This window comes from Anoplopoma fimbria, chromosome 9 (assembly GCF_027596085.1).
Source record: "Anoplopoma fimbria isolate UVic2021 breed Golden Eagle Sablefish chromosome 9, Afim_UVic_2022, whole genome shotgun sequence".
NCBI lineage: Eukaryota > Metazoa > Chordata > Actinopteri > Perciformes > Anoplopomatidae > Anoplopoma > Anoplopoma fimbria.
In genome coordinates, this window is record NC_072457.1 from 11,302,005 (window position 1) to 11,545,633 (window position 243,629).

At 39.5% G+C, this 243,629-nt stretch overlaps 7 protein-coding genes across 9 annotated transcripts; 4 read left to right on the top strand and 3 right to left on the bottom strand.

Moving 5' to 3' along the window:
- Window positions 1-5,164: 5,164 nt before the first annotated feature.
- On the bottom strand, window positions 5,165-54,165 carry cxxc4 (CXXC finger 4). The gene is made up of 3 exons (XM_054603816.1): window positions 53,341-54,165; window positions 9,550-9,746; window positions 5,165-5,306 (listed from the first exon to the last, which is right to left on the bottom strand). Exons 1-3 carry the CDS (start codon window positions 54,163-54,165, stop codon window positions 5,165-5,167), a joined length of 1,164 nt encoding a protein of 387 aa, XP_054459791.1.
- A 22,027-nt stretch (window positions 54,166-76,192) lies between these two features.
- On the top strand, window positions 76,193-107,958 carry tet2 (tet methylcytosine dioxygenase 2). The gene is made up of 13 exons (XM_054604398.1): window positions 76,193-76,277; window positions 76,368-76,492; window positions 76,879-76,985; window positions 78,839-79,101; window positions 98,284-101,298; window positions 101,383-101,473; window positions 101,577-101,670; window positions 101,785-101,993; window positions 102,199-102,349; window positions 102,423-102,512; window positions 102,864-103,001; window positions 103,225-103,573; window positions 103,770-107,958. Exons 5-13 carry the CDS (start codon window positions 98,328-98,330, stop codon window positions 105,134-105,136), a joined length of 5,460 nt encoding a protein of 1,819 aa, XP_054460373.1. The 5' UTR covers window positions 76,193-76,277; window positions 76,368-76,492; window positions 76,879-76,985; window positions 78,839-79,101; window positions 98,284-98,327; the 3' UTR covers window positions 105,137-107,958.
- Window positions 107,959-108,082: 124 nt separating this feature from the next.
- ppa2 (inorganic pyrophosphatase 2) lies at window positions 108,083-113,325 on the bottom strand. Its single transcript, XM_054604176.1, has 12 exons — window positions 113,086-113,325; window positions 111,905-111,969; window positions 111,741-111,785; window positions 111,599-111,652; window positions 111,119-111,238; window positions 110,785-110,871; window positions 110,517-110,643; window positions 109,170-109,297; window positions 108,926-109,011; window positions 108,771-108,840; window positions 108,614-108,653; window positions 108,083-108,510 (listed from the first exon to the last, which is right to left on the bottom strand). Exons 1-12 carry the CDS (start codon window positions 113,273-113,275, stop codon window positions 108,488-108,490), a joined length of 1,035 nt encoding a protein of 344 aa, XP_054460151.1. The 5' UTR covers window positions 113,276-113,325; the 3' UTR covers window positions 108,083-108,487.
- A 3,710-nt stretch (window positions 113,326-117,035) lies between these two features.
- arhgef38 (Rho guanine nucleotide exchange factor (GEF) 38) lies at window positions 117,036-130,166 on the top strand. Of its 2 annotated transcripts, XM_054603825.1 has the most exons (14): window positions 117,050-117,488; window positions 121,795-121,979; window positions 123,114-123,231; window positions 123,306-123,453; window positions 123,578-123,595; window positions 123,758-123,957; window positions 124,111-124,244; window positions 124,504-124,608; window positions 124,716-124,820; window positions 125,736-126,107; window positions 126,190-126,327; window positions 126,838-127,039; window positions 128,321-128,604; window positions 129,478-130,166. In XM_054603825.1, the coding sequence occupies exons 1-14, from the start codon at window positions 117,272-117,274 to the stop codon at window positions 129,658-129,660; spliced, it is 2,409 nt and encodes an 802-aa protein (XP_054459800.1). In that variant the 5' UTR covers window positions 117,050-117,271; the 3' UTR covers window positions 129,661-130,166. The 2 variants fall into 2 exon arrangements, with proteins under 2 accessions (XP_054459801.1, XP_054459800.1); XM_054603826.1 differs by lacking the exons at window positions 123,578-123,595; window positions 123,758-123,957; window positions 124,111-124,244; ... (5 more) ...; window positions 128,321-128,604; window positions 129,478-130,166 and having other exon boundaries at window positions 117,036-117,488; window positions 123,306-123,457.
- Window positions 130,167-130,187: 21 nt separating this feature from the next.
- Window positions 130,188-134,569, bottom strand: ints12 (integrator complex subunit 12). The gene is made up of 7 exons (XM_054603829.1): window positions 134,482-134,569; window positions 133,040-133,204; window positions 132,763-132,924; window positions 132,166-132,347; window positions 131,836-131,995; window positions 131,544-131,687; window positions 130,188-130,993 (listed from the first exon to the last, which is right to left on the bottom strand). Exons 2-7 carry the CDS (start codon window positions 133,193-133,195, stop codon window positions 130,436-130,438), a joined length of 1,362 nt encoding a protein of 453 aa, XP_054459804.1. The 5' UTR covers window positions 133,196-133,204; window positions 134,482-134,569; the 3' UTR covers window positions 130,188-130,435.
- gstcd (glutathione S-transferase, C-terminal domain containing) lies at window positions 134,482-183,979 on the top strand. Of its 2 annotated transcripts, XM_054603827.1 has the most exons (13): window positions 134,482-134,660; window positions 134,793-134,899; window positions 135,036-135,463; window positions 136,561-137,019; window positions 138,406-138,675; window positions 142,143-142,236; window positions 170,158-170,273; window positions 170,613-170,657; window positions 171,162-171,290; window positions 176,545-176,678; window positions 179,443-179,473; window positions 182,304-182,373; window positions 183,657-183,979. In XM_054603827.1, exons 1-13 carry the CDS (start codon window positions 134,548-134,550, stop codon window positions 183,845-183,847), a joined length of 2,187 nt encoding a protein of 728 aa, XP_054459802.1. In that variant the 5' UTR covers window positions 134,482-134,547; the 3' UTR covers window positions 183,848-183,979. The 2 variants fall into 2 exon arrangements, with proteins under 2 accessions (XP_054459802.1, XP_054459803.1); XM_054603828.1 differs by lacking the exon at window positions 134,482-134,660 and having other exon boundaries at window positions 134,763-134,928.
- Window positions 183,980-188,892: 4,913 nt separating this feature from the next.
- npnta (nephronectin a) lies at window positions 188,893-232,992 on the top strand. The gene is made up of 12 exons (XM_054604532.1): window positions 188,893-189,119; window positions 197,308-197,408; window positions 205,489-205,581; window positions 216,983-217,102; window positions 218,420-218,539; window positions 220,906-221,040; window positions 221,826-221,948; window positions 223,286-223,702; window positions 227,953-228,042; window positions 229,275-229,373; window positions 231,090-231,349; window positions 231,604-232,992. Exons 1-12 carry the CDS (start codon window positions 189,046-189,048, stop codon window positions 231,712-231,714), a joined length of 1,743 nt encoding a protein of 580 aa, XP_054460507.1. The 5' UTR covers window positions 188,893-189,045; the 3' UTR covers window positions 231,715-232,992.
- The last annotated feature ends 10,637 nt before the right edge of the window (window positions 232,993-243,629 follow it).

Here is a 243,629-nt window from a genome sequence, read left to right on the forward strand (position 1 = left end):
TGGTTGCCAAAAAAACATCATGGTGACGGATGTAATCCAAGATGGCGACGGCGAATTCACCAAACGTCAGTCCACAAACCAATAGGTGACGTCGCGATGACTACGTGCACTTCTTATAAACCGTCTATGGTCCATAACTATCGGCGTCCTGTGCAGAGCTACTTGCAGCTACGGGCGTGGCTTAGGTGTGTGTGTGTGTGTGTGTGTGTGAGATATGGATGCTAACACCAATCATTAACCAGAAATTTCTGTGGCATGCAAGGGTGCTGTGGTTGGAATGCCTAACAAGCCGCCTGGCTGCAAAATTAACCCGATGCTCAAACAGGATCCATCATCACCTGCCAGCTGCAGTGTTTGCGTAGAACTGGAAACCCAGTTGCCAATTCACCTGTCGGGGAGAGTTTGCAGCCACGATGTTTTGCGTGAATTGCTTTTGGCTCATGCAGCCATTCTCGCAGTAAGTCCATACAGCATCAATTAGTCTAGCTGCGAGGTTGTCAGCTGTGTGTCTGCCTTGCATAATCTGTCAGGGTTCCTCCCAGGGTATTGAACGCCCAGCGGCACTGTGTGTGTGTGTGTGTGTGTGTGTGTGTGTGTGTGTGTGTGTGTGTGTGTGTGTGTGTGTGTGTGTGTGTGTGTGTGTGTGTGTGTGTGTGTGTGTGTGTGTGTTGTGTGTGTCTGTGTGGTCTGTGAGTATGAAGATAGCAGTGACGTTCTAGCTGTGAACGTAGCAGTGCGGCTTGTGTACAGTTGAGGCTTTTTGTCAGTGAATAAATGCTACAACTCCTCAAGACCCAAGCCCAGTCAATAAAGGTGGACTGACTTTTAAGGTGGACCAGCTATTATCATTTGAGTAACAAGCCACTACTCCAAGGTTTGCTCAGCTTTTCTTTTTTTTTTTTTAAATACTTAACTCGGTCAAAATTCTTATTTTTGGTTAACGTTTAATTATCAATATACCTGTGTGAGACGACAAGGGAAGGCAACTATTTAAAACAACAACGGCGTCTCATAAGAAGTTAGTGGAGATGCTGCAATAGCATCAGTTGTATCAGAACTGGAGAGTAGTTCTTCATTGAAAGAAGAGCAAAGGACTGCACTGAAGCCTTTTCTTGATGGAATAGATGTTTTCGCTCTTCTAGCCACTGGCTTTGTCAAGAGTTTGATTGACAGATGGCACATCCAATCACTTGCCAAGTATTTTCTAAACGGTTTCTAATCACAGCTTATCAGATGGTTCTGTGTAACAAAGCATCTGGTGCGTCAGGTTCAAAGATCAGAGCAGTGGCTCCAGCATTTGCTGATTTTAATTATTTAAATTTGGGATTGTGGGTCAATTTTTGAATGAATTCAGCAGCTATGATGTGGTGGTTTGGTCCCAACTGCAAGGGCATTTCTCACAAACTAAATTGGGATAATTAAAACACCTGGACTCCTGTGTTTCAATGTGAACTAACATTATGAATATCATTAAAATAAAAAACTTCTCTCAACTCAATCCAACAGTAACATTCATGGTCCCTGGGGAATGTTAAAAGGCATTCTGGGAAATGTAGGCTGCTATTCACTAAAATAGACATAGATGAGTTAGGTTCCTTGTACAAGGAAATAAACATAACATAACTGCTGGGATGCACTGAACACATCACTGATTTATTACACACAGCAGTGCAAGAGTGTGTGTGGGTGGAATTTAATGAAAGAGCTGCAAAGAGCACATTGGGACAGGTGTGTGTGTGTGTGTGTGTGTGTGTGTGTGTGTGTGTGTGTGTGTGTGTGTGTGTGTGTGTGTGTGTGTGTGTGTGTGTGTGTGTGTGTGTGTGTGTGTGTGTGTGTTGTGTGTAAGGAAGAGGCTTTTTTATTTTTTATTTTTTTTTACTCTTTAATTTTTCTTCTTTTTGTAAATGTTGCAGAAACAAAGCTGAACACAAACAGTTCTCTGTGGATCTCCAGCACAGTGTGGCAGCAGATATTACAGACATCCGCACTACGTCACACTGTGTTGTCTACCAGCCAATTGCAACTGCTGTGGTGATAGCCCACCGCGCACACACACACACACACACACACACACACACACACACACACACACACACACACACACACACACCTCTCTCTTTGCCTGTCCCGGGTGCTTTCCCCTTTTAAAGAGACTCACGGGTGGCTGCGCTCCACTTGACATGTGGGCCCATATTCTCACCTTAGAGACGGAGGATGGGCATGGTTGCACGCTTTGATGGCTTAATTACCGCTGTGGAAACAGGAGTGGCAAGAGAATAAGGGGAGAGGGAGGGAGGGTTATGTGCAACTGTTAGCAGCACTGATAAGCTTGTGAAGATCGTTAGCGTGAGACTAAAATGGCACCGAGGTCTCACGAGGCAACTTAAATGTCTGTGCGTTGGGTGAGGGGAATTCTGAGGCTTTTACTATTTAGGCTCATTGAATACGAGCGTATTTTGTACGGTTTGTGATCATATTATAACCGTACCCTGCTGTAATATTTTATTGATTTTATAAGTTGCTGCCTCCTGCAATTTTACAACCACGAAAAACTCCTGTCTTACCCAATGCTAAAACCCAGAAAACCATAAAAGCTGAAAGGATAGATTATATTTAACCAAAACTAGTATTGTCTCATAAGGCTTATTCCCCTTTGCCATAGACTACCATTGTTGCCCAAATACTACTAAAAACACATTATTGAGCCACACAGTGACAATAGATGTCATGTTCCTTTATTATGGGGAACATTATATTTAGTCACAAACTGTCCTGCTGCAGTAAATCCTTCCTTCAGCTGTTCCTGTAAGGGGTCTTTACATCATCTATAGGTAACCCTGGTCTCAGCAGATAGGGAATCTGATTTTTATGATTGGTAAAAAAATGGATTTGTCGGTTAAAGAGTAAAGATTAAACGGTTAATTATCAACATTTGATGATTCGCATATCTGATTTGGCATAGGTTTTACGCCCGATACCTTTCCTGATACAAGCCTCCTCCCCTTCACAGCACAGCATAATCAACAGCTGAAAATGGTCTGAAATAAATGCTCTGTTGACTACTGTTTGAGTAACATTTATTGATAACCACAGTTCCTAGCTGTTGAAGGAAAAATAATGAAATTGCATACATGTGACCAAGTCTTTATTTCTTCTTTTAAGGTTTACACCTTTATTATGAACGAGTGCCACTGACGGGGTTGGGCTGTTAGAAAGCATGAAGAGACAGAGTATAGCATTGTTGGGTTTTATTCTTTTCCTCTGATATGTTGCCAATAAGAAAAAATATATATATCTGTGCTATAGATGTGACTCACTGTTTAAAAGGCACAAACTGTATAAAGGTTCAAAGACATCCATCATCATGAGGAGATCATTTACATGTGAAATCAGTTTTAGAACAAGGATCCACACGCCAAAAAGAGACCAACACAGTAGAAATGTCACCCAGATGTTTAAATCTGCATGCACATCACATGACTTGCTCAGAATGAGGGTCAAACCCATAGACACTCCTTGACTTTAGAATAAGACCCCTCCTTATTATAAGGTAGGCTTCAGTTGTAAGCACAACCATGGTGATCAGATATCAAATATGGAGGAATCTGATTACTATCTGATTATTTTTTGCGGTTTTGTCATATATCATTTATATTTTGTCATTAATGTTTAAATGCATGACTTAATTTGAATATTTGAAGTAATGTACAAGTTATATTTTTAATGATTTATAATTGTAAAGAAGGCTAATTAATTAGATTAAATGTTTTTCTATACCCTGCAGTTCGCAAAAACAATATTCTATACACAATCAAGACATTTCAAAAATATGATCTACAAATACGCATTTCGAAATGGACACAATCTTGAAAGCATAAAAACAGCAAACGTGGCCAAATATGTGTCACAGAGGCAATATTGAAGTCCAGAGGTAAAAAATGATAATGGCCCACACGCCTGCCATAAAGCATGGCAGCACCCGGGTTGCGTGGCAGGGGAGTGGACCATTTATCTTGGGGAAGAGGAGCGGTGTGCTCCAAAGCCCATCTGTCTCCGGATGGGGGTAGGGGGGTTGCGGGGTTGAGCTCGGTTTAATTGAAGATTATCTGCTTAATTACTCAAGCAGAGCCGGCGTTAAACAGCCATGGATTAAGAAAGCGTTTGCGAGGCAGACCTCTGGGTCCAGGGCCGTGCTCAATTAGCAAGAGGGCCGCAGATATGGCTCTCCCCTCCTCACCCATCACTGCACTGGAACTGAAACTGCATGCTAAGAGACGGGCCGTGACGATAATAGACACACAACTGATCAACTGTAAAAAGCACACAGAGAGTCAAAGTGCACACATGACATCCGGACCACCCACTGGGCACTGGCTTCTGTATCTCAATGCTTCCTCATGCAGACTAGTATTCCTAGGAATTACGTTCATATTGTATGATTTACTTCCAAGAGTGATTTATGTCCAATGTGAAAGTTTGGTCCCAATGTAGGAAGTATCGCACCCTTTAGTGGGGGTTCGGAAAATCCAGTTTTGAGCTGTAGATTGTTATAAAGGCTTATAAAACGCAAAACATGACAGAGTATATATTACATTATAAGACAGGACTTTACATCTCTAGAATGAATATTGTATACATCAAGAAATATGGCATTACCAAAGTAATCTACCTGGAATGATATTTTAACAATATAACAGAAGACTAGATGTTATTCACACACATTAGCACAGAAACAACAACAAAGAATAAATCATATTTTCGCCTTCAATGTTCCTCCCTTTCCTCTCCTCTTCCTCCTCTGACCACACAGCGGTTCCGATATTGATGAAGGTAGATGTCAAGACCTGACTGCCCCCCTCTGTGCCGGCCAGATATCCCTCTTGGTAGATGGGTTATTTATACCAGGCACCTTGATGTTTGAAGGTTTAGCTTGACCTAAAAAAAAAAAAAAAAAAATCCATTCCCTCATCCGTACCCTCTGCCACTCAGCTTTATCTGGCTACAGTTTTGTGGTGCTGTGTGTGTGTGTATGTGTGTGTGTGTGTGTGTGTGTGTGTGTGTGTGTGTGTGTGTGCACGCTCTTCTACGTGCACGCTGACAGGTTCTTTTGTCTGCCTGACTCCCCCTGCAGTGAGTTGAAGTAGGGGTCACGTGACATCCCGGTCTACCCTCCTCCACCGCCGTCCTCCTCCTGCGTGGCCTCACTCTTCATCTCTTCTGCCGCTCCGTCATCCTTCTCCATCCTTCTTAAGCCTTTCATCCGTCCTCTTCTTCGCTTCCCGTTCGGGTGATGGGAGGGCCGCTCACTGCACAGATGGTTTGGGATCCACGTAACGCAAACAAAGCTTTATTTGGCCTCCCAAAAAAATGATGGCGATCGCTGCTATAAGACTGCAGCACACAACTTGTTTTATTAAAAGCTGTCAGGTCTTTTAAATGTCATTCTATTCACATGTTTTAATTACATGCTTTGCAACATTCATTAGGGCGAACACAAATGATAAATAAGCGTATAAACAAGTTTGTGTCTCACAGCATTCATCAGTCCAGACGGTGTCCACGGTAACCAGCGTCGAGTCAGAACTGAAGGAGTGACATTGGGAGGTGGATGGCACATGAGTCATCCCCTCTTCAACTTAATTAACAGCCTCACCTACACAACAACACATTCTCTGTGCCGCCAGTCCAAAATGTGCTCCATTTATCACATAAAACAACATAATGTCTGACAAATAGTGTTGGACAATAACACATTACCTAACTATGCCCTTCAGTGACGTGTGGAGAAGAAAGTTTACGGGATTACAATTCTGTTACTTTGATATTTGGGAGTTGACTTGTTTGCTGTTTTACAAGGAATTAGATGGTGGGTTAATGGTAATTTGGCCTGTGTGTTCAGGAAGGGGACTGGTCCAGGCTCAGCTTGGAGGTGTGAGGAAGTGGTTTGGAGAAATGTGACTCCCATCAGTCCCAAAGTTGTCTCATTCACATGTTTGCTTGCTAACGGGAGTCGCCTACTGTTGGGGCTTACTAGAGGTATGTGTGCAGTCACCGAGGCTAAGCGCTAGCGTCTGGATGGTCAGTTAATCCTTCCAATCTGTAGAGCTGGCTGCTTATTAAACCACAATTTCATTTTTTTTTTTTTTACTACACCTGTTGAATTCAAAAAGATGTACCTTTGACAGTGACTGAGAAACAAAAGTAAAGTTACTTAACAATTGTAGAAAGCAGCAGTGTAGTGATGATGTGTTGGTATTGTTTTATAAGCACCGACAGATGTTCTGCTCTAAGACAAATTCCAAAGATACCAAGAACATTTCCAGAATAATAAAATAATTACCTTTTTTTCATATTAGAAGAAAATCAGAGGATGTGTGCTTGATAATGTTCCAACTCATTTCTCTCCACTCCGTCTTCTGATTTGCAAAAAATAGTTGAGAGTTGCCCAAAAAATACTTTTTCATCCTTTTTAGATTTACATTAAAAGTATTAATACTTCGCTAAGGTATCATGTGTATTTTTAGGCAGACCGAAACAAAATTGTAGTTCATCTTCAAATGATAAAAGGGGATGTGATTGGTGATGTTTATTTCAGACAGCAGTCACAGGTTGACCTTTTAAGACCACATCCACAATCACGGATGCTTTTACCGGCCTCACTCATTTTGTTCTCTGCAAGGTGTGCAAATGGAGTATCTGCTGTCTTCTTTTGCTTCATTGTGTAAATGAATCATGTCATAACTGCAATTCCTCAAAATTGCTTAAATGAGGAAACCAGTTTCGGAGGACAGTGGCATGTTTGCTCTTGCACAGCAGCAGTAGTGGTTGCTTTCACAAACATTGATACTGCAGTCTGTAACAGTCTGTCAGTGGAAAACATGCAGAGGGTAAATTTATGGGAAGGAAAACTGGAAAAAGTTTTATGAGACTTTATAGGGGATCAGAAATAATAGCTCTCACTAAATCCATATTTTCTGAATAAAGAGCAGGAAGGGTGTGGCAGCTTAATCTGACCCCTGGGCTAAGGCGCCGCTGCAGCAAAAAAGGGTGGAGAAGACTTTAATGAATGGACCAACTTTCCTCCACTCACACCGCTGCTGTTTTCTAGCTTCAAATATAAACCTTCACTGTGTAACACTGAAAGAAACATTTTTACTGAGGATTTACTGTAGTAGAAAGACAAACGATTGGAAAGTAGGAATAAGTAAATACAGAATGTTCCAAAATACATTCCATCATTTAATAAAACAACTAAATGATACAAACAATAGACAGAAATGTCATATATTCCTATGGAAAGGTCAAGAAGTACAAGAAAGTTCTTCTCCCTCAAGAATTATATATAATGAACTCTATGTTTTGCCATTTCTGTGACCCCACATGCAGAAATTTGCAGCTGAAGTGTACCACAGACTGTAAGTCGCAGCATTCAAGCACCACTCAGTTTTTAATTAAACTTTCAAAACAACACTCAAACTAAAGAACAAAATTTGATGTTTGTCGGAGCTTTCAAATACAACGCATTTAAGCGATATTGTATCTTAACTGAAGAACAAGACTGTTTGTCATCATCTTCACATACGGTTTGGCTGTTAAGGCCTTCAACGTTGTGGTTCATGTGGCTCATTTCGTATGTTTGGATAAGGACAGTGGTTTTTGTTTATTCAAATATGATCTTATATAGTTGTTCATTTGATATTTACTTTTTTTAAGAGTATTTTTGTGGCTAGTCCATGAGTTAATAATAACAGCAGGACAGAGAGGAGCCAATGCTTGGAAGTTTTCAGACAGCAGAGATTACAGATAACAAATTGCACAAATGACTATAGAAGAGAGCTTTGGTGAATTTTATGGATATGGATTTGGAAGAAGTACAGTATCAGCATTAGTGTCTTTGATCACAAAGCAATAACTGATAAAATCACAAAGGTTAGCAAGTTTTGCAATTAATGCCAATTTTTCTGAGAATATGCAAATGAAACCTCAGGAACAGGCTTTATTTTTTAACCAGAAAGACGGATGAAAGAAACGCTTAATGAACGTTTGCATCATAGCCTGGTGAGGTTAGCCTTCGGGATGCTTTGCTTTCCAGTCTTCATCGTGTAGCATAACTGCCGCCCATAATAGCCGCAAAAAAACACATTTTACAGTTCCTTTTGACACACGGTTATTAAAAACAACTTTCAGTTGTTTGCATATAACACTGTATCCATGTGTGACTGTGTGAAATGTTCTTCACAGTTCTGCATGTTTATGTACAGAACGTATATTTCAGCTCTTGTTCTCTGGAGTTATTTCCATCGGTGTGCTGCAGAGGCCCCAAAAACTCCACAACACAGACGCACACAAACACATTCAGGCTCCCAGTACAGCATAGGAAGGATTATTCTGTTATCCGCCGGTGCCGCTGGGAGAGGGTGAGAGAAAGAAACAGGGGGGAGGAAGAGAGGGTCGGAGGGGAGGGAAAGGTAGTTTGGTGGAAGTGCAGCGGGAGGCGAGCAGGTGAAGATTTGGTTCAGCCTGAGTGCTTCTCCCTCACGCAGCGGAAATGCTGAGGTCAGTCAGTCACCACCCGCTCCACCCACCCCCCACTCTACACTCCCTCCATCTCTCGCTGTCATTCAACGTCCTCTCCTCGCCTCCTCCTAAGCACCTTTATCGGTGCCGGTATTTCCTCCCCTCTCGAGCCACGTGCCGTTCTGACAAACAGATTTATTGGTTACGTCATATTTCTTCCCCGTTTTAATCAAATGCCGGGGCGGCGGGGCTGACTCGTGCTCAGATTAATATCGCCATTGATCAGATTGGATGGAGGTGTCCTCGCACCCGCACCGTACACCACCACCACCACCCTCACACCCTCACAACCACACACACACACACACACACACATACATACACACTCTCCCTTACTCTTTCATTGCTGGGTAGCTTTGCACCCAGAGAATTCCAGTAATATTCTCTCCCCTGTGTGGCCGATTTCAGCTGCCTGAATGCACGCTTCATTTTTATGTGTGTGTGTGTGTGTGTGTGTGTTTGCTTGCACAGTATTTTGGCATGTGTAAAAGTGTGATTCACCTCTTTGGCTTTATTCATAAATGCTCTCTGTTGTTTTGATGATTCTTGGTGCTGCTTTTTCACTGCATAAGGTTCGGCAAATGTGCAGCTGTGTTGGTTTCTGTCTGAACTTGGAGAGTTTTTCCGGTCATTTGCAGAGGCTGTGTTTGTGGAAAGTAAAATGGAGCGCTGTGGTTGAAAGTGAGACACACACACACACGCACACACACACACAGACAAGGTATGAAGCTGTGGAGGCTGGGGTGGATGAGAGCCGTTGCAGCAGCGAGCCGGTGACAATGCCTCACGAGGAAGTCATTTTAACAAACACACCGCGGCGGCCAGGGCCGTTGGAAGCCATCAGCGCTGCTCTTTCCCCCGCCTGCTACACCCCACCACCACCACCACCCTCATCACACACACACACACACACACACACACACACACACACACACACACCCACACCGCCACTTTGACAGTGCTTCCACCCACCCCCGCCCCACCACCTCCGTCTCCACGGCCTGCCAGTCACGCAGCCGCAGCCCACCACTCTTCCCCCAACGTCGATCATGCGTGACATGGGGGTCAGCAGCGAGCGGCGGCGAGGCAAAGAGCCTCGGCGCACCCCGCTCCCCAGTGCCCCCCCTCCCCCCGCCTCCCCCACCCCAGGGTGTGACCGGGCCGGCGGTCTGCCGCACGCGCAGGGAAATTACCACGCATCTTTTGTTGCTAAGTGCATGGGTGAGTGATGAACAGAAGCGGCCTTTGGCAGACGCTAACTGCAGGGGTGTAAAAGGCGGTGTGAGGGTGGGGGGAGGGAGGCGGGAGGAGAGAGGAAAAATGGAAAGAGATAGAAAAGAGAGAGAGAGAGAGAGTGCTGGGAGGGAAGTGGCGGCTGGTGGTGAAAGGATAGAAGGAGGGGGGTGATGAGGAGGAGGTAGAGGAGCGTGGGGAGCCGCAGCCCTCTGATTAAGGGCGAAAGACTGCCGGCTGAGGTGGGGGGGGAGGAGGAGGAGGAGGAGGGATGCAGAGAACAGAGTGTGAGCAGGGGAGAGAGACGGGGAGAGGAGATGGAGGGAAAGAGAGTGAGGAGACAGAGAGGTGGGGGGAGGGGCCGGAGGGACAATTTAACGAAGCTCAAAGCCTTCGCCGTCGCTGAAAAGCAAGAAAGGAGACAGACATGGAGGAGATCGGGCCGGGCTCAGGCTGGTGTTAACAGCCTGTTAGTTCTGCCCGCTGCTTTTTTCCTCCTCTCCTGCCTCTTTGTTTGTGATTTGGTGTTTAGAAAAATGTGAGCACGGATTACTCCTGGCTTTTGAAAGAAACTTTGAAAATCTGCTTTCAGGAAATACGGTTGTCTGCTAGGTTTCCATGAAACCATCATCATAGCTGTGGAACTTGTTGATCAAGCACTTTTTCCCCTGTTAAATTGTATAAAACAATCCTCTTATCATTTCATTTTAGTTTATTGTTTATTTAAATTTCGGTGACCTCATTTTACAGTTTCCAATACAAATATATTAGTTTCGTGAATTTTTTTCAATATAGTGTCATTTTTTATTTACATGAATTACACTTTCTTCTTCAAAAACGGCATTGATTTGCTGTTTTTGTCCTCTTTCAGCGAATATTTTTAGGCACACATTTTTGAATTGGAATTGGAAATGAATTAATAGACTTCCCCTGCAATTTTTCATTGATAGGTTTCGCAACAGGCAAAAATGCCATATAGCCATTTTTATTTATCAAAAAACTATTATAAAGTAAAATAAAAAAACCAGCACACAGGAGCCCAAAGCTAAATGTAATAAAGAGACACCAGATCAGGTTGTTCTGACTAATCAAGGTGCAACCTTTTTACAAGTGTAACAAATTCATGCTGAACTTACAAGTGCCATTTAACATTATTGAGCAGAGGATGCAAAACCCATGAACACTGGATGAGGGAGGGAGGGAGGAAAGAGAGAGGGAGAGAGGGAGAGAAAAAGAGTGAGAGCACCTGTGTCATTGTTATGCCTGTTGCCTGGTAACAACATTTTTCACTGTGCAGCAAACGGAAGCCATGCATGAAGAAAGCTTTCCTCTTAGAAAACAAAAGAGTAAAAAAAGATTTTTTTTGAAGATGCCGTTTCTGTTCAGCATCCATCATATCCGTGTGGATTTTCAGCACAAACAGTTGTTGACGATGAAATTAACCCGCACTAAGCCACGACGCAACACGGCCACAATATTTCAATTTGGCATTTCAAATGTCCGTCAGACACGCAAACACAGCTTTTGATCTGCCGAACGTGCACATACATAGACTTATGTATGGTAGGGTGTGGACATACTCATCATCACATTAGGTACCATGTGACTGCACTCTTCTTCGTCATTTCAAACGCTCTAACATGGCTTGTGATGTCATAGTAGGTGTTTTGCATTATGGTATAGGATAAACTCCTCTTGTTACATCACTGAACGGTCATTTTTTTAAATCCCCCTCTGATCAATGTCCCTAAATCAAAACTGGAGACTTATGTTCAAATTCTAAAAGCGGGTCTTTTCAAAGATTAAGGACCTTTTTGCAGTTTCATAGAGAGATATTGTCTTTTTTTGTTTAGGGTGGCTGCACACAAAGATTATACTGGCATATTGCCCTTCAGGAACCATTTTGACAAGGCGGTAATGAAATGAACTTCATAAAATCTCAAATGATTTTGACTGCTCTACATTTTTGCCTAAAATAATTGCAAACTTATTCAAATATCCGAAAGATGTTTTCCTGTATGTTAGAAGATAAGTTTCAACAGCGTAAAAATTCTAACATTTGTTTGTCTGCATTTCTTGATTAAGAGATAGTTGTTTTTTTAGTTTTGACTAAATGACCAGTCAAATTGTGAGATAATCATGTTTCTCAACGGTGGCATGCATAATATTGATGACCACAATTGCATTTGAAAAGCCCACAACACAGACCTCACTACTCCCACCACCAGGCAGTGGGAGTAGTGAGGTCTCATATATTCCCACAACAGTCCTGGACAGCCTGTCCTCTGAAACAACACCTGTTGACAGGTTGAGGGAAGGAGCCTGTTGCTTTGAGTAGCAAGGAAGGGAAGTCGGCTGTGACATCTGGCTCTGCAAATCATCTTTAAAAGACTGAACAGCTCATAGATCGAGGCCCGTGTGCACTGTGCATCTGTTAACCTCAGCGCATTTGCTCATTTGCCCTGGTGACGCAGTCTCTTCTTATGGTCCAATAAAAAACTGGAGCACAATAAATGTCCAGCTGCGTGTTGATTGCCGGGTAGTGCGGAGTCGTCAAATAGCTGTAAATACCTTTCCAAGTTGGACCAATCAGAAGCATCGCACAACCAACATCATCGCCCTCAACTTTTGTGATTCTGATTCTTGATGTGTTTGCAGTTTGTCACTTAACAGAAATATTTTCAGATTTTTAACAGATTTTAAAGTTTCAACTTTGTGTGTAAATATAGATAGGAGTCAATGTGTAAAGCCTGGTGAGGAACATTGTTATTGCGTGTGAATATATAAAATACTGTTATTTACAGTAGGTTTATGATACAGAACTTTTCTTAAATTATATACAAACCACTCACTGTTTACTTTGCATTTTTACTTAATATTTCCCAATTTGTAAAGTACACCCAAGTAAGCAAGTCTTTAACCAAACTCAAAAAACTCAACAGCGGGAAAGTTTTGCGGCTACATGTCATGCCTTTATGCCTCTCACTGTAATATATATCTCATGTCTCCATTCACTGCAGTATAGAGTATATAAAAAGCAGCCTTTACCGTCAGTATGATTGTTTATGCTTTGTTACACTAGCAATAATGATGAAAAACATCTGCTACGACTGTACATTAGGATTTATTAGCTTCATTGTGTAATCTGTTGCCATGAACCTGTTTCAGCTCACATTGAACATTTTATTTCAGTTCATAAATTAAGTTGAAAAGTTTTTAAAGTTCTTGATAATCTTTTGGGATGCATTCATGCTTTCTCCATAAATCTCACAAATTAAGTTTGAATGCGACCGGAGGCAGTAAACAATGAGAGGGTTTAACCAGTGGGTTTTCAAGGATACATTTAAACACAAATGAGTAAAAAGGTTGTAAGATTAAAATATTGTCCAAGGATTTTAGCATACAACATAATTCTTTAAACCGTTACAATGGACTCTATCACAGTACTTCACTTATTTAGTAAGTAAATGGCAAAAGGTCAGAGATTAATTCTGATAATTAATATAACATAATGTATTTGAAATTTCATCTTTCCACTTTTCAATGCCAGAGTTGAAAATAAAAGTGCACTTTAACTCTTCGGTAAGATGTATTATTTGAATATGATTTTCCTTCTCCCCCGTCTTTTGGTGCCTGAAGCTTTGGTTTGGAGGGTAAAATGTCTCCCTCTTTACTGAGCTGGTTTCCGGGGATTCTTGCTATGTAAGCCTTGCTCGTGAACTATGAAAGCCGGCCCTCGCTGCAGCTTCTTTTGCTCGCATGAAACACCCCCATCTTTGATGGCTGTTTGTACCAGAAATCCCTTCCCCACCCCCACCCCCACCAGAAGCCCCTATCTGAAGTAATGTGCAGCAGCGTAGAAATCTCACCGCTCAGTCAGTCAATAGCGGAAAGACCATTTTGATTTCCAGGGATAAAGAGGGGAAGGCCATTTACAGCGTGCTTGCCTGAACCTTAAAGTTATGATTATCACATTTTTACTGGAGGATGTTTTAGTTCCTAATTTATTATTTACTCAAAAAAATTGTCTTTTTCTTGCCGCAAGCAATCGTATTTAACCTTATGCGTCTCCCACTTATCCACCTCAATAAAATCAAGATTAGTCTTCTATATATGCATTTTGACTATTTCATCCCTCCATTTCTCTAGCACATTTTTTTAATTCTTTTTTTTTAAATTTTATTTAAGATACATTTCAGAAATGTGCTTTTATTGGACAGTGTACAGTGTCGTTTGTGTCTTCAACCACAACGCTGCCAGACTCACTGTCAACCTGACAGAACGTGTAGAAATGATACTGTAGTGAACATCTCACCACCGCATACTACCATTTTTAAAATTACATAAATTGGCCGAAAGGTGACATTTACAATCACAGGTCTCCGGGTGACATATTCGTGTCCGATTGGCCTTGAAGCTGACTGCATCACTGCAGGATAACATGACGGTGCTTTGTTGTTAGGGTGCAGCACAGCAACACCTGCCAGCCACTGGAAGGCGAACATGGCCGTTTGACATTACCTAATTAATTTACTTGTTTTCAGCGATTGAGAATAAAAAATAAAGAAAGAATTGCTGATATGAAACAAATAATGCCATGAGACAATCCGTATGGAAGTTGTCGCAGTGGGAAAAAAAAAACACTTCCTGTCACCCGACCTGCTGAACGAAATTGAATGAAACGCTCCCTGGAGGAGGAGGTGGTGGTGGTGGTGGTGGTGGTGGGTGACGCACACAATCCTCGGTGTGACCGGCACAGAGTGAGAGTGCTGTCTGTGTGGACCTGGGTTCACATTACCCTCTCTGGGGTCACATTTCACATGCTCTCCACCAGCTGTTGGACACCACAGCGCCGCTCAGCCATCTAATGGCACACACTGAGACGAGGCCACAGGTGAGATGTGGAGGAAATTCGCCTTGACGAGACATACAAAAAAGAAAGATACTAAATCATTGCGTAATTATACATTCATTAGTATTCCACTCCACCATCAATGCTCGTCTGGTAGAAGTGTCTGTTGACTGTTTTTATTGGTGGAGAAATGGTGACTTAATCAAGCAGTAACGCTGGAAACAAAATGATTTTCAGCTAATCTCCTGGCCAATCATAAGCAAAGGTAACGGCTTGGCTGCTGGCAAATGAGCCAGTGCCTTGAACGCACATAGGCTAATGACATGATTATTTGCTCATCAGGGTGATGTGTGTGTGTGTGTGTGTGTGTGCGGTCTATGTGGGTGTCAGACTGCGCACATGCGTGGACGTGTGAAAGTTTATACGTGTGCTTCTTGGGGGTTGTTGGTCACATCTCAGCATGGTAATAAAAGCCGGGGCTGTTGTCACAAAACTCAGCCCCGACGCCCAGCTTTTAAGTGCTGCCTCTATTCTCAGAGAGCAGCAGACACATTACAGAGAGGGGAGAGAGGAAGAAAGGCTCGGGGAAAGAGAGGGGGAGAGAGAGAGAGAAGCGAGGGGGGGTTGCGAGGCCTGTGGCTGAAGGATTGATTTTAAATGTTCTGCAAAGGCAGTGTTTACTATCCTCTCTGGCGAGCCCCCTGACAGCGCCGGCATCAAAACAAGATTTGTCCCCCCTCCCCCACCCAACAGAAGGAAAGGAAGGAAGGAAGGATGGAAGGCAATGGTTCCTTAAAAATGACGGTTCTTCTCCCTGGCCGAATGCTTAGTTTACCCGAAAAAATAGTTCAGCTGACTTCCCATTGCTGCCTGCAATGGGAAGTCTTTGTTGTTCCTCATTCCCTTTGTTTTTAAAATAACTGAATAAAAGTCCAAATGCTAACCGTTAGCATCAGTGGTCATCCAGTAATCTTCAGCTAAACTAAATGTGTCACTTTGTCAAACTTGTGTGGCATACTTTGTCATTTTCTTGCATATTGTATCACTGCGTAAAGGACAGAAAATGATCTTGATGTGTTCTAATGGGCAACCATAACTCATTAGCAGTCATTATTTATGAGTGTGACATTAATGGGTTTCTAGCTTGGCTCTGGTTCTAAATACAGTCATGGGGACAGATAAGCTTCTAACTCAGCTTGAATAATGAGGAAATTGACAGTTTATCTGAGGAAGGTTACAGAGTAATGAGATAAGAGTTGAGTTTAAAGGTGAAGGCTGGTGTTGTTCTATATTTTGCTTATTAAAAGCAAATTTCATGTAAAAGACCAAAACCAACAATATTCCTGTCCGTCTTTCGGCGCGTTCCAACTTCCCACACTGCTTGTGGCTGTCAGCCCCCAAGCCCATTGGGCTCCTACCGTAGACATGAATCTTTAAACATAGGTCACAAATATATATTGTTACATTTAAAAAAAAAAGGATATGTAATTTTCGAAAACAGCTGGATACTGTTTTGCCAAACTGTAAAAGGAGTAAAAGACTTGGCAACTATTTACAACAGCGGATTAATAGACATGGTGTGTGCTATATGGTACTAAAGCAGCAGGACATGTATAGGATACACTTTCAATAAACTACAGTGCCCATGTACATGATAATGAAGGAACAAGTCAGCCAGTTGAACAGTTTGGTTAACTGATGGGTTTTTGGCAGTTTTTTTTAAGAGATCTATGGCACAGAGAAACAAGCTATATCAGGCTTTGGATACACAGACAACCTTTTGACAATAAATACATAGAAAATGAATCTCATACCTTAAACAAAATACATTCAAATCAAGCAGAAAATATATTTTAATAGTAGTTATAACATTTCGGTTCATCTATTGTAGGATATTTATGCAATAACAGACAGTTGATCGCTTCAGAGTTTGACAAGTTTGTTGTTCAAATACCTACATTTGGGAGGTCTCCATTTAAAAAAAAACAAAAAAAACAACAACCTGTGTGGTCTATTGTATCAAACGTACAGAGCTTTGGCAAGAAATAAGGCTAAATGCTTCACTCGATTTGAAGGAGAAAATTCCCTTTTCGTGCCACGCTGCCACGCTCATAATTATCCGATTGTAGCAGACCATTAGGAATTTGATTTATTGTTCTTTGGCAGTCAGGATGGAGGTTTCTCACCCCCGCCTTGGACGTGTGTGAAATGCACAAGTCTGGAGGGCTGAGGAGAATATGTGGAAGTGAGAGCCATATGTCTGCGCTGTCAGAGAGCCACTTGTTAGAGGAAGTTTAGCCTCCCTGTGCCTCCAGCCACAGCCTTAATTATTAACAACATGTCTCCCCTCTGAAGATCTGTGTGAGGGCGGCTCACTGAAAAAGGTGCTTTGGAGTGTTTGCTGGGTGCAGGCTATCCTCTGGATACTCAGATATTCAGTAAAGGCAGTGAAGGTTTTTTGGGGGAAAGTTGCAGATATTTATCCTCCACTTACCTCTCATGTGATAGTTTGTAATTGAAGCTCACTTGTAAACACAGAATTAAAACCAGTGACTCCGTTTTTCTCACATTTAGATCAAGGCAATCATCATCAAGTCGGTCTGTGCCAATGAAAGATTTGAAAACGATCACTTCTGTGGGTTTGCGCTGAAAGACTTATGGTGAACATGCATAATGTTTTTCAAGTATGACCAGTCACAGACCTTGTGGCACCAATGACAAGGCATTAAGACCTAAAAAATGATTATTATAATTGTATAGAAATAATAATTATCATTGCTGATGGTCTTGTTTGCTTATGAAGTTCATATAGCAGCACAAGTAATAAATTATGACTGTTTTAGAACCAGCTCCTCAGTTATTTTAACTAAGGCCAAAACTAATTTCTAACTGTGACTTTAAACTACAGATTGTATTTCAATATAACATTAAATAAGGTATGTTTTGATGCTGTTTTAGTTCAGTCCAAGTCAAAGACACAATTAAAGAGAATTTTCACAGTTCCCCCTTAAATCTAAACACTCATTTGCTCTGTAAAAAGGTTAGTTAATTACTATAATTTATTCCATGAACTAAACAAAAACTACAAGCAAATCTCTTCTCTGCTGACAATCCAGATCAATGGCTTAAAGAAAATGAAAGAACATCAGGGAATATACTTATAATTCATTTATTAATTGATAAAATATGTAAATATGTGTATATTTGGAAAAAAATATATATATATATTGTTTTTACAAATCACTGTAATGTTTCAAAATAGATGAGAAAGAGAAGTTCATGATACCTCATTTTATAGACCTAAAGACATGATAAGGTTGGTATAGCTGCTACGGCATCATGGAAGATGAAAGATCTCCAAACGGCGTCTAGATGGAATCTAATCAATAAGTGTCTGTTTTCATTCCAGCTGCATTGTAATTATCCAACAATCAGTCAGCTGTAATTATCACTTACAAGATGAGATGGGCTGATAATTAGCGAATCAGATCAGGTTTACCCTCGGCATTAAAACCAGAATTAGGTCAAGATTTGTTAGGTTCATGCTGCAGCAACAACAGTCCCACAAATCATTATGGTTGGATCACCCAGAGGACTTCCTCCAGGTTTGGGAATATATACTTGGTGATGAGAGAATAATGATGTCAACCAAAGCAGTGACAACACAAACTTCATCCTTATTTTCAATCAAAGAGGAATCATCATGGAAGTACCTGTTCATGATGGATGCACAACATGTGAAACAGATTTAAACTTAAGCCACAAGAGGCCGTGGTTTACAGTGATTTTGAAACAGCTAAAGGGCGTTGTTAGGACCCAGCGGAAAGCATGCAATCAGGTTAGTCACCGACACGTAAAGATTGGGTTGATCGTTAACATTTATCCGGATATCGCCAGTAATTGTGCAATAGTTGAAGGAGTGTTCAATCCTCTTTACTGGTACAGTAGTGACTCTGGACAGGTTCGTTTGAGTTGCCATTGTTCCGGCATCTTCTCCATCTGTAGTTTGGACGCCAATAAGATTGCAAGAACACTGATATGATTTATTTTGCCTCTAGACCAGCTTCAGAGTTTTTGTACAATGGTGATTCTCAATAAGTGGTTGATGTAGATTGTCTCGGTGCTGGATACGTTACAAATCCATAGCAATATGGAGCCAAGGAAGTTCACCTCCATGGGCTCTGTAGTATACCTAATGTTATGAGAAAGAAAAATAAAGTTGTCATCATGTTGCAGTTACATTAAAACCACATATGTATCACCATCTGCAGCTTTATGCTCCCTTTGCCTTAGCTGTTGCTGCGATATCATTTTTGTTGCAGTGTAGCTGCTGTCCATTGACAACACAGCTGTATGAAAGTGAGCCTAAACATTCAAGCTAGCTAAAGTTATATTGTTAACTTACCAGAGATCATTGGTGTTGTTTGTCCGCTCTGGATGGAGAAATAAGGCCGGTGGATTGGGCGGCAGTAACGACAGGTATTCTTCCTATGTAGCGACGGGGCACAGTGGGCTCCTTAGCTGCTCAAACATAAATCCCTGTAGACTTTTGGTTCTTTCATTCGGTTTTTTTTTGTGCATTCTTTGAATGACAGCATTGCGTACTTGATTCATTGAATAACACTTCTCGTCCTGGCAGTTGATAAATGATTCAGGATTGTGTTTGGCGGTTGCCCTCTGTAGCTCAGCGTCCCATATGCAGCTGCACATCGAACCAGACTTTGTTGGTTCGATGTGCAGCTCTGAAAGTCTATCTCTGTTAACGGTTGGTGGTAGTGTTGGGAAATATGGCCAAAATCAAAGTATATGTAAAATGATATTTATAAGAATTTTATGATAATTCGCAATAATTTTATAATAATGCTATCAGTTATATATAAGAATATAAGGAAAGAAAACTTAAAGAATAGCTTTTCAACAATAAATGTGTGGAAACATATACCTCCCTGTGCACTATAAAAAATCAAACAAATTTGTTTTTTCCGAATAAGATAAGATAATTATTAAAAGCGGGGAAATTTGCATGCTTACATCTTTTATTTCAAAAAGCTGACAAAACACAAAAAATCTAGATAAACTACTTTTATTTGCTGACAAAAATTCTGATAAATCAGTGTGCTTAAACCAGAGTTCTTCGTCATCATGGGTTGTTTGGGATGCCTCCTCGTCAACTTCACTCTCCTCCTCCACGTCTGCCCAAATCACGTTATCTAGAAATGTGTCCACTGATAAACATTTGTCAATACTTTTTCTTCTTTTCACTTGAGATCACACCAAAATAGGAAAAAGAATTGACAAATGTCTACCAGTGGACACATTTCTACCGTTGCATGGTAAATACTGTCATATCGACCAACCTTACTTGGTGGTGGAATGTTTTTTTCTTTTTTTCCACTATTCCAATGAAAACGTTTCTGCTAGCGATAAATCCAGGATCTTTCAACAGACACCAGGATGGGCTGATCAATGATGTACCTATTCAGCCCCAGACAAATGCCGACATAACTGCTGAAATCATAGGGTTCACAGGGTTAAGCTACATTTTGGTGATTGTGTTAAAATCAAAAGCCATATCTTCCTCGGCTCACCAGGTCTGAAAACAGACGACGGGCACACTGTCGTCTGTTTAATGGTCCCTGCTTCATTTCTTGACTTTTTCAGCTCCTCAATTTCTCTGTCATTAATTTCAGCCTCCTCCTCTATCTGTCCATCTCTTTCCGCCACTTATCCTTGCTTAGCCAACTCAATAAATCAAAATTCACAACAGAATCCAACATTTTTTTAAACAATAGGTGAATAATTGGCGCAGTTATACTGAAATGGTAATGTGGTCAAAGTGTATTGTGTTTACAGTATGTTAAAATGGCTTCGAACGCGGCTCAGCCAATCTTAATTAAGGACTGGAACAGTCCATTTTATAATATTGCTCTTTCACTGCTGCATATTTTTTATTTATAAAGAAAGTAAAAACATTATTATTATTATTATTATTATTTGTTAAAAGATGCATTGCTGCTGGATTGACTGTATCTGAAACAGAGTGGCCTCCTAATATTTCCCCTTTGTCTTCAGACAGAGTCAGGTGCACATTAAGACGATGTTATTCTTTGACCTTTTCATGACTGTCTTATTATCTGTCTGTTCGCCCAAATCTGCCTGAAGGATTTCTGTGGTTAAAAGAACACAAAGCTTTACCAATCAGCACTCCCCATCCCCCATCCTCAACCTATGTGTAGAACTATTCTTCTTATTGTACAGTACTTTTGCAGTATTGTTAAATTCAAGGACCACTTTTAAACATATCGTAACATTACCCTTTTTTTTTTATTTTTTATTCACTACATATTATTTGATGTGCAGGAAACATTAGTATCCTGGTGATGCCTTTAGCAGACACAGTTCGCAATTAGAAATATTAAGGCAATTAAGACCTCACTTGCTCCCACTAATGTTGACTCTCTCTCCTGACGAGGGGCAACGTCTACCCGCAAGGCTGCATGAAACTTGAAACATTTCCTAGAGGAGAGGTGTGAAAGTGTGGTCAATGTTTCTTCTCATGGGCTCCCCTCACATCTCCACACAGCTTTGTACCAAAAGTCCCAAAGAAAGAGCTCTGACTCCCAGGTTATCGTCCCGTCCTTCAGGTCCAACACTTTTCTGTTTGTCCACTGTCAATATATGAGACAAACATGGGGACATTGCCAGCACTTACTCTCCCAGTGCTGCAAACCACGTAAAATCCACGAAAAACTCCTTACTAATATGAACAAAAGACACTTTTATTGAATACAAAATTATACAAGCATTATTAATTCATGTTATATTCAAAATGGTGCTTTGAGATGCCCAATTAATCCCATTCACCCTATTAATTGAAACTGCCACGGCTGAAAATCCTGATTTGTGTGTGTGTGTAAATTCTAACCTCCCATGTGCCTTGTTCTTGTGTGCTGTGCCGTTTTCTCCCCATGTGTGTTAGTAACGGACAAAAACAGTCAGCGTGTTTGTGAGGCCGTGCTGACTGTGACAAGACAGAGGGACCATGTGATTTCTTCTCATCTCTTCCCTTTCCATCCACAAAAACCCTCACATCCTCTCACACACATACACACACACCCCCCCCTGCGTACATATGCAAAACTGTGCGCACACATTCTCCCTCCCTCCCTCTCACTCTCTCACACACACACACACACACACACACACACACACACACACACACACACACACACACACACACACACACACACACACACACACACACAACAAGCCCACTGCTGCGGAACAGCCATCAGTCAAAGTGTGTTGGCGCTGCAGGTCCGGGGGCATTTACATAGATAGATGATGGAGAGATTATGGGGCACCGGGGTTATTAATCATGCTGCTGAGAAGGAGAAGAGGGACTCCTTGGTGTCGCTCTTCTCTCTAGGGATGGCTCTTTACCCTGGATATGTCTTTTGTGCCATTTCCAAAGTTCTGTCTGCTACCTAGTTAAACCACAGTGTTATGAGTGCCTTGGCATTCAGTATTGCTTCAGGGTAAAAGTACGGTGCAGCTAAATCCACCCCCAGCCACCAGCTTCAGGGCTACCATCCAGAACTTTTTGACTAGACCTAGTGTACCATTCAGTTAATTTAAACAGGCCCTATTATGCTATTTTCCGGGTGCATATTTTTATCTGAAGTTGCAGTTACAACATGTTTACATGAGTTAATGCTCATAATCCGCCTTGTTTTTCTCATCCTGGCTGTCCTGTAGCACCTCTTCTCACCCTCTCTCTGAAACGCTCCGTTGTAGCACTTGCTCCTCCCTCCAGAAAGCAAAGTCTGCTCTGATTGGTCAGCTAGCTCGCTCTGTTGTGATTGGTCAACGTTTCACATTTCAAAAAACTCTTCCTCTGGAGCTTCAGCTCCGTCTCTCTCTTTTGTTGTTTGAGGGCCAAACTAGCTTTACGTTACGTCACTTCCGTAACATTGTGACCTCATAAAGTTACGGAAGTGAAGGAGATAATTCAATGGAGCCATTTCAGGCAGCTCAGGAGCTTCTGAGGGGGAGGGTAACTTTTACTTTTAACCTTTTACGTGTACAAAAATATAAATAACATACTAAAGAGGGAAAAAGTGGAAAAGCATAATAGGGCCACTTTAATATTAAATAGAGATGTTTTGATCCCGATTCCAAAACCTGAACTTGCATATCGGCGGATACCGAGTACCGGTCCAAAACCAGCACGTTTGAAAAAAAAAATTTTTAACAAGCAACTGTATACTACTAACCCTGTATGAATGTGATATGATTGCTCTCATTGTTGTTGGCCAGTCTCAGTTTATATCCTTAAAAAAACATGAACATGAACAATTACATACAGAGAATGAATACCGTTATTTTATTATCAAATTTGACCAATTTTCCAGTGTAAACCAGTGGTTTTGTAACCAAGTATTTTCCGGCATTGTATGAATTTTTTTAATAATGACAGAAAAATCTGAAGTCATTTTGATCAACTGGAGTCCGTGGAGCGTGTCTGAGTGGTGACGGTGCAGCTGCGCACCGGTGCAGAAGAAGCACATGCTGCGGAATTTGCGCCCGAGGAAACGCGTGCTTGCAGGATCAGGAGATCCCATGGTTGGAGAGGCTGGTAATTCCGGTCTCCAGTGTGGCAGCGGAGCACGGGCTCAGCCTTCAGAACTAAATTAAAGCGTCTGTTAGAAGTCATCTGTTCAAAGCAACGCGCAAAAACCAATGACAATTGTCTCTGCAGCAATCTCCCTTAATGCTTCTTGGTTACGCACAAGCGAGCACCCAGTTCATGTGAGCTAGGAGAACGGTTTCAGTCCAGGATGGGCTATCGCAGGTCAATTAAATTAAATTCTTGTATAAGATTTGTTCATATTTGAATTGTAGTTTTTTTAAGTTTGTAAAGCTGCGTTGTTCATACTGTATTTGCCTGTTTCAGTATGATGGTCATAGTGATTTTAGTGGCCTCCACTGTCACTACGGGAGAAAAAAATCATTCATCTGCTTTGTGTCAATTAACAAGAAATGTGTCAAGCGCACTGTCGATGTCTCTGTTCATCTTTTCTCTCTATGCCTTTTTAAATGCATAATCTATAAGCTCATTTTGTATCAATGATTAAAAAAAACACACACACACACACACAGTCAAACCAAGTGACACACAATCACTCAAAGTGTTACTGTGATAAAAAATAGAGATGTTTTGGCATATAACATCTTTTGCATTTAAAAATATATATATATATATAAAACTATAAAATATAAGTATATAGTACTTAACTATGGTCGCCCATTGACATATATTTGGCTGTTGTTGAGCGCCTTTTTCAATGAATTTACGTTGTGTCCTGTCTTAGTCTGCCCCTGCTGTTGGCTTTTTGGCCGATTGAGCATTTTGAATCGATGGCAGAGACTGCCAGTGAGAGAAATCACTCTGATTGGATGTTCAGCTTAAGCGATTCAGGGCAGTAACTTATGTGAGGATACATACGTATATTACACCAACCGGTCGCTTTGATGACGGTTTGTTTAGTATCTGGATCTTAGTATAAGTACATCTACATATTGCATGTGGACACGTACACACAAATACGCTTCTAACCAAATTGTATTACCAATAATCCTCATAAACACCAACAGTGGTAATAAATTTGTATTTTTTATGTTGTTCCTTTTTTGTTTTTCAAACCTTGTGTGGATGTAACCAGTGTCTTGTTTTGTCGTTTCTTTATGTGATTTTTCCGTCCACTTCTTCTTATCTTGTCATTGTTTTCTATGTTATAGTGTCATATATATATATATATATATATATTTAACTGTATTGTTAGTCAGAGTCTGATTGTGTATACAGCACAATGCTTCCTGATTTGGAACTGAATGTTTTCAGTAACATAGCATATGTTACATTGTGTGTGTGTGTGTGTGTGTGTGTGTGTGTGTGTGTGTGTGTGTGTGTGTGTGTGTGTGTGTGTGTGTGTGTGTGTGTGTGTGTGTGTGTGTGTGTGTGTGTGTGTGTGTGTGTGTGTGTGTGTGTGTGTATATGCATTTTTCTCGTATTAAATCTGTGCTTTCTGCACTACATTCAGAAATATTATTGAAAAATAATTTAATGTATCTTTGCACATCATAGTACCATAAAGTGTGACTACTTTCATTGTTCTAGATCACAATAAAAAAAAAAGCCATCTCCTTTGTTTAAGCGGTTTCACACGCAACAACCAAATAATGGAGTCGACTCCTCTCACATCAACTACCTCAATGCCTCTGTTAAATTTTTAGCGATGCCTCAGTTTAACATTTCATAGAACCCACCATTCTGCATGTTGTATGAATTTTGAATAGTGAGTGGTCTGAACGGGACGCTGTGAGACTGGTAGATGTGATAATGGAGTAATCCACAGCGACAGGTGAAGTACTCTGCTCCTCTGGGCTGTTTGCTTTGGTAAATGTAGCCGCCATCCTCTGACCCCAATGGGACTTGACACTCGGACCCTCCCCGGCCTTCCTCCTCACTCCCTCATATCCTCTTCCCAACACTCAAACATGCGCATTGTGTTACCACACTTTGATGTTGCGCTGTGAGTCTTTGGTCAGTGATAGCTACAAGGCCAAGAGGTGTATTTTTCTTTTCATGGGAGGAGGTAATGAGTTCCTTGGATCACTTGGCTAGACTCGGTGGGTGGATGTATGGGTGGGTTAGTGCACCAGCTGAGAGATGGATTGACAGATGATAAATAGAGAGGATGACGCATGAATGAAAGGACAGGTGGATAAGAGTGAAACCTTGAGAGATAAGTGAATGTAAGCCTCAGGATATACTGTTTGTTTGCGTCTAGAACCTTCTTTCCATCCAGTCCATTCAAATTATGAATTTGATATGTATATACACCGCTGCTTGTTCAGTATATATGCTTCAAACTATGGCGCTCCTAGTGTCAGCAACGGCAGTATTTGACGAGTTGAGAGAACAGGTTGCCTCATGGTGCACAGAAGTTGGAGTGAGAAGGTTAAGGGTGGATGGTCTGACATGTAATACAAGGAACACTGGAGACGAGGGTTAGCATCCTGCTTCACCTTTGCTGCTAAGTTTAAGCTACTCAAACAGATTACACATTGACTATGTTTACATGCACACTCATATTCCACTATTATTCTGAATATGACAGTATTCCGAATTTGATATGTCTCATGTAAACATTATATTCTGTCTGGATATTCTGAATTAGGCCTGATTCCGAATGGAGCATTTTCTGATTGAGACATGTGGTAATTACCCATGTTATTCAGGTTTTAGAAGCATTCTTTGGACATGTAGACGGCACATTCGGAATATATGCTTCTCAGTAGGGTTTTTTTTACGGCAATTTGCTCTCATGTTTAAAATCATCTTTGACTTTTTCTTATATTTAATTTTAATTTAAATAGAACGAAAATCTTTCCTTAACTTGCACTGTGAACTTTAGGTTGGCTAAATATAACTGTACGGCTCTTCTGCTTAATATGTTCAGTTTAAAAAAAATCTGGCTTTGGCAGTTAGTAGTTGGCAGATATATTCGTTATCGATAAAATGTCCTTATTATTTTGAAAAAAATACCCATTCGTGTTTTTTCCTGAAGTGATTAATTATAATTTATTACACATCGCATAATCTTTACAAGACAGAGTTGACAAAATAAAGAAAATTTCCAATTATTCTAAACCTGTTTAGGCTGTTGCATGATGGGCACCACCTTGGTATTCAGCCCGCTGACTTTGATAACCTAATTCCTCAGAGATCTCTGTGAGACTCTCGCTGCCAGGGGCGTTGACATGATGTGGAGAAATGCTACCAGCCGTCATGAAACCCACCGCCCCAATCAATCAATCAGCATGCTAACACCACTCTGTGTGTGTGTGTGTTTGAATGTGTTGGTGTGTGCATAAGTGAGTGTGTGTGTGTGTGTGTCTGAGCGTAGAGGTTTACCCGTTTGCTCTCTGGGGCTCGGCATCGGGAAAAGGAGCGGCAGGGAGACCCTAAATGCACCGTCTTCGTCATTCATCAATTACTACGCCCAGGAAGGTTGCGCCTGTCATCTCGAGCAGATGGTGTCTGTGCATGTGTGTGTCTCTGCGTGTGTACATTCATAACATGTACTATAGTGTGTGTGTGTGTGTGTGTGTGTGTGTGTGTGTGTGTGTGTGTGTGTGTGTGTGTGTGTGTGTGTGTGTGTGTGTGTGTGTGTGTGTGTGTGTGTGTGTGTGTGTGTGTGTGTGTGTGTGTGTGTGTGTGAGAGTGTGAGAGACGGGTTAAGGGTGTCTCTACAAATGTGAGAGACTGAGAAAGGTGATGACAGAGACACAGATAGAAACGTATGGGACAGAGATGTACAGGTGTGTGATGGAGATATGTGCAGGTGTGTAACATGGGGAGGTGGGGGAGGGAACGGCGTGCTCGGCCGTCTCACTGCGCTTGGTGATGGCTGCAGGATAACTAATCAATCTACACCTGCCTTAGAGAGGGAGGGGGGGGTGGGGGAGGGGGGAGATCATTCCAGCCGGAAAAACCCTGTTAGTGTGTGTCCTCCTCTCCGTACTGCACATACCCACAGACTGAAAAGTTTGGCTTTATTTGATTGAATTTCTTAAGAAACGTCTGCTTTTTATTATTGTTGCCTTCGGGGAATTTCTTCATCTCAAAAAATCTGGACATTGGTCACGATTGTAGAAACCCGCACTTATTCACTACACATATTCCAAATTACTTTAATTCCCCGAGGACGCAATAAAACGCAGTGAACCGCTTTGGAAGCACTAAACATTTTCCAAACAAATGGACAGCTAACGTAGCTTGTTGAATGGAACACACACACATAATACACTGTCTTGCTACAGATTGTTTTTTACACTTAAAGAGAAAATTTCATAGATGAGCTCAGACAAAACAGCCCTTGAAACCGATTTTTTTTTTTTTTTTTTTTTTAATCCCTCAAACTTTTAGAACTTTCTAAATCTACTTTCCACCCAAATGTCGCTTGTGCAAAAAATCTTGCCGCTTCCTTCAGTGGGGAGATGTTTTTCTTCTCCCTCCTGCTCTTAACTGTGTACCAGCGGTTCTAGGGGCTGTCATATTGCATCAGCGCTCTGCTGATTACTTCCACCTTGTCTCCCTCGTCAGGAAATGATTCTGACACGCACTCACACCCTGCTTTCTCTGCATCAATATGCGTGCGATGGAAAAACTGCAGACAGTAAATAAATAATGAAAGACAAGGTAGGGAAGAGGGGAGGGAGGCTCTTCGTGTCTCCCTCTCTCTGTCTCATTCTCTGTCCTCTGTTAGTGCACGTGACTCACTGTGGGAAAGTGTGATGTGCATTGTGTAAGGGGATGTAAAGATGTGCAAATATATAGTTTATGTTTATTCAATATTCAACCATTCAATTAATTGAAGCGTTTGCTAAAATGACGAACGTTGTAGAACAAAAGATGAATTGATTTAGTTTTAATTAAAGTGACGGCTTTCTTAGAGGACATTTCACTTCTGTTAGTCAACATTCCTTCAGTATCGCCTTCATTTTTGGATCGTATGTGTCCTGTTTTAGCGCCTCCCCACAGCAAAGGTGCGTGGATTTTCCGCTGCTCCGTACCAAGAAGTATGGCAGTAGAGTGAGGTAGCATTCTCAGACAAAATCCCAAAAGGGATTATCACAGAGACTCTGCATTTCTGTGGAGGACACAGAGAGGGTTAGCCCGTCTGATTGGCCCACTAACCCCTGGCACGCAGTGGCACAAGTGGCATCACAGACGCCTCCATTTATTTTGGAGTTTATTGAAGTGACAGCTGGTGTTCAGCCACTCTTAGTTTTGTAGACAGGATTTTGGGATAGTCAAGGGAAAACTGACATTTATGTTTCCTGCTAGTATTTAGAAACTATCCATCTCATACAAGAATAACTTTGTGGTGTCAACAGGACAAGTGCAGTTTTCAAATGACAGTCCTGTGGCACATTTGTGGCATCAATGACGTGATGGCACAAAGCCCTAATTAATGATTTGTTCGTCAGAATGTCATTTCAGCTTTCTGCTCCAGTTGATCGAGTGATTTTATCTCCAGAAACGCGACCATATTTGGCTTTCTACACTAGTTCATGTTGGTGACTTACTGTAATCAACAGCAAACATTGTGTGTGTGTGTGTGTGTGTGTGTGTGTGTGTGTGTGTGTGTGTGTGTGTGTGTGTGTGTGTGTGTGTGTGTGTGTGTGTGTGTGTGTGTGTGTGTGTGTGTGTGTGTGTGTGTGTGTGCACATTTGTGTGTGAATACAGTCGGGTTCAAATTTAGTTCACAGCTAAAAAGTCTTATTTCAGCATTTGTGGAAAAACTAGTAGAATGTTATTTGTCAAATGGTACTTCTCTAACAGGATTACATCATTCCTCACTAATATGGGTCAACAAGAGGTTTTGTTGATATTTACCGGAAGAATTTAAGAATCCACACCGCTCCAGCTTTCGTCTAAAGCATCCCCAGAGAGCAGCACTGAAACTCTCAGTGGATGAGAAAACGAATATTAATGAATCAAGTTAATGACGAGAATGTATAGTATCTCTTATTATGCTGCATAGTGGGAAAGGTGTATGTCCTCTCTGTTCTGGTAGTTACATAGATAAAGTCTTCCCAGCATGACACTGTAGAGAGCTTTCTTTACTTGTACTGTAACCAGTTCTGTAACAAGTGATTAAAGAAAAGCAAAGGAACCAGTGCTTTATGTCAGGAGTTGGTAAAGATCAAAACAGAGTTAAAAAGAGACTGAATATTGGATAATATCTTTTTGTATCTGATGGACTGTTTGCTTGGTCATAACGATGTCTTTATAGACCGATGGAATATAATGGCTGAGTTTTATAATGTAAATATTGTTTTCCTCTTGTGAATCTGAGTGTGAGTCATAACGGCAAAATGTGTTCCTGGAGCGACCCACTGTAGCGGGAACTAACTTAACGAACTTAAAATCTGTAGGATTCAAAGATGGCCGTGGTCCGAGCAAAGGTTGCTAAAGGGCGACCATCTAACTCGTCCGTTTGGCCACTGTGGAGATATAAATGTTTAAAGTCAAGGAAACTGTCTTGTCATCAAATTTGAGGGTGTTGGTTTGAAGGAATATAACATCTGTGGTCTATAAACTGTAGGTGGTTCATTTTAATATTCTGACCCACCAAAACATACTTTGAACATTTGACCAAGAGAAAAACATTACTGAGAACATAAAAAGTCTCCTTAGTTTGTCCTATTGAGAGGCTATTGAGTGGGGAAACCGTCTGATACTACATATAGTATAATACTAATAGTACCAGTGTAGCCTGATCTTTATCTGAAAATGCATGAAATTGACAGAATGCAAAAAAAGAAGCTGCGCAGCATTCAGATGTTGATTTAGAATTGGAATGTCAAGGTTCTGAATGAAGCTTTGAACGATCCAGAACAGCCCTTATACTGTTGTGAAATAAACTACCTTTGGGTGAAAGTCCAGCTGGATGTTCTCACATCCACACTTAATTCTTGACCGTATCCAACTTTCGGATGTTTGTCCAAAGTTGCTGCTAGTCTCTCATCTCAGGCTGACAGGTCAGGTGGTCCTTGTCCTTCTCCTTTACCTGTTTTCATATTTTTCTGTTGTCTGTTGTCTTTTCTTTACATGAACTTTAATATTAAAACTTTTTTTTGTATACTTGAGCCACACACAACATTCGCCACCTCGCAGCCCAGCCTCTTTTTCTAACATCTTCAGTTGTGTGAAAACACCTTCCACCTTGGACACTATTGACTCAAGTTTTTTTTAGTTTTTTTTATTTAGGGGCTATGCTTTTCTCAATCACAACAACTTCAGCACTTTTTCCTGTAAAGATGTTTATTGGATATATCCTATATTGGATAAACATCTTGGCAAACCTATCAGTTGATGGAGCAGCTACAACGTTAGCATAGCCTAGCACCGCTCGGTCCGGACCCCATTTAGAAAACAAGCATTTTAAAAGTGTTTGAATGCTGACTTTTGACAAATCTGCATCATTATGTCGTTATTTCAGCATCCTTTTTAAGCGATTATTAAATTTAGGGCAATTCTGTTTATTTTGGTTGCGTACCGCTGTAGTAAATCATACAATGTATAGCTTGATACAGTGAATACAGCTCAGTGAAATTCTCAGAGCCCCTCTTGATGATGAAATTAACCCAGACGGGACATTGTTTGGTTTTTTGACATATCTCAGACTTGTACAACTATGAAATGCACCAGTAGTGGTTATTCCAGCAATGGTTGATGAAACATTGGTGTCAACAATGAGGGTAAAATTGGTTTTTGTAAAGAATGGGTGAGGAACAGGGTCATCTTAATGTCATTTCTTTTCAATTTGCTTTATAATCATCGCCAAAAACACATTGTCTTGAACCCGTAGACCCTGAAGGACAGAGGACTCACAGTATATTCCCAGTATCCCGCTAATTCGCTAATGTATTCCTTCTCCGTACTCAGCCTCTATCTCTGCCTGTCTGAAGCTGGAAACTGAACATTACCACTGGGGCCTGAGGACGTTAAATCTCAGCTCCAGAGAACCGGGGGGGGCTGGTGCTGGCTGCCTGCCTCCCTCTGATGTTATTTAATCTTCGCGGCCTGGGAGTAGGCAAACCAGCGTCACCCCCCTGATGCACGTTATCAACCTCCTGATGACCGGCGTGGGAGACACCACATTGCCGCCAACACAGAACACTTGGAGTCATCTTCCTAGCCGGCCCCAAAAAAAAAAAACAGTCAGCAGCTCAATTTGGGTGATGGCAAGCAGGCTCAGTCAGGGGAGAAGTCGGCGCCGGATGATTTCCTCCCTCTCTGCTCGTTCTCCTCAGCAAGCATTGACGCCCCCCCCCACCTCGGCTGCTGCTCAAATGAGCCTCCGTCCTCTCCTCTTTCCCTCCTACTGCCTCCCTCCACCATCTTACCATAACTACACCCACTCCCCTCCCCTGAAAAAACCCAAAGACCCGGCAATCGCTCAGTTGCTCAAGCTATCTCAGGAGCCTGTCTCGCTTCAGCCCCCATCGGCTCCCCCCTTAGAGCATTCCAGCATGACAAACCACATGGGATTTCACTAGTCCTTTAAAGTCTGCTGCCTCTGGGAACCACTCTTCTCCGTGCAACATTTTAGTATTCAAGGGATACGTGACTGGGGAGGTAACCAATGCTGTTACATTCCGCCCGTCTCCTCCTGGTTGTTATTTCTATTGATGCTTCGCAGGAGGAGAAAAAAATAGGTGTTTTTTTTTTTTTTTTTTCCTATCAAGTGATCATAATTGATCCCTGATTTTTCTTTTTATTTACATTGGCGGTTTATTTTTTCCTGTAATTCCGCCACATCAAACATTTGCTGTCAAGATGTCTTTTACTGAAGTCATTTTTTTATTTTAACACATAAAAGCATCACAACAACAATATACAAATTCTTAGTAATCTTTAAAACCAAAACACATTTACACATGCAACAATAGGGTTTAAGACAATGAATAACTTATTGAATAATTTTGTTTTTGGAATGTGTTAACATTACTCTGCAGGAGAAACGTCCAGACTATCCCTTAGCTCCAGAACAACATCTGATATGTCAAATATGTATAGTGTACCGTAATAAATTCTAAATTTGAATGTTTTTCAACATAACATACAGTTCTTTTACTGGCATTACTCTCTACCTTTTAGACAGTTACAACCTTTAGTGAAAAAAAAAAAAAAAGGTTTGATGGCCAATGTAGTTTTGTTAAAAATGTACCTTGAGAATATGACCTCCAGACAGCAGTCTGACTCATAAATGTGGGGTGCTGTGACAATCAAATGACGCCCAATTGGATTTTAAAGAGGTGCAACTCATCACACAAGACAATGTGCCCTGTTCTGCAGTGAGTCCAGTCAAATGAGGAAACATATCAACGAGTCCGTCACAAAAGCTGCCGTCCTTTCCAACGTCGTTCTTAACGAGACACATCGCAGTGCCGACGGTCTTAAGTTTAGCGTGGCATTTAATATATGGTTTTCAGAAGAAGTAAAAGCCTAAACTATAAGATGACTCAGTTTGATAAAATAATTCAAGTCAAAAGAAATGAAAGGCTGAGGAATAATCAACAGAATAGATTATTGCTCCAGAGTAAAGTGTGTTGTGTTTGTTATATCATCAATCCATGTGGCCTCTCCGGTTTGACGGAATCAGAATGATTGTATGATTGTCTGTTTGAGTCCTTTACATAGGATTGGCTGTAAACCTACAGCCACAACACTGAAAACACATTCATAGACACCAAAAATATACATTATGATACTGTCAAAAGGTACAATAATTACACGGAAAAGGAAATTACAGAGTTAAAACAACACCATTATGTTTTCATTTATCTTTTTGTCTGTCCACTTTTCTTCTCTCGTCCTCCCAAATGTGTCGGGCGCGTTGGGCTCTGTGAACCCATCAAGTGCTCCTGGCAGAGAGTCAAGAGTCCCACCTGCCCTCCTGCGGCTGGATGGGGCAGCCACGGCTCGCCACTCTAAAAGAACCACCGAAAAGCTTCCCCGCTGCTGACCGGCGTCCTCTATGGGAGACAAAAATGTGAAGGACACAGTTTAATTTCCAGATTTCAAGGTCATGGCGTTGTCATGTCTGTGGAAATTACAAAAAAACAGCATAAACACAAGCCAATAATTAATAGTTTTAGAATCTGAATCAGGATAACACCAGTTTGAAATGTCACGGACATTAAGTAAAGTAAAAAAAAAACTTGACACTCAAAGCGGCTATAAAGCCCAACCAAGTATTTCATCAAAGAGCCAGCCAAGGTGATTACATCCACGTCCCACCCACACCCAAATAATCATTACACTGGATAAAATATTCAATACAAATTCCCAAGAAGCAACAATGAGGCATTTAATTACTGCGAGCTCCAGCCGCAGTGAGGGGGAACAGTGCATCATTTCAATTTGAGCCCGTGCCAGCAGCTGCCCCTCCTCCTCCCCCTCCTCCTCCCCCTCCTCCTCCTCCTCCTCCTCCTCCTCCTCCCCAAAACCTCTATGGCGGAGTGACAGCCTCTCCTTTTCCCAAACACATTTGGAAGTCAAAGACATAAAATACTGAAGCCCCCCCCCCCCTCACCAATCCCCATGACCAATTAGCACATTTTTTTTTTTTTTTCTCTCTGTTGACAGGGGGGGAAATAGTGTATAATCACAACTAAAATCACTTTAGTCTGAGTGGAGGGCAATTTGACATTTTAATACAAAGTGTCATCTGTGGCTCCTCAAAAGCTGATGGGAGCTTTAGCACCCGACTCCTACACTCAGGCCTATACAGTAGATTGACCACATGTTAACATTATTTACAGTGTACAGAAGGGATGGGCAATTATTCAATATAAAACCAGATCAACTTTCGGTTGAATCATATATGATCATATCATTTGTCATTTTGTAAGAAAAGTCTTACAAAATGATGTTAGAATGAATGATTCTAAGAAATTGCAATTCAAAAATAAACTCAGTTATACAGTGTGAGGTCTGTGAGGAGATCTGTCTAATATGATGCATAAGTAGAGCTATAACAACTAGTTGATTAATCAATTAGTTGATTGGCAGATAATTAATGAGCAACAATGTTGATGATTGATTAGCTGCTCAAGATATTTTTCACTAAGAACAAAAAAACCATTTCTGATTACAGCCTCTTCCTAACGCAAAGACTTTGTGTTTTTTGTGGTGTGTGTGGTCTACAATAGTCTTATATCAAAACCTTAGTAAATGTATGGCACATGCTGTACAATGTATAACAAGCATTGTAGCTGTGACACTTTTTTGCATTTGAGTTTGAATTCATAGAAAAATGTAGCTAACATATTCATAAATAGCACTTAAGCCGTTTCAGATCTCCCATGTAAACAAGAGAGGAAATACTTAATAAGTGGTCAGATCAGAACCTGTGTTTATCAAACTTCAAACAACAAATCATGAGCCCCCAGTCACATTAGCTGTGAGGTTAATAATCACACGTGTGCAGTCATTAGGTATAAAAGAACAGATGATGACGACATACTTCCTAATCTCTAAAGAGACGGAACCTAAACTCAGTCCATAAGGACTTCAACTGCATGCAGACAGGTGCTGGGCCCTATGTGTGCACTGTAGCAACCATTTACCATTTTTCACACCACATTAAGCAATTGCTATTATCCTTCCAAGTGAATAATGGAGGGACCCAGAACAGCAGGATACCATCATCCCCAATTTAAAGCCCTGAATGAAATGAAACACCGTCATGTTTTAAAGGGTCAAGACGCTCTCACAGATCTGATGTGTTCCTTTTTTTTTTTTTTTTTTTTTGCTTAATTGCAATGAGCTGACGCCTGGCCCCTTGTTATGTCACCGTAGAGCTATTAATTGTGATCACGTTTTTGGGAAGCATTTAGGCTTTTTTACATTTTCATGTCATTTCTGCTTTTTAAGATATTTGATAGCGAGAGAAAAAGAGTGGCATGAAACAAAGGTGCCAGATTTGACAATGGTTACGTTGTGAGTTTTCTAACCACCCGAACCCCTAGAAAACATTGAGGAAAAGATCGTTTTATTGATAAATGTAAGTTTGTGTATGTTGGGATCCTATGTGGTTACCATAGGTGTACTGGAGATTAAAGAGAATAAGTCTCTTAAAAAATGTTTCCCTCCAAGTCCTCTGTTTGTTTTTTTGCCTACCCATATTGATTTAAATGGAGTGGAACAGATTAATGCAATAAAATTCAACAGCATCAAAACTGAAGCCTCCAAAATGACCATGAATGACCATAAACACCTCTCCTAAACAGTTTCAGCAGGTCTGAACTCATTAAAAGCTCCATGAAGGTAGGGTGTATTGGATGACTGCTGCATTTGCTCTACCTAGGTGTACCTAATAAACTGACAACTGAATATATGTTTCTCTGATAAAAGGGGTTCCATGGTGACAATTTGTGGCAACAAAAGTTGACACAAAAAGACAATGAGACTGATCTGCAGTTCAGCACATTTCACGTTTACATATAAAGGCCTGGGAATCACAACAAACATAGTTCACAAAAAGGCGCGTGCTGCTAGTGCATGTTAGTGCATGTGAGCATGCCCCACTGGTTAGCTCACGGCCACCGATCTGCACTGCTTTCATACGGCGGTTACTGCTAATAATGCCGTCCCAACCGACAGCGTCGTCATGGAAACATGGCACCCACCCTCCGGTTCCCCCTCAGGGTAACACTGTGAGCTCTCAGCCCTTTGGCCCATAGTTTGCACTGTTATGGCGGTTAGCACTGTTAGCTTAGAGCCGTCGGCTCAGCGTCGACATGTTAAAAGCCAATGAGACCCAATGGAAATGCTCCCGGTCGTGGATCTTGCACCTTTTAAGGCGCAGCAAGAGAATGCAACAGGCGTGTACACTTGAAATGTTATGGATATGTTGTGCACATCCTCATTGGAGATGGGGCTCTGCTCTCCCGTGATGCTCTAAGAGCTGTGGCAAAGAGGAGAGAGAGGGGAGGTGTTTATCTTGATCCATATTCTCACATTGATCAGTCCCTGGTGGAAGTGCGGCTCGCCAGAGACAATAATGACCCTGATCTGGGCACTCGGCATGTCTCTGTTTTGTTAAGTTCCTGCGTTATCGATCCAGTGGGGCTCCTGAGTGCTGCTTGGATTCACTCCCGGGCCTCCTCGCCTCAGCACACTGCAGTGACCGGGCACAAAGAAGGCTCAATTAGGCACAGCTCTGCGTTGTCTGCTCCCCCACCAGCATCCACCTTCAAAATCACTCCCATCAACCGCCAGGGAGAGTAAAAAAAGGAGACAAGAATACAGAAACAACAGGGAGGAAGGGGGGGGGAGACGGAAAGGGATAAAAGGGATAAAGGGAGGAGGGGGAAAAAAAAGAGGAGAGAAAGGTGGGGAGAAGGTAAGGGTTGATGGTGTTACACCAGGGACACGGGAGCGACACCGAGGTTTCACCTCAAATCAAGACGCTGTGGCAGCAGCTCAGCCTCACGTCAACACCGCCGCCTCTGCAGCAGAGCATACATAACAACCTGGCTACAACGACACACCGAGGGAAAGACAATTTCCCGCTCTGGCAATGAATGCACACGACCGAGTATTGAACTGACTGCAGGAAGAGGAGGGAGAGATTTTCTCCAGACCTCAAATTAACCCCACCACACCACCACAGCAGGCAGTGTTTTTCTAAGCGTCTGCCGGTGGCTTTCGGTGATAATGGCACAGTAAAACTGACGTTGTGGAATAATTCTCTGCTGATTCCGGTGGAGCCAACGTGAGGTGTCTGGGCAGCCACGACACCCTGTGATCCTAACCGGACCTGGCAGGTGCAGTTAATGCGGAAGCCACGTCGTCTGCTGATTGAGACGAGGTAGTAGAAAGACAGGACGTTGAATGAGAATCAAACCGACCTGACTAAGGCAGCCTCTGTGAAGGCTGCTCTAACCTCTGCATGGGGCTCATCCATGCACACACAACATAAACCACCAACCACAATCTTAGACGCTCAGGTTAAGGCCAATCCTCGCTATCTTTTTCCACACAAATAATAAAAAACACACCAACAGTCGTCGTCGTCGTAGCCCCCCCCCCCCCCACCCCCGGCCCTGCCCTCGTTTCCCCTGCAGCCTTGGCGTCACACTGAGCTGTGGCCAGAGATAAACCACTCAAGACGATGAGGATGATAATGGCAGACGCCGCAGCGCCTCAAAATTCAATCAGCACCGGGACGTCAATGCGGATGAGCGTAAAAGTGAAATATGCTCGCCGGCGTGTGTTAAAAGACGCCACACAGGGCTCGCAGAAACAACAACAGGCGATGAAGAGGACGATGAAGGGGGGAGACAGAGAGAGACGGAGACAAGGGGGAAAAGAAAAAAAAAAAAGAAGGGGAGAGAAAATGAAAATAATGTGTCTCTACTGCTCGGCTTCGCAGCAGAATCCCACTGGCATTCTGAGCAGCCCTACTTTAACCACAGACTGTGAATAAATTACCCTTTTGAACTCAGGGTGATTGCAAATGTGCCCCGGTTTCTCTTGAGACATGTCTGGCACTAACCCTCAGCTCTGTGCTTCCAGCCAGCCTTGTCACAGAGGCCCCCCTTCCCACCAACACACACACTCAAAGCACGGACATTCACTAGCATGCATAACATCATAAAACTTTTAATTCACCATAATTGCGGGTGATTTTTTTTTTTTTTTTTACAGCCAACTACAAACTCGCATTCTACCCCCCTCTCTTTTTCTGTCTAGGTATTCTCACGAATCTCCTTATACTCTGAGATAAAAAAAAAAAAAAATGTCTTAGAGATGAGAAAGTATCCTGGAAAAATGTGTAGTAAAAATCTGAGTACAGATGGAAGCAGGGCAGAGACAGATATGGGGGAGACAGACGGGGAGAAGGGAGGGAGAGTGGCACTGGGCAGGTTGAATAGCAGCCTGTGTGAGAGAGAGTGTGCTGATGTGTTTCAGAATGCTCATTATAGCACATGGCCCATACATTACCCTGACAATACCCATTATTTATTAACCTACAGACCGGGAACCAGGCCACTTTTCATGACCGCAAATCTTTGGACTCAGCACTGACAGGCTGCAAACAAAATATATATTATAAAAAACACTGCCCACCCCCCGTCTCCCCTCTTAACACACAAACTGCAGCTGACACTGCCCTAGCTGCCACAACGCTTACTTTTTAAAAAACATAATTACGTTTTTCACACAGCATCACCCATTGCAAGTGAAATTTGTGTGCAAACCCAGGTCAGCCAGTTTTTTTTTTTCTTCTTTTTGTCACCAAAAACATGCACCTTGCAAGCGCTAAATAAATCTGACACCTTAGAACTACAATCAGAAAAGTTAGGTCTGTGATCATTTCAGTATAAAATGGCAACATGCAAGGAATGGCCTTTGATTATTCTTTAAGGCAGACCGGTGGCGAGGCAGACAAAACTAGGAAGAGAAAGAGGGTAAAGGAAAGAGCCCAGGAAGAAGGACAGTCAGGGCCGATCCCCGGGTCTAAGGAAGAGGGGAGGAAAAAAGTTGCAGCGGTGCAGTCAGCCTTAACTGATGCGTTATATATTGCCTGTCACTTTATTCTGCAGGAATATTGGGGCGTTGCCAGGCTCAAACCTGGAAGGTATAGCAATCCATCACCTGCACCGTTACAGGCTTTGCTGGGTGGGGGTTGAAATCTCATCTTGAAGCTTGTAGCCAATATTCTAGCCACCCAATGCCGTTTATAAAAGGTACCTCTCCAAGGCCGCCATCACGGACAGACCACTCATCTAGTCATCCACTCTGCCCCACAGTCCTGCATCACAACAGCGAAACGCAGACAGGAACACTGCACAAAAGGCTTAAACCTTGGGTATTAGATTCACATACAGAATCATAAATAACATTAATTCGGGTTATTATAAGTAAATATCTAAACTGACTGTAATGGAATAAGCATTAGCTGTGATGAAATATTATCTCATTGCTTTGTGGCTTATTTGTGTGCGACCCAATAACAATGTTTAGCTCCAGTGTTCTGAATACTCCAATTAATGCAAGTGATTAATAGTTATTAGCCAGGTAATTTACAAATGTTCAAAGGTACAGTGTTACAGTGGTATTGCAAAGCAGAGTGAAAAATGCTATACATCACAATGAGTAAAACTACCTCAAACCAAATCAAAATTCATTATAATATTATAGTTCATTTCACATTTACAGAGAGTGACTTTAACTAGAACTTGTTTTTTATACATTTGAATCCTACAAAATGCTGACAGATAACTGTGTTTTTATTTAAACACCATCCTATAGTAGTTCAGTTTTTCATAGGTCACTCAGATTATATCATTCAAAGTACAACTTAAAGAATATGATAATAGAATAATGAAATAATGCTGAACTATATTTTTTTCAGAAAATGCTGAAACAAATATGCCAATTTCTTGCAATTCTGACAGATATTTATTATTTGTATTATTTAGGACCATCACATCATCACCTCAGAAGTATGAGATCGTCGGGCATCAGCCAGCAGAATGAGAGGAAATTCAATGCTTCTGGTCTGTAAATACACAAAGGCAACAAACGCACACTCATTACATACCATACATTCATTTTACACAGGCGCCATATAAGCTAGACTTGTGAATAACCTTATTTACATGTGAGAATAATGATGATGATGATGATGATATGATGAAAGTGTATGATTCATAAGTAGTTATCATTAATCAGTGCATTTCACTCCCTTAAGAATCAACGTGAGATAAGAAGAACTGTTGCCTATAAAACACAAGGTTGATGCTACAACTCGGGGTGATTGCAAATGTGCCCCGGTTTCTCTTGAGACATGTCTGGCACTAACCCTCAGCTCTGTGCTTCCAGCCAGCCTTGTCACAGAGCCCCCCCTCCCTCCAAGGTTGATGCTACATTTTCTGTATATCGCCAACCATTGCAGTCACTCAACAGCAATTCTTTATGCTCATATTCTTGCCAGATCATTGACGTATTAAATTATCCATCGAGGACTTTAAGTCTGAGATATTACCAAATTGAGTTGAATACCCTAAGCTATTTCTTTCAACCTATTTTTCCTCTAAATAGCACATGTATTCAGATAACGGCCCCACTTCAATGTGCTCAGGACACTAATGCACACAGACAAAGAACTCAAGAACACCAGGGTCGCGATAGCATTCCAATACTGAAATACCAGCGACAATCTTTTAATATAAGGCCCAGCCTTGCTCCAGGCGTCCGTGCGAGCAAATCAAGCTAAGTGTATTGCGGATGTTTGTGAGTAATGAGGAATTTTGGAGTTTTTCGCTGACTAGGCATGGTTGAAGTGGGGATAGAGGGGGGGGGGGGTCTATGATGGTGTGCTTCAGAGCTGTGCCAGGGAGAGGCGGGGTGGTCACAGGGGGAGATTAGGCTGAGGGGCAGCGAAGGAAATCCAAATCCATCTCCATCTCAGAAACATCCTAAAGCAGATTACTTACTTCAGTGGGATGAGGGGGAGAGGGAGGAAAGAGAGAGAGGAGCAGAGGAGCGTGAGATGGATGAGGGAGCAAAGAGAGAGAGAGAGAGCAATTAGCATAGATGCAATTCTGGCACAGTCCTCTGACTTGATATTTGACCTTCTGCAAGAGTCTTGCCAAAATATCGCCTGAGCGGCGCAGACGGACCATATGGCAAAGTGCTGCTGGAGGCTGAGTGCAGCGTGACTCCGAGCCTCCGTATGCTAATGGGGGAATGTAATTACAATGCGGTATTCCTGTAGGACGTATATTTTACTAGCCCTCCATAGGACTGGGTTTGCAGCGAGACTGGCCAAGGCTCAGTGGCTTCAGAAAATACACTTTTCATCAAACGCCGAGGGAGCCGTTGAGTGGACAGTGAAATGGAAGGAGTCCAGTGTAACTGGGGCAGAGCTGCAATTCGTCACTTTATGAGGAAGTCAGTGTTGATGGAAACAGTTAAATGTTTGAGGAGGCTAAATCCACACTGAACCACGCTGCTTAACGGCAATCTCCTGCTCTCCTCTGGACACGCCCCCATCACTGATGTCACAGCAGATGTTTTCTTTCAGCTGCCTACTGCAAAACACCTGCTAAGCCGGTGATGTCACTGTTGGGGGCGTCGCCGAAGGTGCAAAGATGCTTGAACGTTTCAGACTATTGACCGTATTTTTACTCCAGATTTGTGACTTACGTGAGATCAATATGAATTTATCCCTTAAACCTTGGAATGTGAACCAGCCTTTCCTGTCCAGAACCTATGTGAACTATGTTGCTTGATGTTATTGGATATTTAACGTTGAGATACAGACCTGAAACATGGGGAGACGGATAAACACAGAGCAACAAGATCGGCTGCTGCAATCGAACAGAAGACACTGGGTTATAAAGTATGCACCTGAACCACGATGCCTTGATGCCTGCTCTGTTTTTCAATAAATGTTCAGCATTGAGTTTAATGACATCATCTTTGACTATGGCGTTATATCAGTATCCGTAGGTAGTATCAACATATAGTGAACTCAGATCAAACCGTCAAACTAGGCCGCGCCGATCGAATATAAATCAAGATGATGTTACTGTAATGCCTGTAATTGCATGTTTGGTAGATTACATACTGCTGCTAAGTTATGTTTTTTTCTTTTCATCAATATAACAAAGAATGCCAAAATCGTTCCCTAAAAGCATCCAAGTAGCCTAAATCTAAAAACACAGGAAATGCAGTCCCCAAAATCCTGTGATTTGTACACCCAACCATCCATTCTGACCTGTAGATGAAGGATATCACAGTTGTTTCCTTCAAAATGTATTTTGCGAAAGGCAAATTTGACGTATTTAAACGGGTTGAATATTTACAAGCATCTTCATTAGAACTTGCTTGTATGAATAACTAATGGTTATACTCCAGTGGTTTTTGTCCAGTAATTCATCAGCATTTATCATCAAAATAAGGAGAAATGGCAGAAACAAGAAAGATGCATAGTTTCTTTTAATGTTTTCACATTGTCTGCTGCTTTAATAATAACAACACTAACCCAGTACCGCGTGAGAACAACCTCACCCTGTAACACAGAACACAAGCTCACACGATGCATCCATATAGCGTGAGAGATATCTGGGCTAAAAAAAAAGGGAGTGACTTTCTGCTGCTGAAGCAGTGCTCAGACGCTGTGCCTCTTCCGTTTAGCATGCATGGAAAAATCTCTGCCCACACAGACGGAAGCAGAGCCAGCCCTCGTAGGAGGATACCGAGGCAGCGCCCTTGGGTCAGAGGCTGCCGTCTACAGCCGTCGGGATCACCTACCTGCTACTAAGTACAACAGTGCCGACCTGCATTTCAATTAGCTTCACCTAACTACCCTTGTCCAAGTAGAGCACTGTTTACACAGGGCTGCTACAAAGCTTAGTCTCTTCTGGGAGCTAGCCCCTATGTGGCAGACAACGGAGAAGCTTTTTAGGTGCTGCTAAGATTTTAGGGGGGGGAAAAAAACAAAGAAATGCAGCAGCGAGGTCAACTGAGCTCCGAGATCGGAAGTCAGAGCAGTGTGAGCGGATTCAAGGGCAGGTATTGCAAGATTGGAGAGAAGAACGAGGGAGTAAGATGAGCAGGACACGCGTTTGAGTGTGTAGATACCTGAGGGATCTGGTATGGAAATCCCCAATTTCTCAGCCAAGTTGCAGCCCTTTGAACAGCCACAGACGTCAGCAAGCGCGGCGGAGAAGCCATGTGGGTGTAACGAAGCGAGGGCTAAGCGAGGCAACATGCTGCCAGTTCTGTGAAATGTTAAATTGAAATGCAAAGTAGGAGCAGGCCTTCTTGTTTTGAGCAGATTTTTCAGCATCTGTGTGGGAGCCCTTAAACTCAGAAGGTCTATATACAGAGCTCTGCATATTTACTGTAAATCAACATAATATTTAGGTTAGGATTTGAAAATACAAAACAGCTGAAGTTGAATCTTTAAGTGCACTCACATAATGGAGACTTGAGTCAAATCAATCCGTGCATCAAATTTAGTGAATAACAAAAATTAAGATTTTGAATATGTAGAGCCAAATTTCACCTGTTGAGTACAGAGCCTTTACTCTGCTTTACCTTCATGCTACTTGTTATACAGAATGTATACGCAACAGAAATCGATATTGACACAACATTAGAGAAGTTACTCCTATTTTAAAATGCGCACTTGACCTGCAATAGGCTGTCAAAGGTTTAAGATTTAGGACACAGGGTCACCATAATGGAGTTTTACAGTGGGAGGAGATATTTTGGGATCTTCCTGTTTCAGTAGTAAAGAAATTTCCCCTATCGACGTGGTTAGTACACTCACTGTGGGAGCATTTCTTTTGACTAGGATGCAACTTTCCTGATTAAATTAGCATTACAAAGTGGGCAGTGGTGGCTTTAACGTTTAAAAACGGAGCTTATGAGCCTGAGGTCACGGGTAAATGTGGGAGGAGAACGTTGGAGAAACAGCGCATGCTTTGCCTCATTAGCACCAGCGGTGTGCCCTTGAGTAACGCCCTCAACCCATACCGCTCCAGTGGCGCTGCTCTGCGGCCAGCAGGTCACACTGTGGTTGTACTGGGCAGCTTCCAGGTGTGAATGTGTGTTGTTGAGGGGGGGTTTCCTGCACAAGCGAGCTTCACAGAATAAATAAATATTAAAGAAAAAGTTTATAAATCACAAGATAAATCTGAGGGTCGGGAGGTGAGGAACAGGAGAGGAAAGCAGTAATGACAAAGTTCTGCTACATAATTATATGGTATTATGTAAAAAAACTGGAAAATGTTACTGCTTCAGGACATTTCAAATAAACCAAAAAACATACCTCTGTGGTTGAAAAGTATCACAATTAGACAAAATGATTATACATTGGTGTGGCCGTTCATTTTACACTTGTAAGTAGACTACATTCGTCCATGTTCAGATCTGTTTGGAACCTGCCTCCAAATAGGAGTTGAATCAATAAGTCAATATGCCTTACGTGCAGATCGACTAAACGCGTAGTTGAGATTCAGGAGGTGTTACCTACAGTTACCCATAACACCCTTCACTGCAAAGTTCATAGAGTCGTTTACATTTTGAGAAGCCTGATTCCAAGAGTCATATGTCAAAAAGGTTAAAAACCAGTGTGCTAATGCATTTATACGTTATTTGAAAATCCAAGGCTGTGTAGGAAGAAAGTCTTAATTTGGTTTTGTTTAATTTAGCTGAAATACACGTACAATAACAATGCAGCTCTTTAGGCGTGTGGGGGGGAAAAAACCTCCCTAAGAAGAAAAAAAAAAAAGTTTTTTTAAAAAAGGATTAAAGTCATAAAACTAATAGATAACTTGCAGCAAACTAAAAACAAGGAATTACACAAGCAGGCTTTAGTTAAACTGGAAGGTTAAACTAGACAAAAACAAAAAAACAAGAGATATCGTCAGGAGAGAGCCAGTGGGCAATGTAATGTGCCAAAGGCAGCGTTTAAGACGGAGCTAATCCAAGCAGACTCCCCCCTGCTTCGTCATTCCAGCTCCACGCTGATCAGACGGGGAAACCGGTCACAGTTTGTCAAAACACAGCTTGCACTCTGAGCAGATTGAAATAATTTCTCTGCTCAACAGAACACAACAGACAGATCTTTTAGAGGAGCGACAACAAACAGCGAGCAGCTCGGTGGTTTATCAGTGGAGGAGGAGTAAGGGGCTCTCCGCTCAGAATTGAAAATATCCACCTGATGTCATCAACTGGTGCATCATAAATCCTATCCTTCGCCCGGGGGCCACAGACTGACTTCACGCCTCTGTGACACTCTCTAACCCCAGGGTTTCTATTAGAAAAAAAAAAAACCTTGAAATATCTTTCTGGGCATGGTGTCAGATGCTTGCCATGAAATATTCATGATGTGAGAGCAGAGCCACAATAGAGGTGGTGGCAGCATGCGAGGATTTGACTTGCAGAAACTGAGACGCTTAAACCACATTGACCGATTTCTCCCATCACCAGTTGTCACTCACAAATTCACTTTCACGCCAGTTTTCTCGGATGAATGGCACAAAGCCATCTGTCACTTACTGCCTTTTAACCTATAGATATAAACTCATTAGTGCATCGGCAGACCTGCAATTCTATAGCCCTGTATATTACATTTCATCTGTTTGGCAACTACAATGAGGTTAACAAAGATTGGAGTTTTATTCTTCTATTGCAGCTCAATAGTGGAACCTGCATCAAGTAGCTTTACGAAATGAAACCCCTAAAGGACCATTATGATGTTTTTCTATGCTTTAAACAGTCAACTATACACAAACCTTATATATATATTTATATATAGGAAGATATCAAATGTATCAGTTGCTTGAAGAGCTGCCAAAGAAAAAAACCTTTTAAAAGGCACAATCTGCTATCCAAACGTAAACAAAGAGAGGACAGGAGCCACATCAGCAGAATTTCATACAGTGATACAAGACAACAAGTAAACGGAAATCATTGTTTTTTTGACGCTATTTACATCCATTATGTTCCAAAACGAAGTCCTATATTTTTAAAATCTTTATAAATATCCGATACCTAAATGGTTTACCGACACCCAAAAAGCCTTTTTTTTTATCTATAGTGTACATGAAAATATATTTAATTAATTTGGTCAAATTAACAATCAAATTTACCAGATTCTTTTCATGACATCCACGTTTATTTTTTAGATTTCTACAAGCACTTGCACCAACAAAGAAGATCAGTTAATTAGAGTTTATCATATGCACTGATAAGGTAACTTTAAGAACAGACCAGATGTTCTATTGTGACGGATTACCTATTTAAAACCAGTCTCAAGTCTCTGCAAACCTTTTAAAAATAGCTCCTCAGAAAGCAAAAAATCAATCAAAAAACTTAGGATATGCTTTGGACAAACTTTCGTCAGTGTTGGGATGCGGCCCTTACATTGGCTGGTCTATTGTCAGTGATCCCTTGCATCAGGGCCAGAGTAATGTCATCATCTTATGCAACAAGAAGCCTCATGTCAATCAGACACACAGCACAAAGCAAGAATTCTGAGCCATGAGGAGAATTTAGAGGTTTATACAGAGCAGTTCCTCTACACCTTAGAACTAAACAATTATTTAACCCTTTATTATGAGTTGGTGGTGACTTGATGCCCTCTTAGAAATCAATTGCAGTCTTATTAATAGCATGCATACATACATGATCGTAGAATGGAGATTAATGCATTACCTTCTCATAAATTGATTAAATTCACAGCCAGAACCAAACTGATAAAACTACTTTGCTCACACTGCTCTGTCCTGATGAATCTCCAGCAACACTTACAATTAAATCAAAAAGTCTTGTATGACCGTAAACTATAGGTATCGTGTTTACCCATGACCAAAAGTCTGGTTCAAATCGTTAAACCAGAACTGAATGTGAAGGGTATGAGTTTGGAGCATGAATGAAAGATGGTACTTTTCTCTTTTCGTTTTTTCTTCTGCACTGTGCAGCCAACTACACGTGAATATTAGCTTTTTTCCCCCCAGAAACTACTTCTCGTATTGCACACTTTACACTTAAATGACGTCACCCACACGCAATACTGTGGTTGACCACTGGAGCTCTCTTGACAGGTCCATGGTCTAAAGCCAGGATAGTGGGCTCTTAAAGTCCACTCCCTACATCAAACTGGACACGTTGCTTATAGCTGCACAGCAAGAACAAAGTCAAGGGACGGATTTATTCTGTTGAAATAAGGTCATGTGATGTTTTTACACCGAGAGTTTTGAACGCACATACTGGCCTAGAATTGAAATGAGCCATCATCAGGATCGTGCATTATTTTCCTGTGTAGTTTATTCTGTATGGTCTGGTGTTTAAGGACAATATAATAGTATAGCTAATGGCTAATAGGGTGTATGTTAAAGCCAAAAAGGAAGAACAAACGGGCCTGTTGGAGGAATTTGGTAATAGCTGATTGAAAATGGTAAATCAAAAACAACTTTTCTGACTTGGCTCTTAATGTTTTCCGTTCACTCACTCATTTTGCCACCGGCTTTGTTGCACTTTCCTCAATTAGGGCAATATTTTTTTAATGGAATGGTCTTTGCACAAATTGTTGCAGAAGAGCCAAAATGCACAATATGTTTAGAAATTTGAAAAAAAGTCAAGATCACATTGATTTCATGAAGAACAAAAACAACCCTTTGCGACGCTCTGCGTTCATTGAAACCCCACGATGCATTTAGCTGAAGACTTTTCTCTCACACTTTTTCACATATAGGCTCTCGGTAATGACGAGATACCTTTTAACTTCTCAGCCAGAGTCACCATCAATAATTGATTCTCATCTGTTTAAAATTTAAAGTGCCACACATTAACGTCCTCCCGCACCTGCTCTTTCACGCTGTCCATCCTCCGCTAGGCTGACTTCCTCCCCCATGTCTTTCTCTCCCTGCCTCTCTTTTTCTCTCTCTCTCTCTCTACTCCCACTATAATAAAGACAATGGCAATGAGTTTTCTTTCACCACTGAACCAGGGATGTTAAATCAAACAGGGGCAGAGGAGGCGACAGACCACATAATGTAAGGCCACGTCCAGACGCCTCCGATTACGCTTTGGCCTTAATTGGTGGCGGTAGCGAAAACGATGAATTCTTTAACAGTGCCGTGCGGCGGTGCCTCTCCAAGCGCGACAACGGCCTGAGGAGGACAGCTACTCGGCGCAAATGGAAGCTGACAGAAAATCCACACGGCACGACCAATCTAGGGGGAAAAAGGGCATGACAATGAATAAGGGGGGGCCCGTGCTCTTAAGCAGCTGAGGGCAGCTTGCAGGGGAAGATGTGTATAATTAAGCGGTCTGCATCGTGGTTCAGATGGCAAAATCCTATTGTCTTGACAGGAGCTTAAGGTTGCCCTTTAGGTTGAGATGCGCGGCGGCGTACGGCCTCGTTTTTCTTTTTTTCTTTTTCCTCACTCCCCCAGACCTCTGCGACCAAATTAATCTGCAGTTTTAAAGCTTGAATAAATCCAGTAAGTTAGAGATCTGCAGATCTTAAGGCTGTCTGTCCCTCAGGCTTTTCTCTCTTGGTTTTTTTTATTTATTTTATTATTATTTCTTTACCCCCCTCCCCTCTCCTTTGCCCAAAGAGATTGGCTGGCAGCACTCAGTCTTATCTCCAGGGAGGCAAAGGTTGGGGGAGGGGGTGAAGGCCACAGATTTGTCCTTATCTATTCTGAGCACACCTAAAACAAATTAGACCTGGCTGCCATTGCTTATTTGGCGCCAGTGCTCTCATTAAGGGGCTGAATCCAAGCTATTTTCCTCAAGGTCCTGCTTCCTGCCATTTTGGGCCTTGTCTTTTATCACAATAGCAATAGGTTTCTAGGCAGCCGTGCCACCTTTTCATCTCACCCATTTCATGTAGTCATATCAACGCTGCACAAAGAGCAGAGGGAGAGAAAGAACATCCCCTTACACTAGGATGCTGTTTTCTTGCCAAGACTTGACGCTGGCCTCTGACATTTGTTTATTGAAAGGAAGAATCTGTTCAATTAGATTTTTGTTTTGCCGTTTTCCCGCCTCTTTTGGATGTTGTTATTTCAAGGATTTTGCCTTGTCTTTTAGTTATGTGAACCTCAGAAACAGAAGGTGCTGTTTAAGTCAAAGTGTTCCTGTCAATATAGACAACAACCCAGCAGACTCTTGGAATCTAATGATTATGTTTAAATCAAATTGTATAGTTGAGGATGTGGTTTTAGACATCTATCTGTAGGCATACTCCTAAACTAAAGTCTGCATTGTTGAGTCTTTCACAATCAAACCTTAAACAAACAGGAATTATACATGCAGATTGTACACATCAAATCCACACGTTGAAAATGTTTGAAAGTGTGGTTGGATGTGTTTTAAAGTGTCCTGTAAGATTTCACTACACTGGTCATACTTTTGGTTTTTTTTGTCATATCTATTAAATGAAATGTCTGACTGCACAACACAGTGAAAAACTACACACAAACTTATGACTTTCGACAGATATTGTTCTGAACTCATCTTCTAAAAGCCCTTTTTATAAATAAATGAAGCCTACATTAGCAATGAGGTCATTGTTATAAATAAATGAAGCCTACATTAGCAATGAGGTCATTATGACTCTATTTCATGTATTGTTTATGTCAGAACATTAACATTAACACTAGAGCTGTACTGTGATAATGTTACTGGTAAATTATAACCTGTAGGACCTGTATGTGTATATTTCTTCAGATTTCTGCGTCAGAGAATAATATAACATAGGAATATTTGTTATACATGTGAGATGTAAATAATTCACACTTAAAACTATTAATGAAGAAAACCCTCCACTTAACTCGTATACATTTCCCAGATAAAGCGAAACCAAACTGGTTTGGAATAAAACCTGCCGAAATTGGAATAAACTTGTTTCATTAACTTTGAAGAGAACTAAAAAGCCATCGTTAACCTCACTGTGGGGCTGAAGTGAGAACATGATTCAATTATTTCAAAGCAGGGTGTTACCATCGAGCCACTTGTTGGATATTGAGTACCAAGTACCTTAGAAGACCCTGAGGGGTCCCAAGATAAATCTGAAGAATCACAAGATAAACACAAAATTATAATCAATTATTCAGACTATTTACTTTCACCTCTTCCGACACAAAACCCTTATCCTTCAAATGAAACAATCTGAGAAGGAAAACCACTGTTTGGGATCATGTCCCCACCAAGGCCATGACTGTGATGAGGGGTCAGAACTAAACACTGCGTCACTTTAAGAGGCCTCAAGCCCCCACATTTTGAATATATACACAACACATATGGATGCCCTCACCACGTGAATTTTAGCGCCACAATGTTAACCAATCTTTTGAGCAATACAAGCTGGCACTCATAACTTTTACATTTCCAGATATGAGGACAAATCTCTGCAGAAATCAGTAAAGTTGAGGCAAACAGGTGAGGTAAACAGAGGTGAAGACTCAGCTTACCTACATATGAGTATTATTGCATTTGAAAGTTAATGAAGGACCTTTGAGCCATAGGAGCTCACGCTACGCAAAGGTAACTGCTCGGGAAATGTTAGGTTAGATGAGATTCCTCTGCCAGACTAATCCATCCTGGAGCCTGAGAGCAGCACGGAGACAGAGAGAGAGATAGCGATAGAGAGAGAGAGAGCAGAATCTGCTGCAGAACAGCACAGCAGTGACACAGGGCAATTCTCTAGGGCCTTGCATTAGCGCGCTAAATTAAAGGGGGTATTAGATTAAATTGGCTCTCCGATTTCAGGGGTGTGAGTAAAATTCTGATTTGCATTTTCCACCGCTGCTTAAGATATAATTAGTTCAGGGTGATTCCCATGTGGAAAACACTGACAGCCAAATCTAACTGGCTGCCAGTAGCTTATCGTCTCTTCCAAGGCAAAAAGGTACACTCGGCTCACGTTTGGCGTGTTTGTTTGCGAGTATGTGGTAAGAGTGTGTTTGTGTACATGCTCGTGTGTGTGAGAGTGAAAGAGTTTGCATTCAAGTTGCCGTTCACATGTGAATTTGCACTGCATGGGCTGTAAATTCTCCTTCTAAACTTACTTAAGCACTCTAAATGCCACTCAGCTGTGAGCGACCATTAGCGACCCCAACAAGGTGTAAAATAAGAACTCCCTGTTAATGTACGTATGAAAGTTTGTTGAAGCAAGAGCATGCCTTTAAACTCAGACCCATTTCCGCAGCAGAAGGTGTGCCTGTAATTACAGATGCCGAGTCAAAAATAACAATTACTGCTGGAGAAGTCCATAATATGAATTACTGAACCCAGTGAAGGAGCTTTTTAACAGCAAGTGTGGATTTGTTTGGGGGGTTTTCGCACCCTTGGTAATTCTAACCGTCTTTTTAAATGGATGTTTTCAGAAGTGAGTCTACCCATGCATTATGAATGTGAGGCCAGCTTCCTCAACACCTGTTTGGGGACACCTGTTAGTACACGATATATGGCGTCAACATCAAAACGAGCTTCCGATTGCCACTTCTATGCTTTGCACGTCCAACCTGCAACCCATCCGCGAACGCTTTTATTTAACCTCTTAAACGCTGGTTTCCCCGTACTATCATCTCTAAGAAGCGTCAATGTTTTCCGCACTGGACAAAAAGTCTTGCATATACTTGTTCCACTATGGCTTTGTGGCTGCACCAAATGGAAATAATGTAGATATCTTTTTTTTTTTTTTTTTTTTTTTTTTAAATCTCTAAAATCAAGTCATTTCATTTCTCTTTAATGTGAATCCTAAAAGTCAAAATTTTCTTAAAGCAAGTGAAATACAGTCACTTCTTCAACTTTTTTCCCCCAGTGTAAGTCAACTTGTTTCAGGTAAATTCTAAAATTAATGTTTCTAGATTGTAGTAAACTGACTTCATTTCAAGATACAAAAACTAATTTCTGGTTCGTATTCAGTGTAAATAAGTATTAACCAAAATGTATCCTATTAGGAACTTTTGAAAACCTTGGGATCCATCCTCAAATTCAAAATAAAGCTCTATGTTTGAACAGTGCTTTTCTGCACAAATTGTGTTTGTATGACTGTTTGGGATTGAGGAGGTAACAATCAGACCATATTTGGTCCCTCAATTTCTGTTTCAGTTGCAAAGTGGAAAAGCTTTTGATTCTTGGCACTCCCGTCAAAATCATTAAAAGTTACTAAGATTTTAATCAGGAATATTAGCTGTGGATTCCAGTCTGTCAAACTGGGATTGAATTGACAGAAATCCCCCATGTAGCTCTAGATTGTTGAGTACATGAGACATAGACGATGAGAATCCTATGAATAAATAATAATATGTTATGTCACAGCACTGCTGGGTCAAGAACGTTTGCATTCAGGTCCAAACTTAATCTACTTTGAATCCTTCCATCATTTCCTGGTCACAAAAAGCAACAGACACAGGTATATGACTCTATTATAAAACATACAAAAAAAAACACCTTAATGAACTGAAAGATGTATCTTAAAAAATCTATCATGACAATCTGATGGCACAAATTCATAATGAACAAAGGAATCCATACATGGTGTGCTTCCCATGAGTAGATTAGGTAATATTTTATAATTAACCTCTTTTTCCTCTCTATGTAATCACTTAATTAATGAGCAAATCATCAGGCCCTCAGGTTACATTTGTTGGTGACTCATCCATACAAGCTCATGTTAAGTCAGTGAGCAAGTTCAGACTCTCAGGGTAAAGAGAACTTGAAACTTAACGTCCACGCTCTGCCTTTGCTTTTGACAACGAAATGTCAGCTACTGAATTAATCTATTCATATGAACCTTTAAATACAACACTGCCCTCTGATTGAGTCCTAATGAAGCCTCTTGCTACTTGTCAATTAAGCCAGGGCTTAATGTGTTTTTCAGACGATGCTTTTTTCCGACTCTCCACCCTTCTTGATATGTCTCATACCCCATATTGATCCATAAGTGGCCATAATGACAAAATATAATATAAAATGATTTTATCTCAACCCTACTGTATATGCACAATCAATTCATACAGGATCAGTGGGAGAGAATCGGTATGGCTGTTTCACTCCCCTCCCCACGCAAAAAAACTTGGGTATGTTTTGAGAAACGCCATCAGCAGCCCTGCCATTACTCTCACCATCTCTTGGTGGTCGGAGGCTGAGGCTTTGTGGGATATTGATTCTCCCCATCCAGAGACGGTTTCCATAATTGGTTAAAATGACCGGGTGTAGAGAGGGATGGCTCTCTGCTGAAAACCATTTCCCAGCCCTGCTTGGAGCTGAGCCAAGCTCGGGGTTGTTCGGATGCGTTCCAGCCCAGCCTGACTGGCAGCAATTAGGGGTGTCTGAGCCAAGCTCAGCTTGCGCTCCACACAAACACCCCTAATTACTGCCAATTAGGCTAGGCGGGTAGGCAGATTTGAGAAGCCGGGGGGATGTTCAGGCATGGGTGGGCATGGAAACAATTTTCAAGGGCTTAGAACGTGACTGGATGAAAAGGTTAATGCTTTGGAGTGCAAGGGGATAATAACAAAAGAAGGGGAAGCAGAGCCCCGGTTCTCACCTCCAGCGACGAGCCTGGCTTCTTCTTCAGCTCCTCGCATTTCCTAAATTTGCAGATCTGGTGGCCCGTTTTGCGGTTCCGACAACTGCTGCAGACACCACAGTTGATTAGCCGCCTGCAGGGTGCACAGACCCCACACCTTTTCCTTTTCTTCTTCGCTGGGTTTCCACTGGATACCGAGGAATTATTCTGTGGGCAGTCTGCCAGATTGGCAATTTGAAACGCACTGTCTGTAACGGCTGCTGAGGCTGCGGGGGAGTGAAGGGCTGTCATGACGATGACCCCGGGAGGTAATGAGATGCCCCCTAAAGCCGGGATAGCGGAAAAAGTTCCAACGCGTTCCTGGAGATTCATTATCTCTGCTTCAGCAGCGCCGCATTTCAGCTTGTTCATGCATTCTCCTGCTAAAGGTCTGCAGTGTTCGGGGGATAAGGTAGAGAGGAAATTATTATTTGCCATTTGCAGCGTCTCTGGCGGCACGCCAGGCTTCCCCGGCCTCTGGGAGTCATTTCTATGCATGCTGGTCCTATTAGGGTTTATTGCCGCTGATTTCCTTCCCCAGAGCATGGCGTTATCGCAGTTCCAAGGGGACATGCCAATTCTAGCACTTGGAAAAATGGGCGTCGTGATGCGGGCAATCTTAGCAGTCTGTGGAAATGCCCCATTGGTTTTATAAAAGTTTGCAAAAGACCTGTACCTTTCCATTTCTGCGTTATAATCCAAAAGCTGGCTTAATCCACCATCCTGAAGATTATCCTTTTGTAAGAGAGACACATCTGCATTCTGTCCGTTCTCGATGCAAAGCGCATTGTTTATGTTAGCCATGGCTGAAGAATGGTTGTCAATGTTCAGGTGAAGAGAGTGAGCTTACAGTGGCCTTTGACGAACTGGAGCTGGTTACCAACAGTGTGTTACCATCCTGGTTTATCTTTTCCAGTGCTAAAAAGCGGAAAAAACAAACAACAGTTACACACAAAAGAGGCAAATGTTTTCATTTTCTAATCAAATTTTATTTCCCTGCTTCAACTTTTTCCCTGAAGATAACAGCTGAACATTTGAAGAATCTTCTGGCACGTTGTTTACGCCCTGCGCTTTCTAACGCAACTTTCACAAATAGTCAGAACTGATCTTCGTCTGGTGACAATAACGTGATAGCTGTGACAGACCAACATGCCATTATTATAATGGGGAAGAGAATTAGCATGCTTCAAAAAAGATGCCACACTTTCAACAATTTTTTTTTTAAGACGTCTTGTCAAAGTATTGTTACATATTTTGAAGAAAGTCCAATCAGCTACTTCACAGAATGAATAAATACATTTTAATAGATGAAGGTACATTCCATCAAAACGTAGAAATTGAATATTCAAAAATATTACTATTTTAAAAAAGTTAGAGTCCTACCAGGATTCAGATTATGACAGCAGTAGCTACAAACACACTGATTTATTTATTTATTTTTACCTCAGGCTTGCAATATAAGCTCTTAAAAATAATCTGCTTTGGGCGCCCGGAGGAAGATTGTTAAATATTTTTCACATTTTTCATCTGAGCCAAATAATAAAGGTGGACCATCCATGTAAACACGGCCCTGTCCTGCCTCTTAAGAGCACCTGGTATTCATTCATGGCCAGCTCTATTACATTTACTCAATGACAGCACAGATAGCCACCGGTGGATTTACATCCAGATCATGGACCAGACCAACTCCAGTGTCAGCTGCCTGAGGACGGGATGTGGGTGTGTGTGTGTGTCCAAGTGTGTGTTTAAGAGTACATGTGTATGTATGTGTGTGTGTGTGGTGGGGGGTGCTCCATTTCCTCTTCTCTCTCTCTCTCTCTCTCTCTCTCTCTCTCTCTCTCTCTCTCTCTCTCCACCAGTCTGGATTTGGTTTCCACAGATAAAAGCCCATTAGACACATCTCCCCCTACTTCCATTACCTTTTTCTGGGCTTTCTCTCTTAATTGCCAAAGCTGATCCATTTCTGGAACACTAAAGCATTTCAAATCACTTCCATGGTGCTACCCAGCAGCTGTCTCGGAAAAAAATAATATAAATATACACACATGGAACTGGAGAGTTTGTACTGGGCGGCGTTATAAAAAGTCGTCTGAATACTGAATATAGAGCATCTCCTTTTGAACATGTCCTAGCAGGTAAAATCTGCCTAAAATAAAAAAAAATCTGTATTGTCCCAGAAGCATTTTAAAAAAATAAAATAAAAAAAAAACACTTTCTAGCATGCATTTACTATCCAACATTTCTTGTTATTATTTTTACACAAATGTGCAACAAAGAGTCCTATCCATCATCCAGCTCCAGATCTGCAGGTTCAATGTCGACGTGGCGTCCACAACAACCCGCAGCCACCAGTAAACACAAACCCCTCCTCGGCTTAATGATCATCCCTCCTCAGGGTCATTATTACTTAATCAATTCACCCCTGGAGCGGAATACGCAGCCCAAAGGCAATCAAGTCACGGACATTGATTTTCAGCCTGTAAACAAAGTTTAGAGAGACAGAAATGTTCAATACTTGCTGGAGAGAGAGAGAGAGAGGAAAGAGAGAGAGAGAGAGGAAGAGAGAGAGAGAGAGAGGTGGAGAGTGCGAGGTGAGTGAAGACAGAAAAGTACAAAAAGCCACGTCGAACCATTGTGCCGCCGCTGCTGCACCGCGATGCCATTAATTACACTCGGTCTGGTCTGCGGTAGACATCAGATCAAAGGTCATGCACAGATAATCCGAAGAGGAGGGGGGACGGGGGGGTGCAATAGTACAAATATGAAATAAAAAAAATTAAAAAAAAACGCTGAAAATGAATCTGACATAGCCTGGCTCACTTCGCGGCCACACAAGACACGAATCGGGTCGAGGGAAGGGAGGTAAAAAAAAAAAAAAAAACGCATGCAAGTGGACGGCTAAACATGGACGGACACACACACACACACACACAGACAGAGAGAGAGAGAGGGGAGAGAGAGAGAGAGAGCATCACCTACCAGGTTCCTGTTGAGATGAGCTCCCAAGATGCTACCAGCCTGCGAGCGTGTAACGGCACATTACTGCGAAGCGATACGTGCGGGGATAATAACGCAAAGATGCGAGAAGACGCACAGACATAGGCTGCCGGAGGAGAGCACGGCGTGTGTGTGTGTGTGTGTGTGTGTGTGCGTGTGTGTGTGTGTGTGTGTGTGTTCAGAGCGCTCAAAACAAAAGGAGCATTTTATCGACTTTCTTGTCACGTTAAAAAAAAAAAAAAAAAAAAAAAGGTTGGAAAGTGAATAAATAAGCCAAAAGGTGTCGTAGGAAAAAAAAAAAGAGAGGGGGGTAAATCGCAGAGGGGGTTTCCTTCTTCTCCTCCTGATCCGGGGGCTGTATTGTGTGTCTGCCTGGTCGCTCTCTCTCTCTCTCTCTCTCCCTCTCTCTCTCTCTCTCTCTCTCTCTGTGTGCTCAGTCCGTGTCTCCTGTCGCTGTGTGTGGCTGATTGGTGCTGAGGTGAGGAAGCAGGGATGTGGACACCTACTGATCATTGGCTGGAAATTACTATAGAAACACTCGGGAGGTGGGAGGGATGGATGGCTCAGGGCGCCCTGCAGGGAGAAAAACACATCTACAGGAAATATCTGCGTCTTGGAACCTTTATAGTGGCCTCTTTTTTTTTTTGTTTATTTTTATTTCACCAAATATAAATTTTTTTTTATATACATTTATTTCATGACGAGGCATTTAGAGAGAGAGGAGGAGGAGGATGGGGGGCTGTCATTTGTCAGATGCGCCGTTTAATAAGGATTGGGGAAACTTGTCAAATTAATTTGAATGGAGCTGAGCTGTGATTAAGATAAAATGCCTCCGCCGGGTTGTCCCCTCCCTCCGTCCAGAGACAGCCATAATTACTAAGACCTCCGGGATTCATCACCATTATAAATCCCGCCTCCTGGCCACCCATGCCTACAGCTCCCACAGGCTGACAACACGAGCACGCATGGCACATTTATTCCACGAGCCCACATGATGTGTGACAATGTGCGTTCATTCATGTTGAAGCCTATAAGCTTTGAGTTGAAATAAAATTATTACGGCAAGCAGCGGCCCAGATTATTCCCCCCCCATCAGCATTTATCTCTAAGCCTAGTTCAGAAAGAAAGTGAACATGGGACCATCACCTCTGTAATTCTACAGAGGCTAATGACTCATTCATCACTCTTACAGCACAGTTTCTTTTATTATTATTTTATAACAGATACATTTACAGTGTTGTTTGGCTGTAATAGTACCTTAAACTTTATACTTTTATGTGGTTTAAGTGTAAACAAGTTAAATAGAATTTTGGACCAGATTGACCCGAAATATTTTTAACAATTTCATTGTTGTTTTTATTGATGGTTTGACACTGATTTTTAAAGATTAATTAACTGATTTATGGAAGTGGTTACGTCATAAAAATCGTTTTTAAAGTGTGTTTTATTAGAAAGTTGTTTTGCCTTTCCATTGTCAATCGTTTCATCATCATTCAGACCGCAACTAACAATGATTTTTTACGATTGATTATTTTTGCCGGTTATTTTCTTGATTTATTGTCCGATAAGTGTGTCAGAAAAAATGAAAAGAATGTACAAAACAAGTTTCCAAAGCCAAAAGAACAGAAGTTAGACCCTGTGATATTTCGTGTAATTTTGCTTTAAAACAGATTGAATCTCTTATCAAAATTGTTGCTGATCATTTTTGTTTCAATGGACTAATCAACAAATTGCTCAAAGCTGGAGTTTGCACCATTGGAGAAACCAGCGTAAAAGTAAGCTAGATTTTGAAAACATCCAACAAAAAAGCCCAGCCGAATGTAGCCAACTCTTTTCCAATGAAAGTAGTTAGCATCATCGTCTCCAAAAGTCTCAAAAATCTAGCAAGAAAGTCGCCAAGTTGGCAACACCTACACCTCGTCCCTCCAGGCCTCCCCCCAAAGCCTCTCCCCCAAAATGATCAATGAAGCTAAACAACAACATGGCTTTTGCTATTACCCACAGCTTTCAAGCTAGCACCTTGTGGGAGACTCTGGTATCGCTCAATGGTCAGAATGCTTGCAGGTAGACAGGCAGGTAGCTCGTCCAATCATTGCATTCGAGCCAAATGAAATGATTGGAATGGTATATTGCAATTCTGCGATAGCCACAGATACCAGATTTCTTTTCTTTTTCTTGTCAGAGAATTTGATTTATTGATTGTTGTTTTGGAACAAAGAGATTATAAACAACATTACCTACCCAAGCTTGATTCATTTCATATGGCATATCACCTAAAATGACATAATGTCACAGAGGAGTCAACAATCCCTGCATTTCTTCAACTTTCAGACAGGTTTAGGAGTAAACAAACTGACAGCTACACTGACACATTTCTCAGTCATACAGTCCCTCCAGGTGAGCTGTGTGACACAGGCCTATAGGCTGCTAAAGGCTACACTTAGATGAATGTATTGCGAGCTGGCAACAGAAAGGACAGGGAAGAAGCAAAGACTTAACCACGCTAAATGTTTTAAAATGTATTTGTAAATATCTGTTTAGGCCTGACGTAGTTTTAGATGTGACATTTGGTTCACTAACAATTGTTTTGGCGTTGAAACTCACTGATACATCTTTGACTCTAAGGATGCTTAACTCATAACACAATGTCTTTGTTCAATATTTGTTTTTTGCCGACCTGATTTAAAGACTTTGGCCTTAAAACTTCCTCTTCTTCATTCAACAGCAGTCAAATCATCGCTCTGTCGATCATCGTTGGCGTGGCGACGTACCAGCAACTTTGGCTCGGGGAGAATTTTGAAGAGCAGAACAGATACTTGTCAGTGAAGCCCCAAAGCGGCAGTGATGTAAACAGAAACCAGTCGACAGAGGTAAGTGTTAAAGAACATGGTGACTGGCTAGTTGGACTAAGGTGAGTCCTGAAGACTTTGATAAACAGTCCTGTCTGTCATCAACACACCTTTGAGCTGTGACTACTCCTTCTATCTGTCTTTAATCAAGAAATAAAAAACTAAATTTGCTCTTTGGCACCACTTACTTAAATCAAGGTGAAGTCATGAGTCAGAGTAAGGAGGTACCGGTGACTCTTTTAGCGTTTGAGGCTACGTAAACATTTTTAAACTGCAAATGAGAAATAATGAGAGAAAGCATCTTGTTTCATTTAATTACAGATCAGTTTTATGAATCTTTTTAAACTTGGTCTTAATAACAATATTGTTATTATACATTGTGTACGGAAACTGAGTTCGAGCCATGGACAGATTGATGTAAACGCAACAAAATATCAAAGTATTCCATAATCAACAAACTTGGGGTCTCGACATTCAGCTGTGGATGAAAATATCTCCTGTATTTAGTTTGGCCTGTCAAGCTTTAACAGCCACTTGTTGTTAACCTGGCCTTTTCCACCTCTCCTGCCTCAGCAGCCTCCTCATAATCTTTCATCATATGTTTCTTACAATTGATACAAATGTTTTTCTTCTGTCCTTTTTTGATCTTCCTTTAGTTCCCCTTTCACTCTCCAATAAAAGCACATGTTCTTTTGATACTACAAAAAGCACATATGGCAAACAGAAAAGAGTTTTTGAATAAATTTGTCTTGACTTTTCCCCGAGAATAATGATGAATCTGAACTTTTGTTCTCAGACACGATTGACAGTTACATTGCCCCCCAAAAATGGGAACCATCCATGAAGCGTTATCTTCGTCAGTATCAGACCCTGTGCATCTCTGTGTGTGGAAGCTCCTCCGTCTGAAAATCATTTCATCTTTCCGGCGATAATAGCCCCCGGGGGAAATCTTCCTAGGTGGTCCTAACCTCTGTCTGCAGAGCCACGGCAGTGTGCGGGTCTGTAGCAGTGGGAGGCATGAACCCTCGTGGCAGGCCTTTGTTCCTGCCTGCGTGCTCTGGCGTCGCTCCCCGTGCGTCTCCTCCTCCCCCGTTTCCTTTGGGCTTTCAACTGAACCTCGGAAGAGTAATTAATAACCGTGACCCCAGATTTAAATGTTGCCCGCATTTAGTCGATGGAAATAGAATCACAGAGGAGTGAAGTCATAAGATATGGGTGTTTGAGGGGTGATGGTGTGAATCCATTGATTCATCTGTCTCAATTTGATCCGAGCACGTTGCTCACATCTGTCAGGAGAAAGACAGTGAAGATGCATAGGAGCATGGATACATCCAGTCTGCTTTTTATCTCTCTTCTCTTTAACAGCTCATTCCAGCCCAAATAATTATAAGTATCTATATACCGTATTTTCCGCACTATAAGGCGCACTTAAAAGCCTTTAATTTTCTCAAAAAACGACAGTGCGCCTTATAATCCGGAGCGCCTTATATATGGATTAATTCTGGTTGTGCTTACTGACCTCGAAGCGGTGTTGTGTGGTACACGGCGCTCTGTCAACATGTTTTAGTAGACTTAGTAAACTACAAAGCCGCACCGCTTGCAGCATTACCGTAGTCAGGAGCGTCGCGGAGTAATACATACTGTGCTTCACCATAATAACAGTGTGTGTGTGTATAAGGACCCCAACATGGCTCCTGTCAAGAGACACGCTTACGACGCGGACTGCAAACTCAAGGCTGTCAGTCACGCAGGAGAACATGGGAATAGAGCAGCTGCGAGAGAATTCAACATTAATGAATCAATGGTAGGAAGTGGAGGAAGTTTGACTGACTGACTGTTTTGTTTCGCTTAATGCGCCTTATAGTCCGGTGCGCCTTATATATGAAAAAAGATAGAAAATAGACCATTCATTGACAGTGCGCCTTATAATCCAGTGCGCCCTATAGTGCGGAAAATACGGTATATATATATATATAAGGTGAAAAATACAAAGTGGAAATGGTGGGGTTAGCTGGCTTCCTTTGGTCTCCACCTGTTTGTTGTTTTCAAAAGCCTGATGTATTTCTCCCTGTTGGAAAGGGTGTAGAGGACCAGGACACTTGCAGGATGTTTAGATTTTTGTAAGAAAAAGCAAACAGGGTCACAGTTGTTTTACAGTGGAATTATAAAAAATTAAAATAAAAACTATGACCAGGAAAAGGGAGGAGCTCGACTGTATCTCCTGGAGGTGTTTCTGAAGGGTTCACACAGACGGTTACGGTAAACAGCATTCCTCTGAGGCCTTTAAAGCATGAAGAGAAAGAAACAGACAGTGTGAGAGAGAGAGAGAGCGCGCAACTTGGGAAAATAAACAGTATGAGATTATGGTTTGGCAGTGATGTGCCACAGAGCAGCAGCAACCTTGGCAGTATTTATTTAGAAACCTGCCTCATTTCCTCCTGCAGGCTGTGATGTATGGTGCCCTCACCTCGAACACATTAGCCCTTTCCTGTGATTTGATGTGTATCACCCGGTTTTACGCTGCTTTCCCTCGGATACAGCTGAGCGATCCCTCCTCCCTTTCCCATCGGCTGCTAATTGGAGTGTATAGAGCACCCTTAATTATCCAGTTAGTAGCTTTGCTGAAAGAAAGCCGACTCCTGGCACACAGTCTGGTACAGATGACAGCACCTACACACCATCACTTCCACAGTTAAACCTCAAGTAACCCTGGATAGAAAGCTCTGCCTCTGCATGTAGGCTGCATGATGAAAGTTTTATTCTGTAGATGGATCTGCTTCTCAAACTTTCTTCAGGAAAAAGGAATGACACTGGAAATTCCTGGTTCTTTCGTTTTTTGTTTTAGCACACTGTGCTAACAAATGCACCAACAAATGCAACATTTACATTCCCTCTTCTGATCTATCCATCAGTCTATATGAGGGGTTACTCAAAATGTAATTACTATCAATAACTAAATAACAAATCAATTACACATTTATCTTTTTGAGACTATGTGAGAGGGACCCTCCAGGCTAAGGAACCATTACAATGCTCAACTCTATTTTAAGGGCACTTCAGGCATTATTCAAAAATACTTTTGGATTATTTACAATGATGAGGTTGCTCAACAGATGACAAAGGAAACCCTTCGTTGCTGGTCATGAGTAGGCTATTTGATGTTGAGAGATCTTTAACATTGTCCTTTGGTGGTCCTATATGTTGGTTTGGCAAGATATGTTGTCAGTTCTTCATTGTGTGATCTTAGATGGCATTATTAGGCTGGAATTTTGTCATTTTTTAGTTTATAAATGTAACTGATCAACGGTTTGTTGACACTTAGTCTAGTTATCTACACCAAGTGGGAGATTTCATCGCCACCAAATGTCGCAGACGTCTCTTACTAAGATTTACAAGTTGGAAGCTTACGAGAACATTTTTTACAACCCGGTAGCTCATAATTATGGTTCGAACGATATGTCGTAAACGCACCATAACATTGACATTTTACTGTGGTAGTTGGTTATGGTGGAACTACTTTTATCTACTTCTAATCTTTAACAATGCATCATAGTTAAGGGCATCATGTCATTTGCATGAAATCTTAATCTTCAATGTAACTAGTATAACAAAGTATAAAGAAAGTACAGTACTTGTGTTAATGTAGTTGTATATATTATTAGCCTAGTGAAGGAAAAATGAGCCTCAGTATGCTTTTGTAACATGCACTTTTGTGTATGTCACAATACTAATGCACAGTATATGTAATCGAAAGATTTCCTAATAAGCTAATGTTACTTACTGTAGATTTAGTGAATGAAGACCAATGCACATGATTTGTTAAGACCAGATAGTGGTGTCTTCAGAAGAAAATACTTAGTGCACAAAACAAACAAACTTTAACTTTCTCTAACTAGGTTTACACTTAAAGTTGTGAAGATCAGATGTCTAGTTGTTTCAGGAGCACATGTCTGTCCTGATTACCTGCTTAACAGCCAGGATATAAGAACAGTGGGGTAGCAGGTGACAAAGGTCATTAGCTGGAATTAAAAGCCACCGTGAGGCATACAATCAATATTTGCTCTAACCTGTCCCAGGGCTTTCCCGCTACATGAATATAAACACTCAGACAATAATGATCCTCCTTCAATGTCAGAAGCTATTAAACTACCAGAGACCATAAACAGGACTGTGTTGTTGAGGAAGAGTTGGGTGTCTATAAAACAGTAAAATGTGCTTTGATTGAAATTAATGTCAAACAGTGTGGAATGTTTTATTGTTTTGTATTTTGTAAATCAACTCTAACCAACAAATTAGTGCCACTGAACACGACAGAAGACCAAAATTCCATAGGTTTTCATCATGTGAATATAAGTATGGTTGGTTCTGTTTTTAAGAGGGAACACCAAATTGATTTTAGAGAAATTATGTTTTTCCCACCGAGTCAAATACATTAACCTCCAACTCATCAAGAGACCTTTCACTGGGACTAGACCATGTTTAGTTATTGGCAAGAGTCTGGCGATACAATACTTTTTATAATACAGGAGTTAAAATTGTATATTTTGTGATACTGTTGTGATACAAGAAAATATATTGTAACTCTATAAAATCAATTACATACAATCTGAGTAAATTAGAGTTTACTTTTATGCAATCAGAACAATGGGCTCTTCATTTGCATTTATCACTCCTTTTAACATCCAATATTGAAACGCAACACAAAATCAACCGCTGTATGCCTGATTTTTGAAAATCGATACTGTATCAAGTGTCTCAGTGTTTTAGTACACCTGTAGTTGAGAAACTCTTACACTTAGGCGGCTACTCATCTAAAACAGATATGTTCAACAAACAAAGAACAAGATTTATAAAACACAGACAAGTGTCCCTCCTCATGAACTAGGATTGGGGACACTTTGGTTTTGGTGCTAATATGTGCAAACACTGTTGCAGCTCTCATCTGTCAGTGAGGGTGAGCAAACAGCTTCGGCAAACACAAACATCTCGGAGGCAACCGGTTAAGTCCATAAGTCACATTCAGGATGTGACTCAGTTTTAACTGGTTCACACCGCGTTGTGCTTGCGCTCAGACTTAGATGTTTACATATCGACACGACAACATCGGTCGCTGCAGCAGCGCCATTACTTTTATACAACAGCTGGCAATGGAGCTGTTGAAATTTGGTTGCTGATTTTTTGTTGCTCTGTTTAGAGTTAAATCCAAATTCCTATTCATATTAATGCCCAATTTACACCTGCTATTACCATGTGAGTAGAGTTAATGTTTATGTACAATAAAACAGAAATGCTAGAGCTTTCAGGCATGGTTTTGGTCAAATTGTAAGTCAGAAATAAAATTTAGAAGCTGTCTGTCTAGTCCTGCTCTCTTATAAGTTTAGGCCTATAGGTCACTTAGATGATTCTCTCCGCTTACTTAGTATTTTCAACATTCTCCAACATGCGGCCTTCGCTCAGGGCCACTTGATGTCCAAGTATACATTAAGTGTCTGGATGAACTTTTTGTATTTTATACACTACATCCTACAGTGGATAGAAGTTAGAAGTGCTGCACAGGCTGCAGCAACCAGTACTGTCGTATATACAGAGACTGAGAAAAAGGCAAATAGGCACAGAGACATGACACACACACACTTATCGCTGCGATTGTTTCATCAATATTAGGAGAAATAAATACAACTTTTTATACTTCTTTCACAGAACTGTCAAACAGAACTAGCCTCTATTTATCTGCACATTGACTCAGCCTCTAAGCCACAGCCTTGGCTTTGACAAAGTCCACAATGGCAGATGCTGAATCTGTTTCCTGCACAATAGCTGTGCAAAAACCAATGTAGTAGAGCAATAGAGTTTCGAACAACTACGACAGGGAATTAACTCTTCGTCACACGAACAAGAAGAATGACTTATGAAAGCATTTATGACACAGTTTGCAGAAGTCAGTGTCTTTGAATGTGTTATCTAAAAGGGTGTGTGTACGAACAGCTCACTGTCTGTGTATATCTCAGGATGAGATTTATTGTCACAGCAAGTATATTCTAAATGGTTCCTGCCTGGTAACATGACATCACATGCAGTTTGACATCAGAGTGTAAGATGCTGGATCACTGAGAACTTTTCTCCACATAACTCCACAACTCATATAAAGTATCAAACCTGCTGGTCTTCACTCTTAAACTGCCAAAATTTGGTATAATTTCTCAACTATTGAGACATAAGTGCTTGACATTTTGATATGTCTTTTTAATACATTCAGAAATTAATGGATCTCAGTTTGTGTCAACTTCCTCAGCATTCACCAGAAGCAGCGCACACCATTTTTTCTCCCAGATGCTTTATATTCAGTTGTCCCAAAAGAATATCAGACTGCTACTTTGAGTTTGTACAGTGTTTGGTTTTTGTGTGGTGTTTGCACACTACGTGGCTACCAATGAGAGCAAACTGCTTCAAACTGCAGTAACAGATATCTGTTGCCTTGGTCAGAACATTTTCAGCTTGTTTTTACCTTTATAATAAAAGTAATTATACTTGGAAAGCGAAGTGGTGCGGGGGTTAAAACTGTTGCCTCACAAGAAGAGGGTTCTGGATGTGAATCCGCTGGCCGGCTTGTGGCCCTGTGCTGAGTTTGCATGTTCTCCCTGTGTTGTGTGGGTTTTCCACGGGTTCCTCCTACAGTCCAATAGTTAATTAATGACTCTAATAAAGCCGGAGGTGTGAATGTGAGAGTGAATGGTCTGTGTTGGACCTGTGATTGCCTGGCAACCTGGGTCTACCGCTCCTCACACCCAACGTCAGCTGGGGTCGGTTCCACACTAACCTTTCAACTGGTAGCACTGCTGCTACCAACTTTCTCAGTTGGTCGCACTAGCACATTTTTTTTTGGTAAAGCATAATCAATGACACCGGCTCAATCACTTTCATCATCAGTGGCGAGAGTCAGAACCTCTTGTTGTCTCTCCCTCCTCATAAGCCTCCTCCTTTTCCTTCTCATTTTGCTTTTTAAAATAATCAGCTACAGACCGCTTCATTTTTGGAACACGGCAACCGCTAAATGGATTGTTTTGTTCTACTCTGCTACATTCACGTTCATCACACACTGTGCACCGCTATGAACACGCATATGGTGTTTAATTAATTTGAAAAACCCACACACATAAAAACAGGTGCCTGCATGTGATACCATTACACAGAACAGTAGTCGCGAACAGGAAAGCATCCACGAATTATCATGCAGTTGGAGTTGTGTTTCTGTCAACTTCAAGTCCAATGTTCCTGTCCCTTTTAGCTCTGAGCTTGATCCCTACCAACCCCTAGTGAATATCTGCCTTTTTAGCTTCTAATTATGTTCGTTATATTAACCAGCTTGTTGCTTTATGTGTCTTTCTGCCATTTGGTACAGATCAGGTAGCGAATAGAGGGTTTAAAGGGGCACTTAAAGAGAGGTGAGAGTGAACCAGATCGTTAAAAGAGACACTATGCTGACTTTCAGGTTAGTTTTTGTATTTTGGGTTTCTACAAGAGCATGTTTACATACTTTAATATAAAAAAAAACACATTATTATTCTGTCGGAAACACTGTCTCTAAGCCCTCTTCACAAAAAAGGCCTGTTCTGATTGGTCAGTGTTTCTGGTCTTCCGCATTAGCGCTGTCGCCGTCTTCACAACGTCACTGCAGCGGGGGACTCACTTTGTGTCAACTGCAAAGAGTTTAGCAGCACTTTAGCAGGCTTGTGTAAAAGGCACAGCTTCTTAATACGGGATGTGTGCCTTTCTCTGTGGATTGAGCGTTTTGATGCTTTCTTAATATGTATATGGCACCTAGACATGCATGCTGTGCAAGTGGCCCTATTGTGCTTTTCCACTATTTCCCTCTTTAGTGTGTTATATATTTTTTTGTACATGTAAAAGAGTGTAAAACCTGAAGTCCACGCCTAAAAGGAGTTACCCTCCCCCTCAGAAGCTCCTGAGCTGCCTGAAACGGCGCCATTGAATTCTCTCCGTCACTTTTGTAACTTTATGAGGTCACAATGTTACGGAAGTGACGTAAAACTCCTTCCGGCTAGTTTGGCCCTCAAACAACAAAAGAGAGAGATGGAGCTGAAGCTCCGGAGGAAAAGTTTTTGGAAATGTTGACCAATCACAACAGAGCGGGCTAGCTGACCAATCAGAGCAGACTTTGCTTTCTGGAGGGAGGAGCAATCGCTACAACGGAGCGTTTCAGAGAGAGGGTGAGAAGAGGTGCTGCAGGACAGCCAGGATGAGAAAAACAAGGAGGATTATGAGCATTAACGCATATAAACATGTTGTAAGTGTAACTTGAGATAAAAATATGCACCCGGAAAATAGCATAATGGGGCCTGTTTAATCAAAAAGACATGGGCATCTAAGGTACAGGACCCTTAAAGTTGTGGGCCAGCGGATAAACAATGAGCTGAAAGTCAAGGGAGCTGCAGATTCAAATGATAATTCTCCATAGGTTAGTCCCGACAAGTGAGCCCTTTCACATTGTCACATGTTTTCACATTATCATCTGATACATATTTTATCTAAAAGAAAATAATTGTAGCAAGCTAATCAAAAAGATAGCTTGCATGTAAAAATGAAATCCCCAAATCCTCTACATTATTTACAATTTGGTGTCAAAAAGATGGTTCTTTATTGCTTATGTTGCAACCCTTTCACACTTATGAAAATGATAAAATATGCAGGCAGACCAACCGATAGTGGTAAGATGAAACTGTAAAATATCCCGGGTCAGGCTCAAAGTTGAAATCCAGGTCAGACTCTGCTCCACTTGGTTTAAAAGTTCAGTGCTTAGCCTGAGTTTGGTATCACCAGCTACTCAAAATGTCATCACCTTTTCTGAACGCATTTTAATATGACAGTACATTGGACATTTCCATGAATTGTGTTTGTTGTGAAAAGGCTCCTACAGTAGCCAGATGGACCTGGAACAACCCACTCGAAATATTCCCCTCTATGTCACACATGTGGAAGGTGTATTCATGTGTTTCCTAGAGCCCCGGTGGATAAAAACACAGACCAGGTGCACCTTTACACTTTGTGTCAGTCATTCTGTGAGGCAGGAAAGTATAGAGGGGGGCATCTATAAAACAAACATGGTAGCAGCAGTGGAAGGGCAGAAGTGGCAGGATGGGAACTGCTGCCAGACACATTACAAGGAGCTCTAATGAGGGAGCCCACACTCCCCCCACCCCGCCACCACAGAGGAACGCGAGGCGGGAATTAATTGTGAGGGCGATGATGGCGAGCGAGCTGAGGAGCAGGTCATTACTGCACGCCTCCTCCTGGACCGCCGCGGGCAGAGCGTGGAACGCCACGCTACTTGCACAATTCCCATGATCCCACAGGAGGGGGGGAGGGAGGGAGGGAGGAATGAAGGCAACACAGAGAAGAGAGAGAGAGAGGAATAGGAAAAGATACTGGAAGAGGACACAGGCAGCTTCCTCTTTGTTGGAAAAAAATATATTTAGAAAATAAAACGTATTGATTATTATTTCAATACATCTGATTTTCATTAATGCCATTTTCTAAATGCTTTATGGCCCAGACTTCATATTAATAGACCCTTCTAACATAATAAACAAGTTAAGATGTTATAAGAACAACATTATATTTGTTGCTTATGGTCCTCTTTCTTTTTTTTTACATTTTGATTATTAATAAATCATCCACTGGATGATTGGTGATTACTGGATTTAATTTGTAGTATGACATTGCAAGGTGCATACTGTAAAAAACACTACCGTAGAATGGCTCAATAATCAGGTGCAGAGAGCAGTGGCAAAAAATAATATGACACCTTGAAGGAGAACTGAAAAAAAGCAGTTTCATATCAAGGTAATGATCTTTTTTTGGGGGGGTGGTGCTTCACTCTTCTAATCTGCACCCAGTGTAATAACGGACTCATTGTCATTTCTCTTTGTGTGGTTTGTCGCCCTTATGAAACCTGTGACATCAGACTGAATGCATTGGACACATTGCCCTCTAGTGGACATTTAATGTATGTAATGTATATCACAGCCACAGACCACCATCTAGAATCTGTACTGTTCTCATCATCCAGCAGTTAAATTCATCAGTAAGATTTATAGTAAAGCATTTATAGTGTCCCCTGTGGTTAGAAAGAGTCATATATATATATATATATATATATATATATATATATATATATTATTTTTATATATATATATATTATATATATATATATTTATATATATATATATATATATATATTTATATTTATATATTATGTGAATTTAGGTAAAAAGCCATTAATAAAGTTTTCTTATTAAATACATATTGATGACAAAAGAAGGGTGTAAATTAAGTGCAACAGATAAGCTAAAATATTTTTTTTATCTCTAATGTTTTATACTTTTGCTAGAATAAATCCAATTTATGCCACTGATGTAATTAACTGCTGCAAAATTAAATTGTCTTCTTAGACATGTAAAATTCATTATGACTCAGTAATTACATACAAAAAACGGAAATTCATGCAAACACTAACTGACTTTTCCCTGTATATACCCTCCCTCCCCCATAACTGAGAGGCTTTTTTTTGCGTTATCTTAAGTTATAACGAGAGAGCAGAGACACACCTCTTTGATGATGTAATTAACGACCCCATCAGCGCCTTTTCCCTTTTCACCACTTCCATGACTAGAAACCCCTAATGAGACCAGTGCTGTTGCCTTGGGGATGGCCAAGCCCATTGCATTAGCACATGAAATCATTTAGGCTATGTCTCCCAGAATAAAAATATCATTATGGTGAAGCTCTCTGTAAAAGTGAGCTGAAAGCCCACTGCTGTCAAATGTTTTTTGTGGAGATAAAGTATTCTAAGAGGCGGGAAAGAGAACTTTACGAAACTGCTCTATCGTTGCTTTGCTATTACATGTCTGACAGCGTAGAGACGTTTGTGGATCAGAATTTAAGAGAGTTAAGTTCTTGTCTTACAAATGATTCACCACTGCAACAGTATTTTTGGTGTCTTAAATGTCCATGCATGCTGGATACTATATGAATAGCACAATATAACTAAACTAGAGGTCAGACAGCTAAGCAGTGGTAGACTTAGACTAACCTGTGATCTTAGCTCTGAGAATCATAAGTTCGGGTTTTTCAACAAAAGTAAATAAGAAAACAGAAGTGTGAAACCCCCTTTTATCGCAACCTCAATTGAAACCAAGACAGAATGTCTCAGAATAACACTTTACTTAACTCTTATCTTCCTCTTGGTACCCGCATCAAAACCTACTTTAAAGGTCCAACGTTTCTGGGGATTTATTGGCAGAAATGGAATGTAATTTCATAACTATGCAATGCGACCTAGAGGGTGGCGACCGCCCCCTCCTGGTGCCACTTGTTTGAAAGAAACCCAGCAAAAGTGCCCTCTTTGATGCCCCTATGGTAGATAAACATGATAGAGTGGCCTCTATGGTGCCTTTCCACTAGATAATAGATCATGAAGTTCCCTCTAGGGTTCTCAAGTAGAGAAAACGAGAGAAAGTGCACTAATCGTTGCCCTTAAACGGGGAAAACGTGATGCAGTGCCATTTAAGCTGCCTTACATACTAGAAAACTTTCTGCACGCTGGTTTCTTTTTAAATAAAATGTTGCCCCTGCCCCTCAGACAGCCTGAATTCGCCACTGTAACTATGTTTTCTTTAATGCATAACACCTGAAACTAATAATCCTTGTGTTTTTGTTGGCTCAGAATGAGCCCTTCATATCCATATATGGTGTCGGTCCTCGGCCGGAGTCTGCCACCACCATGTTTATACTTTACACTACCTGAAGGCCACTGCAGGTTTCCGACACGCTTGTGAAACCGCTGCAACGTGAGCCACAGAGTGCAAAACCGTGTTATCGCCAGCCTCTTTCTGACTTTTGTTGCTCCTGAAGTAGCGTTACTGTTTTAAGGATCGCCTCTGAGCGAGGCAAACGGCGTTACCACGGTTTTGCACTCGGCCACTCACGTCAGCACAGTCTTGGAAAGGGAGAAGTGAGCAGAGGGGTTTTTAGTTGGATGCAACCTGTAATCGCAATGCTAGAATCAGATTCCTATTTATTTTACATGCATGTGCCAATACAAGGAATTTGACTCTGTTTTTTTGCATCTCTTGATGTACTTAGACAGAAAAAGAATAACAGTTAGGAACAAGATAATAAAGCTGGACAAATAAGGGTGACATAGGTAGATGCCACCAAATCATACACACTGCCCCTTTAATAAAATTTTGATTTTATGAACAATTCTGAATCACGGATTTAACACATCATTTTTACACCATTTTGCTGAGCTCTTCTTCTTTGGTTAATCTGGTCAACACCACTTGTTCTAAGATTCCTTCTAGAGGGGTTGTACCAGTCACATGACTCAACCCTGACCAGAAGATAATCGATTGTGTTCACAGCTCAAATACCCCGTTTGCTTGACCTCACTGTAAGGGAGGTCAAGCTCACCCAGACTACGCTTTTATCACAACCACATCAGAGAACTGGAAAACATCACAGCTCTACAGACATTAAGCACTCTATAATCTATGAGTCATCTCGAACCTCTGCTGTGCAGGATGGTAACTGAAGGTCAGAGGTTAGAGCACAACACACAGATTCTGATTTGACACATCTGAAGGATTTACACACCTTTCACAGTGTCTGCTTAAAGGAACAACATACAACACTGAGAGCATCAATACAGCAGAAAACAACGATTATCTGTGTAAAGATATAGTCGTGTAATGTCTACCTGAGCAGAGATTGAAGTCAGTCTCCCTCTGTGTGTGTTGTTATCCGAGCTTCCTTATTTTGTTTACATAGCTGGGCCGGTCGTGCATGCTTTTAGTGCATCTTAGTGCATGTCCATTCAACTGTTGGCTCACGACCACCACTCTGCAGTGCTGTCATATGGCGAATACAGCTAATAATGCCGCTTAATAGCGCCATTGTAGAAGAAATACTCTCTATCTCGTATCTTGCACCTTAAAGAAGCAAAGAAATTGTCATGTTTTTTTTCATGCCACACGAATATACAAATGATTTGATTAAAATGATGTGTTGGAAGGAGTGTTGGAGATAGAGAGGTGGAATGGAGTCCAGAACTAGGGAATAAACCGAGGGTCAAATGGAAATCATTGATAGGTGACGGGCAGTAGGATTCATGATGAGGAACCGATAAACAGAACGAGGAGCGTGGATTTTTTTCCCACATCACTTACTTATTCGAATCATGTATAAAATAAATATTTTAATGGACAGCACGAACACAGGAAACAATTACAGCATGCAAATCCTGTTTCAATCTACATAGGAGCAAATAAGTTTCTCCCATATTTTTGGCCGCAGGCTTTACCTCCTCGCCACTCCCCCTTTCATCCTTTCTTTGCTAAACCCCAAACCTGCGACCACCATTACTGATTCACCAGTAACACCTGCAGCAGCACAAAACATGATCATTTATATAAGTGCTTGTTTGTGAGTGGAGCGTGTTTGTGTGTGTGTGTGTGTGTGTGTGTGTGTGTGTGTGTGTGTGTGTGTGTGTGTGTGTGTGTGTGTGTGTGTGTGTGTGTGTGTGTTGCATATCAGGGAACGCTCGTGTTTGTGCGTAAATCATGCCTAACCATATGCTGCCTTCCTCCGCAGCGCTCTCGCAGCTGAAATTGATCGTCAACCATCTCCTGCTCAAAACAGCGTGGGCAGAGAGAGAGCAAGGTCACAGCCAAGGACTTGCCACAATCAGTGATGGGCTGCGGAGGGGGGGGCTCATGTGTCACGGCACAGCTGTTCGGCTACATACTCTGAGTCACAAGCACATCTTTGCTGCTGCAAAACATCACCTTAATTACCTTAATGCCAGACTGTCTCTCTCCGTCTGGGTGAATTCTTCTCTGGATTAACCTTAATCTGAATCCCCTCACACTGTTTCTGGACTAAAATCATACCATTGCGTTTCTTATCTGTTTTTATTTCCTGTCAGGTTTAAGTGTTTTACGGTTCAGCAGTTCAAAGGAAGGGAGGTTTGTCTGGTGATAGACAACAGGCCGGAGGGCAGTTGTTGCGCTGTGTGCTTGTCATGCTGAACCAATCCCGGAGCAGGTGAAGGGATGATTTCATGTCTGTGCTATCTGGAAGGACCGTCTCAGCTGCCATTGCAAAGATAAGCAATGAGGGTGCAGCTGCTGCTGGGCAGCCTGTTGAGTTGCCTGCAACTGGTTGTGCATCCTTCCAGGCTGACAAACAAGTTGAGCAACAATCTTGAGCTTGTGCATTGTCTACCGTCATATCTATAGAATCCATGCAGTGTCTGAGCTATAGGTGCAAAAGTTCAATATTTACTTATTTTGAAAACAATACTCCTGTGTTCGAATAACAGCAAAACGTCAGATTTGTTTTACTCGTTGATGTGGGACACATACACTATTAATAATATAGACACATAGATGACAAACTGAAAAAAAAAAAGAATTAAATCTCTTTAATCTCTCTATTGGTTCTTCAAAATAGAACCAATAGAGAACTTTCAAAACCATTAACCCTTGTTTAAATCTTACTTTTCTCAAACATAGACTTGGGCGGGAATTAAAAGGGACCACGATGTGTTCTGGCTGCTACAGCAGAGTGTTTGCCGCTGAGACATTTGGAAGGCAGGTGGGGGTAAAACCAGAGGCCAACTGTAGGAGGATGGTGAATCAGGATGTTGTTTAGACAGTATGGGGGATATGAGGCTGCTGTCGTGAGATGTGACATTAACAGTCACAAATGTCAAGTGCCAGCTGTCTGCACGGGGAGTGGCTGCATCTCATTTTATAAAACCGACACAACCAACTATCTGCCTCTGCCAAACAGTCCTACGGTTTTCTGTCACTTTAGTTGTATTACTTTTATACAGACTTGGGCCACAATAAAAAGAATAGATAAATATAATAACAATTTAATAACTTTTCTAAAATAAGTCAAGGTGCAAAGTTACGGTATAATTAGTAAAAAGCAAAGGAAAACTGCAACGGCCACTATTACTGCAGCACACAATCTCTTTAACCGGAGGATCAGCTGCATTGTAGGTCATCATGCTTCACCAGCAGGGGTCATCATCTGCTCCATGCCAAACACCAGTGAATGCAGTTATCAAACAGTTGGCCTCAGTGCTTTAAGAGCCTGCGATTTGTCAATACTAATCCTGAACAGCGTGGGACATGTGACTTTTTATATGAAAGTGTAAAAGAGATCATTTCTGCTGATAAAGTTGCAAATATGTTTACATTTTTTTTTCATTCTACATATCCATTTCTAAAGGGAAATCTTTGTTCAACCACAGAGTTTTTTTTGTCTTTTCTCTTTTGATTTCAGGTTTTGGCTTTATTCTCTACCGACACAAGAGACCATCTCATGGCAGGGAACCAAACGAGCGGGGAGGCGGTGATTCCCCTCTGGGTTCCAGAGCTGGAGAGGTGGGTGAGAGGCTTATATCACACACCTGGTGAAAAAGGGCTTCCCCGCACTTAATAGAGGGCCGTGCCTACAGAGGTTTTCAGCTGGGGGCGGTGTATCATGGCAGGATGGAAGCACCTGCAGCCTGAATGCGGGAACCGGCTCTTAAACCTCTCAGAAGCAGTTGGTCGCCGCGGGAACAGCGGCAGGCCATGATTGGCCTTGTCCAACCCTGCTGTGCCCGGGGAGGAACTCTGTGGATCGTTAGATGGCACACACACCGCAGACAGAGAGGCACTGTGAAGCGGGACAAAAGTCCTGCAATTACAAATGTGAAGGGAATGTGAAGTAGGTTTGAAACGGCACCAAAAATTATCAAATTTGGTGCCTTTTGGGGCTTAATAATGTAAAATAACTATTTTCCTGTTACTCTCCCTCTCTTTCTTTAGACCCCTGCCCCCCACCACCCTGCCCCAGACCCCCTGCTGCGGCTTAAACAATTAGGCTATGTGAGACCCACACTAACGACTCTCCCTTGTCTTTTAAGATAACTAGAGGAGGAGGGGCAGCAGTGGGTGACATCTTGTTAGGGGGGGAATCCTGTGGTCAGTCGCTTGTGTATTGGCCCAGGCAAAGGATACCTAGTTATTACCCTACAGGGAGTTTGTATGTGTTTGTTTAGATTGCCCCAGGTGAGATGTGTGCTAACACCACTGCTGCTTGTGAGAAGTGCCGGTTTTCTCAGCTTCACGACGAGCTCTGGTGGCTCAGATGTCACCCTTTTCTCCCACCAATGTAAAGAAAGCTGTAAATCAGTACTTTCATCACAAATCAGCCTCAACTGCTTTGCGTTGCCACGTTATTAAGGACCAAATTACTCTCAACAAATATAAAAACCTTTCCAGGCAGCAAAGTGAGGTCACGTTCACAGTAAATTGTTAACATTAAAAAAAGTGTTTAGGGTTATTAGGGTTTTCAATACACATACAGATATTTGGTTGTTTTAGAAAGTGCTATTCACATTGAAATGACAAAACAATAGCAAACTATTCACATGGCCACGGACAAGCAACTTGAGTCCATACTAAAATGAAATAAATAGTTTTGGAAAAGATCTATTTTGGTAGTAAAAATGTATATTTTAGTGTGGACATGGCCTGAAGGTAAAATCAACATGGAAAAAAAAACATAAAGAGGCAGTTGTTCATTCAAAACAGACTATATTGCTTAATAATTCTTAAAATGTTCAAGTTACCAAGAACTTTACATTGTCTAAAAGCATTCCACATCTCAGGTTAGCAAAAACAGTAGTTCAGCTCTCTAATCTCTTCTACATCGTTGTGCAGCCTTAAGTTTTGTTTTTCAATAGACTTTATGACTTTTGACAGTTGCATTTTTTCACATTGCAAGTAAAACGTTGAAAGGAATGACTAATTTCACACTGTGATTTCCCCACCCAGCTTGATAATGTGAGCTAATGCTTTACCACAGTGTATCGTGAAAGAACAACATAGCCTTTCCAGGGAGGACGGCTATAAACCACCTCATGGCTTATAGTGACACACAGATCGTAAGACCAGAGGCCTGGAGCTTTGACCTGAGGAGCCAGTGCAGGTTCCTGCCTTTGTTTTGTTTGCATAAATCAACAAGAGCACCGGGCCAACAAGAGAAAAAACAGCCTCTAATGCTCATTATTATCTTTAGGTGTGAAATCATTCAAGTGACAAGTGTGCCTAAATTTTGATGACCCTGGGTCAACGCGAGGCCAGAGCTCTGTGTTTGCAGACGAGGTGACGGCACACGCCTCCAGTCCTTTGAAATGTGACAAGGTGAGAGGAACGACAAGATAATCTCTGATTTACAAGTTACAGTAGCTTCCAGGGGAAGCAGCCCGGCAAAGGGCTCTCCTGCCTGACCGCTGGAAATACACATGCTAGAAGATAATGCAGCAGTTTGAAGTCGCAAGCAAGATGAGCACTGACGGATGCACTAACTGCACTTTTGGAGTGCTGTGGCTGCAAATCAAACTCTGTTCATTTAAACAACAACAACACATAAAAGAAATACACATGCTTATGCCTGATAATATAAAATGTACTGCTACTTTAATGCAGCTAACTGAACATATACATCTTATAACAACAGCAGTTACAAAAACCTCAATGTGCGTTATAAATGTTATCTAACCAGACAAGTTATTTCTTCTTGTTTACAGCGGCGGCCTGAGGATGCAGGGTCAGGGAGCTGGAAGGAAGCTGACCAGTCCAAACAACCAGTGAAGCCCTGCAGCATTGATCACTGGGACACTTCTTTGGAGCACTGGTAGGTTTACCGCCTTTCTCAGAGATGCCTTGATTGCAGTTAAAATAGAGGCTTTTCATTCATTCACGTCTAAGATCTCATAACTCATCTGGGGATTTAAATGTTGTGGTCACAAGCTCTCCAACCATTAGCTGCAGTTCACATGATTTAAATCCTTTCAAACTAGGATTAACAACAGCCAAGCATAAACACGCCACTGTCAGCAGTCACCTAAACTGTTATATCTTGATTCAAATAAAACTATAAATATATTTTTTGCCTTACACAACAGTAGGCTACTTAATTAATGCTGTATACTGCAGTGGATCTTATTTCTGATGTTTATATTCGCAATTAACAGAGTAGAATCAGAGTTTAAAAATCCTTCTGTTTCTTTTTTAAGTCTATACTCCTTTATGATCATTTTAAAGAGGGATAGCAGCAAAAATTACCAAATTTGACTGAATTGCAACTGTGTGATGTTATTTAAGAACACAGGCAGTTCCACCTCCTGCTAGACCTGAAGAACAACTGAGTTATGTAAAGAAATAAGGCAGAGCAGATGTAAAAGGCTCTATTTTGTCTTAACAGGGCTTGAGTTGCAGCAATAGTGACTCCTCCTTCCTCTCTCTCTCTGCCTCTTCCCCTCCCCCATTTTGTGTAAAAACAAATCTCCTTTTCTGCTCTGAGCCTGAAACTATTGAGTCAACAAATGTCACTGCAGCTAGGCAGGGGCCGCTGGGAAAGAGGTGGGGTCTCCATTTAAGCCCCAACTGCAGCTAAAGGGAGATTATTTTCAGACAAGAGCCAGCTGTTAGCAAAGTAAAAGAGTAATTAAATAGTAAAGTGAATGGGGGTGCTGTTAACTATTGAGCATTGTGGTTAAACATATGTGACCATATGTTAAGACTTACTAATTATTAACTTTTTGTTAAAACTTACTTTCCCTAAATTGTATCACAGATATCAGTGGACCTGATTGTGTAATCTCCTTTTTGACCTTTAATATTAAAGATGCAAGTCAAAATTCTTGCTCACTTTGCAAACCTTGTTAACCTCAGACTTACAGCTCTGCATGAGGACATAACACGGAAACCCACAACAAAACCCACAGCTGAACTTTAAGTGTGTTTTTATCATTCCAACAACCTTCAAGGGCTGAATTTGTCTTTTAAATCGCTCTTTTAAAGTCCCTTCCTCTCCCAGACTGCTCTCTCTATCTCTTTCAAGCCCACGTGGCCAGCGTCAACAGGAGGTGAATCTTGGCAGACGCATGAAGTGAAGTATGCTGCCTGTATGCAGGCTGGAGAGTTGTCTTACAATCTAAAAATGTTTGCCGAAAAAGGTGTGCCGAAATAGGACACACAGCCGTTGGAAATAAGTGCATTGCTCAACCGGTTGAACTCCAAACTGGCTAACTCAGATTGTTGCTGTAATGTTCTGCAAAATGAGGGCTGTTACACAACAGGGGAAGTTCTGTAACCAATGACAGAGAAAGAAAGAAAATGAAAGAAGGAAGTCAAGATAGTCAGGGCGAAAAAGGAGGGAAAAACACTGAGTCACTTGGCTTCCTGTCTGAAGAACGGAAGGGGGTGGAGGCTTCAGTCAGACAGTTGAGGCCGGTACAATATTCAACATAAAGTGCACCGGGGGTAAAGTCCTGTCCTGCTCACTGAATCCACTCCAGTGCTTCAGGGCAGCCATCATAGTGTTCACTATTGTGTGCGGCTGAGGGAGGAAGAAAAAAGAGGAGGGAGCAGAGGAGGGAAAGAAAACCTGTCTCTTTGTGTGGGAAGGACTCAGCAGGAAAGTGATTTTGTGATTATTTGAGTTTGCCAGCAAAGTAAGGCTCTCCCCCCCCCTCTGACCTGCAGCAACATCTTGTCTACTCTGCTCCTCTGCTGCCTTACAACAGAGCCACATATGAATGTGCTGCTCAGGCCGGCAAAACAGCGACACCCGGGCTCCTGATGATGAGAGCCGACGTCAGACTGGTTTCCATGAATATTGATGTGGAGGATAGTCTGTTTCATAGAAGAACAGAAGGAGGCAAGATGGCTGCCCTTTAGGATTTGTTAAAGAGGAGATCCAGACGGTTTGTTGGAATTTCTACAAAGTGGAGGGACGTAAAAAGGAGGTGAGGATTTCCTTACTGTGTTAATACTCTGCTTAGACTCTTCCCCTTTAACACTGGGTGTATATTATGGGGGCTTTTGTATGAGGCGAGGTATGGCAAATGTAGCACACCGTAAGAGCAAGAGCCAACATAATAAGGAGGGGATATTAGATAAAGCTACTCCAACATGGCTGACGATTTTCTTTCTTTTTTTTTTTGCCAGCTGAATCTGAAAAGGCACCTTCTGTGTTTTTCTGTGCTTTCTGTGTTAACCCTACATTCTTGCTGCCTTTGAATGCATCATAGAAAATAGTGTACTTAGATGGTTTGTCCAGGAGTTTTTCTTTAAGCTTAATTTAAATGCCTCTTTCTTTCCTCAACATTTCAACCTTGCTTTTTTTTTTAGCAGGTATATATTTTTAAAAGTATGGTTTATTGTGTAATATGTGTGTTTTTGTGTGAGTGTAATTATTTAAAGAGGAGAAATACATTTTTTCTTTTTTTTTTACATTTATGTGTAATTATTATCTATTACAGATTGATGGTATTTTTCATTAAATAGGTTAAGATGCAGGCAGTGTAATCCCCCGTAGCTTCTCGTGTTCATATCCATGGCTGTGTATGTGTTTGTTTGTGCTGTTCAGAAGGGAGACTAGATGTAGGAGAGTAAAAGTCCAACCTGGACGTGTCCACCAGTAAGTGCATAGTGTCTGCACAGCAGTAGAGCTGGAATAGCTTTTGGCTTTGTGTATCTCTGTTAATCAGCTTTCATTGCTTTCACCACTGAATGACAAGCAGACACAAAGGCAAATCCCAAGCAGAAGCAAAGGAGAAGAGTAATGTGGTGGCATAGTGTAGTAAAGGCAGACAAGGTCAGAAAGCTCTGAAGGAAATGAAACTCTATCCTACTGCACCATTAACAGGGGGAACAAGAATGGCAATTCTGTAGCAGGTTTTTTTCTTTTCTTTTTTTTTAACTAGAGGATTAACATGGATTGTTGCCAGAAGAATAAACATCTTATTTCTCAAAGAAGTTGACTAAACTTCTTCTAGAAACTAAACCAAACCAATAGTTGGCAGGATTGTATGTTTTTAATGGAGCACAAGCATCTAAAGGTCACAAAAATCAGACCGTTGTGTTCTTTTGGAAACAGAGCTATTGACAAATAGATTATTTAGAAAACACAGAGGAATGTGTGTCTGTGTTTTCTATGCGTGGCTGCTTGTGATCTGTAATAATTTTAAAGAATTGGTTTAAAATAACAGCATGGTGACTTGCACAGATAGAGAAGTAAACTACAATAATGGAGTGATAACAGTAAGGTAAATGCCTTCACAACCTGACAGTTTGGTTTTGTGTTAGTATGCAATTTTGTTTAGAAATAAATTTGTTAAATACATGATAACAACATATACATTCAGATGTGTTCGGACATTAGGTCTTATCTCAATTAGCAAATAGCTAATGGGTTGTTAGTTGTTGTTTTTTTCCTGAATGCACTAAATGCTACTGTTAGATTAGCATCTGAATGGCCCATTAGATTATAACTGATCTAACTCAGCTTTGTGTATTGGGCTTGTGTATTCTACTGACTACAGTCGTAATGTAACCACAGTATGGCCTCAGGTAAAAAGCAGAGTAAAGGCATGCTCGCCAGGTGTCTTACATTGGGCGGTGTAATTTAACATTGTAAGCTGGCTGCAGGAGCAATGCAGGAAATCTGTTTTACAGTTTTCTGAATTTAAAGCTGCAAGTTAAGGCTTTTAACAGTTACATTTAGTGAATTATGTGCACACAAGGGGTTTCATAGAAGATGAAGGCAGGGAATTCAAAATAAGGTCAGTTGCTTGTCAAATGACTTGAAGGCAATCACCAAGCTTTTTTTTATGTGAACAGCTGATGATGACGGACAAAGGAGAACATTATTCTATCACAGTCAAACGCTCCCTTTCCCCTCCTGAATTAAGCATTTGTTTTAAAACCTTTATGTTTACGTGCTGCATTTCTGTGGCTGGGTATGCAGCCCCTCCACTACAGTACACATTATCTTAGTCTCTACTGCAAATGAACTGTTTGCAGTGGACGAGAATCCCTTTTTTTATTTTACTAGTGAGCTGTCAGGAAACTTGGGAACCAACAATGGCGCTGTAACTGTGATGCAATTGCATGGCTGTGTTTTGATATGGGAAGCATGGTCACTGACTGTGTAGAGTCAACACGAGTGCTAAAGCACGGGTGTACTCCATAGTACTCATAAAAGTATGTTGAGACTACTTGAGATCAGGTCATGCACGCTTTTGTGGATTTGTGTGTCCTTGTGTTGATCCCATTGCCAAATTCACTATGTGAAGACACTGTGTAATGTTTTCATGAGAGACTAGATTAAGTCATTCTAGTAGTATTTTTTTATTTTTTTTATTTAACTATCTCAGATCTCAAATAAGGCAACAACAAGGCGGTTCTGTATCTTCTGTATTGACTGCTCTGTTTTGGATAGCTTGTTATTAAACATCACATTCCACACTTTATCTACTTCATAGTTTGAATGGATTGCATGTAACCCAGTTCTCTGCTTGCTACTGAGCACATTATTATTGGTTGTCACGGTGTGGTTGTACAATTTGTGTTCCCCTTTGTGTGCAGTTGCACTGTACACAGGATTTACAAATGCTAATCCTGACCTACATAACAATGCCACATTCTAAAAAAAATTGAAATAAAAGCACAAGATCTTACTGGAGGTGTTTCCACGAGCCTCTGCATGGCTGCTGTTACATCAGCAGAACATTAATGGGCTTATAGGGGGCTGGGTGGGGGAAGGGCCAGATAGATCAATCACATGCACATAGCTTTTCTCATCTATCCACACCTACAGATAAAGCCGTGTGCTTGGATTGCTCCTTCGTCATGGCCGTAAGTCCCCTTTATGTCCCTCCCAGGGCAGAGACAATATCACCTTTGGGAAGAATGTCCAGTTGCCATAGCGTTCCAAAACAATGCTGTCCACTTACAATACCCAAGCCCTCACCCAAGCCCTGACCTTTGACCCCTCTCTGTCCAGCCCATGCATCGTATTTCCACCCAGGGGCTGTTGCACAAATGACACAGAGAAGCAAGCCCAGTGGCAGGTTAGACATTTTATGTTGCACTACCTGCTGGCTGGTCATATAGCTTGGACTGCTTTCCTGAGACAAAATGGCGAGATACTGAGTGTTGTATTGATTTCTGCAATATTGATTTCCCTCTTGTCTGCCATTGGGGGTTGTTTTTCTGTAGAGAGCAAGAGAGAGAAGCAGCAAACCGCAATCAAGTGTTTCTGCGGTGGAATCTTAGAGCCATTATGTAGTCGCTCATTTACACACAGTTTTAAAACAGAATAAGTCACCAATAGTTCACAGTTGTGAGAATTTTCTTGTTGATGAAAGCAAACTAGGACTATTAAGATAAGGTTGAATAAGGTCAGACATATTTGTGTAGTTTTGATAGAGAAAGTTTAACTGCATACCAAATGCCACATTATTTAGGTTGAATGAGCTGTATAGTATGAGTTTCATATATTTATTAGAAATGTACCCATACATAATGTACTGATCAGTTCTGAAGCATGCTGAGTGTATCACTCACTTTTCCCTGGCCCGACTTACTGCAAAAAACATCTTGGGTTGGAGAGGTATGTGCTAATCTTCTCTGAAAATATATCAAAGGAATTAACTGAAGCCAAATCAATAGTTTTCAATACCAGATCATAACACCAGGTCCATCCCAACCCCCGCCAAGAATCTTGGCTTTCTGTCAAATGAAGGCCCGACTTTGTTAAAGAGACTTTGATGTGATTATGGCCTGCGACTGGTTTATTGGTCATCACTGGAATTGCGTAATAGTAATCACGTTTTTATGAGTCTGAGATACAAAAATGTTATCAGTAATTACCAGATACATTGCGAATCCCAAATATGACTCGTGGCCTTCTGTTTCCACGAGGCCGTGCGTTGTTAGCCGTGCCAGGGCGTAATAATTATGGAGTGCGAGTGATAAGCAGTTTGAGTGGCACGCGGCCGGAGGGAGTGTTGCTGGCTCTGTGAGCATGTATCGATGTCAGGGTTTACCTCAGGGGTGAGACAGCGAGGGCAGCGACTCAAAAGCTTCCTCCACGTGAGCATACGCACATGGCCGCTCTGTTTACAAACACTATCCTGGCATTCCGCACAGAGAGACACACAAGTGAGATGTTACGTAATCGCTCTACAGCGAATAGCATCCCTTCCCGCCTCTCGCCGGGCCGCCTCTCCTACGCTTGGACAATCTTCTTGAATGCTGCTTCCGCCGGTCCCGCTACAAGAAGTTAAGAGTTAAAAAAAAAAAAAAATCAAGAGCTCCAGTCACAACAGCGTCTGTGCTTTAGACCGGCGAGAGTGAGAGCAGGCCCTTTCTTATGTTGATGCTGCTCCGACAGCGCATTAGTTCCTGCGCAGGTGAAGGATAGGAAATTAAACTGGCTGTAAACTTTTGTAGAACTTCTTTTTATAGTTGCAGCTTTGGGTTATTAAAAGAAGATTGCAATATTTACAAGGTTTCATGGAAAAAAACAAACATGTGCACAGACGTAAAGCCCCATTTGAGTCCACAGTGGTGCTTTCTATTTCATTGCACAGTTTTTATACAAACGATTTATTTGTTCGACTGATTGTAGAAGTAAAACTCATCTTTTGTCAATATATAAATAAAGTTGAGCTAAAGCTAGAGCTCTTGAAAGCGAGGGTTAAAAAAAAGATTGTTACTTATAAGTCAACATGAAAATATGCAGACAAAAGTGTTGGTGTTTCTATATTTGAGACTGAGAGAAGCCTCTTTGCCAGCCGAGATGTGTCTTTTCAAACATAGGCGTAACAATGTGTGCAGAAGAAAACCTGCACGCAGGCAGTCAATATGCCTCACAGATCCTGAAAAGTGACCTAACGTCATGCTAGGATCTTACCCTTTATAGGACTCTTGTGTCAAAAAGTATCGCGGCCAGTCAGTTCCAGTTAAATCAGATCTGTGACAATGAGGAGGCTTTGTCACACGTCTAATCCTGAAAGGTTCATCAGAAAAAAAGGACCAAAGGAGTTTGTCAAAAAGCATCCTCTGTTAAAATTAGCTTAATGAGAACAATATCTGAAAAGAATTCATAACAAATGCCCTTGTCTCCATCAAAGCTCTGTCATGATAGCGCAATCTCAATGGGGTCCATGGCGATCCAAACAACTGCTTCTGACGGCTGTTAACCCCTCTTCTAAAATGGCTGTCAGACATGGACGGTCTCGCTGCTCGGAGCTGTCATTGAAAAGGTTAGGCCCCGTGGCCCCCTGTTGTCTGCGCAAGGAGCACAAAGACAGACAGCTGGTCCTGAATGTCATTTAGGAGCGTAACCCTACCAAAGGCTCTGAATGACATCACTACCTACTTCTGAGGGCTCCGAGTGGCTCGCGCTCAATATTAGGTTTCCTGACTGGAATGTACGAGTGCAGCAGCTGGCGCTCAATGACAATCAGACCGGTTTGCGTCCATATATGTATTTATATTTGGAATGTTTTAAAGACTGATTTTGGCTTTAGAAAACTTCTATACCAAAATAAAAGTCTTACCGATGTGGGAGGTACAAATATAGTTTCTGTGCAGTAAAACGTTAAACTGCATGGCAAAACATGATTGATTACTTCTGAAGCTCAGACATATTTCGCGTGAAAGTGAACACTAAAACAACACACAGATCATGTTTAAGAACGCATTCATTATTGTTTATAATCTCCTTCTGAGTTGCTGAGGTGTCAGAAATGCAGTGAAGTGTTTATACAAGCCATGAATCACAGAAACTATCCCTCTCTCAGAAGGATTTGTGATTTATATTCAATGAGAGTCACGTGGCTCCCACTCAGTGGAGGGAAGGAGGGAGCTTAGCAACAGTGGTTTAGCTCAGGCTCCTTAAAAACCAGTGAGGGAAAGAATATCACTTTCCAGATGACAAATGAGACAAAGCAAATATTTCTGATATAAAGTTATTCTGTGCATGACGACACAAGATTTTCGGCTTCACGTTTAGCAATAGCAAGTTTATTTTTATAGCACATTTCATACACGGGTGCAATTCAACATGCTTTACATAAATAAAAGCAAAAAGTGTAAGGATTATGAAATGATTTAAAGAAAGTACAGAGCCCATAAGATGGCAATCAAACAGAGAGTTTTATTGTTACAAGATAAGTTACAAGTAAAATACAAAAGACATAAAATAGAAAAAAACATGGTTTAAAAACACAGTGGAAGTAATCTTGACTGTGTGTTTTATTTGTTTTTTGGACATCAAATAGAGAAAAAGACAATTGAGCTTAGCCCTAAGCCCAAGACGTTTCTTTACCGTTTGATGACTACAAGGGGAAAGAAAGTAGAGATTGCCAAACTTAATCTGCAATCTGCCCTCGTTTTGAGTCCATTTAGAATTCCTCCACTGCCATGTGCCTGTTTTAACTTCCCTCCTACAATAATGTTTCCCATTGCTCTGTTTACTGTTCACCTCCGCTTCCTGTTTAATTGGAAGCTGGTTTGGATTTGGATCATGCAAACAGAGAGGAAATATTTGCTAAATAAATGTGCCTGTGAGCAAATCACATGCCAAGACTGGCAGGCTAGAGGTTGAATTAAAGAAACATGGGAATCAGCGTTTTTATCATCACTTGTCTTTGTGTTTGAGTTTTCCGTTTTCATGCCAGATTGTAGAGGATGGGAGAATAAATGAGGAGGAAAAGGTCAACATAAAGTGTTCCTTGTCTTACCATTTTAACTAAGAGCAACTACAACACCTTTCTTGGTGAGGCTCTAAAAATAAATGCTGTAGCTCAAGATAACACAAACACTATCTTATTCCTAAATGTTGGATAGAAATGTTTCAGGTTTTAAAGCTCTAAAACATTTTTTAAAAAATGCAATTTTAAAGGTGCTGATCTGCACAAGTGCAAATGCAGGCTTCTGAATATGTGGCACTATTGATTTACTGGCAGGTCCAATGCATAAAGCACATGTGCACACCGCGGCAAAGCAGCCTATTCTGCAGTCAGCCGTGCCGGGATAATGTTTAGACCAGATGGGCTTTGGAGCGCTCATAAGATGGTCGCCATGGCTACCATGCACTCTGAGAGAAATTAACTTTGCTCTGTGCACAGTTCATCAAGTCAGTCAGATAATATTGACTGTTGCATAGACAAAGGGTTAGAGGGGAGAAGAGACAGGCTGGTTGGAAGGAGCAGCATTGTGAGGGGGTGGGGGCAGCAGGTTAGTGGGGTTGTACGCTCAGAAGACCATTTCTTAATTAGAGTCTCCATGCGATGCAGCTTGAAGCCACAGAAAAAAGGTTTTAGACTCTGCGTGTAAGCTTTGCACAGTGAGCTTCTTTTTGGCAGGGGTTCTTTTCAAGTTGTGCTGATTTGACTGATAAAATGAAGACCAACAGGTTTATGAAGTCAGATCTTAAGTAAAGCTGATGTGTACCATCAGGATTTACCTCTTCTGTTAAACAGTCTACGGTTAACTCTGAGTAAAGGCACTGTTCCACTGAAATGGTTTTGGAGGAAAGCCTTATAGTTTTTAGATTTGATCTGACACTGTGGCCTGTAATTACCAGTTGGTGTGGTGGTTTCAGTGTTGCAGAAGAAAAATTTGCAGATCAGACTGATTTAAGTAGATAGCGTGTAAGCTCAACATATATTAGCTCGATGATTTGCGTGTGGGTGTTTTCAGTTTTCCCAGAAAACCTGCTAAACAAGTTATATCAGAAACGTACAGAGGCGGGGTTTATCCCCAACAACAACGGCTTTTGAGTTATTCATACCAATGTCATCCTCAGACGCTTTTCTGTCACCTTTACCATCAACACGAGGCTCAAACCTCCTTCATAATCACTGACTTATTACTCAGACCTTCATCACCACAAGCATTAAACCACTAAAACTTGTGAAACCCTCAAACCAAATCTTATTCATAACATACCAAAATGTATGTATCAGTTTGTATCAACAGGCAGTTCAGCCGTAACTACGTAAAAAGAATCTCAAGAAACTGAAGGATTTGTCCATCAGCTTAAGGGCTTTGGATCAACTATATGGACTGCGTCAAGTTAAAACTGTCAACAGTTCAGCCTGTGCAGCCTCGCCCCTGAAAACTAGACTCAACAAAACCAGTTGTTGAACGGTTGTCACAAATCACTGGCTCCTATATTACTCAGACCTGGGTCTTTATGAGTAAATATATTTTATCCACTCATATTGTCTCATATCCACTGATTCCTGTACAACACTATCAAACGATCTAGGATGAGTGTTGGCATTGATCTTAATTATGGTTATGAGCACTTGGTTATAGGTTATTATTGTTATGGTGCCAGTTAATCTTTCCCCTCTCTCGGTTTATCTTTTTACCTTGAGGGAGTTCTACCAGTTCACAAAATAAGAACTGCACTTGTTGTTTTGTCCTGATACACAATGCATTACTCCAGTTCTGTCCTTGCTTCTATTTGACTTTAACTGCATCATTTTAGGTTAGTAAGTTAGTTTTAGTTTAGTCTTTAAAAAGTTGGATAGTCTTTACAGGAAAAGGTGCACATCCCACACTGAAACACCTACAGTTCCAGCAGTCAGCATATATTTTAGGATTCATAAGTTGACCCTTTGGCCAGCTCTGAACAGGGACCGACAGCTAACCGGCTCTGCTCCATAAACCCTTCTGCAAGCATTTGAGATTTTCTTCATTTTCAGGTGGGTTTGTGGATTTCGAGCTAGTCGTGGTTAAAAATTGTAATAATGAGTGATACTCGTGGAGAGTTGTAGGAAGGAGTTACACGTTTCTAAAACGTATCGTTTCTACGTAGAAACCTGTGTAGCAAACATTAGCAGAGTACTTTAGCACATTATTAACTAGCTTTGGCACTTCTATGCTACGATAGCTAATAAAGGTACACTGAATGTTTTACACATCCTGCTTTTTAATGATTGTAACCGTGAGTAAAGACGTACTCAGCTTTATAGGAACAGTGTTGTTCCTTAATTTCATATTCTTCTGTCTCGATCACCAGGTGATGTGGTGGTTCACTTTTACACTTGGATCTGTAGGCTTTGTCTTAATCTTTATCTTTCTAACCTTTTTTTGCTGCTGAATCAGTCTGACAGCCTGGATATATCTTTCAAACACATATTCTAGACCTCTCTGTCTGCTTCGCTCTTTAATAACCTTTTGTTTTTTCCAAAAGTTTCTCAAAAAAAAATTATAATATTTATTCAGGGAATGCAGTTAGTGACAGTGTGGGCTCCATGGTAGCTCTGACAGCTTGACGGGGTACCGGCTGATCAGAAGTCAGAATTCTCAAAAATTCAATATATGTAGATTTGGCTGCGATGATGTAAAAATTGATTGTTGATTTCAAGATCGTGTGTACACTCACATAACATAATAAAAATTGAGGCTTTAGATTTCCACATCACCCTGTTGTACACCCTGTTCACAAATCAAGTTTAATCTATATTCCCAAAACTTCACTCAAACTGATATTAATAAGGCATTTCCGCTTCGATGTTAAAATAATAGAACTGAATTCAATAAAATAATGCTAAGAAGTGCAAATTAACTTAATCAAATAATGCTATCGTTCAATGAAATGTGTCACAATTCAGTAAGAGAAAGTAATGAAACATAAAACAGTTGAAGAACAGAGACTGCAATGGGGAATCTCCATTGCAGTCTCCAGTCGGCCACATCTGTCTTGCATTAGACATAAAGAACAATGCCGTTTCTACAGATCCTTCTTCTTAAGGAGGGGGAGGAGGCTCTCTAGGGAAGAAATTACAAACAGAAGTGTATGTCCTTCTTGGTGTTTCTGCTTTAATCTATTACTTTTGTCTCCAGATTTAAAGCAGACAATCATGATAACATTAGCATGTACTTGTATTTACATGCATACATCACTAAAAATCCCCAAATACTTTGGAAAAGATGGACCGTTAGAAAATGTAAATGTGACTGCTACATTGCATCCCACTGAATTGTAAGGAGATTTTTATTTTGGATAATTTATTCTTCAACATTCAATTTCTCTGCAAGCTGATTGTACCTGCAGAGCTTCACTGTTTTTGTTCAACCATGAAGGGAAAGGGAAACAGAGAAGAGGGAAGAAAAGCAGAGATCTGTTGCTCCAGGCTACCATGTGATGCAGCCATCTTTACGTCACAGTGTAGTGATTAGGCACTGAGCATCAACAGGAAACAGCACTGCTCTACCAGACAGACCAACTAGACCTGTGGTTGAACAGTGCTAAGTCAGATCCTTTGCTGTTATCAACTCTCAACTATAAACTTCAGCATTTCTGGTAACGTTCACGTGTCTGCATTTCTTCAGTGATCAACATAAAAGATCATCACATCTTAATCTTAAACAGAAGCTCTATATGCCCCAAACATGAGACAGATGGATCAACCTATAGTGAAAGCTTTCTGGTGCACATCCATCCAAACAGCTACACTTTAACGTTTCAGATTATCTTCCAGTGTGAAAGGAAAAGTTCAACATTCCAGGAAATATGCCTATTCACTATGTTGTTGAGAGTTAGATGAGAAGATAGACACCACTCTCATGTGTGTACGGTAAATATGAAGCTATAGCCAGCTGTGGGTCAGCTTAGTTTAGCACAAAGACTGGAAACAGGTGGATAAAGCTAGCCCAGATCCTCTAAATATCTCTAATTAACACATATTGTATTTTTTAAATAAAACTAGCGTAAAAATGACAATGGTGGTTTTCAAAGGGGTTATTTTGCAGAACTGTTTCTTGGCTGAGAGCATTGACTTCCTGGAGAAGCTTTATATTTATGGTTCAGGCATGTAAGCAAACAAAAAATCAAACTATAGCACAGAGCTCTGACCAGTGTGTGTGGCCTACTTTCATGTAGATTTTTGTTCAGGATTTCACTTTCATGTTTTATTTGTTTAGATATCTCCCCTCTCTGTAGATCAGAGTAGGAAGCCCACCTGTTTCTAAGGAAGGTTGTTCACGTGACAGAACAGCAGCAAGATCTTAGCTCCTAAAAAGAAAAAGTTACAATGATCTGGCTAGCATGTACATTTGGAGGATCACACAAAATGACTGCAGACACAGGGTCCTTTTGTTTCTTAGCCAGAGTGGAGAGTGTCATATGTTCAGACTGGTAGAATGAAAGAGAGAGAGAAGGCACGAGCAACCATGTGAGGTGCATTGTACGCACTACGTCCATGTGACATAAATCCCAAGTGTGACGTGCCGGACTGAGAGACTCAGTGAGATGCAAGCACATGAGTTAACATCTGTCCCATAGTAACAGCAGTCAGTGACAACACATGCTGCTAACACTCCACTTCACTTATTGCTATATGAGTCGGTGTGTTCTGACCTTGCAGACTTTCCAGTTCACCCCCTTAACTTTTCCCCAAAACTCTCTCCAGTGGAGGTAACTCCCCCGGTTCATATGCTCGCCATATGTCATGAACTAACATTAAAAATGCCTACACAGACATCTTAAGGAATAAATTAAACACTGCCTTTAATCAGGCAACTTTGTGTGCATTGACAGTCCTCTTATCGACGGAGCTGTTGTCATCTAAAACTGGAGCCATAACAATTAGGTCAAACGCATAAAGCAATTCAGTCTTGGATTTAATAATAATCTCTAAGAGACTGAACTGTTTTCCAGCATACGTCCTTGTTGTTTACGCAGCCAGCTGGAATGCAGAGTTGTGCAAATGTTGTCACAGGTCATGAGGTTTGCGGAGCAGTGGGTCCGACTATATTTACAGGAGGGTTTAAGACACTGTAGAATGCAAGTCATCTGACCTAATTACGCTGGTTGGCGTTGCTACGGGTGAGGTTTCACTCGCAGCTCTGCTGGGTGCAGTCTGAACTCAATTCAGTCAGCATATACAGCTATTACAGTATTTCTACGTTTTGACATTGAATAAATTGCAGAGAAATGTCAATAGGGGGCTTAGAAATTTCAATAACATCAAACCAAAAGCGATTTTTAGGGAAAATCTTCCCAGTAAATGGCTTTTCATAATGTTTTGATGCTTTCAAATGCAATTAAATTAAAGTCTGATTCATATGAAGCAAATATCAAGACTGGATTTCAGTTTGTATTATCATTACTCTATCACTACTATCAGCTGTGTTTTAAAATTAAAGCAATGTTTCTACTTATGGTTAATAAAAGAGGTAACATGCTGTGGGTACGGTGAAAACATTTAGAACAAAGTTGCTAAGAGTAGAAAGCAATAGTTCATGTTGAGTGTTGGACAATTTGATGTAAACTGTTCCAGTTGGTCCAATGTTATAATGTTAGTTACAGCATTAACATTGAGTTACCGTTGGTTACAGTTATAATATGTGGTCAGGTGATACTATGATACATAATATCATTGAGCAGACTTTATCATGACTCTGTTCATGAGCCATGTGGGTTTAACCTTTTTTTTTTAAAGTGCTCTGAAAACAAATAGTCTGGGGACTGGATGCATGCTCCAGGATCTTATCTAACAAACAGGAAAATGTGAATGGGCCCAAATCAGCAAAGAAACGGAAATATACACTTGAGTTTATGGCTTATTCTTGAGGACTATTCTGCAAAACAGCAGTGTGGCTTGGCAAGTGTGTTTGATTTACAGTGCTGCTCCACACCTCCTCTCCTCTCTCTCTCTCTCTCTCTCTCTACAACAGCAGGACTCTTTCGGCCTAGCTCCCTATGTCTCAACCTGAAAGCGCAGAGACCTTAGTTTCCCAGCAGCTGTCGTTAGTGGTGAATGTCACATACGGCTGCCAAGCCACGCCAAATAGACCCCATCTACTATGGCCGCTCTCATATTTCACTGGCTGCATTTGAGTTTGCTACACTAGTGTTGTGAAGACAAAGCATCAGGAAATAGGACTAAATATCCAAAATACACATGATTTGTAGCTCAATTTTTATATTCTAGTTTTGTTGAAAAGCTGATCTTTTAGCAATTTGATTGACAGACAGAAACAAGTTGCATTTGGTTAAGCAAAACTATAATAAAACTTAATTGTTAAATAAGGATCTACTGTCATGTGCATTTACTAACAGCCTTATATGACTCTTGTGCAAACTGTGTCCATTGTTTTACAACACTGATCACACTGTGTCCGAGAGTCCATCATGCCCCCAGGCTTCAAAGCACTAAAGCAACTCACCATCCATAAATGCCAGCAAATACATAGCTACAGAGGCAGCGGGCCATGACTACAACAGTGCTAGGTGGCCACGTTCATCGCTGCACAGACTAGACGATAGACTGAGCGGGAGGGAAGTATATCAGACAGAAGTACAGAGGAACCTGAAGTGTAATTACAGGGCAGAGAGCTGGAGGTGAGGCTGTGGGAGAAGGAGGGAAGCCAAACAACAGCGTATAGAGACAAAGAAATCTACTTCTGTATGGAAAGAATGCTTTGTTGGGAATCCAGTTCAAACCAAGCAAGCTGAGTCACATTGTAAACTCAAATAGAGTTCTGGTGGACATTAGCTAGCAGAAAGAAAACCAAAATAGATCAAAGCATTATAACTTCCAGCAGGCATCCACACGAAAGCCACTGCCTCTGGTTTAGTTTAGTGCTCTACTTCCGGAGCAAAAATAGATCTCCCCGCGAATCACGCCTTGTAAATAATTAAGAGGATTGAAGCCAATACTCCAAATATCTTGAAGCAAGCAGTCAAAGTTGGACTTTAGACATTGTGCTATTGGTGTTAGTGTGTATTTATATGTGTGTACGCTGACAGGCGGACACACTCAGCTGGGATCTCTGGCTTTGTTCTAGGTTTGCAAAGATTTTTTTTGTTGTCAGTGTGGGTGTATCCAACTGTGACAAGCTGCTTGGCTCCGTTCGGTCCTTTGTAAATCCTGGAGTGTCCCTCAGGAATGGAGCTGCGCTGAAAGCAGCTAAGCGCCCGTGTTCACCTCTTGACTTAGTTACTGATTTGCAGACTGCACCGAGGGCCAGACAAAACAAAGGAGTAGTCACATGGGGTCGGGAAGTGGTATTCACCCGCTTACCTCATTGTTACGTTTGCAGGGATCAGATGCTTTATATGTGAAAGAGTGCAGAGAGGTGGGAGCATTGGGTTACCCCCTTTTAGCTCCTTTTTCCTCAAAAGACACTGACTTAAGTTGATGGTCACTCAATGAGTGTAGAGTCTACTGCTAAAAGAGAGGTTTTACTTTCCTAATTTAATTGTGAATTTTGTTATTTTCTGTAGATGTTGATAATATTTTGTACATTACTCCAAGCAGCTGTGTACATGTTAGTATTTAAGCAGGAATTGCGGAAAATAATCACCTCGTGCTTTTCATCCTCTTCATTTCATGCAAACACAGAAACCAAAGATATTCCAAACAACACATCATAAAATCAGCTGATCTGCCACAGAGGAGAACACCCAAATGTGATGTTGTATGAATGACGATGCCTCCGGGATGCAAAAACCTTTTACCATTCATCAAACGGAGCTGTGTACTTTTCATAACTCCTATGTGGCGGGCTTCTCAAACTCATTTGTCAAAATTACACATTTCAGTTTTAATAACTTTGACGTAATCATAAAGAGGCTCAGTGTCACTTCTGATTACGATGCTGGTGGTGGCGTCCCGCTGTGGCTCTGTACATCCGTCTGTGTCTGACAGCAGCAAAATGGAGATTAGTTCTGCAACTTGTTGCCCGAGACTCATCATCAGGTTCCACTGCTGTCTGAATATAACTAATGAGTTACGCACACTATTTGTGTAACCTTACTGTAAGTGGAATTAGTGTCACATTGTCTTGTGCTAAATTTACATTTTAATTACATTGGCCCAGTTCTTAGATAACAGTCTGTAGTCTGACCACACCATTAAGACAATTAATTAAAGCCATTAAGGAAGGGAAGTATTTGTGGACATTTCTAAAATCAGACACAAACTAAATCATTCTTTGTAAAACTATTTATCTGAGTTAGTTCTATTCAAGTGAAGATGCATGTAAGGAGCAATTTGATTGAGCAGTTTTGTCTTTTGGTTTGAATTGCAAGCACTTCTTGATTTTTATAAACTTTTTCTGGCTTATTTTCATAAGCCCTTCAAAACCCTATTGGATAATGTTGAAAATGTATATTTTGGTAAGCTCAAAATAAGGCCGTATTTCTTCAGTAGTCAAACCTTGGGATGCGAGATGCTCATTCTTAACTCGACACACATAAAAAAAATACCTTTCAGGCCCCTTCTCCCCAGCCATTGACCTGAGAGCTGTCTTTGTTTTCAGTGTGATGCTTCCCTCTTCCACCTGCTAACAGGCAGCTGGCTGCTCTGTTGTGGGAGCTTCCAGACACCCTTGTAACAGCTTGGCTCGTTAGTGGGAGATTTAGCACGCTAACTTCGGGGGTCTGCAGGGATGCTAATGTCCTGGAGGGCTGATTGACACAGAGAAGGATATCATTATTTCGACCGGCTCGCCTGCCTGGGCAGAGCTCGGCCTGACAGTTTCCTGTGAATGTTGTCTTGGTCCAGTCGGTCGACTGGGCCACAATTGCAACAGAGTGACTTTTTGTTTTGCCTCATTCATGGTCCACGTAACCAGTTTAGACATTGTGGTTAAGTAAATAGAGGAACCCGATGATAATGCTATCTCTGAAAGGGCACAACACTCGAGATCTTGAATCACTTTATGAAATGGGGAATTTGTTTTTGGTTGGAATATGAACTTGTCATCTGATGCTGCAGGTGCTTCATTTTAGGACCCCTAAAGATACTTTTGCAATCTAGCCCGGTCCACAGTCACCCCAGAGATAGAATACTTTCATATGTGTAGCTGAATATACCAAATATATACTTTCTAACTCATAATAACCATCTATACAGTAAAATCAAATATATATGTTGGTCGTTTCCATGAATTGCAAATCATTACTGAACGTTACATTTGTTTATAATCATTCTTGGATAAAGAAATGCACATGATCAATAGAGCCTTCTTTAAATGCTCATGCATGCTGTGGCTGAAATGGATACTGTACCTATACAAACATTTTTCAAAAAAGGTTATCAGGCTGTCATTTGAAGACGACAGCTCTTCTGCCAAAATCATAAGCAGCTGTAACCGCTTCCAGATGTGATAATCAGGCCCAATGATGGAGCACGATCATGCCAAATGAAACATGCCATAGTACCTCAAATATTTAGCTATTTTCCCCCCCAAACATCAGTCAGTGCCTATAGTGAACCTATAGTAGGTTTGTATTAACAGGAGGGCTTTTGTGGGAATCTAAAGCTGGATCCAATTATGTTTTCAAAGGTTGTATAGCATATTTCTCTAAACTTAACCATAGCAGCCGGCAGTTGTGACCCGAGGCTTCAAAGCTCCAAGGACATTATTTACTTTAAGTACATACAGAGTGTTTAGATGACCTTAATGTCTAAGAACATAAAGCAGAAAAGTATTTTTTAACCTACATGAACCTAAATTGTCTTAATGAATACATTATCATTCGCTGCTGTTTATTGGATACCCTGATGTGGCACACTGTTTACAAAAAAACAATATGAAGCCGTCCCTACATTTTGACCGATCGTCATGAGGTGTGAAAAATGATCTGAGGTGTGACAGAATACTTCATCACATGTGAACAAGTAACTTTAGAAGCATTTAACACCTCTAACGCTTGTCCACATCATTAAAAATAATTCAACTTGACAAATGAGTTATACGAATGTAGGCTGCATAAATTTATTAGTATATTGTTATTATCTGTGTTTCATTGTAAAAAGGTCTTGGGTGAGCTAAACTATGGGCAGCTAAGTGAAAATGAAGGCTGTAAATGGCTATTTATTACCATATGTTGACTATAAAATACAAACTATTGGAATCAGACTCCTGGGTATTTATATTATTTTATGTTAAAAAAGAATCATATACTTTTTCAAACCTAGCCAAGCATGTCCAATTCCTGCGAGTATTCATAGTTGAGGGTTGCTGTGGCTGTAGAATGCTTGTGCGCAGGCGGACAAAACCTCATGACACCAATTAAAGTCAGGAAAATGCATTTCTTTCTCTCGGTATACTGTCTTAAATGCAAATTTAACGTTGACATTGAGGACAAACTGAAGTTTTGTTATACATACTGTACAAGGACTGAACTCCCTTCATCCCCTGCCAACCATGAATCTACTGTACGACCAGTTCTCCTTCAAGCTCTAATGCTCAAAACTCTTTTACTTAAACACTTAAAACTGAATCTGGGAATGGGCAGCTGATGCTCATCAGCTCCTTCAGCATCTGCACAAGTGTTGCTTAAAATGATGATGGATTAGACTGCAGCTCTTTGTGCCTGCGCCCTGCAATTGTTTTGCAGATGCTGCGGATGTGACATGCATTAATAATTGAGGGAGGCAGACAGAAATCAATATTCTACTGGAATCACTGAAATCTATATGCTTTAGGCAGAGAGAGCGCAGGGTAAGCAAAAATGAAACCATACGCTCTGTTTGCTGCTTAACCTTCTGAGGAGATCTTAGTTTCCATACATCACTTTTATTACTTTATTAAATTACTTTGTTGCTTGACCTACAGATCCCAAGGAATACGATTAACAGCCAGCTTCTCTCAAAGTTTGGCCAACTTATCTATATTAGACAAAATGCTGCTCAGCCAGATACCAGATATAACACTTATTTAGAATAACGGGAAAATATTTAACAAAACTTTGATTTTGAGGTTTTTACGTTTATCCTGGGAATCAGCTCCACCAAGAAATAAAATTTTCTAAAATCAGAGAGTTGAAAAAGCATAAAGCAAAGAAGTTCATCAGGATGATTAAGTTAGTTTGGGAAACATTTGTGAGGGTGAGTTCATATTCTGAACTCAGTACAACTCACAATGCTAGAGTTTGGCACTGATAACAAAAGCTGTCAAACTTGAGAATCGAGTTGTATTTGCATATTTGACATAGCAACGTGTTCAGGCTGAGGAATACCATGACTCAACAGCTGACAAGCAGCCAACTCCTCCTCCCATCTACCATCTGGGACATTAACCTTGCATCCTTCTACCTTCAATCAACTAGACTTGTGTTTAGTTTAATGTATTCTGTCCTTTGATATTATAACCAATAACCCAAATGCATAGAAAAGTGTTCTTTGTGGTAGTGAAGTAAGGTCATAATCTAGAGAATGGATTTAGACATATGCTATTATATGATGCATATCTGTATGTCTGCAAAAAGTTGCTGGTTCAAATGTTGACTGCAGTGTTTTTATTTATTTTCTCTCTGTTAATTTAGCATGTTCCTCATGTTTCCTTTTTTAAATATTGGTATCGTCTACTACCAATTTGAGTGCAATGATGGTGGATATTGGTGATAAATAAAGTCCCCCTATGATTGTCTGAGAAAAATCCAATAATGGAAGTAGACTGATCACCAACTGGTCTATTGGCATGTTTGTAACCAAAGATCTGTTTCAAAACATTGTAGTCATAGCACTTCCCTAATATCCCCCAATTTGTTTTACCTTTAGTACAGTTGTAAAGGTGACAGCAAGCATTTGGCCCATTTTTAGATTTACTGTCCACATGCAGAACCAAACAGGAAGTCACAGATTTCAGTTTTAGATAAGGTGCCTTTAGATAAGCACACATAATACCACAAAACATGAGGTACCTTCGGGACACTTTTTGTCAAGCTGTGTATGTTAAATAAAAAATGGTCCCTCACAGTCCAATGTTAGCCGAGAGTCATGTAATGACCTCTGGTTTTGTTCTCTTCTCACTTTCTACTTGCCATCTGGTTTTTAGGTGATTGAGGAATGAGGTCAGGGTGAAACGTATTCTGTGACAGGATCGTGTTGCCAGCTGATACAAATCAGTGCCAAGTGTAAACACATTACTCTATACTGACCTTTCCCTCACTAAGGCCATAATCAGGACCAGGACTCTAGTTGAAGAGCGCTGAAGGTAGATGTTTGTCAGCAGAGTGAATTTGACCGAGTGAAGTTCCTACAGATAGTTTTAAATAAAATTCTGTGTTTGTTTTAGATGGGACATTTTATTGTATTTGGAAACATAACTCTTCTTGAATAATGATGTAACCAAATATTTGTCTCCTTCTATCTGCCCTGCAGGACGGACAGAGGGCAGCCCTGTGGATGGACTCTGAGCAGGCCAGATGGAAACAGAACAGGCCAGACATGAGGCGGAAGAAAATCTGATATTGGCACAATTTGGCACATCTCGCAACATCTCTCACAAACTTCAGAATGGAGGTCAGTCTTCAGAGGGAGATGCTCTGCAGATCACTGGGGATACCAGCTGGAACCATTACAAGGCCGGCACAGGTGCTAACTCCATGAAGAGGAACAGGGAGAACTGCAACAGTCCTTCCTCAGGACAAGGGCTGTTCGATCAAGGGTCCTACATGATGAATGGAGAACTTATGAATGGAGAGTTGAAGCATGCACTCACTGAGCAGTCCTTACTGGCCCACCAGCCCAAGAAACTTAAAGTAGAATCTGAGATTAAAAGAAATGACAACATGAGCTCCAGTTTGGTGGATAGCTTTCCTGAGCTGACAAAAGCAACTGAGTTTGAATGCAATAGCCCACAGACAGAGATCAAGTTAGACAAGAGGAACTGTAATTTTCCTAATGGAGATATTTTCTGTCTACCAAGGAATAAACATGTTTCAATTCCAAATGGTGCTTTATCACCCCCTTCAACCATAGAAAGCACTCCAGGTGATCTTTTAGAGAAAACCTTGTCTCAGTATTATCCTGAGCAAGTGTCAATCGCACCACAAACATCTGGGCTACAGCTAGATGCTGTCAATGGTTCACTGGCAAACAAGCTGCCAAGTGAAGGTACTCAACCCCCATCTTTAACCTCAGGATTGCCCAATTCAGCTCAGATGCCTGACTCACAGCGACAGCCGTCTGGGGCATCGGGCAATGTTGAAGGAGGCAGCAATTATAACTCTGTCAACTATGTAGTGAATGGATACGCCAACAATTTTGAAGCAGACCACCAGCAGCAACAACAACAGCATCAGCAGCAGCCACCGTCTTACTCTGGTCAGGAGCTGTCTCTAGGTCAGCTCCCTGGCATGATGCCGCCAACAAACACTGCCAATAGCTCACAACAACATCAAAATGGCCCACGGTGCTATCCAGAGGACACGAATCCTCAAGGGTTATATGAGAAGGCCAACCAAGAGTTTAACCAGAACTCTTTTCTGGAGCGCAACACTCCTGTACAGGCAGCAGAGAGAGGTGGATATGCATCCTTTCCCCACTCTGGGTTACAGAAGATGGGGCAAAATGAAGAACCCAGTTCTGGTCAGCATCAGCGCCTTGGCACTGACAGGGGCCACCAGTATGGGATTGAACCCCAGACCTTTAAACACAATGCTGGGAACTCGCGTGGAGCTGACAGTACAGGACCCATGGGCCCCAGTCTCCAGCAGCCAAGTCATGCTGGGCTAGAAAACGGGATGGAGAATGTGCCACAGCAGAGAGCCAACTTATCATGTTCAACCCCCCAACAGAGAGGCTGGGTAGAGATGAACTCTTCACGTTCCCAGCAGCAACTAGCAAGTGGCCCGTCATCCCAGGCACAAGAGCAGGACATGTGGAGGGGCTTCCCTGCCAAGCCTCAGTCAGAGCAGCAGACCGCTAACCCCCAGGTTCACTGCCAGATGCTGGAGCCAAACCCGGGGCAAAGATTCCAGACACAGGCAGGTTTCACCGATAGCAGCCAGGGGTCCAACAGCTTCCAGCAGCAGCAGCAGGACTGTCTCCCGGCCCAAACACACTGTGCTCCAGCCCAGCACAACACTGCCCCTGAGTGGCAGCAATCAAATTCGAAAGCACCTCAAATGCAGCAGCCTCTTCCCCAGAAAATGCCAGAGCAGCGTAATTTCCACCAAGAGCAGCAGGTAGACGGCCGCTACCACACCCAGATGCAGTCAGAGCATTTATGTGAAGACCCCGACCTGCAGGACATACTGTCACCTGGGTTTTTACCAACGCCGCAACAGCAGCAACCACAGCATTGTCATCTTCAACGTCCCCTGTCCCACCCACCACAATTTGAGGGGCAGCAACTCAAGTCCCCCGATTACAGACCTCGCAGTCAGCCTCAGCCTGGTCAGCAGCAGCTCCAACCCAGTCAGCCTCTTAGAAACAATTCTAATCAAGCCAACAACCAACAAATCCAGCACAGCGACCATGCAGCATTCAGTTACAATAACACAACAGACTTGCAACAGCTTCAACAACATCAAAGGCAGTTTCCACCAAACTCAGGCAGCAGTAACCTCAAGCAATTTCAACCACAGCGGCCTATCAACCACTGCCACCAGCCCAACCATGCAGACTTCTCCCCGACCGTGACGCAGTCCCAACCACACTTACGAGGAGGCCCGTTGAACCAACAGGTGTCAACGCAGATGTATCCTAAAGCTGAACAGCAGCTGAATATATCATGCAGTCAGCTCCAAAGGGGACCCCGACTACCTCTGGCACCTGCGGGTCCCCATGGAGACTTTCAGAGGCATGCAGCCCTACGTATGCACCTGTTACAAAGGCAGGAGCGTCAGGGCCCTCCTCATTCCTTTCAGAGCACTAGTGACCCAAATCATGTCCTGAGAGCTGTGAAAATGGAAAACGGCCCCAGATTTGAGGTGCCGTGTTCACAGCAGCAGCAGGAGCAGCAGTTACAGATGGGAGAGACAGGAATGGGTGGTGTGCAGATCAAGCAGGAGGATCAACCATCCCTGTGCGATCAAAGCAGGAGGCCGGGAAGCATCTTGGCCTCCATGGAACAAAGCCTGAGGCAGTACCAGCTTTCACCTGTGTTTGAGAAGAAATCCCTTGTGGTCAATTCACTAAACAAAGTCAAGGTGGAATCTTCCGGACCCATCACAATCCTATCAACCAACACTGACTTGTGTGGAATGGAATCAGCAGCAGCTGCCCCGGCCCCTATGACTCTAAAAAGACCACCCGATTCCACCCCTAAGAAGGAACACCTCCTACAAAGCTTCATGGACTCTCCCATGAAGCTATTGGACACCCCTATAAAGAACCTATTGGACACCCCCATGAAGACACAATACGACATTGCATCCTGCCACTGTGTTGGTGAGTCTCATGATGTTGGTTCTGAAGGAGATGATTAATCAGATGATGTGTAAATATTAATGCATGTCCCTTTATGATATTCAGAACAAATCAGTGAGAAGGATGAAGGCCCATACTACACTCACTTGGGGTCTGCGCCGAGTCTTGCTGGTATTCGGGAGGGGATGGAGAAAAGGTAACCACATATTTGACCTGATGACCGACAAATTCGACTGTTATGTAACCACTGTGTACTATTCTACTTATGTTTACTTATATGCCTCTATTCTGCTTTGAAGGTCTGGTCTAATTGGTCCCGCCATCAGGATTGAGAAAGTAGTATACACCGGCAAGGAAGGAAAAAGTACACAAGGGTGCCCTATAGCCAAATGGGTGAGAACCATTTTTGTATATTTCATTTGAGAAGCAGGTAGCTTAGCTGGTATAGTCAGGTTTTTGACTCAAATATCTACATCTCCTCCAATGACTATTACTATCCTCTTTCAGGTGATCCGTCGGTCCGGTGTAGAAGAAAAGCTACTGGTGTTGGTGCGGGAACGCACTGGTCACAAATGTGAGACAGCCTGCATTATTGTAGTAATCCTGGTCTGGGAGGGCATCCTGCCCAGCCTAGCTGACCGCCTCTACCTCGAGCTCAGTGAAACTCTAACAAAGCATGGAGCCCTCACCCAGAGACGATGTGCTATCAATGAGGAGTAAGTGACAGCGCTACAGAACTCAAGTTTGGCCATGTGGGCTACAGTAGTTTTTTAACCAAACACAGAAGTTCTTTTTTGTCCCTGGTTCTTATTTTGTATGCATACAAGGAACATTTTGTATATTTCTAAGGGCCTTTTTCCATCAATTAAAAGTATAAGTAACTAATACCAGTTACCAATTTTTTTTGTCCTCCCTCTTCAGGAGGACCTGTGCGTGCCAGGGGTTAAATCCTGAGGCCTGTGGGGCATCTTTCTCCTTCGGCTGCTCTTGGAGCATGTACTACAATGGTTGCAAGTTTGCCCGCAGCAAAATCCCAAGAAAATTCAAGCTACTGGCAGATGATATAAAAGAAGTATGTTTTGCACAATTCAGTTAATATAATAAGCTAATTAAGTTACTTAATACTGCGATTTTCTGTCTTTCAGGAAGAGAGACTGGACCACAACTTTCAAAATCTAGCAACCTTATTGGGTCCCTTGTATAAAACTTTGGCACCTGAAGCTTATACAAACCAGGTGTGTATATTTAGACAATGTTTGGCTGCTTGCCTTTCCACATCTGTATCCTAATAATGTATTATACAACATATGTTTTTAATAAAAGTGTCCTGTTTTTCAAAAGGTATAATTGATTTTCAGATCAAATCTAAAACAAGAATGGTTTTAAGTCACATGTAAATATGTGAGTGATGCAACTCGCACACAGGAATTTTATCAACAACAATAGTACACTGTGCATGTGTACATTCACAAAGTATATACATGATGAAGTAGTTTCGTAAAGATTTCCCCTTTTATGCTGTTAAGTGACCTTCGGAAACTCTTAGTATCTTATTCACATGTACCTCCTGTTCCTCCTGGACACAGACGGAACATGAACACAGGGCACCAGATTGTCGTCTGGGGCTCAAGGATGGCCGACCCTTCTCTGGAGTTACTGCTTGTCTGGACTTCTGTGCCCATGCTCACAGAGACCTCCACAACATGCAGGGAGGCAGCACTGTGGTAAGCAGAACCTGGGAAACGCAGAGTTTATTCACTAAGTATGTTGTATATCTTTGAGAATGGAATAGGAAGAGAAACTACAAACTGCACAACGAGCTATGCATTAACGTCCCATCGAGGCTTTAAAACAGATATGTGAATAACAAAAGTAGATTAACTTGGATTTAATGTCTGTGACATCCCCAAGAAAAAGTATTGAACTCAACCCGTTTTTTTTTCCCAGGTGTGTACATTAACAAGTGAGGATAACCGGGAGATTGGGAAGATACCGGAGGACGAGCAGCTCCACGTACTGCCTCTTTATAAGGCTTCGAACACTGATGAATTTGGCAGTGAGGAGGGTCAGCAGGCGAAAATCAAGTCAGGCGCCATCCAGGTCCTCAGTGCCTTCCGCCGTCAGGTGCGCATGCTTTCGGAGCCCGCAAAGTCTTGCCGGCAAAAAAAGCTGGATGCTAAGAAGGCAGCTGCCAACAAGAATGCAATGCTGGACAGTGAAAAGGCAGAGAGGGCGCTCCTGGCCAAGGTCAAGGCTGGCACTTATGAGAACACCGCTCAGAGCACTCCTATGCCAGGTAGGGTAACATTCATATTAGACGTTGTATCTTAAATATTTGATTTCTTATTATGGACATGTTGTAAACATACTAAATTAACTATGAAAAAACTATAAGCAATTCATTGACAAAAAGTAACGCATGATTAGAGATTTGTGTAATTCTTTTCCTGTCTGCTTAGGCCTTTATCTTCTTTTTTTTGTTGTTTGTCCAGGACCTATTCAAGGTGCTGTGGGAGCAATCCTACAGTCAGGTCAGCCGACGCACCCCCTTGGGGCCCATTATCAGCAACTACAGCAACAGCAGCACCAGAGCATACTTCCCCCCTATCCTGGCTCAACAAATGTTGCCAGCTACCCCAGGTTCCCCAACCACCCTGGGTCTTTTCCAAGCACTTCCAAGCCAGGCACTATGTATCCCCCTCAGCCGCCTACACCAGCCAGCCCTTACCCCTCCCCGCTCCACGTACCAAACTCTTACATAAATGGATCCAATCGTCCGTATCCAGGTTATCAATGTAACGGAGGAATGCCCCTTGACAGTTGTCACCCATACTATGCTTCAAACCCAAAGCACCTGGATATGTATCGACAACAACGGCCAGCACTTTACTCGGAGCAGCAGTACGGTGCACATCAACGTTATGAGGTCAATTACCCGCCGAGGTATGCTGAGCCTGGTTTACAGGTGAACGGTTACAACGCCTGCAGCATGAGGCCGGTTCACCCCATGAGACCTTACAGCCCTTATGGTCCCAATGGAGCCTCAGACCCTCAGTTCATGGACCCCCTCTCAAGAGCACCCTCAGCTCATGGAGGTCTAGACTATGCCGCTGCTGTGAGCAAAGGCAATCAGTTTGGAGGATACCCAAATCCTTACCTCTCTAGGGGTCCTCAAATCTTCACCCCGGGCCAAGATCCTTTCCATATGCAAATTAAGACAGAGATGGGCATGCCCCGCCCACAGATGCTTTCTGGTCAGTTAAGCGGCGGGTGTTTGAACCCTGAAACACAGTCAGGTTTAGGTCTGCCCAATGGGAGCCTCATGGGCTCTGGTATTAAGCAGGAGCCTGGAACCCCGCAGACGCCCACAACCCCACAGAAGCCTGAGGTGTGGTCAGACAACGAGCACAACTTCTTGGACCCTGACATCGGTGGTGTAGCAGTGGCACCGAGCCACGGGTCGGTCCTCATTGAGTGCGCAAAACGGGAGCTCCACGCCACGACGCCCGTTAAAAACCCGGACCGCACCCACCCGACACGCATCTCCTTGGTCTTCTACCAGCACAAAAACATGAACGAGGCCAAGCATGGTTTGGCACTGTGGGAAGCCAAGATGGCGGAGAAGGCTCGAGAGAAGGAGGAAGACGCAGAGAGGAATGGTGGCGAGGGGACGCCGAGCAAAGGCAAGAAGGGGGCGAAGCGTGAGCATGTTGAGTCGGAATCCACCGGGGAGCCTCCGTACAAGCGTTTTATCCAGGCACTAATGCAGGGGTCCTTGTCGTGCACAACTAACAGCTATGTCAATACATCTCCGTACGCCTTCACCAAGGTCACAGGGCCTTACAGTCAGTTTGTGTAAGAAGCACTCATGAAGAAGAACATTGAAGGTGCTTTATTTATGACAAAGACCACAAGCACCACTGGCCTCTCCTAAACACTCCTTCCTATCTGTCCGGTTAGCAACAACGTAGAAAAAGGAACCTGTGATCAGATGAGATATAAAATCACCGTTCACATCAGGTCGTTCACCTCTCTTACAATGGAGCTTTACTGGTTGACCCTGCTAAGGACGTATTTATTTTTGTTTGACAACTTTTGCAAGATTCACACTGTCAACATCTCTGGTGCTTCAGTCAGAAACACAAGGACCTATTTTTAATGGAAACAAAGTTTCATTTTTGGTGGCTTTATTTTTCTTACAAAAATTGTACTCTTGGCATAAAACACTGACTTTGTAAATGACAACATTCACGGTGCTAAAGTGTATGCTTACTACCATTTATTTAAATTCAAATGCCTTCTCACTATCACCATAACTCAGTCTACAAGTGACACCCAATGAACAGGACACTGAAAATATCATCCCACGATCAAATGAACAGAATCATTTTGGCAAGTCAGTGTTCTTGGGGCACTTTTTGATAATGAGCGTTAAATGTTTTGGTAATACCTTTAAAAATCATAGTCTGGTTACACTCACTTCATTGAGAGTAATTCATTTCTAAGCATCACTGAAATTAAATTGATGAATTTATAACAGAATAGTATGAGCAATTCATGAAACGGTTTAAAAAGTTCATGCAAAAAGCTGTTTTTAACCTATCATTGTGTTGGTGCTTCTTTAGCTTACCTTTGTCATTTATACTGTAAATTGAGCCATTCTTATGGTGCATTTCTAACATTTTGAGAAAAAAAAAATGTTTGTTATTTCAGTTTTTTTCCAGGTTTACTTTGTTGTCAGCGACTGTTTTTTAATGTTCCTCACCTTAGGTTCATTGAACAAACCTGGACTGTGAATATTACATGTAGTTGTTTGTCTGTGGTGCTTAGGAAATGTGTTTTTTATACACTGAGGAACATGAAACAGGGTAAGCCCATTGTCAGTTTCAGAGGGCAGCTGGCTTGCTGTGGGGTCTTTAATTATTGTAATCTAACTGTAAGATAAACAGGTGAGATTTGTACAGTAAATTAATTTCCCTTTTTGGAATTACTGTTAGAGATTTTGTGTTGTAAAGAATGAATGGCCTATTTCATTGTATTTCTTTGGGTTTAACTGATCATAAGGTGCTATCCAACCTACTAGAAACATACAATGTGAGACTCTTTGGACAGCAGGAAGGCTTTTAAATAATGTACAGTACAAACCCGTCATATACCTCAAAACTAGTTTGGCAATAGGATTATAACATATTTTCCTTTCTTCCTTTTGTATATTACTTTCAAAATAATAATGACAGTTCAACTTCAGGCCACCAAAAGACACAACAGTTCATTTCTTACTTTCTTATCAATCTGCTAGAAAGTATTACTTGAACTTGAATCTTTGATGTTACTGTAAAATCAGGGACATTTTCAACTAATTCTGTGTTCATTGCCTGTAATCATCTGGTATTTTTCTCATTCAGGTACTTGCCAGTGCATCCTGAATCTGATTATTGTTGACTTCACAAAGAGAGAAAAAAGATTGTGTGGGGATATAGATACTTTCCTGCAGTTTTTACTTATTTTTTAAGGTAATCTTTTAAAAGTAATTTGAACATATATGCACTGAGTTGACTAAAGGGAAAGTATGATATTGACTAAGTAAAAAGCAATGTATTTGCTTTTGCTATGAGACAAGACCAGGGCAGTGATTAACGTAGTTGCACATCTTTGTGCCTGTGTATAGTTAAATTTATTTATAACCACTAAGCAATTGTATAATGATTTTTTTCTTCCCTGTTTATTTGATTTAATTAACGCGATATATATAGTGGAATGTCATGTTAGAAAAACAACTTACCCCACTCTCCAACAGATTCATTTTCTGAAAGCACTTCATTTCTTTTTCAGGAAAAAAAATGTAATAAAGAATTACAAAACGTTTTATTTAAATAGATTGTAAATGTGTTAAAACAAATAAATTATGTCACATTGTACATACCAGGAACCTGTATTGCAGGAGTACAACTCATTCTTTGATGTTGATGTAGGTTCTTCCTGTTCTGTCAAATTGACCCACAGCTCCTCTATCAGCGATTCTCATATCTTTAAATATTCTCATAGCTCTTGCAGGTTATCAGAATGATCATGGTTAGATTATCCAGGAAGTCTGTAAATGTGTGCTCACTGTCACAGCAATGTTTACAGTTATAGCATCCTGTTCGCGCAGACATTAGACGTTCTAGTTTTTTTTTTTTTTCAACTGTTACAATTTTGTAAAATAATTCGAAAAGAAAATGTTAAATTTCGTTGTACAGGTCCCAGCTACAGTAGCAGGTTGTGGTTAAGAAAGCCAAGGTGTCTAAGATATAGCGGGTTGAAAGCATAGCCATACTTGAAGATGCTTCAGAGTGTTTCTGAGTGGAGTCAACATTACTTGAATGACTTTCTGGGCTGAACTAGTGTGCTATATGTGCTCGGCTCAAAGGTTAAGCTAGCAGTTGATACACACTTGGTCTTTTTGCAGTTAGACACTAAGGGTAAAAAAAAAAAGTGCAACTTTTTGCCTGTCATTTTATTTTTTAAGGCTTCCCTTGTTCTCCTGAAGTTTGGTATGCTACAAAAAATGGAATTAAGGATGGGTATTAATACTGTAAGTATTGTAATGTAATGGATGCAGTTTATTTGAAAGCTGTTTATTATATCATTCCTGATATTGCTGAGATGTGGGTGTTTTTTTTAATAAAATTTATATTTATTTAAAGCAATTTGATTTGTTACTCAAGTTAATACTAATATCTTAATTCTCGAGAATCATTGTCTGCATGTTGAAGTTTTAAAATGTGTAATTACGGAGGAAAGTGGAAAGAGATCATGCCATATTCAGACTTTACACTTTTATTTATCGAAACAGAAATTGTTTAATTGTTACATACAAATAGGGATGTGTTTGTGGTAACTAGTAAGAACTGACTTAAGTCTTGAAGGCAAATTAAAGCATATTAGCATGACTTTCAGTCTTTTACAAGGATGGACCTGGATATTTGACCAAAAAATACCACAGGGCTTATACAATATAATTTACAATTTAATAGAAAGGAAAATTATTTGTGATGTACTCCAAAAATAATAATAAAAACAATCAGATGACTACACATTTTACAGGATAATAAACTTAGATGGCACTTTATACAGCTGAGAATGAGGCCTTACCAACAATAAATCCACCTGCATCGAAAGATGCAGCTGCTTCAAACGGGTTTGTTGGTTCCATGTTGTCTTTAGGTCTTCAGACAAAATGCCACTTGTCCACTGTGCGAGAGAAGATTTTAGAATCACAAACAAATATATGTAATGAAACACATAATACCTCAAATAAACCAAATGGAGTGCAGGTTAGTCATTGTTTACTTACCATCTGGGGAAACTGGATGTGCGCTGTCGAATGCAGGAGCCTGGGGTGTCAAAAGTTAAACAGGACAATTACCAAACCAAACCCTAATACAGCTTTAAATGCTATTATGGTGTTTAATATAATCATTGTAAAAACAACAGCATATGGAAGTCCTCACCGATTTCACCACATCTCTGGCCTCATCTGCACTGCATTTAGAAGGACTCTCATAGCAGGAGATATTTTTGCTGATCAAAAAAGTAAATAGTGTTCAATACACTTATATATGTACATCAGAAACACACTGCAGCAGTTTTATCTCCACCAACTAACCATTCAATCCCTGCGCTGTTTGTCTGCTTCTGCACTAGTGCCCTCCAGTGCTCATGAGTGGACTTAATGATCTCCACTGCAAAGTCCTATGAAGAGGGAATCGGAGAGAAACACATCATTTGATTTCTTTAAGAGCAATCCCTTCAGTTTTAGCCACTGAAAAACACGATACGCTCCGGCCCCGAGTAAACAAATGTCTTATCTTTGTAATGTGTTTGGTGATACAGATACAGAGTCTCAGTACCTTGTCTTTGAATTGTCCTTTGAACCCAAATTGGTTCTCAGGCTTTCCATCAGGCACCTTGTATTTCCTAAACCAGTCGACAGTGGCCTCTAAATGACCAGGCCGGCTCTTACGGACATCCTCTATGTCTGAGGAAAACATAAACACATTCAGAAAAAATAAGAACAGAGGACCAATTATCACTTATTCGTCTAGGTCTGAATTAGATATAACTCTACTCCATTCACACTTATTATTTGGAAAATATTTAAATACACAAATAAGAGTATGTTGAATATGTAGATCCTCAGGTAGGATGGTAAGTGTTTAGAAGATATTTAAAAGTAGCAATGCCCCATTAAAACAACATCAGGAGAAGGTTAGAGTTGTATTGTAAACAATGCAGGCTTAAAAATATTCAGAAATGCTGTATGGAGTAAATAATAAAAAAAAGGCATTCAAAATGTTTGTTAAGCCTTCAGGATACACACAATGTTTTATAAGAAGCGTTGAATGTAAACAAAGCCGTGTTGACAGTAAAAACTCCACAGGGTATGTTCACGGTTAGTGTTTTAGCTACAGACTGAAGTTACTGCCTGAGCTGCTAACCAGACTTCTATATTGGATCTGCTAATGTTTCTTTTATTTTATTTCCTATTTTCAGATTCAAATCACGTGAATCTCAACCTGGCAGTGCAGGTACATTTACACCCTCTTTATAGTTTGTGGTAAAGGGCAAATCTAACATGTCCTGGAGATTGGTTTGGCAGCTTTATCTTTAAAAAGGTGTTTTACCTCCAGACACAAAAAGAGACAGTTTGTAGGATTTGGTGGCATCTAGTGGTGTGGTTGCAGATTGCATTCCAGGGTTTTGCACCCTGCAGCTCACGTTACCACAGTTTCACAAGCGTGTCGGGAGAACTGTGGAGGCCAAAAGGTAACATAAAAAAGTTGAAAAGCCCTCTCCAGAGCCAGTGTTTAGTTTGTCTGTTCTGGGCGATTGTGGAAACATGGCGGTGCAACATGGCCGAGTCTGTGAAGAGCACCCACTCCCCATGTAGAAATGAAGGGGGAGCCAACAAAAAAACACAACAATTCTTAGTTTCAGGGGATTCTACACAAATTAAAACATAGTTATGTACTGTTTTCCATTTCTGCTAATAGATCCCCCATAATGCTGCACACTGTTCCTTTGATGTAAGACGTTTCTACTTGATTGTCTTGTTTGGCACAGTCTAGATAAAATCCTAATTCCCCTGACTTATGATCATGCCAGCAGGTTGCTGAACTAAATTTCATGGGTCAGTGTAAGACAGTTTTTAGATGTTGACTGGTATATATTATTTATGATCTGAGAAAAGCACTCACTATTCAGGTTTTTTGCATCTGGGTCCTTAGCATTGATAGCGATGACCTTCCAGTCCATTTCCCCCTCGTCGATCATGGCCAAGATGCCAAGCACTTTCACTTGGATCACCTGACCTGGAAAGCACACCTGACCAGAAAATTACAAATAAACAGTCAAAGGAATCAATAACACAATTAGGAAAATCTTAAAAAGTCTATATAAAGTGCGTAAAAACATATGATGATATCCACACACACCACACACAACACACACACAAAGCAGTCTTACCTGGGTGCCGATCTCACAAACGTCAATGGGATCATTGTCACCACAACACTTTGTCTCTTTGTCTGTATGGTCTGGGTCCTCCCATGTCTTAAAATGAACAGTTCAGAAACATGTAAGAAATTATAAAATTCTAGCAAACATTTCAACTAACTTCCTGACTTAATAAATAAATGCTTATTAAATAAATATAAATAAAAAGACAGTGGACTAAATTATGCCTTTTTCATTAAAGCAAAATTAATCAATAAGTCTTTAAATAGCAGCATTATTATTTGTCAGTCTCTGACTAAAATAAAAGTCTGAATATCTTATAACATACTGTGCATTTCCTCACCTGTGGGAGCGCCCCATAATTCCAAATGTAACCTTTATGGGGGAATATGTTGGCAACATACCGGAGCTTCCCTTTCTTTACATCTTGTTTGATCGGGTTCAGCGGTTCCTTAGTTGCAATCTGGAAATTGAGGCAATTATGAATATGTATGTTTTTATTTATATGCGAGTGTGTGCTAACCCTGGAAGAAACTGGACGCTCAGTTTAGGCCTGTTAGTCAAGATATTTCTTGGTGATGGTATGTCAGATATCGTCCATTTAGAGACTCATGAAATAATAAATGAAATAGCTGCAGGCTTCTGCTACGCTAAATTCTTTGAAAATGTATAATGGATTATCATTGAATGAAAGAATGACACACCGGTTATTACTTAAACATATCGATCTCAGCTTTTACTAAAGCAGAAGTAGCAAAAGTGCAATAATCCAACAAATGATTTGAAGAAAAGTAAGGTATTATTGTATCTATAGCCTTGTTACCTCCATTTTAGCATTTGACCATCGAGGCACCTCCACTACCATGTTAAAGAGCACCTGGAAGTGAAAAAGAAAGATTTATGCAGAGAATGCTATACACTATGTTTCATGTGGTAAAACTGACGTTGAATATTTGAATTATTACCTCACTTTCATTCTTCTTGGGCTTTTTAGTTGGAACATCCTTGTCCTGTTAAAATAAAAACATATGAATATTAAATTATACCGTTGTTATTAGGTAGACAGAATCATGAACTTCCTGCAGTATTCATCAAATAGAAACTAAAACTTCTGCTATCAAAGAGTTACCTGTTCCGTCTCTGCTATGAGTGAGATGTCGTGGAATGGTGAAATGTATTTGCCTTCAGATGTTTCTAAGAAAAAACAAACAAGAAAAATGTTAAATAAAACCTCCTTGTACAGAAACAGAAATCCCAGAAGACAGTTTATTGTACATAAAAGGATTACACTGCACAAAGAAATCTCTGGTCAGTATAGTCTCTCGTGTCTTTTAATGTTCTAGATTTGTAACATCATGGGCAACAACAAAAGTGTAGCTAACGACATGATTACAAAATGTGCATGACTTTTGGCTGCAAATCTTACTATTTCACTGCAAGATAAGAGCATATTTAGCCAAATACAGCATTTGCTTTAGGACTGTTCTCAATATGTTATTCTGAACCTGTCCTTTCATCTGTCCGTTTTGTCAAAGCACAACATTTTACAGCGAAAACAATAGTTTGACAAAAAAAGACTCAGGGTCTACTTACAAGCTACTTCCAGAGCTTTCAGTCACATCTCACGGTCTTCCTCGACAGACAAAGTTTGCTAAATGCCTCTATATATATATATACATATATATATATATATATATATATATATACATACATACATACATATATATATATATATATATATATATATATATATATATACATACACATATATATATATACATATATATATACATACACATATATATATATACATACATATATATATATATATATATATATATATATATATATATATATATATATATACACACACATACGTGTATATGTGTATATATATGTATGTATGCAAATTTATATATATATATATATAAAGTATATATCTTATATATATATACATATATACACACATATGTGTATATATATGTATGTATATATATATTTATATATATATATATATATATATATATATATATATATATATATGATCACCCAAACCGGAAGTTGCTTTATACTATCCATACAACAGGAAACTGCAACACTTGTGGTGTTTTCATTCTTAAAGCCGTGTAGTGAGAGTGCTATATGCTTAGGAAACCACGTGCTTTCAACTCAAAGGTCACACGTTTACCTCGAGCTGTGCCGAGCTGTGCCTACCTGGTTACCTGCCTACCTGTCCGACACGTTAACCCGTTATACTATGAGATGCAGAGGACACACCGGTTCCTCTCACGGTGGCTGCAAAGTACTTACTAAAATAAATCCGGTAGTCGGGAGAATGAGGCCGTCCTCTCTCCTCCGTCTGGTAGTGCATCGTGTTTCTGAAATAAAGCAGAGGAGGGACCGCTGCTGTTTGTGTCACCAGCTTGTTTCGAGAAGCGGAAATTGAGCCGAAAACTGTCGCCAGTGAAGCGAGCGAGCAGCGCGGCAGCAGCGGTCTCATGTCTCCTTCCCTCGGTTCCTGTTCCCGTTTTTTCACGTGTAGTTATGTCAGGTCCGCCAGAGGGACACTGAAGAGGTTTTCAAAATAAAAGCATTGACATTGCAGTCCAGGATGAGTGTTTGCTTTATAATTTGTATATTTTGGCATGTGTCACTACACCTAAACAAACAAATATGTTCCGGTTAGTAACTGTTCACCCTTTACTCTGATAACAAATTGTTGCAGCCGGAAGTCAATTAATTTTACAATATTAACTTTATCATTTTTTTTCCATTGCATGCCTGTGATCCACTAACTTTATTGTTTCTGCCTGCTATATAGCCAGGCACATTTGCTAGATAAGCCACATTGTTAAAGTCTTTGCAAACTAATATTTTTGTCCAACAAATGGGAACATTGTGGTCTCTGTCCTATTAAAGAAAAAAGTATTATTTAATTCCCAAAATATTACTTACATGGAGATCTTATTCCTATGGTAGACAGATAGTCCAAAATAAACAACTCCCTCCAAAATTTAAAAACTATATGCGCCTTAACTCAAATTAGTTCTGTTATCAATAATAATGTATGGAAATGCTCCATAAACAATTCATTGGGAAACATGTTTTACTTTGCGTGCGTAAATAGTCATTTTGAGCCCCATATATAACTTTTCATAGTTATATTGTTACAGTCTCATCCTAATCATTGTTATGCTTACTGGTGACAAACTCTGCACAAGAGCCTTTATTTTGCTTAATACATAATGATTGGAAAGTTTGCAATTGATTAATTTTAACTTACCTGTTCTTCAACTCATCAGAGCGTAGATTGGGTTTACAAACGCCCCTAAAGATGACACTTAATGCCTAATTTATACTTCTGGGGGAAAGCTTGTGCAGAGAGTCTCACAGCCGCAGAGATGGTTTGCAGAGCTTGCAGAAAGAAGTAGAGACGCGCCTTTGGTCTCTTATTCGTTGTGTAAGAAGCAGCTCCAGACTTTACGCTTGATCAACTCAGAAATGAAAGATTTACCTCTCTGGTTTCCTGCTTTGAGAAAGTGAAGCTCATGTTCACAAATATTGATTGAAATTCCCTAGGCTACGGAAATAACATAAAGGAATTCTTAATTTAGGCGGTGTGCACCTTTAATCCTTGCTGAATCTTTTTTTTCTCCTTTATTTTTATTTTTTTGTCTTTTTAACTGTAGCTATTTCCATCACACAGCTAACATACATGGGAACATGCTCTATGATAGCACTATAATTACTGCCAGTAGAAGAAGAGCAAGTACAAGAAGTCTGTAGACCCTTTGTCACTAACATTAGGTAAATGCTCACCTGTTTGTTTGTTTGTTTGTTTGTTTGTTTGTTTGTTTGTTTGTTTGTTTGTTTGTTTGTTTTACAACGTAGCCTATTCCCCAATGCTCAATAGCTTAGTGTAGTGATAATTAGCTCTTCTTTCTAGGCAATTTTGGTCTCCATTTTGAGAACAACCATAAAGGTCACTGTTGCTTTTTGCTTTAATGTCCCCCTGCTTTTGTTTTTATGACTTGAAGTTAATGGATTTGATGGTAATCTGCACAATACATCATAAGATCAAAGTCCATATGTATCCATTGCGTCATAGACAAACACGCACCCCAGCGACCTTGATGTGTCTCTTTCATTGTTGAATAGGATTGTCTCTGTTCAAACAAACCATAAAAAGTTGGTTACTTTTGATTCTGCCGAACACAAAAACCTATTGATTCAATGTGTTTCAGTTTAACAGGACATTTCTATAATTGTTTTTTTTCCTTTTGTGAATGCAACTTCATTAATACTAAAATGTATTTGATCAACTTTAAATTCTGTTCTGATTTGGAAAATCAGGATGGAGAGCCAAATGAGAAGAGCGGTCCTTCCTTCAATTTTTGTGGCCATAAGCAAAGCACTCAACCATGAATCTCACAGTGATGGCGCCCAACTGGCCTGCAGTAAAAGTCTGTAGCTGTAAAAGACAGTTTCAGTCCGGAGAGTGTTTATATTTTTCCCTTTCCCCATTCACTCATCTGGCTCGTAATTAATCGGCACCTGATTTAAGTCAATTATCGAGCAAGAATCAATCATTATCTGGGAGAAAGAACAAACAATGAACTGAAAAAATACACATTCAGATTCATTGTAAATAAAATAAAAAACAATTGTTAAATGAAGTCCTTCGTAGAAGCAGAATTTTATTCTGTTGGCAGTATAAATTTAATGGCTATATTTCATTGTCTGACATTTTTTCCTCAGGTGTGAAACAGAGTACACTTCTCTCTTTGAGCAGGTCAAGAAAGAGCCACACCCTGAGTGTCACTATGTCACATGAGCTCCTTCAGGGCAAAACAATCAATATCGCCACGCTGACAGCACTCCAGAGACAACGTAGTTTACTCTTTTTTCATGTTTGTATAGAGTGTGTGATTGTTCAGCATGGTTTACCAAGTCTACTTTGTTACATAACACTGCTAACATGAACATTTAATATGTTTGAATTCAATATATCTGTGCTTGTTAGCCCATGAAGATAATTAATTAACGTTAAATTGTTTAATTCTTCACTTTTTCTTACAGGTGATTACAATGCAATGCGAGACATAGTCTCATGTTGATGACCTGCTAGTTGAGAGCCAAATGTGTGCATCTAGTCTAATATAACTTAAACAGGTGTGCTGTGAGCACACTGCACAGTGATCTCAAAACACAATGGGTGTGCTCATTACTTGTGGTTTCAATGGGGAGGAAATGCATCCATTCATTGTTCTGACGTGGAACGCAGTATCTGGTTGCTATGACCAGAAATGAATTGTGGCAGCATGTGTGTTGATGGATAAGCTGTCTAACCAGATATGACATTTGTATTTCATAAATTTATAGGTTTTTACTTGAAAAAATCTATTTTTGTACAGAGAACCAAAACTTATCTTGTGTATAATAATATGAAAATGTGATAATCACAGTTTGACAAACAACCCCTGTTGTTTCAAAACCACTAAAAACCACTAAGCTTCATGTCCTTGAATTTCACAATTTCACAATTGGGACGTGAAACTTTTAGTATAGTCAAGCTGCTGTGGCAGTACAAAGGTTGTTTGCTTTTTCCTAAGGTTAAAGAGTACAGTGTAAATAAAATGTTCAACTGGCTTCATTTGAAAGACATTTATTCATTGTGTCAATATTAAGCTCTCTGTAATGGCAAGTGTGATTTACTGCATCATCGACATTTACATAAATACTTTCTTGTCCAACATTGTTAGTGTCTCTGTGAGATATCACATGCATTTCATTTTAAGGACATTTAGTTTTAGTAAAAGTAAAATAACACTGTAGCTGGGGGTCATTGCTCTCCTCAAATCTTCTCCTTGGATGAATTTAACGCTCTGAGGGCAAGTTTATTCATAAAGGACATTTCAGCAGCAAGGCAATTCAAAGAGAATAGAAAATAAAAACAAGCTTACATAGAATAAGATATAACATAAAATACAACATATAAAGTTACAGTACATTGTACATGTACATTTAATCACCTTATCTAATAAAGGGGAGCAGCAAACAGAAAAGTCTTCAGCCTTGTTTTAAAGAAATGAGAGTTGAACCCGACGTGGAGTTTTCTGGGAGTTTGTTCCAGATATATGGTTCATTAAAACTGAATGCTGATTCTCCGTGTTCAGTTGTGACTCTGGGGACAGTGGGCAGACCCATAACAGGTGACCTGAGAGGTCTGGATGGATTCACGGTGTAACAGAAGAGGGAAGAAGCATAGCAGAGCAGTGGGGAGGTGTGGCCACATGGCTCTCATGACAGGTAGGCAGGGAGGAGCTAGATTACCTGTGCAGAGCTGACAGTCAGTGCATAGTGAACACTGCACCTGTTGCACTTCCCAGGCTCTCCCTCTCTCTCTCTCTCTGTTTCTTTCTCCCTCTTCCTGTCCCTTTCTCTTCCCCTTCTTTTCTCCTTGACTGCTCTGAAAGAGGACGCTGACGGCCTCACCATGGATCCCAACGAGGCCAGCGGGGGTGAGAAGGAGAAGGAAAAAGAGAAGGAGAAAGTGATAAAGAGGAGGAACCGGCCCGTGTTCCTGCGTTACCTGGAGAGGAGAAAGACGGACACTATTGTGGCTGAGGACTCGGCCAAAGGGGACTTCAACCTGGGGACGCTGGTGAGGAGGAGTCAGTCTGACAAGACGGAGTACAGCGCTAAACTTAAAGGTACACCACCTAATGACCTCCCTGGGGGTCAAAACTATGGCGACAATCTAAACACACGTGAGCCAACACTCAGTGTGAAAAGTCTCTCAACTCTTTACTTTGCAAACTGGTTGATGACAAACTTAGGATAACTTTTGGACAAATTTGTCCATTAAATATTGTCTGTAAGAGCAGAATTTGTGGCTTAAGGGCAAACATTCATCACACTCATTCACAACAGAGGGATGTTTGTTTTCACAACTCGTTCAGAGAAACATTCAGATATACAGATGTAGACGGTACGAAAACACCTTCATGCATACATTTATTCAATTATCCCAGCTAACAACAGTGTCAGCGATGCCCATAGATTAGGCCCTGCTCTACTGCTCTGAATACTGGGCACCTGTTGTGTTACTATGTGTTGAGCAGGAGATACTCCCACAGGGATCCAGCCACATATGCAAACTGTGCTCCAAACTCAGGCACAGAGGAGTGGCTTTAAAAGTGTTCCAGACCAGCTGGTAAACAAGACCTAGACAGCAGTGACGTGTGAGGACGGATGTTCAGATTAATGTTCATTACCAAGTTTAATCGAACGAGCTACAAGTGATGGCGGACGATTGGTCCGACAGTTCGGTTTATTTTGAATATAACAAAACAATTTGCATTGATTGTAGTTAAGAATAAAAGAAAGGAGAATTAGTTGTGATAACAACAAATCGTTAATCCAGCTGTATGTTGCCTCATCACAACTACTGACCTAATCCTTTTCACTGACACACACATGTCCACATCTCAGGAAAAAAAAACTGGCTTCAACTGTCCTTAGAGTGCACTCAGTGACTGGGAATGCTGCACTTCAAGCAAAATGACTGACATCACTCTGTCAGCAGGGGGTTACTATTAAAGATTAGCATAAGTATGTTGGCTTTCCTGTGCCACTTGTTCCTGCGTTTCCTTTCCTGTGAACATTACACATCTCACGCCAAAATAGCTGGTGGCACCTTGTTTAAAATAGCATATAACCTACTTCTCACTTGGTGTTGCACTGATAAGATAGCTTTCACAAGCACACACACACTTGCCTTATCAGCATCTGCTCTGTTTACATGAAATGGAGACACTCTCTTCTCCTTTGCACTTTCTGTTTTCCTGACCAACCTGCATAATGGCAGGCAGGGTTGTCAAATAACATTGGGTTGTTTTTAGTAAACCAATCTCCCGCCCTGTTCGACTTTAGCCTCACAGCTGACAAGCTGCATTACATATTTACAGTGGTATTACCCTCGCAAATATTGACAGACTGATGACTTCACTGAAAGAGGAAACATGTGAGTTGCTGCTCGACAGCAATCTCATCTGCTTGTCAGACAGGTTGGGCAAGCCACGGAACCATGGAAACATGACATCACTATGTCTAATTATTTACAGTAACTAAATCTAATAGTTCTGACAATGATTAACCAGCGCAAAATTGACATGAAGAGACAGTACTAAACAAAATATTCATATGTATTTATCTGAAAATAATGCATGGAGCAGGTTACTTTGACGTGGGTTTGTAACCTATGAGGACTGAACTCTTTCTCACCTTGTGTGTGCGAGTGTGTGCGTCACCTTGAGACTTTTGGGGAATTATTTAGCTTGTTTGCCAAATAGACACAATGAATGTTAACATACAATTATTAATAATAATAATAATAATAATGATAATATATTAATAATATATTAATAAGAAAAATGTCCAACTTTATTTAAATTGATTATTTAAGTGAATAGTTTTTGTAGACAAAGTCAGGCTTTCTTCCATTTCAGCATATTATTCAAATATATTCTCGGTATTCTCGGTGATAAAAATCCCATTGTGCACTTTGCTGTGTGGCGAAGTCAGGTGTGTAATTTTTCTTGCTGGCTGATACGTGATACACCGTGCCTTGTATTCTGTTCAGGGGCCGTCTATTAGATTCCATTCAATGGGCTGAACAGTGAAAAGCCTGTATCCACTTTCATGGGAACTCCTGTGTCGGCAACCATACCTCACCAAACATAATGCTGGCAGAGCAGAAGTCAGCACAGATCTGCTGCTGAGTCTAGATAGGCTACAATACATTTTATATTTTATTTTATTGTGAATGTGTCGGTGCGGGGGAATTTTTTTCAAGGCCAGTTGTGACTGGTACAACTTTCACTGGAAATTCAAAGTGCTTTTAAGAGCATCTTTATGTCACTTTTCTTATTAAGACTTTGTCGAGTGGCAAGACTATGTTGGTGTCAAAGGTAGTAATGATCTATGAAAAGGGCTGAAAACCAGATTGAAAATAGAATATTATTCTGTCCAATGAGCCACTATGATTTCTCACCCCTAATCTGTTAAGTGGATCTTTCTCATGAGTGGAGGTTTTCAGTGTTTCCTGGGTCTCTTTTCACACTGAAAGCCCACATAGCCATATGACACCTCATGATACTGTTGAGACATGAATGTCATACTTATATTACACAACATTTCCAATAGTTTATAAGTTGATGCCAAACTTGGATATATATTTATCGGGGAATTATTCCAAATTTTCATTAGATTTATACAACAGATGACCTTGACTATATCTTGAAGTCTTATCAGTTAATAATTAAGTTAATAATTAACTTTCGGAGGAAAAATTGTATGACTTCACCGTTCAGTTGAATGTGTGTGCTGTGTACACTGAGTTTACTACAGACAAAGAAGCTACATACTGAAGAAAGCTGTGATTTAGAAAAAAAATATAATTTCAGGTTCTTAATTGTCTGCAATCTTTCAGTGGAGATGAAAATGGAGAGGAGAGTATAGCAGCTTCTACTGATTAACTGTACAATACGCATTTAAATCAGATATTAAAAGGAAATCTGTATCAAGATACAAAAACATATTCTTTCAAATGACTATTACCTTTGAGAAATTCTTAATGCTCAGTTTTTGTTAAGATTTTCAGAGAGGGGATTATTCAACTCTGCAGGTGAATTCATGTGTCTCAAGGCAAAAAAATACAAATGTAACATGTCACTGTATGCAGTGTTGCAAGCAGAATGTGATCAGATCTCTGCCGGAGTCAACGCAACGTGAACGCAATCCGCACAGTGTGGCATTCATGAGAAAGTACTGCCCACTGGCCAGAGACACATGAGCCATTCTACTCAGCTTCAGCCACTAGTTACTGTACCGTTTCCCCACAGCAACACATCTATGGCATTTAAAAAAAAAAAAAAGAATTTATGAAATGATAAGGAAACAAAGGGGCATAAAAGAATGTCCCTAGACCGGACCTACTTGTTCTTCTTTACGGTGCAACTTCCTCACTTTCTGGTCTGCTTTGCTTGTCGTGTGAGATCTGCACCAAACCCAGAATCACACTTATGAGAGCACATACAAGGTGTGAATACAAAGCATGTGACTGGACTAATCATTACCCAGACAGCTAATAAACCATAGGAATTATTTTGCAAACAGTGTATAAATATACTGTACAGGTCTTGGTTTATTATGTACACTCAGTTGAACCTCTTCTGTCAAATCGTATGCTTTATATGTGCATATGAGTAGTAAATGTGGTTGTATGTGTGCATGCTTGACTGTGTGTATCAGTGTGTGTGTGTCCTTGAATATATGTATGTGTGTCTTCATCATTGTCTGCCACTTCCCACTGCACACCCTGAGCAGATGGAATGCCTGAGCACGACGGAGCATTACATCAGCGGCACGATTAGTTCTGTAACCTGACACGAGCCTTGCAGCCCTCCCCCCCCCGAGAAGGAAGTGGTGTGTGCCGTCGATTAGGCAGCAAGGAAGCATCCCTCTTCCCCTGAACAGAGACTCCTGCCTGCAATGCAAAGCACATCGCAGCCACACACTGATTAGACAGCAGGGCCATATAAAAAAAAAGAGGAGTGAGCCTGACTGGCATGTTAAGTGAGGCCTTTTGGCGCTGGAGTCAAAATAATTATATCACCGTGAAATACTGATGGGTGCTCAGGCGACAAGCCGATGTTTGAGAATAAATGTAGGTTTTTTCCAAGCATGCACAGCCCACAGGGGGAGGGTGTTTACCAGCATTTTAGATAATGCACACAGATGGCTTGAAATGTTGGCAAACACATAGTTATGGGGGGGAATTTGCAGATTTACAGCAGCATGTAGGTTTATGCTCATAATATCATCAATTTTCTTTGTCCTCAATCAACCCGTATGACTCATTGGGCCATATGCTGTCATAGTACACAAAAATGTGACTGGCCAGCCACGAAACACCTGATTATTTGATACAAATCCTATAACGTCATCTTTTCTCAGAGAAAATGACACCACACGACCTGTCCACACCCCCCTCTCCAGCACTGGACCCGGAGGAGGTCCGTTTCAGGAAGATGAACCGAAGGGCAAAGGTCATTCAGGAGCTCGTGCAGACTGAGAAGGACTTCCTCACAGACCTGGAGCTGTGCATTAGAGAGGTGGTCCAGCCTCTACGGAATCTGCAGGTAAATGCTATTCAGGACCTCCCAATAAAATCTTGGAGGCTGAATGTGGTATTAACTCCACAAACGTCGACACATACTACGATTGTATGTGTGTGTTTTAATGGGTATATTTTTCCTGAGATAAAATTTGTATTTATAAAGTTCAGTGTTAATATTCAACTGGCTGCCTGTGGAAAAAAGTTGATGTTCAACAGTGTCACTTGCCTATTTGGTAAATCTTGACCCACTTTACAATATAATCCTTATTTCAAACATTAACCCCAAGCATAACAGTAACTGATTCACACACTACATTTTGTTTTTTACAACAAATGATCTAACCTGCTTAGTGTTTTGAAATTAAGCACGTTTTACAGGACTGATTTACTGTAGCTGTTCCAGATTTTTTATCTCTGAACCACAGAAAAAAGGTTAGTCTGATCTGATCTGATCAGAAAGAAAGATTCTAAACTGTCATAGTATTCACGTTTTTTTTCTGCAACTGAAAATATGTTGAGATAAAGTTTGAGCCGCAAACATTTTTAAATGATTGGTTATGGAATCGTATTCCTTTGCCAAAACTAGATAAATAGCATGAATATCTAAAGCTAGCAGCAGCTATTTTACCTCCAACCCCCTTTGCATAAACAAACAAGGGCACGTACAATTACTGTGGCATGCTCCTCTTTCTCAAGCTCTGTTGTCCAAATAAAAAAATAAAAAAAGTAATGTTCACCTGACATTGGAGATCCCTTCATTTTGAGCGGACTTTAGTGTTTGACAGTTGTATAGTGTGCTCGTCGCTGGAGACTCATTTAATGTAAACTTAATTATCTATATGACCCTTAGAGTCTTTGGTTGTTTCTTCTCCTTCCTGTTTTGCTTTTCCAGAGCATCATGATATATGATATAATCACCCCTTTATTGAACATTTGTGTGAAGAATGTGATCATATTTGCTGTTGATAACACAGCAGCTTTTGTCCATAGAGACAAACATGAAATACAAACATTATGTGCCTTAGGAATCAGCACTGGAATATTCAAATAAAGGTGAATTAATATAAATGTCAGCTTATATATGAGGTTATTTTGGTTTATATTATGATTTTGGTTTAATTTGCATGAAATATTTTATTTCCTTGTCCTCCATCAGATTGTGGATGTAGACAGGTTGTTCACCAACACAGAGACAGTGTGTGAAGTATCTGCAGCACTCCTTAACAGACTGCATGAGGCCATCGCTGAGCCTGATCCAGAGGCAGTTGTCATAGGTAATACCTGATTTGAACTTTTACTGCACTGGTTATTTTAGACAAAGTTCTCATGTCCTTTTTTTTATTTGAAGGAGAAATATTCATCCAGGCGAAGGGAGCTTTAGAAGATGTATTTAAGATTTACTGTTACCATCACGATGATGCCAACATGTCACTCAAATCCTATGTGAAAGTGGAAGAAATAAAGCAACATTTCAACACATGTATATTAGCTCTAAAGTAAGTCAAGTCTGTTTCTCAAATATCTTTTCTCATATTCTTATCTCACTATAAGTTTCCTGATATTGTTAACGTTGTGTTTTATTTTATTGATGATTGTGCTTCTATGTCTTTGTAATTACAGGAAAATCTACGACCTAGAGTGAGTACCCTTTAATGAGAGATTGGTATTCAGAACATACTGAATCCTACATTAGATATATTGTAATATATAGATCTTGATTATTGTGTTGAATTAACAGTTTTGGTTATGTTTTTGGTGTCATGCATTGTCAATTCCTGTATAATACATTTATTCCCACAGAGGGAAACCTAACTTGCTGGACATGGGTTCACTGCTCATCAAACCGGTCCAGAGGATCATGAAGTACCCTTTGCTGCTCGGCGAGCTGTGGCATGCCACACCTGAAGACCACCCTGACTATCACCCGCTGCAGGAGGCGTTCACTGCAGCCAAGATCATCAATGTTAACATCAACGAGTTCAAGAGACGCAAAGATATAGGTGATATTTCATTTAGAGTGACACACACAGAGGTGTTTTATCATTGATGTCTATTTATTTAGCAAATTGGTGATTTTGCTGACTCATGTGACAACAAAGCTGGTTCTTTGTAGATTATCTTCCATTTCAATTTTGGTTTCTTTTCATTCTCAGTTATGAAGTACAAGAGGTTGGAGGATGAAGGCACACTGAGGGGAAAACTAAACAAGTTCAACATCCACTCTATCCGGAAGAAAGGTGACAGGTTTGCCGGCTATCTCAAGATCCTCACTGGAGTTGAACCACAGGTAAGACACGATGGCCAAAAAAGAGTTTTAGAGTTACCTACTCACTCTCACGGATATCAAAATGAGTACATGGAATAAAAGTTAAAAGTGGAATAAAAGGCTTGTTGACATAACAGTTTAATTACAGTTAAGTTTTCTGGCCTAAAGTACAATATTGATATACAAATTGTTGCTTTTATGCAGTTGTTACTAGCACAAGGGAGATGCATCTTTGGTATTTAGCTACTATTTTAGCATGTTTAAACTCTTTTGTCTGCAGGTGAGAGATGAAATATTTGATAAAGAGGAGAAGTTGTTCAGAAGTCTGGAGAAGGCTGTGAGGCAGCTGGTCAAGAATGTTCAATGGTACCTGCAGCACACTCAGGTAGGTACATATAGTATTAATGTGTCCTGCTGCAAAGTTTGTGTGTTTGAATGGTTTGGAATATTAATGTTAACTTTCTCTGACTTTTTTGCTTGATGTCTGCTCAGGAGATGGTGTCTGTAGCTGTTCAGAATGTCCAGGACATGGAGGACATCATCAAGGATCCAAACGGCTCTTCAGACATTAATGGAAATGACCCCTATAAGCACTATGTAAGATATGGCTGTTTTCCTATCACAACAACAACAACGATTTTATTAGTTTTATTCAGGGCTTAGTTTACTTTAAAACTTGTCTCTCCCCTCTCTGAATCGTCTATATGTGTGTCTGTCCTTGCTTTGCCTCCTGTTCCCACATGACCTCCCATTCACCCTCCAACTGTGAGTCATCTGTCACTTTGCCCACATTTACCTGTCTTCTGTCCTTTATATTAATCCTCTTCTTCTGTGCCTCTAACCTTCCTACTAGGTCACTCAGTAACTCTGCCACCTTTTCTTTCCTGCCCTCTTCTCTCTGTGGATCGCAATGCTGACAATTCTGAGATAACTATACCTTTGAATAAGATTTGTTTTGTTGCACAGCCTCAAACCAAAGTCTGTAATAAGCTTTACAAAATAAGTATAGATACAAAGGCATTGGTGTTCTATGAAGAAAATCAGCACACTTATTTTGTACGAAAGAGGATCCATTGTGTCTCCTATAATGAAAACATGACTGCTGTAACTGATAGATGCTTTCAGTAAACAGAACATTTTAAAATGTTCTTTTTACTTTATGTTTAGCACTACCCATTACATGCTCCACACCATGATAGACCGAGTCTGTAATGTCTGCTTAAGTATTACTGTAAGCTGAAAAACATCACTACATCTTGTTTGTCTGCATGCAAATCAAGCTGTAGCAGCTCTTGTTAATGGCAAGGCGTACTTTTCTGTCTCCCTTTGGAGAAAATTATTGTCAATTAGAGCCATGCAGCATTGTGAAAACCAACCATTTATATATAACATTCATATAAAAACGCACAGAAGTACGGTTAAAGTACCTGTTTACATGTACAGAGAATATTTAATGGAAATTGTGGAAAACTCTACTCATCTTTTGCCTGCCTCATTTTCTTCTTGCTGCAGAAAGACAGTATGGAGCGCTTGGTCCTCGCCCCCCTCTCCTCCCTGCAGGGCATGTTCACAGCCCCACAGAAGCTCATCCAGAAGCGTTATGACAAACTGCTGGATTACTGCAGCCGCCTGGAGCGCTCTTCTTCTTTTTCATCCTCTTCCACGACGTCCACCACTTCTTCCTCCCCTTCACTGGTGTCAGACCCGCCTGGTCCCGCTAGGAGAGACTATGAAGCTATCAATGCCTTGCTAGTGGAGGAGTTACAGAAGTTCAACATGGCCGCCTATACTATCCTGACCAACTGTGTGGTGTATCTAGTGGCCCTACTCCGAGGGCTGATGGATAACATACTACTCCGTTCCCCACCCATACAACAGCTACCAGTGAGGATCCAACACATAAATTAAACTCTTTCATTTTCTGTCTGTTAAATATTGAAACTAACTGTTTTGTTCGCTCTTTCAGGCTCCATTGTCAAACATTGCTGAAGTGCAGAACAGCATCATGGATGAGCTGAACAATCTGACCTTTGTCAAGGACAATGCACAGAAGTTGATGGAGCGAAAAGTCAGCTTTGAGAGACAACGAGACAAGAAAATAGCAGTAAGAAAGTGGAAATAATCTAGAAAACACATTACAGTCTACAATCTGTCCTAGTTAGATCTCTGGTTTATTCTTTAAGTTTCTGTAAACTCCTCACTGACTCCATTTTGAAACAAATGTCACACACATTCCTGTCTTTCCAAATTTGTTGAACCGATTCCAAGCCATAAATGAGCAGCTATAAGTCTTATCAACGGCAGACACAGAGCACAGCTCCTTGCTGTGATTAACTGGGGCATTTGGAAACCCAAAGCTCCACCAGGTATCAATCCCCTGAAACTTATTTATCTCTATGTATGTAGGTGTAGACACATTTGCATATACACCAGTGCATATATGAAAGTGTGCTTGTGCTCGGACATTTGAGTGGATCTATTTTCCCGACCGCCAGGAGCTTTTTACCTTCCGCCCTCCTTAGAATAATCTCAGTCAATGATTACCAATAATGTGCCTAACTGTGCCCACACACCAGACCCACTTCAAATAATTACTACCCTTTGTGTCCTCCAGATGCCAGAGGTGCAGCATCAAACTGAGGAACAGCGAGTCTGGCTGCTGGCAGAATACCCAGTGAGCCGTCTCTACCAGCTGAAGAGGAAGTGTAACGGCTGCCAGGAGCAGGACCTCAGTCTGCTGGAGGGAGAGCTGGTAGGCCTGCTGGAGGGCACGGACCCATTAGGCAGCAGTAGCCGCTGGCTCGTTCACACTGGAGGCAAGTGTGTGCATGTGTGTGCGTGAGTACGGACAAAGACCCCTGGGGTAGCGGTAGCTCTTTGTGCATTCTGTTAGTAAGACGCACAAGGTGAATGAAGTTATCACAGCAGATCATCTGCAGGTATACGGTTGGTATAGGTCTCCTGTAACACACATTCCTCTGTGAATATACCTGCATCCTTTGTTTGACTGAGGCTGTGTAGACACACCAAACTTTACTTTCTGACACTGACAAGTCAGCACACAGGAATTAGTCCCAGGTGCTTCTGTGATGTCACGGTTGCTGGTACCTCTTTGCCTGCCTCTGGAGATGGTTGCCTCTCAACAAGGCCAATTCCACAGCTTGTCTCTATCTCCCCTCTACGTCTTGCACTTGAGATCCCGACGTCTTGTTTGGAACAAACCGTAGCGTGTTGTAAGCAGTGTTGCCTAGAGTACAAAGCCTCTCCCTATGGGTATTGGGAAACAAGGATGGAGAGATGACGCTTGCACGCCTCTCTGTATTCGGCAATAACAAGTTCTTTTTTATGCGCTCTAGAGAAAAAAAAACTGGTGCATGTTTCTTGGTACGAAGTACAGTCTTCACAGACTTGTCTTTTCCTCTGGGATTAGAAGCATTCCCAGGAAGTTGTTGTTCATCCTTCTGTTGATATCAACACTATGAATATGCTTGCTACATTTACACATTCCTTAGTTCACTCATTGGATGTAAGATTGTGCAAGCAAATGCAAATTCTTACAGCCTTAATGTCAGACATGCAGTCCCATATTGATTAAACACATGATGAAACTTGTTTATTTTTATGAAGCTGTTTTTTGATTTACAAAGGAAAATGTCTTATGAAGTGCATTTTGCCCTGTATTTACCTTGCTGTTAGACAATTAAAGGGTCAGTTCACCCAAATTACAAAATGGAGGAACTATTTTTTTTGTGATCAGTCTCTAAGCTTTGTCTCCATCCTATTACAATTACATAAAAAACCTCCCTGGGTGATCATAATAATCAAAACTCAGTTCTACCGAAGATCTAGTTTTTACAAAAATGGTTGACAGTATTATCGAGATGCTGTGTTGATTTTTCAGTGTTTAATGTGTCTGATAAGGAATATCTAAGAGATACATATCTCAAAACCTGGACTAATTTAATCTATCTGCATTGCTAGATAACACCAGAGGAAAGAGAGAATTTATTTGTCGCAATTTGACTGAACTAACCCTTATAAAATGAACTCAGAGAGGTCAGGCATCCTGACAAGCTGCCCCTTTGTGTCACTGTTAGGTACACAGGGCTATGTCTACTCCACCTTCCTGAAGCAGTACAACCCTCTGAGGGACTCCCAGCGGGGAGGCCAGATGGCAAAAGAGCAGCAACAGCAACAGCCGCCTGCCATGGTGGACGAGGACTTTGATGACCTTAGCCTGTTTGTGTCAGGCAGTGGCAGCAGCAGCCTGCGCAGCTTCAACCTCAACACCACTGACAGCGGCTCAACCCTCTCTGGACTGCAGGGGGAGCCAGAGAGCCTCGATGATCTGGAGGAAAACGTGGACACAGATGCTCAGCAGGTGTGTGTTGAGGCCTTTGTGTATTTTTCTGAACTGTTCTTGCACCACATGGATGCCATTTTAAGCTACTACTTAGGACATGAGGGACAGGTTAAACATATTTGATCAGCTTCGGTTGTCAACTTGAAAATAGTCAAAGTCCAGAAGATTAAGTTCCTTGCAAGGGTTTGCAAAATCAACAGTTGCAGAAAGACTACAAGCCTCACTCAAGCATGCTCATGTGCATATATTTGAAGCACTTTGAAATGTATCAGGAATCCAAAAAATAGGGGACAAAACTGAAACACATCAAACCACACACTGCATAAACCTCATAATTACAATAACATAACGGCTCAGCAGGCCATGTAAGTTAAACTGGCCATAAGGGCCTCCTCACATATGAGAGTCCACCTGTTAATCTGAGAGGTGTTATTAATAAGGACCAGTAACATAAAGTGCTTTGGCTGCACACTGTGTCTGTTTAGCTTGCAGTGAAATTAAATGGGGTGAATAACATGAAATGATGACTGTGTGCTGTCACTCTGGCTATAAAGGCTTTGTCCTCCTAGCGTTCATGTCTTCATCTGCTATGACTACGATCTTCATCATAACATTATCCAGTTATTTGTCTTAGAACATGAGTTTGATAAGGCTCAGTAGATCGTAAACTAGAATTAAGACTGGTGGTAACATTCTGTCCATATGGAAAGCTGATAAACAGTGCCACCTTCTGGATTTATAAGACGATACACTTAAATTGTATTTGATGTCAGTGCAAATTAAGAATGTCTATTTACAAAAAAGAACACTTACTACAACAGCTTTCACATTTTTCAAACTGTACAATTTGATTTGCCCCTGTTTACATCTGATTTTCGTCTCTTTCCACAGTTTTATGCCGTCTATGCATTTCAAGCACGCTGTGACCAGGAGTTGACCTTGCAGGAGTACCAGCATGTCCGCATCCTTCAGTTCTGTGACCTGGGAGGCAATAAGGATTGGTGGTTAGCTGAGGCCAACGGACAGAAGGGATACGTCCCTGCCAACTACCTCGGCAGGATGTCCTACGCATAAATAGAGGCACTGTTTTCATCCGTATCACAATAAGAAAAGCAAACCAACTTGTAGCATTTTTAAACAAACTCACGTACACTTTCATACATAATTGTAATAGTCCTGACGGTAAAACATGTGACATTTCTGCATTGTGGAAGTCAAGATTGCACAAAGTATCACTAGATCTTATATGTCTCATACCAAAAGTGTTGAAACTGCTTTGCCTTCAGAAGATCATAACAAGAGAGCTCACCAATGGGATTTAACCAGTAATCTGTAATTAACACAAACAATGGAAGGAAAATACAGGGCACTGTGCCGAGCACTTTTTTTACTTCAGTGTTGGTGAGTTTATATTGATAATGAAGAGATTTATAAATGAAGTTAATTTTGTATGTGAACTGATTCATACATGAAGAATGTATATTTAATGTGAAATGAAGAAATCTATGATGTCAACATTTATATTTTAACAATTACGTAATGAATAAACGTGATCCGTTCTCCATTTGTCCTGCAGAATATAATGATGAAGTCATTGCTAGTGACAGTTTATAAGAAGAGATTTAATGGTTGTTGATGAAAAGTGACACTTTTTCAACGGTTAGACTTGTTAGGACAGAACGAGTTACACAGTCCAGCAGCATTTATACAAAGCAAGATTCAAGTATTTGACTGGATGGTTTTACTCATGTACGGTTACTCTTTTAACACAAACACAATGCTCTGGCACTACTTCCACGTATATTTTTCTACTCCCTCACACTTCCTCCCCCTCGTTGTTTCCCTCTACTCATTTCTTCAGCTTTTTCTGCGCTGCTTTCTTCTTCACCAGTTGCAACCGTTTCATGGCGTTGAGCTGGGACTCCTGGGACGTTGGTGCTTTGTCTCCCAGAGCAGCCTTTGACCCATTCCCATTGTTCCCGTTACCTCCTCCGTTATTGCCTCCATTCCCTCCTCCACTTGAGCCGCTCGGGGAGCCGGCCCCTGATGCAGCGGGCCCTTTGCTTTGGTTTTCACCGCTCGATGAACGGTTCAGAGGCTGCTTACCCAGAGTCAGTGGTGGAGGAGGTTTTAGAGGCACCTGGCTAGAGCCGTTTCCGTTGCTGCTCCCGGGTATCTTTGCACTCCCAAGTCCTGACTTGGCTCCTGCAAGCCCAGACAGCCCGACAGGTTTTTGGCCAGAGGGAGCTGTCAAGGTCTTGTGACTCCCACTCGGGCCTGAGGAACCTAGTTTGGAGCTGGCAGCTAGAGCTGGGCTCGTCTTGGCGCCGAATGCAGCCCAGCCTGTAAGGCCGCTGGCTGAGGAGTTGGTGTTGCTGCTGGGGGGATTGGCTGATGTTGTGGATGCCTGAAATTATAAATAGATACCACAATTATCACAGTGCAACACAAGTTTAACAGAGCCTAAAATGTCATAGTTATATTTCAATAATAAGTTTTAAAGTTTTGAGATTGAGGTTTTGAACCCATTCCCTATGGAGAAATGATACTGCATACTATGCAACTCCAACACTGCCTTGGCAACAGCTGTCAGTGATCTAAAGTCTACTTTCTGCTTAGTTTCCTCAGCAGGGATTTATGTAGACTTCCTTTTAGAGCCGTTTGCACAAATGTCAAAGTGTCTTTGGGCAAGATACTGAACCCGACATGGCTCCCGAAGGCTGTGACCATTAGCTTACATCCTGATGAGCAGTTTTGCACCTTGTATGGCAGCCTCTGACATCGTGCGTGAGCATTTTGAGTGATTGGAAGACTAGAGAGTCCATTTACTAGCAACCAGTAACAACTGAAGGCATACTGAAAAAGGATTCAGGGATACTGAAAAAGGATTCAGTATCCCTTCAGGAAGCACATATTATCGTGGATCAAAAAAGGCAGCATACAGCCATAAAACAAACCTTCAATTCTGTTCTTTTGAAGGCTTGGAATGTGCTGGTCGTGTCAGGCTTGGTTTTAAGCTCTGTCTTTTTCACCAGTGTGTCTTTGACAACAGGCGCTGATGATGCAGAAGCAGGTGATGGCTTCTGTGGAGGTTTCTGGGCCTTGTGGACAAACAAATATAGTTAGTTTTAGACAGAAGCAATACCAATACTGAAACTACTAACATGACTATACACTGATTAGTCACATAATCCATGATGATGCACTGAAAGATACATACAAAGACTGGTTATAATTTGTTTTCCTCACCATACGTTTCATTTGCCTGGTGCAACGGGCACAATACCATACAAGCCGTGGATCGTTCACTTCTTTGTCTGTCACTTGGGGCTTGTGACAATCCTGGTGGTACAGATTATGGCACTCCTGGCACTCAACCAACTGGTTTCCCATGGTCACTGTCATTTGTCTTAGGAAATGGAAAAGCATATTGTAGGTTAGTACCAAAGTTTACCTTTCTATCTCAAAGATTGAGTAGAACTCATATCAATTATTAGATTTGAATGAATACCAACATCTGGAAGCTCACAAATTAGAGAAAAACTACATTTAATTTATTTGCTAATAATTAAGATGTACCTGCAAACCACGCAAGCCAGGCCCATTTCCATGGCAAAGTCATCAGCATTGGTCTCATCGTAATCGTTTATGTTTGGCAGAAGGTCTTTGCTCGTCTGAACGGTGATTGGAGAAGAGCGATTCTCCGGTTTCTCCAAACGAGGCTTTTTGGGAGGTTCCACCTCAACCAATTCAACCCTGACCTGTTTGTCAGTAAGACAGAAAGAGTTCCGTTTGGACAATGCATGTTGACATCAATGCCATGAGTAACAACATTGTCAATTTATATCCATCTTATTGATTATTGTACTCTCTCACTAACTGTATGGATCTGTTTAATCTTTCTTGCCTAAGAGTGCAGCTCTGCAATAGGTAGTAAGTCTAAAAGAAACCTAAAAATCAAAAATCAAAAAAATAAAATAATAATAATTTTCTCCTTGTTCTAAATTGACAGAAATATACATGTAGACAATTGAACATGTGTTCACAGGCAGTAAAGCAAGACTGGAACAAAGTTGTAAAAAGAAATGCAAAACAATGTTCAATGTAGCCTCAAAAACACAAAAATATTTGTATGTTGTTTTTTGGTTTATTTCTGAGAATGTATTTATTCCGTACCTTCTCTGCAGGTCTTTTCTCTGGCTCTTTCTTGCTTTTTTCCGAGCTGGATTTGCTGCTGCTACTGCTGCTGCTGCTGGAGGATGAGGAACTTGAGGAGGACTTGGAGTCCTGTTTACTTAAGCTCAGTTTTGACACAGATCCCTTGGACACCTCTATATCCTGAGGATAAACAATGATAAGACAGAGTATTTGGCATTCAGTTGTTTAAATTAAATACCTAAAATTGACAGAGAAATGAACAATAATAATTATAAAAACCTGATGAATTCCTTACTTTTTGTAACGAACGGTAAGACGAGTCACTTCCTCTTGAAAGGGACTCATCTAGTAAAGCTTTGAGTTTCTCAGCAGAGTCTTTACTCTTGGAGTGTAGGTAACTCAGTCCCTTTAGGAAGATTGGATCCAGCTCCAGACTGACAGGTCCAGCCATGGCTCAACACTGGGGATCATAAAAAAAAAAAAAAAATTCAGCTCTTTAAGCTTCAGTACAAATTTATCAAATAACATTGCTAAGGAACACAAGTTATGTTAAACAAATTTTTTTTAAATATAAAAAGACAAAACAGTAGTGTTAACTTGGATTGACATTAGTCTTTGCTAAGAGCTTCGGGATTAAATACAGACATAGTACAGTAAAATAGTAGATCGATTCCAAGAACAAAATATCTATTCAATCATTGCAAGGGCTTAAATCTCTACAGATCTTTGCTAGAGGTAATACAACACTGTACCACGGTTTTAAACTAAATGTGTTTTTCATCTACAGCCTCCTAACTGGAATCATCTGCTTTTTCAGGTTCATTCTCACATTCAGCTATATTAATTATAATTCTACTATAATAATTGCTGCTGTTATTATAAGCAGTCTTAATTTTTTCCTTCGTTACTCTGCTTACTACTCCTATTATATGAATAATTTATGTCATATACATTGAATGTGTATCTCTATTATGCTGTTCATTCTGTACACATGACATCTATTGCATTCTGTCCATCCTGGGAGAAGGATCCCTCCTCTGTCGCTCTCCTGTAGGTTTCTTCCTTTTTCTCCCTGTTAAAGGGGTTTTTTAGGGGAGTTTTTCCTGTGCCGATGTGAGGGAAGGACAGAGGATGTCGCATGTGTACAGATTGTAAAGCCCTCTGAGGCAAATTTGTAATTTGTGATTCTGGGCTATACAAAATAAACTGAATTGAATTGAATTAGATTTAACTATTAACATCAAAAACAAACACCTTCTATCCACATTTAATATTTAAAATGATTAAAATAGTTCTGTTAATAATTTCAGTTTTTCCTTCATCTCATCCTAGTCCCACCCATTTCGTGTATCATATGCAATCAATGTTTTAACACTTTTGCACTTTTAGACATAATCATAAATGATGAAGATGCGATTATACAAAGTGAAGTCAGAGGAGAGGAGGGCAGAAATAACCCAACCCCGCTCAACCAAACAATACAGATCGATCAGTATCGTTCAGGTGTTCAGTCTGATGCTTAATCTATAACTGTGTGCTGAACAGGGTGGTCGGAACTAAACTTCGCCACTGTGACATCCATACCATCCTATACCATAACAAGGACCTCATTGGTTGCTCTGTGACGCTGTAAGGACGAACCAGACACAGAGCACCATGGCCACAGTAGCTAAAGTTACCTTTCCTGTCATCTTTCAGTTATAAAACCAGTTACATTTTTCAGTTTGATTACGTTACCTCACAGTCTGCTGCTTATCAAACCAGCTGGTTTCGTTTTAACGTTAAGGGTTGAACACTTCCTAGATGAGAAGCCGGGGAACAGCCTTCGCATGGATGTGTGTTACCTGTATAAAGCCTCCGTCGTATCCCCGTGCAACCGTTAAATATGTCCGGAGTCTAGTCGCTCGGAACCTTGGGTAAAAAATATACCATAAATATACACTCTGTTTAATTTAATATTTAATTTGATATATTACCTATGTTTTAAAGTAATTTAAATGTACGTTTATAATTTGCCATCAGTATTGATTTGTACGTGTCGCTATCAGACAGCAGGTGGCGCTGTGGAGCTCGTTTAGCTTTAACACAAGGAAAGAAGAAGAAGCTTGGAACAGGAAGCGTGTACCACAACAACGTGCTTTTAGTCAAATTACCGGTGTGTATATCTGCATTACTGAAGCTGTTGTAAGTATCTATTAATATCCTTCCATGAGCCGGATCTTACTTTGTGTTTCAGCTCACTTGTTACATGAAAAGACACATGAAAACACATTTCCATTTTTTCTCCACAGTACTATTGAAGATGAAGCCCACTGAGGTAAAGCAACAGCATCCCTCTCTCTTTCTAGAGGTTTGTTCCCACAATGATGAGCCTCGTCTTCCTCTGCACACCTCCATCGCCCTGTTTCTCCTCTCCTACTGCGAGTGCAAGTCCTTCAAAGTTTCCCTTGTCTTCACCAAACATGCCAGCTCCCAGTCACTGGGGAGTCACCTGCCAGAGGGTTTGGAAGTGTCTGATATTCAGTTGGAGGATCTGCCCCAGTTGGTGAGGGGCTGCCGTCTCCCTGCTGTTTTGGATGATACTGGGATGCTCTGCAGGGCAGGGCTGGCGGTGGTGCTGAGGCATATCATCAACAAGACCCTGGAGGCTGACCCTTCTAGAAATGATGTGATTGCACTACTGGGATTCAAGAAGACCTGTTTGAAGGCCTGTGCTGAGGTTAGTGGCAAGCACGGACACACATAATCAATCAGTCATGGTGGGGGTTTCTAGCACAACTTCACCTACTTGTGATGCAGATGGCACCTTTAAAAAGTTTAAACTTCAGCACTGCTTTACAGTTTATTGGGAGACCTGGGCATTTTTGCACCTGGCATTTATGAAATCGCAGGAGATTTGACCCTTTGACTCTATCACTCAGTCTGTACAGGTGTGGAGCAAATATACATATTATACTATACATATTTAGGGTACATAGTGGCATAATGCTTATGTCAGTGTTAGCCTGTCAAAATACCAGTAACACTTGATTTTATGGGTTCAATAATTTCCTTGAAAGGAACTGATGCACAATTAAATTCATCAAGTGGCATCATTTGGTTCAAATCATAGGAAAAATTGTGTGTTCAATTTACTTCCAAATAATTAATTATAATATTAATTATTTGCTCATACAACCCAGTCTTTTAGTCAGTGCACTGCAGGTCAGCATGCAATTAATGAAAATTGAAAATAAATTTAGTTGGGTTTCAATGGAGTAGGTAATTCAAGGAAATTCCTCTGGAATTCTACAAAGTCTTATAAACTGGTGCATCTAACAAAACACAAATAGTTGCCCCACAACTTATGGTACAGTTGAGTTCATAGTAACATCGTTACATCAGTAACTTCATTGGAGACGTTAAATATGCACCTTCAAAATAAAGCATTGTCATTGTTGTTCAGTTGATTGTGGGTTAAAGTCATCAGTGGTTCTCAATACTGTACTAATTCCTAAATTGATGAAACTTCAAGCCCTCATTGGATAAACTTTTCTTATTTTACATGGTCTAGCAAAGCTTTTAGTCCAAATTAGTTTTTACTTTTATTTTACTATAATGACGACTTACTATGACCAGGGTCGATTTACTTTTACAGCATTTTGATTAGGGTTTGGTTGAAGGGTCAGCATCATTACACTTAGACTGATAGAATATAATATGATATTTTTGTAGAATATAACATATCAGAATAATAAACAGTTAACCAATGTCGTTCTATGTTTAGCTTTTTAGCTTTGTATTTGACCTTAAACATTTTTCTTTCCTTGCTGTCAGGTGAGTAAGTGGACCAGACTGTGTGAAATTGGAATACCTTCTGCTGTTGAAGAACACCTCAAAAATCCCACAAATCAATATCAGCAGCTGCCTCTTTCCATCATCACCCTAGAGCGCAGGCTAGCGGAGCCTGTCAAAGTCCACAATGATGACAAGATACGGAGACAGAAACTCCAAGAGCAGAGACAGAATAAAAAGAATGAGTCCCCTGAAGGCAAAGGGAACTCAGACACTGAATCCAAGCCGGGACAACCACCTCAGGTCAGTGACGGACTTGAGCTCAGGGCGGCTCTGGCCAAGCTGTCCGTGGATTCAGTTCCAACCTTGACCACCAGAGAGAACTCTGAGATCAGGAAAGTGAAGACCACAGACCTACCTCCGCTGGAGCATGTGTTTGCAGAAGGACTGTACTTCACTCTGACTGATGTGGTGCTGCTGCCGTGCATTTATCACTACTTGGTAAGGGCCTGGGAGTTTATGATTCATGTTTCAGTGTCGTCAGTAATGAACCATTGTGACTAAGAATCCTGGTCTTATTACTGCCTTAAGTTATTGCCTAATTAAAATCCATGAATACACATCAAAAAACGTTATTATGATATAATGGCATGGCTATATTTCCTCTATAGGCCTTGTACTTTTCATGCATGACACACTGTGAACTTTACTAATTTACTGTAAGCAATATACCCATTATTGTGCTGTGAGCAATGAAATGAGGCCATGCTTTGTTTCAACATAAACAGTAGCACACATGACTTAAGTCTGATGTCACCTCGTATAGATGGCGCCATACATGTATTTACTGACTCGTCTGTATTATGATGACTGGTCAAATTGTGGAGGACTTATGGTTTTAACACTCTGGTCAAGGTGAGCAGGCAGTACACCCAGCTCCTTTCAGATCCATCCAGGCAGAAACTTGAGTTAAGAAGACTCGCTGTATCAGACCTGGCACAGGTTGTGCTCTCAAAGGTGGTCTAGAGCCACCTGGCAAAGAGTGATAACAGTGTATGGTAGGATTTCTATTCAAATGCAGCAGGTTGAAATGCATTTCAATGACTTTCCTTTGGGAAAGATTTTTTTTTTTTCTTCTCTGCAACGGATCAAGAATTGGTGGGTGTTTATATTGACCTTAAAACTCATAACACAAAAGAAAATTGGCATAATGCCTTTTCTGAATATTCATAACAAAGAAAGATTACATAGTTTAAAAGTTCCACGCAGCATTTAAAGTAACTGCAGCGGAGATTAGAGAGCACAACGTCTGTTAAGTTCAGCGGTATATTGTTATTGATCAGGAATGCTGCACTGTCAGCCAGTCAAGTGGGACTCAACCTCCATTTCACCCTTCAGCCGCCTCCAACTATTCCTCGACTGTGGGAATGTACTGAAGTTCTCACAATGAGGCTTTTAGTAGTCAGCTGTGCTCCAGTGGTTTCCAGTTTCACACTCAGCCTAGCGTGTCTCCTCTTAACGGCCATCACTGTCCACGATACATGCGGCCACAGCGGATGCTCTCCTCTCCACCCACTTGTCGCACTACAGAGTGCCCCCTCTCCCTCTGTGTCTGTGTCCCCCTCTCTTTATTCTTTCCTCCACACATAGTCACACACAGTGACACTGCGCTTCTGATCATATCTCTGTTTGTGTCTTTTACCCTCCCCACCTTGATGTTTTTCCTGCCGGCCCGTCGTGTCTATCCGTCCACCAGTGTGATGAGTGAATTCTAGTGGAACCTGACATCTCGCTCCACTGGAGATGACATGTCAGATGAGTCACTTAATCAATATCTCTTTGGTTTTTTTTCCCTTTCTCTTTCATCCTTTTCTTTTTCTTTGATAGTGTTCCCTGCAAGCCCATGCTGCGAGCTCTCTCCATCAGCTCCCCCACCTGCTGCGTTGGTACAGCCGTGTTCAGGAGGTACCTGGGCTCCTTCGGGCTGCCAATGATTGTGGGATGGCTCTTTCCATCCCCCAAGTTCTCACGTCCAGCCTCCCAGGGCCTTCAGCAGAGGACATCCCAACCGGCCTATTGGAGCAAGAAGAAGGCCAGGACATGACCATGCAGCTTCCCTTTGTCGGAGGCCCCAGACCCACACTGACTAAACTTCAAGTAAATTATTACATTTCCTATCACTCATCATGTTTTATCTCTCTGTGACGACACTTCTGTAAATTTGAGGAGCTGTCTTCCAGTGTACCTTCAGTGTACAGATAGAGGGTTTTAGGGCTCCAATTGGTTGTTAAAGTTGCATAGTACAAGATTGTGAACATCAAGATTGTCTCTCAATGGCTCTCAACATGGCGACGCCTGAGCTGGGGGCTCGTAGCTAACGGCAAACGGGCTGACAGAGCTAACAGTGTTTACCTGAGGGCGATCCGGAGGTTGGGTGCTACGCTTCCGCGATGACTCTGTCTGATGGGATGACGCTATCAGCTGTAACCGCTGTATGAAAGCAGTGCAGGGCAGCGAGCCAGTGGGGCACGCTCACATGCACCAACATGCACTAGAGGCCCTTACAGCCAGCCCGGCTATGTCAACAAAGCACAGAGAAGCTCTTCTAACAACACACACAGAGAGAAAGTGACTTCATTCTCTGCTCAGGGAGACATTACTCCAGTACATCTTTACACAGATAATAGTTGCTCCCTGCTATATTAATGCTCTGACTGTCTTATATTGCTTTTTTAACTATTATCCCTGTAATTTCATGCGCCCATTTTCTGCTGATTGTACCTTCAAGAGTGTGGCTCTAAGTTAATGCTTTGGCTTCTGGCAGACTCTCCTAATCGTTAAATTTCTCGCCTTCCTGCCAGTTCTTAAACGTTAAGTGCTTTCAGTCACAGAATTAACATTTTAAGTGGGCTGTTTTAGGATTCTTGTCTGTATACATGATTTGCTTCTCACAGAGGTTGTTTGTATAACAATATTTGTTATCATTCAAAACAAACTAAGACAAAAGTGTCCAGTCTTAAAAGAATAATTGAATCTGTTTATATGAACAGTATTGTATTGCCCTCCGTGCATTATAAAATGCACCATTCAGTCGATCCTGTTGCCACTTGCAATAGTGCAGACAATGCACATTCAGCTTATGCTAATTTTCAGGTGCAATATAAACAATGAATCCAGTCCAAAACAAAACAAAGTTTTATAGTCAGACTAAGTAGTTTATAGTAATGGCTTAAAATCTTAGTGTAAAGAGACAAGACGGCACACAACAGTAGCATAATGTGTCCACGCTCTTAAAATGCAGTTCCCTCAGGAAGCATTGGCCAGAGGCACACACAGTCACACAAATTTATAGCATTCTTAGCTCCTCAGCACACCAAATATTGCCCCTGCACCATTTTTTTTTTTCTAGCTTTTCCAGAAGGAGATAAGCAGACCCAGCTGTTCAAAAGGAGAATGTCCCCCAGCCCTGACTAACCTCTCACTACGAAGCTTTCAGACGGTTCACTTGGCCTTGTTGCTCTGCTCTCTCAGCAGAGATATTCCTGTGATTTCCTGCTGGCTGAGTGTCTATAACAATGCTTTTTTTCATTGACGAGAAGAGAGCAAAGGGAGAAATCAGTATTTGGACAGTTTGGATGAGTGAGCTGGGTGGTCAGGATGGGATGTGCCTTAAACATTCCACGCTGCCGGATTGAATTTAGTCAAGCACAGATGTGCACAAATGATTTCATGGCAGGTTTAAATCAGACATTAAAACTGAGAGGAATGCCTGTATGCGCACACACACACACACACACACACACACACACACACACACACACACACACACACACACACACACACACACACACACACACACACACAATGGCCACCATTCTTTCTTTGCCTAGGGGATTATAAGGATGGCTGCGTGTCGCCACCATCATGTCTGCAGCTGTTGTGTTGTCTTGGCAAATGTGAGTGAGTGTGTGTGTGTGTGTGTGTGTGTGTGTGTGTGTGTGTGTGTGTGTGTGCTTGCATGCATATGTCCTCATATATGACTGTGTGCGTCCCGAGGCAAGTACATGGAGACAGAGAGGTTTGCCGTCTGACATGGTGACACACGATCCCTCACTGCTGCTTACCAGAGGCACCAGGCTCATCCCGCTACTCTATCCACAGTATATAGGGCTCATAAACTTTCCCTCTTTCTCACTTCAGTTAACACACACTGATGCATGCCAGTCAAATTGCCTGTGCAATGAGCTGTAGAAGCGCAACCTGTGATCCAAATGCAAACAAAAGGGTAGCCCCGCTACCAAAATTAAAAATCCAAGACTTAAACAGCTGTCAGCCAGCTGTCACTGATACGTTGATTGACAGGTCCTTAAGTACAGTTGCTAACATTGGACAAAAATTAAATCAGTATAATATGGGGTGGTCCAATGAGGGAGGATTAGTGAGGTAACAGGATCAGCTGAATCAAAATTCATGGAAATCTTGCATTTTCTGTTGGCAAGTCTAGGCATTCTTATTTATGTAACCCAATATCACAAATCACAAATTTGCCTCAGGGGTGTTTGACAATCTGTACAGCCTTCAGCTCTCCCTGTCCTTTTTGACCCTTGCTTCAGATAAGGGAAAAACTCTCGAAAAACAGCCTCACTTCATAAACAAACAAGAAGCAAAACTGAATCACATAATTCACACGGGTAGGAGAAAGAAACAAACACACAGAGGGAGATGGAGAGACACGAGGCAGAATGTTGGCAGAATGGGGCTCATGAGAAAGCTGGTGTCCCAGAAACTGGGATTACTGAAAGTCTGCGTCTGTCCCTGACTATGGAAACTGAATCTAAACAGCTGTGTGGCAGGTTAATTGCTCCTTACAGTCCTCAGTTGGGCATGAGGGTTTGGCCATTGCTTTCTATTTAAGACTCATCTCCACCAACTTCAGAACATGATTGGTGCATAATGAAAATGTGTGTATTTTGCACAGATCTTTATTTAAACATTATGCATTGCCACAATAAATTGTGATGGATTACTAGATACACACATTTGAAAAACATAAACATTTTTACTACAAGAGAAAACTTGAATAAGGTTTCACATTTGTGTAATTCAAACCAGAAAAGCAAGTTCTTATTGTCAATGACATTTTGGCCACTGATGTAAAGGCAAATATACAGTTGTTAGAAAAGATTTTCCCTAAAAGAGATTTTTTTTGTATTAAATTGTTTGCAACAATAAAGACTCTCCTACCCATGTCCTGCCTTTATAGAATGTGCCGAAGCACAGGCTTACATTTGTAACCCTCTTATCATCAAAGAGAGGGAAGAAAAAATAAAATGCTTTTACTTGTGCCCACTTTCATACCTAGCGCGCCTCAATTTGAAGTGTTTCTCCAGTATTTTGCTCAAGTGAATTGGATGTGCAGGAGTATAGTGTTGTCTCTTGAGAGAATAATAAGTGCAGTAGCAATGGCCTTTCCACAGGTATAGCCTCAGATCAGCGTGAGCAAGGTAACCAAGTGGTTGTTTAAGAATGGTACTCTTTCAATTGCTTCATTACAACCATTAGGACCAAAGAACCTCAAGGCTGTAGAGGGGTTTCTATGGTAATGTGTGTGTTTCTCCCTTTAGGAAGATGGCATCGAGGCAGTTTTCACGCCTCACCCTTGCCCTGCCTGGACCCTCCCGTGGGACAGCTTACCAGGAGCTATCAACCCCACTGAAGGTAAAGTCAAATCTCTGCCTTGTGGCATTCCTCTTTGCTTTCTCCATTTCCCTGTCGCCGTTCTGCCCCAGCAATCTTTGCTGCTCTCTTTTGGCTTGTTTCTTTTGTTTTTCTGTTTGCACGATCTTGTTCCCAACCCTAACCCTTCCCCATCAGCGTTAAAAACCTTTTTCCTCTCATCATTTTACCGCCTGGATCTCTTAATCTGTATGCGTCCACATCGCACCTACTCCCTCCTTTCTTTTACCTTATTGCTTGGTGAAAGTCTAAACAAAATGCTACTGATACTAAATATGAGGGAATAGCGAGGAATTTGCATACATTTTTCCTATTTTTCTACTGTTGCCTGGTGATTTTTAGTGGCACCTTCATCCCCTTTTAAAAAAAAATATTAACATTCGACACTGCAAGAGCTTTGTGTTGAGCCTCAGCTGGATGTGGTTCCCCATGAGGCCACCTAATGAATTTTAAAGTGCTTATCTTGATGTGTTATCCTCCTTATTTTGTGTAGCGAAAGTGTGAAATAGGTCTTTGACTTAAACAGACTCGGCACAGCAGAAACCCACAATAACATGCACACATTGAAGGCTCAAATAACCGATGTGCAACGTGGAACTTGTGCGTCTGCCTTAGTGGTTACTGATTGCAGTGAGAGCAGTATGTAATAGGCAATGGAGGGGTTGTTGATTGATGCCCCAGGTGGCACTGGTGGAGAAGAGAGAAGAAATCTCAATGTTTCTTTGTCTTCCTTTCTCTTGCCTGCATTGTTTTTCTTCTTAGAAGGGAGATGTCTGCACCGGTAGCAATGCTAAGGGGTATGAATATATGTGTTGGACCAGCAAAAAATGTATCATTGTTATTGTTTGTTAGAAAATGTAGGGGTTCATAAAGACACGCATATATACATAATATGAATATTTACATGTTTCGTTTTCTCTTCATTATTTTGTTATGCCCTCATTTCTTGCATCCTGTCCTTTTCACTTATTCTGGAAATTTCGAGAAGTAGAAGTTCATGCTCATGGCTTATTCCTCCACTTATCAGAGAACAGGAAATTGAAGCTGGATAGGTATTTTATTATCAACATATCCATGAGTATTGCACTGTGAGTTCAGCTTCCTGCTCTCTAGACTCTTGTGTTTTTGCAGACCTAGTTAACACTTCATTACCCCCTGTATTGTCATGTGAATGCACCTTCTGTATACATTTGAATCTAAACAAGAAGAATTGTATAATAAATAAGCTTAAACTTTATTTCTATAGTTTCTTTAAGACCCATGGTTACAGTGTGCTTTACAAAATATTTAATGGGAATGGTTAAACAGAGAGAATATAAATGACATAGATACCATATACTATGTTGCTATTATTTGCTAATTTGATAACTGATATCCCCAATTTGCAGTCAACCTCTCACTTATTTTACTTTGACTAAAGCTGCAATAATTAAAAAAATTGACTGGCAACTGTTTTGATAATCGATTAATTTTCTTTTTCATTTTTAAAGCAAAAGTGCAGAACATTCACTGGTTTCAGCTTCTCAAATGTGTGGATTGGATGTTTTTCTGTGTCATTTTTTAAAGTAAACTGATTATCTTTGGGTTTTGGACTTTGGGAAACCTAAACAGGCATTTTTTACAATTTTCTGACATTTTATTGGCAATTTTTAACGACGATTTATCTGTAAAATAACTGGCAGATTAATCAATCATCTAAGCAGCCCTATTAATTATTTTAACTACATTGGTATGATTTATTGATTCATCAATCAACATTCACCACAAATATTTGTTGTTATAGGAGTCATTTGGCACCAACAATTTTCCGCTGCTGTGAATATTCAATACACATCAATTTAGTATGACCTTCATTCGAAAGCATTAATTGGTTTAGGACTTGATTACTTTATTAAAAGGGGATACGTATACATAAAGTCAGTAATAGTGACATTCTTTAAAGTGTCTGTACATTTGGAATCTTTGCCCTGCTGTATTTTTGTAAAATTAACGCAATGTGAATGAGAACAGCCTCAAACCCAAAAGTAGTAGTGGTAGTATAGTAGTTGTGGTAATGTATTTTAACGAAAAGCCAACACTTTAACTTGATAGTCACTGTTTCAAGTACAAAATGCTAGATTAGAGTCAACTCTATGAAAAACATCCTTATCTCACTATTTTATTACTGCACTCTACTAGCTGTAATCTTTACAACCATTTGAAGCCTATTCATGTATTCCCACTGTACAAATTAATCATCTGTTTCTATCCCCAAAACCCCACTGACATTTAAACAGAAGTGCTCTTGATGATGTGGGCAGCATATCTATTCTGAGAACGAGAGAGACTGCGTTTTAGCCGTCCCACTTTTGTCGGCACTCTGCATGATAAACGGCACTGTTGATATCTTCTTCTGCAGTATTAGGTTTGTAGGTAGGTAGCCCCTGTGTTTCAGTGCTGTGTAATTAAAGAGGAGCAGAGACGGAAGGCAGACAATTTGTACCGAAACCCCAGCGCGTGGGCCTTCCCATCCATCTACCTTCAGTATATACAAATGACTGCACACATGCCCACACTAATAGGGAAGATTTCCCCTTACATATGCATACATATTTCCATACCGGCAAAACTAATATGACACACGCAAGTATTTGAAAGTATCTTATTTCCTTGTATGGCTTACCATTTTTATGTAAGTGCATATACACTACTTGGATGGTTTGCTTTTGGCTCTGTACTTACATAGACTGAATATAAGAAGTGGACGTAGTTACCATGATGTCACCCAGTGGTTTATGCACTGCTGTTTTGAAGGCTTGTGTTCGGCCGTCGCTATCTTGATTAGTTTTATTTTCTTGCAACCAGAAGTGACACAAGAGGGTGGATCCAAGTACAACCGAACGCTGGAAAATACATTTTTAGACCACCAAAAAAGTTACAATTAACTTTCATGAACTGAAAAGGCACTGTGAAAGTGTTAACGTTGAAAGACTAAAACACTGACAACTCCCAGACCGTGGTAGTGAGTCACAAGATAACCATAATTTACTGAATCATTATGATGTATTTAAGAACACTTGAAACTAGCAATTGAGACCATAAACTCTTTTTAACAATTGATGTAATAAATCAAGTGATTAGTAGGATAATTTTCTTATGGACGTCTATACTGTTGGACTTCTTTTTGCGGAGGAGGAGTCGCCCCTTGATGGCCATTATAAAAAAAGCAAGTTTAAGGCACTTGGCTTCACTTTTCAGACCCTGAAGTTTCTGCCTGACTCCAAAGCATTGGCTGTATAGAGAAACACTGAAAAGAAGGTTAAAGTGCTGACATTTAGCTTTAATTTGACTGTTCACTTCCACATTCAATGAAGCGTGTAGAAATTTGAGTCCTTTTTTTCCATATTCTGAAGGGTAAAATAGGCTACAATTTTCTCAGCCAATATGGATGTGAACACTTCCAAATGCCCTTAAATCTGAAAGTCAGCACTTTAACCTTGTGGTAGTTGTTTAATTTGAATTATGTTATGCTGGTTTAGAGCCAAACAATAAAGACTAACACTGTCTTTAAACTTTATGACTCCACTGTTTGTTTCTATCAGAAGTATAGTTAATATCTACTTTAACAAAACAGATAGCCAAGATAACCACACATTCATGCACCTCTAAAACATAATGCCTTATTTAAATATTGTTCAGTGTATTGACCCATTCAATGGTAACACGTCCTTCACACTTATGCTCAGGTATGCACAGTGTAGAGGAACAAAGGGACCACTGTGCATGGGAGCTGTTTATGTTTTTGCCCCCTCTTTCTGCAGACACATAAACAGCCATGTGAATACAGGGGCCATTGTATGGAGCAGTCAACGTCTTGTCTGCAGCGCTTCACTTAATAGAGGGAGGAGGGGAGGCAGCGAAAAGAAGTGGGTTATAATGATGGAGTGTGTGACAGTGGGAGATTGAGATAGGGGTGAGACAGCCTGAAGAGAGACAGGGGTTATCAGGAGAAAACAAGGCAGGGAAAGAGGGGTGAACGAGACAATCGGGCATAAAGAGGGAGGGCTGGTGTGGAAACTGCATAGTTGTCATGTTTGAGACCTGCTGCTGTTCGGTCCTCCGGGGTTGTTTTGGTACAAGGAGACGAGATGAGTTCACATGTCTTTTTCTTAGGTTACAACAGTATGACAGAAGTTGAACTGCTCGGGTAAAAACTGGCTCCATTTGTCTCTTGTCTCTCTCCTTCCACTACAGCAGAGATGTGATAGATTTAGGTTTCACAAAGTCTACACTTGACTGGTGTGTTTTTTTTTTTTTGCTGAACAATTAGTTCGATATTTTCTAAGTTATCTTCAGGAGTCATAATGCAACATCTTAAACGGATTAAACCACAAGATATGAATTAGTGAGCGTCCTAGGTGTTGGTAGATTTTGTCACCTTTGGACCTACCTACGACAGATTTTGTTACCAAACAAAATAAGTTAATAAGTGCTTTTCACTATTGCAATTTGCTATTATTACTATTTTCAGTATGTCATCTTGGATGTCATATTTGATTCTCAATCAATTTTTATTGTAGTGTGCATTTTTAATAGTAGTAACACAAACTGTATGCAACAAAAAATAATACAACTGTTTACAACACATTTTAATGGGTATATTCAGTGGTATTTGCTTTGGAGTGCAAGAAGGATCATTTCTTAAGGTGCTGTCTTCTCTTCTAAACTGTAAAGACAAAAAAAAAAGATTATCAATTAGGCGTATTATCAACACAGGTACCTTTCAGTGGCCACTACTGAAAACATTACACTTAAAATAGGATGCTGAGAAAATGGGGAGTGGCGGTTTGTCACTGAAATGAGAATAGCTGGTCCACCTAAAAGGTCAGTCCACTTTAAGTGAGCCAGGGCCGAAGTTGTTGATGAGCACTATACAGGAAGTTAGTTTGGGTCTTGAGGAGTTGCACGTTCACAGACACGGCACTGCTACATTCACAGCTATAACATTACTGCTAACTTCAAACTCACCATCACACAAACAATCCCCCCTCTCTCTCTCTCTCTCCCAGCTCAATTCTATTCCATTCAAATAAGCTTTATTGGCATGAATGTTCAAGCTGCATTATAGCCAAAGCTAAATGACAAATTACTGAATAATCTCTCTCTCTCCCTCTCTCTCTCCCTCTGATTCTCTCTCTCTCTCTCTAAATTTCTTGCCAAAGGCAAAATTTCCTCACATTTGGCAACTGGTGAGTGTTAATTTTGGACTCTGTTTTGGAGCCACTCGGGCCAGCTGTGTGCTCCTGTTTCCAGCTGGCTGTAGCTTCATATTTACCGTGCAGACATGACAGTGGTATCGATCTTCTCATCTAGCTCTTGGCATGAAAGAAAATGTGAAAGAAAACTACTCTTTGAACATCCTCCATATTCAGTCAAATTTTCAATTTACATCCAAAGGGTCTCTCCAAAGGGAATATTTAGAAATCTATCTATATTAAGTTTTTGTTTATGCCATATAACATTGTATGTTATATGGTCAAAAAAAATTGTCCTTTCACGCTTTACTTTTCTGCCTCTCTTCTTAAACTTGCAGTACCTGATTGTCTTTCTCCACTTGTGGGCAGCAGAAAAAGGCTGTAAACAACATTGACATGTTGTTGTCTTTTAAGTACGTGTTGAAAGATGCTAAAACTCAGTAGTGCTGAGGGTAGCTTATACGGGTTGATCAGCAATGTAATTGCCAAACAGTGCTGAGTTTAACAGCTTTATGAGGTGGAATTAAAAGGTTTTTTTGTTTTTTTTTAACTATATTGCTTTAAGCTGAGCTTTAACTTTCAACTCCTTTACGACATCCTCCTGCATCCTCATCTTCTTTGTAATTTAAATCCCAGTAGAAATGTTAGCCACACCAGAAGTCTTGGCTGGTGTGCACTATGCTTGTTTTCTGTGCACAAGTCTTATATAGTAGTTAAACATCTGTCATGTTTAGCTTCCAGATACCCCTTAGTCTATTACCATATTGCTTCGGGAATAGGAAGACCTGTCTGGAAGATGCATCAAAGATAGAATATCAATCCAACAACAACTTTTAAATATTTGATTATGTGGGTGGATATGTACTTTTTCCCTTCCTGTGTTTATATTCTTTTTCATCTGACTTTGATTTTAAAGATGTTAAATGTGCTCTGGTACAGTGATGCTGTGTTGATTTCATCCACTGTTAAATCAGTTTGGCTGCTTGTAATGGATGTGAAATCCCCTCTGGCATATCATCTCACTGTAATTTTTTAAGTGCAGATTTATGAATTTCCCTTAACATTTTCTGATTTCTCTTAACAGTTTCTCTAAGCTGCTCTTTACTCTAGTGCATTATGGTTAACTTTTAATAAAGAACATTGCAAAGATTTCATCTTCCCACTCATTGGGAATTGTTTGTTTAGGATGATCATGACATGACATCAGTAACATTGTATTGCTAGCAATTTATTTGAAGAAATAATTGTCTTTATAGGTTATATTCATAGTAGTGTAAGGCTTTTTTAAACAACAGATCAGATCTGATGAGATAATCATTAGGGCTATGATGTATTAAATGTGTTTTTCTGGATCAAATGATAATGTGATCTGCAGTTCCCATCAGCTCTGTGGAGCTTTTAAGCTGATGAACATAGTGGAACATTTAGCAGCTTAAGTACCAGATATTTCCCTCAGGAGTTGCTGGAGACAAAATCAGAGCTAAAAGGAGAGCAAATATTTGAATCATTTGCCAGGTGGCCAAAACACGACTTCAAGTGAATTCTAATGTTGTTTTGTGTCTGCTGGGAAACTGTTTGCTAACATGTTAACCCATCTCTCTGTATCCCAGCCCTCATCTTTGATAATAAACTTTCAGCAGTGAATGAGGAATAGATTAGATTTGATCCCTTTAAATCCAAAGTTAACCACAAATAGAAGTAATTTACGTCCAATTCCAGAAAAACTAGAAATGTGGTTGATTGAAATATTTCAACTCGGTCTGAACACAAGTACATTTCCCCGTCTGATACGTGGAGCTTGTGCACAACACTTCAGTCATCCATCTGAATTGGAGTCTGTGTACAAGGCTGTTTTGGCTGTCCAGCTGTCAGGCTGAATGGAGCTCTGCTGAGAGAAACACAGCAGGCTTCGTCACAGATTGGTTTAGCTGCTGGCCTGCATATTACTACACCAGCTTAATCGAGATATGAAGTTGACATGAAGCTCTTCCCTTCCCCTCTGTGTTTTTCTGAAAATGCATTTTTTGGGGTTGTGAGTTCAAAACAAATTTTACGGGCAAAGTCAAGGCAAGATCATTTAAAAAAAAAAAAAAAAAAAAAAAGTCTTGTCTGCCTGTCAGATTCTTGTCAAAAGAAAGGCGCTTGCCATCCTTAGGCTTCTGTCAGACAAATGTCAAGGGTTGATTTTCACCTCAAACACTTTCTATGTACACACAGATTCTACTGATACCAGTCTTGTCAACTTTCAAAAATTCAGCTCTCCCACTTCGAATGCTTGTAATGAATAAAATATTCTGCCTCAAAGTGTCTCGTAGAATGTTTGATCTGGGAATCTTTGAGTTGTAAAGGAATTAGTAGAAATTGCAACAGTTCTTGAAGAGCAAATGTACCAGACAAACCTTGAACCCCTTTCAGACATGTCCTTGAGACAGGACAGCAGATTTCCACATTTCTGCAATAAAAGGCTGTACTGCACATTTGTTGCTTTCAGTGAAATGATAATGTCAGATAACATGCTCACAGTCACAATGGTAAGCTGCTGAATAAAGTTAAGCAGTAAAATGGTTACTTTATTTACCATTTCATGCATTTAATGCAACATGACTATTTACAATCGGACAAATCAAATTCATATCGGACAAATTCACCAGGATGAAAAGACAATGACCCACAAACTAAATACAATTTATACTGAAGGTGTATAATGTAGGTACCAAATTTCTTGGTAATCTTTCGCATAGTTGTCAAGACATTTCTATGTTTTAGTGTCTGAGAACCATGAATGTTTGAGCTAAATGTTGTGTCTAGTACATGTCAAGTAGATGTTGAGTTATTTCACTGGATAAGTAAAGACTTTGCTTGTGCTGAATGAAAAGTCTTCTGAGGACAATCAATGTTTGTGCAATATTTTCTAACAATTCCTGCAATAGTTGTGGAGATTATTCTGTGTCTTGTGGACCGATCGTCCGACAGACCGACATTGCCCAGAGCCACTCAGCTAGCAGAGCTAAAAGCGTTTGCCTTCAAGGAGAGGTGTGTGTTTTGCAAGTAAAGCCGTCAGTGTATGTGCAATTAAAGGTAAATTGCCTGTTATTAAAACCAGAGATCATAGAGGTTTTGGAGAGCATATGTTAATAACACAAACACATAGATGTGATTTGATGAAAATGTCGTTATTGAACATTAGCGGGCATATCAGTTTATACGTCTTGCTGGCATTTGGTTAACACCTCATTCCCTTGGGCTTACAGCTATAAACAACAGGCTCTGGTTCCCAAATAACACCTCTCATTCTCAATTAATTGAACTCATTAGAGCCTTTAAATTGGAGATTTAAAGATACGCAGTAAACATGGGACCAAGCACAACAGACAGCCAGCTTTGTTACTCCCAATTAGAGGGATAATTGGCACTTTATTTCTACAATTCAAGTTCAAACACATCTAGACTCCCTGGAGGTGCGCTGCAGAGTTTCACTATTTGCAGCGATGTTTGACTTGTGCCTATTTAAATGCAGAGCCACTGGCTGCCTCCATGATGAGCTCCCTGCAAATGTCATATCATGAATATTCATTTGTCTCCTTAGTTTTGTTTTGTTCAATAATCTCTGGTGAGGCATTGCAGAGTTGGTATGAAGCAGGGAGACAATTTGCCTAACCCTTGCTTGCTTTCAGTGGGTATTGGATTACATAGTGTTTCTTAGGCCGTTTCACTAGACTCATAATTATTTGCTGATTAGTGTTTTCCGACCTGAGTAGGATGTAAAAGTAAATCTTTCCACATGCTTTTCCATTGGAGCATAGGCTAACATGTTTTGTCTATTGAAATATTATGTTTCTAATGTAGCATATAAAAAAAAAAAAAGAAAGTTACATCCTGATTAGATGAATAATATGTTCCACTGTGGTCTTAAACCAATTCAGTTAACCAAATTAGCAACTGAAAGTTTCAAACAGTGATATGATACTTTGTTTGGAAAGATGCTCAGTACATCTGTCTGTTTCATTTGCACAATATTTGGCTTGGCATGTTATGAAAGACTTGTTCACAGCCTGTTGTTAATTTACAGACTCAGAGAACAGCTCTGAGTGAAAAGCCGCCGTGTGCGTTTGTTCTTTCATTGTATCTGTTCTGTTTTTTTTATCTCTTCATCTCTCTGGTTTTCTTAATCTTTTTATTTTTATTATTTCTCTGCACTAGTTTACTTCTCTTTATTCTGTCCTCTTTCTTGGCCTGCCTGCCCTGCTTTGTCATTAGATTTTTAACCTCTCATACCTTTGACCTTCTTCCCCTCAGCCTCAGTCTGTAAACACTGCCTTGACACAAAGGAGATATTTTTATTTCATTTTCACAAACTCATTTGCCATTCCCACCACTACATGTATCGCTTTTGTATTTGTTCTTCTCCCCATCCCTAAAAAATATCCTATTGAAATTCCTCATTTTGTCAGCATCGGCAAAAAGGAAGGCTCATGGCTTATTATTATGTTCTGTATCTGGTGAACACTGTAATAGATTACCTGTCATCTTCGGTTTCAGTGTGTACTGTGAGATGTGCTCCTGTTGTCGCAAGGACCTCCCCCAGTGCCCACATCTAATTTGGCTCAAAAGAAGGTTTTGTATGGATTTTGGCATGTGTGTCTCAGTTGTCTGTGTTCAGCATCTTGTCGTTTATGAAGCGTTCCCTCATGTTTTGTACACCTGCACGGTGTTGGCTTACTGCAATAGGGGTGAGTTGTCTTTATGTGTGTGTGTTTTGTGTGTTTTGTCTGTCCCAGAATTTAACAATAAATATAAATCACCAAAGTTGCAGGGACCCCCATAGCTTCACCTTCTTTACATTCTGGTTGCTAAAAAGAGCAAACTTTTGCACCCCAGTAGGCCTGTCTTCTTTCTCTACATTAAGAGGTATTTTGTGACAACGTTTTGGTACATAGATCATCATCAGGACACCGAAACATTGTCACTCAATATGTCTGGAGGCAGGTAAAGAAGACAGTGTGCAGGAGATTTTTTGTTCTTCATTCTGGTAACTTCTGGATTTCAAGCTAGTGAAGGCTAAACGTTATAGACAGGGTAAAACCTGGGGCGCTTACATAAGCAGAGTACATTAGCACATCATTAACTACCGTTAGCACATCATTAACTACTGTTAGCACTTCTCAGCTACGCAAGCTTTCGAAGGTATACTGAATGTATGCACATGCTGATTTTGCTTTATAATGATTGTAACAATTAATAAAGACCTACCCGGCTGTACAGGAACAGTGTTGGTCCTTCATTTTATAGTCTTCTGTGTCGAACACCTGGTGATGTGGTGGTTCACTTTTAGACTGTGATCTTTAGGCTTTAGCTTCTATCTCAAGTAGTGACAGTGCGGACTCCATGGTAACGTAGCTCTCACAGCTTCACAGAGTAGCAGCATGGGGGCGGGGATTAGCAAAGGGTCAAGTATGGCTGTTCAATTGTGGACAATCTCTCATATCCTCGCAGTTACTGGCACAAAACTATCCTTTCGTCAAAATTGCATATTGTTCTAATTGAGTTGGTTTGGTTTATATTTTGTACGAAATGGTAAAAGTTGGTCAAGATAAAGACCATATTTAATTTTTTTCTAATTTATTTTCTTTTTGATATGCAGATGGCTCAGTAAGACACAATAATGATACATCCAATCCTGCTCTAATTATTCAAAGAGCACATGAAGTATTTGTGGCCAAACTCTAATCCCATGAATCTCGTCCACCACTTGAATAAGAATATCTCTGCAATGCCAAAACATTAACAGTTATAACAAGGATATATATATATATATATATATATATATATATATATATATATATATATATATATATATATATTGAGACTAAGTGTATACTTTCTATCACTAAGATAAAATGTGTATTGCAGAAAACACTAAAGGAATAATGAGTCGAAATCTGTCAAGAAAGAGTATTTGTTGTGGAAACATTCCTTTCAAACACCAGGAGCTTTCCTCTGCAGTGACAGTATAAACCTGTGCACAGAGCAGAAGTGAGAATCCCTTTATTTCTCTCAGTATAGGGGCCCAGGTTCTGGCAACCCAACGTTTCTGTAGGAAAACCAGGAAGAGCGGGGACACCAGCTGCCTGGAGTCCAGCCAGCTTTTATTTATCCTTGAGTTACCACTGCAAGGCTAGGGCTAAAAGCCATTCTGGCTGGGAGATTTTACAAAGGTGGCAGGCCAAGAGAAGTTGACACGGCCCTCCACAGATGCCAGCGTCGTGCCACTTACTCCCTGACTTTGACAGCTCCGGCAGAGTACAGAGAGCAAAGGATGCAGCGGAAGAGAGTGCAGTGAATAAAAAACAGACTGCTTAGTTTAAAAGAGCAATAGTGGGGGAAGGTTTTCATGAGACACAACAGGAAGAACAGCTGGAATTAAGTATTTTGTACACTTTATTTATAGACGATGTGTATTTAATTCATACTGTTGTTTAAATATTTGTTATAGCTAAAACTCGGTGCTGAAGAAGAGGGTAGACCATTACTCAACATTTTGCTACTTCTAATTAATAACAGTTGTGGGTCAGTTCAAAAATAATGAATTGATGATGCTTATTCTGTTGTGCTTGAAAATCTTGTTCTTGCAGAATCGCCATGTTAGCACCATGATGCATCAATAATTATTTTTTTATTTTTGCATTTAAGTCAAGTCAATGCTGTAAAGGGTCTCTTTAAAGTAGATGTGACTTGATTTCTTCCTTTAAATCCCCTCCACAACTGTTCAGACCTGGAAGTTTGCTTGCCATACCTACTCTTGAGATCTTTTTTCAGACCCAGCAAGACACTCACACCCCAACAATATCCAGGGATGCAGTGAAAGAATAAATCTTTTAAATAACAAATATTAATCAAAAATTCCCATTAGAAGTTCTCAATGCACAGGTTAAGTCTTCAGCAGTATCAGATTCGCTTAACATTCATATCTTGTTCATTCATATCTATCATAAAAAATAGAAGATTAATTGACTCAACATTTTAACTCGCCTCCAAAATGTATCGGCTCATGTTACATATCCTCTCTAAAGGCCATCTATACTTTCCGTTTGGTGGCAAGACGGTAGGGATGCATAGACTGTCCTCATGCAGCCAGAAATGTAGGACCATGCAGACTGTACGCCTGGACTGTAAGCGCAAATATGCATTTGAACATGTCCACGTATGCAGACACCCAATGTAATCAAATCATATCAATGTTCGTGTCAGTTTTGGAGTATATCCTTTACTTTAGGATGAGATGCAGGATATCATGAGTTTTTTAGTACAATAAATTAAAATTGGGGAGAACTTGCAGTACTCTTGATAATACATCACTGTATAGTGTTGACATTTGAGAAATGAACAAGTATTCGATGATTCTTCTGTCCAGGGTTCTAAGCTCAGGTTGTGGTTGATCTTTTTCCCAGTTGGTCAATTGGGAAGTGGATGGCATGTGACTTTCTATGGGTTCCAGTGGTTCGTTATAGGATTCAAAGTAAAATGAGGAAAGTACTTTAAGAGTTTTGGGCAAATCTAAGGTCTTTCACAGCCTATGTTGTATTATTGTTTGCAGGTAGAACAACTCTACTTTTGTCTACAGGTTGATATATTGAGTGTTAAATCCACAAAATGAGCAAAATCTTATTTTTTTTCCAAAATCTTGTACCCATGTGTTAGATTGTGTTTAGTTCAGTTATTTGAATCCTTTCCGAACAACCACACCATTTTTCTCTCTGCCCATGGAAAATACAACTTCACTAGTAACGAAAAACTGTGGAAAGAAAATCAGTCTCCCGTCACTTTGTCTTGACTCACCTCATGGCCTGTGGCAGAACGTATTGATTCCAACTCCTCGAGTTTTAAAGCAAACGAGGGTAGATGTTGTTTTGCCATGTCCACTACAAACAGTGCAGTGAACAGCACTCAGGAGACAGACTGTTATTCAACATTTAGCCTACACAGTGAATGGTAGCCAAAAGGAGAGAAATGGCTCTGCCTACAAAGCAGGGGCCAATATGAACATCTCATAGTGCGATTGTCTTGGCCAAAACATACAATATCACCATGATAAATGTTTAAATACATTTAAATATCAGAGATGTGTTATTGAAGTCTCTTTGACCACCTTTTTAAAACATTTTCAATACATAGTTTTCAGTTGAAAACGTTTATATTCCAGATATATCACTATAATTCACAGCAAATACTCTTTGATGGGGAAAACCGTTTTGTTGCCATGATAAATGAGAGGGTTGCAGAGGCTCTCTTTTGTGCTTGTTGTCGGTTGTTTTGACAAGTCCAGTGAACTGAAACAATGTGAAAAGGCCGAGGGTCTCCATTTAGACACTTTGGCATGTTACAACACGTACCATATTGGCTTAGGGGTAAAACTTCATTTTATGGGTCTTTCCAAAGAATGTCCTCTAATAGTCTCTTGACATTGGTTATTATTCACTGAAAAGAACTAAATCATTTCATAATAATTGTAGGAAAAATTGTTTTCTGTTGATGTCAAAGAAAGATCTTTGAAAGAAAAGGTAATTAACAACTACATTGAATTAATTAAGTGAACTACAAACCAAACATTATCCCCTGTGCTCGGTATCAGATTATATCGTTCATTACAGGGATTTTATAATTTAGTTCCTTTTAAAGGAAATGATAGGAAACTATTGGATCGGGAAATAAAGGGTTAGGTATGCTAGCATTTTAATTTTTGATTTACTTATCAATTTGTTCCGTTCCAAAGCTGAAAGTAATTATTTTTAACTGATCTTTTGATTGACACGAATTAAAAAAATCTCAATGGATTAAATTAACACTTTTACACAGTATAGAAAATGTTAAGAAGACATGTTAACCAGCTGATATGAATTGATTTTTAAATTGACATTTATAGAATTTTCTTTTAATCGACTAATCAATTGATTGACAAATAATTTTAACCTTACCAGTATTGTATTGTGATAGTTTATGTAAAAATATTTAACATGTGTTGATGTGATGCTCTAATTAGATGTATTTGGAAGAGCAACACTGATGTCTCAGTCTGGTTGTATACTCGTCTTGCAACAAAACAGTGCAGACAATTAGGTATGTGCTCTGACCTGTGAGAGGGACCATGGGAGTTCCATAATTATGCAGACCTCTCGCCTACAGCTATGTCTGGTCATGTTTTGACAGACATTCCAAAGCTGTTGAAGGATGTGGAGTGAGAGGTTTTTTCCTCTTGTTTGTCTTCATTACCTTTCGGTTTTCTTGTCATCACAGTCTTACGCAAAGACATTGAAACATTTCAGCGACTGCTGCTGTGAAAGCCGACATTTCTTTTTCCTGACACGCTTGTCAACAATTGGAGCTTTCCGTATTGTGAATGCTTTTTTTCTATTTCAAGGCGACTCAACAAGATTATATTTAGTTGCTGCTCGGTGTTTGGCTGTGCAGCCTCAAACCTTTCTAAATACTTCACAACACAATTGCAGTTATCTTGTGTGGCATTGAAGCTTTCAGGAACGTTTCTCAGAATATTTACACTGCCAGAAAAGGACTGTGAATTTAGATTTTGCTCCTGTTATTAATTAGGGTCTACATTCTGCAGAGATGACCCAAATTGTATTTCCTCATGCTTCAGTCCAATGTTTTCCATAATGAGAAACATGTTGTCAAATGCAAACTTCTTGCACCAATGCATACACTTTTAATTGCCAACAAGCCATTTTAAATATCTAATCATGGCGACAACATTGCAAGATGCCTGTAGTAGTCAATGCCATGGTAGAACTCAAACACTGCCAGCTAGATATTGTAGCCATTCATGAAACCATGCCAGAACCTTGTCACATAAAAAATATGTTGAAGGTGCCTTTAACTTTATGGAGCTGTAATAAATCAATCCGTGTCCCTCTTCAGAAATGAATGTAATGCAAAGCCAGCACTAAAGAGATCATTTGATTAAAAAAAACAGTTTTTCCTTCTGTACTTTCTCATCGAGTAGCAAGTGCACACACCAACAAACTCCAATGAATTGATGGAAAATCTTAATCATTTAGTCACAGCTCATTGGCCCATTCTGTGTTGTTTTGAACGTATTCAAAGAATAAGTTTCAAATATGTTTTACTTAAAAGGACCATTGAGTATGTACTGACTGTAAGTAAGTAGTACAAGTGTGTAATTAGCAGTGTGTAATATGAATTGTAATGTTGCCGCTATACAAACTATGATATAATTGGGTTTAAAGAGTTAACTGATTATCAGTGTAAAACATTGTAGACATACTTTTATTTTTAAATTTAAGGAAACTTCAGACATTTTTTCATAAGGAAAGTCACAATTTTAAGAGGTAGGGTTTTTCACATATGGCAGTGCCATAATATGTGCCATTTTTTTAAGTCTTTAACTTTCCTTGAATATGCATTTGTCAAGGTCTTAGTAATCCATTATACATTTGTTACTGTGCTCCAGGCAGTTTGTTTTTCCAGTAGTAAAGGGCACTCCTTCGCGCTTTATGTCAGTTGTTCAGTTTACTCCTGCAGAGCCCGTGTTTGCAGTTAACAGCACTTAGGGGAACAGCATTTTACACTCTTCCAGCCACATAAAGGAAATAAAGCCTGCTCTCTCACACCGGGCAGTTTAACAGGAGTTGTGGTTGAATTAGCATTTCATTGGGCACATGGCAAATACACACACCGTAGTAAGTGTATGAATTCAATATCTAATTCAGCAGTTACAAAAACACTGTGCTGCTGCAGGAGACAGATGTTAACAGGTTAACTTTTTATGCAAGTTTGCTTTACTTTTAATCTATGCAGTCCTGCTAAGAGCTCCCACTCCACCTTTGCACTTGTTTTTATGAGACCCACATTGTTCTGAACAGCTGCCAAGGAGAGAAAACATAATCCTCGGAAGGACTAAGACAGTCAAACTTATCCTTTGTGAACTGACGCACTATTACACTCATGACTACTTGATCAGGATCCAGACATTCAAACATGAGATGATTGGACGAGCTGCAGAAGTCAGGCTGAGAAGATAATAATCCACCACACCTTCAAGTTTCTATTTTACCTCACTGAACACTCATACACATAGCGTGCCAATGTTCTTATATGAGCAAACGTATCAAGAGTGCTTTGATACGCTCTGATTGTGTACAACCAGACATTGCTGCGTCATTTAATTTACTCTGAAGTACACATTAACACGTATGAAACTGAATTCAAAGGTTTAGTCTTCAAAGAAATGTTGCTTACTTCAGATGCAATACATGCACACGTCTCCTTCCCCACTAGTGCACCTTTTCAAAGTTTCTTCTTGATTTATTGACCTGCGCTTTAGCTAATTTGTTTTCATTCAATTGGCTGTAGGGTGTAAAAAAAATGAGCTCATTAAAAAATCATCAGAGTTGACTACTCCTGGTAACCACATCAAAGGATAAACCATAGTCTTATTTATGCTACTAACTACATAGAGTATAAATGTATTGTAAAATACTAGTTACTAAATAGATTTTGACAGTCATTATGTTTGATAATGTATAATGTATTAATTATTCATAACTATTCATATATATTGTGGAAAAATCAAGCAGTATTCCATTTCAGCCTGAATCCAGATGATGTTTGTATATTAACATTTTGCAACGCCTTTTATGGATAAAGACTTTTTGAAAATGACAAACACTGAATTAAACTAAAGTAGATGTACATACTCTATTTAACTCAAAATAAACACAAAGGGCATATTCAATCTTTCATTGTGCTTTGTAGTCATTAACAACTCACACAAAGAAATGCAACGTGAGTTGTTTGAAGAACGTCTTTTCAGGCTCGCCATCTTCTAACATGACACCCTGCGACACCGTACTTCTTGGTGGTTGACAGATGACTCTGTCTGGGACATTTCTGTGGTAAACGCGTCTGGAGATGAGTTTCACCCCAGGAATTTATTTCTTCCTTGACAGCAAAATGCGTAACATGAGCCAACAGTTAACTCCTATAGGTTGCTGGACACTTTTCGGTCTACCTAACTCTGGTGTTCACCGTTTAGACAGAGATGTGGAAACCTTCTAGTCTTTAACATTGTATTACTGAGCACTTTTCAAGTAATATACTCAGTCTAACAGACGCTGGGACTTTCTCTGTTCAAAGATAGCATTTACTGTTGTGAACATATAATAAGTTTGTCCTCAAATATAATTCAACCCCCCACTCTTTCAAATGTAATTTCCAGAAAACCATTTTCCCTATATTTTGACCATGGCCAATAACTAGAGCCAGCAATCGTTTTTCAAAACAAACATGAAATCCAAATCCAAATGTAAATTTAACAACACAAGATGGCCGCAGAGTGAGTAAGCGTACTTGAGCTAAGGCCTGCTTGTCTTTTCTTTTGAGATTTGTTTTGTTTTATGGCTTCTTATTTAGATATAGTCAAGTCTAACAATCTTGTGGCTCGAAATTACTTAAAAAGTTGCTGAGCTATATTTGGCAAAAGGACAGATTATTTATATTTTTGCCAACTCCCAAGCCAAGTTGCCAAATAATGGAAGAGACCAGATGAAAACCTTATCTGACGCCATCCAAAAAATTAAAACTGACGTGATGATTTACTTTGATTCTAAAGTAGATCCCATTCTTTGCACATTGAATCCTAATCTACATTTGGAGAAAATGTTTCGCAACTGGAACAGCGTTTTGGAGCAAATGAGAACAACTTTAATGACCTCTCCACTCGAGTCAAACAGCTTAAAAAAAAGATAACTCACACCTTATGGATAAAGTTGAGTAACCGGGGGATCCGCAGTACGTCTACAAATCTGTGCTGTATCAGAGTATCTGAATCTGCAGAAGGCCACTACATGCTTGGGTTTATGGCTCGTCTAATTCCACAACTTCTGGGGCACATCAACTTCGACGGCTATCGAAAGGCCTCGTCATACTCTTATTGTCCGATGGAATGATCAATCTACTCCTTATAAAGCAACTACACAAAATGCTTTGACTTGCTTGTGAAAAAAAAAGAGCTCATCTACAACGGGAACCAAACCTCATACACCCATACTACAGCACTGACCTGAAGAAGAGACAACGGTCTTTTGACCCGATCAAACTGAGACTTCGGGAACTTAAACTAAAATACTCCCTCGATTACCACTGCACACCGAGTGTGTTGTTCGATGGCAATGAGCAGCTATTCAGTGACCACAAAGCTGCTGAAGCTGTATTCATGTCTTCTTTAAACTCCCCCATGAACTCTCCCGCATGATTCACCTCCACCCTTCTGGCTAACTCTAGTAAACAATCTGTCACCAAGTACATGAATATTTCACTATAAAACATAGTGACACTGTTTCAAGTTTTCAATATATAGTTTTTGACTTTCAAATTAACTGGTGAAATTACTTTTTCTGTTATTTAGGCTGCCACTGTTGAGGTGTTTTTGTTTTTATACTGCTTCCGTAAAGTGGAAGTATAGTGTTGTAGAAAGTTGCACTGCTGTACTATGAAGAAAGGCATTTTTGTTTGTCTCTGATTATGCTTTTCTCCAGTGGTGAACGTTTCTCTCTTTTTTCTTTTTTCTCCCTTTTTAACTTAAACAACAAAGCATTTCAACAACTTCTCTAATTAATTCTGTTATTATTGTTATAAGCAGTAGCCTTTTGATTTCCCATTTAAAGCGCTGGCCTCTTGTTCATTAATCACTAATCTAGTTTTTTGCTCTACATATTTCTCTTTTCAAGGAATCAGACAAGCTCAGTGTTGAAGTGTTTTTGGCTTATTCGACAAAACCCTTGGGCCAATTGGGTCAAGGGTCAATGAGCTTGTCCTGGTTTTTTTTTTGTGTGTGTTTCTAATGTGTTTTTTCTGTTATTCCTGTCTGCTTGTCTATGTTTAAATTATTGTGTTTTTGGTTTTTTCTTCCTTACAAGTTATTGCTTTAGATCTGCTTTGCTCTGTTGTATTTGGTCAATGATAGTATCCTTTCAACATTTTAAAATTTTAAATTCACATTTGCTTACGTTTAATTATCTTCCTTTTATTTAAGTTTTGTGTTAAATGTTTGTCTAATTGTGCTTGTATTGTTTAACTGTCGTTGAGGTCCCCCTTGAAAATGAGATGGTACATCTCAAGGCGTTATTCCTAATAGATAAGTTCCATATAACATAATCTAAAGTAGAATCTTAACCAGCCCCTTATGTTTGCTCTTTAAACCAGCATATCTTCTGAAATATGGTAGCTGTCGGATCCTGCAGAGACCAAACAGAGGCCCCCTGTACCACAGCAATGTGTTTACATTCTAATCTGTGTGATGGACCTGCTTGATAAGATTCTGGGCATTTCTGCAGCATCAGGGGAAAAAGGGAGAGCTCAGGGCTCACTGCCAGCAGCACCTTTAAGCTCTAGAGGACACACGGGCTAATGGATCCTCAGTCTCCCCTGATGACACAGCCACATCAGGTTTTCTCCTCACTGAGTACTCGGAGATGTTAAATCAACCTGCTGAAAAAAATCTGAAAACTTGTCTTTCTGATACCAAGACTCTTACTGGTTGTGTCATATCTGGCTTTGTGCCTGTAGTTATTCCTGATAGGAAGATGTTCGTTCCCCTGTTTATAAACACCACCAACAGCAGAATATTCTGCTTTTGGCCTGTGGAAGGAGATTAAACACAAAAATATTCCAGTAGCAAACACCTGAGCACCAGATTCTAACCAACATGTCTAAAGAGGAGGTCAAGGAAACACAAAATAGAAGAACCGCAAAGGGAAGCTAGAATTGTGGTTGGCTAATAAGTACCATGGAAATACATAAATCGATTTCCGCTGCAGGCAAAGATAAAAATACACACAATACTGTAATAAAATTGTGGTAAAATGTAGACGAAAAAGCATTGTCTGTACTTTAGTGTACACAGCAAAAAAAAATTTGACCATTCACCCCTTAAAACTGCTAACAGTTAGATGAGATAATACCACTCTTTCCCAGTGCAGTTTCTTAAATGAGTATCCTCAAACAAAACAAGAAAACTGAAGTTTGGATTGGAAACAAGTAAAATAATCTTGACACAATGGTAGATTTATTGATTTTACTTGTAAGAAAATAAGATTTTAACTGTCCAATAACTATTGGCCAAACATTGTTTGTTCTTTGCCAGTATGTTCCACTATAATTGTTTGACTAATACAAACAGAGGATTATATTTCATGATGCCAAGTTTCAGTTTGAAAAGAGCCTTTGGCCCTGGTTTCATTTGTCTTTTCAATGTGACTCTTGTCACCCAATCGGATCTTGCTCGCAGCTAGACCACAGCTAGACCACATGCCGAGGTATCCTGGATAGCATTGAGTTCCGATCACAGAGAGGTGGGGAAAGCATGCGGGCAAGATCTAGACAGTTTATCAAACATAGGTCTCACATCATCTTCCCCACACACAGGAGTTTCTCTCTCCTCTCCAATCTGGCGCAACCATTTCCAAATGTCCTTTTGAAAAGACAGGTTTAACCACAACCTCTGAATCCAGCTTTTTAAAGTCCTTCATTTCCTGTAACATCGTCTCAGACATTTAACTTGACTTGATGTTTTCCCAGTTGTCAACCCTTCAGTGGTAATTTATGCATGATTATTAGCCTTTTTATACATACTTGGCTTGATGCAAAAAAAGATATTGTCTGACTAATTGCTAAAACATTGTAGCTCCTCCTCGGTCTCGTACAGTGTGATGTGAGTAATGATAGAGGAGGAGAGTTGAGCTAATGTCCACCTGTCAACAACTTGTCTTGCTAGTGGATCATTTGGGCTGGGCTAGATGGCAGTTACAGGTAGTTTCTGTCACACTTGTGATTGCTGCGTCTGTTTATAAAGTGGTTGGCAGACTGTAGAGCCTGTTGGGATGCATAATAATAAATGTCAGGGAAACAATCACTGTGCAGATAGGCCTCTCTCCTTTTGAGCTTTTTGTGAATTACATATTTTGTATTTTGTTTCTTTTCATTAGACAAAATAATAATACCTCTTTTTCCCAGTGCAGTTTCCCTATGTTTTAGGTCTTTTGTTCAGAAATAAGTATCTTCAAAGAAAACAAAAAGAATTACCCTGGAAACGGTTGAAATTTGCATTTGGATTGGAAACAAAAAGAATATTGACACGTTGGTGGATTTATTGGTTTAGCTCATAGAAAGAAAAAGATTTTACTATTCAATAACGGTTGGCCAAACATTGTATCTTATTTGCCAGTATGTTCCACTATAATTGTGTCTCTAATACAAACATAGGATTATATTCCATGATGCCAAGTTTCAGTTTGAAAAGAGCCTTTGGCCATGGTAACACTTGTCTTTTCAATGCGACTTTTTATTATCTGATCATGCCAGGACGCATTAACTGTTAAGTCTTTCTGCTCAGAGATCGGATCTTGCTCCCATTGAGATCCGATTAGCTAGACCACATGCAGAGGTGGCCTGGATCGCTTTGTGGGCAAAATCCAGACAATTAATCAAACGTAGGTCTCACATCATCCTCTCCCCACACGGGAGTTCCTCTCCAAAGCGAGAGCAAAGGGAAGAGAGGAGGAAAACCGGGGCTGAAGCACAGCTGAGACAAGCTGTCTGAGTCATATTAAGTTACTGCTATTGAAAACCCAACATGGCCTGATTTTGCTGCTAATACTGCAGGGTGGGAGATTAAGCACCAAAAATGACTCAATTTATTTATCCACCGTTTTACAGACGGTCCTTTTGACTATGAAATATATCCTATCACTATCCTATCAGGCATCTGATCAGAAATGTCGCATTGAAAAGACAAGTGTAACCATGTCCCCTGAATCCAGCTTTTTAAAGTCCTTCATTTAATGTAACATGGTCTCAGACGTTTAACTTGACTTGATCTTGTTTCAGTTGTCAACCCCTCAGCGGTAATATATGCATTATTATAAGTATTTTTATACTTGGCTTGATTCAAAAAAAGATATTGTCTGACTAATTGCTAAAAAATTGTAACCCCTCTTCAGTCTCGTACAGTGTGATGTGAGTAATGATAGAGGAGGAGAGTTGAGCTAATGTCCACCTGTCAACAACTTGTCTTGCTAGTGGATCATTTGGGCTGGGCTAGATGGCAGTTGCAGGTAGTTTCTGTCACACTTGTGATTGCTGCGTCTGTTTATAAAGTGGCTGGAAGACTGCAGACCCAGTTGGGATGCATGAGAAACAAATTTCAGGGAAAATATCACTGTGGAGATAGGCCTCTCTCCTTCTGAGCTCTTTGTGAATTACATGGTCTCTGATTGTTTTTGTCTTGCGAGTTCTAGCTAGAATCAAGCTTCTGATGTTTGTTCCGTTACATTTTAGTCTTGTGAGCTTCATTCAGATGCAGTTGTTGTATTTATTGTCATTCAGGCGAATGGTAAATGTCACTTTACAGCTCATTCTTAAGCTGGCAACATTGGTCTCATGTAATTATCGCTTATTATGATGGGATGGGCACATTTTTAGTAACAAGCCAAACAATAGTGAATGTGTAGTTTTCAACCAGTTACACTGCAGGAAATGTTTATAGACCAGGAAACCCCAGGTGCCATCAAGATACCTACACAGCAATACAACTTTTGACATAACAAAAGTTATGTACATTTATTTTATTAGTTTGCCCACATATTAATAAAACAATTTCTGTATCTGCAGCTCTTAAATTTACTTTAGATTAATGAAATACTTAAAGACTCTGATGCGGTGCATGGTATGTGTGTAAAATCAAATAAATCAAATAAGTAAATTTAAACAGGCAGAAAATGCCAAATTCCTATATTGTTTTCTGTTCATGGCCTAAAGGCCTTCTTAAAGATTGCAATGCTAATTTAAATGTAAGATTTAATTCTGTAGGTCGAATATTTAGATGTCACAAATAAAACAAGACGATGTTGGTAAAATAGCGGCTTCTGTTCCAAGAGGTTAAGAAAGAGATAATTTCACAATATTTAGTTGACATCTAGTGTTTGAAATAGAATGTTCAATGTACGTACAGTGCAATTTATTAAAAATATGCTCAAGCTGTAGTCTAGTTTATTTTTAAAACGGTAGCTTGGCCACCTCATCGATAGGGAGACCATCCTTCAATCAAATGGCCTGGTGGCCTGATGTCCTGCATTGATAAATACCTTCCCTACCTTGGCGACTAATACCGGGACATTGATAACTGTGATAGATAGACTGACTGCTGCATTGAATTTATTTGGTACTTGAAGGGTGACAGGGCTACCTGCAGAGGATCACAGTGAAGGTTCACATACACACAGTCCCTCACAAGCCACTGATGGCCTTTCCTGTAGTGCCACTAGCAGGATTACCTTTTTGGCTATGCTTGAATTCCTTGACAACTACTAGATCAGGGAAAGCCAACGCCCACAGGCACGTTCTCTAAATGGCATGGGTCACTGGTAGAGTTGTTCCATCAAAGCGGGTTTTTTTTAGAAAAGTAACGCACACCAATGGCTGTAGTAAGGTCCTGATCACTAGAAGTAGACTTGAGAGATGGAAGCAAGTGCAACACACTCTGCCACCATGTGCATATTTTTTTATCCAAATAACATTTTGATCCTCAGGCCTCCTTCAAGATCAACAATCATAGTAACACACAGGCACTGATATGTTATAAAGAACACATCCTACAAACACATCTGATGGTGATTGGATAATCATGCTCCACCATTGAGGTGAGAAAAAACAATCAAGAGGCCTTCAGCCAATGAAATTGGTTTGACGTTGGCGGGAGTTCCTGTGTCATGCTAAAATTGTTGTCGATCTAGAAAAAGGCCTTAGGGCCAAAACTGGCAACTGAATAAAACACAATTTTGCCCAAACACTTTTCATCTGGTGCCATCATGATCTCAATACTTGTGTTTAGTTCTTATAGCATATCTTAGCGTTCTAACAAGATGAACTGAAACATCAAACTCATTTACATTTGAAATAGACGGCACAGAATGGATGTAGTTGACAAGTCAAGAACACAAGGTCAGAGAAGAGGCGGAACCAGCAGAGTCCCGAGGGAGAGATCTGGCGAGAAGGATTCAAAGTAATCAATCATATTTTAGAAACCAGGTGAAGGAAGGCACTTCTTCTGCTAGATGTCCTCTCAGCCTGTGGAGATGTTTCGGCTCACAGTGGGCCTTCAAGCTTGTAGATGGACAGAACTGCCTGCTTCCCCTACCTCCCGCGCCTGATGGTACATGTTATTTTGCATCAAGACTCAGACTCAGTTGTTATTTTACAATTGGATGGGTCTCTGTGTCCTATTTGCTCCTCAGGGATGCTCATAAAACGAGAAAGGTGGTGTAATAAAACCTCCTGTGAGTTTATCCAGGCACATGATTAATTGAGTGTCCGACCACTTAGTGCCCTATGGGTCCTGAGAGCAGTTCCTGAAAGAAGTTTAGTTGTTAAGATTTTGCAGTTACTATCCCAAGTAGTGGAGGACTGAGGAACAACCCAAGTGTGGAAAGCAGCGTGTTCTGTGTTGTTGGTAGATGCTTGGCTCTGAGGAAAATGGAAAGGGATCCGGTTGTCTTTGTACAATAATACCATTTGGAAACATTTGACTTTGACTTTAACCAAAAGGTTTTTTATGCTAACCTTTACAATGCCACAACCAGAATGTGTTTGCTTTGTGTGGAAATTGTGGGAATAACCAATGAAAAAATGCTGACATTGAACATTCAGAAACCTCATCATTGAGCATAATCTAGCGTTTCCCAGAGTCATCCACATCAGCACTCTGTCTTGCAAGTAGTGTGTTGAAATTCGGTGCAGAGATCCTCCTGAGAGATGAATGATGATGAAGTCATGGAGACCCTGGGGGAGGTGCTTGTCTCTGAGTCGTGTCTGTGTGACCCTCTTAGCAAAGAAGCGATGTTTGAGCAGTACCTTATGGGCTCATTACCTCAGTCAACGGCTTGTTTGGCAGGGGGCAGGGTCAAGAGATAAATCCAGTCTGGAACTAAATATAACTTTTACAGCAGAAGAAATTGAGATGTGAATGAAATAAGTTCACAGGTACCAGCATCCATTTCACCGATCTTTTAGTTACGTGACATATAACCTAGAATTTCCAGAATTCAATATTTGTTACATGTTAGGCTGCAATTCAAAATACTGGTACTTTTTACGCACACTTTGAACTGTTTTAATGCAGAAAGTGAAGACTACATAAAACCTGAAATGAGGTTGCAGGTTGTAGAAGAAATTCTTCAGGGGGAATGATTTCATCAGTTTAAATAAAAAACCATCGTATCTTTAATTAAGATATTGATTTCCTTCCCCATTCCCACCAATTCCAAAGCATTTTAGAATTAAAGGAGGACTAAAGGAAATTTAAGAGAATAGGCCACATTTTAAGTCTCTTTTCCCTTAGGTGTCTGCTATAAAATGTTAAGTGAATATATTGCTGGAAGATCCACTTTGTTGTTATTAGTTAACCATTTTAAATTTAAGAACATTTTAAGACATAAAGAAATATTAAATTGGTTTCATTAAGTCTATATGGATCTGTTCAGTAATCTCTACAGTTTCTTTCCCTGCTTGTTTTTCTTTTTACATATTGTGGTTTATTGACCTCTACCCTGTTTGATACTTACTTTAAGATTTCCATCTGAAATTGAGTCTATAAGATGCAATTAAGGCAACCCAGGGCGTGAACTTTAAGAGATCTCTCAGTATTATTCTTTCCCCTGAAACCACATCAAAAAATGAAATGAAAACAAAGGGAGGGGTCGACTGGCATGTATTTAGCTCTTTTGCTGCCACGCACTCAGTCCTATATAGCTGATGGGTTTGACCTTAAGCTGTGTGGTGACCTTTCATCAAAACAAAGTCTTGTTTGAGTAGAAATGCAGTCAATCACACACACACACAGACTTTAAAATCAATGAAAAAGCTTTTTGAAACAAAGAATACTGTATACACCTTTTGCACTTCAGTTTTGTTTTGTTCCAACTTGTGTAATTGACCTCAATCCCTTGTAACTCTGCACTCAGCCCATATTACCAATGCTGGGGATGTGCCTGATACACTTGCAGCCTTTAAACACTGCAGACGCTTTGTGTGGCCTCACACACATGCTTTCATTTAAAGCATAAAACATGTTTTGCACATGCACAATCACAGCTATATCGGCAACAAATCAAAGTTTACAGTGAAAATAAAAATCTTTCAGGTCATTGTTTTGATTATCAGGCTCATATCTTTAAAGTAAACTTCAAACTAAACTAAACTTAATTTATAAGTCATTCAATTGTTGTTTCCAGAATATTTGCAATTGCTCAAGTTGTACAGACATTTACATAAACGGTCTGACTAATTGACATTGTGCAACCACACACACACTATATTCATAATACATAAATGTCTATGTTTATTCTTGTTCGGCTTTGTTGTCCTTCTTTTTAGATGTAAGAGGGTCACAAATATGGAATCAAATTCCTAATATGTGTACTCCTACCTGGCCATTAAAGTGGGTAATGATCCGATTCAAAAGTGTTACAGCCCCCAAATGCAAATAAAAAGAAAATTCAATCATTGCAGGTTAGAAGTGTTGATCTGCACTGTTACATTGTTAGGTTATTCCATTTGCCCACACTAAACCACGTCTTTGATTCTATTTATATTTTTATGTCTGCCCATTCTATAATGCAATTGTGTTAAGATGCATCAAAAGGCCTCTACTGAAGCCCCTCTTGAGCTGCAGATACATAGAAGTGTCTGCACCCGTGTGAGTTACTCATCCAAATGGAGAACCTGCTGTTTTTCTGTATTTAAATTCATCCCTCAATTTCTTCATTGTGCTCTCCCAACCACTGGGATCAGCTCAAAACAGTCAGCATGAGAGCCTGCATAATGACACTATGAAATGTACTTTTCGGTGAAATGAAAAGTCTCTTTCGCTCTCTACCCTCCGATGTTGTCGTATACAAAGCAATGTGAGCAGTAACGTGTAGGAATAATATTTTTTCTGATATTCCTGTTGTGGATATGAGGGTGTGACTGTGGGGCAAATGAAACACTCATCACTCTAGATTTATGGGCCAGAGATGGCATCGGCACAGCGTGTCAACGGCTCACTGCCGATGTGTAGTGCTAGCAGACGGGTGATGAAGATGCAGGAGACTGAAATGTGCTTTGAGTTAATGGGGTACATACCGCTTTCACAGCAGCAGAATGTTCTGCCACAAACAAGGAGGACACTTTTTGGCTCGAAGGCTTGCTTTTGATTAAGTTGAAAGATTGTTTGCTCTCCCTAGTTGGCAATTGGCTGGAAACATGCTGAAGAGAGAGTAGAGGCCGTATCATCTGTGTACTATAACCATTACCTGAAATGGCTGGTTGTAAATCAAAATTTGAGCAGTTGTGGGGAGAGGACTGTTTACTCTCTGACAATAGAGAAAAGCAGACATTAGAGGAATGAAAAATGTATATATTTTTTTCTTTTGTTCACTGACTGGAACCATCCTAGCTACAAAATAGATTTTTATAATCATAACAAAATTCCATTAACGTTTAATAGGTTCTTCTCTGGCAGAGTTTTTATTTTCCTTTAACTGACTTTTCCAATTAGTTGCCTAGAAAATACCTGTTGCTTTCTACTTGTGCTCTTTTGCAGGGAAAATGTCAAATATCCGTGCAGTCAGGAAGAGGCAACAGCTGAACAACTTGGTTGCCATGGTGACGGAGCTAGCCAGGCCAGGACACACTGTTGTGGATTTCTGCAGTGGAACGGTAACAGTATTCCTCCATCGGTCAAGTTAACCATGTATATTTATCACTGCACCTGATGGCTACATTATTCTGCTGCTCCATTAGCGATGAGCTGAAGGAACTAGTTCTCAAATTCCCTCATGTTTTTCTTTCCTCTTTAAATTACTTTTGTTGTTGGCCGGTGTACACAGATAGAATAGTAATTACATTGAAATGAAAATGCTCAGAACGGTAGCGCTGCATGACGAAAGAGTCAATACTTGGTTGGAAAGGGTAGCACTAATCATAACTCCACTGATGCCCCAATGATGCATGCTTTTTTCCTTTCATTATTTTCTCTTTCTTTGTGCCGTCTCTCAGGGCCATGTGGGGATTGTTCTGGCTCACACACTTCCAGATTGTCAGGTAACATGTGCATTTGTGCAGATGCGTGTGTGTTCTATTAATTGAATTTTATTGATCTTACAACGTTAACATTTTTGAAGACTTGACTTTGGTAACAAACAGGCATTTGTCATTCTTTTTGACATTTAAAAAATAAAGAGATCTGTAGATAAACAAATTGATTTATTATTAATGATAAGTGATGATTATTAATCATTTAATGCATCCGTACACTCATCATATAATATCATTTAGTCTTTTATGTTTTGTCCTATTATTTTTCTTTTTTGTTATTTAAATCTAGGAAACTGCCTCCTATGATCCCATCCGTCTGTCATTTTAATGAGGCTGCGTTTATTGTTCATTTTAAGAGTTTATATATATTGTAGTTTTCCCCTGCCTAGATCTCAGTGTTTTTGAACATTGCTTAATGTTGGCACACTTTTAACCTGTATTATATCTCATTCCAGGTAATTCAACACAATTGCAATCATATGCAGCAGTTTGTTTCTGTTTTTATTCAAGGTCATCCTCATAGAGAACAAAGAAGAGTCATTGGTCAGGGCACAGAGTCGTAGCGTTGAGCTCGGTCTGAAAAACATCGGCTTCATTCAGGCTAATTTGGACTACTTCACTGGACCGTTTCAGATTGGGGTGAGTTTATCATGTAACAATATACAAGAAAAGGCGCCTTTGCATAAATTGTGTATAAATTCGTATGATGACCTATAGATTCTATAGACAAATATTGTAATAATTTCGAGTAACTTAACAATTTAAGATTTTGCTAATTTGTGAAAAAGAGAAACATCAGTGACACTGTACCATCTGGCTGCTGCATTAAGGGCTGTCCTCGACCAAAGAAATTCTGAGTCGCCGAACTCTTTTTTTCCCTCGACTATTCAATGAATGTATTAATTCTACAGATATTTAAAACTGAGTTTCGCCACCAAGAATCACACACAAGCACACTAAAAAAACTTGTGTTTACCAGTGATGTGTTCATAAGTTTCTTCCAAATTAGTCATTCAGCTTGAGAAAACTAAAAAAACAACTACTCGACCAAATAAATCTTGGTCGACTACAAAGTGAAGACGATGTTTCAATCAAGAGTTTCGTGACATTGATTTATTTTGTTGCATTGAATTTCTGTAACACCCTTATCAACAGATTAATCATCCATTTCCATATCACTTTAAATTATCTAAGAAGTTATTATGCTGCTTGAAAGCAGTGCTGTCAAAACAGTTCCCATCATTTGGCTTTTATGAAATGCAACATTACCTCTTCCTTAAAATGTCAATCATGATAACTATGACAATAACCCAGTGCTTCTCACTTCTGATGATGCATTGAAACAGAGAAGTAAACACCTTTTGATTAACACTGCATAAACGATGTGTTTCTTCTCTCTGTCACCATCACATTCACAACTGTACTGCGAGGTGCCTCAACGTTGTATTTTTAATCTTAATACTTTTTTTATATTTTGGAGAAGTTCAGCCACACATCACAAGGAGAGACATGTCACACTCTCATCTTTTTCCAGAAAGTGAAAATGCCATCGTGCTATTATGTTTTTTTATCACTGCAGCTAAGTTGGCTTTTCATTTCCTGAAGTGGAGCTTTTAATCAGAACCCTTTTAGTGCTCTGCACTTCAGTCAAGCAGTGTATGTCACTATCTCCTCTCTGATTATTGGAAAGCCAAAAGGTACTTTTAGTCGGAAAATGAAGGGCAAAGCTAATGTCAGAGTCAAGAGGTCTCTTCAGTGAGGCTTGTCTTTCCTTGTTTTTGCGCACTGCTACTATCCCTTTGGTTTGCTTTCCATAACTTTTGCCAAAATCTTTATTAAGAGTTATGCTCTTAGGACAGGTTGAGGAGACATCTTTCGAAAAGGAGGTGTAATCTTTTGGAAGTGTTTGTAATAAAAGTAGAAAAGGGTTGTCAGCCATTTCTAGTTTTATGCAGTTAACTTGGCCATTTCAGTTTTTTACTTTTTAAGTCATCACACATTTTTTTAAACCAATATATCCGCCAGGACCGCAGTTTGTTCTTTTAAGCTTAAAGGTCCAGCTCAGTACCTGCAACAACAGAATAAATATTTTACTTGCTTTCAAACTGTTTAATGGGGCTGAAACAATCTAAAATCAGCATTGGGTAGCACTCTCCTGCTGCAAGTCGGAAACCTCTGCTAGTCCTTTTTAAAACACCCACAGCTGCAGAGCTCTTGACTTCTCGAACAGATAATTACAATCAATTTAGAACAAATGGGTCCTTAACTGTGGTTGTTTATTGGCTGTTTGAATCTGGCTGTGTCAGGCAAAACCAGGTTTTTGGGATTTAGAAACAGGAATTCCTGTTTCCAAACACACGACATTTTGCTCTCACATATAATCTTTTATCATCATCACTCTTCATTATTTATGTGTCTCTGGTCACTGTCTTCCCCTAAACATCTTCCAGCCATGTGTCATAGCCCAGTTTCAGAAAAGCCAGCCATTTTAGTCGCCTCACTTTAACTCCCTTTGGGAAAAATAGGATTATATATGTACCTGCTGTAATTAGAAGCTATTGTTCCAGCATCGTCACTCCGCTGAGACCCGTTCCACTTGGCAAGAAACAAACAGCACAGATTATTTTTCTCTACAATATGTGGGTGGTTTTTTTTGTAGCCTAGTCAGAGAGTTTAAAATGTTTGTATGAAAGAGGTACATAAGTTTGTACTTTTCTGCACTGCTTGAGATTCGTAGCTTAACCTCAATGCGGCCTCAGCTGTTGCTTTGACTAAGCTTCTTCCTGCATGACACAGATATTCTTACCTGAAGGAGCCACCCATCACACTGATTTTAAATCCTGTTATGTATTATACATGATTCCATTTTTAGTCACGCTCATTTAATCAGACTAATTAAGTTGAGGTGTCTCTATTCTTAGTCAGTGTCTGCAGTCTTCAGTAACATAACACCGGTGTTATACTCGTAGCCTCTGCAGACAGTGTATATAGTTTTTATCCTTTCTCTTCTCAAATAACATTGATCATACCTTGAAGGCAGGAAGAGTTGTGGAGCTTGAAGTTGATTTAGATATTACTTCATCCAGGTCCATTACTGGATCGGCTTAAAGGTTTGATTGTTTACAATTGATTCCTGCAGTAGACTTTTTTATTTTTGTGTGAAAAAAAATGTACTTTATTACATCAAGCCTTATGTATCTAAGTTAAGTATAAAGCAAGGAATCTCTGTATGTGTGTACGTGGATGTGTTCAGTATGTGGATCCTTCGCATTTCTAAACAAACATTCTTCCGATCTACTTCACACCTGGTGGCTTTATTGCTGGGGCCCAAGGACGCACAGTGTCGATGTTGGTGCAGTTTGGACATGCAACACATTTACTAGTTTGCCTTTGAATAAAAAAAGCAAACAGGGCATTGTGCAGCAGAGTTTACAAGGCTTTAGGGCTCACTCTCATTTCACTCTTTATTACCACCTATTCAATTGTATAAAAATCACAGATTGATTCATTTTTGTGATTCGTACACTATCTTAGGAAATTATTAAAACTTAAGAAAATAAGGCCTATGTTAGTTGTGAAAAAATATCATAGACAATTACTCTTTTTTTGTTTATTTGCCAGAGTTTACTTGTTGTATGTTAGGATGTAATGAATATTATTAACTTCAATAGAAGTGATCAATTAGTCATTCAAGGATTTAAGTTATTATTTTATATATTTTTTAAAGACTCTTAAGATCGTTTCTCTTTAACTCGAGTCAAATGCAACATCATATCATCCATCTTGGGAGAAAAACTACACAAGGCAAGGCACACATACCGCAACATTTTTGTATTTCCACTAATTTAAAATTCGTATTGATGTTGGACCTTTTTTACTTGAATTGCTAGGTATTTTTAAGAGTGATATCTTAATGAACTGAATATTTAAAACTTCAACACAGCAAAGACAAAGCTATTAAAAACTGTTCATCACACATCTCTATAACAGTATTGCACTGCTGCAGAAGAGTGTGATGTTGATTAAGAAGAGTTTTAGTCGGCTGTATTGGGGAACTTATTCTGTCTGATAGGACATGAGGGGGATGTAATTACTTGAAAAAGAGTGAATAATGAAGCCTCATTATTTCTTTGATGTGATTATTGAGAGGAAAATACAGATAGAAAACAGCTTTTCCTCTCCCCAAAGACTGATTAATCAAAGAACACAGTTTTATAAATGGCCCTTGGTCCTTTTGGTTGTTATATATTGGTTCATGATTTCATCTTCCTAATGAAATGTTTGTGCAGAAATGTGCTTAGCAGGGCATGTATGAAATACTTTATGTCTATCGGATGGTTTTAAATAAGACATTTATTTTCACCTTCCATTATCCATTTTAATTACTATCCTACATTACATATTGGGCTGGGACATTACTTTATCAATAATGCTTAAACAGACAAAGACAAAATAAAAGTCTTAGCAATTGATAAAGGAAGGATGCTTTCTTAATCGAGAATTGAAAATGCATAATGAATGATCAAAACATATCAGAATGTGTTTCATTTTAGTTGTGTGCATTTCTTTTGGTTGAGTGGCTTTGTGTTTATGTTAAATCAAGGCTAAAGGTTATAAAACGTAATTAGGATTTACCACAGCATGACTAATGTACCACATTAAGTAGCTGGGAAAGAGTGATGGTGTTACTTTGTTAATTATTTTTTCTTTAGATGTGTGGGAAGTAACATCATGCAATCTCTGATACAGTCTCCTCCTCCTAATCAGCAGTCTGAAACATGCTGTTGAAAGAACATAAGCTAGGCTTTCCCCTGATGCCATGAATAAATGCAGGATAGAAAATTAGGTATCAAATAGATGCAAGGCCATGCAGGTAATTGTTGTTAATTTCCTGAGTTTCTGGTTTTTATTTCGTATACATAGTTTCCTTGTATAACTTAAAGTTTAAATCAGTGCACTTCTTTCTGAAGTGGAATAACGCAGATAAGATCATAGTGCAGTTTGTGAAATTACATATACGTTGTGTAGTTGTGAGCTGAAGGATTGCTGCAGCTGTCCAACTTCCAGGGAGCGCTTAAGCACCTCTGAGAAATGTACCCCCACCCAGACCTTTCAGTGACTTTATGAGTGGGTTTGGCCATGTTTAGAGTGTCAAGAGCGTATCTTCTCCTAATCTTTTGTAGTTGCTGCCAACCTTGGCTCAGCCCCGTCCTGACGGAGTCTCTGTGGCACTGCTGTCAAGGCAACGTGCAGTAGATTTAGACTCCCGGACGCCAAGAGACAACTTCTTGGAAGACAAGAATAGAAGTTTTGGGTTCCTGCTTGAGTTGGACAGGGTTAATTTCAATGTGACCAAGTAGCTGTTTACACATAAGACTGTTGATAATGCATTTTATGTGGACCATTAACAGAGAATCTATTAAATTAAATGTACGCCTGAGAGGAAATCATCTATTTTACCAATGTGCTGTACTGGATGTTAAATCATAGTGTATTTTTGCATTTAGACAGGCTATAATATTGTGTCTTTTAGTACCTTTCCGCCCTCCAATATATTACCACACCATTACTAATGTATAGCCAGGTGTTCATCACCACGCACAGTTTACCCACTCAATGGGAATCCTGATGCATTTGTGCCTCCACTCCTGAAGCACCAATACATTTTGTTTGCTCTAACTCCCAGAGTGTTCACCTTTGAGAGCATAGACGTATTTAAAAGCAGCAGTCCTTATGAACTAATCAATGGGATTGAGTTTATGCTCTCAAGTGCTCTCACTCTTGCTGTTGAAAAAAAAAAGAAGAAGCTTTTCAAGAAATCTTGTTTATCTCTTTAATTTACCAGGGAAAACAACATGTTTTGCATTTGTTTTCTTTTCCTGTTTCACTTCAGGTTGCCCTCCATGCATGTGGCGTTGCAACAGACATGGTGATGGAGCATTGCATCCAGGCAGGAGCCGCCTTTGTCATCAGTCCATGTTGCTACGGCTTCATCCAAAACGCAATCAAGTTCACTTTCCCCAAAAGGTTTGTACCTGCTCTCCATACTTCAGTCCCGTGTCACCTCGCAGGGTTTCTGCTTTCTAAAATATTGTTTCTGACCATGTTGTTTTCTTGATAGACCCCTGCTACCACTAGTGCTTCTCTCCCATTCTCTCTTCTGAATATTGTTTTTATCCAGTTTCTCTTTTGAGGTTCTCGCTCTCCATCATTTTCACACTTATTCTCACAAACACACACAGACACACATATGCAATCTATATCTCTTGTCACTGCTTTTTGTTCACCTCCTGTCTCTTATCATCACGACTGACAGTACAAGGTAGCAGTCTCACATCGCCTTCACAGCAAGGTCCGCCTTTCACCTTTTCAATCTTAGCCCCCGTTCTATCAGCAACAGTATAGAGGGTTCGCTGTGCTGATGCTGTCTTGGATATTAGAAAGTGAAAGTACAATTCAGTTGGAGGTAAAGATATAAAATGCTACTCTTTTTTTTGTAGCACTTTTATCATACGCAGTGTTACAGACAATTTACTTAATTTTCAGTTCAGGTGATGCTGTTTAAACAGAGACTAAAGAAACAATTGACAGCAGAGGAAAGGAAGTGAGAGGCTATACTTAAATGTTGTTGATCCTGTTGCTATAGCAGCGCTCTGTTGACTATTGGTACTGTAATGGCTTCAGAATTATTACAAAGTAGTATGCTGTAAAAACCACTTTGGAAAACTGAAGCTACAAAAAAAATGTTGTGTAGGACTGCTGTTGTAGCAACTCAAAGACTGTGATCACAGGGAAATTGAAGTGGAGATACCCACTGTGATTGCTGTGCTGATTATAGTTCTGGTATTGGCAGTAAAACTGATGGGACCGACTTGGGCCAAGTCTGCTCCGGTCTAGATCAAAATCTTACAGCGCGTCGTGTCTACTTATTTCTTTTTCTGATGCAGTCGCGGACCATCAAAAATGCAGAGCAAATAGCAAAATGGTACGTGCTTTTAGTGACGTTTTTTTTTTACAATCCAGTTATTAGGTGTTAGGGCAGAGTCACTGCTCACATGAAGTTGTGTCTCCTCCAGTTCTCTCTGCATATTCCATCTTTGCCTAATTTCTCCATCCACCATTTCATACAAATTAAGCAGGTTTTTTTTGGATGCATTTTGAGGCTCAGCTAAAAGGATCAAGGTCATGTTCATATATATATATAGTGCAATATGTCATACTGGTGGAAGATCAGTGACATCCCTGTTTTTATTTAGCACACAGCAAAAGTATGGCAGTAATGAAATTGTAGTAAGCCAGTGGGTAGTGGTACGTGACATCAAATTTAGAAGGAGAGTGACCGTCTTTATTAAGGTGCAACAGCAGCAACATACCACTCGTCAAAGAGATAAACCCCTTAGAATAGGCATAATACAACTATGCAACTATGTGCACATCAATAGAACCCCTTCATGAGTCATGACTCATTTTCGAACATCATGTTTACTAAACTTACCTACATAATCTCAATTAGTTTAAAAGTTATAGATTCACATGCGTGTACCATAGCGCAATGACCCAGTGAAAGGTAAAAGTTTTTTCTTAAACCACACTCATCAACACCCAGCAAACACAGCAGCCAGATTCAGACAATTTAGACACACCGCCGGTCATATGCCAGTCGACAATGGTATCTGCCAGTGAAATAGAAATGAGAAGCCATTTATAATTTATAATGAAATAGACACTATTAGCAGTGGTATTTGTCAGTTTGTGAGACGGAGTACATGACAGTGGAACATGAGTGGCATAAAGTGAATCAGTGCCATAAGCTTTTTGATCTAGGTGTTGCTGTCAGTTATAATGTTAAGGTTAATTTGGCCACAACTAGTAATGCAGCATTAGGCGTATATATTGTTGCCATGGTTTCCAAGACTTTGACATAATAGCACACCGATGTAGAGCGGTGGTTAAACTGTGTACTGTTACTATGTTTCAGTTGTCTGAATATTTAAGGGACCCTGGGGACCCTCAGTGTATGGTATACATATTTAAGAGTTTTCACATACTTCCTTTCCTCACTTTAGCACACTTGACACTTCACCCCTCCTCATTCTTTATAAAATATTAAAGAATGACAAAAAAAAAAGACTGCTGCTGCAATGGACAACAAGAAGCTGTGTTTCTGGAGGGCAGTCTTGCAGTGAGGGGCCAACGCACCTGACTGTGTTAATCTTCATCTTGCTTCTTTTAGTGTTTTCCCCTCAGGCCATGTTCCAGGTACTCATGCAGTTTTCTGCAGGTGTCGACATTCCAGGTAGTTCACAGGTTTTTATGAGCTGTGAAACTAAACTGCCCAGTTAATTTAGGCCATACCAGTTTGAGTCAAACTTCAGACTTCTCTCCATGTGACCTGACTGGCCCCTAACCCCTGACCCTCTTCATGTTGACTTTTAATTAGCTTCAATGATGATCTGACTAGATTTAACCATCACAAACAAACCGACACTGTTCCCATGTCAAAGCAAAAGCCCTGCTATTTTATGAGTCCTTGTTTCCCAGAGAGAAAGGGGTTTGTTTTAGAGATAATGCGCGCTGTTTGTGTTTTGTTGAGCCTTAGATTTGTGTATAATATATTTCTGGTTGTTTGAAAAGTGATTTTTCCCTGAAAAAGCAAAGGAAAATCTAAGGTGTCTTTGAGCTGAGAAAGTAAACACAAGATTTATAAGTGTAATAAACAAACTTTACCCCAACAATTCAATCCCTGCAATTTAACGTCAAAATATGTTTGTTTTTTTGTGTTTTTTTACAGCAAAAGGTTCCAAGAGACTCTGACTCATAAGGTATGCTTTTAAATGTGATTAAATCCCTTTATTGCATTTAATAATTTTATATCTGCAACATTTCCTATACAGAATACTGAATTACAGCAACAGTTTTTAAAAGGATTGTGTTTCAGATACAGTTCACCTATATGCAAATTGAAAGACGCCTTGGTGGGTCAAGACTTCTTTTAATGAGCTTATGTTCATTAGAGTCTCACATATTTGGTTACAACACAATGAAACAAATTTTTTCTCTGGCTAATTGCTTCTTAACTCAGTGAAAGGTGAACTACCACAATTATCACCACCCAGCAAACATAGATGCCAGAAGAGATTCAGCGAATGAGTAACAAATTGAGAAGCAGATATACACCTGGATTGGGTTGCACAAGCTGTTCAATCCACTATCACGTTTATGCATGAAGTCCTTTTTAAGTTCTGAGTAACTTCTAGCTAGCTAAGATATTTCTTAAATGTATTGCTTGGAAACAACTGTAGCGCTACTATAGAATGTAAACAGGAAGTCACTGTAGCATCAAAACATAACATAACTTCCAAAAACGACAGTTTTAGGGTTGCAAAAAAAGAAGAAAAGCGCTTATTTTCTATCCAGTTGACATTGTTAAATAGAATTGTATCATTTGTCGTCTTAGAACGACCATTTTCCATATTGTCTGGTACCTTCTGTTAAACAGGTCCTTTTATTATTATGTAATTTATTAATTTAGTGATGCTCAAACCTCCACTTAGAACGTAACTAGGCCAAATTTGACAGTATGAAGAGCTGGTCCAACTGGCTCCTTCTGTAATGTGGTCGTTAAAAAAATCTAATTAAGTAAAAATATAACATGAAATGATTTTGCTTGGCACAAGTAAGAGTTTCTTTGTTGCTTTCCTGTTTTGTTTTGTTATTTCTATATTTTGTATTAATTTTATAGGACAGTAAAAAATAATTAATTGGATGTTGTTGCTTTCATCACCATCTTGGGCACAAAGATATCCAAGGCAGTTACAAGAGGGAGGCTCACACCCTCCAGTCTAGCAGTCCCTTATCGCTCAGCACAGACACAGCACTGTACTCTGAGAGGGCCCATCCCATGATGATGTATGGGACCTGTCAGTGCCCCTGGGGAGAATCTGTGCAAAAGTGGCCATAGGTCCTAGCCATGGCAACCTCAAGAGTTGACTAGTCACAACAACGCGCCACCTCTAACTTCTTTTCCGTTGTGCACTTAAAGTAACTGATTTTTACAGATATGGCTTGAGAGTCACAGAAGAATATATATTACTTAGAAGGCAAATGAGCTGATCTGTGATAGTTGTGATTATTCTACTGTTTGGCCAAAAGCCCAAATCAGAACTGCCATAAAAAGCAGGAAAAAAATATATTCTATTTGAACCAGCAGATTCATTATCTGCTGCTTTAAATCCAAGCTCCTAATCTCCCCTGCCTTCCATTATGGTTTTGCTTTCAACAACCATGTTTGGTATTTGGTATTGATTTTGTGCTCAGTGTTCCCACTGTTTCCTGTGCCTCTGCTCCCAAACTCCCAGCCAATACTTTCCTGAACTACAGTAGTGAAACAGACTGACAGCACATTAACAAATGGTGTATCGCTGGAATAAAGGGCTAACGGTGTGAGATATTGAAGCTCAGCGCTAACTTTAAGCACCTGCTCTGTGGCCTTGCATTCAGCGTCAAACCCGTGGAGTGAGGAATTGAATCAATTAAAGAAGAAGCAAGTTAGAGACGACTAACCGCTCTGCCGATTCACTTGTTCCATAAACCATAGGGAGGTAAAAACAGGCAGAGAAACTTGACCTTTGACTGGAAATAAATGTAATACAACATTTTAGGAGATTTTAAAGGGTTGATTTTATTCAAATGATCTTATAACGAGCTTACCTTGCAAATTAAGTCATGCCATGTTTTTAGTTTTCATTTTTGATGAATTTCACATCTAACGTCTGGTCAACTTGTCTAACGTACTGTTAAGTGATCTACACATAATGCACACAGTGGAGAAAAATCCATCTTTTCCTCAGTCCAGTGACACTGTAAAGAGTCAACACAATGAAGAAAATGTCTCTGTGAGGCTGTGTGCTAATACCAACATGCTATCATGCTAACAGTGACAATTCTTACATGCTGATTTTATATTGTTATTCATAATATTTGCCAGTTTCACCTTCATAGTATGTAAGCATGCTAACATCTGCTTATTAGCACCAAACACAAACAGCAGCTGAGGGCAATAGCTGCAGATCATAAACCAAAGTATTGGGCAAACTGAAATTTTGACCTGCGATTGGTGCAGGATAAGAGGTTCACCAAATGTATTACATTTGGTACCAATTTGAACCAGTCTTCTTTGTAGGCCATCCATCATTTTTCAACCCTTGCTTAAAACCAATAATGTCAACCTGTAATATGAATGTCTGTACAAAATATTATCGCAATGCATCTGATAGTTATTGAGATATTTCAGTCTCGACCAAGCCTCTCCGATAGTGTGGTCTGATGTTTTCCTAACTCTCAGCCAGTGCATGCTGAGATAGAGACAGATAGATAGAGTAAACTTTATTGGATAGATAGGCAGAACAAATCCATGCATGCTTGTGTGCATGTGCATGCATTATAACTGGTTTCATTGAATTGATCATACTAAAAACTTTATTTGTACTTTTTAATTACAATTCTTTAAATCTCTGCTTGATCTTGATAGTGATTTAGCTGTTATTGTAGCTATAAGAAAGAGCTTGTCGTTTTAAGACTTCACAGATATCCAGACCTTTATTTACCTCTGCAATAAACAGTTCCTATATTCATTGTCTGTCTTTGTTTCAGGAACATATGATCCTCTGTCGCTTCGCAGACCAAACTGCTGTCCAGCTCCCTCCTGAGAGGCGACTCATCGGTAATGTTTCCAATCTTCTCCTTATGGCTGAACACTCGCTCAATTCTAGTATTTTATTCTATTCTAATCTATTCTATTCACAGTCCATCATCTTAGTGCAAGGTAATGTTGTGTTTTCTGAGATTAACTGTGACCTAACTCCACCGCTCTACTTTTTCAAAAAGTCTAGACTTCTAAAATGTGAAAAATGCTAATGCTGGGATATCATCAGTGTGACAAAACAGCTGCCAGATCTGTGTTGTCTGATTCAGAGGGAAGTGTTTTGTCAGTCTGAAACCTTCAGGCCTGTGCTGGAGCTTCGCTGTACAGTGTTTCATTATGCTGAGAACACTCTTTACCCTGATAGTTCTCCTGCGTATCAAAGCTTCTCTCTGAATCCAAGGAGGCTCCCCAATGTCGCGTCAGTCTGAAGTCCTTTCATATGTACCTGACACCAGCTGTCACAGCTATTCTGCTCTATATCAGTTAACAGGGCTCAACCTCTCACACTACATTTTCTAACCATGTTTGATCCCATCTCTTCAGAGCCTGCCAGCGTGACTGGGCCCATCTAGGCAGCATGACAGACCAAAGCTCATACTTACTGTGTCTGCCACCTGCTACCTAACTGCCTAATACATTTGGACTTTGTTTAAATGAAATCTAAAGAGAAAGTGTGATTATAAGGGGTTGTTGTTGACGAATAGGGGGCTTCCATAGGGTATTGGCACACATGCATTTCCCAGAGGAAATGGACAAAATAACAGGAACACCTACAATATGCAAACAAATACAGTAGCAATATAATGATGGCCATCTTTAAATTTGTTTCCCTTCCGTTTTTCCCCCTTTTTATCCTGTTACATACATTTCAATATTACCCAGATATACCATTGATATTACCAAGCTATTGCCTTATTACTTAAGTAATTACATGGTTTTACATAATTATTACCTCTTTGTTATCAACCTATTATCCCACTTTTACCATGTTATTTATAAGCTTTAGAGTTTAATACTACCGACATTTTTTTAAAATTCTTAAATATCAATATTGCATTGGCTAAAATACCCAATATTGGCAAGGCTTAACTTGTTATGTTCTTGTCATCGTAACTTTTAAGGCTATTCTTTGTGGTGCTATCATTTTGTATTGCCTCACATTGTAATAAAAAAGGCATTCCTATTAATTTTGTCCATACCTGTAAGTATAAACACAAAACAAATCAGATATAACAAATTGTCACTTTCACTAAAAAAGAACTGGTTTATTTTTATTTTTTTGTTTTTTTGTACCACTGCAGGTAAAACGTGTATGGGCCTCGTAGATTTGGACCGCTCGTGGGAAGCAGAGACTCGTGGGTACTCTGTGCAGGTGATGACTATGGAGCCTGAAAGCTGTTCACCGAAGAACAACATGATGGTGGGAAGGCTGCTGCACAAAAGTGGACTGGATGTTGATGCTAGACAACAGGAAGCACTGGTGCATAATTAGGACTGCAGGAACTGGTGTAGTCAGGATTTGATAAAGTACCCAGCCTCTGTGGCTCTTGGCTGCGTCATCATGGTGCTGATAATACAAGATGTTATTTTAACCACCCTCAACATTTTTTTTTAATTTTTTTTACAAGCCCTTTTTGTAAGAAAATAAATGAGATGTTTGCTCATAATTTCTGGTCTAGCTTATCTTGAAATCCCTTTCAGAGTAAAGGTAAAGGCAATTGTGGTGTGTTTTTTTTTTTTTTGATGTGATAAACTGACTCCTCTCCCTTGTTAAATGCAATCAATTATTGGACACTTGGTTGTAGTAAAAGCTCGATCCTCTCACCAAATGCTACGTTACGTTTGTGTCTTTGCCTAAACTCTGTGATCAAGCTGTCAGCATAAACAGAAGCAGCAGGAATTACATACCCACATTGCGAATTAAGCACACCATACTTTCCACATGCTGTTTTTGCAAATGGTCTGTATGCAGCCTTCTGTGATAGAACTGAGTCAGCTCCCTCTGTTGCCAGGTATTAACAGAAGAAGGAGAAATGCAGCGGTAAAGTAATCTGCACTTAAAGATCAGATGGGGAATTATCATTATCTACCACTCCGGTGTGTGTGTTTGTGAAGGACGGACAGAGATAGAGGAGAATATAGAAAGAGAGAAATTGTATTGAAACTCGTATCACTTCTGGTAAAATATAGCATTTGTCATGGTTCTACAGAGAAAGATTTTTCCTCATACACATTGAATGTTAATATGGTATGCATGCAGTAATATGTTCAGCAGCAATGAATATTTTATGATGCTGGCAAAAAAAGGTCAGTGTGCTTGATTAGATGCAAACTATTCAGAGCCTAGTTGTTGAAAATCACACAATATGCTCCTTATTTTCAAACCTCGAAATTTAAAGCATACTGTAGCCCCTTAATCTTTCATTCTTTCGGATGAAATTGATCATCTGTTTCAATGAAAAATCCTGTGTTGTCACCATTGTCAGTGTATCACAGCTGCTTGAGAAATCAGGGGAGGTAGCCTTAGAGCCAGTTTTCCTGCTCACACTGAAGGGATAGATGGGAGAGGTGCAGGCTTTTCCGGCGACAAGCTCATCTGAATTCAGTCAGCAGACTCAATCTATCCTGAGGTGAATGGCCAGACTCAGCTCCTTGAAAGGACTGGAATTATTTCAAAAGGAGACGTCTGACTCCTTGTTCATGTTTGTGGCTCTGCACAAGTGCACATTACAGAAATTCATATATGCACAAAAGAGGAGAGAGAGAGAAGGGGGCACTACTTAAAGCTTGCATGATAGAATATTGAGGAGTGAAGTGGGTTGATTCAACTTAAACACTCCGGCCTGGAAGGTGACTAAAGAAGGGTCTCCGCCTTTTTTTTCACTTATGGTCAATCTTGTTAGGCATTTATATAAGTACAGATTAGAGTAAGTGATACACTGAGCTGGATGCATTTTATTATTGTGTATCAACTGATTGACATCAATAGAAAAAGTCACAAGATGTTAACTCTACCTGAAACAAATACATTTTGTAAAGCAAAATGAGCTTTTAACAGAACAAAACCTATACGCATACTAGAGTAATTTTATCAGAGAGTAGTCTTTTATGTATATGCTAATAATAAGCTTTGAATAATCATGGATAGAGAATCTTCTCTCTAACTCCGACACTCTCTTTACCATTTATGTAAATTTTGGACAATTTGTCCATGCAGCAAACCTGAATCATGGCATTTCATTGTTTTACTAACTTCAGTTATTACATGTTACTTAAACTGAGTTCGTTGCTCCATAATTTTAGTTCCTCCCGATTGGTATGAATTTTCCATTCTGTGTTGCCAGTTACTATAACGGACACTGAAATAATGTACAAGCATAGATGGAATGGATAGGGATCTCTGATGCCCTTTAGATTATCGTAAATATCATGCTTTTATTTTTACCATTTATCATCCATTACCATCAACAAAATAGGTTTTCTTTCACATTTATATTTTTTTCTATAAACAACGTTGAGCATTATTATAGAAGTCAGGAATAACAACAAATGATTATGTACCCATTTCGTCTTTGGTTTGCTTCAGCAGGTCCCAGCTGCTGCTGTTGTGCTCACCTATAATGTTATACTCCTTTCTCTGATGCGTCACACACATCACCTTCTGCTGTCACCTTGGATAGCCTCCATTTAGGATTCCGCTGCTGATATTCTTTTGTGTTTATTTTCTACTTTAGTCTGCTGTAGCATTGTCTGTTGAAGATGTAACTAATGACTAACTTTCCCTAATTAAAGGGTTAGCTCACCTAAATCACTAAAAATACAAATTTATTTTTCAATTTACCCCTGACAGTTGACAGCATGTTTTGAGGATTTTCCAGAATAATTAAGACATAATTTCTGTAAAGAAATGTTGATGTTTATTTTTTTTTCATCAAAACTAGAAGCACCACAATGGTGTGTCATTGTACAGGTCCTTAATAATAATGACTTCATAATTTCCTCTGAAGTTTCCTGGAACTTGCACCAATTAAAGTTAAAATATTATGGATTCAATTATTCATATGTCACTGCCTCAATTAATTAATTCGAATTAATTTCTAATAAGGAATCCCAGTACATAGCAGGTGAGCTGAATAAGCAAAAAATCTGAAATTTGTCTTAAGAACAAGCAAGAAATTCAACACACACAGTATAAGAGAGTACATTTCCTATAATAAAAGACCATAGAAAAATATTTGGGTTTAAATAGATCTGCTCTCTGATCCTACATTCAACTAAATTCTAACTAAAACTAGAAAGGTGCTCTTGGTATAGTGCAGATATTTCTCAGGAGTGTCTGCAACGACCATTGACCTGAAGTGTTTATTTAGACTTCAAGTCTGCTGAGCAAACTGTTTTTCCCCAGTTTGTCTCTGACCGCAGAGCAGCAGCTCAGATAGACTCAGCACTGTGTGTGTACTAGTAGTTCTGTTAGCTGTTAGCTTAGAGCTAATAGCTGGGCACCAACATTTTATACAGTTTACTGCAGCAGTAGTCAAGGTTTTCCGTGGACAGACAGAGAAAATCACACAAGCATGCATTTACTGAACGCACACACACACACACACACACGACTGATCTCATTATCATCCTGGCAGAGATAACAATAATATTAACTTACAACCGGTGATATGCTCAGCTAACGGGCTGTAAATTATTAGCCAACATACTTCATTCAAACAAAATAAAACCAACCAAGCTGTCTGCTCGCTTAGCAGTGGCAGGCTGTCAATAGCAGTATAAAACGTTGTTCTGAGAAAGTAGAAGTCAACTCAACCATGAGAGGTCCCTGAGCATGCAGCCAAAACTGGTCAGCCAAAATATTATGTAGTTTGCTGCAGCAGAGTGTGAGATTAACCGTAGACAGACTGAGACAGAGGTGCACACTCACTCATGGGTGCATGTATGGTAACCTGCACACACAAGCAATTGCATGACAGTTGCATGATTCTGTCATAGAGATGGGCATCTCCAAACCTCAGGAGATGAAATTGAAACTTTGCATAACAAAATACCACATGTGTTTTGGCTGAACTGACCCTTTAAAGTTTCATCTGATCGGTCTTAGTTCTCCACATCATAGCAATTGTATTTGTGAAGAATAATCCGAAGACTCTGATTTTCACATAACTAGTTTTTTTAAATGTAATAAATCATCATGGAATTACATTCTTACAGTCCAGTCATGAAATAATTTGATTAATAGTGTAATTATACACAACTGGCAATTCTCCGATCACATGCTTCTAGAGATGTGAAACCTTTGCACCACAGCATAGATCTTTCATCAGATCGGTGACAGGGCTTAACAAGGCAACAGTGCCATGTATCAAAATACGACTGTGACTGTGAAGAACCGGCAGTGGGCTAATCATATCAAACCCTCTTCTCATCCATCTCCTGCTCCATTATACCGAAAATGATGGCGTTTAGTTACCCTGTCATTCCCCCTCCCCACTTTCTTTTCCATTGAGACCTTACAGGAGAATTATTTTATTGAGTCCTTTGAAATCTCGAGGCAGCAGTCTGAAAATGAGGCAGGCCTTTAATGATTCTGTTCCCAGACAGCAAGTGCGTGTGTGTATGTGTATGTTAATGTATGTGGAGGGGAAGGGTGGATGAATGAATTTATAGCCAAGGATGCAGGATGGGGCCCATATGTACAGGGTCCTGAAGTTTCTGCTACGCCTTTAAGTCAGGCAGATAATCACTTAAGCATCAGACTTCACATGGCAGGGTGCATCCCATTTGCAAGATGTGCAAAGTTAGGGAAAATTGCAGTAAAGAAAAGCAGCCAATTGATCCTGTTATTTTTTTTTTATATATATATATATTGATATATTTTTATATATATATATATATACTAATACAATTGAGGGAATATCTGACACAAAGCAGAGACAGAAACTGCTTGATCCATCGTGCCAAAAAAGTATTTAAATCAAAAGCCAAACCACTAAGTGTTTGTATTTACACTAATTACAGGCTCAACAAAAGTATTTTGTGTCCTCTCCCAAATTCAAGCCCAGTAATTTACACCGCATTGTCTTTGCTGTGTGAGCAACATCTACCTGGGTGGTGCGATGCACCTGCGTGTCTCAGCAGGCTGCGCAATTAATTTAGGCATTTGCAAAGCATGCGCGGCGCGGAGCATCTGGAGGCTCTTCCTTCCTCTCGGCTGTACAGGTCATGACGGTGGTGTGTTGAGTGTGTTGAGTCCCTCACACGCGTTATTTTTGACCGTTTGGCTGGTTATTTAAAAGACTGGGGGTCTGGCTGCAGTGGGTGCTGTTGGCTGAAGAGCCCACTGAGTGAACTTGTGAGAAGCGGAGAGAGAGAGAGAGAGAGAGAGAGAAGGAGCTGTGCGCACTCTTCCCGGCAGAGTGCATCCCGCTCCACACGCAAACAAAAAACACGCTCACACGCATCGGGGTCTCTCTACTCTCAGGCAGAGGACTGGCTTCCACTCCCGCACCTCCTGTACCAGTCTGAAGGACACCAGCAGACATTTGCCTACCTGTGCACCTCCAGCGTGTGCGTCACGCAAACTCTCCTTCGTGTAATTGTTTCCTCCGAGGTTTTTCCTACCCGGTGATTTTTTGGATTACGGAGAAAAACACGAAGCAGTGTGGGCGCGTAACTCCCGAAATCATGGATTTATGGATAAAGTTGATGTTGTTGTTGTGCAGCTGCTGCTTTGGAGCAAGTGCAGACTTTGATGGCAGGTAAGGGGGGCACATGATTCACACTATCGGCGGACGCGGATGCTTTTGTGAGCCTGCATCACAGTTCAATCCATTTATAGTCTGTTTCTGCAAAAAACCGCGCCTTTGGTTAAATATAGCACTTGCTTGGAGTGGTTGCAAAGTGGAGCGTTATTCCAAGGTATCCAAACTGCGAAGCTCAATTTAAGAGTGAAAACATGTTGCTCATATGAAAATATGCGCGTTCAAATACAGTTTATTCGTGGTTTTGACGAATTAGTCCTAACTTTTATTATGAAAACAGTATAACAGTACAATAATTCAAGTGCATCCAAACAAGGCATGGTTTGCGCCTTGGAGCACACATTCTTTAAGCACAAACAAGGTTTTCACGTGCAACAATCACACCAAGTGCTTCTTGTCTTGTGCAGATATCTGGCAGATTATAAAGTGATGTGACAGCACGCTGCCCGGTGCTTCATGTTCAAACACGAAGCTGATGAAGTATGTGCAGACAGGGGTGTGGAGACGTGCCAGACCCTAAAGAATGCATGTGTCCGCGATTTCGATCTGCCTATAGGTGCATCTGAGTTAATTAACATGATCGATGCTTTTTTTTTTTTTTATTACAACCATGCATCATAAACCAAGTTGTTGTTTACGTGTAACCCTGGCCCATTACTTTGAAACACGTTATTTCAAAACATCTTTCCAATTTGTGGAAAAAGCAATTACACCAGTCATGTTAATTGGCAGATTTCTCATTTGTATGACTGTTTGTTAAGTGTTCTTTTACAGTTTAAAGAGGTGTGTAAAATCTACACTTTATTACATCTCTTATTGTGTGTCATATTGAGATGGATTTCTAGAGCTCAAAAAAAGTTGGACTCAAGACCATCCAAACAGTGAGAGAGTAGCTCAAACGGAGTCCTGATAAAGTGCTTCATCTCCAACAGATGCAGCCAGGTATTGTACTTTATTTTTTCTCGGGTAGGTATCTCTGTCAGACAGGCTAAGCCACAAAGCAGGATCCTCTCTCATGATGCACTTTTTCAATTGAGTGAAAAATGATTGAAGATTATCAGAGATACTTTTTATTGAAATAGTGTGCACGCATTTCAAAACACCTTTTCAGACTGACCACCATTCCACCTGCTTGTTGATAGATTTCAACATCTGGAGGTGTATTGCCTTTCTTCCTCCTCAGCTCTTTCAATCCAGTTTCTTGCTGCTGTGTTTAAAAGTATTTCAAAAGAAGCGATTTGGATATCAAAGGTCTCAGCATGAAGTAAAAGTGTGTGTGGGAGAGAATGAAGGAGAAGGCATTCAGATTACAGACAATTTAAGTTGAGCTTTATCAGGCATAGACAATGTTATGTTATTTAGGACTGCTTTGTTTTTTCTTAATCACCGTGGATAATGTTTGTGTGACAGGCCATGGTCTAGTAGCTTTAATGTTTATTTCGCGCATTGCCATTGTGTAATGCTGATTATGCTTTAACCTAGCAGCAGCATATTGTACATTATTAACAGCTCTGCTGATGGAGTGGCTTGTCACCATGCCATAATTTGACAATTTTTATGGGTATAAACTTGCCCGGTCCTGAGTCTCTGCCTCAATATTAATTCATTGAGAGAATATCCCCTGAGTCCCAGCACAAGCAAAAAAGCCATTTATTACCTGCTCTCGCTCACTTATTGCCTTTTAGAGAGCGTTCCTAACAGGCTTATCCATCTATTCCTGAAGGGTCCTTCACGGGCATCATTGGCAAGATCATTTTTTCCTCCCATAGCGGCACATAATTACCTGCAAATGTGTTGCTAAAAACATTGTACTGTTGTTGAGGCCACTCCTTGTTTTCACCAAGGACTCAAGGACAACTGATTTCCTGTCATGTAACATAGAAGCCTAAATTAAAGGCAACACATACAGTGGAGGATATTCCTCCCTAGTGATGTCACTAGATTGTTAAGTCCAATGCAGCCAAGCAGCACATACCAGACCTCCTCAGTAATAATCCAAAGCCGTGGACTGGTGCCAGGTTATGTTGGCGTTGTAATATCAGACCCACATTTGGGCTTCAAGGGTTGAGAATGAGTGCGAAAATTCTGTCCAAGTCGCATATTGTACAAGCAGTTTGAAATAAAAAGTAATACATTAATAGATTTCTGAGTGTTTAATATTTGGCATATGTCAATGTGGGATGTGCCAACATCTTTATTAGGAATAATAGAAGAGGTTTAAAGCAGCATCTTGCCGCATGTTTTCTGAGAGTGGACAACAAGGGAAGTCAGACTCCACAGACTTACTGTTCACTGTTGTACTTTATTGAGAGACTCATTCAAGGGCTATAACGCACCAAACAAGACTTATGAACTTTATTAGGTACCAAGTCAGCATACAGCATTTCAGTTTGTGACTATAACAACTTCTCTTCCAGCTTTTTTTGTCATTTTCACCTAGCAAAGAGGATAGTTTTGGACAAAGTGAAACTCAGTTAAGACTTAATAAACCTACTAGTACTACCACTGGTCACCATAACAGTCTGTTATGTAATTTAGGTATACCGACATTGACATTTTACCCTGTCCTTAATACAATGAAAGAAAGGAGGAGGATAGCAAGAGTTACTGCCAGGTTGGGTGGCTTGTTGGCTGTGATAAATACAAGCTTTGTGATTTAACGCTGGAGTTGGCAGGTTTTTATTTGTAAACAATTTAGATTAAACTTTCAGCACATTGTAATTTGAGTGGTCTAAGAGATAACTTTTGCACCTCTTCTTTGCTCTGTTTTAAAGCATTAGAAAATCAAGCCATTGATGGGAGACTTGGCCTATCACAGGTAATTTAAGAGAAAGGGCGTTCCTTCTACAAAGGAAGATGCGCATGCACATGCCTTTAGATGGTGAAAGCCTGGTTTAGTGCTGAATATCTTGCAGAAAAAGTTAGCTATTCCAGCAATGGCAAAAACTGCCTACACTACAGAGTGTACCGCCCAAAAATGAAAACGGACTTAACAAAAAAGAGTCCGACAATAAACCCAATAAAACGTGTTAATATTGGCGAAGTGTTTTAGAAATGGGGTAAAATGTTGCTAATAGTTAAGCCTTCTTCCAACCTGGAGTATGTAATCTCAAAGGGCTTTACAAGTACACAAGTTTGCAGATAAAAACATGATGTAATCGTCATAGAATTGCAGCTAAATACCAGTATCAGGATCACGATCGGGAAGATTTTTGAAAATAATGACCAACACACGTACAAGGTACTGTGAAAAGTGTTTTTGGAGGGGCTTAGGATGGAGAGATGAGAGCTGCAGTAGGAGGTTTGTATTTTTTCCTTTTTTTCCTTTTCCACAAAACTACACCAGCTTTAACACTAATTGTTATTTACAGTGTGCCAGTGTAAATTTTGTGGTGATTTGTAAGGCTTCAGTTTGTGGTATTGAATCCCACAGTGGTGAAATGAACCCAAGACTGGACAGCAGAATCATGGCCGTCTTTCACTACAGAAAACCTTTTCAGGCTACATCTAGACGTGCCATGCTAGTACTTACATGTGTTTCATTTCCTCTAAAAGAAAACATACTATTAGCTCTTGAATTGCAGTACATGCTCTTAGCTCTTTGTTTGGAAAGAGTGCACTTACATTTGTTGACAACATCTACCTCTTGTTCCTACAGAGGTTGAATGCACTATCGTAAGCAGGACAAAAAGGTCTGCCAAAGCAAGGTAACGTGATGTAAAAATAGGGATTGCATTGCAGTATATTGCAAGATGTTTCAAACACTTTACTTATCCATAGATGTGAATGTGTTGGACATATTTCAGTATGGTGCTTTATTGAAGGGCAAATGCCTGAAAAGTGCCACATAATTGACACAAAATACTCACTGCTACACCAGAAGTATCAACAAAGACATCTTAGTATTGCATTTATTGCAGGGATATTGTGATGCATTGCATTTACATTGTAGAAGTGTTTCTATTTTTCTGGCCACTCAGTGAATACCTACCACTATGTCTTCTTTTATATGTATGTTTTAATAGACCAGCTGATTTCCCACTTTAAATCCTTACCTCAGGTATTTGTCAACATCCCACATGGTGATGAGTGTTAATGTGATAGATTTGGCAGTCTGCATGCAGATCTGGCAGCGCGTGTCACCGAGGTGGTTCATTAAGACGCCAGACACCTGATGACTCCACAAACTCATGCCTTCAGCTGAGCCTGGCAGGTCCCAGCAAGTCTTTGACACTGAGATACTGCAAGGCAGCAATCAAAATCTATGAGTGTTTGTGAGTGAAGTCCATTCAATAGGCTCAATTTGCATGCTTCAGTATGAATTCATGGATGGACGATAGATAGATGGATTGAATTATATACCTTCATGGTCCTGATTACCATGCTACACCCCACACTGCTCCTCTGAGCGATGGACTCACTGCTCTTCACTGTCAGGCGGGAGAGATCGTCTGGCTCTGTACCCATTAGTAAAACAATGGAAGAAGGATGGCGCCCCCATAGTGAATATCAACCGCTCAGGTTCTCCTGGAAGAAACATGTCTGATAGTGTGCGCTTGAGAAGATGTGTCACATGGCATGCATGAAGGGTAATAATTATCTGCTTGAGTTCCTTCAAGGCTTAGTGTAATTTAGGATCATTATTCAGCCCCAGGGCAATAAATACAGGTATTATGCTTGAGTCCATTTGATATGCCAGTTTTCTCTTCAGTAATATCACCGGGGACAAGATGTGAAGAAATGCTCTTCTATTTTTGCGCAGTGTCACCATAACTCCCATTGTTGATTGAAACTCGTCTTGATTTTCAAGCCATAAATGTTCTAAGGAAATATGTATTCGGTGTGATGAATTTGTGAGATGGTGAACTATATTAAACCCTCGGCTCCAAGTTAAAAGCATGTTACGGTGCTCAACTGCCTACGGCTGAATTCAGCATGAAGAGAGGACTGAGAGCATGAAACCGGATTCAGTGTGTGTAAATATGTATATGAGTGGAGAAAGAATTAGAGGAAAATATTTTATACAATAATCCAGGTCCTGTTGTATCTCAAGAGGTTCCTGTCTCCTTATTGCTTCTGCAGCACAAACCAGACCTCCCAGGCACCTCTCGCCCACCATCCACTGGGAGGCCCAGAAGGAGTTCAAACTGCTTATTTGTTCATAGTCTTCTTAATTTCATGTGCTCAGAGTCAAATGTCATGCCCTTCTGATCCTGGCGTGTGTGTGTGTGTGTGTATATATATATATATATATATATATATATATATATATATATATATATATATATATATATATATATATTTATTCTCTGGTCAAACATAATATCAGCTCTACCACGTTATAATTCCTGCTACTGGAAAAACAACTAAAAATCAATTACAATCAATTGCCAAAATAGACAATTGACTTTTTTCTTTGTTCCATTTGAGTATTGTGGCTGTTTCATCTGTCAGTTGTTTTACATTATGTTGATAAAATTACATTTAATCAACCATAATCTCTTTTGACTATGTATATACCAGGGGTATTCAATTAAAAATTCAAAGAGGTCCAGTTAGAGAAAATGTCCTCATGCAAAGGTTCGGAACATCACAGTAATGTCTAACTTGTGCTATGATTTAGTCCCATATATATTGGAGTAACAATGTATCAACATCTGGGTGTAGTCAGTCAGTGTAGAACAGTTTGGTTGGTTCACATATTAACTCACTTTACTGTAATGCAGTCTTTAAAACCAGGAAAAGAAAACACTTACAACATATCACTATGTCGATATAATATCCATGTATTGCCCAGCTCTTATTTAACACACAGAATGTTGTGTAAACTTTTAAATGTGATGGTGTATCTGCCATTAGCGTCCTTCTGCTGGGAGTCATCAGGTGCAATGATCACTTTGTAATGTCATATAACTACAAAGGAAGATGACCCCATTAGGTTATATGGGAGCAGGTGCAATCACAGCAGCATAAACACAATCACAGCAGCATAAACACTATTCTAAGATGATAATTACCGATGCACACTGATAAATAAATTAAAGAGTTTATGTGAAAAACTTCTGGGTGAAATCACCACATTTAAATATCTCTGAAATGACAGGTGGTTTAAAGATATGTCACCATCCCCCAAAGAGGTTCATTTTGCCAAAAGGAAGAGATGGTCCTGTTTTATTTAACAACTTTACAATATAGACGGACACCAAATGCCATATTAGTGTGCATTTGTGTGAGGGGGTGCATGTCAATTATAGAAATAGTGGCATCTTAACCTGGATGCTGTCCAGACCTTTCATTTTCCTTTCTCTCTCATTAATTTAGTTTCTTTTTCATTTAAATTCCTTGTCTCTCTTCTCCTCTTATTTCCCTTTTCTTTAACCTTTGTTTCTTTCATTTCTCTTTCCCTTTCCTTTGTTTCCTTTATTTTGTTTTTGTTTCCTCTTCTCTCCTCCCCTTTTTTTTACTGTCTTGGAGTTTTTCCCTGCCTGACTGCTTTCCAGGCAGCAGACAAACATTTTCCCTGGATCTGCCATTCTCACTTAGCATCCATCGGGTTTTTTTCCAATGTGGTGATTGGCAGCGGGGGCAGGCATTAGCATTTCCTCATCTTGGCATAGAGACACTAACAGGCAGGGATAGTGGCAAAGGATTTGCCTTGAATACTGAGCAAAAACCCAACTCTCATTGAGGCACAAAGAAAGCATCCATGTTGTATTGGAAGTACATCAAGATCATTTCTCCTTTGTTTTGTAACTGGATTACAGTATTTCCTCTGTATAATTAATAACCTCCACAGTCAGTCATTCATAAATTTGATTTATTCAATGATCTACACACATTGCCTTCTGAATTATTTTTTATAATGTTATATTTTAGGTAACATCTCAGAAGTAGGCTTCAAAAATATGCGGCTCGGATTTTCATCAGTATCCTTAAATGGACTCATTCCTTCGCCCTATTCTCTCCATAAATCTGTGGTAAGCCTTGGTACAGATAAAAAGGTAATCCACATGCACTGTCTGCCAAGAAGCTATTTCTCGCTCTGAGCAGAATAGAACATGGTGTAACAAAAACATCCGACTATAATTTCTCTTAGAGGAATTGCAGTGCTTTGGGAAAAAAAAACTACATCTCTATAAACACTAATACCTGTATGTTCGTGCTGCAACAGCAATGATTTGATCTTCCTCTGTCATGAAATTGTCTGACAGAACTTTACATTTTTTAAACATACAGTACAGTTACGCATACTCTGTACATTCGATGATGTTATAGATGGAGATAGAAAACATACTGTTTTTTCAAGAGCACCAGGCAGTGTATATACTTTTTTAATCTATTTCACAAACCTTATAATGAACACAACAGTAATGTGGTCTTCTCAGATGTGAGTGTCAGTGTGCACTGATGCACAAAGGAGGATAAATACAAATCAGGTCTGGCAAGCTTTCAACACGGGTCTCCAGTTTGACATTGCACAAACCAACACCATCTGATGTGCTTTCGCTTTTATTTCCGTGACGCAAAGATAATCTGCTCTAGGGAAGCAGTGAAAAGTCAGCCTTCAACACCCTGAGAAAATAAAGTGTGTTTTGTTTTGTGTGAAAAAAAATGTCAAATGTTTCTCCAATGTGACTATTTGCTGCTTCTCTTTGTCTAAGATGATAGTAGTAATCTAAATAGCTTTGCATTGTGTTAAAAAATAGGATTGAAAGATGTTACCTTGGGATCTGGGAAAGAGTAAGAGGTATTTTTCAATATATTCTGACATGGGACATTTCCGTACATTATATGGGACAGAATTCAGCCCTTCAGTTCTATTGAAGAGGTATTATATACTATAAAACATAGACACATATTAGTCTAGTCAGTTTTAATTATATGTAACCCAAAATCACAAATCCCACATTTGCCTCAAAGGGCTTTACAATTTGTGTATGTGACACCTTCTATCCTTTGACTCTCAATTAAAACACAGAAAAACTCCCCCACCTTACCTTTAACAGTAAACAATAATGGAAATTACTTTTGCAAAAATAAATTACTTGATACTAGTCTGTTTTCTCTACAGCAGGAAAATGAAATGAATGCTTTGAAGCCTCGCTTCAAACAACATTGAAAGGACCCCTGCATTTCATTTAGACATTTTAATTGGCTGTGAACTAATAATGTCATCCCCTCACAGGTGGCCACGGCAGATGGCCTCGTCCAACGGCCTGTGTCGGTACGGGGCCAGGGTGGACTGCTGCTGGGGATGGACACGCCGATCCTGGGGTCACTGCCAGCGTGAGTGCCACTATGCCTGCTGCTGCTGGGTGAAAGTAGGGCTAACAAGGTTGCGAGGTTTCAAGCCGGGGTCAAAGATGCTATTAGACACAAGGAGATGCTGCAACACTACAACAGTAACCAGGGGCTTGGGGAAACACAATCACACACACACACACACACACACACACACACGTTGTCACAAGAAAAACACATACAGCTAATGGAGCATCACACCTGGGACAATCTTTGAGCAAAGATTGATGATAATGGCTGGTTGGACCGGAGGAAAGGCTGACATTTATATTCAAACTGCAGGCGGCCATTATAAGGTAGAGACTGTAGCTGCAGGTGGACACATTCAAGGGTAGATGGGAGATTGATTGTAGATTACTACTGTGCAGAAAAGAGCTATCTTAAGCTGCCAGAACAAGTAGTATGAACACAATCCGTAGTGTCGTCAGGTGTACTAAACCTCAATTCATCTTCATATCCTGCAACGCCATTTGAGGATTCAGAGGATGTGTCATGTCATGACCCCACGCATGTGTCACATAAACTGCATGAAATATTAACACGTGACATTTCGGTTACAATTTACATTGTATGAAGATCCTCTGCTCCCCTGTAATGCTACCCAGGGAGGTGTGACTGTGAATATACTAAATGGGTGTCAGATCTGGTCAGTTGCCTCACACATATCTGCATGGCTTGGTGCCTGTGCTGGTAAAGCTTCTGCTTTGTTGTGGAGGTTTAATCATTCACATGGAATCAGGAAGACAGTCGATGGATAACACCAGCTTCTGGACAGCATGGGTAAAACAAACAAAAAGTCAGAAAGAAGGCCACACGAAACACGCATGACACGTTGCAATGGTGATAGCAGGGTTAAATATTTTCCGTAATTGTTATAGTAAAGCGGGAAGCAATAGAATGCAGGTTTCTCATAACATTCAATTGCAAATTGTAAATTCTGTCATGGAGCGTGGCAAAAAGTTTGAATATTTTAGCTTAGGACAACAATGTCGCCCATTACCGTTGAATGTTTTCACTGCCGACCTGACCCAATTTTACCAATCTGCTCTTGTCCACTAAAACGATATGCGGGTTGTCGTCTACTGTCTACCTAATGCCATGTGAATGCATAATTTTCCACAGCAGGAACCTAGTAAGAAAGCAACATGAAGGAAAATTTTGACATTTTGGGAAACTCAAACTTAATGGTTTCTTTCCCAGGAGCAATTGCAATTAGTCAAGCCAATGTTTCCACAACAAACACAGCATTAAGCATTTCAACACTGTGACCACTTGGCAAAATTTGTAATGTTGGCGCACTGGAAATGACCATTTCTCTTTCCTTCTTTAATTCTGTCTTTGTTGGCATTCAATTTTCCACCTCAAATTCACAAAGAAGTGAAAGAAAAATAATGTCAGGATTAGTGACACCTCTTTTGTCATTGACTGTCCCACAATTGCTCTCATCTGCCAAATGAAGCATTGCTGAATTGTTAAGATTTGTGAAACGCAAAGAAGAACCTAGCACCAAAACTTTACAAGTTCTTATATAGTGGAAGCTTCATGTTATGGGTTGTTTAGTTCCTGATATGGAAACTCTGCATGTTTGTTCTAGCCACTTATTTAAAGCTTGTTGAAATAATGTTTTTTAATCCACTCATTTTTTGTTTGTGTTTTTAATCGCTTCATTTACCTTATTTTAATCATGTTCTAGCGTATTGAAGCTCATCATGCCATGCTATAGCTATAGGTGTTTATTTATTGTATTTTGTATGCTTTTTTGTGGGATAAATGTCACACACTGCTTGTTTGGCCCAAAGGTCTGTGCTGCTGCAACTAAAAATAGTCCTGTATTTGCTTGGTTTAGCAGCTATTTTTTTTATTCAAATTTAATGTAAAAGTGGCAGAGTGCCATTATTTCACTTGATGTTGAAGTGCACCGCAAGATTTCATAGTCTGTTCTGCTGAACACAAACAATATTACTTGAGTTCATGGCCTCGATGTTTTGTATTCCTTTTAGCTCAGCCAGATTAACCTTAGGTCTTTGCAAGACAAATCTGCTTTTATCCACCTCCCGCTTCATCTCTATTAGAAACAAAATATGATAATTTTATTCTTATATAAACACTTGGTGTCAGAAAAACAAGTTATGCTAATGGTTTTATGGGACAGACCCAGACTTGTAGCTGGAAAGGGGTTGATTTCATGGTTGGAAAGTAGATGTTGTATTTTTTTTGCAATAGAACCTCCTACCTTTTCCCAAGGCTTTGACACTTGAACTACACAATCTGTGCTGGAATGATTTAGGAAAAAGCAGCACTGTTTTACTCAGACAGATCAATTGTATCATTTGATAGTGTTTGTTTGAACATGGGGCCAGACTCAGCATTAATCCTCTTGGCAGGAGTCAGCAATCTCAATGCCCAATACCTCCCAGTGCATCTGTACTGGGCTCTTTGCCTTTACAGCTTCCAAAAGAAATTCAAGGTGGAATAGATTTGGGTTTTGGATGAGGACGGGAAAGAAGACAATGACTTAATTAAGCTTTGTTAAGGGGGCAAGACGTGATCAATGTACTCATTTTTTGCCCACTTAAATCCCAAACAGTAATTGCTACACAACAAAACTTTTGTTGGTTTGCCTCTAGAAATAAGATGATACATGATCATATGTGACATTTATTTTATACATCAAGCACATTCACATTAAAATTCACAGTATTGTTTGCATAAATTACTAAACCAGCCAAACAGCAGTGTGTGAACATGTTTACTTTGTTGTTCTGGAGTCCCGCATGTTCCATGTTGACCCAAAAATATGAGTTTGAGCTTGACCACCATACCGAGCTGCTAAAGTACTCTCACTCCACCACTTTTTATTTCAACAAAATCAAATCTTTTCTGTGAGTTAAATCACTCGGTGAGTGCTTGCCTTAATGTTTCCAAAGGCTCCTGCCGGGGTGCACGTCTCAAATCCATTCACTTGAGACTAAAATCAGTACTCCATCCAGTCAGCAAGGTGCTGATTTAAACCTTAGAGGAGGGAGGTGAAGGTTTGGGAAAGAAAGAAAGTGTAATCATGGGTGTGTGCATGTGTGTAAGAGGATGCAGTCAGTACAGATTTAAAGCCTTGGTAAGTTTTTTTCTGGCGATGGAAGAGATTAGATTGGAGCTATAGGATTGTGGCTTTCTCAGCCACGGAGCTCAGCGATTTGTGAGTCTTCTGTCAAAGAATGAGAAACGTAATAGATCAACCCTGATTCTTTCTTTTTTAAAGCTCTCAGAACTGAAAGAGGGAGGGAGAGAGGACGGAAAGGTCTAAAAGTTGGAGATGGTAAAAATCCTGAGGTGTAAGAAAAATGGACCAGAGGTAAGGAGTTAAGAGATGATTGCTGCAGGATTGGAGGGAGAAACGTCAGGAGAGAGAGGGAGAGAAAAGCAAGAAAACCAGGCAGATGGAGAAAGAGAGAGAGGAGCTTTAGATTTATTGTAGACTGAAGCTCCACTTATAATGTTCTGACAGGCCATCCGGCAGGCAGAGACACACTTGAAGCTACTTATTCTAACCAGCTGCCATCGTGAACATTTTACTGCTACTGTGAGCATTTGAACATTTGCATTTCCAGTGTAATACAGTCAACAGTAAAAAATACTTTTCACCTCTTCCACATGAAGTCATAGCAGGAGCTTCGATCATTTAGTACATTCGAGATCCAGTAATACATTTTTTTTCAAGTGACGAGATTATATACAACGTCAATGCAAAGACACAATTGGCTCCCTAAAGCCGTGACTTTGCTTAAGATAAAAATAAATTAAGTTAACATTTAAATCAGGTTCTTACCAAGTAAAGTGACGGAACAGTTAAACATCCAGAAGACAGCAGCAGGCCTTGTGTAGTCAGCTTTGAAGGACTTCACTTGTTCGCGATTAACTTGATAAAAGACAGCTTTGATAGAAAGACATACATTTATTTTCTCTGCATTGTAAAGCAACTGGGTTGAATATCTACGCCATATTAAATAGATCACACATCATTTCCTCAGAGGTTCTAGTGGATTTTACAAATCCACTTAGACTTGGATTTAGTTTGATTAAATGCGGTCTTTGTTTCAATAAATGGTGTGGACAGGATGAAAGCAGGACTTTTGAATTGGTAATTCGAGCTAACAAAGTGAGAGACGAAAGCAGGAAAGTGATATCTCAGTTTAAGTAATTCACTTTATCATGATTGTCTGTGCAGTTTCCTTGTCTGCTCCACTTTCTTTCATGATCACTGGACTGTAAAGGCCAGTTGAAAAGTGTGCCTTTTCATCTGCTTGAGGTAATAAGGCAAAAACAAAATGGAAGGGTTTTCTCGTAACAATTAGAGGGAATATATGCGCAAATAAAAGGCACATGTTTCGAATTACTTGACACAATTCTGTCTTTGAAGGCACTTTGAAACAGTGCTGATTTTAAAATCAAATGTCTCTTAACAGTTAGGTAGCTGCAGTGTTTATTTTCATATTGAAGAAACCAGGACCGTGATCTCCTTGAATGATATCGGTGGTGCTTTAATCTTTCAGCGCAGTGGTGTAATTTAATAGTAAATTTTAATTCACGGAGTGCGAGAGAAAGCTCCTTCATTCACTTCCATTTAGATGTGAGGCAGAGTGAATATGTAGTCCACGTTTTAAGAAATAAGGGAACATCCCTGGAGATGGTGGTTTTATTCGGACATCATTTACATTTTTAGAACTCAAATGTAAATGCATTCAAAATGTGCTGATTACCTAGAGGCAAGTGGGAATATGTGTGACTCCAGAACTCCAGACTGTGTGTATTTTTTCTATTTTTTTTCCAGGAATGTTTGCTTTTCTAAATGACCAGGCTCTGCCCTCTAACATCATTTTTTATTTTTTTAGCACTCAAAGACTAAACATTGCCCGCAACCTTTGTTTGTTTGGCTGTTTGTTTTTCAGCTCTCTTCGCCTTTACTCACAGAGTAGCCGGGATAAGGTGCCAGCCCCAAGGTTAGCTCCACATGTTTCTTGAAATAATCGTGCTGGACATGAATTGCTGGGGGCACATCCTCTGAATCCTGGACTCACTCACTCACTCAGTTATTTATAGAGTTAAGCCCCTCACTCCCCGTGGTAGCGGCCATCTTCTTCCCTCAGGCCTCAGAGCTATGCAAACATTTGACACTGAGGACCTGTTTTCACCTGAAGCTGTGTCTTAACATGGATTATGCTGAAGTTCTTTAGTTTCACTGAGCTCAAACTGCCCCTCTGGTTGACCACATAGAATAGTAATGAAACCATTAAAGCTGAAATCCATAATGCTTTTTTAAAATGAATATATCCATCTGCATGGGGCAGTATAAAAACTGAGCGTTTTACTGAGGTTGGAGATGCTCTGCATACGTAACTACATAGAAATCAGTCAGGCAGAGAATGCCAATGTCCTCACACTTCATCCTTCAGGTATAAGAAATATTCACCATGACATTACCTGGTCGATCGATGACATTTTCACTGCATACAAATGAGATGAGAGCAAATTCAGACCACAGACACTGGATGATCTGTCCTCTGTAAAGTGTGTGATAATTGATTTGGTTGATCAGCTGAACAATTTTGATGAAAGATTATTTTTCATTTATCAATCAAAATGCAATTAGCTCTCTTTAAAGGTTAGAATTTTCTGCTTTCCTTAGTTCGAAAAGCATATAATTGTACCTTGAATACTTTGGGGTTTTGGACTCTTAGTCTGACAAATAAGCAATTTTAAGAGACAGAATTTTACTAACAAAGAATTGATTAATAAAAAAAAAAAACAATCTGCAAATCAACAGATAATGAAATAATGATTACAAGCAGCCTTAGGTAATTACTTAGTTGATTGCAAGATGATGTAACTTGCGATTGAGTGAGTAATGACTTTCTCATCTTCCTTTGAAGTCATGCATTAAACTAGTATAAACATTCATACAAAATATCCCCGTCAATTAAAAATACTACTTTCCCCTGTTTTTACCATCAGGCTTCCATGAACAGACATAAATCAAAAGCAGCAGAATGCTGTCCTGAGGAATGGCTGATGTAAACCAGAGTGAAAGTGTGTCATCACTTGTTTTGATGGTGTTCATGGAACGAGGGTCATACATGCTATGTTTGGCCTTCCAGCTGCCACGACCATTTTAGTCCTCCATGTCCTCTGCTGTGGTTAAGGAACACTGGCCATTTCCCTGATCTCCCTGGCAGGCAAGAGGCTTAAAAATACCCTCAGAGGCAAAGCCTGTTGATGGCCGCCTCTGATCCTGCTAATCAAGTCTTCCCCCATGTAGGAGAATAACAAAAAGCCCTCCACTTGACTTCCCTCCAACTAAAAACATCACAAGCTTCATTCATTTCATCTGCTGACTAGACCAAGGTCTAAACAAACTATTTTCCTTTTTCTCCAACAAATTGGGCCATTTTTAATTTGTAATTGTGAACATTGACTGTTCGGTGTGTTAAGACCCTGGCACATATCACAGACCTCTCCAAGTGGGCTAACAATACTTTCTTTCTATTTGATTACAAAGCCTAATAAAGTGAAGCGAGTCTGAAGATGTTATCGACTTCAGTTAAAGGATTCATCACATACCTTAGGGCTTTTGAATTCAGTTTGAACAATGTTACAGACGAAACCTGAGCAGCTAAGGATCTTCTGACAGAATAGAACTGCTGCCCTGCAAGCTGAATGTGTATGAATGGACATTTATGAAACTGTAACTCAATTCTGAAAGTATGCATTTCAAATAAATAGCCTATTATTCAGCCCTTTCTTCATCAGTTCTATAAGGTCTCCCTCAGTATGTGTTGAAGCAGCTTTGAACTTATTTCAAGCATTTATAAAAAAACATTGAAAACAGGAAGCACTACCCAAACTGGACTTCTCTGAAACAACAGTCCATTGTACATTTTTCACTGAAAAAGTTCTTAAAGTCAGCTAACCTGTTCATATTTTAAAAGAATACCAGATTCACCGTTACCGTTCCTATATTTCACAATAAAAGCACTAGACATAATATTTACAGATGAGAGGTCGCCGGTGTTTGAGGCCTCAAAACTGCACCAGCACACCTTTCCAGATAACCAACAAACTGGTTGGTGTTATAAGATCTCTCATCTAGAATCACACACACACACACACACACACACACACACACACACACACACACACACACACACACACACACACACACACACACACACACACACACACACACACACACCAATGGGGCTGTGTACTGCCTTTCCACCACAGTGATAATTAAGTCCTCTGTTTGCACTGTATTATGATAGAATTAATGAAGCTTTTAATGAAAATTAGCAACACTTGGGTAAGGCCCTGTGTATCAGACATGCTTAGCAGCAAGCTGCAGTAAACACAGTCAGATAAGCAGGGTAAGCCTAAACCAAACTGAGACTGAACACAGTCAGTGTAGTTGTGCATCTCCCCCAACTACCCGTTTCTGTACACACTCAAAATATCACCATCTGCACACTAGGTACGATCTGCAGGGCAGCTCTTTGGCACTCATTATAATCTACTATTTTGGGCCTCTAATTGTTTCATCTTCAGTCTAAGGGGGACATATTATTTGCCTAGGAAATCCTTGTTGGCCAGGTGCCAGTGTAAATATCAGTGCTGTATTTTTCAAACCAGAAAATTCACTTTCCAAACTCTGCTCGGTGTTAAAAGGTCAAACTTCTCATTTATCTCACACAGTATGAAATGATATAGTATCAGTAAGGACAATAAAACTTTTCCAGCTCCGTTCAATGCGAAAATTATGTGGTTAGCTGAGAATGGCTGCTCTATTACCATTAGTCAATGATAATAACATTGTCACACAAGGAGAAAGAAAGAAACACATTTCCTATATGAATGAGGCATCATTCTGTCTAGCTGCTGTAATGTGGAGTAAACAGATAATTTACAGCCAAGTCAAGGAGCAGTAGGATTAAGGGCTTTGTCATCCTGATCTGGAAGAAGAAGTTTGCCAGGATGCTGCACTGATCTGTCTCTTCCTCTTTGAATTATTCCCGAACAGCTGTGTGCCAGCCTGGCTGTAAGCACGGAGACTGCGTGGGACCCAATAAGTGCAAGTGTCACCCTGGCTTCACCGGCAAGACCTGCAATCAAGGTGAGAGCTCGCTTGTAACTTGTATGTATGACTGTATGTAAACTATGTTACTTTCCAGTTGCATCTGACTTCTTTTACATGTCATAGGGTACTTAAGTTGAGATGTACACACGAAAAATGAGTCATAATATTAGGTCGCCTTGCGGCGCTGTCATGACCCCCACGCTAAGTGAAGGATAACCAGTGCCCTGAGCAATGGCAGGGTAATCATTGTTTATTGTGGCCAGATCTCCACCTCACAACACTAGCATATTAAAGTTGCCACTCATGGAGCGGAAGCTGGTTTGCCGAGAGAGAGAGAGAGAGAGAGAGAGAGAGAGAGAGAGAGAGAGAGAGAGAGAGAGAGAGAGAGAGAGAGAGAGAGAGAGAGAGAGAGAGAGAGAGAGAGAGAGAGAGAGAGAGAGAGAGAGAGAGAGAGAGAGAGAGCTGATTCAGCTCAAATGGAAATGAGTGGTGAGGCCATGTTGATCCCGGGGGTGCATCCTCTCCTGTTGAGATAACATCTCAATTACTGACCTGAGATAACTTGGCTCGGCTGAGTGCAACCGATGCTATTCAAAGTGTGTTTGTGTGTGTGTTTGAGTATTTGTGCAGTTTCATCATTGACAGATTGGACATGTTGAAAAGCGTTAAAGAGTCCCAGTTAGTTGATGTGCATCCAAGCAGCGGGAAAATACTTGTGGAATTCACGCCCTAAGACAGGAATAGGATAGTGTGTTATTAAAAACAAAGGTTGTGAAGGTGGTGCTGGTGGAGGAGGTGGGTGTGGAGGTGTTGAAATCCTTTCCGGAATGTTCCAAATGAATCATCCTGCATTTGGAGGCTATAGGTGGCTCCTGTCTGCCCGGCCAGACGGCTGCACTTTGTCTTAATCTGCAACAAAGGGGAGAGGAGAAAAGGCGTCCCATATCCAACTACAATAGACTTTGTTTCCAATCATTCGGACAGACTTATCTGACAAATGTGATTCCAGAGCCTTTCAAGATGAAACTGTACTTTCAAGTGTCCATCAAAGCCCCATTTATCCAGTAAGCTCTATTCGTTTTATAGAGCTTGCCATTTGATTCAGCTTTGAGTGGCAGACATGCCCTTTCTGCCTATTTAGGTGGAGATAACCTTGGATTTTGTTTTGATCTGGCACATGCTATGCAAACCAATTTAATTATTCTCAAACCATAGATTAGATTTTCTCATTTAAATGCAGCCTACATTAAACATTGATTTGAGGTTTACTATTGATGTGCCAGGTGGCCAATGTTTTGAGGCATTCTAATATCCTCTAGTCATTTTTCTTGATGAGTCAACTGGAGGAACGAAATAAGTTGCTGAGGGCTGCTTCCCTGACCTTGATGCAGCTAAAGGTCATGTAGTCACCGAGATATACTGTGAAACATCATACAGCAATTTAAGCCATGCTCACATTACATGACTTTCAAAGTCATGTCTCCAAACCACGCTTTGTCATGAAAACACAAACAAGAGTTTACACAGGAAATTATGTGATACCATGCGCATAGTCATGCTTGTTGTTTTTGTCGACACACATGTTCATATAATAGCCTGATTCCAAACGTCTTTGCTATTTATAGTCTGTTTCCTCAAGGTGCAACAACTACTTTGTTCCGTGTTGCAAATACAACACGTACAGTAAAGATCCTAACGTTATAGGCGACCCCTCCCACAGGTTTCCACTCAACGCGTGTCTTGAGCTCTCATTGGCTTTAGCTTCCCAACAGACTCCCTGACAGATCCACAATTTTAGCATGCCAGATATCTGGAATGTGTCTTAGATGCATCGGTGAGCCTCTCAGCTCATCTTTGAACAGTTCACACAGTGTGCTGAAGTGCCTAATTGCGACTGCTGAGCCAACGCCAATTTGCCTCTGACATGAGGCTTTTGTCAGGGATCTCTAAAAACTGTTGGCAAAAGGAAGAATTTGAAGTTAATTTAACTTCCATTTTCTCCATTCCATTTTCAGACCACCAATTTGCTGTGTGTCTTCGATATATATTAAGTGATGATTTTTTATAATAATGAAAACAATGTGAACCATGTTGAAGGTTTGTATCCAATTCAGTATCTCCACCACATTGAGATAATTATTTAAGTTTAATTACTATAAAACAAGAAAAACAACAACAAAGTTTAAAAGTCAACTCCCATTTTGGGGATATGGTGGTGTCCCCAAAGAAGATGCTTGATTATTAATAAGTGGGTGACGTGGACAGAGATGTTACTCCGTAGGCGATATGATAAACAAAAACACCTTGGGAACACCAGTTGTATGGAGCAACAGAGGAAACATGAGTGTTGACACCAAAGGCAAAGCAAAGCAAATACTGTATTGATTTCATCGCTCTCAGAATCAAAGCCATATTTTCCTCTGTCAAACTTTTATGAGCTTGTACTCTTATGAGAGATTTATTCTTCAAGTACTTCATGTCTATTTTCAGTGCCAGCTCCTTTCACCTGCCAATTTCCCCATTGTGGTTATTTCACTTTCATTGCTTTTCCTGTACAGAAAATCTCAACACCTGAATAGGTGTCATTTAGTCCGATTATGTTCGTCATTAACTTAACAGGCACTCAACTGTCAAGAATAATAAGCACTACTTTGAGAATCCCTGTCATTTTTAGCAAGAGCTTCACCTTTGTTGCTGATGAGAATTGGACCTGTCGTACAGCATGGTGAGTATAGAAGAATGAGCTCTCGCGGCACAAATAAACTCATTATAGGGATAATCTGTTTAACAATTTGGCAGAACACCCCCTGCTGATCCAATCATTTTAATAAGATGATTATTCCGTGCAGGTGGAATTTAATTACGTGTAGTTGACCTGATGCTTAGATGCTATAAAAAGAATTTGCTGGAGGATTGGCATCAGAAGCAATACAGCTCTAGTACCTCCAGATGCTGCTTTTCTTCTTTTTCCCCCTTTTCTGTCAGCCAACTATATAATTAATACCACTTCAAGTTTGATAGTCCTGAGCTGTGGTTGAAGTAACTATGCATTTTGGTCCCATATCTGTTTTTAGAATACTTGTGCAGTGTCTGTTTAAAAGGTGCTTGTTTGGAACGGGCTGATTGCTTGGCCTCCGGTGTTGCTGCTTTCTTGAAATCATCCATAAAACTTTACATTCAACACTGCACTTCCTTTGGTCCTCAGCAATACACCTGCCATGACAAAGTTGCATCCCTCAGCAATGCTAAAGTATACATGTTCAATTTTGAACATTTTATTGACTCAATTAAGTCAGAGCCCCAATTCATTGTGGATTGATAAGCCTCAGAATTTAACATACATCTAGCAGATGAGCAGTTGTCAAGACAATTACTAACCAATTTGTCCAGTAGCTTTCTGTGTCTCTGGTCTCTGTTTTTAAGTGTAATGTACAGACTGACGGAATGATGTTTGTTAGTGTAACAGTTAACATTGTAGCTCTGCATGTCAATGAGATGAACGCTTGTGAAGAAAATCAAACTTCTTCAATTTAAGTTATATTACTAATATCTGGACCTTTAACTCATTTATCTTGGTGAAGGCACATTGATATCTCCCGAAAATGTCATGGTTTAATTCAGTCTAGGTGTAGACCGATACCTTAGTGGTGTTGGTTTAGAAACAGATGCTGCTCTGTCAGTGTTTTTTTCCTGGCTGTCTGCTGTTAACAGTCAAACAGCTGCAAGTAATAAGTATTGCATGCACGTAATTATCTTGCGGATTTTCCATCAATTATCATCTAATAACCCCAAATTGTATTTGTTTTATCTATTTTCTTTTTCAAAACAAGGTCATTAAAGGGGTATGAAGTAATATTTGACCTCAACTGACTACAAGCAGGAAGTTGAAATTTAAATAAAATTGATAGAAATTATATCCTGCTAACCTTCCCTTGTCTGGCGGTTTTAATGTTGCAAAAATGTCACATTTTCACTGTAAAGATTATAAAGCAAGTCAGCTACTACTAGGGTTGAACAAATGTGTATGGAGAAGCAATGTTTACAGTATAAAACACTGTATACTGGCAGTATCTCCTCATACAAAGTGCTGTCTCGCAGGACTGTCCTCTATTACTGAACCAATGAAAAGGAATGGAGAACAACAGGAAGGTGTCACATGGATACAGACAGGAGGGGGATATATTTAAGCAGCATTACGATCTCAGCACCTTGCTTGTTTGTTTTGAGTGATTGCTGCGATCAGATCAATAATGACATCACCCTCCTGCAGATTTTGTTTTCATCATCGAGCAAAAGCACCATTTAATGAAAATTGTTCAAGAGATGTACAGCACAGATTATATTTTATAATATATATACAGCATCAGGCACTTTTTGGCATTTCACTAACATTTATTGAGTCCCACGGGTGTTGGTCTCAGATCCCATCAGATAACCATGCAGAGTTTGTCTCTGGGGCAGATTTGGCATTATACTATGGCCTCATGTTTCAGTAAAGCTGCTCTGTTTTCCAATTCCATGGGATATTATTCAAGTTTAGCCTTTGTTCTGCACAAACATTTAAAACGGGGTTGGCATTATTCAAAACACCATTCATTGTAATGCAGTCCAGCACAGCGCCGACATTGCAGGACTATTGTATTTTATTTCCTTAGATTTTACAGGTTAACTTTGTAAACCAAATCCTTTTTTTTTTTTCTAGTATGGACACAGAAACCATTCTTTTTCCAATCAGATCTTGGCCATTTTCAAATGTGGTCCTGCATCCGATACATATCCCATTATTGGCCATGTGACCACTGTCAGAAAGCTGATATCGAAATTCATGTGTGTTTTTCCTCATACCTAAAAAAATACTTTTTATATATTACTGAATTCTACTGCCCAATTCCGCTTTTGTTGGTGTCAGTAGAACTAAAAATATGTTTTGTGTAAACTGCCATTATCTGGGAAACATGATTTTTATTCTGTTTTTTTACGGAGCTAAAATTAATTATGTGAAATCCTGTTCGCTGAATGAGTAAGTGTCTGTTTATGTGTTGTAATAAAAAATAAATTATCTTTTAGAAGGTGTAGATGTTTACTGGTTAGCTGAGCTTCATTAAATGTAACAATATGTTAACGTAAGATTTCCTCCAACAAACATCAAACATAAAACAGACTTTTCACTCAGTTCTTCTGATAAATTTGTCATGTTTAACTAAGCAGGACTCTGATTTAATAAAATCACATGTTACAAATATTGCGTGGACGTACAGACAGATACAGTCACACTGATGTCTGATATAGGTCACTTTAAACATGAATGTGAACAGAAAGATTGGCTCTGGGGTAAAACAAAATAAGAATTTAGCATTAAATCCTGTAATGTAAGGCATTTAAGGTATATATGTTCCTCATTTTCTTTCTGTTTACCTGCCTGCCTACAAGAAGAAAGGCAAGCTCTTATTGGACAACGCTGCACTGGTTACATGATACTCTCGGTGAATTATTGTTCTTAGCTACTTGAACCTCTGACATCAATACTCATCCATAGTGCCTATTTGCAGATAAGTTCTGCGGCAAGTGTTTCTGTCCTGGGAAGAATTGGCAGGTATGCAGTGGGCTTGCATAACCTAGCAGCTTAAGTTACCGCATCCTTCAATAGTGCTTGAATGATTTGAAGCGTGCAAAACAGTCAGAGGTAGCTGTATTATCTTCTTGTCACTTAACAATAGGTGTTGTTAGCTGACTGCCGGAGGAAAGGTTACTGGATGGATAGATGGATAGGCAGAGAGGGGAGGGTCGGAAATTCTTGAGGCTCAAGTGTTTTTAGTCAAGCAGTGATAACTGGTAAGTCCCGTCTACCTTTGAACCTCCAAATTACAAATTGAGAAGGGATCCTCTGAATACTGTAATTCTCTCAGATCCTATTTCACCCGCAGCACAAAGAAGGAATACAAAAGAGAGAAGAGGGCAGAAGGAGATTGAATGCAAAAACACTGTCACTGTTTCTCCCATGTGCCCTAGAATTTTTCTTATACTTAGGTCACGTCCAGTTCCCACAAGTGTAATCCTCTTTGCTGCATAATGTTCCTCTTTACTTTCCAGGAATGTGGTGTGGTCAGAGGTGTTCTAATCCATTGGATGGTGTTTTCCGTTCTCATCACATCTCTGTGTCTCTCTCTTGTCCTTCTTACTCTTTCTCCACCCTTTACTACTTTATCTTCAATCAACCTCCCTCCAACCTCCTGCCCCATCCCCTCTAACCCATTTCCTTTTGTCTAAAGAAGAAGAGCCGGATTATTTAACCCCACCAGTGTGGGCCAGTCACCTTCCTATCTTTCTTCCTGTGGACCATCAGCCGGCGAGAGTAGTAATGGAGGGTGAGATTCGTCGATCGACCTCTCCCCCGAGCACCTTCTCCTCCTCTTACCAATCTTAGCAACATGCACGGTGCTGCACTGTGCGAACTGCAGAGGAGTGAATGTCACTCTCAACTATTTTCTCACAGCTTCCTGTCCTCCCCTAGCAGAAGAGACACCACCCAGGAGTAGTTTTTCAGTATAAATGCCAGCATGAATGCCAAGCATGTCACAGTGTTCACCAGTCTACTTCTGCCTCTCTTTCTTTCACTCTTTACCCAAAGTAACAGTTTCTCAGATAAAAAGAGCAATTATCATTTTTTCTGATCCCTCTGTCTCCTTCTTCTCTCTCATTCTCTTTACCAGTTTTTGAGTATCTGAAACAAAGAGCTCCTCCTTCCCCTTAAAACCATCATCGACATGTACACAGCATTAATGAGTCCTCCATCGCTGCTAGAAAAAGGCCTTGAGTCCTAACCCGTGTTAATCTTCTTTAGAGTCAAGCATATCCCCAAGAAAAAGCATTCTGCTAATCTCTCTGTCAGTGATAGAGGCATGTCGGGAATGTAGCAAAGCATACCTCAGTGGAGCTGACCCAATAAATCACTCCACTTTGCATCACTTCAGATATGTCTCAGCAGTTATTTTACTGTACTATGAACACCCCAAAGGGCTCTCCACCTCAGATATCACAAAGGTTCCTGCAGTCCTGGGGCCGTGTCCTACTGTCAATTGTCGGTCATGTCTCTTTGTTATCTTTCAGTTTTTCCATCTCTGTGCCCTCTCTCCGTTTTGTCCCTTGTATCCTCTCTTCATATTGTCTGTTTCTTCCTATATGGAGGAGGAGGACCTGGCTGTGTCTTGTGTCTGGCATGTGCTGATGCTCACGGAGCTGCCTCTGTCTCAGAATGTGACTATTTCAATAATCCCTCATTTACATTTTCAAGCTGTTTTTCAGTGCAACGGGCAAGTGGAGACCTGTGTCTCTGCCACACTGACAATGGACAGTGTTGCTATGGTTCTCCGTAATCACAGTAACGAGAATGCCAGTTGTTTACTGTGAAAACCAGGGAGGAAAACAGGGTAGACACTGCTAATTAAAAAAGTGAAGTGTGTGTGTGTGTGTGTGTGTGTGTGTGTGTGTGTGTGTGTGTGTGTGTGTGTGTGTGTGTGTGTGTGTGTGTGTGTGTGTGTGTGTGTGTGTGTGTGTGTGTGAGTGTGAGTGTGAGAGTGAGTGTTGTGGACATTATCTTGTAGAAGAAGGAGACAGTTGTAGGGTTTGGATTTTGGCTGTGAAAATGCACAGAGCTAAGCATGCTGTCTGACAAGGACAGGACAAATCATTTTGACATGGTTTGTTTTGATAAAGGATTAAGAAGCATAAATATCAGTCCAGAGAGAAAGTCAGTCAATTTTTTAATCAGGCCTTAAAAAAGGCTTTAAAAAAACACAGTGGCCTCCATATTCATGTGGTTCACATCAGCAGTAGACAAACACAGTGGCAGGGCAATATGCATCAGACAACGAGACCTGTTTTATGTGTGCAGTTTAATTTCAGTATTCATTTTGACATGATATTACAACTGCATTTCTTGTACAATATCAAGCACAAATGCAAACAGATAATTAGGCCTTATATATTAATTTTTTATCATTTTTAGATATACTGATAAATTTACATCCTAATATGAAACAATACATTTAATAAAAAAACATTTAGCTTATTAGCATAAACAAATTGTGACACTCATAAATGTCTGCTCCTTGTTATCCTTATTCTTGTATTCAATGAAAGTAGCCCTATAAATGTTTCACTATACTGGCCCTCATGTACAACTGCATTCACAAACTGACCCCTATATCTCCAGAAGAATTTATAGTCATGGAACATAACATAAAGCCGGCGGCATTTGGTAGGATTTAACAAGCAGACGGTCAGTCCAAATTCCAGCAGCGCCTATTGAATCAGCCAACATGGCTTTAGTAGAGCAGAAGATACCAGTAATAGAAGGTGGGGTCTGATATACAAACTGGACATCTGCTCCGTCATTCATCCAAATTAATCTATGGTATCTGTTATATGGAGAAGCTCCGCGGCACTCAGAGAATGCAACCTGCATATGTCCACAGAGCTCAACATGGAGCCATTTAAAGTGCTGTCGGCGAAGCTGGAAATTACCCCTCATGTGCTATACAGTGACACAAAATCTATTTGTGATGCTTCTACTGTATCCCAGAAACGGGGTGATATTCATAGTTCAAGTTATTTATATTACTTGAAGCCTGTGTTATCATTCCAGTGTGATGGATTGCTGTGTAGTTACAAGTTGGATTTCCCCTTTCAGGCCTAGTACTCCAAATGGACCCCACAAGAACTGTTCTGGTGATATAAGGAAGAAATACCTGTTGTCTCTGTCAACATCCATAAGTATTTAAACCTTACACACCTCATAAGAAATTACTCAGGGAAAAGCATTGGACCAAAGCCAAGAGTGGACTTAAATGATTTCAGTCCTTCATAACCTGAGTCTTTATTTAATTCTAAAGACTAATTTAAAAACATTAAAATTAAGCTCAATGATATGTGAACTTTCAAATTAAAGGAATTATAACTGATAACTAAAACAGATACTATCAAAGTAGAAGTACTGTTACTTTTCCCAAATATTTCTAAAAGTAAGATGTAAGAAAACCTTTTGGAACCTAGCCTCTTCACTTCACAGGGATGTTCTTCAAGAGTACTGACACTATTTTCTTTATGAAACAACTTAATCTTGAAAATTGCTTTAAGGGGAAAAAAAGAGGTTTGAAGAAAACTGAAAAATCTTCCTCTCTGTATCAAAACAGTAAAACTCCAGGCTATAATCCTGAGCGCAGAGAGAATCCAGACTCCACTTAAATGAGTTATTGAGTGTACTCAAATCGAACAAATACACAAAAAAGATTCTCAATTACAGTAAAGATAGTATTAAGTTACTTTCAACCATAGCTAATGGCTGCATGATCAATGTTCAATAGAGAACAATTTTCATCTAGAATGCATGTTGGCCTTTTTCACAGCATATATTTTGTCTTGTGCACTCATCACTTCAAGTTTGAACCATTTATTAGAGAGGGCAGAGTTATTAACGCCAGACAGACCGTATGGACCACCTAAATGAACGAGGCAGTTGTGAACATGTAGTAAAGAGAACATGTGACAATGGAACGACTTCTGTCCTCACCTGAACTACCGCAACGCTCCATTAATGATGGGTCCCAGTAAGCGCACATGGGAGAAGTTTACCTTCAGGGCTTTCTGCCAGACAGGGTTTATTTGAACCCAAACCACAATCTTTTTCTAAACCCAACCAAGTAGGTTTGTTGCCTAAACCTAAGGAGATTTCTGGCAGAAAGCCTTGAAAGCGACCTCTCCCATGTGCCCAGTGCCTCACCATACACAATACCAGGTCTCTGGATCCAGAACACTGAGGTGGGATACGGACATTCATTTAATAATGTAATTAATTATGCCCTGTGTGTAAAACTGTCTGCTAGGAAAAAAATTAGCAACGAGATATCTAACTCTTCTGGTAATTTTTTTCTACAGGATTAAAATTAAAGCACATTTCTTAAATCTAGCCCCAATGGACTTTAATTAAAAAAAGTAAAGAGGGCTATGTTCCATTCAGTTGTGTTAGTGAGCCAGCATGCACAAAAACAAGGCCCTGTACCTGGGGAAATTAAATGGAATGAGAACATTATTAATATTAATAGTTACCCCTGTGCGTTTAATACTATGACATGTCAACAATATCTGCAATATAGAGCCATCAAACATTTATTGGTTGGTTTTGGATGTTGTGAATGTTACTTTACATTTTTACATTCTTTAAAATAAGTGTTCAGTTGCGTGAACAGTAAGAATAAAACATGTTTACTTCTTTAACTTAGCATGGGCATTTCTAATGAAGGACACATTGACCTGTCATTGCAGGAAGTACTCAGGTGGAACTAATATCATTAATTTTGTCTCTATTCCATTTAAGAGCGCCAGTAAGCAATTTCCTAGGAGGCAACATGCACAACACCAGGGCCCTGGAACTGAAATACCAAAGTGGAATGAGGACTTGATTAATCTTATTAGTTGCACCCTGCTATAGCAAGTCAACATGTCTGCCATTATACAGAACTGAATAGCTATCTAGCTGTATCTTGGCTGGTTTGCTGCAGTTTTAATGTTATGAATGTCACCTATCTTTAGTTACAGTCCTAAAAATATGATTCCAATGGAATCTACAGCAGGAAGAAATTAACATGAATATATTTATTTAATTTTGCCAACATAAACCCTTCACATTGAGGACACTTTGACACGTTGTAGCAGAAAGTACACAGGTGTATCTAATAGCATTAATGGTGTCCTGTTCTATTTAGGAGTATCAGTAAGTCATTCCAGTGAGGCAACATACACAACACCAGGGCTCTGCGACTGAAATATAAAAATGTTGTGCTGGGAGAAGGGTATAATGACTTGAATTTGCATAAGCATTTGACAGGTGTTGAGCTCAGGGCATATTCTTTTCTCCCAGGAGCCCTCCCTGCTCCGAAGTCAGACAGCATTATTTTCTAATACAAATTTCAGGTGCTGTTGTTAGTGAGATTTCTCTACTTTTATGCCTGCATAAAAATACTGGAATAATGTGTGGATGTTGCAGCTACAACCACATGAAGTCGTGGTGAGGCAGAGGGTATAATAACATCTTTTATCACTTGCAGGTAATGGGCAGGTTGACAGTTGACACTGGCTTCCTGTTAAATCATCAAAGAGGGAAGTTACAGGCCTGTCAGAACATGGCACTTCCTCGAAGACACCCCCACCTCTAGCAACACACACACATTAACAGACACACACACACACACAGACAAACAAACCAGCACCTAAATGGATGGGTGAGGTTTGACATTACTGACCTCATCACCTTTGCCCTCTGACTAATTTCACCTCTGTGTAGGAGGGTCTCTCTCTCTCTCTCTCTCTCTCTCTCTCTCTCTCTCTCTCTCTCTCTCTTTCTGTTCTCCAGTCCACTTATGCTGTCTCTCTCTGTCTGCAGACCTCAATGAGTGCGGGCTGAAGCCAAGGCCCTGTAAACACAGGTGCATGAACACATATGGGAGTTACAAGTGCTACTGCCTCAACGGCTACATGCTGATGCCTGACGGGACATGTGGAAGTGAGTCGGTCCCACACACACACACACACACACACACACACACACACACACACACACACACACACACACACACACACACACACACACACACACACACACACACAAGCACATGTCTCTGTTTGTATTGTTGTGATCATTTTCATTCCTGATCTATTTTCTCCCTCATTTTTTTCATAACCTTCTTTTGCTTTGTAGCTTGGAAATGCCACTGTGAAGCCTTTCTTCACTTCACTACAAATGTACTCATCTGAATGCCAGTAAAAGGCAATGGTGATGACATATGCTCTCTATTACAAAATATGCTTTCCCACTGTGAGTACCTCTGACGGCAGCCTCACAATCCTTTGATGGACTGTTTTGATTAAAGCCCCATGTTTATGTGCTTCATTATAGCAACTCCACAGTCTAAAGAACCCCTCTGAAGAACCCTAAGTAGAAAAGTATGAACCCTTTAGACCCTCGAGTGAGTGAACCTTCATTTCTTATTAGTTGCCCTGAGGTATTCCACAGAATGGGAGTTAATGCCTGTACACGTCTTGCTGTAAATTCTGTTTCCCACCTGATAACTATTTTCTCCTCACCTTTCCTCTGGAACATAGCATGACTCCCAGTTGCCCTATTTTAATTAGTTTAGTTTTTCTTTAAATTAATTTTCCCCCCATTTAAAGTCTGAATTGTTCACCACAAGCTATTCCAGGTGTTGTTGTGTGATGAAAGCATGATACTGTTAAACACCATGCCGCTCTTCTTTTCTTGCCTGCCACTGCTTTGATCAATAGATCACTGTAGCATTTAATCAGCCTGGCCTGCCTTAGTCATCAAACCATACTCCAGGGTACCTGCGGCAGCTGAAGTAGCAGCGGCAGCATGAACCTCACTTTTAATTTCCTTTTTAGGGTCTGAAGTTATTGAGAGAAGCTGAAGAAAATCTGTTCCATTATATTATTATTTTGGAAGGTCTTGATCTGCCCTGCAAGGCTCCACAACAGAGGTGCTGCACACACTGCACACGCTTTAATAGGGTTTAGATGGATTAAGATTCTTTAGGTGTAGGAAAGGATGAAGGGAGGATTGTGTGCACACAGAACGACCGCACAGCACAGGAATCTAATAATGGCAGAGTGTGCGCTGTTCTGTTGTCTGCACCTCAGGGTCTACTCGGCTAATATCAGGCATTGGCCTGGCTCTCACATACTGGCTGGAGGATAACGATAAAGTGTGAATGTGGTAGTGAGAAGGAAAGAAAGGGAGTGTTTTTCTCTCCCTTTTGTCACCATCATGTGTTAATATGTTCTGTGTTTCCATTGTGTCCATCAGATGCTCGCACTTGTGGCATGGCCAACTGCCAGTATGGCTGCGAGGTGCTGAAAGGAGAGGTCCGATGTCAGTGTCCGTCGCCGGGGTTACAGCTGGCTCCGGATGGAAGAACCTGTGTGGGTACGTCATAGTCTTAATATATCTCCACAGGCGTGACAACGGAGCCTTATGTTACCACTCTCTCCCATGAGCTACTAATGTAAAGTTTTATTTTTATTTTTTCATGTTCTTCTCAGCCATTAAATTAGCTGAGTGATAATCAAATGAAACTGTTTTGGCAGAGCAAGAAAGAAAACTTGGCAGTGAAAAGACAATTTTGGAACTCAAACAAAACCTTCAGCGAAGCTGAGATTCATCCAAAAATATTTACCAGTACGTCTGTTTTGCTTTGATTAAGGACCCAAGCAATTTAACAAGCCTTGTCAACCAAATGGTGACTTTATTCCACTTACTTCCTCCAGCTTTTACAGCAGAAATGTGATCAGGGAAAGCCCATCCCCTACCCTCCTCTTCCTTCTTTCATTATGTAGAATGGCTTCTCAAATGGGTAACTAACAGATGAAGGGGCAGTTGATGCAGTTAACCTGTGTTAGGTTTAAATACAGGATGTTCCAGACTGGGCTGTTCCTGGTTGGCCGCCCTATAGTCCCACTTAACTGTGGGCTGGCTAATGGGGGATGAGTTACAAAGACAGGACAGACATCAATCATGAAAAATGATGGAGTAGGGGAAGAAAAGGTTGCCTGCAACAGGTGTTACAGCAGTTTAACTGAATGTTTCAATATCCCTCGAGGAGAAGCTTTTTTACGGAGAGTATATAAACATATCTATGGAGGTGATTACGTCTAGTATCTAGAGCCTTAGATGGGAGAGTTAGCCTTGATGCATAGCTGGTTTTACTCATTATTATAGTGTGAAATGAAAAAAGCACTTTTTTGTTGTAGCTTTAAAAGTACCATGGGCCCATATTTATCAAGCTTTTAGGAATTATACTTAAAATTGCTAAAGGATCCAGTTCAGGAGTAAAAAAGTCTATCCAGCATCTTAGTCATACTTACAGCAAAGTGTAGGTACATTTCCATTCTACGTTTATTGGCTCCCTGCTCCATTCACTTTTATTAAAGCATGATGACAAATTCAAGTTTATATCTCTGGTTTCGCTGCAATCTCCAAGAACAGCAAATATGTCCAATCATATCAATTTTATACAAAGCTCCTATTCTTTGCAAGTATCAGTAAAAAAATAAGACATTTTACTTTTATATCTCGCTTTAGCCTGAAATTGGACTTTTAGCAGTTTGACAAATTCATGCCAAGATGTTTAACAAAATAAGTTTGGTTGAATGGATTTAAGATCTGATATGAAATGTAGTCTGTTTTAAATTCCATATAGCCTTTTTGGAAAACCTGCTTTTTGTGCATTAAAATGGATTAGGCCAGAAATCCTTTAAGAAGAACGTCTGATGATCCAATAGAAGGAATTATTGACTTGTTTTGCACTTTGACAGAAAACCGTCTGATTAATGATTAAGTGTATTGATGTTTTTGCCTTGTTGCAGAAGGTACGTATAAGACGGCTTCATATTTCAACGCTGCATCTCATAGAAAATGCTTGATTTATCATACGAATTGTAAAGTAAAGCACAATTGCAGAGCTCAGTGCAGGCTGATGTGTAACAATTAATAAGGGTTTAAATCTGATGCTTAAAGATTTGCAGCTTTGAAAGAAAAGTCTAAGCTGTCTTCAAAACACTGAAAAAAACAAGTCATTTGTAAGCAGTATTACTATACATTTAGAGACAGTGACTGTCTTTTTTTGTGCATGTGTGTGTTGTGTAAAACATGATAACTCACCACTGCTCTCTCAGTTGCTAAATAATTCAACTGTTGGCCATTAAGTGTTTTGCTGATGAGAACCTCAACAGTAGTTGTTAAGGGATAAGGGAGCTCTGCCTACTTACTTCACTTGCTTGTTTTCCCAGCTGGTCCAGGTGTTTCTGTGTAAAGGTCCTTTAACACAGCAGTTCCTGTGGCACCACGGTGCCTAAGCTGCAATATGCAGAAAATAAATTAATGATTTTAAGGCAAATGTGTGAGCCTCTCTGTGTCTAAATATTAATGCCCACATGCCTGCAAAGGTGATCAACAGAGACACTTAGAATAGGTCTTTAAATAATGAAACAAGGTATTGTGCATTGTATTCTGCTCACTGAACAGAATACATAATGTGCTTTGTTCATAAATGAATACTAACCAGGGAAGGTGGAAAAAGTCTCCCGAAATGAATACAGATGTTTGTTTAGTTTTTGATTAAATTGTCTTTTCTAACCTTGAAGTTTTTCATTGCATTATGTAATTATTAATGCAATATATACTGTATTTGGCCAGCTCTAAAAGGATTTATGGTGGGAAATGATGAATACATTATATTTTAAATTTAAATATTTTCTTCTGTGTAATAACCGGCATCTCTTTTTCTCTTGCAGATGTAGATGAGTGTGCAGCAGGGATAGCAGTGTGTCCCCGGTTCAGGAAATGCATAAACACCTTTGGTAGCTACATCTGCAAGTGCCATGAAGGCTTTGACCTGCAATACATCAATGGGAAATACCAATGCATAGGTACGGTCACAAGGTCTCCGCAGTGAGGCTTTTACAGATCAAACTTAGAAGGTCATAAATGTGCTAAGATGTCTTGACTTATAACCAAGTTATTTTTAATGATGCAGGTGCAGGTTTAGACACTGAGGGAGGAAATAGAAAAGATACCACACGCATAGTTCTTATATTAAAAAATGCATATATTTTCATGGCTATAATTCTACTGTAATAATTGCTGCTGTTATTATAAGTAGTCTTATTATATGAATCATTTATGTCATATACATTGAATGTGTTGTATCTAAGAACTGTTATGCTGCTCATTCTGTACACATGACATTTATTGCATTCTGTCCATCCTGGGAGAAGGATCCCTCCTCTGTCGTTCTCCCATAGGTTTCTTCCTTTTTTCTCCCTGTTAAAGGGGTTTTTTAGGGGAGTTTTTCCTGTGCCGATGTGAGGGAAGGACAGAGGATGTCGCATGTGCACAGATTGTAAAGCCCTCTGAGGCAAATTTGTAATTTGTGATTCTGGGCTATACAAAATAAACTGAATTGAATTGAATTGAATATCAAACAACATTCGAAGACCTTGAAGCTCAATCTCCTGGAAACATTTTCAACAAACAACGGCATTCACAGAGGGATCACTGTTATTCACTGAAATGCTTTGTCAACAATACTTGTGACATAAACTTTGAGCCCTCCTTGAAGAAGATGTGAAGCAATTATCCTTGCTGTTATGTCTGCTTTCTTTTTTACACTTGCACCCGTAAGCTGAATGTAATGTTTTTTACTATCTTTCAGATGTGGATGAATGCTCTTTAGGTCAGAGCCACTGCAGCAACTTTGCCTCCTGCTACAACACGCCGGGCTCATACAAGTGCAAATGCAAAGACGGCTACAGGGGGATGGGCCACGATTGCAAAGGTACGAATTGAGAACAAAACCCTAGTCCTCGATGCTCTCTTTTGCAAAGAGAGCATTTTTGTTTTCTTTAAAAAGCTAGGAAAGCAGGAATAGCCTTCTAAACAAAGAGCTGGGACTGAAATTCCTTTCTTTGTAATGGCTGTCAGTCATCACTTAAATCACCCTGCTCCTTATCACATGTGCCCTGAGTGAGCCTTGACTCCTTTTTTTACATCTGGCTATTTGAAAAAGCCAAAGAAAGGAGTTATCATCAAATGTCAAAAATGTCCTTCCTGGTCTCATTTTGCTCACTGACACACAGTTAATTTCTGTGCGTCTGTAGTTTTTACAGCAACTCAGTGGACAAGAAGTAATTTATTCTCAACAGTTATTTAATCATCTAACAGACACATGTAGTGTAACAGTCCATAGAGCAGAGAGGATCCCTCCTGGCGTGGTGCGCTGGAAATATTTCACCCCGTCGTCTGCACAAGGGGGTGTGAGCCACTTGTGCTCTGGGAGTCAAGTTGCAATATCTATCTGTGTATCACATATCAAAGCCGCCTGCAACTTGAGAAGGCAATAACTGAGTTCAAACCTCTTGCCTTTGTCCACTCTCATTCCTCACTCATGAAACCCTTATGAAGCCCCCCCACCCCCCACCACCACCACACCGAACCAACCCCCAAGTCTCAGTCTATGCTCCTGGCTTGAAGAATGTGTTTAGGAACAAAGAAAAAGTAGGTGTTACGTTGATGACATCAGCAGAGCGAGGGTGATCTCCGGGGCAACAGCAGCCTGTTTTAGCGAAGAGATCATTCCACACACAAACACAGAGCAGCTTAAGCATGATGCTGCGTGGCCTCGGGCTATGAACACACAAAGCACTACTAATCAGGGCGAGCGAATGAACGAATAAAAAGCCACAGTCGGAAAGCAATATTGGTTTCACAAAAGTAAAAATTCATTCAACGTGTCTTTGTGGGTGAGTTTATGAAGACAACCAGTCATAATGCATGTTACCATCCATCTTTCTCTCTTTTAACAGTCCTATTGAGAAAAATATGTCCAGAAGTGCCTTTAAAAAAGCCCCAAATTAATAAATGTGAACTTGCTACATGATGATTTTATGGGCCTCTCTTGTGTGAGCTATTGCTTCAGTGAGATTTACGACACCCAATTTGTTTTAGGATGCTAACATTTAGTTAATAGATATCAGGAGAAGTCTCAGTAGATGAAAGAAAGCCCTCCTCTGCACAAGTCAGACTAATCATTGCAGTTAGTCTGCAATTGTACGCCTCATTAACATTTTAGTGCTCGTATTTCAGTCCTCCGTCTGCATTTTCTTATTATTTCAGCCATTCCTAAGGTGGTTATTGACCCTCCGAGACCAGGCAAACTGCCTCCAAATCATCACAACCGCATCCCCGACATGGATCAGAAAAGAACCACCACTACTCTCCGCCCACCAGTGACCCAAAAGAGAATGTTCCCCATAATCCCCAAATCAACAACTGCCACAACGACTGAGACAACCATGACAACGACCAAAGCACCTCTGCCTCCAAAGAGGGTCCCCCCAACTCCACACAAGCCAGCAGTTCCCACCCGGAAGCCCTTTATCCCAACCAGGAAGCCACCAGCACCTACACCCAAGCCATACATACCACCAAGGCCAGCGGACCCCACCAGACCCCCGCTGCTGCCACCACCGGTCACACCTGTAGACAACACCATCCAGAAGGAGGTCACCAAACAGAGAGGGGATGTCCACAGTAAGAATATGCTTTCTCTTTTTTTACAGATTGCATTCATGTCATCTTCTTTAATACACACTCTGAGTTATAGATGAGAAATCAGCATTTTGTGTCTCTTTTTAAAAAAACTGATTGCACATGAAATACAGGCCTCTTTGCAAATGTTGATAATGTAAGCAAACCTTTAAACCTGTTTTAGTTGTTTTTTTTCACTCGGGGGCATTGAATGAAGGACTAGACACAACTTTGACATATTATCACCTCATATTATTCCCCATAAAGTTGATGGTTAGCCTGTTAGCAAACTTTTGCACATTCAGGAGATAGCAAGCGTTATTATAATTTATTGGGAGTTGTGTTGCTGCCAAACTGACAAAAGTATATGCTCTCCTATTAGCTCTTCTTTGGTCTCTATCAGGAGGAAATATCTGTTTCTGCTCAATTCTCCATTAATTTGACCAGCTTGGTGTTAACTTTCTCTGACAGTTATTTCATACTGTGGTAGTATACAGTAGTTGTTTAAAGTTTTTTCATTGAAAACAGCTGCTGTGTCTGAAAATGACAAATGATGAGAGCAATGAGAGTGAACCACAACAGTGAAGAGCTGGAGAAGCAAAGCAATGAGCTGAAAGCCGCTAATACGCTCCGTATAGCCTGGTCGACTGTTTAAGTCATTCATCAGAAGTACCCAATGGTCGTATAAAATATTCATTAGAGAAGCTTAAACAGCTCATAAAACAAGAGAACTTGTTGCATTAGCAGGTTCTAATCTCTGTATTTTGATGTTTGATAGTGAGGTGAACCTCTTGTTTTTGGGTCACAGACATTTATATTAAAAGGCATTTATTCGTTTGACGTCATCAGCTCCATGATAAGTTTCCTCTTACCAACTTGGAGTATATTTGAATATTTCTTCATCTGAATCAAGGAACATTTTGTTTATTTTGACACATGTGACCATCTGGAGAATCTGAAGGGATCTTTACTCCACAGATGATGTGTCTTATCATGTTCATTTTGTATTCAATCACATGGACATGTTCATACAGCAGTTGGCAGTCAGTTCTCATATGTACATATTTGATTTGCTTGCTCACAATATGAAAAGTTAATGCTAAATATTTTAGGAAAAATTGAAGATATTTTGATATCAGATGCAACACAGGGCAATGATAGCTCTGTGTATGAATGCTTTCAAGTAGTTGTCTCGCAGATCTCAATGAAGCTATATCCACACTCATATCACAATATGATGCGTAGATTAAGAAATAATGCCCATTTTGACAGGATGATTAAGTAGTTTCAATAGTTACTGCAGTGTAAAATAATGGTATTTTCCTCTCAAGGTAATTATCTTTTTTGGCTTCAGTTAACAGACAAACTGGTGCTCAGCCAGACTGTTTATCCACATTTAACACCACACTCCATGCCAAGAATGTATCTGTGATACCAATTACATTCAAAATGCATCATCACTCTTTGTTTTAGTTTGATGTTCTTGATCAAAACCAAATTACAGAATTGAATTATGAAAATACTCTAGCAATGAGAGTTGGTTGAGATTGTTTCTTTTTTGAAGGTAGCCACTGCAATCATTTGCTGTTTTCTCCACAAAGTCTCAAATGCATACAGTTATACGTTAACGTGAGGTTTTTTATTGAGATGATCTCCATGGGACTGCCATGGTTCTTGTTGAGATGAAAATATTTAGTTCAGGGCAAAAGTCAGTTTTTTATCCTTTCTTTTTTTGATCTATAAGGCTAGAAAATTTGTTCATACATTTTACAACAATATTTAAAATGTGAGTCTGGTGGAATTCTGTATTTTTTCTGACTGTCAACGGATCCTATGAAAAGACAGAAAGAGCACCAAACGCATATTCATCCACAGTGAAAATTAATTAAAAAAAGAAAAAGAAAATTCACTTCTCTGCGGTTTTAGGACATCAACTTTAAAGCGCTGAGTGCCATAGACAGGATAGGAAAGTTGAGTATTAAGAGATGGGCTAACAAATTGTTGGTTGTGGGATTTTTTGGCACACAACAATGTGTAGTTTCAGTAATTTTTTTATATTATTATGATATACAGCCATACAGAAAAAGCAACAGAAGGGGAGATTTATTGGAATAGTTAGTCCGGATGCACCAACAGTATAAATTGCTCTAAAAATTGTAATTGAACATGGATTGAAGTGTGTTTGGTGTCATGCTTGCTTGTAGGCACAGCAAAAGTCAGTGTTTACTAAAAACCAAAACATCAAGCTCCTTTGACGTAGACATATCGAGTGAGATGCAACAGCAAAGTACAGGATAAGAGGTGAGATACTGTGGTTCCTGCTCACCTTGCCAGATGGCATCACATAATTAGAAAAGGGAAAGAGGAAAGAAGATTACATTAACACCTGTCTGCACTGCTTGAGGGAGACATCAATCTAATAGTTTGCATCACGGCAGAGAAGTTCTACAAATCAGAGCTTCCTGAAGATGGTTTGAATATTATTAGAGAGGGAGGGAGGAGAGACACTGCTGAGTGATTATTCGAATAATTAGATGGCAATAGGAATCATTTGAATGAGAGCCTCATGGCATGAGGAATGCCTCCGCTGTGTCTGAAGTGCAGGTTTGCTGAAGTCAGAGCACATATGGGTGTGCCCTTGTGCCTTTAAGAAATAGTGAACTATTTTGGGAAATACACAAATTTAATTTTCCGCTAGAAGATTTGATGCGAAGATTTGATGCGAAGATTTGATGCGAAGATTGTTACCACTCTTGTTTCTGAAGAGTAGTGTCAATCTCCTCCTGAATAATCATTTCTCCCAAAATGTAAATATGTTTCTTTTTAAGGAGTACATGCTCCAAAGAAATTCTTCAAACCTCTAAGGCTAACAAAACACTATTGCATTAAAAATGCATTTACATTCATTTAAAAAAGACAGTGTTTACCTAAGCTCCATAAAAGTTGGCATTTAGAGATTCAAGGTGAAATACAAACAATACAAACAGTATTATTAATATCATTTAATAAATAAAAACATCAAGTAAACAAGGGGAGAAAAAGTCACAAAAAAGCATACTGTTTGTCTCCAAACCTAAAACAAGTCAGGAATTGGTTACTGCTGAACATTTTGACAGAACATAGGAAGACCATAAGCTGCATTTATTGACCTCCCAAATTACTGGATGAAATGAACCACAAAAAGTAACAAAACTGGCCAGTGGAGCAACATAGTTGTTAAACAAATAAGTTATTTACAGGGTCCTCCAAACACACACACACACACACACACACACACACACACACACACACACACACACACACACACACACAGACACGGTCACGTACACACAGAGACATGGATGCCTGGGATTGCTGGAGAGCCTGGTGTGAGTGTGACCTCCCCGCTGTCAGATTCCTTCGACTCTCAGGCTACATTGCAGTCTGCCAGGTGGTTGTGACCCAGTGTGGGGGTGGATGGGTCCTTTCAGTGCTCAGGCTGTCTAGAGGGGGCACATGCTGGGGAGTCTGGGGGACGGACGTTTCAAGTGCACGTTACAGTTCATTCACAGCACAGGAGCAAGAATATGCCTGGGATGCTGTGAGTGGCTTTAGTGATAGTTTGTCTCATTAAATTCCACTGACTTATCTCATCTGCAAATGCAGTGAATACATACTAAGATAATGTGTATCTGTATTTTAAATTTTTTGGACTCTTTTCTTCATGAAGAGCCAATTTAAAACCAGTCAACACAGTTTTCATTGTAATAGAGTGAAATAGCCAAAAAAGGCTTGCAGCTGTAAAAGTATGAGAAACAATTTTCTATCCTTCACTTGTCAGTCGACCTTTAATAAGACAGCTTGGCTTAAAGTATTTTAGGCAGTGTGACCCGATAGAAGAAGGAGAAAGAGGCTATTTCAGGACTGACTGTGTGCTGTACGTGTGTATGTACTGTAGCTCCAGGTTGTGTAGCAGCAACATTTGCCCAGAAGTCGGCATCATGAACCATTGGCCTTTTTGTTTTTATGATTCACATTTGACTTATGGTGTTTCTGCAGGTTTTCTCAGGTATTATGGTCACGTGCTGTGTTGTTAAATGTGCGTGGTTTCGGAAATGCAGGCACTAAACCATGACATTGATTCATCACTGCAAAATCCTTGTAGAGTAATGAAACAACGGCACACAATAGCCACAAGCAGGGATACCAGTCAGAAAATATAATACCTTTGTTAATCCTTTATCTAAACCTGGGTCTTTCTCTTCTCTCCTCAGTCCCTCGGAACCATGATCATAACACCGTCCTTGGTGTTGACTTTGACATTGAGCTCGGCAACACAGCGGATGAAGCCAAGGACGACCCAGGTAAACACAAAACATTTGACAGAGACAATCAGCAACAGCCCTCAAATGATGACAAACGAGCCACATTTGATTTCACACTGCAATTTGCAATTACACTGACGATCAACTCCTGCAGAAGTTGCTGCCAGGTGAAGACATTAAAGTGACCAGATGTGTTTTGATAGGCCTTTCACCAAGAGGTGACACATGACATCTGGCCATATCTGTTTAAATAATGGCTCACAGCTCAGAACGGCCAGACTTTTCCACTTTTCACATTATGCTTTCTTGATTGCCTGACTGCTTGAATGATTAATTGATCATTTTAAACTACATCAGTGCTCCGCTCATAAGCTCCATAGTACTCAGTGTAGAGTTCCTACAGCAACTATAAAAAAAAACAGCTTTTGTGAAAAGACAGCATTTTATGTTTCACATTTGTACGATGTGATTTATAACTGTCAATGGTATGCAGATTATAATGCCTAATGGTTTAGTTATGTGTTTATATTGGCTCACGGTGCATCATTTTCTATGCAGTGTAAAGTGAGAAGGCGTTTTTATTGGCTCAGGAAATGAACTGAGAAGTGTTTTGCGGAAATCTCACTTGAGGGACAAAATGATGGATGTTATTCTTATCTTCGAACCAATTTGTACAGCAATGCATGGATGATGCCGCAATTGTTTAGCCTGCATTCCTAAAATGTTATTGTCTAGACATCATCACTGGGAAAGAAATCATCAGTCATGACATATTATGCCTGTCTTTTGAAACCATAGTGTATTTTTTTTATGGTGGAGGTAGACAAAGAATAGGTTATATCTATAGAATAACACTCTCTCTCACACACACACACACACACACACACACACACACACACACACACACACACACACACACACACACACACACACACACACACGCACACATACACATACAGACTGATATCAGCAATTCAAGCAACTCCCAAATATTTGTGATTGTTCTTTTTTAGATGAATGCATTTTCATTTGCAATTTATGCAGCTCCTTTTTTCCACTTGATGTGTCCTGAATGATTTCAACATTACAAATAATTTTAACATATTTATTGTATCATCACTCTCATCAGAAGGAGCTTCAACAGTCCTCTTGCTCCTGGTAATGATAGAGTCACACAGCGGGGCTCATGTGAAGCATTGCAGAGAGCAGAATGAAGCCTCTTTGTATGTGCGTTCTCCACTTCTCTGAAAAGTGTGTTTTGTTATCTTCAGAGTCGGGGTATCTGAGCTGCTCCTTTGATGATGGACTTTGTGGATGGATCAGGGACAGAGATGGAGACCTGCATTGGGAGACGACGCCTGATCCGTCAGGTGACTGAAGGGTTATTCTCACTCACACACTGATAGGGAAAATTGCTTATTTTACAGTCAGTAAATGGAAATGAGAATAGCTGCGTTCCTTTACTGACAACGCATACATATGCAAACACACACAGAGTCAGACAATCTAAGCAGCCCAGTTTTGTTCTGCTCAATTACAGGTCAAGATGAAAACTACTTGAGGGAAGTAGTTAGTCTTTTATGCGGATTAGTGCTTTGCTCTACAAAGCGATGCAAATGAGAAGTGGATTACGGGACCGATCAGGAATGATGTGGCTCAAATAAAATGGGAACACAACACCGTTTCATTGGGTTTCAAAAAAGGAGAAAACGTGATGAATTATGTTGAGTGAACTCATTAGACACGGTGTGAAGACTAAACAGTGCAGCGTACTGGCACTGTTTAGACGACACTAACTTCAACTGGCTTCTTCTGCCAACTCGCCTAATCTTGCAGTTACTAGTGTGTTTCCAGACACTCAGACTGAGGTCTCTCAGCCAAGTTGTGTGCCCCCTCATTAGAGAAAATAAAGATTTTTACCCAGACCTTTACGTTCCCTGGAAAATCATTCACAGTTAATCATAATCTAGGCCCCGACAAAAAGTAATTTCATTTAAGAGGCAACATTTCAGTTTTCAATAGCATTAAGTGAATATATTTAATCACAACATTTGAATATACCTTATTTATCGGAATGTGTGTGTCCACCTATATTTTGCTTTTACTACATTTCCAGTTTGTTTTGAAGCATGTAACTATTGACTGTTCATTACTTTAAGTTATTTTGATAGAGAGCCACTGGCTAACACTAGTGGCTGTTTACGATTGGCACAGATTTGGAGGGGCTCATAACATATGCAGAGAGCCTCTGTGGCCTACATATATGTATCATACCCCCTGTGGTTAACACCAGCCCTACACAGATCTGCTAGATAAGCAAAATGCATCAGCATTAATCCGCTATTACCCAGAAGCGCTTTGACTTTTACATTTTTCAAACTATATAGCTCTTTTATTACAAGCTAATGCATGAATTAATAAAAAAGAAATCTATTTGCCACCGGCAAATGGCTGTACTTTGAGGTGACAAAAAATAAGTGGGTCAAATCTTTTTCAGTTCACACTTTCCCTTCCACATATTCTACACTACTGTCAAACTGTCAGTCCTTTGGTAGGAAAATGCCATGCTGCTTGTTTAGGTTTGTTTTTTAGTTGTGCTGACACCCAAATACAATGATTGAATGGATGTATTGTGTTGCTAAATTAAAAACACTGACTTGCATATGCAAGTTTGATATGCTTTTGGAAAAACTCAGTAACTTGTCTTTTCAGACACAATGTCCCACTGACTCAGGACAATTTACAGACATCATTTTCAACAGTTTGCATGAGAACTGTTTTTGAAGTGGAAAGTGAATCCAACTGTTTAATTATTATGTAAATTATCCTACAATAAGTAAATCGGGACACTGTTTCTGGAAAGCCAAGTTATTTTATTTAACGCTGATTAATTAGAAATGCTGCCTTTTTTCTGTTTAATTTAGTGTGGTGCAACCAGAAAGGTGGAGCATACTCACGGCAGGATAGGACATTCCTTAGTGCTACATTTTCTAAGATACAATTCAATGTTGCCCGTTGTTGACATAAAACGTATGTTCTGTGTGTTTTCATTAATTGAATGTCATGTCCGTCATTTACCTCCATAGGTGGACGGTACCTCACTATTCCCGAGGTGGGCAACAAGAGGTCTGGGCGAGGGGCACGGCTGGTCCTCCCACTCACCCCTCCCTGGAACGATGGGAATCTGTGCCTGTCGTTCCGGCACAAGCTGGCAGGCCACCACGTTGGTATGCTGCAAGTGTTTGTTAAGAAGGGAAAGCAGTACAGTCCAGCAGTCTGGGGCCGGACAGGTGGAAATGGCTGGAGGCACACCCAAATCACACTATGGGGTACAGGCCTGGAAAGTGTAAGTATTAATATTTCAAAATTCTCTCATACATTGAGCAAATTTTGAATTATTTCTCAAGACATTTAGGAAGTATGTCAAATGTTCGTATTCCTGTTAATGAAAAATAAACCAGAGCAGCAGTCTGCATTTTGTGAGTGCATCTGCAAAATGTTAGATTGATGTCCGCTTTGGGTAGAAATGCATGCTAGCAGCATTTGGTGGTCGTTCCTCAGTGGTAGTACCTCATTGTGCACTTTGCTGCTGTTCACCAGGTGATCCTGAAGGGGGAGCGTGGGCGAGGCAGGAGCGGCGAGATGGCTGTGGACGACATCACCCTGAGGAAAGGCTCCTGCACAGAGGAGCACAATCTGAGGAGACTCTGACTGACAGAACAGAGAAAGGCAGAGAGAAAATGAGGGAAAATCATCTCAAAGAGAACTGACTCTGTTGTGACATCCCCTCACTCTGCCTGGCCTCTTGCTGATCCCCGCGCCGCCCCTCCCAGCCATTCTGTGAATGATATCCAAAAAGTTGTGCGTATACAGAACAGTTAGTTTCTCTTTTTGACTGTCCATGAATAGAAAAACTGAATTGAAATGTCATGGGTGGATCCCAGCAGCATACCCCGTCTTCTCAGCCACCCTCTCACTCCATAACTTTGTTACCATGAAACCTGCATGAACCAACTTACCATGGAAATGTCCTCCACCTAACACAGCTCTGGCAGCCTTCCAGCAAAACCGCTGAGAGGCCCACGTTCAGTTCAATTCTTCCTAGCGAGAGGATCCTTCCCTCACTCAGCAGTCTGCTTTTGCCTTGCTTTGATCCTTTAGCCACAAGCCATTGCTTTTTATTTGCTGGCATACATTTCTTTGAAGTTTAGAGATAAAAAAAAATGTATGTAAAACAAATGTAATGTCGTAATTTCTTTATAATCCAGATCTGATTTAGACCCAAAGTAAAACATCAACCATGAGTCAGTTTAGCCCTGCCTTAGTTGGTCTTGCAATTGTTATATGGCACAGTTTGGAATGAAAAACACGTTTTTTTTTAATTTTCTTTTTCACACTTTTAAAAAGATCTGTTTGGTAGAAGAGGGTTTAAAATTTAGCACCTTTTCTACCCTGATCTTTTATATAAGCCTCCTAAAGTTGAATCAGTGTATGATTTATGACAATTGCAAATCAACACTTAGTTTCTATTAAACAGTATGTGCTTTGTTATATTAAGTGCAGTTTGTCATAAAGACAAAACCAACACATTTTTTAGGCTTTCAAAAATTGTATTATTGTAAATGTAGTTGTGTGTACATACTCTGATAATCCCATTTGTCTTGTGGTTTATACGTTATGTAAATTCATACATTGATATTAATTGGATTTCAAAGTGGTTGGTATTTCAACTATTACTTAAAGAACATGTATACAGATGGAAACCTCGTGTACTGCAAGGCTGTGTATGTCGTTGTCAATGTGTTATGGTAAAATGCTCTGTCTGTAACTTGCAAAGCACATAGTTGCATATTGTATGCTGTGATAATGAAGGGCATCGGCTGGAATTTTAAGGTTTTCTGTATGCATGGGTGCATCCACCAAATTCAGATTTATCCAGACCAGTATGTAAATAAAATTAATTTTGCCTCTAACCTACCCGGTTCTAATTGCCTAGTTTGACATAAACACCGTCACCCTGTGTTTTCTATGGTAGATGAACACGCAGTATAAGCGCTATGAAGGACTCATTGACGCTCTTCTCAGTGGAGACTGTCTGAGAGGTGACAGTCAGCCTTGGTACCAACTGACATGTAGGGACTATTTTCTGGGTTAAGGTTTTTGGTTTGTATAGCTTTGGAGTGCAATGTCTATGGAACTAGATTTAAGGTGATTAAAACATTTGAGTGCTCTCTTTTGATCGTTAACAGTGGAGATTTCTGAAATGCCATTAAGCCAAGAACATGTAACAAAAAACACATTGCAAAAGTATTTCATCAAAATGGAGTATTATAGTCAAAGTATAGTAGGACATAAAAATACAAGGTTTAGCATGAATAGGTAAATAACGTTAAAATGAAACAAAAGGGATCGATAAAAAAGTTAATCGTGATAAAAAATAGTATCGTAAAGAATAGAATGCCAGAAAGATTTCATAAAAAACAGTTCATTTTAGTATAAAAAAAAAAAATCATAGTATTGTATGTCAAAAAAATGAAGGCAGTAAAAAAAGTCATAGTATAGTAGAAAAAAGTAGTAAAAAAAGTCATAGTATAGTATGATAGTATGTCGAAAAAAAAGTCATAGTATAGTATGTTGAAAAAAGCTGAAAAAAGTCATAGTAAAGTATATTGAAAAAAAGTCATAGTATAGTATGTCGGAAAAAAAATTCATAGTATAGTATGTTGAAAAAAGCTGAAAAAAGTCATAGTAAAGTATATTGAAAAAAAGTCATAGTATAGTATGTCGAAAGAAATTCATAGTATAGTAAAAAAGCTGAAAAAAGTCATAGTAAAGTATATTGAAAAAAAGTCATAGTATAGTATGTCGAAAAAGAAATTCATAGTATAGTATGTGAAAAAAAAGCTGAAAAAAAGTCGTAGTAAAGTATATTGAAAAAAAGTCATAGAATAGTATGTCGAAAGAAATTCATAGTATAGTATGTTGAAAAAAGCTGAAAAAAGTGATAGTAAAGTATATTGAAAAAAAAGTCATAGTATAGTATGTCGAAAAAAGCTGAAAAAAGTCATAGTAAAAGTATATTGAAAAAAAGTCAAGTATATGTGAAAAAAAGTCATAGTATAGTATGTGGAAAAAAAAAAAGTCATAGTAAAGTATATTCAAAAAAAAAAGTCATAGTATAGTATGTCGAAAAAAAAAAATAATGCTGAAAAAAAGTCATAGTATAGTATGTGAAAAAAAAGTCATAGTATAGTATATTCAAAAAAAAAAAAAGTCATAGTAAAGTATATTGAAAAAAAGTCATAGTATAGTATGTGTCATAGTATAGTATGTTGAAAAAAAAAAGTTGAAAAAAGTCATAGTAAAGTATATTGAAAAAAAGTCATAGTATAGTATGTCGAAAGAAATTCATAGTATAGTATGTTGAAAAAAGCTGAAAAAGTCATAGTAAAGTATATTGAAAAAAAGTCATAGTATAGTATGTCATAGTATAGTATGTGAAAAAAAAGTCATAGTATAGTATGTCGGAAAAAAGCTGAAAAAAGTCATAATAAAGTATATTGAAAAAAAAAAAGTCATAGTATAGTATGTCGAAAAAATTCATAGTATAGTATGTTGAAAAAAGTCTGAAAAAAGTGAAAAAGTATAAAGTATATTGAAAAAAGTCATAGAATAGTATGTCGAAAGAAATTCATAGTATAGTATGTTGAAAAAAAAAAAGTCATAGTAAAGTATATTGAAAAAAAGTCATAGTATAGTATGTGAAAAAAAAAAAGTCATTGAAAAAAAGTCATAGTATAGTATGTGGAAAAAAGTCATAGTATAAAGTATATTGTAAAAAAAAGTCATTATAGTATGTCGAAAAAATTCATAGTATAGTATGTTGAAAAAAAAGCTGAAAAAAAAGTCATAGTAAAGTATATTGAAAAAAAGTCATAGTATAGTATGTGGAAAAAAAAGTAAATGTCGGAAAAAAGTCATAGTAAAGTATATTAGTCATAGTATAGTATGTCGAAAGAAATTCATAGTATGTATGTTGAAAAAAGCTGAAAAAAGTCATAGTATATTGAAAAAAAGTCATAGTATAGTATGTCAAAAAAAAAAGTCATAGTATAGTATGTCTGAAAAAAAGTCATAGTATAGTATGTCGAAAAAAAGTCATAGTATAGTATGTCGGAAAAAGCTGAAAAAAGTCATAGTAAAGTATATTGAAAAAAAGTCATAGTATAGTATGTCGAAAAAAAAAGTCATAGTATAGTATGTTGAAAAAAGCTGAAAAAAGTCATAGTAAAGTATATTGAAAAAAGTCATAGTATAGTATGTCGAAAAAAAAGTCATAGTATAGTATGAAAAAAGTATGTGGAAAAAATTCATAGTATAGTATGTTGAAAAAAGCTGAAAAAAGTGAAAAAGTCATAGTAAAGTATATTGAAAAAAAGTCATAAAAAAGTCATAGTATAGTATGTGAAAAAAGCTGAAAAAGTCAAAAAAGTATATTGAAAAAAAGTCATAGTATAGTATGTGGAAAAAAGTCATAGTATAGTATGTTGAAAAAAGTCATAGTATAGTATGTGAAAAAAAAGTCATAGTATAGTATGTATGTTGAAAAAAAAAAATTCATAGTATAGTATGTTGAAAAAGCTGAAAAAAGTCATCGTAAAGTATATTGAAAAAAAGTCATAGTATATTATGTCGAAAGAAATTCATAGTATAGTACGTTGAAAAAAGTGATAGTAAAGTATATTGAAAAAAAGTCATAGTATAGTATGTGGAAAAAAAGTCATAGTATAGTATGTCGGAAAAAACTGAAAAAGTCATAGTAAAGTATATTGAAAAAAAGTCATAGTATAGTATGTCGAAAGAAAGCTGAAAAAAGTCATAGTAAAGTATATTGATAAAAAGTCATAGAATAATATGTCGAAAGAAAGTATAGTATAGTATGTTGAAAAAAGCTGAAAAAGTGATAGTAAAGTATATTAAAAAAAAGTCATAGTATAGTATGTGAAAAAAAAAAGCTGAAAAAGTCATAGTAAAGTATATTGAAAAAAAGTCATAGTATAGTATGTAAAAAAAAAAAAAGTCATAGTATAGTATGTTGAAAAAAAAGTCATAGTATAGTAAAAAAAGTCTTAGTATAGTATGTGGTAAAAAAGTCATAGTATAGCATGTGGAAAAAGCTGAAAATAGTCGTAGTAAAGTATATAGAAAAAAAGTCATAGAATAATATGTCGAAAGAAATTCATAGTATAGTATGTTGAAAAAAGCTGAAAAAGTCAAAGTAAAGTATATTGAAAAAAAGTCATAGTATAGTATGTAAAAAAAAAAAAAAAGTCATAGTATAGTATGTTGAAAAAAGTCTTAGTATAGTATGTGAAAAAAGTCAAAAGTCATAGTATAGTATGAAAAAAAAGTCATAGTAAAAAAGTCATAGTATAGTATGTTGAAAAAAGGTCTTAGTATAGTATGTGAAAAAAAGTCATAGTATAGTATGAAAAAAAAAAGTCATAGTATAGTATGTCATACTATAGTAAAAAAAGTCATAGTATAGTATGTCGGAAAAAGCTGAAAAAAGTCATAATAAAGTATATTGAAAAAAAGTCATAGTATAGTATGTCGAAAGAAATTCATAGTATAGTATGTTGAAAAAAAAAAAGTCAAAGTAAAGTATATTGTAAAAAAAGTCATAGTATAGTATGTGAAAAAAAAAAAGTCATAGTATAGTATGTGAAAAAAAAAGTCATAGTATAGTATGTTGAAAAAAAAAGTATGTCGGAAAAAGCTGAAAAAAGTCATAATAAAGTATATTGAAAAAAAGTCATACTATAGTATGTGAAAGAAATTCATAGTATAGTATGTTGAAAATGAAAAAAAAGTCATAGTAAAGTATATTGAAAAAAAGTCATAGTATAGTATGTCGAAAAAAAGTCATAGTATAGTATGTCGGAAAAAGCTGAAAAAAGTCATAGTAAAGTATATTGAAAAAAAAGTCATAGTATAGTATGTCGAAAAAAGCTGAAAAAGTCAATGTAAAGTATATTGAAAAAAAGTCATGAAAAAAAAGTATAGTATGTTGAAAAAAAAAAAAGTCATAGTATGTGGAAAAAAAGTCATAGTATAGAATGTCGAAAAAAAAGTCATAGTATAGTATGTCGGAAAAAGCTGAAAAAGTCATAGTAAAGTATATTGAAAAAAAAAGTCATAGTATAGTATGTGTCATAGTATAGTATGTGGAAAAAAGTCATAGTATAGTATGTTGAAAAAAGTCATAGTAAGTATGTTGAAAAAAAAGTCATAGTATAGTATGTCGAAAAAAGCTGAAAAAAAATGAAAAAAAAGTCATAGTATATGAAAAAAGTATATTGTATGTTGAAAAAAAAAAAGTCATAGTAAATAGTATATTGAAAAAAAAAAAGTCATAGTATAGTATGTCGAAAAAAAAAGTCATGAAAAAAGTATATTGAAAAAAAGTAGTATAGTATATGTGAAAAAAAGTCATAGTATAGTATGTGAAAAAAAAAAGTCATAGTAAAGTATATTGAAAAAAAGTCATAGTATAGTATGTCGAAAGAAATTCATAGTATAGTATGTTGAAAAAAGCTGAAAAAGTCATAGTAAAGTATATTGAAAAAAAGTCATAGTATAGTATGTGAAAAAAAAAAAGCTGCTGAAAAAAGTCATAATAAAGTATATTGAAAAAAAAGTCATAGTAAAGTATATTGAAAAAAAGTCATAGTATAGTATGTGGAAAAAAAGTCATAGTATAGTATGTTGAAAAAAGTCATAGTATAGTAGTTGAAAAAAAGTAAAGTATATTGTCATAGTAAAAAAAAAGTCATAGTATAGTATGTCGAAAAAAGTTGAAAAAAGTCGTCGTAAAGTATATTGAAAAAAAGTCATAGAATAATATGTCGAAAGAAATTCATAGTATAGTATGTTGAAAAAAGCTGAAAAAGTCAAAGTAAAGTATATTGAAAAAAAGTCATAGTATAGTATGTTAAAAAAAAGTCATAGTATAGTATGTTGAAAAAAGGTCTTAGTATAGTATGTGGTAAAAAAGTCATAGTATAGTATAGTATAGTATGTGCTGAAAAAAGTCATAATAAAGTATATTGAAAAAAAGTCATAGTATAGTATGTGAAAAAAAAAAATTCATAGTATAGTATGTTGAAAAAAAGTCATAGTATAGAATGTGAAAAAAAAGTCATAGTATAGTATATTGGAAAAAAAAAAGTCATAGTAAAGTATATTGAAAAAAAGTCATAGTATAGTATGTGGAAAAAAAGTCATAGTATGTGGAAAAAAGTCATGGTATAGAATGTCGAAAAAAAAGTCATAGTATAGTATGTCGAAAAAAAAAATTCATAGTATAGTATGTTAAAAAAGCTTAAAAAAGTCATAGTAAAGTATATTGAAAAAAAAGTCATAGTATAGTATGTCGAAAAAAAGTCATAGTATAGTATTTGGAAAAAAAGTCATAGTATAGAATGTCGAAAAAAAAGTCATAGTATAGTATGTCGGAAAAAGCGAAAAAAAAGTCATAATAAAGTATATTGAAAAAAAAAAAAGTCATTGAAAAAAAGTCATAGTATATGTGAAAAAAAGTCATAGCAAAAAAAAGTCATAGTATAGTATGTCGGAAAAAAAAAAAAGTCATAATAAAGTATATTGAAAAAAAAGTCATAGTATAGTATGTCGAAAAAAAGTCTTAGTATAGTATGTGGAAAAAAAGTCATAGTATAGTATGTGGAAAAAGCTGAAAAAGTCATAGTAAAGTATATTGAAAAAAAGTCATAGTATAGTATGTTAAAAAAAAGTCATAGTATAGTATGTGGAAAAAAAGTCATAGTATAGTATGTCGGAAAAAGCTGAAAATAGTCATAGTAAAGTATATTATTGAAAAAAAAAAGTCATAGTATAGTATGTTAAAAAAAAGTCATAGTATAGTCATAGTTGAAAAAAGTCAAAAAAGCTGAAAAAAGTCATAGTAAAGTATATTGAAAAAAAGTCATAGTATATATGTGGAAAAAAAAAAGTCATAGTATAGTATAGTATGTTGAAAAAAGCTGAAAAAAGCTGAAAAAAAAGTCATAGTAAAGTATATTGAAAAAAAGTCATAGTATAGTATGTCGAAAAAAAGTCATAGTATAGTATGTCGGAAAAAGCTGAAAAAAGTCATAATAAAGTATATTGAAAAAAAGTCATACTATAGTATGTCGAAAAAAAAATTCATAGTATAGTATGTTGAAAAAAGCTGAAAAAGTCATAGTAAAGTATATTGAAAAAAAGTCATAGTATAGTATGTCGAAAAAAAAGTCATAGTATAGTATGTTGAAAAAAGTCTGTATGTGAAAAAAAAAAGTGAAAAAATAGTAATAGTATGTCGAAAAAAAGTCATAGTATAGTATGTCGAAAAAAGCTGAAAAAAGTCATAGTAAAGTATATTAAAAAAAAGTCATAGAATAGTATGTTGAAAAAAGCTGAAAAAGTCATAGTATAGTATGTGGAAAAAAAGTGGAAAAAAAGTCATAGTATAGAATGTGAAAAAAAGTCATAGTATAGTATGTGGAAAAAAAGCTGAAAAAAAGTCAAAGTAAAGTATATTGAAAAAAAGTCATAGTATAGTATGTCGAAAGAAATTCATAGTATAGTATGTTGAAAAAAGCTGAAAAAAGTCATAGTAAAGAATATTGAAAAAAAGTCATAGTATAGTATGTCGAAAAGAAGTCATAGTATAGTATGTTGAAAAAAAGTCATAGTATGTGGAAAAAAAGTCATAGAATAGAATGTCGAAAAAAAAGTCATAGTATAGTATGTCGGAAAAAGCTGAAAAAAGTCATAGTAAAGTATATTGAAAAAAAGTCATAGAATAGTATGTCGAAAAAAAAAAGTCATAGTATAGTATGTCGAAAAAAGCTGAAAAAAGTCGTAGTAAAGTATATTGAAAAAAAGTCATAGTATAGTATGTCGAAAAAAAGTCATAGTATAGTATGTCGAAAAAAGCTGAAAAAAGTCATAATAAAGTATATTGAAAAAAAGTCATAGTATATTATGTCGAAAGAAATTCATAGTATAGTATGTTGAAAAAAGCTGAAAAAAGTCATAGTAAAGTATATTGAAAAAAAGTCATAGTATAGTATGTCGAAAAGAAGTCATAGTATAGTATGTTGAAAAAAAGTCATAGTATGTGGAAAAAAAGTCATAGAATAGAATGTCGAAAGAAATTCATAGTATAGTACGTTGAAAAAAGCTGAAAAAAGTCATAATAAAGTATATTGAAAAAAAGTCATAGTATAGTATGTCGAAAGAAATTCATAGTATAGTATGTTGAAAAAAGCTGAAAAAGTCATAGTAAAGTATATTGAAAAAAAGTCATAGTATAGTATGTCGAAAAAAAAGTCATTGTATAGTATGTGGAAAAAAAAAAGTCATAGAATGGAATGTCGAAAAAAAAGTCATAGTATAGTATGTCGAAAAAAAGCTGAAAAAAAGTCTGTATAAAAAAAGTCATAGTATCGAAAAAAGTATATTGAAAAAAAAAAAGTCAGTATATTGAAAAAAAGTAGTATATGTCGAAAAAAAGTCATAGTATAGTATGTGGAAAAAAGTCATAGTATGTGAAAAAAAGTCATAGTAAAGAATAGTGAAAAAAAAAGTCATAGTATAGTATGTCGGAAAAAGCTGAAAAAAGTCATAATAAAGTATATTGAAAAAAGTCATAGTATAGTATGTCGAAAGAAATTCATAGTATAGTACGTTGAAAAAAGATGAAAAAAGTCATAGTAAAGTATATTGTAAAAAATGTCATAGTATAGTATGTGGAAAAAAAGTCTTAGTATGTGGAAAAAAAGTCATAGAATGGAATGTCATAGTATAGTATGTTGAAAAAAAAAAAAAGTCATAGTATAGTATGTCGGAAAAAGCTGAAAAAAGTCATAATAAAGTATATTGAAGAAAAGTCATAGTATATTATGTATAGTATGTTGAAAAAAGCTGAAAAAAAAGTAAAGAAATTCATAGTATAGTATGTTGAAAAAAGCTGAAAAAGTCATAGTAAAGTAGTATTGAAAAAAAGTCATAGTATAGTATGTTAAAAAAAAGTCATAGTATAGTATGTGGAAAAAAAGTCATAGTATGTGGAAAAAAAGTCATAGTATAGAATGTCTGAAAAAAAGTCATAGTATAGTATGTCGGAAAAAGCTGAAAAAAGTCGTAGTAAAGTATATTGAAAAAAAAAGTCATAGTATATTATGTCGAAACAAATTCATAGTATAGTATGTCGAAAAAAGCTGAAAAAGGTCGTAGTAAAGTATATTGAAAAAAAGTCATAGAATAGTATGTCGAAAAAAAAGTCTTAGTATAGTATAGTGTATGTCGAAAAAAAGTCAGAGTATAGCATGTGGAAAAAATTCATAGTATAGTATGTTGAAAAAAAAAAGTCATAGTAAAGTAATTGAAAAAAAAGTATAGTGTACTATGTGGAAAAAAAGTCATAATATGTGGAAAAAAAGTCATAGTATAGAATGTCGAAAAAAAAGTCATAGTATAGTATGTCGGAAAAAGCTGAAAAAAGTCATAATAAAGTATATTGAAAAAAAGTCATAGTATAGTATGTCGAAAGAAATTTATCGTATAGTATGTTGAAAAAAGCTGAAAAAAGTCATAGTAAAGAATATTGAAAAAAAAGTCATAGTATAATATGTCGAAAAAAAAAAAGTTGAAAAAAAAGTAAAGTATATTGAAAAAAAGTCATAGTATATTATGTCGAAAGAAATTCATAGTATAGTATGTTGAAAAAAGCTGAAAAAGTCAAAGTATAGTATGTCGAAGCTGAAAAAAAAGTCATAGTATAGTATGTTGAAAAAAAAAAGTCATAGTATAGTATGTGGTAAAAAAGTCATAGAATAGTATGTCGGAAATTCAAGTATAGCTGAAAAAAAAAAAGTCATAGTAAAGAATATTGAAAAAAAGTCATAGTATAGTATGTCGAAAAGAAGTCATAGTATAGTATGTCGAAAAAAGCTGAAAAAAGTCATAATAAAGTATATTGAAAAAAAGTCATAGAATAGTATGTCGAAAAAAAGTCTTAGTATAGCATGTGGAAAAACAGTCATAGTATGTGGAAAAAAAGTCAAAGTATAGAATGTCGAAAAAAAAGTCATAGTATAGTATGTCGGAAAAAGCTGAAAAAAGTCATAATAAAGTACATTGAAAAAAAGTCATAGTATAGTATGTCGAAAGAAATTCATAGTATAGTATGTTGAAAAAAGCTGAAAAAAGTCATAGTAAAGAATATTGGAAAAAAAAGTCATAGTATAGTATGTCGAAAAAAAGTCATAGTATAGTATGTCGAAATTCATAGTAAAAAAAAGTATAGTAGTATATTGAAAAAAAAAAAGCTGAAAAAAAGTCATAATAAAGTATATTGAAAAAAAAAAAGTCATAGAATAGAATGTCGAAAAAAATTCATAGTATAGTATGTGAAGAAAAAAGCTGAAAAAAGCTGAAAAAAGTATATTGAAAAAAAGTCATAGAATAGTATGTCGAAAAAAAGTCTTAGTATATTATGTGGAAAAAAAGTCATAGTATGGAAAAAAAGTATGTGGAAAAAAAGTCATAGTATAGAATGTCGAAAAAAAAGTCATAGTATAGTATGTCGGAAAAAGCTGAAAAAAGTCATAATAAAGTATATTGAAAAAAAGTCATAGTATAGTATGTCGAAAGAAATTCATAGTATAGTATGTTGAAAAAAGCTGAAAAAAGTCATAGTAAAGTACATTGAAAAAAAGTCATAGTATAGTATGTCGAAAAGAAGTCATAGTATAGTATGTCGAAAAAAGCTGAAAAAAGTCATAATAAAGTATATTGAAAAAAAAGTCATAGTATAGTATGTCGAAAAAAGCTGAAAAAAGTCATAATAAAGTATATTGAAGAAAAGTCATAGAATAGAATGTCGAAAGAAATTGATAGTATAGTATGTCGAAAAAAGCTGAAAAAAGTCATAGTAAAGTATATTGAAAAAAAGTCATAGAATAGTATGTCGAAAAAAAGTCTTAGTATATTATGTGGAAAAAAAGTCATAGTATGTGGAAAAAAAGTCATAGTATAGAATGTCGAAAAAAAAGTCATAGTATAGTATGTCGGAAAAAGCTGAAAAAAGTCATAATAAAGTACATTGAAAAAAAGTCATAGTATAGTATGTCGAAAGAAATTTATCGTATAGTATGTTGAAAAAAGTCTAATAAAAAAAGTCATAATAAAGTATATTGAAAAAAAGTCATAGTATAGTATGTCGAAAGAAATTCATAGTATAGTATGTTGAAAAAAGCTGAAAAAAGTCGTAGTAAAGTATATAGAAAAAAAGTCATAGAATAGTATGTCGAAAGAAATTCATAGTATAGTATGTTGAAAAAAGCTGAAAAAGTCATAGTAAAGTATATTGAAAAAAAGTCATAGTATAGTATGTCGAAAAGAAGTCATAGTATAGTATGTTGAAAAAAAGTCATAGTATGTGGAAAAAAAGTCATAGAATAGAATGTCGGAAAAAAAGTCATAGTATAGTATGTCGGAAAAAGCTGAAAAAAGTCATAATAAAGTATATTGAAAAAAAAGTCATAGTATAGTATGTC

What these genes read in the sequence shown, in the direction of transcription:
- npnta (XM_054604532.1), top strand. Translation starts at nt 189,046, where the DNA reads ATGGATTTATGGATAAAGTTGATGTTGTTGTTGTGCAGCTGCTGCTTT. An exon ending in AGTGCAGACTTTGATGGCAG is followed by an intron (nt 189,120 to 197,307) that starts GTAAGGGGGGCA and finishes ATCCCCTCACAG; the next exon opens with GTGGCCACGGCAGATGGCCT. An exon ending in TGGGAAATACCAATGCATAG is followed by an intron (nt 221,041 to 221,825) that starts GTACGGTCACAA and finishes ACTATCTTTCAG; the next exon opens with ATGTGGATGAATGCTCTTTA.
- arhgef38 (XM_054603825.1), top strand. Translation starts at nt 117,272, where the DNA reads ATGGATCCCAACGAGGCCAGCGGGGGTGAGAAGGAGAAGGAAAAAGAG. An exon ending in GTACAGCGCTAAACTTAAAG is followed by an intron (nt 117,489 to 121,794) that starts GTACACCACCTA and finishes ATCTTTTCTCAG; the next exon opens with AGAAAATGACACCACACGAC. An exon ending in AACGAGACAAGAAAATAGCA is followed by an intron (nt 126,328 to 126,837) that starts GTAAGAAAGTGG and finishes TGTGTCCTCCAG; the next exon opens with ATGCCAGAGGTGCAGCATCA.
- cxxc4 (XM_054603816.1), bottom strand. Translation starts at nt 54,165, where the DNA reads ATGGCTAACATAAACAATGCGCTTTGCATCGAGAACGGACAGAATGCA. An exon ending in AGCCAGGCTCGTCGCTGGAG is followed by an intron (nt 9,747 to 53,340) that starts GTGAGAACCGGG and finishes CGCGTGCGGCAG; the next exon opens with ACCGCCGGCCCGGTCACACC. An exon ending in ACGGAGGTGGTGGGGCGGGG is followed by an intron (nt 5,307 to 9,549) that starts GTGGGTGGAAGC and finishes CCATCTGTGCAG; the next exon opens with TGAGCGGCCCTCCCATCACC.
- ints12 (XM_054603829.1), bottom strand. Translation starts at nt 133,195, where the DNA reads ATGGCTGGACCTGTCAGTCTGGAGCTGGATCCAATCTTCCTAAAGGGA. An exon ending in CTTACCGTTCGTTACAAAAA is followed by an intron (nt 132,925 to 133,039) that starts GTAAGGAATTCA and finishes GTTTATCCTCAG; the next exon opens with GATATAGAGGTGTCCAAGGG. An exon ending in CTGGCTTGCGTGGTTTGCAG is followed by an intron (nt 131,996 to 132,165) that starts GTACATCTTAAT and finishes CCATTTCCTAAG; the next exon opens with ACAAATGACAGTGACCATGG.
- ppa2 (XM_054604176.1), bottom strand. Translation starts at nt 113,275, where the DNA reads ATGAGACCGCTGCTGCCGCGCTGCTCGCTCGCTTCACTGGCGACAGTT. An exon ending in AAGGACAATTCAAAGACAAG is followed by an intron (nt 109,012 to 109,169) that starts GTACTGAGACTC and finishes CCCTCTTCATAG; the next exon opens with GACTTTGCAGTGGAGATCAT. An exon ending in ACATCCAGTTTCCCCAGATG is followed by an intron (nt 108,511 to 108,613) that starts GTAAGTAAACAA and finishes TCTCTCGCACAG; the next exon opens with TGGACAAGTGGCATTTTGTC.
- tet2 (XM_054604398.1), top strand. Translation starts at nt 98,328, where the DNA reads ATGGAAACAGAACAGGCCAGACATGAGGCGGAAGAAAATCTGATATTG. An exon ending in CTGAAGCTTATACAAACCAG is followed by an intron (nt 102,513 to 102,863) that starts GTGTGTATATTT and finishes TCCTGGACACAG; the next exon opens with ACGGAACATGAACACAGGGC. An exon ending in TCAGAGCACTCCTATGCCAG is followed by an intron (nt 103,574 to 103,769) that starts GTAGGGTAACAT and finishes TTGTTTGTCCAG; the next exon opens with GACCTATTCAAGGTGCTGTG.
- gstcd (XM_054603827.1), top strand. Translation starts at nt 134,548, where the DNA reads ATGAGAAGCCGGGGAACAGCCTTCGCATGGATGTGTGTTACCTGTATA. An exon ending in CTAGTCGCTCGGAACCTTGG is followed by an intron (nt 134,661 to 134,792) that starts GTAAAAAATATA and finishes TGTCGCTATCAG; the next exon opens with ACAGCAGGTGGCGCTGTGGA. An exon ending in ACACACTTCCAGATTGTCAG is followed by an intron (nt 170,658 to 171,161) that starts GTAACATGTGCA and finishes TTTTTATTCAAG; the next exon opens with GTCATCCTCATAGAGAACAA.